We start from the raw sequence: 240,451 nt of genomic DNA, 5'->3' as shown, positions 1-240,451 counted from the left end.
GGCAGCAAAGGGTTATCTCAGAATGCCTCTTCACATTCCTCAAGTGGGCGTTAACCTAAAGCCATAAATGCACGTTTGTGACAACATCTGTTAAACGTCCTGAAATTTCTAGCTTCAAGCATTAAGGGTAAGAATGTGAATTAAGGCAAGTTATAAAAGAAATATTAGGGAGAAGAAATGACAGGCAAGTACATAAGAACCAAAGCAGAAAAGCCAAGCCTTGCAGCATTTTTCACATGCAGCTGCCAGGACTCCAAGATAGTAGCTGGCGGGATCTAGTTTGTTGTTTCTAGAACCCCAAGATCTACCAGATGGAACCGAGTGCAAAATACTCAGAGAGAGACGAAGACAGGGCACCCAGGAATTCGCTTTTAGTACCAAAATTGAACTCACTGTCCTTTCACACAAAAGTCCATTCTAGGTTCTCTCCAAACTTACTCAATTTCAGCAGATTAATGTGGAATTTGAAAAAGTTGTTGCTATTGTTAAACAGTTGGGAGTCAGAAATCCTTCTTCATCTACTGCAAACCACCCAGAGATCTACCAGATTAACTTCTGACAACCCCTACTGTAAGAAATGCACTTGCCTCTCTGGTGACATAATGCTCTTGAGAGTCCCATGGACTGCAAAAAGATCAAACTTATCCATCCTTAAAGAAATCAGCCCTGAGTGCTCACTGGAAGGGCAGATCCTGAAGTTGAGGCTCCAGTACTTTGGCCACCTCATGAGAAGAGAAGACTCCCTGGAAAAGACCCTGATGTTGGGAAAGATGGAGGGCACAAGGAGAAGGGGACGACAGAGAATGAGATAGTTGGACAGTGTTCTCGAAGTGACTGGCATGAGTTTGGCCAAACTGCGGGAGGCAGTGGAGGATAGGGGTGCCTGGTGTGCTCTGGTCCACGGGGTCACGAAGAGTCGCACATGACTGAACGACAGAACAACAACAAAATGATGGTTCAGTATTTTAAGAGTTTGTCACCTCTAGTTAAATGCATCTCAACTCTTCAGCATTTGTGCCCTCTCTTGCTTGAGCATCCAGATGATCTATACCGGGAATCCATGAGAAACATATATTCCTTTAGAAAATATATAATAGATTTTTATATAGAGGAAACTAGCAGCAATCTTTAGCCCAGGATGAAAGAGCTTGAAATACCCCGGATTTAATTGTAGAGTGGGGGGGGGATCATTCTCCCACTGGTGGATAAAGCTATGGCTTGAACTTAATTTACTAAGTGAGCAGATCAGCTTGATGGTGTGGAAAGACAAATTATTCTCTTGAATTGCTCCCAGTCTAGGGATAGTTTGTGTTCAGGCTGACATGTTTTCTCCCTTTCCTTGTGTTAATAGCCTCTTTAATCAGCTACTAATTATGTGCAATGGGGAAACAATTCAGTCAGCAGGACATCTTTCCCTTTCCATTTTTTTTAAATCAATTGAATACCTTAAGTTGAGCGCATCTACAGGACATGGGCCAAAATGTATTTATAATATATTATTAATGATGTGCTCTCAGATGTGTAACATACGTGACTTTGAGCTCTAGGCTCCTGCAATACTCCCCATCCCTGAGTTTTTTTTTCCTAGCAGAAGATCTCTTGGGGAAAGGGAGTAAAGCTCCTACATAGAATTGCATATTGTCCCTTGAGGCCCTTACCTGGAATTGGGCACAGATTCATGACTTCTTGCTCTCATACAGCTGTCATCACCAAGGCTGCTCACACACCATACATTTACAGTCCACACAGCCCAATAATCGTGGGAGCTGTAGTTTACCTCTCATAGAGCCAGAATTCTAAATGCCCCTGAACTACAGTTCCCAGGACTCTCAAAGGGAGGAAATGTGTTTGAAATGTATGGTGTGTACACAGATAGGTTCAAAATTTTAGGTCATCAGGAGTATATATCATTGGTACTAAGAGAGAACCAGTGAACCGTTTTCGAAGCTCAGTTTATGGTACTAGTGCTTACCTATAAACCCCACATAGCCTGATATCCAGGAATCTGAAGGAACTCACCCCACATATACCTCCCAAACTTTGAGATCCCCCACATATACCTCCCAAACTTTGAGATCTTTCTGTTCTCCAAAGCTTTCTAGAGTTTTAAAGAATTTGCTAGTATTTAGCTACTGGTTTATTGCCTTGTGGGATATGTTTGGGAGAGGAAAAGGTTAAGGAGTAAACCCTACACAAATCCAGGATGGAGTCCCTAAGATGGTTGGATGGCATCTTGTAAGCCTCCTTCCAGCAACTCCTACAGACAAGCTGGTGCCAAATGTATTACAGTCGTACTTTGGAAGTCGAATGGAATCCGTTCCAGAAGCTCCTGAAGCCAATCAGAAGCCGCAGAAGCCCCGTTGGACGTTTGGCTTCCAAAAATAGTTCGCAAACTGGAACAGTCACTTCCGGTTTTGCAGTGTTCGGGAGCCAAAACGTTTGAGAACTAAGCTGTTCGAAAACCAAGGTACAACTGTACTTTGTTTTCCTTTGGACCACATCAGTAATGCCAAGACCTCCAGCCCAGGCAGCCCAGGACCTCCATGCACACTGTCCAGGTTTGCGCCCCAGAGAGGTCACTTTCGTGCTGCTAATGCAGCAAAACAACACAGGAGGCAGCAGTTACGAGTTACCAGCCTCTGTAGCAATAGCAGGCATTGTGATTCTCTAGCAGTTTGACTTCAAACCTGGAAACACACTCCATAATTTCCTGAGACAGATGGATGCCAACATTATCACTGTGGCAAACTTAATCTATTGTGATTTTATTTCAGTCTCAATTTTGTAAACCATTCTAGAATCTTCAATGAAAGGCAGTAGAAACTCATAAATACATAGGTTTTACTACTATATAGTGAATTTTCTTACTGACCATTCTACTAACCTGCCATTGCTTTGAATCTTGGTTCTCTAATTGTGAGTTCTATGATGATGGTTGTGGAAGATGATAGTGATTGTGGAATCCTCTAATGTAAACTTGGTGCAGTGTGATCAAGTGGCAATGAAATGAAGATTCACCTGAACAATATGCTTGAAGAATAATTTTACCCTGTCAACACACTACATTGTCTAGTGGATATTGCAAGTAGGGATGTAAATCATTTTTGTGCAAAAATGTGAAATTTTACAAACATTTAAAATTAATTGAAGCACATTTGACTTTCCATTTAAATTCTTCCTGGAATCCCACAAAAGGCTGTTGCTTCTCATTAACTGGTATTCAGTAGCATACTGCAGTTGTAGGGAACCCGTGACCAGCCAGGTGCTGTTGGACTACATCTCCTATCATTCCTGAACACTGGTCATACTGGCTGGGGCTGATGGGAGTTGGAGTCCAGCAGCACCTGGAGGGTCATGGGTTCCCCACCTCTGGCACAGTACCTACATATTTAGAGATTCTATATAGTCATTATGTCTAATAGCCAATGATAGGCTTTCCCTTCCCTTCAAAAGCCATTTAAGCCAGTGGTACACATTACCACATCTTGTGGCAGAAAATTCTACAAATTCATTATCCACTGTATGGAGCAGCACTTCCTTTTATCTGCATGAATCTATTGCCAATCAATTTCACTGGATGATCTGAATTTGTAGTATTATGAAAGGGAGATAAATGTACATCTCTCCACTTTCTCCACATCATCTGCAATCATCTGTTTTTGCACCTCCTCTTAGACAGCTCCCCTGTCCAAATATTGCAGCCTTTCCTTGAAGGAAAATCACTCTAGCCTCCAAATAATGCCCCTTTCTGTACGTTTCTCAGCTCTGTGATGTCCTTTTGACAAGAAAGGACTGTAGCACAGTAGCAAAGGATCTGCTTTCAACTCCTGGCATCTCCTGGTAGGGCTGGGAAATACCCCTGTCAGAAACCCTGAAGAGTGTCACAGAAAGTAGACAGTACTGCTCTTGGTGAACCAATGGTCTGAACTGATATAAGGCAGTTTCCTATGTACCCAAAGTTCCCTTTTTTGAGATAGAGCTAAGGATTCTTCACAGCATCCTTAATGTGGCTGTGGCATTGATTTATATGAATGCATTGCAATACATCTTTATTTTAAATGGCTTCCTAGAAGTCTCCAGCATTGAATCTACATTTTCCACAACCATTCATGATTACTATTGATCTATCCATCATGAGTCCAAGACCACTTTTTGGAGAGCCATAGCCAGCTCAGACCCCATCAAAGTGTAGTTGCTAAATGAGTCTCTTTCTGCAAAATACAACACCTTCTGATCAGACATATGTCTTTCAGGTGTCTTCAGAAGACTGGTAACAGTATACTTTGTGCTTCATACATCACCAAAAATTTAGAATTATCACTTGGGCGGGGGGATCAGACCTGTGAGCCACCCCTGTCCTAAACACACGTATACCTATCCACCCTATCCACAGAATGTTTCTTAACTGCAATAAACACAGAGACAAGCAAAATGATGCACAACTTCCTTGTATACACTGCAACACAGAAACACATATGTAACCATTTCACAAGCATTTCATCAATCATGCTCGTGCCATTGGCAACACAAAGAAATCTGGGGAGATGCATTTTCATTGCAAGAGAGCTATGACTGCAAAGGAAGGAATTTATTCCCTGTTTCCCTACTACACACTTTTACATTTCACTTTTTACCACTCCCTTGGTGACTGCATGGAAACAGCCAATATTCCACCCAATCCCCTGAGCACATTTCAGACTGAAAGACAAATCCCTCCAGGGCGTTTTCTGTTCATCTATAAAGCATCTCTTTTTACTTCTCTCTCTACAGCCAGCAGATTTAGATGAGATCAGATGAAAACCTTTTACAAGGCACTGAGCAGTACTGAGCAATGCAACTGGAACCCAAGGCAGAGTTGAGAAATGGATAAATGTCCACCACATGTGCCATGGCTGATAACAGCATCTTGTTTGGAAGAACAGAATGTCATTGAGCAACATGGCTTCGTACATACACATCCAATTCTAGGGTCAAATAAACCTTTATTATTATTTTCAAGACAGCTGTGTATTTCTGTGCTCACCAAGCATCCTCAGCTCTCACTGGGCTGTATTGCGGTCCCCCCACCCCCCTTTGGACTTCTCAACTTCTATTATCGTTCTTTTTTAGGTGGGGTGGACACACTTTGTGCTCAACTCCAGCTCTATTATATTGTTTAACATATGTCTGTTTGTAGTCTGTCTTCCATCCCTGGGAACATTTAAAAATGGATTCTCATCATGAACCAGGAAGTGACTTATCCAGACAATTAGATGGTTCTTCCTATCCTTTATATATGTGAACTATGTTTCTCTGTTCTGTTCCAGCCACTACATTCTATTCCCTCCTCCCACCCTTTAGTCAGTTTCCCCCTCCACTAATCTTTCTGCATGTCATGCCATTATTATGAGGCTACCATGAGGTTCCTCCACCCCCCCCCCCTCAGATTTATTGTATTTGTGAGGTTACCCTGAGTCTGCAGGTGCTTTACCCTTGGTTATTAGTGGTGCAGTTCTGGCTACAAAAGCATGAGCATGGGAAGACTTAAATCAATATTAATATATAGAAAAACATTGCGGTTATTTTCTGACTTAATCTTAATAAAATGTGATGGGGGAAACCAGTTTGCTGCAGGGAGAATGTAAATTGACAATCCTAATTAAGCCTCCTTCTCAGCTGTGTTTGTCAAATGTAAATGGCCACTTCCCAACAAGCATTGTCTTAAGTTGTGTTCCCTAGAGTGGTTAAATTGGTATGATTTTGATCTAGCTCCTGAGGCACAGAAGATCAAATAACAAGAACCAACAGATCCTTTGAATCCAGATTATTTGTTGCACTTTGTGGAGCTAATAGTCTTACTAAAGTTAATGTCCATGCTGGACTCATTTTGTTGTGTCCCGTTCATGTATTCATGTTCACTGTGATAATTATGGGGCTGTTTCAATGCACCATGGGTCCAATGCACATTGCAGGACACACTCTTGACCTGGTTTTTTTTTAACAGAGTAGATTGGGAGAGATTTGGTGGCTGGAGGGTACAACCATCACCCTCTTGTCATGGATAGATCTCTCTGTGATGTGGTTTGGAATGGTAGCAACTGACTAACCCTGAAGGAATGGGGCTAGTAATGTGGTTTGCCCATAGAGACTTATAAAACCCAATGTATTCCTGAATACGTTGGGAATTTTTCTTATTTGAGTAACTGGTGTTCCTACTAAGGGACTGGTTGACACAACTCCAGAATCAATAGCTTGGCTTAAATAGTTCCAGGGAGGTGCTCCCCTAAGCTGACTTCAGGAGGAAGCAAGGTAACAGTTCTTACCAGGCAAGGATGGAAACAGTAGCTGTCTCCAGAAGAGTGTGACTAGTATGACTGCATAAAGCTCTCCACCCATGGCTTCCTTACCCACTTCAGTGACCCAGCAAGTTCACAGCCTCCTATGATATGCATTAATGGCACATCTCCTGAGAGAAGATGCACAGCCTAAGTGTCTTTTTACTCTTGTAGTGGAATATGGAATTGGAATAAATGGGAGTGGAAATTGTGTGATATCTTATGCCTTGGAAATTCAGGCTGCTGTCCTAAGGCAAGATAGGGAGGGAACCAAAGGCAGTTTAATCACCTTATCGCAGGGCTTTTGCAGGCGGGGCAGAAGAGAAGTCTGGAGGAGTGCTATCATGCTCTTTTTACTATTTTCCCTCTTTGCTTTGCTTTTAAACAGTTTTTTTTGGGGGGGAGGGGATTAACAGGATAGATTTATGACAGCTCAGGAGCTGCGATCCATCTCTTTGTAGGTTGGGAGTATTGGCGGTGGGGAGTGCAGCAGAGAAGTCCATGGATTCACTTATAACACACCCACAGTACATACTACCCTGACATGCCCTCTTTCAAGGCCTGCTGATGTTGGAGCTTTGACATCTGCCAGATCAGGGCTGCAGATGTTTCCACAGTGTTGGGCAGGTGAGGGGGCTGACAATAGATTCCCTCTTAATCACTGGACAGAGAAATTTGATATACTCAGGATCACACAGCAATCCAAACCACAACAGGCAATAGTGAGACATGATGAAGTGGCATAGTTATCACCACATCCATAAACCCATTGCTTACCCCATTCTGCTGGGGCAGAAGGAAGAGAGGCAGACAAATATCTGATGTTGGCTATGCCAGCCTGGGGCTGGTGTAGTGATCAAGTCTGCATTGGACTACCTCAAAGGGTTCTTGTAAGGATGAGATGGTGGGGAGAACCACGTACACAGCCATGTGCTACTTGGAGGAAGGGCAGAACAAAAATGTAACAACTAAATAATATATATTTTGCTTACATAAAGCATCTATAGTAATAGATCCAGTTCAAAAGCCTTTTGCTTCCAACCTGAAATGGGCTACATTCTCTGGTCTTGTATGCTTAGCAATGATCCAGAGAATTTTGCTTGCCTAATGATAAAATATTCACACTCCCTGCTTTGCATTAGTCTAATTCTGCAGTGACTTTTCATCCCACCCTCTGCAACAGATGAGCTATATTAATTCTGAGCCAGTTTGCTGGGGACATGAACTCATGTGAACCACCAGTGTGCATAACGCATAGGCAATATTGCTGCCCTTTTGACTCTGGTGGTGACTAATCCACTGTAAAATTAAATTAAAAGGGAACCCAGTGTGTGTGCTGTTGCTTGAGCACAATGCAAGCTGTCTGTCAACATTCCTTTTAGGAATTCCTACTCCTGTACTCACCCACTCAGTCTAGTATGAAAGCGCTCCCTACATCAAGCTCCTCAGAGGATTCATTACGTACAGATCTGCAAAGCCATGCATGTATGCAAATACATCTGAATGCCTACTTAAGGACTGTACCCTGCCCTATTGCCAATCAAGATGTGGCCCAGTGGAGATGGATCATATTCATGCCAGTATGAATTCTACATATAGCACCTGTGAGAGGATCTGAAAGCAGCTTGTAAGGATTCCTAAAGGAATGTTACTTTCATGTAGTAATGCTAGTTCTCTCACAGAACGACAATACCAAGTACTCACATGATAGGAACTGGTTTGAGGTTGTAGCAGACTTTTCTGAACTCCAGAGAGTAAAGTGAATAAAGAACAATGAGTCAAAAGGGCTAAAATAGAGGAATCGTAGAATAAAAGAATCGTAGAATTGTAGAGTTGGAAGTGACACTGAGGGCCATCTAATCCAAACCCCTGCAACTAAAGCATCCGTGGCAGATGTCCATCCAACCTCTGCTTAAAAACCTCCGAGGAAGGAGAGTCCACAACCTCCTGAGACAGTTCCACTGTCGAATCTGAACTGGACTTCTCTACCCCCTTTTCTGACCTGGGTTGCCAGCATGATAACTGTCTATGTCACACTTCCTCCTAATGCAGGCAACCCCAACCTTCGGCCCTCCAGATGTTTTGGACTACAATTCCCATCATCCCTGACCACTGGTCCTGTTAGCTAGGGATCATGGGAGTTGTAGGCCAAAACATCTGGAGGGCCACAGGTTGGGGATGCCTGTCCTAATGAAACTATGGAGCTAATCAGCTTGATCTTCTGGGCTTGTGTACAGTTAAAACTGATCACATATTTTTTTTGCAGCATTTGGAAATCATCGGTGAAAAGAGGGCATTCAACATGGTAATGTAACAATAAACCTTAAAACTGGTTTGCTCCCCCAGGAGATGGTGATAGCCCCCAATTTGGATGGCTTTAAAAGAGGATTAGGCAAATTCATGGGTGAGAGGGCTCAGTGTCTACTACCCATGATGCTTATGCTCTACCTCCACAGTTGGAAGCAGCAAGAAACCATGGGAAGGGAAAGTGCTGTTGTGCTCATGTTCTGCTCCCACAGGCATTGGATTGGTCACTAGATGAGCCATTGGCCTGATCCAGCAGACTGTTCTCATGTTCTTATGGATAAAGGCACAAGTGATAAAAGAATGTAGTGAGGCATATTTAAGGTTGTGATCCCAGAATTAAGCCCCATTGAACTCAATGACACTTATGTTGGAGTAGACTTGCAGGTGTTTGTGCTGTTTAATCACTAGGGATCAATTTAATGTTCGATGTTGACTATTTTATATTGCATGGCCTGAGTCAATCTCTTTGTCCCAACACAATGACTTCTAAGATCAGCTGGGAATGTTCCTTAATGATGAGCCTAGCCAGGATCACAATTGCAGGTGTAGAGCAGCAGCTCAGCAAAGCAGTAAGAGTGTATCTTTTGGAAGCAATGTAAGACATTTTTATTCAACCTAGAAAGGATAAGTAGAATAATTAACATCATCTTTATTAACCTGTCCTGGGGCCTTAAGATTGAATGGGCTCTAAATCCAACTGACCAAATAAATAAAATGCTGGCACTTCAGTGATCATGGAAATTGCTACAGCTGTAATCCATTAGCTCTTGGCTCATGCCTCACTCTAGTCACATGATAAGATGCCTTCCTTTTGGGGGCAAGCACCAGAAATTAATGTTTGAACCAGCTCCAAGTTAAAAGAAATAAGAGAGGAAGTGACTGATTGCAGAAAAGTTGGAACAGGCTTTGCTGGATTGGAATTGACAGAAGATCTAAGCCTTTGGTCTCAGAACTCAGATTGCAAGTGAAGGGAATATTAGGCAGGGAAGTCTGAGGGAAATGATGAGGAAGTTGGAAATTGTGAAGATGGTTGGAAACTGCACAGGAAGAATGGTGCCTGAAAAATGCAAGGCCAAGAGAAAGTTATTCAGATTGGATGAAAAAGGAAATAAAGCAGAGGCCAAAGCAAAGAGGTAACAAGCGATGGGGTGGCAGTGGTGGTGATGGGGCTGAACTGGGATGCTACCACAGAGATGGTTGTGCATGTAACAAGGGGAGAAGAAGAGACAGCTGGGGTCACAATAAAATAGGTGGGTGGGGAACAGATCTGAGAGAATGGCAAGTTTAAAGAGAAATCCATGTGGAGCCTGTTAGAAATGGCTCCATTTCTGATGTTGGTAGAGAATTCAGAACCTACCAATTCAGGCTCTGCCAGCTTTCATCTTGTGCTCAGATGAGAGATATGGATGTTGGGCAGATGAAAAGTTAATGTAAACTGAGCGGAGCTGCTGGAGTTTCCCCCCACTCCCTTTCCTGCAGATCACAAAACTGCCAAGTGAGATCAAACATCAGCTTAGAGCTTCTTCTTTTTATTTGGTTACGTTTTCCTGAAGATGACCCTTCATGGGATTCCGAGACCAGTTAGCCTGTTTTCTTACTTAGCTTTCCAAAGTGAGCAAGAGACAGAAGTGGGAAAGAGGTTGAACAGCTGTTGGTCAGAGACCTTTGCCTGTCACACACCTGTTGAATTTTATTCCGCTGTCTTCCCCCTGCTGAAGCCACATATGGCATCCCTTCTGTCATGTGCAGGCCATGTTTCTCAAAGACACTTTTAGGCACTGTTTCTCTGGTGTCAATAAGGCACTCTGTGTGATAAGAATTTGGAGGCCTAAAGCGAGTGAACCAAATATCCATTATGAGGTGTGTGTGTGTGTGTTACTGAGCAGTGGATTCCTGTGCTCTGTGATTCTTAGGCTCCTAAGCTCCACTTTAATAAAATATGATACAATACATTCCACTTACACCATACATTGCTTACTACTAAATGCTGTACTAGACAAAAAAAGTTTGATGATTATTTGCCATCCAGATCTATGATGACAACTGGCTACATGCATGCTGTCACACTTTTATCAGGCCATGTGTTCACATACCTACATGTTGCTATTTGATAATACCCTATTACTGAAAATGAAAGTTACATAAACTTACACACCGGATCTCATTGCATGCTGGCAAAACTGGAAGAAAGGCTTATTGGATGAAAATGACAAGGAAAAATCACCCCTTCCAGTCTTCAGCTCTGCACATTTCCATATCAGTTTGCAATTTATTCATTTATTTAAAAAATCTCTCGTGGAAACCCATTTGCATTTTAGTGCCAATTTTTCCTAATGTGACACATTTCTATGCAATTTTGCCTAGTACTGTGTATGTATTCTTGTGAAGCAGTTTCCTTAATATATATATTTTCCCTAATAGCATGCATCCCCCCCCCACATTATTTTCACTAATATGTGCATTTCTGTGCACATTATTTGGCTGGAGACCTGCACTGCAAAATTTGAAGAAATGCAAATTACACTGGAAGGCGGCGTTTGCAAATTGTTTAGGAAAGTAGAGAAAATAGATAGATTTACCTTTTACTCTAACCTGAAACAAAATTACCCCCCCCCCCCAATCCTTACCTTAGGGTGACTTTAGTAAATCAAGAATGAGCATGAGAAATGGGCCTTTTCAAGCACTTTTTCTTTTTCCAGTTTCCGGTTTTGGTGTTCTTTGGCATCACCAGCAGCTGCTTCCCAAGGCTCTCCACCAGCTGACAAGGTGAGAGGACAAGGTGCCTTTAGGAATCTCAGTCAGGTAGCTGCCCTCAGTACAAAGGCAGCCTGGCATAAATATTTCAGGCCTTTTTGTTGTTGTTTTGTAATAACGAGGAACAAAGACAAACACACGGGGAGAGAAATATTTTCCATCCAGGCTGGAGGATTTTAATATTTTATCAGGCAGAGCACAAAATAGTCCTGAATTATCACATGTCAATTGTTATTTTTTAGGATTGTTTCTGACCTTTTCAAAACGGGATGCCCATCACGTTTCCAAATGAATGTGGCTAGAATGTTTGCCTTTCCCCGGAGAAGAGTCACACTCGCAACCCCAAAGACACCACAGATTTCCTAATGAGAGGAAACAAAGATCCTGGCAACTGTCACCTTGAGATGTTAGGGCTCAAACTTTGCATTTGCTTCCAACAAATTTGGTGTTATCTTGAAGCATGATCTCTATCCCCAAAGAGGCTCGGCTTATTGGCATGTGAGAACATCCCCTGCCTTCCCTGGCATTATATTCCCTGACATTATATATAGCTCTCTTTCCTAAAGATTTCTTTTTAAAAGGAGAATTGATGAGTCCTTAAAAAAAAAAATAAGATGGGACTTGGTTAGCTGCGCAACTGAACTAGATTGCGCAACTGAACTAGATTTCTGCTGGGTTTTTTGTTTTGTTTTTTTAAGTCTAGTAATTTCCTTTCAGACTTTCCACTTTACAACAGGAAATCATTTTTTTTTTATAAGAATTTATTGGCATTTTTCTATAACAACATATACCCACACCCACACCTACAATTAAACAAATGCAAAACAAATAAAACAAATACAAACAATGTCAAGTTTTCTTATTGCATCTTTCTAGAAAAAAAAAAATTCTATTTCCATATCTTGACTATTGACTTCCCCTGCCTTTTCACCTTCGAGTTTATATCCTTAATCTATTTTATAACCATTTCTCCTAAAAAAGAAAAAAGAAATTAAATTCAGTTGTATAATTACAATCAATTATATCTTCAACATTTTACTAAAAATACATCCTCATAATAATACCTCGTCATAATTCTTCTTCATTTATTCTTATCGATTTCTTATCTTAATCTACATCTTGATCTCAATCCTCTTAATCCATAAACTTAATCCACTTAAATTCACTTTACTTATACTCCACCTCACAGATCTTCACAACTCATTCGATCAAATCTATCTCTTCTATCCTTAAGATTGCTGCTAATAACATGATAACTTGAAATATCTCCTTTCATGTTCAAATAAAAAATATAACAGAAAATTGTTGACAGTATTCACCCTCCGATTTCAGTTTACCATATCAGGCTACCTTAAGTCTTACTTAATGCTTCACCCCACACCCCCTCTGTCCATTATTCTTCTCCTGGTGGCTTCAGCACTAAACTTCCATGTAGCTTCCCTCTCCAAACGTCCACAGATCCAGGCACAGTCCAAACCTCTCCTTGCCACGAGTTCAGAGGTATCCATCTCATCATCTCTCAGCTTCTTCGGTTCTTTGTAACATTCCTTTTCTTCTTGTAAATACCTTAATTCTCTGTCCCTGGCCCCCGAGCTCACACCTCGGGGACTGGATATAAGAAATCTTGACGTCGCCTTGGGGCTGCCACCCCCAGAAAGCGAATTTCTTCTCCGAAGTAGCTCACTCATTTCTCTCCAACTTTCCATCAACCCTCTCAGCTCCTTGGCAAGGCATTCTTCCAAAGTGTCAAAAGTTTTAAAAGCCTCCTCTGTGGGCAATTGGTTCCATTTCAGACCCCCACACAAGACTTTGACTTTTCTACAAAGCAGTTCCACCTTCAAGGCAGTGAGTCTCTGTTCATCCGTTAGTCCAGAGTTCAATACCAGTTCAAGGACGAAACCCAACATACTGGCAGAGGAGGAGGAAGTGGGTGTCATATTTCTACTCCCCTCTTTGTTCGTCGCCATTTTCCTGAGCTGGAGCGCAAATACCGCAACTTTAAATGGAGATATTTTCCTCTAGTTAGCTTCCCGAAAGAAAAGTTTGCCAGTCTCATGTGTCAATTTTAAATACATTGTAGCCAGTTCTGTAGCAGTAATCACTCAAATTGGTTAGATTCTTGAGCTCGAAGGGAGGGAGGCAGGCTGCCCTTCTCCTTCCCCCCGGATCGTCCCAAAAGCACGATTTCTACTCAAATTCTTTACTCACGACCACCGGGTTCCTTTAGCTCCATTCTTCACAGGTAGAACTTAGACGCTCACCGCGGGCTCTGTCGCCGCATTTGCATCCCGGTTGGGGCATATCCCCGAAGCCCGGCTCCGGTTGTCCCTTCACCCCCACTCCCCCTTTACAGGGGGAGCGAGGGAAGGGTTCGGAGCCTCCGCGGGCGCTGCCGGGGAGCCCAGGGTGCGGGACGCTCTTCCCGCACCCCAACCGGAGCCCCGCTTTGCGGTAGCGGGGCTCCTGACCCCCGGGATGGACAGGGCGCTTCGGACCCGAAGCAGCCCTCGACCACCCGGCGATTGCGTCGCCGCCGGAAGCCCACAACAGGAAATCAATTGGACAAAGCTGTTAGAACACAGGAAGCTACCCATATACCAAACCAGCAGCAGCTCTCCAGACACAAATCATTCCCAGCCAGCCCTCCCTGGAGATGCACCTGTTTGGTGCACCTGTGAGCTGCCTACAGCAAAGAGGCATCTGCCCAGTATGTCTCTCATTTTTGACATTTCTCAGCCACAGATGGCCCTTGACCATAGCAACCTGGCGGTCATGACTTGAACGAGGTCCAGATCAGTCCTGCACTACAGTGGTACCTCGGGTTACAGACGCTTCAGCTTACAGACTCCACTAACCCAGAAATATTACCTCGGGTTAAGAACTTTGCTTCAGGATGATAACAGAAATCAATATTACCTCGGGTTAATTAGAGTTTCAGGTTAAGAATGGACCTCCACAACGAATTAAGTTCTTAACCCGAGGTACCACTGTACTTAGAGAAGTCTAGGGGGGAGGAATTGCCCTTGCATGGGCTCACTAGCCACATTTGATGGGCACTTTTGAAAATGGTCTTGAAGTCAGCATGGGAGCAGCTTTCCTGCCATCAGGCTGGTTGAAGCAAACAAGATGACTGACCAGTTGTTCTTATTTCTGTGCTGTGTGGTACTGACCTTAATCAGGAGCCTTCTTATTTGTGTCTTCATCCCTTCTCCATACCCCATCCTCCTTTGCCACTGCCCAAGAGCCCAAACCCTTTCACTGGTTTTAGCTGTCCACATACATTTTGACTCAGTAATCAAGAATGGATTTTCTCCTTAAAATCCCAGAGTGTGTTCCTGTTTCTTTCTATAATTTATATCCTACCTTAATAGTGCCAGGCTGCCAGTGTTTACATGGCATCCCTGGCTAACTGCAGTGTGGTGCTGTGGGCTGCATTAAAACTATACATCTGGAAAGCATCCGAAAGCTCATCTTGTCCAACCATCATACATACTTAAGAGCAGAAACCACAATGTCCTAAATGGCCCTAACAAATCCATCTATTTAACAGATGAAAAGAGCCAATGATCAAACCTTTCTAAATCTACCCTCTGCTGAATACATCCCTAACTGCATATTTTTCAGTTGGCAATACTTTTTTTTTTGCTAGTTTCCTGTCCCCATTAATTCTGCCACACTTTGTAGTCTTGCCAGCTCTCCCCATACCTTCTTGTCTGGTTTCAAAAGCTGCCCTTTCATGTCCCTGCCTGTCTCACCTCTCATGCTCTTAACATCTTCTCTTAACATCTTTGGCTGGCTAAAACTTTTGTGTAACTTCCCCCACCCCTTATGCCTCATTTGTGCTCTATTTAGCAATTCAGAAGCCCCAAAAGGAAAGTTGCTTCTCCCCATTAAGAAAATGGTGAACATTTTGAAAAGGAAGTAAAGAATTTAAAGCCACAAATACCCTTTTGAGGTGGTTCAAATCAGAGTATGGAACATTGCTGGGAGATAGCAGGGGTGAAACTGTCCTTCACAGCAGGCCATTTTGCATGGCAGCAGGAATCAGGGAGAATTCAGATGACCCTTCTGTAAAATCTGAGCAAGGTGGTTGAGTGGTGGTGTGGTTAGGCATGACCCCTGGCACATCAAGAAACAGCATAACTTCTGTTATGTACTAAGCTTTGATCCTAGAACAATAGGCAGGTAGGATTTGACGAGCTGCAATAAAGAGCATGAAATCACTATGCTACTCCGAGTATATTTCAACTTCCTTGCTGCATGCATCACTGGGTGGGGAAACCTGTGGCTCACATGGTTTCAATTGGTCTCTCTTCCTAGGACCTGTATTATTCTTTGCTATGACCATTTGCTGCCTCAACCGGGGGTGGGGGTTGTAACATCCTCTACATAGGGGATGCATTGTGCCCTCATACAGCTAAGTTCCACTGGCAAAGGCCATACATTCTGCTCCAACCATTCTTACTGTTGTTCACTCATAAGCAATTTTGCCTTGCAGGAGCACAGCCCAGATGAATGAGCAGAACAAGCAGAAACACACTATAGGAGGGAGGGTTGAGTATGATCAGTCACTGCAGACAACCCCTCTCCCAGAGACGGGAGGCTGAGATATGTCCACTGGCTGGAGCACTCAGGCATCACTGCTCACTCTTCCTTCTCACCTCTTTACTTGATGCACTGGTGCATCTAGCTTCAGGAACTTGCTTTTCTAGAGGACTATAATTGTTCGTCTCTCTTTCTCTCTCTGTTCTCCATGGATGACACCCAACAGATACAGCTGATGAGAACAAGAAACTGTTCCATGTAGATGATGAAGGAGGCCTCACCAGCAGTGGCCAGATGAAGCCCGCTGTTCCCCAAGAAGTCACCAACCTACATACACAGAGAGAGCAGGCTCTTAAATCCTGGCAGATTCCATGACAGACAGCTCAGGGGAACAGACACCTTTGGTGAAGCTTCTGCTGGGTGCAAGCCATGCACACCTTGCCCATTTCCCTATTGTCTTGGTCCTTTCCAGCCACCATCAGGGTGTGTGTACCATGTTTTCCCCTTGACTTATTTGAACCAATGGCCCTGGGAGCATGTACGCATTAATTTATGTCTCTGCAAAATGAAAAGCCCCCTTTTCATATAATTATGGTTGCCAGGAAAGGGTAGGGGGTAACCAGAAAGTGATTTAAACAAGCAACCCTTAGAGCAAGTTTGCATGTTTGAGAGTTCCCTTGCATGTTGCTGCCTTCTGAAACTCTTTGCATTTGCTTGGGATTTCATCAACCTGAACAGAATTACGGAGTTGGAAGGGACCTCAAAAGCCAGGTAGTGAGTCTGGGATATGTGTTGCTTCAGTTTCTCTGATAGGTGTCATCCACAAATATGGCTACTCCACTGTTTGTCCCAGATTCCAAATCTGTTATAACTCAGTCACTACATGTCTCAGGGTAGGTTCTCAGAGGATCCCCTTTGCACAAAAAGTGGTTCCAAAAAGTGTATCCAGTCCTGTGATTGCTAGCCCACATACTGTTACTGTATATTAAAAGCATCAAGGGAACTAGGTTTACTGTATGCAGTATGTATATCTTGTAGCCAGATATGCACACTTAGTTTAGTCAGTACAAAACAAAGTGAGAAATGGCTCTGAACCCCAGCTCCATTAGTTGGCCTATGTAAGTCACATTTCCACTGTGTGTCAATACCTGTCATTTCCCCCTTAATTCCTCTATAGATCCAGACACCAGCAATTTAGTATTCTATTTATAGATCATGGTATCAAATTGTGCGAGTAGCTTATAGTTCTACAACTGTAGAAGTGGATCCTGTTTTTGCAGCTGTGTTGCATGATATCTTGCTGCCCATAACAGTATTTCAAGCCCATTCTTCTAGCAATTCTGCATCAGGGAAACTGAGTGGCACACTAAAGTAAAATATATCTCCTGGTTTTGAGATTATTTTACCTGCTTTTAATTTCTAGAGGGATTGCATTGCACAGAGCCTTAGAACCCCTGATAAGCCCTATAAGGAAATAGTGCAGTAAAGTGCTGCATATGCACATTACATAATGTTAAGATACTTTAGTCACATGGGAGCTTTCATCCACCATCAATTCTAAGCCTCCAACTCAAGTTATACTCTTTCCAATGGGATAATGAGTAAATGGCTGTTTATTGTGGACTCAGTGCTGCTTATGCATCTGGGTATTCCACATGACACCTTCCTCTTAAAAATCCCATCCCATATTATTTTCTACAGAAAATTGGATAAATAAAAAACCCTGTGGAAATGGTAACTCTGGATTAAAACAGGGGAGGGGAGAGAGAATGAGATGGCATTTGATAGGGCTGTCATGAAAATGCTATGAAAAACTTGTATGCATGAACAGCACCAAGTCCACAATAAACTGCCAATGTGGAAGTGCCCAATATATCCCATTATGATTGTGCAATATATACACCTCTCAATTATCCATAGGACATACAGTGGATTTTTTTTGCTGGCAAGTGTAATATGCTGTAAGTCCTTTCAAATGAGACTTAATAAAATTATCTCTCTCAATGTCACCTTCCTGGCTTCTTTTATTCTTGAGGAGCTACCAAGGCTTCCTAGAGCACCCTGGAGCATTGTTTCAAATTTATCATCCTTCCCAACCCTAGCAACCATACTGGGAGGCAATTATCACTTAATATCAGGTCCAGCATCAACTGATGGCACCCTTGAGCTGAGGGCCCATCAGTGCTGACATCTGCTGTGGACTGGGACCCACCTGATCATGAGTGACTGAAACCTTAGTTTTTCACAGTGCTGAAAAGCAACATGAGGTCAGAGCATATGGGGACATTTTAAATGGCACTGCTATTGCCATTAAGCCCACAGGAGAGGGTTGTCACTTTGCCACGGGCCCTTGAACTTGGAGTCATCAGTCCTATCTCATCCAACTCAACAAAGACAATTCTGTAATTATGCTAAACCAAATCCAGAGAGATTATGTCAGCTATGTGTAATATGATCTCAGGAATGTTTTAAGTTCAACTCTATTCAGTGGGACCTTCTTCAAAGTACTGTACATGAACATAGGATTGAAGCCTTGGTAGTTCTCTGCAATTCATCTACCTATAGGCTCAATTAAGAGATATGTAGCATTCATTAGAGCAGGGAACATGTGTGTCTCTCCCCAGATGTTGTTGGGCTACAGCTTTGAGCATTTTTTACTACTGGCCATGTAGACTGAGGCTGATGGGAGTTGGAATCCTGCAACATCTGGAAGGTACCAAATTCCCCATCCTTGCATTACAGATATCCGTTAAGGACAGGAGAAAATCTAGCTGAGAGGTAGAGCGCAAAAGGCCTCATCTATGGTTATTGGAGCCTCTGGCTGAATGACCTCAGCTCATAAGGCAAGCTCTTGAGAGAGCCACTACCAGTAACAGACAATATTGGGCTCAAGGGCCTGACTCAGCATAAGGCAGCTTCATTATGTGCAGCAGAAGAAAAGCATTCAATTTTATAAATCTTGAAAAAGCAGAAAGTTATAACACAGCAAATCCATGATATAAAAGATCATTATACATTTCCAAAGTGTTGCTTTGTAAGTACTATACATATTTCAGTACCTGAATTGTAGTCTCAGGTGTTTAGCAGTGAGGTGTGTTTTGTTTTGCAGTGTTCACAGAGTGTGGAGGACAGGGGCTTGCTTTTTTGTTTGCCATTTTTAATTTCAACAAGGATTACCCAACCCAACCCATTCCCAACACCTATGTCTAAACCAGTCTGGCACATAGATTACTTTAAGCCTTATACATGATATCAAAATAGTGATTAAATACATAACAGAACAAGTGCTTTTCACTTCAGGACCAAACTAAAAAGCAAACTTGGCGACAGCTTTGCCAGTATCTTAATGACAAACTAGAACTGAGTTGTCATTTCTTTTTGCTTTTCAGTGCAGACTGCTCACTCAATGACAATTTGGGGCTTTCAGATCCAAACATAGTACAGTTCCTACTCCTATATGCACACACACACACACACACACACACACACAGCCTTTTGTGTATGCAAATGATTGGATTCAAAGTCATAAACTCTACTTCTGCATATAAAACCCAAATTAACTTTGTTATGGACACTTTGCAGCTTATGACCAAACAGCTTTGAATGTCAGCAAAATGTACCATCTCCAAAACTCTTCCAGTCAAAGTGAAGTAGGCTTGCTGAATTCATCATCTGTACCTGCAAGTATCAGTATTCAAGTTGGGAATGTAAGTGAGCTGCATGCACAGAATGAACAAACACAGAAACATGAAAGGTGTAATCAAATTTAGGGCAGCTAAGAGTTAACATATTCAAATTAATCCATGGAAACGTATTCTTCTTTATGTTCCTCAAGCAAAGCCAAATTTCTCAATGTTTCCCTTCCAAGAAATGTTGTTTTCAGAATGTCAATGACGTATGATGTCTGAAAAGCAGCATCAACCATATGTAGCCTATGAACTTTTAAAGTTTGGGCTTAGAATTCCAAACACCTCTATGCTATGATTTGTATGTACCTATGAATTAGCACTTGAAAATAACCATGAAGAAAAGAATATGGCAGGGGTGGGAGATGGCAGTTGAGACCTACTCTTCCTGTAGTTGGCTGGAGAAAGAGGTTGATTGTCATGAATCTAGACATCATTTAGATGCAAGTCTACTACTGTAGGGTGCAGTTGGGATGTGAAGGGAGCCTTCTCCATTTCTCTTCCTGCTAAGGGTGGTTTTGCAACTGAAAAAATGTTGTGACACATTGATAGTTAAGAGGAAGAAGGGAAGCTTAAATGTAAGTAAAGCAATAAAATAAAATAAAATCTCAAACATTAAGATGCCCAGAAAAAACATTATATGGAATCAAAACCTGTACTCGTATAGTTGTTTTTTTTTAATTCACGTACACTAACCAAGAAAAATGAACCCACAGGGTGCATTTTGTGTTCTCTAAAAATCCTGTTGCACTGTGCATTCATTTTTTAGATTTCTGGGCTCCCAGGCTGTTATTTCTCAGTATCTCAACTTCATTGTGATTAATGACAGACTCTTGTGAACTTAAATGGGCTTCTGATCAGGCATCAGAGTTCTTTCATAACTCAGTGAGAATCTTAGTGATGACACAGAATATGGTGCTAATGAAAGTGAGATGCAGACACCGATGGATATTTATGCCTTCAAAATGAAATTGTTAGGAAAGCTGCATGTCTTCAACTGTAAAATGTCCCAACAGGCAACAACACAAATCTGCCCATGTGTGCTAATTGTGTAGCATCACATTCTATTCCAGGTGTTGGCTACAAGGCATTTGAAACTGCCATTATAGCAAACTGTGTCAGCTAGGGTTAGAATGGAAGAGAAAAAACATTGGTACTCCTTGGTATGCTCTGATGTGTTCTCATCACAGATGGATGGTAATTTTATTCATCACCCAGTCCCTTCACAATCACAGCAAGTGCCAAGAGAGAGAGAGAGAGAGGCCAGGCCAGCCACAGAACAAGCAGAGCATCTTAGAGCAGATTGCCAGACAGCTGCCTAATAAGAGCAGGCTCCAGTTATGCCTTCGGCAATTCAATTCTTTGGGAAGAAGTGGACATGTGAAAGATTGCCTGAAGCAGCCTGGGAAACATTAGTGGGCAGGTCTCTCAAATACTGTGACAATCCCTCTATTGATTGTCCCAAGGGATGGTGGCATACAACACCAGAGCTTGCTATGATTCTGAACTCATATCTGAAATTATTTGTCTGCAAAATGCTGGACGTTCACAAATACAACTAAGAGCTTGTAGAATCCGTTAACAGGAGAGGTGTGCTTCAGAGGAAGGAGACACTAGGTCATGTGCTCACTTCTGGAGAAACTCAGGCAACTCTTACACAAAGCACCGTTTCATTGAGAATTTTGACAAAGGAGAGTATAGGTGAAGGTATATGTACGGATGGCGTCTCCTGTTCATGGTTCAGATCATGGCAGGTTAATCAATGTGCTCTTCTCACTAGCTTGAATCTGTACTGGAATATTTAAAGCACAGTTGATGGGAAGATGTCATTTTTTACCCTTCAACTGTAATTACCATTATGGTATGTCTACCCCAAACTAAACTGCTTGTGGATAACTGCCATTGTCTACACATGCCTAGTGAAGGTTGCTTCCTCATCTCAGAAGAACCAAATGAATTCAACAGTGGCTTAACTCAAACATATAAGCACAAAGATGATTAGCATATAAGAAGCACATTCACCTGTGCTTGGCTACATCATATAACAAGGGGCTGTATGCATGTGGGAACACAGAATTTATATGCCATGACACAAACACACACAAACAAGAACAAGAATGATGTAACTTACAATCATGTATATGTGTATGCACATGGCACACACAAGAGGATTTGTAATGTCCTCCCATATGTGTATTCACAATGGGAGGTAAAAAAGCTTTATACAAACAAGCTATCATGGGGGGGGGGGGGCGGAATAAACAAGTCATTGATGCTGGTGTTTTTTCCTCCATTACTTCAGAATTCACTAACAAGCAGCAGTTATTATAAGCTGGAGAAATTTTACCTGCTTCCCCTATTCTACATAACAGAGAGAACAGTATTTTTGTATCTGTCAAATGAAATATGAGGAAAGCCATAATACAGTCCTGTCTATATGTCTCCTGCTAGTCCTGCAACTTCCTATGTTCTAACTGGACCTCTATTACTCAGAAAAAGGAGCATGTATGCATATAGAAAATGGGAAGACCACAGTATGAGGTCCAAATTAAACACGACACCATTCAATACATTGCAATTTCATTTATGGTGTCATGTCTGTTCTGTCTCTGAGTCTGTGCACATGTGCACACAGGTCTATGCACAATGTAAGCAGACCCAGGCACTCACAAGTGCACAAACCATCACACATACCCAAGGGTACTTGTGGAGATATACACTCATTTGCATATAGATATACTGTACTCACACGTAGAAATAGTATGAACAGATGCTCTATACTGCACATTTGGAAGCCATACTCAGCAATGGACACAAGAAAATCTACTGGGTGCTAAATTGGGATAGCCGGAATGATGCTCATTCAAGTAATTCCATGTACCATACTAACATCAACTGTGAATGAAGTTAATATCCAGGTGGATGGGAAAGCTACCCGATAGCAAGTGTGAGAATGTTATACAGAATCCAGGCACAATGGGGATGGAACATATCCAGCTCCCCATTGAACATGTGTCTGCTTGCATCGTCCCTAATAATTTTAGGGACATTGTACCTAAAGTGGAATTACTGATTTGGATATCATGGTAAATCAGGATTTGGGGAACATGAACATAGAATTAAATATCAAGGAATAGTAAGCCAGAAGAGAAATATAAAGGTTATAGACCACAGCAACAAGAGCACAAAGAAGAAAGGAAGGAATCAATGGCGATTGCTTGGAAGAGGGAGCTGAGCAGCCTTATGGACTACACAGCCCAAGGGAGAAGGTTCTAACACTGCATCCCATTGATTTCCCACCAGACTGAGTCAATGCTCAGAAACAAAGAAGGTCTTGAAGATGGCTGAACGTCGAACTTCTCTGCCCACTATATGGATCCAATTCCATTAAGAAACAGAGTGAGCCATTGATCCAAGACCTCCAAGAGAGGATGTAAGCAAGAGTAGGAAGAATATGGTGGGGAGGATTAGAACTTTCCAATATTTCACACACATACCCCAAATACACACACATATGCATTTCTTTCCTCCTGTGGTCTTGATGCCTTTCTTAACCCACCATGGAGCTGTGAGAATTCAGACTGAGTGACATGATTCTCATCAGCTGATTTCTCAGTACAAGACCTTCATTAGAGTGACAGCAGTGAAAAATCTGGTACAGAGCCCTCAGCATGATTTTGATGGAGGCAGGTTTGACCTAACCCAGCATCCAGATATTATTACCAATGTAAAATGAAGACCATCTTCGTTTTATCCTTATATGGGGTGTACTGCAATGAAAGCTACATAAATTCTTATCTTGCATTAAGGGTAGACTCTGTAACTTGTTTCTCTGTGCTGAAATTATTTGTTCCAGAATATGCAGAAATTGTGAGAAGAATTAAAATATAAACTTCCAACAATGGCACACAACATTATGTCAGATCCACTATGGTTACCACTATATCTGGGATATTACAGCAAATCTGTCACTTCACTGCACTGAACACAAGAATATTCCATTCCATTCCATTCCTTCCACCGCATCATAGCCTCTGAGAGTTAGCACTGGAGAAAATATGGTTGTGTCATTTCTGTTGTATTGTTGCCCTGTTTTATTGCAATAGTACCCATTCTCCACAACCTCTTTGCCGAGACTGCAATAAGAGTGTGTCAAGTGTGATGGCTATTCCTTTCACGTGGACTTAAAAAACAATTGAAGCAAGGAACTTCTCAAGTTCACTTCCTGGAGGCATAGCATAAAATGTTAATGGGTGCTACAGTTGTATGTGCATGATCATGCAATCTAAGAAAGAGAAGACAGTGAAAGTGGGTTGCACAGGCAAGTGAAGAAGAATAGGAAAGGGAGAAGAAGCAACATGTGAGTGTTTGGGATCATGATAACCCTGCTCAGAAACTTTAACCTTTGAAAGGGAAGCTGTTAATTGCATTACTGATTAAGAAAACTCAGGCATCCGTTTAAGGGTTAAAGGTTTGCACTACAATTTTCAATGTCAAATGTAACTACTGCTCTTTGGTGTCAATAGATGTGATGCCAATGAATGTGCGTGAGTTGCACAGAAACAGTCTGATTAGGGGGTAAGTGGGAAGGAGTGCAGGAAGCAGTAAAGAGATGCAAGAGGGCAGTCTACACGCAAATGCATCTACTGGCTCATGAAGAGTGATCTCTGCATAGTTATGCACTGACTCTTATACACCCACATACTGAAAGACACTGTGCTGTTCAACACTGAAGCTCCCCATCACTACTTCACACCATCCCACTCCCAGTTTCCTGTTACAGCATACATCTTTAAGTCTGGCTACAGGAGAGTGGAAACCAGCTACAATTCCCCTGGTTATAACTGCTCTCCCTTTATAACACCCCAAATACTTGTCTGCAGACAAAGAGTAGGACAGGTCTCAACACAGATTAGTGACCAAAATCTTTTGGCTGGACAGAAAAGAAGCAAGAGAGATGATCAGTTTCTCTTTCCAATCCCCAAGAAACACGAGAAAAGAAATGGCTTTATTCTTCGCCCCTTTCTTTCTCCAGGGCAATAGGCTCCTTGGTCCATTTGGCCTTGGCGGTGTCCTGGTCCTCAACAGAACCAAGGTCAGCCGACAGACCTGCCATTCCATCACCATCGCCATTGCCTTCCAAGTCCAGTTCCTCAAAGGAGGAGCCACTAGCCCCTGACTCGCTGTAACTGTGCTCACTGCGATTGTCCACCTCATCTCGGCTGTGGCCAGACGTGAAGGGGGACAAGATGGAGGTAGCCACTGAAGTCTCTCTGCTGTTGGTTGTAGTCTCCAAGCTGACAGAGCTGTTCTCACTTAAGGTGTCGGCCCCTTTATGTAAAAGAAGAACAAAGAGTTAATATTGGGGAAAGATTATAAACTCAGAACCATGAAGAAGCACCCACTACACATCTCCACCCTTGCAGTTATTTGGACATACTTTGGATTCTTCAAGCAATAGGAGTTAAAAAAAAGCAATTTCATCCTACCAAAAAGTATATCACAAGGATATGGGGAGGGGTTTAAGAGTGTGATAAGCACCAAAAGCCCATACCAAGCTAAATGGATCCATCAAGTGTATATATGAGGTATTCATTGACTGTAATGGATTCATGTATCATATGTTATCTTACTAATCTAAGACCCTTGGGTTTGGCCAGAGACATAGTTTAGAAGATAAATCTATGATCCAAAATAGCAATCCCGTGGTGTTCATTCCCACCAAAGCATTCAAGAAGGCAAAGCAAACAGAGATCGGCTTCTAGGATTAGATGCTTGGCAGTCAAGCTCCTTGAAGACCACCCAGATCAGCACACTGCAAAATTGGCAAACCAGTAGCTATTAAAGCAATAATTGTTCAGGAAGGCAAATCGTAACATAAACATTAGAAAAAGAAACATTAAATAGCATTCTAATTCATTGTTGTTCCAATCTTGTGTTGATAGTAAACCAGTATTAACCCTTCTATCTTAAGGACTCTGTATCTACAGTTACTTACCTGGATGACCTGAGAGAGTGATAAACTGTTCCTTCTAGTTGGGCAGAGATTTCATGAGCAAGGGATGTCCCTGTACAGTCGGTGACCCCCTTCCCCCATATCAGACTGGCTAATTCCAGGGAAATAATCTTTTGACAGCTTAGGTCCTCTTAGGAAAGAAAACTGCATGATTGAATCTTATTAAATAAATTTACTAGTAACTCAGGATGATTGACTTAGGCTTGTCTCACAGGAAAGTATGGATGAATTTTTAAGAAAAGAAGGAGGAATAAGAGCTTTCTGATCTCCATTCAATAAAAAGGCAGCAAACCCCGACCAAGTTTAGTGGTAACTGATCACAAGTTAGCACAGAAACTATAGCTACAAAATTGGAATGCAATTGCAAAATAGTATAGGCATGATTTGGATCACACTGTTATTTCCCTTCTCAACAGAATGACCTGAGAACATTTGCACAACACTGTGGCCCGACATAAAATTGAGATCTAAATGCATTCTTTGCCTGAAATGCAAAAACAATGTGTGTTGGAATATGTGGAACATATGTGGAACATATTAGAAGATGCCTTTACCAGGAAACATTGGTAAACATACTTTCACATACTTTCTTTGGCTAAACCAAAGAGCTTTAGAGAATGTTGACATAAGGAAAGTGCATTCAGATTGCCCTCTACTGGACAAAATGTGTCTCCTATCTTGTAATCCTGTCCCCTTACTGAAATGTCATGGCTTCCCCCTTAACAGGCTTAGATGTAGAATACAAAGATTGTATGAAAGAACTTTGTTAACATTTCCAATTTTACCAGAGACTCCTTCTAGGGTTTCCTACAGCAGCATTAGTATGTAACTAAATATTGAAACTGAAACACAAAGAGAAAAGAGAGGAGGAATGAATGGAATCACACAACAGCTGAAACTTGATAGACAGGTAGCCAAGGGCAAGCTTGCTATTAAAAGTCATAAAAAACATGATTATATGCTCAGCTGTTAAAAAAAATGTATTGTGGAATTCCCCTCATAACAACAGCAGCACTCCAGCAACGGGCAAACCAAGGCATTCACTCATTAGAGTGAGTGAGTGGGTGGATGGGTGGTTCCCACTTTGCATGCTTCAACCATTCTTGGATTGGGGCGAGGGCTTCCAGTGGCAGCCAAGAATGCATTCATGTTTGCACAAGGCAAGCTGTGCCTTCTTGCATTTCATAAACTTACAGTTTACCAGCTTACCCAGCAGGGACATGAAAATATCCTGCGCATACATACATCTTACTGCCTGCTCACTCAAACTACAGAACTCATCTACAGCAAAAGGTGGAACAGAGCCACGCTCCCTTTAAATTGCTATGTGGATATTGACAGATTTTACATGGATACTCCACAGTGAAGTCTTTGTTTAGGAAGAATCAAGAAAAAAGGGAGCAAGGTGGTTCGCTTGAACCAAAATCTCTTCCTAATAACAATGTTTTGAACATGTGGTGTAGGAAAATGATCTTTGTGAGCTCCTTAAATTTAACAGGAGGCAGTTACACACATAATATACACCAGAGGTGGCTAAACACCAGTTGGGGGGGCGGGCTGATCACCCACCTCCCAAGCAAATTTTTCTCAAATTTTGGCAGTGGCAGAAAAAGTCAAATTAAAGTAGACACAGTGGAGCAGTGGACAGAAATACAAATCATCTGGCCCTCATCTCAACAAATCAATCATGTGATGGGTGGAGAAGGGTGATAAGCCCCTCCCCTCAAGTGGTTTGTATGGATCAGATGAGAAGGGAGCCTATGTGCCTGTGTGTGTCCTCTGTATGTGTGAGTGCATATGATAGTGTGCATGTGAGAGTGTGTTGTGGCCACACCTACTTTTGTCCATATTTGCTACTGGCATGTGGTACCGAAGGGTTGGGAAGGATAAATGTGGCCCTCAGCTTCCCCGCACACACAAAAATAGCCACCCCTTATACAAATGGCCCCAAAACACAATCTGGGTCCTCCAGAACCTTTCCTTCCCCCCCTCCTCTTTCCACTTCCAAAAACCAGACCTTTATCCAGTCCTTAACATACTGGTGTAGAATACCATACAGATTTCTGTTGGTGCTTGTTAGCTATTCTTGTTTGATTCTCCCTTAGTGTTGCCTAGTTTGCAAATAAAAACCTCTTTATTGTTAAGAGAGTAAGTAGCTGGCCTGGAAACTTGAGTGCTTTTAAAAGAGCACCTTTATTCTTCAGATGCTTTTTTAGCATTAGGTCCAGCTCTTCGCACTTCCACAAAGGCAGCACTCAAACCTGCCCCCTCCAGCACTTCTATCCCCAATCATGAGTGACGCATGAGGAACAACAAAGTTTGCATTTTGGGAACACAGTGTGCCTAAGGCTTTTGTGTGTGTGTGTGGTCAACAAGCTTAAATATAACTCCAAAGGGGACATTAGATGTTTGATGGAAAGTTTCCCTCTCCTTTCACTGCAGTTTGTGAAGTGTAAGCCCCCTTGGTGATGGTGTTGCTCTTTAAGCTAAGTCCTGTTCTGTGATGACCCTACACTGCAAGAACCCTGCTGTAAATAGTTTAGCTCTTCCTGCTAGAAGTATACAAGGAAGTCCAAGCACATTTTTTAAAAACAGAGAAGGATGCATGCATATACAATGTCTTCTAAGGCCCCCTTTTAGCACAGTTGCATCTGATAGAGTCCATAGCACATGCTTCCTTGTGGAAGATCCCATGTTCAATCCATGGCATCTCCAGTTAAAGGTTTTTGGTAGCGGAACTGAGGAAAATTCCTATCTGAAATTCAGGGTTAACTCACTTTAAGGTTGAGGCCTGAAGATCAGGAGTAGGGAGTCAGTGGCTACATTGTTCTGAGAGGCTGCCCTGTGTAAAGGTCTTACCAGAGGAAGGTTACACAAGCATGTACAGTCATACCTCGGGTTGCACTCACTGCGGGTTGTGCGTTTTCAGGATATGAACGTGCCAAACCCAGAAGTATTGGAGTGGGTTACTTCCAGGTTTTGGTGTTCGCGCATAAGCAGAACCGCTAAATCAAGCTTTGTGCATGCGCAGAAGCACCAAATTGTGTCATGTGCGTGCGCAGATCCAGCGGCGCGGGTTGTGGACACTGCAGGTTGCGAACACGCCTCCTGCACAGATTGCGTTTGCAACCCGAGTGTCCACTGTATTTAAAGTTGGCTAAACAGACCAAGCAGCCAGAAATACAACCAGAGGAGCTTCGGGGTGTAGACACAGACTGTCCCCTGTTGCTGGACTGGGTTGTGGGAATATTTCACTGGGGTGGAATCTGGCCTGAGGTAAAAGCCACTTAGAAGCTGGTGTCAGCAACAGTCTCTTTAATCAGGGCCATATTTACCCGGGGGTGCAAGGGGTGTGGGGCACCTGGGCACTGAATTCTGGGGGGCGCCAGGACCTGCTGCTGAAGCCACCTAAATTCTTAACTATCCACCTGTTATGAAATAATCAGAGGCGTCTTGTGTGAAGGTGCCACGGGGCAGGGGAAGGGGTGTGTGCCGATGGTGGTAGCCAGGCTGTGGCCACGTGGCTGCACCCAGGGGACCCTGGCCCTCCTGCTGGCTTGCGAGGAGGTCCTTCCCAGAAGCACTCGTCCATGGCTGGGTCCCTTCTTCTGTACTGAGGTGCGGCGGGAGGTGTGCGAGCAAACGGGGACCCCCGTGGGCAGGAGCGGGTCACAGAGTGTGGCTGGAGGAGCTGCAATTTGGTGAGCCTGAGTGCGGCAGCAGAGCGGCCAGTCTAGAGCAGCGCTCACCCTGCTGCCAGTGCCACATGCCCCTCTGGCTGGCATTGCGCAGTGAAGCTGAGTCAGCCCTGCGCCTGGCAAGCCGCTCACTGCTCCCCCCAGCCCAGCCCAGCCCCCACCCAGCAACTGGCGGGGGGAGAGAGAGGCACCTCCAGAACAAAGAAGAAGCAATGTGTGCTGCCTCCTGCTCCGCCGCCTCCAAGACCCTGCTTCCCTCCACCCCAACGTGCCCAATGCTAGCGGTTCCCCTTCCCAGGAGATGGCAGCGGCTCGTGCTGGTGGTAATAAAGGGCTCCTTTGTGACTTGGGCAGGGGCAGCGTTTGGAAGCGCCTTCGGAGGGCCTGACCAGCCGAAAGACTAGTTTGCCTGAAACACAGCCCCCTCTTCTCTTGATTGAGAGTATTTTAGAAAGCAAAAGGAGGAGGGAGAAAAGGTCTCTCAAGCTTTGCCTGCAAGGCTTCAGGAGGAAGATTTGGGGGCGCTGGGTGGATTTTTGCACCTCGGCGGCGCATATGCTAAAGATGGGCCTGTATTTAGTGTTCAGAAATGGTCAACATGCACCTTTAAGAACCCAATAAAAGTATCAGTATTTGCTTATGTACATAGTATCTGTTTAATAAACCAACAATTGCAGTTTAAGGCTTATTCTGTCTCTGGTGTTGGTGTGCATTTCACACCTAACCTACCATACACACTATGAGGAGGTTTTGAAAGCATTTGGAGTGAATTAGCAGCAGTGGAAAATTAAAGCACACAGGCCCGTCTTAGAGGGATCGGCCGCCCTGGCGCAACGATCCCTCGGCGCCCCCAGCCTGCCGCCTCTCCGCCCGCCTCCCTCCCGCGCTGGCCGCCCCTCGGGAGGGGGGGTGGGCGAGCGGGGGATGAGAGGCATGGCGTTGGAGCGGGCGCCCGCGCTCCGGCGGGCGGAGGATGAGGGGGGGCGGGCGGGCGCTCACGCACCGGCGGGAGGGCGGGCTGCAAGTCGGCGGGCGGGCGGGCTGCAAGCCGGCCGCCCTCGCTTCCCAGAGCCCCTGCTGGAGTACTGGAAGGTCGCGCAAAGCCCCGCGCCGCTTCAGCGCTCCAGCTGGGGCTCCGCCTGCCCATGGGGGCGGGGGCTGGTTGGGGAGGGGGAGCCCGGTATGCCGGCGGGCTCACGGGGGCGCCCCTGGGGTGCCCTGCGCCCTGGCGCGCCGCGCCACCGGCCTCTATGGATGAGACGGCTGAGGGAACCCTGTATCCCAGACAGTGGCCTTCACTACCTTTTGTGGGAGCAAATTCCATTATTTAACTATGCACTGTATGAAGAAGAACATTTTGTGGTCCGTCTTGTATCTTCCGAATTCAGCTTCCCTGAATGTCTCTGAGTTCTAGTGTTATGAGTGCCTCCAACATGATTTAATCCCATGGTTCCCAGTCCACTGCAATAAGAAGAGGTGATTTTATGCCCCTGACAATGATTCTGTCCCCCATTACACCCACATGGATGTTGGCATTAATAACAAGAAAAATCTGCTGGGATCTAGGAAAGAAGCCTTTTATAGTTGTCCTGACTCTTCCCTTGAGAAGATTCATCAATAGCTATAAAGCACAATCTGTTCTCCCTTAGCAAGCATTTGTCAATAAAAGAATCAATAAAACAATGGACTTGGAAACATCACTGTTTCTACAAAGTGCACCAAGAAACTTAACCACATGTAAGTGTCCTGAGACCTAAGCAATTGACTCTGGCCTCCAGGAACACATCTCTTGAATAAGAGTCTGTTTACAGTTACTGCCTTTGGAACATAATCCTTGTCTTCCTGGCCAATTCAGGGACAAATGGCTTTAATGCACACAATGGTAAAAGCATCTCCTCTTTTCCTCCCAGTCTTGTGAAGTATTATTAAGTAAGAATCATGAGCCATGATTTTAAGGCTTCAATCATATACCTGCTTCTTGGGAATAACACAGGGGCATGCTCTGTAATTCTCCTTAGCATAAGGTATTTTTTAAAGAAAAAGTGTGGCTACTGCTTTCTTCCCTGCCTGCCTTGCATACTGAAAAATGACTGTCCAAAAAAGAGAGAGGAGGCTGGAACAGCACATCAAATAAGAATGAGGTAGCCAAACAGGTATGAGGAATCATGCAGGTCTATGTCTAAATTTGGACCCATGGCTGAACTGCATTAGTATATGAAAATGAAATAGCTGGACTACGCTTCAGACAGGCAGAACATCTCCGGGGAAACTGAAGTACCAGGTGAAATAACAGAACAACCAAGTGCCAGTAGCATGTCTTCAAATTATTGCCTGGCTCCATGCTTAGATACAGGTTTGCTGATATTGAGGCTGCTTTCTAGCATTTTCTAAATGCAAGCCCAAAGGCTTCAACAAAAGGTGTCATGTCATTCCTACAGATATCCTAGGGAGGCAAAAGCTATCCCCTGAAAAGTATGAGGGCTGAGGTAGCAGACCAGGGGTAGCCATTATGATGCTTCTCAAATATTGTGGGCTACGGTTCCCATTAGCTCCAGACAGCATGGCCAATGATCAGATATGATGGGAGTTGCAGTCCACAGCATCCAGAGTGTATATTGCTCACAAAAGTGCTCAGCTTCAGAAACTGTAGATCCAGAATAAAATAAGGCTTGCGGAGGTGCTTGGCACCCACCTCCCGCTTACCTTTCCTTATATAGGACCATTAGCCTCCCTGGCAGGAGAATAAAGTTTGCATTTACTTTAAAAACAACCGCAGTGTTTCTTTGCACAACTGTCACATGAAGCTAGCTGCGCTCTCTCCAATGAGATTCTCACAGGTAATTGCTGCCCAAGGAGACAAGTGCTTGCATGAAAACCATAGCAAAGCCCGGAGAGGGAATAAGTGATTAGAAAAGCAAAAACTTTAGCACAGGCAGGTAGTACATCTTCACCATTCCCTTGAGAGAAAGCTGAGAGCACAGGCACAGCGCTTCCTTCCTGGGGCTATGGTGTCTTACAAGCACATCCAAGTACGAAAAATATTTGACAGCAAGCAACACACTGTCAAAGATGGTCTGAGACCTTGTGAGACTCATTTGGTGGACTAAGTAGACGGACTAGCTACAAAAGGGCTCACATTCCGTAACACTCAGGGTATGTATACCACAACAGGTGCCTGTGCATTTTGGAATTTCCCAGGGCCATGGAGTGGTATCACAGTGTATCCTGCACCATGCACACTCAGATGTTGGAAGCTGGTGCTTTTACAAAGACTACACTCATTGTAACCAGTGCAGGAGACACTGGTATCAAAGAAAGGGAGCTCAAGTGTTATATTTCTTTATGATAAAGAATGACTATTGGTAACCAAGAACACCCATCCTTTAAGGCTGCATCAGGTAACAGGAAAGAAAAGGTATGCATGCACCAGACCATTCAAATGTAATAGCAACATTTCTGGGGACTACTGTTTGAGTAGAAAGAGCTGTTTTTCTGCCCTATCCAACTTTAACCACATTCACAAGTTTAAACTGTGGTGAAAGTGCTGAGGCCATGAGCAGATGTTACATGGGATACAGATGTTATCTCTTAAGGAGAAACCTAGGTTGCAGGGAATGGAATCTTCACTCTGTCAGCACTTGAACAGCAGTATCTTGTAGTTCAAGAAAGGAATGTGATTATTTCCCAAGGAACATTGCTATGATTTGGAGAGCTGTCTGGGGTGTGGCTGCTGCAGTAAGAATTAGAACCCCTGACTTCACTGATTAGTAGTGACTCCCACGCCATATTGTGATGACCCCAGAACCAACCAGTATTCAGCACGGAAATAGGTGGGAGCCAAAACTGACTAGTCTCAAGGCAAAGCATGGAGAAGCTCCATGACATTTCTACCTCAGCAGCAAAGGCTAAAATGCAATTAATGAGCTGGTTGTCTGGATTAGCCAAGAATCAGCAAGATCCGTTTTTTACTGAGAATTCAATTTGAAGCAATCAGGTGGTGTGAGGAAAAAGACCAAGGCAAATCCGGTGGAGCAACTGAGCTATTTCTACAAATAGGTAAACAATAAAAATAAGAATTATTTTATTATTCTGATTAAAAATAGTCAGAAACTACTTAGAAGAAGTTGTTGCAGTGCAGTTACTGCATTCATATTTCAGATATACAGTATGAGGCATAAGATTTCAGAAGCTATTCCATTTCTTGTACATATGTCCACCTATAGATTGTTGTGTCTGTTAGCTATATCTCATTTTCCTACATAAAATCTCAGCACCTTTGCCCCAGTTTCAAATCCTTCTCTCAAAGACCCATGTAATCCATTGCTCTGAATGACTACATTCCCAGATTTGAGAACAATGCAACTAAAGTGTAAAGAAGAGATAAATTTGTCAGATTAACAGCAAACCAAAAAATCCTGTTGTTGGTTGCCAGGGCAACACAGCAGATAACAACATATTCATGTAAGCCATTAATCATTTTTAATTATGACATCACTTTCTGCTATGTTCTCATTCCATAGCTGAGAAAAAGACTAATGCCCTGTATACCTGAGCCCTATTTGTGTGTTACTCGTGTGTAGGACATAGTGGTATTTACGGTGGCGTGGACCCTGCCCTCTCCCCGATGTCCCTTCTTTCTCTAACAACTACTAAGGACAATCCTCACTGAAGTGCAAATATTGCAAACCATAAGTACTCTTTTTCCTCTTCTTTAACTAAAGTATAGAAAAGGATTAGGCCAATTCCAGTCTTGCAGGAGACACACAGGTTTCTCATCTATCAGAAGAGTCCAGATACAAAGTTCTCTGCTGCAAGTGGCTTTGTCAAAAATAGCCTTGCAGAGAATCTATTCCAATCTGGATTTCCCTGAACCCCAAGGGGGCACCTCTGCCAGCAGATGACAACTGGACTATAGACTCCTTGGAGGATCAAAGAAGCCACAATGAGCTTCCCCTAAAGATGTCCCTGCAGTTTAAAATCCACTGCCCCAAGAGGAAGCCAAGAGTTGCAGAAATAGCAGCTGGCCTTTTAAGTGGTGTAGATTCAGGGGGCAGGGTTGTAATATTATCTAGCTCAGACTAGAAAACTCTTGTGGTTGCTCCAGAATAGTGGTGAGACAATGTGTTTCTTTCTCTGGATGGTTAATCATGATCCAGAACTATAAATCAGCATCTTCTGACCTTGTCTGAGTTTCTAGTCTATTCTGGAGGCCTGGACCTCCTGGTCTCCATCTTACTTGGGTCATCACCACTAGAACACTGAACCTTTCTTTCAATAGTATGTTTCAATAATTTTGGCTGGTTTGCAATTTCTTTTGTACATTGATTTGCAGTCTGTAGCCATGCATCTTTGTTCCACGATTTCCTCAGATGTTATAAGATCAGGGGAAGTCGGAATTTGATTGGACTCCTCAAGGGATCATTAAATTACTAGGGACTCAGTAGGCAACATTCTTTTTTAGTCACTATTGAGTCATGTACTAGTACCACTAGCCGGCACTGTACACTATGGGTGTGTTTTGATGCTTGTCCGGGCTAAGCAGAATGTGCCCCATCAAACCATTTGCATATGTGAAAAATGGGCTTGGAGGGGGGCAAAAGCTTTTTCAAAACACCTCTAAAAGCTCCCGTCTTTTGCACTGGTTCACAATTCTGACACCTGTAGCCTCAGCTCCATTTTATATCTGAAAAATGTTATTTCAAGTAATAGTGAGATTGCTAGAGAGCTAATCAAATTTGGTGACATAGTGACATCACTGGGAGCAATACTCTCTTTTTGTTGACTAGCTTTGTATGCCCTGTGTGACATCATCACATAGCTAAATCTTATTGGTTGTATAATGATATCACCCTAGGTTGAAAAACTATTTTATCAAACAAGAAATAGCACTGAAATTGCTGCAATTTCAGGATGCACAGAGGCTCAAAATGGAATGCTGTCAAATCACACCTTATGCTGATTTTACTTATGTGATTGTTTGTTTATTATGTGATCTGCATAATTCTACAAACAAACAAACAAACAAACAAACAAACAAACAAACAGAAAGGGCACAGGAGACTCTTGCTTAGCAAGCTCCCATGAAACCATTACAGAGTCTGGTAAACAAGACAGAAGGCTTAAAAGCTTTTTCCAGGAGGGGTTTTCCCACCACGGAAAGCGTTTTTAAGCCCTCCACCTTGCTTACCAGACTCTAGGAAGGTCTTGTGCAGGCTCTGGAGGCCTTCTCAAGATCTCAGATGGTGGGGGTTGTTTTGATTTTATACACAACCCCCAGGACCATAACACCCTTGTAACTCTTCAATATATGTTAAGAGTTGTGCATCTTCACTGCAGTGCTCTCACACTTGCAGAAATTAATTTTTTTTAAGTGACCCTCCAAACCGTGATCTCTGAAAGTTGGAGTCATATTTCAGGGGGGTGGGGGAAGGGAATGCACACAAAATGTGCTCTCTTGTTTTGATTATACAGTCGTACCTTGGTTTTGAACAGCTTAGTTCTCAAATGTTTTGGCTCCCGAACGCCACAAACCCGGAAGTGACTGTTCCAGTTTGTGAACTTCTTTTGGAAGCTGAACATCCGACAGGGCTTCCGCAGTTTCCGAGTGGCTACAGGAGCTTCCTGCAGCCAATCAGAAACTGTGCTTTGGATTCCAAACGTTTTGGAAGTCGAATGGACTTCCGGAACAGATTCCATTCGACTTCCAAGGTACGACTGTATTGGACTAGATATATTTTACTATATTGTCCTAGGGTTCCTATATTCTGCCTCAGAACTGTTTCTAGTTTTAAGGCTTCTAGCACTACTACTCTTTTGGAGACACTGCCGTGATCTTGAACTTTGCTGCCTTAAACCCCTTTGGAGAAAAGGGTGGTGTATAATTCTAATAAGTAATGAGTAAATAAATCCTCCAATTCAATAGCACAGCAGGTTTGGGGAAAGTGAAGATACATGTCAATGCCATAGTACTTTGAAGAACGTGCTCTCCCCTAAGTGTGTCTGTGTCCTCTTCTACCCCTCCCGTTCAGCTTTGTGTCAAACCTCTATGTGTGTGCCCATGACTGGCTTTTGTGGTTAGTTGTGCTTGCATCTCACATCACAGACCTCCTTTGGGCAAGTCAGCACCTAGTCCCAGTATTCCCCATCTGTAAAACAGGTAAGCATTATCTATACACTCTGTCATCAAATGTTGGCAACATTCTGTTACATACGTGTTGACTTAATCTATAGCTGATGGCTTCACTCGCTTTCTTGACTGTTTAATACTCTGTAATGTATTCATTTATTTGTCCTGTGGACTAATCTCAGCTTCAGTGTACCCCAACTGCAAAACGTGTGAAATTTTTTAGAAAACCTTCAAACTCTTATCCATTATTAATGTGATGCACATATGCTTCTCTTTGTGTATCTCAACCTGCACTCTACAACTGGATTAGCTAAATAACTTGAAGTTCTCCCTTTGTGTTTGCAACAGGTTTGTAGATTGGATTGCATTAGGTAATGTGTGATGGCCAGATATCAGATGTGGATGGCACCACTTGGTGACAGGGGAATTGTAAGAACATGATATAGATGGATAAACTGCTATGCTCCACCCCTGACCTATCAGACTCGATCCCCAACAAACCATTCTGTGACTAAGTCCAGTGGGTGAACCCCAGAGTTCTGGTAAAAGAGGGGGGGACCATGAATGACACAAGTGTGAAGTCTGCCCTCCCCGATCTCTTGCACAATCTGTTAGTTTATATGCAATTTGTCCATATGGTAAGAATATGAAGAGGGCAATGCAACTGTGTAGCAAACATCTGAGGCAAATTCCATGTCATTCCTCTTCCCTGTCCATAGTATTGCCAAAATCAAACTCCACATATTATAACACTTGTTCCCAAAATAGAACAGTAACATATTGTGAACAAACAGTGTCTGAGCTGCAGCCACAATGCATGTCTCTGCCAAGAATGATAGCATCTGCCAAATACCTTGAGATTCAAAAAAGAAAAGAAAAAAGTACTTAATAAGCATTCATTCACTGAAGGGGAAAATACCATAAAATTGCAGTACTTCTCCTGCAAGATCAGGGAACCCTGACATAGAAGTTACACTTTCACTAAGTTAAAAATAGGTTGTTCATCAGGAAATAATCTCTCAGCTTCTGCTCTGCCAGAATGTTCAATGGGAAGGAAATTATGTGAACTGCAAAGAAAACAGGTGTTACTGGTAAATAAAGAATGCTGACTCTCCTCTTTATGCATAATTCACAAAAAAGCACATTTTAGGTTAGCAAATCAGGTGAGCACCTACCGAAGGACTAAGCTCTGTCATACACTTGGGCAGGCTGGGTACCAAGGAGGAAGAGTTAGGAGGTACAAGAGGAGAACTGGATGCACCATCTTTTTAAAAAACCCTGTTTATTCAAACAAATAGAGTCACAAATGGGTCATAAATATAATGTCAGTAGATGGCTTCTGGGCTGTTTGTTTAATGCAATTCTTTGGGAAATACATTCAACCATGGTTTACAGCAGGCTCCACTTTTCTTTAAACACTTCAATGAAAATAGTGTTTATCTAGTATAATTAGGGTTCTTCTAGTAGTCCTTTGTGTAAACCCATAATATTTGTCGAAATGATATTATGGCCTTACACATTTTTTGTTTTATTGCATTTTATTGTAAACCATTTCAGCAAATTTGGGCCGTGAAGTGGTTTATAAATCTGCAACTATATAAATAAATGGTTCTGCTACTTCAATTCCTTCTGCATAGCTACAAAAGAGACATCGACAGAGAAGGAAGAGAATAGGGTGCACGGATGACCACTTGAAGGACACCTATAAACAGGTATGTCAATTGTGTTTCTTCTTTCTCGGCTACATGAACTACAATTGACTGACTAATAAGCCAACTAGAGCTAGACACTTCATTCATGAAAGATCTCACAAGTATCAGCACAGGAATCAAGATCCAGAGCACAGTGCCTGATAAATAGGTAGGACAGTTCATGTGGCAGTTCTGCAAAGTTCAAAGAAGTATGTTTAATTAAAGTGTGCTGAGGAGGTAGCTGTTCTATGGAATGAGTTGACAACTGGGTTGTTTGGCTAACTGGTAGCACAGATCACTAGAAGACGCTACCCAACAAAATAGTCTGTGAGATGACACCTAATTACCTTTATGAGAGCCATTACATACAAAAACATCATTCTTCCAAACTTTATGGTCCTAAAAATGTACAAGCCTAGCAGGTGTGTAGTGTGCATTTGTTGTCTTTTTTCGTTCTGGGTGGAGAGCTGGAAAGTTTATGTCCTGATTGAGAATAAAGAGGGACGTAACCTTTGGAAGGAAATATACTTCCATAGTCAGAAGTGGTGTGCTTCCAAATACCAGTTGCTGGAAACCACAGAAGGGTTGCTGTTTTACCCAGATCCTGCTTGTGGGCTTTCTATAGGCACCAGGCTGGCCACTGTTAGAACAGGATGTTGGACTAGATGGGTCACTGGCCTGATCCAGCAAGCTCTCTTAAGTTCTTATGATACACTAGAAAACTACATTTATCCTGGTACATCAGCTGGAAAGGTGAATCATAGCATAAAACGGACAACATACTAATTCTACAAGCAAAGGTGATGGCTGCAAGAAAGACTATTATGAAAGGGAGATAGCAGAGATCACAGGTGGCTATGGATTCACAGTGATTTCTCACTTGTTGCTTGAGAACTAACACCAGTATCCAGGGCACAGTGGGTGACAGGAGGGTAGCTGTGTACAGAAAAACAACAACATGTAAGACAGAAAGTTTGAAAATGTTTAATAATCAACTACTGAGGGTTGCATTAAGAGACAACAGTTACATGAGAAGAAATGGACAGGCTGTGGGAACAAAGGTGAAGGCATATGTCAATACATTTGATACAGAATGGAATTTTGCATCCATAACATGAGAAGCAGTCATGGCATAGAATGAAGATTGAGAGTTAGCAACAACATCTAATTGGAAGTCTGCCATGACAAGCAGTTATCTATGTAAAAAACACCCAGATATCTCTTTTCACTTAAAGAGTGTATGAAAGAAATGTATAGTACATTTCTAGATGCCATGGAGTATTCAGGGAGAAGAACCCAGTATAGATAACAGTGGTCTCTAACTGCAAAACAGAGACTTAGAGACACTGGGTGTATTTAGCAGATAGTTATGCAGAAAAAAGATCAATGTGCATGGATGATAAAATGTTAAGAAAAGTCAGAATATTAGCAAGAGAAATAATTAAAAGCTTCTTTTGACTATTCATAGTATTTGTATCCTGGTCTGGTGACAGAGAACAGGCATTCATTTAGGATGGCATTTTCATTGGGAGGCTGAAGTACTGAAACAGGAACAATATTCTATGAGGATGGAATTGGATCTATATGTTCTATGATAAGCAAAGTGTATACTGCTTGGGATAACGTAGAAATAAGATGGACACTTGAATAATTGAGGAGGAATGGTATGGTATGGTACTGTATTACATTAGAGTATGTAATTTAAGATTTTGAGAACCCGTGCCAAAGAAACATGAGCATATGTCACCAAAATGAATGGTCAGTTTCAGGGAAAGCCAAAGGGAGGCAAAGTCAAGATCTTCATCTGGAAGTCCCTATATTCTTGGAAGTGGAATTAGGTGATATATCATTGTTTTGTTTCTTTAATTCAGAAAGGATAATAAGTTATGAGATGACACCTGAGGATAATGCAAAATAGAGTAGGGGTTAACTCCCTGGTTATTTTGAGGTGCCTTTTCTGCACCTTTCCCAGGTCTACAATATCCATTTTGAGGTGCAGTGATCAGAATTGTACACAGTATTCCAAGTGTAGTTACATCATAGATTTGTATTGCAGTGGAATATAGGCACAGGTCCCAGTGGAAAGCCATAACCTCTGAACTACAGTCCACTATATAACATACTACTGTGTTGACTTTCTTTTTTCTTGGAGAAAGGCTTCACCATAAAGTAATATTGGCAGTTACTGTCCTCTGGGAAGGTATAAAAAATGGAAATGCATTTTCTCACAAGAAATATTGAGATCATGCCACACACACTTGATAATTGGCAATCCACAGTGAGAGACCAGCATAGTAAAATTTGCTCCCCAACATGTCCAATTTCCTGCTGCCTTTATCAGTCAGTGCAGAATGCTGTCCCCCCTCCCCAGACTAAATGAGGAAATTTGGAGCTGAATGTTTTTTTCCAAAAACACACCCATTTGTGTGTTTGTGTGTGTGTGTGCATGAGAGAGAGGAAGTAGGTGGGTGCAGGGAGGAAGAAGTAGGTAGTGGCTTTATTCCAAGAGTCCTTTGGTACTTGCAAGTGTGCAGGGGCACTGGCACCAACTATAGGGAGCCCTGTAGTTTTGTGGGTGCTTGGTAACCACACTGTGGGGCTCTGACGCGATGTCCGAGGAAGGCCCTGCAAAGCTTCTGATGCAACTTCCAGTAGAAACCGGAAGTTGTATTGGAGATCTCATGAGGCCTCAGATGTGACCTCCGAGGCCCTGTTGAGGCCTTGGAAATGCTGCTGCAGTACACCGATGTAATGTGATATCATGATGTCACAACATAACGTTACGTCATGAGTGCCTTTGGGCACCCATAATCAGAAGTGTAGCTGGGGGTGGGGCAAGCAGGCCACAGGGTGGGGTGTGCTGTGGCAGGGCACGCTATGCAGAGCCACCCTAGAGTTTGCCCGCCGCCTCACCCTCAGCTATAAGGTGGCTGGGGGGGGGAGGCAGCGGAAAGATGCAAGCCTCATGCTGTCATTTTGGGCACCCTAGAGCCTGCAGGCGCCCGAGCCACCATGTCACTTCCAAGAGAGACGTGTGGTGCTGCAGGCCCCATGGTAAGTGCAGCCCCTGCAGTGTGGCTCCCAGTGCGCCCCGCCCCACCCCACCCCCCAGCTACACCTCTGCCCATAATCTGGGACCCAAGTCAGCACCCCTGTTTACGAGAGACAAACTGGTTCATTTGTAAGAAGTGGTTCTTGCTGTAATTTTTATTTCAACTTGCAAAGAACTTCCTCTGATTATAGTTGGGGATCCTGCGTAGGGATGGAGGATCCTCTGGAGCAGATTTTGAGCGTGCACAGGGAAAGAAGAAGAAGAGGAAGTTCTGTTGCATAAGTGGAACTCTGCATTCACAGCACTGGATACAACCCTAAAGTTCTAGAGAGTTCTCAGGGTGTACAGCATAGATGCAAACCCCAGTTTACAACTGCACAGGGACCATACAAAGAAAAAGCACAGCAATATATATTCTGCTGTGATATATTTTAGAAACTATAGCCATAAGAAAGGGTAAGGAAGACGTTTTATCTCATGACCTGTGAGGCCAGTAATGTTACTCAAAAAATACACAAAAATAAAACTAGAATCATGCTAGGGTCCAAACTATCCAAATCTAGTTTTGATGTTTCCCAAAACAGAGTCTCAGCTTAGAGTCCTTGGGTTGCATGTGCTGGCTGAGGTTGACGGGTGTTGTAGTACGAAACACTTGAAGGGTAACAGGTTGGGAAAGGATGTCCTCAACAGACTCGCAGTTATTGGAATTTTATTTATTTTTTTGAAGAAAAACTATTTTCTCAGTATATTTTTATTCCCTGGTTGTGTGTTTTGCTGTTTAATTATCACAAAGACTGAAGATCCCAGATACAATAGCTTTAGTCAACAGAATAACTAATGAAACATTTGTGTTGCTGTATTTTTACTAAGAAGGTTGTGTGCAGGTTTTCTGTTCTCACAATTCCACAATCATGTCTATGAAAATGGGGGGTTATTGTCCTAGATCTAAACACTTCAATAGATTGGAGATTGATACACAGATACCAACCAAAGTGCTCAGCCCCTCCTGGCAGACATCCACGAGACCTCTCAAGTACATGGATTTTTTTTTATACCAGCTTGTGATGTATGTACATTCCTGTTCAGAATAAATCTCTGAGACTTCCAAATTTAATTGCTAAGTAAGTGAACCAGATACATTATGTTAGAATAAAAGCATCTTTTAACTCATTTAATTTGATACACAAAGCTGTAGTGAAACCAGACATAAGACAGTGCAATGTAAAGAAAAAATTGAGCATGCCTTTAAAGTTAAAAGCCATAATAAAGTTTAACCATGGTTTCAGGCTCCACCACTCTGATCCAACAATCTTAAGACAACTCCATCATTCAGAAATCCCCAGCAGCCTCATCCCTTTGTTTTGCATTGAGGGTGACAGTAAAGACATTCATGTTTCCTTTTAGCCAAGCATTTTTATACTGCTCTGTCACTTTCCATCATGTTTGAACAGCCACACTTGACAGACCTGGCCATTCTGGTAGACATATCCATTTTAAGGAGGGATCTGCTCTGTCTGGACACAGCTGAGATGTGCCCCAACCATACAGAAAGGGCATGGGGCAAGCAGACAGGCAGTCTAGTCACCAAAGGCTCAAGCACTTGGTTTGCTATGGGTCACCATACAACTGCAAAATGTGCTCTCTAGAAGAATCAAAGCAATGGATTTCAGTAACAGCCCCACTGTGTCTCCTTCCCATCACTGTGTAGCTTGGATTCCCCAATTCTTCAGATTCCTTGAATGGAGTGCGTTCTAGAGTTGTAGGATTTGATTCTTGTATGTGTTGGGGACCTCCTCCTCTCAGGTCTCAGACAACCCACAAGTACTGCACTGGTGATCCAGGTGCCATAGTAAGATCTAGGTATGAGAACTCTCATATGACACATGCCATTCTCATCATGCTGCTTATTTCTCCATCTGTCCCATTCTTAAAGTCCTATCCTTGACAAGTTGAGGATCTCAGATTGGTCCCCTGTTGCTCTTATTTTGCAGGTCCACAGAACTCTGCTTCCAGCATCAGGAATTCTTGATCTGATCCAGAAGAATTCTTTTTATGAACACTTTTCTTTGTATTTAAATGATATTGAAGATGCCAAATGAGCAACCATAGAAAATGATGGGTTCTTTTGAAGGATTCCTACTGAAAAATACACATTTTCACAGAATCCAAATGACTCATCAGCTGATTGACACATCAGACATTCAGAGCCTCCATTTAAAGAAAATTCCACTGAACTAAGTGAGGTAAAATCAAAATATTGTGGCTTGACAGGGCTATGGATGGGGCTATCAGTGACTTGGATCAATTCCTGGAAGTCATTAATCTATACCACTAAACAAGGAGCTCTGGCACTTGGGAGTCTTACAAGCTGAGGAATAAATATATGGAAAATAAATTCAACTTATCACATGGAAATATATTCAACTATCAAATGCAAGTACCATGCAGAACAGGTCTGGAGAGTCTCTTGGGCAGCAGTAGGTAGTTACTCTCAATTACTTTCAACAGGGTATATTTGACCAGCACTGGATTTGCCTATGCACATCATCTTATAGAGTCAGTATGCTCCAAAGGATAGCAGGGTTCAAAAACCTCATTAGACAGGTATTCACTGTTCATACAGGCTCTCTCATACAAAATGGAATTGTGACCTATCTGAGAGGATAGGCAAAAACATTAATATCCTTCAAAGGCTTTCTCAAACAATTAGATCTTCAGCTGGATTTTAAAAAAAATCTAAGAGTCAGCACCAGTTGTATCTAAAAACGGCAGGCATTCCATAATCAGACCCTCATCACAAAGACAACATATATAACATTGCGGGACATAAATATATATAACATTGGTGTCTCTTACTGGAAGTGGTTTGAGACTACCACTCTACACTGATGAACATGGGGATAAGGAAAGTGATTAGGTTATGAAAACTTACCATTACATCTTTCTATAGCCATCTGTTTGATGTTGCAGAACAAATAAAGAATGCAATATCATAAATACTAAAAAAAATATGTTTATACACAAGAAAGGATAGAAAAAAGAACTGCTAATCCTCCCTCTACCACAAGAAGCCCACCCCCTTCCTTTTTATAAACAGTGAAATGTTCCTATCCTGGGGTGGCAGAGAAGTTTTCAATTAATGAGATTCGATTCCCTGAAGCTAAAAATACACTCCAAATAAATTGTAATGGGGCATCTTTCTGTTCCTTGCAACTACCTTACAGTGCTATAGGACAACTCTGGAATAAAAATTCGCATTATTGCTCCCTTTTGCAAGACGTGGGTTGCAAGTCATGTAATAATTAAGTTAAGTGACTCAGACTATAAGCTAGAAGGTCAGAAAGCCTTGTGCTTCCCGCCCCCACCCCGGAAAAAAAGCAAAAGTTAAAAAGTGAAGCAAAACAAAGCTCTGAACATTGTCCCCAACCCCAAAGGAAAAGAGCCGGAGGAGAGGGTTTACCCAACTCCAGAGGACTCCTGCTGTGGAAAGAGTACTTAATCCATAATTCTTCCCTTCAGTGTTCTGGCCTTCTTTCCCCAGCCAGGCTCTGAGCTCTATCAAATATTCATCTCCTCTCTCCTTAAATAATAGATCAATGTAATAACAGGCAAAGCACAGTTAATCACAGCTTTTCAAACCCCACACAAAAGCCACCAGGCGATGGGTAGGGACAAGCACAGCAGTGTGGAGGGGGCAGGGACCCAAAGCATCAGCAGCCTACAGTGACAGCACACACAAGTGGGAAAGCAACTCCATGCCTAGCCCCTAGGCCATCCCCCGCAAAATATGCAGCTGCAGGCCTCCTCCAAGGAGAACTTGTCATCCAACAAGCAGGTCTTTCTGGCAACAGGTGCCAAAGCTGGACAGAGAAGCATATGCTCAGTGGAAAGAGAATGCAGAAGTGAGGCGTGGCGCATAGAAGTGTTCGTGTCTACACAGAGGTTTAGCATGCTAGCTTCCCCAAACCAAGGACAAGAATTCGAAATCTATTATATGGCTAAAGCAAGCAAGCATGGATAGCTTCAGTTTAGGTATACTGGCCCATCACAAAGTCACTGTACAGTCTAGAGCACTGTCACACTCAGATTCTGAAAAGGAACGGAAATGATTACAGGAGGTATTTGCAAAAAGAAATTGGTGTCCACTGACCAGCTGAGCTACATGAAAATTGAGGACAATGAAAGAGGGAGGTGCATTGTTCAAAATGTGCTATACCAGTGTAGGGAAACTTCATTACTGTCTTTCTGCTACAAAAGATCCCCCCTAGATCTGTTGTGTTGGGAGTGAGCCCTCAAGAGATGTAGGGATTACTGCCTTCTTTGCTTTAAGCGAGTACCAACAGCAGGCTGAACTGTGAAGAACATCTGCACCTCTGAAACTGTTTATCTCTCTCTGAAACTATATATATATCTGAAATTGTGTAAGCAGAAACTCTCAGAGGGACACAGTCCCTTATTGCTCCAAGAAGCACAATTCTTTCCCTAACAAGAGGCTACTTAAAAAAATACAATAAAATAAATTGACCTTCCATTCATGGTCACACAAAAACCCAGGAGACAGCCCTGCTGAGAGCAAGGACAAAGTGAATGCTCCTAGACCTATAGCTAGTGCTTGAGCATTGCATGACAATTAAGTGCAAAACAAAGCTAATTATGATTGACAGAAGCCCCAGAAGCATTCTTGCTCCTTTCAAACCACCCCTCCCTTTCTTGTGACCTTCATGACTAACAAGCAGCAAAAGGGATCAGTTTCAAATTGCATAGGTATCCAGTTGTCTTCAGCTTCTCCCAATATGCCCAGAGTACAGTATATATACACATGTATCCTGAATGCTCCAGACGAGTCTTCACAGATGCAACAGCCATGTTCTCAGTGTGCAGATATAGATGGTGTGATAAAGATCCCAATTCAGCAAAGGTCTCGGCAATCTCCCCCCAGCATCCAAGTTGTCAAGCATTATTAGTAGTCACTGCCAATAGTAGAAGTAGAAAGCACTTAGCATCTCAGAGGAATGGGCTCGAAGGAAGGAAGGATGATAGATTAGATAGCAAGACAGATGTGGTGTTTCTTTCAAGGTCACAGGATCACTGCTCGACTTCAAAAATGCAAACTATTTATTGGCACATATACAGGTCGCTAGCTTTTGAATGACATCAGTTGCATCAGAAGTCAACAGGGAAAATGGCAGAGGCTTCTGCAGGGAAATTCATAAAATGAAATCATTAAATCAGACAGACCTGGGAATTTTTAATATAGCTGTTTGTAAAGAGCTCAGGGAACTTCAAAGGAAAGGTGTTATATTAGGGCAAAGTATTATTAAGGATGAAGATGGCCTTTGAAACAAACAAGGTGTAAAGAAAACATTCTAATAAAGTCCCTATGGAAGGTTTTGTTTTTAACTGCACAGGAGAATGAGATTGGAAAGAACAATCTCTTATACTGTTATTATTTCTAGATGCCAAATTTCCCCCACTGAGCAGTAGCATCTTCTTAGAGAAAGGCTAAATGAAAAGACAGAATGGGAAGCAAAAGATGAAGAAAAAATGGCTCAGAATCTTGCAAGCTGCTCAGAATCTACAGTCCCCATTTTGTTCAGTGTTTTGAAGAGGGGAACATAAGAAAACAACATAAAACCTAAGAAGAGTCCTGCTGTATCAGACCAAAGGTCTATCCATTCAAGCAACCTGTTATCATGGTAGTCAACCAGATACTGTTGGAACCCTACATGCAACAGGACTTGAGTGCAGCAACACTTTCCCCACTTGTGATTCCAAGAAACTGAGACTCAGAGGCATACTGCCTCCAGCAGTGGAGGTAGAATATAGACATCATGGTTAGTAGCCAATAGTAACCTTTTCCTCCATAAATTTGAACAATCCTCTTTTAATAAGAACATAGCGACCCGCAAGATAAGCTCAAATTTCTTCAGGATTAGGATGGATCATTTTGTGATCAGCTACCTTATGCTATCATGTCTAACTGAACTGTCATCATGAACAGTGCTCAAGATATTCAGTACCACCTTGGCTGATATTTACAACCACTCGAATGATAAGATCACTTTATATTCCTGAATAAATTTCCATCCTGTAAGAAACACATCACAACATTTCTCCACTGCAACACCATGCAGTCCCAGATAAGGCTACCAGTCCTCACATAGCCAGCCACAAACAGGATGTAACAAAAAGTCTGTTTGCTTGATTTTTGTATCTGTTCTCTGCATTCAATAGAATTAGCCATGACTTGTTTAGTTTATCCCAATCCAACATAGGATGGAACCTAAGAACAACATAACTAGTTGTCGAAACAAAATAAAAACATTCCTTCCAGTAGCACCTTAGAGACCAACTAAGTTTGTTATTGGTATGAGCTTTCCTGTGCATGCACACTTCTTCAGATACCCAGGGTATCTTCTTTATAACTGGTTGTGCATGCCCAAGAGGCTTTTGGTCTTGTATTTCTCAAACATTCTCCCACCCCACATTTTTTTTTTGATTGAGTGGATGTGCATTCATAAATATACTGAAAAGTAAATCAGTGCAGTGAATTGATTCAAGCATTCAGTTGTACAGTGAAGATGCTGTTCCTCTGCGCTGTCTTATTTTCACTGGAATGAACATCTGAATGCGCATCACAGCATGAGGAAGAACTGGTGGAAGTCTTTGTGTACGTGTGCACATACACACATATACCCTTGTTAACAGTTGCATTCTCTTGTGCAAATTGATTGCTAAAAGATGAACCTTGTGCTGTGTGCACAGAGGGGGTGCTCACAAATCTCTCCTCTCCCCATTTTGAGCTAAATGTTAATCCCAATCCATATATGGATACATTTGAGATCACAACCTGAATGATCTTCCATTCTGTGCAATTAAAAGCAACCAAATCAGGTTATGGTAGCTCCCTTTCTCCCCAACATAGCCAGCCACACAACAAAGGGGATAAAAATCAATCTGAACTGAATACTTTCGTGTTGGGAGCCCTAATATGTACCAGTAGCAACACTAAGTTGCTGTTGAATCTCCCAGACTATGCTTTTGAAAAATCATTACTTGAGGTATCTTTTCTGAGCCACTCACCAACATACCCTAATATATAAAAATGGGAAGAGGGAAAAAACCATCCTATTCAGTTTACAAGTGAGTCCTGGTTGCAGGTTGCTTGTGACCAGAATGAAAATTCTTTGCAAAGACTTGTCGAGCCTTAATATGTAGTAGTGGATAAAATAACAAGATGGAGAGACACATATTTTATTCTTTTTAAAATTCAAAGTCATAATGCTGAAACATGTCAGACTAACAAGTGTGAATACCAGTGCAATGATTCTAAAATAATAGGTGCTGTTGAGCAAGCTGCCTTGAAGTCATACTCAGTAGAATGGAAGCTCATTCCCTACATGCCAGGTGTGTGGGGGACAAATTCCAAATGCTGGGACTAAGAAGGAGTGAAACAAAGCCAAACAGACATGCCAAATGGCACTGTCGCTCTAAATCTGTGAATGGTGTACGAACAGTTATTTCTACTCCATTATTGAATAGAAGGGTGTGTGGTTTTGATCAGTGCCTTCATAAGAGACTACTGGAATCCATATGAGCTAGTCTGTTTGCCAAACAGGAAAGCCAAGGTATGTATAACAAACAAGTAAAAGTACTGATTTGCATGACTATAGACTGAGTCTTGAAACTATAGGTGGTATCCAGTGAAGTAGTTATGGCGTATGGGATGTTAGGGGAGGGATAGTACTTCTGGTGGGGGACATGTCATACTCCTTCTGGGGTAGTTTGTCTACCTTTGGTCCCCAACCTATACTCAGCTCTCACCAGTAGCTCCTAGAAGCTGTCAGTATGCAACAGCCCCCAAACTCCTGGAATGGCCTTGATTAACTGACTAAACCAGGTGAGGGTAGCTGATGGGTCTCAAACCCTAAGTGAGTTAGGGACTTCCCCTGCATTTGAAGACAGGCTCTGGTGGATTGAATGGATGAGACCAATAGTGGGTCGAACAGTCAAGAAGGTGGTTTCTGCACATGCTGTAGAGTGAAATTAGGGGCAGGTGGGGCTTGTCAAACTGGGAAAGTAGCCCATCTAGGAGAAGGAAAACTCTGATCCTAAACTTCTGCTGTCTTGTGGGATATCTTCAGGAGAAGAAAAGGATGAGGAGTAAACCCTACACAAATCCAGAGTGGAGTCCCTAAGACAGTTGGATGGTGCCCTGTATGCCTCCTTCCGGCAACTCCTGTAAATAAGCTGGTGCCAAATGTATTGCTGTGTTTTCATTTGGACCACATTTGTGAGCCTGAGAGGGGGATCTTGTTGTCTGGGCAGCCCAGGACCTCCATACTGCTCAGGCTTGCACTATGGGGAGGTCACTTTGGTGCAGCTAACACAGCGGTTTGGCTTCACCTGCGGAAGTGCACTCCATTGTCTCTTGAGACAGACAGATGTCAACCAAGGTTAATCTGAAGTCCTCCCTCAGATTAAGGCCTGATGGAAACTCTATTTATAACCAAACCCAACCCAGCTTTAGCAGTATTGGTGGCACCTAATGTTATTTATCAATGTTAGAGTGCATGTCTGAAGTTTAGTGCTTTATATATTGAGCATGGCTTCCTTCACTCTTTTTAGACAGCAGGAGAAAGTAAGGTCAGCCATTTGGACATTATAAACAAGTTACCTTGTGGTAAATTTGTTTCAGTTGACAAACAACGCAGTTGTATACAGTAATAGATAGACATTGTTACTTATCACATATCTAATAAGAAATGCTCTAAAAATGGAATTCATTCTTCACACAACAGAATTCAGGCTAAAATCCTCCTGCAAATCCCTATAAGACCAGTATAGTGCTCCTGGGATGAAAGGAATCTGGGTTCTCTTAACTCTAGTTAAGGCAGAATTAAGCAGAAGATGCTAAAGCAATAACACAATGCACTACAATGCTGTTTAATCTGTTCTATTGGACCTCATGTTGTTTGTATTAAACCAAGAGCTTGCAGAGAGGTGGTCTTTGTATTCCAGCTTCTCCACTGAGGTTTTAGAGCAAAATAAACTTTAGAGGAAGTGTTAATAGATCTAAATAACATATTAATGGCTACTAAGGTAACCTTGAAAGTAAGTGAAACAGTTAAAAGAGCCTATGTACATCCTGAAACCTGCATAGCACCTAAACAGCGTAAACAGAATGTCTTCTACATCTTTTCCCATTCCATTTTATGACTGACCATTTGTAGACTCCATGGCTTACTTCTTGGATTTCTTACCCACCCTTCATCATAAGGTACAGAGTAGATTACAACAATATGAAAATACAGTATTAAAATTGGATTAAACAAGTTACAGGCAGAAGAACATGGGGAACAGGTGTCAACATCAGTCAACATTTTCTCTCTCCCAAGACCCAATTGCTCTGTTTACCAATTTACTCTGATGAAGACTTTGAGAGCTTGTATACCCTTTTGTGTTATTTTGGTTGCCAATAAAGATATTGTCCTAATATGGACACTGGAAGTATCCAAATGCTAGTTTATTATATTTAAAAAAAATATCAATGTGGTTTAATATCTCTATATAATAAACAAACATAATAAAAACACATTTAAAATCAGAGACCATCAGCTAACTATTATGGAAATATATTTCTGTAACTGTCTGCATAAGCCTGGCAACACAGTGAACTTTTCAGCAGGCATTTAAAGGTTGAAACAGAAGGTGCCTGCTGAATCTTTATCGGCAGAGAAAGGTTTTATTTCATGTTGATGCCAAATTGAGCCTTGCTAGCTCAGGGGACAACCAACGTCATACCTGCAGATGATCTCAGTGAACAAGCTGGGATATAAGGGTTTAGACAGACCTGAAGGTACACTGCACTTACATTGTTCAGGGCTTTGTAAATTAATACAAGGAATGGGCTTTAATGGGTAAACCTCTCACAAGATGAAGGTGTTCCTCTGATATATTTTCAAGTGCCAGGCATCCCTTTAACTTCAGTGACTTCAACATTTTTACCTGCTCCCCAAATGTCAGTGTCTACCAAAGGGCATAAACTGCAGAATAACCAACCATCAGGCAGTGAAACTGATATCTGCTGCTTAACTGAATAACAGCAAGCAAAAAACATTAAAGACTCAACACCATCTCTTATGAATATAGCTCAGCCTCCTTCTCAGTGGGAGCCTAGCCTAAGAAGTAGGCAGCTAGTAGCTGTCTCTCTGATGCATCTTCAGGATCTGGCTCCCTGGGCATTTTTATAATTTACCACTATTGCAAAAGGAACATATTTTATTATTGTATCTATTTTGAACTATTGCATGCATTTTGCTATGTTTGTGATACATGCCATGGAACTTCATGGTTGTTTAGATGACAACAAATTTATACGTCATGTGTAATGCATACAGTATTTATAAATAGCAGTTGCAGGCGACGTATATTTTTGTCCTACAAGATGTGAGCATGTGGGCAGATCCCAGTAGCTAGCAAGTCTGCAGTACTCTAGCAACAGTATCAGGAGAGCTTCAGATAGCACTGATGTCATGCTCCTATTAAGATTGCAATTGCTTCCTTTATATATGCATAAATCGTTTTTTACCTGTCACCATAGGATAACAATCACTATCAATAATAATAATAATTTATTATTTATACCCCGCCCATCTGAAGCAATTCCATATTCCAAATAAGACAGATAAACAAGAATTATGTGATGAGAACAGTTACATGTGGCTTATCCAAGAGAAGATACAGACATAAGCACAATCATGTTCTTTCTTGGATGTGTTGCATGTCCAAGGATGGACAAAGCAGTCTATTTCAGTTTCTTTCATTTTTTCAGTCTTAAGATTAGTTCACCACATTTCATCATTAATTTGCAATTTTAAAAAACAAGTTCTCACAAACATTTATCAGCATTTTAATCTGTATTTCTCCTAATACAGTAAACACATTTTATTATGTAATTTTGCCTAATGTGCTTATATTTCCCAATGTAATGTGTTATGTTGCATTTCCCCTTTCGCATATGCATTTTATGAACACTTTAATGCACATTCTTTGCATTTTTTTGCTTATATATGCATATTTGTACATATTTTTGGGTTGGAAACTGTACCACAAAATCTGGGGTGATGTGGTTTTTCAAAGGATTGTTTCATTTTGCTTTGCATAATTTTTGGGGGGGAAGTGTGAATTAAGTAGGCTCACATTTTAATTTATGAACCATGGATAAGCATCATGTCAGACAGGAGAGAAAATGATTCCTTTGAATAACCCCAGCAAATAACCTGTGCTTCCTGAAGAAATCAAAGAGAAGCAGCAGCAGAAAAAATACCATGCAGGAGATAGCATGTCTGATACTGAGGGATGTGATTGGGCCATCTAATTCAGTACTGATTGGCAGCAGCTCTCTAGAATTTCAGATCAGAATCTTTTCCCAACTCTATCTTGAGATTCTAGGCATTGAACCAAGCGAAACACACACTCTACCACTATCTATGGCCATAAGACCCTTTTGGGATAAAGAACTGCATTTCCACAGACACACACCCCTATCACACCCACACCAAAACCATCAAAAGGTAACTGAATGGAACTATAACCACCAGTTGTCCTGTTTTGAAGAGGGCAAACATTGTAATTAGAGTCTAAGAAGGAACTAATGTGTAAAGATTAGTGTGAACATTAAGCCATCATAGTTGCTAATAAGCAGCCGGCCTTTCTCTTCCTTCACATGACACAAAAAAGCCTGGGCCATAACATCAGGTGAAGTTGGCTTTTGCAATCAGGGTGAGAGAAGGACAGGAAGTTCTGGTAGTGCAGAATATATTCTTAAACACACAGGCAATCAGCAGGATAACAGTATTTAAGCCCTTTTGCCTATCCTACCAACTTCTCTGAAAATTCTTGCCACCCATTCTTGGGAATAGTGCAAGTGTTTTCCAGTCAACTCAGGCCAGATAGAAATTCTTAACCTGTCTATATACTGGGCAGCCAACCAAGGTGTTTGTTTTTGTTTCTTTTGCCTACTCTGGTGATTCGAGGGTAGTTTGAGTGGAGGTCCTGTTACTGAGGTAAATTAGTCACATTTAGGAAGGTGGTGTGCGAAGGTGAACAGGTAAGGAATGAGTAGATGGTTAGCCACTCTTCAGAGTGATAGGTGCTTCCTGATGCCTGCCACTCGCAGGGCCGGCACGTCCATTTAGGCGAACTAAGCAATTGCCTAGGGCGCCAAAATAGAGGGGGCGCTGGCCAGGCTTGGACGGGACGGGCTAGCACCAGCTTCTCTGCTGAGCGGAGAGGTGCTGCTTGCCTCCTACACCACCACCCCGGCTCCCGCTAAAGCAGGCTTTGGCGAGGGGCAGGGGTCGGGGCGGGCGAGCAGCAGCTTCTCCGCTACAGTGGAGAAACTGCTGCTTGCCTCTCCACCCCCCCCCCCACTAAAGCAGGCTTTGGCGGGGGGCGGGGTTGGCGAACAGCAGCTCTCTGCTACAGCAGAGAAACTGCTGCTTGCCTTTCCACCCCCGGCTCCCGCTAAAGCAGGCTTTGCCGGGGGGCGGGACGGGCGAGCAGCAGCTCTCCGCTACAGCGGAGAAACTGCTGCTTGCCTCTCTACCCCCCACCTCCCGCTAAAGCAGGCTATGGCGGGGGGGGGCGCCAGAAGGTGGTTCGCCTAGGGCGCAAGAAGCCCTAGCACCGGTCCTGGCCACTCGGGCTTGTGGGATCCATGGGCAGGATACAGAGCACCTTTGAGCCACTCTTGAGAGGGCTTCCCTACTCACCTGAGTGAACAGGCCTTAAGGGAAAGAGCAGGGATAATTCCTGCCACTATCATTAAGCAGGGGTTTGCTCACCTCATACAGGTAATGCTGTATAGACCAGATAGCTTCCTAAACTGTCACCATTTTCTGCCAAATTTTACTGTAAATTAAACATGTGGCTCTAGTGCCACCCAACACCTTGTGCTTTGCTTCTTTATTTCCACCTCTGTTCACAAGGTCCATTTTCCCCATTTGTTCACAGGGGTGATTGGTTTTCTCTCTTCCTTTCTTTTTTGCTCAATTGCACATTTTTCTGGGAGTCTATGGCAAAAAATACATTTCCCATGAAAATGATGATGAATAAAAGAATACCAATAAAGCCAAGAATAGCCTTTTAGTCTTGGAATAGCCTTTTGCTGTCAAAACACAGCATTCACTCATAAATTTGGCAACAGTTAAAAGAGAAAATGGTAAGCCACAAACGTGATACAGGTCCTCACATATCGACGCTCCATATGTTCAAACTGCATTAAACTACAAAATAACCAGCTCTTTGAGCCTCCTTTAGAAACAAACAACAGTTATCTTGTTGGCTAAAGGATCTATACTGGGACAACAATTAAGAATCTCTGTTTTAGATAAAGTATCTAATAAGGCAAGAGCAGTATGAATTTATGAAATGAAGTTGTGAACTAGTGTGTATCATTTCTGACAATTACTGATTTAGGAATAATATGAACGTGAAATTTACTCAAATCTAAACCACCATTCTGGTTATAGTCATTAAATACCGGTAGCCTTGCTTGTTATACTAATGCATTGTAGCTTCATATAAATGGGAAAGGCCATAGAGTAGTGGCAGAGCATACATATTTATTTTGAAAATAGATATGCATGTCAGTCTTCAGTATAAAATATCCTCAGGGCCGCTAATAATAAAAGAATTATAGAAAGTCTCAAGTTCATTCCTTCTTGGAATCCCTGGTTTAAAAGACTCCCCAAGTTGCTTCCAGTCCAAATAGAAGTGCTGGGTTAGATGGACCAATGATATAAAGCATATCTTTGCATCTTTAAAAAACGGACTGTTTTCCAATACAAGAGGCATATTACTAGCATTGAACTGAGCAGATTTCCTCTAGTATTTCATAATAGCATACCTGTGATATCTATCTGAGCATCTTCAGCTTCTGCTGCTGCTGCTGCTGCTGCTAATCTGCTTTTCTTCTCCAACTCTTTCATTTCAGGCACGTAGAAGTCCCCTTGACGGGCAAGGGGGCATACAAAATAGATTTTGTTGCCTTTATAGATTTCCAGTCTGGGATGGGCACACAGTTTCCGCTCCTAAAAGAGATAAGACGCACAGCATTGAAAACGTTCCCCCCGCTCCCATTGTGTTACAACAAATGCATACATCTACAGGCAGATTTTCCAGAGGCCCCAGGAAGGACCTGCATGTGCCCAGGTGGCCCTAATCCTCATCTATATTCACTGTCTCCTCCACCAACTACTTCCCTACTTTGGTCCCCTCTGGAATTGCTGCTTCTTTATCCCCATAGTCTAGGGGTGGGGGTGGGGGTGGGGATCTAAGGCCCAGGTTCCAATATAGCCCTCTAGGATTCCCTGTGGGCCTCACACTCCCTCTCCATGAACCACACTCTTCACCAGAAACTGTTCTGCAAGCTCCACAAATGCTTTTGCCTGGCTGGACTGTGCCTTTGAACTGGCACATCCTTGCCTGGAGGAGATATGTGTGTATGTGTGCACAGAAAAACCTCTGGCTTTTGCTTGGCCAGAATGGAGCCAACTGTACATGGTGAGAGTCACAAACATTGCTCCACTCACCTTTTCCTCTGGCCCCACCCACCACTGGCATGCAGCTCCCATTGGCAAATGTGTCCCCCAGACTGAAAAAGATTTCCCACCCTTGCCTAGTCCCTATAGGCCTATACTTTATTGCAACGCACTGTAAAATGGAAATTTTATTATTCCTCCCCTGCCTATTCATGTCTCCATTTCCCCTCTTGTTCTTTTGTTTCTCTGTGCCTATTTTTTTCCTGTGTAGAGGCCTGTCATACCTGTTCTATCATACCATATAAATAAGTTACAACTTTCCAGATCAGCAAATCCCGAAATGTGATATCTCAGCACCCCAAGGAGATTGGCATGCATACCAAGACATATTTGTCCAATTCCCAATTCTTCTGTCATTTTCTGACACCGGGAGACCAAATTTTAAAATGTTTGATCATCTAGTGAAAGGGGGCAAGAGCACTTATGCTCCAAGATAAAATAGATAATAAATTGGAAAAGATGGCTTAGCAGATCAATGAACTATACCTCTGAAGCAAATCCATATTCCATTGTTCAGAATTCTAAAACCTCTGCCTTAAGCATCAATTTAAACTACTCTGGGATTCATTTCAGAAAGAATATACAATACATAATCGGTGGGTAAAATAGCTTTAAAAAGTTCAAATTTTCACTCCTTCCTAAATTATCATGCTATTAATCATGTTTCCACATTATCTTTTCCTGATTCATTTATAAATTACACCAAGCTCAGCTGGTGTAAAAGCAAAATGGTAGAGCACATAATTTCTACACAACATGGCCAGAAGTTAGTCCTGGCTGATCTAGTTAAAAGATAGGAGAAAAAAGACCACACCCCAAAATCCTGGGGTGGTGAGGCCAATTAGTATTGAACCATTATTTACTCAGCATAAGGCACCTATCAAGTTTTTGAATTTGCCTGGCAAGTGATACACAGATGAAGCCAGGTCATCTGTTTTTGCAGGTAATTAACCTATTAATATTTACTAAGTACTGCTCATGGTGTTTTAGTCATCTAAAAGAAAGAACAAAGTAGAAACTTCTCTCTCTGCGTGTTATTGGGAAGTAGTCCAATGGACAGGCAGGTCAAGTGTGCCCCCCCGTGAGGTCTCTTTTCCCTCAACTAGCTGGCTCTGTGCAGCTACTGCTGTGGAATGCACTTTCAGCCCTTCCAGATGAGATCCTTACAGTTCCTTTCACATTGCACCCCCAGCGAGGGAAGGACTCTCATGCAGGACAACAGCAGATCACTCCCTCATGGAGTGGCAAGCCTGCCAGAATCCTCTTGTCTGCAGAGCACTGGGGCAATATCAGCTCCTGAAGGTACCATCAGTGGGCCTGGGAGCACTGGTTCTAGATTTTGTGCCATTCATTTATTTTAGTACAGTAGCACCTTGGCTTACGTCACCCTCAAGTAACATATACTTCGGGTTGCAAAAGCAGCAAGCCTGGAAGTGTTTTGCCGCGCACATGTGCAGAAGCGGTCCCTCCAGTTGCGGAAACCTTGGGATCCAACCGGAGCTCCGGAACAGATCCTGTCCGCATCCGGAGGTACCACTGGATTTAAATAAATAAATAATATAAATAAACCTTTATTGTCACTACACCACCTGTGCGCAGTGAAATTAAACAAGCCCCCCTTCCCCCCCACATACACTCAGTCTTGTTCGCACTCTGTGTGCATGTCGGAAGTCAATTGCACCACTATTTTTTCCCATTCAGCAGCCCAACAGCCCACGGATAAAAACTGTTCTTTAACCTGTTGGTGCGGCTGACTATACTTCTGTATCTCCTGCCCGAAGGAAGGAGATTAAAGAGGTGCTGGCCGGGGTGTGAGTCGTCCCTGAGAATTTTCCTCGCTCTCCTGTAAACTGCTTTGGATGCCTTAGCATGAAAGGTAGTTTATAACTGCAATAATAAATATCCCTCCCTGCTCCAATCAGTCTCCTCACCCACTACTGCCCTTTTAGGCCAGGCAGTACATTTCCTCACACACCTGGTCTTCCTGGCTTCACCCTCTCATTGATGGCATCACTGCACCACAACTGTCATTACAACTACAATTATTGCTCACAACTACATATGCCAAATGCAAGACAGTGAGTGCAAAATTTGAGCCATCACAGAAAAATAAAAGTCTATTTGATCTCGCAAGGGGGTCTTTCCCTCTCTTTCCACTCACTTCAGTCTGATTCTACCCTAAACAACCTGGAGGCAGAAGTACCGGTAAGTTAAGAAATAGGTATCGCTTCCACACTGGTACTGAGTCAAGAGGACAGGGTGTATTTGAAGAAAAGATGGGGAGTGGGGATGGAAGATTAATATTGGATGATATCTGGGGGAAGTTTAATAATAATATTTATTATTTATAAGCTTCTCAGACACTCAACATAGTACAGTTTTGTTTATATATTCTCTCAATTTTGTCCTATTTATATATTCTATACAAAATAGTAAGGCATCCAGAAAATACTGCATGTTACTTTTGACTTGGGATTTTGTTTTCAAGCGGTAAGTGACCCTGAATCTTTGAAACACAATAACAGCACCAAAGTGTGCATGCACACAAAAGCTCATACCAAGAACAAACTTAATTGGTCTCTAAGGTGCTACTGGAAGGAACTTTTTTAAATTTTTTATTTTGTTTTGACTATGGCAGACCAACACGGCTACTACCTGTAATTAGTACCAAAAATGTAAACAAACATGAATAACCACTAGCAGAGACCTAAAGTGCTTTACCTCTGTGCTTTCAAAACTGGTTTTCTACTTCTATGGGAGAGAGAAACCCTAATATTTTGTTCCAAGTTTCAGGTTTAAAATGTCAAAACAAAATAAAAAATAAAAAAAATTCCTTCCAGTAGCAACTTAAGAGACCAACTAAGTTTCTAAGGTGCTACTGGGAGGAATTTGTATTTTATTTTATTTTTTGTTTCGACTATGGCAGACCAACACGGCTACCTACCTGTAACAGGTTTAAAATGTGTTTGTCTTAGTGATCAATCTGGCCCAGGGACTCACATTTCTCTTTGGTTGCTTCCTGGAAAACAGATGTTAGCCTGCTGCCCATTTCTAAAGCATTTTGCAATGTTGACCCAAGCAATGGGGATTTTAGAGGAGGGCAGCTGCTGCTCCTAGCAGGGAGCTGGCGCAGCCAAAAACCTTCCCCTCTGCATGTATGTAAGACTCTTCTGAAGAAGGCTCAAGCTTCACTGAGTAATTAATCCAATCCGGGAAACACAGATAAAAGTAGCTCCATCAAGGAAAGTTCCAAAATGGTGTTTGTCGGAGCCTGATGACTCCTGCCTTTTCCTTTGCCCTTGTCGTTAGATATAGTCCCTTGATTTTAGGTGAATCCCTGGCTTTTAAGCATTCCACACTGCTTGATGTGCAGCACTCATTTGGGAAGTCTACAAGTGCCAGCTGAGCAGGAGAGCGGGTGGATGGCAAAAGCGGGTGTTAGATGGATCAAAGAAGCAAGGCCCTGATGAGCTGTGCAAGGAATGGACTTTGCACTGAAAGAACAGCTGGCCGTTCTAATGAACGCCCACATTCTGCCCTCCCAGCAGCTGTGTTGCTTGACATATAATATATTATGGTTTGCATGGAGTGTGTGCCTGAGGGGTGGGGAGTGAGATTCTTTGCTAAAATGCTACAAATGGGTGGGAAGGAGGATTAGTTGCTATCCTCTAAAATAAATGTCATCTACATTGTGCATACAGACTTCTGCTCATGTCCCCAAATAGCCTTTGTTGATCAGAGTGTTGCCAGCATACTCTGTAACATGCTGGCTGCTCTGTAGCCAGAAGGCCTGTGAAGCAAACTCCCCAAGAAGGTTGGATATGACATCACATAGTGCTGTACTGTATTAGCAGAAGAGTGGATGGAAAAGGAGGACACGTTTAGAAGGTCATATGAATGGTAAATAAAGGGGAGGGGGACACCACAGGGAATGTTAACCCAAAAATTAGGAGTGAGGTCAACTTTTTCTTTTTAGGTGACCAGCTCATATTCACCCAAGGCTGTCAGTTCTGTCTGACAGTTTTCAGCAGTGATGACAGTAAAGAGAGTTTAGAAGTCCCAGTCTACTGCATAGTGATAAAAATTTCCTCTATCATCTGTTGATGTGGACTCTGTTCCATGAAAGCTTATGCCATAATACAATTTGCTAGTCGCCCAGCTATTCTTCTCACTAACAAAAACAGACATTATTTTAAAATTGAATGGTGTGTGTACATGTGAAGAACAGCACTGAAGAAATATTTTTTTGGGGGGTGGTATTGACAAAAAAATTGCTGCAAGCTAGTCAAAACCTTTTCTGGGAATTGAAACTTACACAGACTGTTGATAAGTTTAAGTGCTCTCTTGTTCCTCCATATCATAACCAATAAGAACCAAATGGGAAGTCTTAAGGCTAAGATATTGCAGTGACTAGCTCTGACAAAGTTTTATTGCTTGTCAATGCGGATGTCAGTCACTGTCCAATAGCCGTCCATGACACTTGCACAATCCAATCCTACAATTGCTTTTGCAAGGGAAATAAATTTGCCAGGTGACAAAAATCGTCTCATTTTTCTCAGCAACAAAATATTCTAATATTCCAACAACAGAAATTGTACCTTGAGCTCATGCAGACATAAAGCTTCCTATTGATTAACCATAGTTATAGGATTAGGAGCAGGCTGTGGTCAGTGGCATTTTATCACCAAGTTATTTGTTTATTTGTTCTAAACACTTCTTAAGTTTAGGCCCAACTGCACTATTACTTTCAACAAATGTTTTTAACATGAATTAAAGAATGGCTTTTTAAAAAATGTAATGACATGCTCAGAATAATTTCCTTCCAGCTTCATGGCTATGTCACACCCATAAATAAAACTAGTATGCAATGATGTATATACACACAAAAAGTACTATACCCCCTGAAGTGTGGAAAGTCAATTGCAATTCCATATGTAGCTTACTGCAGAAGAGCAACGACTGGGAAGTACTAGGAGTCACCAACCTTGAGGCAACCCAGGTGAAAAATCATTACAATGCAATTCCATTATGTTGCTTAAATGTTAATATAGTGCTGTGTGAGGAAAACACTTCCTTGAAGTTATCTAAAAGAGTACCTTTTTCTCCAGCATTTTCAGATTCACAAGAGGAAATAGAAGCAAAGGGGAACTGATTTATTAGCTCTGCAGGGAAGTTTGCCTCAATCTAATTATTAAAACCAAGATCTGATTAATTCCTCCACCACCCCAAATTCCGGGTAGCTTAAGCAAAATCCTGCCTATGAAAAAAGCACAATATATAGTCAATCACGTCAGACATCAACTGCTTCCAGGGGTTAATGATTTCCAGCATTTTGCAGACAAAAATAGCAACGTGTAGGTATACTTGCAAAATCTCTATTCTCACACCAATGACCATTGCCTGAGTGCACCCCCACCCCCATGCTTTAACATGTTATTTGTTGTATTCACTTATGGTCCTCCAGATGTTGCTGGACTACAAATCCCATCAGTCCCTACTGGAATGACCAATATCGGGGTGATGGGAGTTGTAGTCCAGCAACGTCTGGAGGGCTACAGGTTCCCCACTCCTGACTTATGTTGATGGACGGGAAGCTCCATTTGCACTCTGGTGCAAACTAAACTTTTAAAAAAGATACTCCCGAAGTAACTTAAGAACAAAGATACGAGAAGAGGACTGTTCAAGTATACTCAGTAGAATTCAACATCAGGCTCTTCCAATTGCACTGTCAGCTCAAGCACTGCAGTTTGCCAGATTAAATGACCCACCCCCCCCCCCTCTATCCATGTGAAATTCTGAGGATTCTTCCAACCTCCTCTGAGTTAATTTCAGTGCAGGTCGTGAAGGAAGTCCCATTGCGTAAGCAGAAATCCTTGAGCAGGGCTTCTGCTGATGGGGTGGGGGTGAGGTTATGTGAATCCTGCCCACCTAAAGGAAACTGAGATCCATAGGAAGTGTCACTCTGATAATCTGCCAGGCATCTTTCGTTAATATACAGACCTTTCCGGGAGAAGACAAGAGTATTATATTAAGAAAGGCTATGTGCCATTCCCTAATTCAGAATGTGTTTGTTCCTCTTTTTCTACAAGCACAATTATCCCATGGTGCACAATTACTACTCAGACCTCACAATTGCCTTTATCTGCAAAGCCAAACTTCCTCAATACATTTATTTTTAGTAACATAGTCGATGAAGGCTCCTAAACAAGCATAGCATTTACAGAGAGTGAAATGCTTAATGCAGGGGTCAGCAACCTTTTTCAGCCATGGGCCAGTCTACCGTCCCTCAGACCATGTGGTGGGCCAGACTGTATTTTTTTTGGGGGGGGGAATGAATTAATTCCTATGCCCCACAAATAACCCAGAGATGTATTTTAAATAAAAGCACACATTCTACTCATGTAAAAACACGCTGATTCCCGGACCGTCTGCGGGCCAGACTGAAAGGTGATTGGGCCACATCTGGCTCCTGGGCCTTAGGTTGCCTACCCCTGGCTTAATGCATTCAAGTAAAAAAACATTTGGTTTTTAACAAACTGTAAATCATCCAGCCAGTTAAGGGGCACAAGACTACTGGCACATATGTGATATTTATTATTTTCATTATTTATGTAGCATTTTCCTGGTACCTAACAAGGCACTACTGTATTGTAATATATGAGACTATACTAGGTTACTTCCATAGTCCCCTTTGGCTGAAAACAGTGGGAGACTCAAGGATCAGCAACACTGAAAACATCTTTCAGATAATGGTTGGTTAGACTCTCAAGTATGGAAGAATCACAAATCTGTTGAGAAAGTTAAGTGTTCTAGGACCCAGATCACTTTTGAAACCTGAGATACGTGAAACACAAGGAGTCTGTGTGGAGACGAAGCTGTTCCTGGTGTTCTTTTTATCCGGAAGCCAGTTAAGACAAAATTCTCAAATTCAACACAGTCCATGCCTAGCGTTACTGGGACAAATTCATTTTAAATTAGACCAGTCACATTTCATGGAATGTGAAAACCAGTGACATTTTTGCTAATTTTTGGAGGGGTTGAGAGAAATCTTAATTTTCAGTGGGTGGGAGGCTTAACATTAAAAGGCAGCCGTTTTCAATTTCCAAGGCTGCAAACCTAAGGCAGGGGTGTTGGGAAGAAATTGAAGGTGGCTCCTCTGCCTCCTCCAATGCTCTGCTCGACTTACAAATAAGGCAGAACTCAGGGTGGAACATATTCATTCTTTAAATTTTCGCTCACTTGGTGAAAAATGGAAGGAAAATAAACCATGCCAGCTCTAGAGTTAGTATGGTTTACTCGGTGGTTGAGTTGGGACTGGAAGGATGCTGAATCCTGGTCCTCCTTCTCCTGGTCCTCCTCTGACACACCTCCAATCTGCTTTACTGATGTTGGAGCTCCAAAGTTGGTAGAGCAAGGGCCTCCCAGGAGCCATAAGATGTCAGGGTGAAAGGCCAAGAAGAAGAAGAAAGTTATCCCACTGTTTCAAGAAATTGCTACATCATGGCAGAGTGTGTTTCCACTGGGTTGCTCTGCAGCAAATAGAAATGTGGTCAGATTGCTTTGACATCTCCATCAACATTTGCCACCAATGAAAATGAACAGGTTTCTCTCAAACTCCAAAGATTTGGGCCCACTCTCAAAACTGACGGAAAAGTTGGGGCTTGTTTTGAAGTAAAATACTGAGTATTTTAAGTGTGTGTGTGTGTGTGTGTTTTTTAAGGAAAACAGTATCCTTTCAATCAGAATGCACAAATGTCAACATGAGAGGTTAATGTGAGTTATTAACACACTATTAGCAAAATATTCTCCTGAAAATCAAGCCATAAGTGTCAACACATAAATAAAACTAGAACAATTAAGTAATTTATGCAATAAAAGGCATAGCGAAATGACTACTAACAAAATGCCTTCCACTATGATGCAAAGAAGGTTGGGACAGAAAGAGGGGCTCATATTGCAAAATGTCAAAGGAGGGTGCATGAAATCACCATGCTTTGTGCTCAGAGACTCATTTTGCTCTGCTGTGGTGTCTCCCTCAGTTGAAAGCTGAGCTGCTGAATGTCAAGGTCACATTTTCCTCCCACCATATAGTGTCACCAAGGTAAAACTTTATTTTGGAAAGATATTAAAGTAACAGTGTGTACACAGGGTGAAAATTCTCTTTAGTGACTCCAATTTCTTGGGCTATGGGAGCAGGTTTTGTTGTGCTAACTGTAGGTTGGTTATTTTGTCCCACTGAATTTAATGGGAGCCCCTGAGAATTGAGCCTATTCCTATCAACATCTCTCTGGAATCAGTTTCTTGGGCTCTTTTCTAAAGAATTAAAGGATATGGTTCAAATGGAAGAATCACTGTTGTTGGGAGGATTAGGGTCATGTATTTTGCATTAGCCAAAAGCTGAGCTGCTACTGTGTCGGGGAAGCCTAACAATGGGCCATAAAATTCAGGAGCTCCTTGAGTTTCCATGTTATTCTATGTATTTAGGGGGGGGGGGAAGGATCCCCAAACAGAAAAGAAATTAATTTATTTAAGCATACAATTATCCATCTTCATGCAGGCAGACAAATCCTACAAACATTTTAAACAAACATTTTTAAATTGTGGCTACTATTTTAAATTGTGCCCCTATTTGATGTAAGTCATAGGTCTCCCCCTATTGATGATTTACACTTACCGGTAGATGGACTTCCTACAGATGGGCAGGAGTCGAGATATAGCCTGGTTTCACTCAATGCCTAAACCAAACCACTCACATCTGTAACCAATAAAGTTCTCACCTATTTGAACCCATAAACCTAAATATTCATGTTGATGTGTTTATTATCCACTAGGGAACTGTGGGTCATGAGGCCTTGGCACACAACATCTAATAGATCACATGAAACCTGCCTGTGGCTCAGTGGTAAAGCATGTGCTTGTGCAGTTAGTCCTATGTACAGTCTCTGAGGTTGAGTATCTCTAGTTAAAAGGTAACACATCAGAGCTAGGAAAGCATCAGAGCCCTTGGGAGAGCAGCAGCTAATCAGTAAATTGTATGGCCCAAAGGTCTGACAGTATATAGGGCAGCTAGTTATAATCATGTTGGGTTTTTTTTCTTTTTGAGAATGCAGTTACAAAGTAGCTAGCACATGTTAACAATAAAAAATTAATAACTGCAATCTTATAGCAGATTTCCACTGGGACTTGATTTATTATTACTATTATTGCTAATTCTGACCTATTATATTTATTAAAATAAGGGGAGCATCACATCCCTTTAAGGGCCAACATATATTGCGAATTTGTTGAAGGCAGAGCTGTAAAAAAAAAAAAACAAGAAAAACATGCAGACTACTGACAGAGAGATAGATGCCTCCAAGAGGTTATAGGGAAGGGAAAGAAAGGATCCATTCCAAAACAGGTGAAACAATATCAAACACAGACCAAAATTGTATTAAATAGAAAATCTGAGTTATATTTTTTTTAGGCAGGGCCGACACATCTCATAACTGTTGATTTTTTAAATGACAAACCAAACAAGAAATGTCCCTGCTGCTCTGTCCCTTGGGTCTCAAACTCAACAGCTAGCAGCATATCAGAAAACTGAAACATAGATATTTTTGGCAATAAATTCCAGAGGTGTGATTTTCAAAGGCTTACAATCTACACTGGGTATACATTCAACTAGCACTCAGGCATCAAGAATCCACACACCCAACACAAAAAAACTCATTTATTTTGTACCGCAGTGGATATGAGAGACTTCAGAAATAGAGCCTGGTTTCACTAATATCTACAAACAAAAACATCAGTATTTCAGCTGATATCCAGATATTGTTTTCAAAATTCAAACCTATTGTTATTTTTTCTCCCCACCCCCACCCCCAAGCATTTCAACTAACCAGCACATTTGCACATGATTTACAGTGCAATTCATGTTTACTGTGTTCAGTGAAGCTAACTTCCAGGTAAGGATGCATAGGAATGCAGTCTAAGTTTTTGATGTACACTAGAGGGGCTCAGTTACCTTTTCTTAAAATGTCCAAAGGAACATTAGGTAAAAGGGTAAAGGTAAGGGACCCCTGGATGGTTAAGTTCAGTCAAATTTGACTATGGGGAACAACAGATTGCAGCCAATATACCTGCCACCAATCCCATTAAATATACTTATGCTATAGGACAGGAAAAGTTCAAAATGTCAGAGTGAGGAAGGAAAGTGAGGAGGTGGCCTGGTTGAACCTCTATGCTTCTCCCACTTCTTTTAGAAATACAGGCGTGCTCTCTGGATTACCACCTGGCAATCCTGCACACATCAAGATAAAGAAAGTAGGTGTCTGTATAGAATGCCCTACCTTAGTTACAAAGCTGTACTTTGAAGAAAATAATGGATTGTGCTCATTTTAATGCAGGAAGGAACTTATGTAACCCAAATAATAAAAAGAGATCCTTCAAACATTTGAGCACATCAGGAGAAGATGTGGAAGAGAATCAAAATGGTACTGTCCCAGGTCCTAGGCATATTCTCCTTTCAGAGCATAATATTGTGTGAAAAAAGGAGCAGGTCATGTACATGTTATCCACTTACATCTTTGAAGGCAGAGTTGGACTTTGCAATGATAGCCAATGCATCAACTGAAGTATTGGTAAGCCTTGTTTCCAACTGTATTTTCTGTTTCTCTTGTTTGTATGCTTCATTTTGCAATTACTCTTGTTGAATTTGTTGCCGAGCTTTTTTTTTTTTTTTGGAGGGGGGGTTGCAAGTACATCAAGGTTTAATATTTCATATAATAGGCATGGTTTTTTTTTTAAAATCAGAGACATTATCATTGTAACTAGCCAAATTTTGAATTATAGAATGTGGCATAATGACCTACCAGTAGTCATTTTACTTCATCTAGGAAGTTCTCTCGTTGGCTCAATTCTTCAGATGAGCTCCTTATATGTTAGAGTAGTCTGAGATCATTATCAGGAAGCCTATTGCCTCAGAATATGGCTTAATAATAATAAGGCCTGATAAGTATAAAGCTTAGGTTTAGGAGCTAGAAAGGAAAAGGAGGTTGGCTTTTGTGACTGATTCACTGGTTTAGCTGTACAGTAAAGCTTTCAAATGTTCCACTACTTTTCCTGCTGAAACTATGACTGCTTAATCCAGCTTGACTGTTTACCACTGATGGATTCACAACGTCAATTAGTATGTCAATAATAAATCAGAATGCAATAGATCTTGCACAAGTTTTTGGATTTACAGTGATCCAAACATACCATCCAAGTCACAGTGACCAAGATATATCTGCACCTTAGAGTTGAAAAAAAGGATACTCAATTAACGAAGTGATCATTCCTGTAAACGGCAATTGAAAGACTGAATAGGGGAAAGGTGGAAAATCAGAAAGCTTAAAGAGGTATGTTGGAATCCTCAGAGTATGACCATATGATAGGATGCATGTTTGGTATGCAGTTGAATCTCAAGTTCAACCCTCTGCATCTCCACATAGGGTTAGAAAGAACCCTATCTCAGAACCTAGAGAAAGCCACTGCCAGTCAGTGATACTAAGCTATATGGACCAGTGGTCTGACTCAGTATAAGGGCAGCTTTCTGTGTTCCTAATCAGAACATGTAGGATGAATTATGGAGGTTCTGGAGAGAAAATATAAGTGAGGTGTCAAGGTGAAAGCAAAAGCGTTGAAGGCAATAAGACAGAAATATAAAAAAGTAAAAACTGTGTGTTGCATAAACAAAAAGATTGCACAGAAGGGAAGAGTCCCAGTGCTGTCCTCTGATTTCTTTGTGTGCGATTTAATACAAAGAAGATGAAAGGGAGGGGCTATTGAGACAGCAGCTGTAGAGGTATTATTGAAAAGGTGGCATCCCATTTTTATTCAAATTCAAATGATGTGGGGCTCAAGATGTTGAACAGGTTGTGGACACCAATATTAAGGGTTTTTGTTTTGTTTCTTATGATGATACATTCTGAAAACAGCAACAAGAATAAGCATAGTTCTAGCAGGAGAACTTCGGGTAAGAAATGAATGTGGAGCTAGCTGATAAAAAATAGGTGGCCTAAGAGAGCAGCAGGAGTGAGTAAGGGAATGGGTCTTAACAAAACAGAAAACACAACAAAATACACTGGCATTGGGCGAGCTTTGATCTATCCCCAGTCTTTTTGAGACTCTGGGAAAGAGATTGGCAGATTTTTACCTCCACTCCTAATGGAACTTTGATGGAAATTGGTAGGACCACAGAATCAACTGAGGAAAATGCCTTATTTTTCCGTGAATAACATGCCCCCATATATAAGACGACCCCTATTTTGGGGGACCACAACAATTTTGAGGGGGAAATTGGATAAAGTTATTGAGCTTCTTTGGGGGGGGGGAGATTGCCCAGAGTTGTTGAGCTTTTTTTGGGGGGGGGATATTGACCAGAGTTGTTGAGTCTGCACGCTCGCAGCAGCCAAAAGCCCACCTGCCCAATCTCCTGCTGACTGCTGCCACCAATCGCCCATCCACCCTATGCTTTCCGAGTATAAGACGACCCACAATTTTTGCCTATTAATTCTAAAGGGGGGAAATCGTCATTTACACGGAAAAATATGGTACATATAAATCTGTATTGATGACTACATATACCAGATTGGGACTGCAATTTATGCTATTGCTATTCTAGAGAATGAAAAGTGTGTAACATTGGACTCAGCTATACAGCTGCAAATAAAATGTTTTAGGTGTGTTTTAAGTGCAATATACTATGTGACACTAGATGGTGATGGTGGGCCTTATGGAAAATTCAATGTATTTTTAAAAATGCTTTAAAAATGCATTTTCAGAAAGGTTTTTATGTTTGTGTGCTAGGGAATGGTGAATGTTTGTGATAGTTACATTTGGTCCTGCTTTTGTTTTCATTTTTAATAATAAATAAAAGGCAGAAGAATGGAGATATCACAGGCATATAGATTTTTGGATTGGAAGGAAGCATGGGCAGCTGAAGAAAAAAGAAAAATAAGAAGTTTTTGAAAAAATGAATTTCAAAGTGACAGAGGAAAATTGGGAGAAAGAGAAAGAATGGGGCAATAATGGGAGCCCTGTGCTTGGCTGAAATTTATGACCGACCAAGGAGAGCAGGCAGGTGGTTGGTTGGCACTTAACCAAGTGGCAGAGGTGGCTGAGAAGGTAATTCACTGGCATGTAAGTCAGTGTTGATTGCGAGAAAGAAAGAGACTAAAATGCAATTACTAAAATACATTGACAGAGCACATCTAGATAGAAAATGGAGGAAACTTGCCATAATTTCGTGACAATTCTATAATGCAGTAGATCAATAGTGCAGTAAGAGAAGTGGCTGATTTAGAAACAAATTAGAGACAACCTCTGTCGATTTTGCAGGTAATCAATAAATGGAGTGGCTGGAAAGAGGAGGCAGAGTTTATTAGGCAAGACACTTGGTCAATGAGCTGGTATAACCTGTCAGCAGGGATGCTGCTCTTGGTGTTCCTCCAGCAACACACAGAAAATAGTTTAAGTATGTTTAATGGATATAGACTAGCTAGCATCAGGCTTTAAGATTGGGCAATGCAACTGGAGTAAATGGGGATGACTGGACTTGTACAATAGCAATTATTTGCATAATACAAAGAAATTAAGCAAAGCAGCATTAAAACTGGGCAAAAATATCTGAATTCTATCCCAATCCCATGTTCAATTATCAGAACATTCTTTTATTCTAACTTCAAGATATGATTTCTGCTAGAATTTGGGGTGTTTTGAGTCTAAATGCCATGGGGAACTGTGAAACGCACAGAAACCTCAACACTGTACACATACATTATTTTGTTCATTAAGCCAATAGTGTATAATCTTGATGCATAGAAATTTGTTTGTTTTTTAAATAAAAAACCTCGGGTTGCAGACATGATCCATTCCGGGGTGCCGTTTGCACCCTGAAAAGTCCGCAGCCCAAGCGGCAATATCGTGCATGCGCAAAAGCGTGATATTGCGCTTCTGTGCATGCGCAAACTGGGCAGAAACCTGGAAGTAAACACTTCCCGGGGGGCCGCATTCATAACGCAACCCGCAGCTATTGTAAACCGAGGTATGACTGTATATCAAATCACAATTCCACTGCATGGATTCAGTAGCACATACCAGTTACGACCTTCTCAACTGCGTTAATGCCTTGTAGCTTTCTCCTGTGTTTCTGCCAATGCACACAATCTAGGAGACAGTCTGCAATATCCAGCACACAAGCCAGTTGTGTCTCACATCTGCTCTTGGATAGGAGGATGAAAGCAAACAGCTATAAGATGAGTTCAAAAGTTTTCCAAAAGGAAAGATGAAAACATTTTAGACTCAACACAAGTTGTTCCTCAGGACCAACAGTTAGAAAGAAATCCTCTTTGCTATTTCACCCCTGACTTGTGGAGGAGAGGGATTGTTGCACACAAACTCCTATTCCCCATGCCCCCAACTAATTAACGATCCCTGTTACTCTGGTGCCTTTTGCCCAGATCTCTTTCTCCATCTGGTTTAAAGGGCAACTAACAAGAAACACAAGCACACAGAGTCTGGCTTGCTGCCCCACAGCTGGTGCCCTAAAATGCTTGGCACAAGATCATTTTATTTCATAAAGGGCAAGAAAGTCCCAGTGGCAAACCAGCTCTCCTCTGCCTGTTTATGCCACCTGTTGTCTACGAAGTCCCAAGTCCTTTTTTTGCCGCTGCCAAGGCTGTAAGCTCTTTGGGCACAGTAATCCTTGTGATTGTATTCCCTCTTCCCAGAAGTTATGTAGAGTCTTTGAAGTTGGGGCAGGCGTAAGAGTTTACCTATTTGCTCAATCTGCCTTGTTCAGTCGTTCAGTCGTGTCCGACTCTTCGTGACCCCAATCTGCCTTAGAAATAACTATTTGAGCATTTATAGCGCTCAGCTACCCAACTGTGCCATTCTGGTTATTGTACTAAACTGCTGGGAACAACCAAAGTGAGATAGTAAGCAGGGTGCCCTCATGCCAGAGGAACAGACTTTGAAGCTTAAGGGCAGAATGAAACCATACAGAAGATATATGGATAGATGAATAGGGGCCGCCTTGCTTTTCTTTTTCTAAAGTGTCTGTTGCCTATGTGTGTTTTTCACTGCCAAAAGCAGCCTATATGCTGCAATCCTAACCATGTCTACTCAAAAGTAAGTCTCACTGAGTTAAAAGAGGCTTACTCCTAGGAAAATGGGGTTAGGATTACAGCCTTAATCTGCTTCCTACTGTGAATTTTAAAAACCAATGGAATGCATCCTTCATTATCTTTTCACTTGGAAAGATCTCTTTTGTTACCTGTAGTTTTTATCTATGCTTCTCAATCCAAGCCTCTGTCAAAGTGAGGATTTGCACCCTAAACCTTTGTTTAAAAATCTTGCCCTACTCCCAGGCAAATCCCAATCTTTAAAACATACCATATTTTTCTGTGTATTAGACGAGATTTTTTGACAAAAAAATCGTGTCAAAAAACTGGGGCCGTCCAATACATGGACAGTGGCATGGGGAGGAGAAGCGGTGCGCCTGGCAGCCAGCCGGTTGGTGGGAGCGCAACTTCCCCCAATGCAGCAGCAAGCGGGAAACGATCCAGGGAGTGTTTCCTGCCCGGAGCTGGGGGGGGGGAGGGGAGAAGCTCAACACCTTTGGGCCATCTCCCCTCATTTTCTTAAAACTGAGGGGGGTGGTCTTATACATGGGGGTGTCTTATAGACGGAAAAGTACAGTAAATTAGCTGTGGTTTTATGTTTCAGCAGACACACACTGCCATTTTCTGAATAAAGCATGCATTTATGAAATAAAATATTGCAATATTCAAAGAATTTATATACTATTACATAGCATTACAACTGGGTGAAAGAATAATTAATATAATCTGGGACATAGAGCAAAATATCAACAGGGTGCTCAACTGTTCCTCTCAGATGCCATATGAGGGAAATGAGACAGGATAAAATAGTCATACTGAACTGAAATCATGCTAGTGAGATAGATTGCAGTCCTAACCTGGAGTTTCATCTATTTTCCACAAGAAGTGCCATCCCCTTAATACAGGGGTTTATATTTATGTTGAGGGTAGTTGTGTCAGGGAGTGCATATTAGCAGTGGGTGGGGCCAAAGCCCAAAGTGGGTGGAGCCAGCCCTTCTCTGTCTTTCTCTCCCTCCCTCCCTCCCTCCCTCCCCCTCCCTCCCCCCCTCTCTCTCTGCTTGGCTTCTGTGCTGGGCAGTGGGGGAGGGGAGCTTCTCTCTCCCCCCCCAACCAGCACAAGATTGCAGTGGGCAGCCAGAGAAGGGGCAGAGCACTCTGTCCTGCCTCCAACAGCTTGCCTAGCTTCCATGAGGGACTGGGAGAAAGAGGCTGACAAGAAAGCAAACACAAGATTCCATAGCCATTTAGACCTCGGTATCAAGCCTCCAGGAACCCTTTTATTTCTAGTTTCCAATCCCCATGACTGAGCTCAAATGTGTCCAGGTTGCCAAATGCTAGTTCTCTTGGGGGCTGCTGATGGTGGGGAGGTTTTCATCTCTTCCATCTCACTCCCCGACATGCCTCCCCCACAACTCCTGCTCAGCTGCTGCTCTGTCTTCCACCGAGAAGGCCTTCTTAATTGCTAGTAAAAGGGACTTGCTCTAATTAAAATTTAATTTACAGCTCAACCTGAATTCATTAAAATACAAGTTGAATCCTGTCAAAATTATTAAAACAATATATATCGAGGGAGGATTTTTTCATTCAGCACAATGCCCCCGTGGTGTTTTGTTGGGAAACAGAAGGCAAGCAGGGGCACTGAGGGAAAAGGTTTTGTCGGGCTCAGCTGCACAGGGAAAAAATAAAATAAAATGCCACCATATAAATGTTTCATAAGTCATCACTCTTGAGGTGCTCACACTGGTTTAATTCACTGTAAAATCTGGCTTGGTGAGTATCCCACCATCAGCCTCTGTGAGATGGAGTAGACTGTGGCTTTTAATACTCATTCCATTTAAGAATTTATTGAGATCTCTTTTTCTGACCTCAAAGGGTCAGACTCAGTGGTGGACAGGTTGAAAAACCAGCGAACTGCAATGAGAGACAAGATTAAGTGAGGGTATGTATAAATGAAAAAAACACCAAAGGTTCAGAACATTTACTCAGATCAGCCGTCTGGATGGCAACTAGCCTGGAAACAAGGAAACAATTTCAGAAAATGCAGCTTTGTAGTGGTGGCAAGTGGGCTAAATGGATGCAAGAGCGGAGGGATATCATTTTGTCCATTATATATGTTCAATGCAAACTGAATGAGAGGATTGAGAATTTGAGTGTCCACAGGTTTTCAAACTTTCTACCTTTTATACATTACCAGTCTGCCACTGAACCTCTGAGTGACAGTCATGAAACTCCACTATATTCCCCAGGATTCTGGGACACGTGCGAGGGCTCACACAATCATTTCATGCAGCAGTGTTTGGCCTTGCCATCATCCTGCATGACACAACACTCTGTGGCTGTGCATTGTTGAAGGAAGATTGGTAGTGATGCCCCAGGTGTCTTACAGGGAAGCTTGTTGAACGTACTGATCTTATTAAGAAATCAGAATAGGGCTTTACAAAAATCCAGGAACAGTATTTAAAAACCACAATGTATCGGAGATTGTCACATAACCGATATGCATTTGTGTGAGTTTCCGTGCCCAACTCATTTACCCTGCAAAGCTTTCTAATGGAAGGCTGCTATCTGTAGTCACAGCTGCAGTATGGCTTGAGGGTGGTTGTTTATATGTTATCTTGTCACCATGGGTATTAAAGTGTCAAACAGTAGGGCATTTTACCTTCCTCTCTTACAGCCAGAAGAATGACAGTGTACATTACACCACATATGAAATGCACTATAAGTGAAAGAAAACTATGGGGATCAATTCCTACCCTGACAAATAATAATAATAATAATAATAATAATAATAATAATAATAATAATAATAAAATTAAATTAAATTTGTATACCACTCGCATAGGAGGCACATGAAGAAGGGCCTCAGATTATGATTGCAGGGTCCGAGTCAGTTCATATTGGAAGAGGAGGACCTGGGGTATTGTGGTCCTGAACTGTTTAAGGCTTTATAAGTCAAAACCAGCACTTTGAATTGGGCGCAGAAACTAACTGGCAGCCAGTGCAGTTGGGCCAGGATTGGTGTAATATGCTCAAACCATCTTGCCTCAGTAAGCAGCCTGGCCGCCGAATTCTGCACTAGCTGAAGTTTCCGAACTGTTGCCAGAGGCAGCCCAACACATAACACATTGCACTAAGTTAACCTGGAGGCTCCCAAGGCAGCCTGAACAGGTTGGGGGCAGCGGCATGGTGGTGGTGGGTGTCCTGGATTTTTGTTAGAAAAAGTTGGGTGTGTATGTTCTTATGTAAGGTAGAGAGGAAACGATGGAGGAAAAGAATGAACACATCAGTGGAATATTTATGCTTTCTTCATCTAGGAATTCAGCCAGGAGCTACATATTCCATGGGACATATTCCTATGGCCCCAAACAGAAAGAATTCAACACCACCTCCTTTCATAAATAGTGCGGTCTTGAAATACTGCCTCATGTCATGAATACAGTCCTCTGGGACTGGCTCATCTCATGTCATGGTGCTTCAGAAGTGCTGAACCTGAGTAGGACTGTTGCCCATAACTCAGTCTCAGCAGTATGGGGGTCCACTCAGCAGAACTCTTGGATCTGGATGGGGTTACTTAAAAACAACAACAACCCATCTATTTCCTTCTATGAGCTGTTACTACCAGGTTAGGATGATCCTGTTGTTTTAAAAGTTGATGAGTCCTAGACTCACAAGCACTTATATTAAAACAGTCAGTGCAGCTAGCCTTCCAAAGGAGGGAGGGGACACTACATCTATTGTCTATACTGACTGTTTTAATATTAACTGTCCCTTTCCATATATTTGAGGGGATATAAAATGCAATGAAACATTATAGAAATTATCTATACCATCAGGCTGCACTGCAGCAATCTCAAAGTACTTTGCATATTATATCAGAAAGCAGCATCCTCTATAACAAAATTGTGTTTCTGGAGTGGCTAATGGTTCCTAAAAGCTAAGTTAATGTAAACTGCCAGTGCTGGCTAACAACTCACCCCCGGACTTCTAAATTTATGCCCCATACTTCATAGCTGTAAGATGATATTTCTTCTGTGAGTACTATCTCACCAAATAATTTACATCTAACATTTCAACTACATTTATCTGCAATCATTTATCCTCTCTCAATTATCAACTAGCATTTAGGATAGCGGTAGGGAACCTCTGGCTTATGGGCCTAATTAAGCCCAGCAGGGGCCATAATTTGGCCCATGAGGCATTTTCCCCAAGGCACAGCCACCCACCCCACATCTGATGTCATATATGACATTAGATGCAAGACAGTTAAAGAATGGCTGCAAAGGAAAAATCAGGAGCCTTAAAATGTGGTTGCAATTGTTTCGTGGCAACTGCGTGGCACTAAATGCAAGCCTTGTTGGGATTGGTTCCACTAGGGAGCTTAAAGAATATCAAACTTATGAGGGTAGACATTACAAATGACATTGTAAGTAATAAATGACATTTATATTTGTGGATTCCAACAGGACTCGGGGACATCCTAAGCATTAGGATACAGGAGATGCCATTCTGCTTTTTATTGCTATGGTATTTTAATTGGTTTTATTGTACATGTTAATTATGGATTAATGTTTGTATCAGATGTTTTTAGACTTGTAAGCCGCTTAGAAGCCAATTTTGACACTAAGTGGTATACAATACAGTATAAGCAAAACAAAAATAATATTAGGCTGTATAAAGGCTCTACAGTGGTACCTCGGGTTAAGAACTTCTTAACCTGTCCGTTCTTAACCTGAAACTGTTCTTAACCTGAGGTACCACTTTAGCTAATGAGCTCTCCCGCTGCTGCCACACCGCCGCCACCACACAATTTCTGTTCTCACCCTGAAGCAAAGTTATTAACCCGAGGTACTATTTATGGATTAGCGGAGCATGTAACCTCAAGCATCTGTAACCTGAAGTGTCTGTAACCCAAGGTACCACTGTATTTAGTTGCAAACCAATATATTTTAATTGTCAAAGCACCAAATTAATATAAATGTTAGTTCAGTAAATATATGGCTTTCAAATGAGGAACTATTTAAATCAATGACTTAGACTGCCTTCATTTCCCCTGAATATGAGTTACTAAGAATAGAGAATGATGGAGGGGGTGTTGGGTGAGTGAGGAGAGAACCTCTCAGCATTTAGCAACAGCAGAAGTAGTTCAAGTTGAAAAACAATGCTAGGGGTAGGATACCGGTACTTTTAACATTTTATTTTAAATCACTGGATTTTCATGCAGCTTGCTCATCTCTCACAATGGGAAAGAATAATATGAACATTAGCAAAAGGATCAAAGATTAGTTGTAGAGCACATATTTAGTATGTAGGAGGTCACAGGTTTAATCCCTGGCATCTCCAGCTAAAAGGGATCAGGCAGCACCGTAATGGGAAAGACCTCTGTCTGAAACCCTGGAGAGCTGCTACATTAGAGGAGACAGTACCTGGCTAACTGACAAATTTCTTTCCTGGTATAAGACAGCTGCCTATCATCCACATCCCTGCAAATGAGGGCTGATTAATAAATAAGGGAGAAGCCGTTCACAGCTCCTTTCATATCTAGAAGGAAACTTTATGTCTGTTGTTCTACATAAGGAGCTTTGGATGCACTTCTGCTAAACACAATGACTGGATCTGTCAACTTGCCCACTTGCTGTGAGCGAAAGAGGGGTAGCAGGTTCAGGCTCCAAACAGATAGCCAGCTCAGTTGGAAGTGACTCCACCAGCTGTGTGTTAGGGCAAGGATGGGAAACCTGTGGCCCTCCAGATATTGTTGGACTAAAACTTTCATCATCCATAATGATTATTGGCCATGCTGGCTGAACCTGGGTTATATAAAATCAAAACCTTACAAAGATATATATATCCCATTCTTTCTTTACAGTCTCCTCAATATAAACACAATCTGATTGGTATAGCCTGCATGTGGTGTTCACATTGCATTTCCATTGTTGAAAACTGCCTTGAGGCTTTTTGGGTATAAGGCAATCAACAGATAAAATAATAATACTTCAAAGACTAATGCAGTGAATCAGCAGTGTCCTGTTACTTCAGCAATTTCATTTTAAAAAAATAAAAAATAATAATCTCATTACTGGCTTTTATAATAATTATTACTTATTTAAAATTGTAATCAAGGACCCTTCTAGCAAAAGGAAGGTGACCTGGAACATTTGGATGAAGGTGAAGCAAAATATTCAACTGAAAGACAGGCTCAGCTCAAAGAGTAATGACAATCAGAAAAGGCATTTCCAAGAAAAGGAAGTCAATATAAGGGACAGGAAGGGCAAAACCCAATTGTGATGGGGAGGGGTGAAGACTCTATAATGTTAATTGATCTCAATGGAGGGGGAGCGGCTCCCAGGACTGGACTGCAGCTCAGCTCCTGAAAGGTCAGGGACTGAGTCTGTCCTCTGCCCCTGCTTCTCCCACAAACCCAGAAGTGTGAGGTCATTCAATTTAGTTAGCTATTAACCTAGTTATTTTTATAAATATGGCTGTCATAGAAATCCATGGGGTTGAATCCAATTGTTGAAGTGCTTTTGATTCAGCAGCCACCTCCACAAATGGAAGAGGAGGGATGGTGATGATCACTCTGCAGTTCCAGCACCTTTGAAAATGTGTTATGGAAAGCTAGGGGACCATTCAGAACAGTGTGGCACATGGCTGCAGGGGGAAATCACATCCCCTCTTCTTCCATTAGCCTATGCTAGATCAAAGACTCTTTTGCAAACAGGAGGGCTCCTGTTCATGGAAGGGTGTAACTGGATACAACCCACAGATATTACTAGTCTATAGCACATAAATACATATTTCCAAATGTTCTACCACAGATAATCAACTGAAAAATTAAACAAATAATCACTATCAATTGCAATTTATTTACATCTTCTGTGCAATGGAATAATTTTGAGAACAGGAAATAATGTAAGATACTCATGCTTTGAAATAGGACTAATCAGCTCTTCCCAGGATGGGAAACTGTGTCTTCTCCCCAAGGTGATTTAAAAACCACTCTAGTAAATGCCATGCCAATTCTGGATTCCAACACACACCACTATGTTCAAACAAACAGAAATCAGTCTCCTTTGACTGAAGTGTGATGATGTCTGAGGAACATTTAGGTTTTTAAATAGCGTTTATATGCCAAGCTAGCCTAAAATTATTTTAAATAAGTTGAATTTAAAAATTAAATCCAATTTAAATCCAATTTGAAATTCATTTAATTGTTAAGGGTATCTGCTTTAGATGCTGCACTAAGGCTGCGCCTACACACACTTAACTGAGAGTAAGCCCCACCAAATTTAATGGGGCTTACTTCTCATAAACATGCCTAGGACTGCAGTTGTAAATGAAAAATGTACAGGCATCAACCTCCCCTGCCCCTTGCAAAGCATGTACCAGGACACACAATCTGAATTCTCTATTTTTGCCATTCATAGCTATGCTGTATTTGCTAAGTACAGTACAAGGATTGTATTGTTATTTATAAAGCTGCATTTCTTTTTCTTTTTTTTCCAATCTACCATCACATTACAAGCAAGCCCCATGGAGGCACCGTGCATCCCTACCCACCTATTCTCTAACTAAATGATTTGGTCTTATTGCTTTGGGTTCTCATTCTGGAAATAACATGAACAGAGGGTGTGAGGAAAATAGCAGTGCCTCCCCCCCCCCCGCCACCCCCCGTTGCTGAGTGACAGCTTATTGAATGGAAGTAATAAAAAGGAATTAAGGACCGCCAAAGTGTATAAGAGAGATTTCATTTTATTATTTAACCTTTAAACAAAACAGGATTTGGCACTTAGAATAAAGTCCCTCAACTCACGCCGTGGGCACACAGACAGGAGTGGTGCATATATGAATGCAAAGACACGTGGGGCACAAAAACTGCACCAGTTTAACTCCCCAATGGCTTTATTTTCCTGCAAAAAAGGGGGGGGGGTTGTTTTGATGAGCTGGTTTTTCTTTTCTTTCCTGTAAGAGGATGCCTACCTGCTTGGCTTTCAACCTCTTCTGGAGATAAAATACTTTGAACTTACTATTGGAACAAAGTCAGTAAAGGTGGGTAGCCGTGTCGGTCTGCCATAGTCAAAACAAAATAAAATAAAAAATTCTTTCCAGTAGCACCTTAGAGACCAACTAAGTTTGTTCTTGGTATGAGCTTTCGTGCATGCTGGTATCTGAAGAAGTGTGCATGCACACGAAAGCTCATACCAAGAACAAACTTAGTTGGTCTCTAAGGTGCTACTGGAAAGAATTTTTTATTTTATTTTGTTTTAAAGTCAGTAAAAATAGTGTATTAAGCCAATTTGGGGAAATATTCTTATTCTGCTTGAAAATGGAGCCTGTGAGATTTCCTCTAACTCCATCAGCCAGTTATAAAATGAGACGTATACAACATTGGTCCCACAGATGGGAAAGAACTGATTAGTGTTACATATGGCAAGTACTCTGTTACTCCTGTCATTGGTTTGTCTCCGCTTCTCCCTGCCTAGTTTCAGAAGAAAGTGCCCAGTTCCCTTCCTTTCATTATAAACACTTTGGGCCATACCAAGTGCACCACAGATGAAAGTATTGAATGCCCACCTTTTGTGCTGTACCTGTCCATGGAAGGTGTTACTAAGGCATGTATGATATGTCATTGTTATAGCAAGAAGTCTACAGTTGGTAACTCATACACTGTAAGTTCATGGAGGAGTTATTTTGTTTTCTTAACCATTGTTTTGCTCTGTTTTTCTCCTTTGTTGGGGATGGGCAGAAGGTCAGTAACTCATCTCTGTGCAGCCTGCCATGGAAGCAATCAGAGCATTTTTAAAAAAGCACCAACATTATTTTTCTTTATTTTTTATTGATGCTCTAACACTCTGGCCCACTAGAATCCTAATAAAGCCGTTCTTAATAGTTTCATAAATGGTTGATTTTTAGCCATAACACATTCATTCCTATATGGTATTCCAGACAAACATCTCCCCAATTATGCTACTTGCTACTGAATGTGATGTTTCTTGCATAAAGCACTTTTGGGGGCGAACAATAGAAAAACATCAAAGGAATGAGTGGGTTAAACTCTATTCCCCACCACCCCTACAAAAAACCCAGATGAGCAGATATGGTTTCTATAACATGCATGGTTTACATAACATGTAGTTTATGTAAATACAAAATGGTGGTGGCAATGATTTTGTGTTTTGATATAGTATGGATAGAGATCACTGCAGGTGGTGACAGCAGTCACGAAATTAGTAGACGCCTGCTTCTTGGGAGAAAAGCAATGACAAACCTAGACAGCATCTTAAAAAGCAAAGACATCACCTTGCCGACAAAGGTCCATATAGTTAAAGCTATGGTTTTCCCAGTAGTAATGTACGAAAGTGAGAGCTGGACCATAAAGAAGGCTGATCGCCGAAGAATTGATGCCTTTGAATTATGGTGCTGGAGGAGACTCTTGAGAGTCTCATGGACTGCAAGAAGATCAAACCTATCCATTCTTAAAGAAATCAGCCCTGAGTGCTCACTGGAAGGGCAGATCCTGAAGCTGAGGCTCCAGTACTTTGGCCACCTCATGAGAAGAGAAGACTCCCTGGAAAAGACCCTGATGTTGGGAAAGATGGAGGGCACAAGGAGAAGGGGACGACAGAGGATGAGATGGTTGGACAGTGTTCTCGAAGCTACTAACATGAGTTTGGCCAAACTGCGAGAGGCAGTGAAGGATAGGCGTGCCTGGCGTGCTCTGGTCCATGGGGTCACGAAGAGTCGGACATGACTGAACGACTGAACAACAACAACAACAACAACAACATAGTATGGATGTGAGCAGGTGGAAAGAATGTCATTTTTATACATCCTTTCCCATAATTCAACCTTGTCATTTCCATAGGTCATATTCCTACAGTATCATAGGAAGTGAATAATTAATCCTTCTTGCCAGAAGATGTTTTATTCAGGATTTATACAGCATTCAGAGTCCCCCTCCCATTCTTGATCAGGCAGGATGGAAAACAACTCTGTCCACTAATTCAAGCCGGGTACTAAAATTGCAAGCATTACAGAGCTATCAGAGCAGACATTTTACTGTGCATATGCACCAAGGCAACCTATTCCTCATTATTCCCTTTCCTTTCTTTAGTCCACAACCCAGCCATTCCAAGAACTAAAGAACTGAAAAAGAGAGAGACAGCAAAGTGCCCTTTCTCCAGCATTATAAAAAGCTTTTCTCCATGTCATGACTCCTGCATCACTAGACACAATTCAAAATGCATAAAAGCAAGAGCTGATTAAATGACAACTCTTTTGCTCAGAGATAATACTCCACTTCATTAAAAGTAGTTACTCCTTTTTCATTATTTGTAACAAGCCTCTACAGAATATAAATGGAAGCCCCCAGCATTTGCAGGAAACTTTGCATTGGTTTATGCTAGATTCACCTCCCTCTTTTCTTTGCACCCCATCCTACCAAAAACATAGTGATGCAATCAGCTGGGGCCCTCTTGCAAACTGAACTTTATTAGCCATCAAGAAGGGTTAATGTTCCCAAGATAGGAAGCAGGGGGTACATCTGTATAAAAGTTATCCTCAAATCATTTTGAAACATCATCTCTCCTCTCCCCCCATCCCCACTTATCTCAGCACCCTTCTCAACCCACCCTTTCCTTGGCTCTTTGCTTCATCTAATCCAATTTCAGAGGCAGCTTCTGTCTGCTGTTTCCTGTACTACTGATTCCTTTTTATCTTCCATATTCATGACATCCCAGACATTTCTAAAATGAGAGGTCCTGGGATTCTTCTGCCTAGATCCTCTGCCATAGAAGCCATTTTTGCTAGCTCCACACTTACGTTTGCACATCACAATAAATCAGAATTGTTGGCTTATTGCCACTTATCAGGAACAAGTAGAATACTGCTCGATTACTCCCACCCTGGTGCAAATGGAAGAAAGGCACAATTAAGCTTGGCTTCTCATTATATCCAAAACCAGATAAATAGTGTTTCTTTCTTTCCCAACAAGCCAGGAATGACATGCTACGTTTTAAGGCTGGCTAGTGATCCTGGCTTCTTAGAGTGAAACAAACCACAATCCCGGGTCCAGCTGTCATGGGAAGCCAAGCTTATTTGCTACTTCTGAGTTCAGTGGTTGCCAACCTTTTTGGACCCGCCACACTTCAAGCAGTGTGATCAGCAGAGTATGCACAGCTCCAGCAGTGTCTTCCAGCAGAACACCAGAGTTTTCCTGTTATCCAGTAGTCAGCCTTTTCCAGAGTTCCCAGTTAAGAAAATTCCTTTCCCACTCAGTTCAGTTAAAAGTCTTTATTTCTCTGGGCACAAGACTAACAAACACACAAGCTACATAAACTTTAAGATGTTGGTACAACATGAATTAATTTAGCCTACTCTAATACCATTCTTCTGTTCTTTGAAGTAAACCTTGCAAATATATATGTATACAGAGAGATCCACTAGCACTTTACCATGCTAGCTCACCATGCTATACTGAACCATACAGGATGTAACCTTCAGCTTCTCTGCTGATACCTTGCACTGAACAAAAATCTCTTCTCAGTGAATTATCTCACACTCAGTGGCGAAGCTGCATACTCCGGCACTGGGGGCGGAGAGCAGGCGGGGGCGTGGCTGGCGGGCGTCCCGGGGGCGTGGCACCCCCGCGTGGTATGCGCGTGTCCCGGGGGCGTAGCATGCTGCCCCTGGGGGCATCCTGGGGGTGTGGCGCACCGCCCGCAGGGGCGTGGTGCCCAGCGCGGTGGAGGTTAGTATGGCGCATGTCAGGGGGGGCCAGCCGCGATGGTACCCCCCTCCCCAATGGTACAGAGGGCGATGCACTCCCCCCGCCAGTGCTCACACTGCTGCTGAATGCAGCCTTTATACCTGCCTCTGCACTACACACATTCCTTAGGGGAAAGGGTGGTGGATGTGTCACGCATCAGGCATTTAGCCTTGGAATGATTCTAAGTCACCCAATGTAGCTAGGTGACTCTAAACAGAATCCAGGTGTGGCGGGTAGGCTGCTCGAGACAGGGACCAAGCACTTAGTGCAACTTCACCCATTTTTTTCAAATTACACCAACACACACTCCCTTCCGGAACTCCTGTCCTCTGTCCCCAGCACTATAGCTCCTCACTCATATCCCTAGCAAGCACCATTTTAGCACTGTGGTGAAGATGATCCGCAATGTTTCACTAAATAGAAATTGTGCATATTTACAACAATGATGATGAAACAGCAGAGGGAGGAGGAGGAGAACAATGAATCAGTTAAAGCAATATGTAGGAAGCTGGAAGAAAACTGACAGGGGCAGAATGAAGCAACAACATCTGTGGGGAAGTGAATAATAAAAGCAACTATGAAGAGGTGGGAGAAAGAAGAGGAGGAAAGTGCTATATCCCTCACATGGAGATGCTTGGATGCAATTCCAAATGCAGTAGAAAGTGGAATGGCAGCCACTGGAAATTGCTGAGAACCCTCTGTCTGAAATCACACCTAGAGAAAGAAATGGTTTCAACAATGTAGAAAAAAGGATATCTGCTTTAATGGGTTATAGTAACATTCGCCAATGTAGTGCTCTCTGGAGGTTTTGGACTGCAGTTCCATTGCTTGCTGGAGCTAATGGGAATTGTAGTATAAAACAGCTGAAGGGCACTGGGGCTGGCAGAGACTGGGTTATAGTTTGCATGGAGACCAAGAAATACACACTAATCAAGTCTGCTGGGCATCCTTTTCGTTTTTGTTTTCATTATGTATTTTGCATTTTTATAATGTGATTTTATGTTGTAATCTTGTAATCCTGGCTGGACTGTTCTCATGGGGATTTTTACTACTGAAGTGAAAAGTTGCTGAGCTTTTTGGGGGGAACCCTACCACAAAAATAGTGTCATACCTGCAGGTTTCCCCAGACATTTTTCCACTTCAGCAAAATTACCCCCCCATGCAATTTTCAGATCTGACATATAGCTGCTCCCCCCCCCCCCGGCGTATGGCAAGGCTATATTCACATGCCTCTAGTTCATCCCCCTTAAAGGGTTTCTATGACTTAAAAAATAGCTCTTGATATTTAGTACATCAAATAAGGGACATTTCTGCAATGATAATCAGACCAATACTCTGGGAGACCATATTTTGTCTGATATATCAAGCTGCAGTCAATAATGCTGAGGAAGTTCGGACTTCCGGCGAAGGCAAAATGGCGATCGGCACGGATCCGCGGAGCTCTTGAGGGCGACCAGCGCCAACGGAGCCTCCTGACCGGTTTCCGTGCCGATAGGACCACCGCCGCTGCCGCCGCCACCACGCGATCGCCGGGGGCTGCCGGAGGAAGCCACCGGAACCCCCCCCCACGTACCCGCGAGACCGGGGATACCCGGCCAACAAACGGAGAAGGCCCAGGGCCCCGAGGCCCAGTGGCCTAGGAGCGGCCCAGGAGCGCCAGGGGCCGAGAAGAGACGTCGGGCTCCCGCGGCCGCCACCGTCGCAGCCACCCCGAGGTGAAGGAGCTTGCTGCTCGGGGGACGCCGCGCTGCCGCTGCCGCCGCTGTTGCGAGCGCAGCCCCGGGGACCAGCAAACCGGGAGCGGCCCAAAGCAGCCCACCCACGGGGCGCCAACGCCCCGGAGGCCAGGCAGGGACGCCACGCTCCCGCGGCTGCTGCGACCGCCGTCGCGCTCCAGGCCCCGAGGCCTAGCGGCCCAGATCAGCCTGCCCCGCAGAGCGCCGATGCTCCGGGGGCCGAAGAACGCCCCGCTGCCGCTGCCGCCGCCCTTCCCCCTCAGGAGAGAGGTAGGGGGAGAGGTCCCTACCTGTCCCCATCGCCCGTGCACCGGGGAAAAGGAGCCCTAGGCCCCGAGGCCTAGCGGCTCGAGAGGACCTGCCTCGCGGAGCGCTGGTGCTCCGGAGGCCGAAGAGGGACGCCCCAATCCCACCGGCACTTCTGTTGCATTGGGCTACACTTCCACCGCCGCTACAGCAGCCCCCCCCCCAGGAGAGAGGTAGAAGGGAGAGGACGCTCCCTATCCCTATCGCCCCCAAAACAGGGGAAAGAAGAGGGACCCCTGGGAGGGGAGAAGTGCCAGCCCCCCACCGCCACCGTCGCCGTCGCGCCCAGGAAGACATCGGGTTTTGATTTTGTTTTTTCTTCTTCTTAATACATATATTTGGGGAGGTTTCCTCTCTCTCCCCCTCTTATTTTTACATTCTTTTGCTGTTGGGTTTTTTTTTCTCCCCCTTTTCTCTGTGGTAGAAATTTTTCCTATTTCAGCTTTATCTTTATCTCCCCCCCACCCACCCCACTTTTTTAGAATACCCCTGAAGAGGAGAAGGGGAGAGAGAGGGGAAGAGGGGAAGAAGAAAAAGAAGCCCCCCCTTTTTTTTCTTTTTCTTTTTTAAATATATAGAGGGGAGAGGAGAGGGAAAGGAGAAAGGGATTTTCTATTTCCCCCCCCCTCCTGCTCCTGTTCTCACCCTAACTTTTGTTTGCTTTTTTAAACCACTACTTTTTGTCTTTTCTTGTTGTTTTGTATTATTACTATTATATCTTATTTCCCTCCTCCTCCCCCCAATTCAATTTTGCTCTCACTGTTTACTCATCTGCCCCTCCAGCCCCCCCCCCGCATCCTTTTCTTTAGTGTCCCTTCTCACCCTCTCCTCCTAAACATTTTTTTTTCTCTTTTCTCTTTCCCCTCCCCTCCCCCTCCCTGAATTCATCTTTGTTCTTACTGTTTGTCTATTTGTTTGCTTGCTTACTCAACCCCTACTCTTTCTCCTTCCCCTTCCCTTATTCCCCTCTTCCTCTTTAAGTAAAGGGGAGGGGAAAAATAAATAAATAAACAAATAAATAAATAAATAAATAAATAAAAAGCCACCCCCACCTCCCTATACCTCTAACCCCCCTTCCCCCCTCCTTCTTCATTCAAACTTCACCCCCTCCTTACCCACACCTCCCATCCCACCCTCTACTTCCCAACCCCACCCTGGTGCTCCCGCCTCCTTTTCTTTCCCTCTCCCCTCTTCTTCTCCACTCTCCTTAAATCAAATTCCCCCCCCCCTCCAGACTGCATTTCAGCCTGTCTTTAAGAGCAGAGTCTCGTCCCCCCCCCAATCCCCCTAAGATAAAACCCTTACTCTATAGTAGTCACAACCCCCCCCCAAAAAAACCCTAACCACTGAACTCCCCCACCCTCCTGCGAACCCCTCATCTGTTGGCCTACCCATTTGTCTATTTACCTGCTCCCCGAAACGACGCCACCACTGAGGTGAATACAGAAACCCTAGAGAATTTCTGAAGACACAGCCAAGAAGCAACACAAATGGCCGCCTAACCTGAACGCTCTGCCAAAGCCACCAATCAACAACGCCCGATCAGCTCAACAACCCAGCAACACCCAGAAACCACCAACACCACAACTCCTAACTGCAACACGCCGTACTCCAAGAGGACACGAAGCAGACCTCAAGGCAAAATCACCAGGGAGACTAAGATGGCACCAACCAGAGAGACAGCAAACAATGCTGAGACCACAACAACACCCCCCCGAGATGACAACAACCTAATAACGAAACAAGATCTAAGGGAAATGGAAGCGAGACTAGCAGAAGAATTAGCAGAAAAATTAGCAGAAAAAATGGAAGCCGCAATGGCTCCCCTAAAGGGACTAATCAACGATCTAACCTCTAAAGTGAAAACCCTAGAAAACAAGAACCAAATGCAAGAAAGAACAATAACACAATACCAGGAGAAGTACGCACAAATGGAAAAGAGAATAAACGAACTGGAAAGAGAAAACACAGAAATGAAAATCAAGCAAGCAGACCTCGAAGACCGAAACAGACGCTGCAACATCAGATTTCGCAATTTCCCTGAGAATACAGATGAGAAAAGTCCAGCAGAACTAATTGTAAGCTGGCTGAAAAATACAATCCCAGGCCTGAAGCTTGAGACAGACGATCTGGAGAGGGCACACAGAGCCCTAAGAGCTAGGCCGAAACCCAACGCCCCCCCAAGGGACATCATCGTGCGCTTTGCACGCTACAAAAAGAAAGAAGAGATATGGAACAACCTCAGAAAATCAACCAACCTCCGATACAAAGACAACCGCATATTTGTCTTTCAGGACCTATCCCAGGATACCCTAAACCGGAGAAAAAACCTACGCCCATGCACCCAACGTCTCCAACAAGAAGGGATCGAGTACCGATGGGGCTTCCCCTTCCGCCTCATTGTAACAACCAACACAGCACAATACATGGCTACCAACAAGAATGAAGCTCAGCAACTAATGGAAAACCTCGGACTTGATCTTCCACTGGAATGGCAACAGGAAGACCCGCCAAGCAACAGCCACAATCACGATGATGAAACAACAGAAAACGAATGGACAACAGTTAAGAAGAAAAAGAAGCAAGAGAAGAGGAACAAGAACAACAATAAGTATCAATACAAACAACTGCCGACATACACAGAATCATCCCACCGAAGACTCAGCACAAGAACCCGGACCAAGACCAACCAAACCAACACTTCACAGCGGAATGACCCTACAACAACAACAGCAACGACTGAATGAAGTAACCGGAAAACAACCCACACTGCAGGACTGGTGATTCTCCCCCCTCTCCCCCCCTCCCTCCCAAGCCATAAACGCTGCTAACATCATCAACACCCCCCAAAACCACACCCCACAGAAATCCCCACCCCAACACCAGTCCAGACACCCCCAACCACACACCCCACCACCCAACAACTTACAACCCACACCCTCATCAATCCCCCACCCTACAATAGGGGGGGAAACAATAACAACAACTTCAACCCCCACAACACAAGCCAAATCCAGACTAAAATCTGATACCTAATCAGCACAATGGTGGCACCAGAGCGTACCAATACACACCCACACACCCTAACACACCAACAATGTTGCTACCAACAATGGTAGCAATGCTTCTGAACCTTATACACAACATTGGCGTCACAAAGACGCTCCACACCGTCTCACTGGACACCCCTTATCGCAAACGACAAGGGGGACGGCCTGTCCCTGAACATGGCCCTCCACACCAGCTGAGACCCAGGACCAACCGGCTAAACGCCAAAGAGTCCAAAATATCCCAAACGAACGCCTATATGACTACATATAGGAAACCCTCTCCAACCTACCCCCCACTCTTTAACCCAAACCTACTTCTAAGCCCACTAGCCCTCCCCCCACCACACCATAGGTCAGCGCAACCCCATAGGTTCACTAAACAACACAAAGTGAGAGACACAGGACAACCCAGAAGGGTTGGCAAGGAATCTATACACAACAGAGAAGCAAGATGGCTAACTTAAAAGCAATTACATTAAACGTGAGGGGGTTGGGAAACCCCATCAAAAGAAAACGCATCACCTCATACATAAATACCATGAGACCACACATCACCTTCCTACAAGAAATACACAACCCACCCAAAGGGAGCAAACTCCTGAGCGACCCCCGCTTTAATCAACAGTGGGTGGCAAACGGTTCAGGAAAAGCCCGTGGCGTAGCAATAATACTCAGCAGAGACCTGAACTTCAACGCCACAACAGTCCTAAAAGACAAAAAAGGCAGATTCGTCTTCATCAAAGGAACATTAGATGGCAAAACTAAATTGACAATTGGCTCCATATATGCCCCAAACTCAAAACAATTAGAATTCCTCCAAAAAACGCTAAACAAGTTTCTCTCCTTCTATGAAGGGGAAGCAATCCTAGGAGGCGACCTCAATCTAAATTTGAAGGGCATATCCCTAAAAAACCCCCACCCCACAACCTCATGGACAGCCTTCCTAAAAAAAAACCCCCCAACAATTAGGGACTCTTACAAATTACTGAAAATGTTAAAAAACAGGGGCCTTTACGACATCTGGAGTGAGCAAAATCCAAGAGATAATAGCCATACATTCCAATCTGGACGCCATGGCACAGTCTCCAGATTGGACAGCATCCTGCTCACACAGGGTCTGATCCCTCTAGTGGAATCAATGAAAATAGGCAATATCAAAATCACTGACCATGCCCCAGTAGAAGTCACCATTAAAATAGGAGAAGAAACACAAACCACCCCATCATGGTCCTTCAGTCCCACCCTAACTACAAACAAACAAATTAGAGAGAGTCTCACAAAAACCCTCCAAAACTACTTCAAGGAAAACGATGTAGACAACATAAAAACACCCCTCCTGTGGGACGCAATGAAAGCAGTTACCAGAGGAGCTTGCATAAAAGAGAAAGCACTCCTTAAGAAACAAACCACCTCTAAAATTAACAACCTAGAACAAGACATCACTAATCTTTCATCACGATACAAACAAACAGGATCTAAAAAACTCCTTCAACTCATAGAACAAAAAAGAAGAGAAATAGACTCCCTAGAAATCAACAAAACAATGATCAACATTCTATACTTAAAACAGCGCTTTTATGAATACGGAGGGAAAAACTCCAGACTATTAGCAAATAGATGTAGGAAAAAAACACTTAAAACAAGAATACACTGCATCACCAAAAAAGGTGGCAACACGACATTTTCCCCCAAAGAAATAATTGCAGAATTTGCGAAATTCTACTCTGATCTATACACCTCCCGTAACCCACCGGAGAACAAAATCAAAGAATTCCTAGCAGAAACGAACATACCTACTCTAACTAATGAGGAACAAGAATATATGGACAGTCCCATCACCCCAGAGGAAATAGACACAATCCTCAAAAACCTAAAACCACACAAAGCTCCAGGCCCAGATGGCTTCACAGCAGAATTCTATAAGAAATTCAAAGAACCCCTGATGCCCTACATGACACGCCTCTTTAATGACATCATGAAAGGAGGGCCCATCCCCAAAACCTGGACCCTCTCCAAAATAGTCTCCATCCCAAAACCAATGAAGGACAGCCTCAAGGTAGAATCATACCGCCCAATTTCATTAATAAACCAAGACTACAAAATATTCACATCAATCTTGGCCAACCGCTTGAAAAAATTCTTATCCAAGCTAATAGCCCCAGACCAAACTGGCTTCGTCCCTGGTCGCAATATTACAGACCCCATCAGGAAACTACTGAACCTAATTGAACACAGCAAGGCAACTAAACTCCCATTAACAATTATGTCCCTAGACATCCTCAAAGCTTTTGATTGCCTAGAATGGAAATACCTATCAGCAGTACTAACTAGCATGAAATTTGGCCCCTACTTCCTACAAACCATCAACCAAATATACTCCCAAGCCTCAGCAAAATGCAGAATTAATAATATGGACTCAAATACCATAACAATCCAAAGAGGCACAAAACAAGGGTGCCCACTATCTCCCTTCCTATTTATCCTGGCGCTGGAACCCCTAGCAATCCGAATCCGAACAGCCACAGACATCAAAGGGGTGGAAATAAAAGGCAGAACCTATAAACTAGGACTCTTTGCAGATGACCTAATGGTCACAACACCAGATCCCTCAAACACAGCACCCTCCCTGATCAGAGAACTCAACACATTTGCAACGGTTTCAGGCCTACAAGTAAACTTTGAAAAATCGGAAGCCATGTGCTTTAACACCCCACCTTACATCCAAAGGGAACTCACTAACACCACCAAGATAAAACTCTGCCACACCAAGTTCAGATACCTAGGAGTACAAATAACCAAAAACCTTAACAAATTATACCTCCACAACTACAAACCCCTATGGCAACAAATAAACAAAGACTTAAAGAGATGGAACAACATGAAGTTCACTCTCTCAGACAAAATAGCCACGATCAAAATGATCATCCTTCCAAAACTAACCTATCTATTCCAAACCCTCCCAATCTGGATCCCCCCAACCCAACTCCGCAAATGGCAAAGAAAACTACAATCCTTCATCTTCTCACACAAAAAACCAAGAATATACACCAAATACCTACACCTCCCCACCGCAGAAGGAGGATGGGGAATCCCCAATATAGAAGCATACTACAGAGCCAACCAAATACGCCATATAATCCCATACATATTAGAAGACGAGACAAAACAATGGATACACCTAGAAAGGGACACAATTGAGAATATCCGCACCACAGCATACCCACTCCTCCCAAACAAACTAAGGAAAATCCCCACAACACTTAATAGATACACACAAACCATGTTCAAAGCATGGAAAGCAGAAACAGGCAAACTATCCCCAACCCCATCCCCACTAATTCCTCTGACCTACCACCCACTATTCCACAAAGCAGCACAAAACCTCCAAACCAAAACCTGGCAATCCAAAGGACTATATCGCCTAATAGACTTTTACAAAAACAACAAACCTCTGTCAAAACAAGAAATACAGGACAAACTAGAAGACACCCAAATGCCCTGGTTAACACAACACCAATTACATGCCATATTACACAATCCAACAATAAAATCAGCAGCAACCAGACCCCTGACAACCTTTGAAAACCTCATCTTAATGACAAAGGGAAGCGATAGAGGGCTGGTATCCGCAATTTATAAAATACTACTCAAAAATCCCACGAACACCCTAGACACAATCAAAAAACAATGGGAGGATGACATAGGATACGAAATCAACCCCACCCAATGGACCAGAATGTGGTCTAAACCCCCCTTTAAATCCATATCAACAAAAAGAAGAGAACTCACCCTAAAACTAACCTACAGATGGTATCTAACGCCTAGAAAATTAGCGCTAATACGCCCAGGAACCTCACCAAATTGCTGGAGAGGGTGCACCTCCACAGGCACATACTTCCACATGTGGTGGGAGTGCCCCAAAATCCAAACATTCTGGACAACAACCACACGAGAAATATGTAAAATAACCAAGCAAGTGTTAGAAATCACCCCAGAATTGATCTTACTAAACATCTTCCAAGACAATAATGCCCACTTACAACACAAAGAACTCATAACCCATCTACTCTCAGCATCCAGAAACATCATAACCAGACACTGGAAAGACCTGTCAGGAGTAAACATGGGCCAATGGTACCAAGTAGTATGGGAAACAGCCCTACTAGAAAAACTAACCAGTAAGCTGAAACTGACACGGGGACAAACTGAAGAAGACACCTTCACCCCGGTATGGTCCCCCTTCATCACATACACAGCCCAACAAGACAATGACAAAAATCTACCGACAGCATACAAATCAATATGGCTAACCTGACCCAAAATACCCACCAACCCCACTCGCACAGGAAACCGAAGATCACCACAGCCAACCACAAACGAACAACCACATCCCAAGCCAACTCCGACCTCTCTCACCGCCAAACGAGCACAAGCAAACAACAGAGAACCTACATAAACAATGCTGACACCAAACCCTACTCATATCAAGTAAAAAAGAAACACAGTCACCCCACCCCACCTACCTCCTGCCCCACCCACCTCTTCCCCCCTTCCCCCCCTTTTCTTTTCTAATGTCTCACCAACACTGACTTATAAAAATGTTATATGGAAAAACTTGAGAGAGACATTGTACTACCTTTGAAAATCCTTAATAAAAATAATAATAATATATATCAAAAAAAAAAAATAATGCTGAGGAAGAACTTGTGAACAATATCATTGTGATCACCAAGGGTCAGTAGGATGATTAATCAGGGAATCAAATGCCACAATGGTCTCACAGTTTTACAATCTGCCCAGGCTAGCTCCTGCCAGCTCCATCAGCAATAGAGTAGTACAATTATATTTTAAAAATAGCCTTTCTGGTCGGACAGGCAGTCACCAATGTCATAAGTAATAGTTTCAACAATTTCCTTAGAAGTAGCAGCTTCCAATATTAATTCTAAGATCTCAGGGCATCACAGCGCATGCCTTTTGATAGGATTAATATGTAATTTGTAGAATCATTCTTGAGCAATAAAGGAATAGAATTTTCATATTATCATTACTTACAATTTCATCAAATCTTGATATGCTAATCAACGTCTGAACTGATCCATTTTGGAATGCAAAATTTACAAATGATAGTCAGCACTTAAAGAAATACCTAGAATGACATTAGTGCAGAATGAAAATACTGTGTTGCCTGAAGCAAAAGACCCAGGTTTTAACTGCATGCAGATATAAAAATACTGTAGTATTTTAACTTGCAAGATTTACCAAGAGAGAAAATAGCAATATGGTGCGTTCATGTAATTAAAAAAGCTGCTGCAACCCTTGCTATAAAGGACTATGTTTTATCAATAGGTACAACAGCTCCTGTAATACTCAGAATGGAAGGTTTTGTGGATGTATGTGCAATGCTATATTGCATCAAAGAACACCCATGGCACATTTCTTTTACCTAGATGATAAATATCTCCAAATAATTAAATGTCATATGGGTCACGAAATACAAAACAAAGCTCAAATTAAACATCAAGGCAAGATGGCAAAATGGTCCAAGCAACAAAGTGCATCACTTGGCAATTAACACTTCCCATTCCCAGCAGTACCTTTGTTTGCAACTCTGCACCCTCAGCTTGACACATTTTATTACTCCTCAGGTTTTTCTAGAGGCTTCAATTTAAATTTAAGACATAATCTTTCTGCTAGGACAAATACAAGGCGAGCATAATCTCAGGAATCAATAACAAGCCTGACTGCTGGAAACAGAGGGGGGAAATAAGCTTACAAGATGTCCTCTGGGAAAAGGGGGGCATTTAAAGTCTTCCAGCAGCTGGAAACTAAGAAACCTTGGCACAAGAGATGGGAAGAGTTTTTCATTTTCACCTAAACTAAGGTAGCCCACCATGCAATTTACACCTCGTCTGTCTCCCTCACACTTCCTGGAGCTTACACCCCAGAACACACACAAGCAGGCACATCCAACTGTACAGCTAGATGAGCTGGAAAGTGACAGCTGTCAGACTTGGTAAAATCTTTAAGTGCAACAATGTACAAGTGTGAACCTTATAGTCTGAGCCCCCCTCTACCCAATCAATCCAATTTAAGGGCCTACAGTGATTACCTCTTGGATAGTGCCCACATGCACGCACAGATATTCTCTCTCTCATACACGACTTATCACACTGCAGATCCCCTAAGCAAAGAAGAGAAGGATTTGCAACAAGACTGCCCAGAGGACATATTAAAAAGCATTCTCTAGAGGATTCCCTTCTCTCTGGTCTCTCTTGGCAATCTATTCAAACCACTAGGATTGGCTTCGTTCATTAGACTGTAGAACCTCCCCTCCCACGCACACACAAAACTGCAATGCATGAAAAGGGTAAATTTGAAAGAGCACATTCAAAGCAACGTGTTCCTTTATTGCCTTTGGGAATAGGGTCAGCTGAAACTCTGAACTCTACTCCCTTGAGATATTACAGGCCCCCATTTAATGTCACCTTTACAACCTTTACAACCTGAAACATCCACATTTTTTACTATATTTCTATAATGTGTTCAAGTTTTACTCCAATTATACATTATGAGGAGCAAGGGCAGGGAGAGACAAATAGCCATATCCCAAGTCTGAAGGTGTTTTGTGCTTACTGCATCTCACTTGAACAGCAACACTTACTGTCATAATTAGCATGCTTTATTTACACTACAGCTTTTGGGTTCCTCCCTGACCCCACAGCCAAGATCAAAGTTCTCTTAGCCAGAATGACTTCACCCCCATTGTGATAACAGTGGAGATCAGCACACCAAGTATTCATACACTCCCTCACCTTCTAAGTGTAGGAAAATATTGGTGCACAAACAGCATTCTTCTAGCAACATTGACATTTTTTTCACCTGCATGCTTCTGCCAAAATATGCAATATACAGAGATTTTTATTTTTTTAAAAATAGAATAAATATGCCAGAACACATGGTCTTGTACAGCCCACATGTGGTGGGAGCACTGGCCATATGCAAGCAGAAAACATCTGTTCACTGTGGATGAAGCCTGGTGTGAATGCTCATCCAAAGGGAGAACAATATGAAATGTGAAGGGCTGGCATTGTCATTCCCTACGTTAAGTCATAAGAAAATTTCATCCCAGAGAGTTAAATGGATATAAGAGATCTCGGGGGCGAGGGATCAAAGCTGCTGTTTTCTATTGCTCAACAGGGCTATATTAGGCTGTTATTGGTTGTCTTTTCAATGAACAGCAAGTGTATGTGCAGGCTAGGATGGGCATCTTTTCAGCCAATCTTGTACTGTATTGCACTTCAAGTAATAAAACTTTGCCATGAGCATGTATCTCCATAGGCGGAGAAGGAGAACCAAAGATGGGGTAGGGAGCAAGACAGAAGCATTGGCATGAGAGAGACAGGGGAAGAAATTATTGGCAAAAGGGACTGAGATGAATGGGACATACATAAGAAAGAGACAGATGAACTGTACTCTCAAGAAAGGAAGCAGAAGGGACAGAAAGGGTGGGGGAGAAAGAATGATGGCATAACCGGAAGGACGAAAGACAACAACCCACCAGCCCACCAACTGAAAACTGGGTGGGGACAACTGCACAGGTTGGAATTTATTGGCCAGAACATTAGCCACCAAACATTCTAGTCTCCTTAGAAATCTATGGGTAGAATTCGGTGTCGCACTATGTTGAACTTTCGATCTGCACAAGCATTTCAGCTTGCCAGACAGAACAATCCCTCCTCCCTTCCTCCCTGTGGTGTTCTTGGGGTTCTCTAAACACACATACCAAGCCTATTCTGGGGGGCATGTGGGAGAACAGAGAGTACTGTTGTACAAGCAGCAGCAGCAGCCACTGCGCAGGGTTTCCACTAATGGTGTATGTTAAATGAATCCTGTTCTGTATAAGGAAACAATTAATATTATCACCTAGGACGCTTCTAGGAAAGGAGCATTTGTTGTTCCAAACATGAGCATTGATGGTTTATTCTGTAAAATATTTGTGTATGGGAAAGGAGGCACACACAGTAGCAAAGTGAGCAGAAGCTTGTGGGGAAGCTCTTACAACATAAAGAGAACACAGGTAATGATGCCTCTAGAGTCTACCATTTTCCAGATATTAAATTCCTCTTGTAAACAGAACTAAGAAGTCTCAAAAGCAGACAGTGATGGGATAAGAGATAGTGGTAAAAAAGAAGAAGCAGATGCCATAAGAATAAGGGCTTCCCTTGAAGACTGTGCAGAATGCAGCCACCAGCATATTGGTAGGTGAATCTACGTGTCATCATTAACATCTATTTTATTGAACCTGTAAAATTATAAAGCCCTGGGTGGTCTGGGCCCAGGTAACTGTTAAAGCACCTCTCCTTACAGAATCTGACCCAGGTTTGAGGTCAGTATGGTGGTGGCGGCGCTTTTCATTGTCCTGCTGTCAGTTGTTGTCTACCAAGCAGTGGTACAGGATCAGTCGTTTTTTGTGATGATGCCCTAACTGTGAATTTCTCTTCCCCTGGAGGCACAGAATGTCCCAACTTTGATAGGATTCCAGCAGCAGGTTAGCATATATCTGCACAGTTTTACCATATAATAGGCTGCACAGTTTTATTATATAATGAAAGTCCAGAATTAGGACAAGTCCACATTTTTCTCATAAAAGATATATTGCTAGACATTCAGGTGGAACAAACCCTCTATAAAAAGCCTTGAGTGAGAATGTAAGAGCAGACTTTAAGTGTTAAAGATTGGTTTGAAAACTGCCTGCGCTGATGGTAGTGTTAATTATGGGGTGGGGAGGTAGAAAACTCATTCTTTGTCATATCACAGAAAACATGGGACCAAATAGGTGTTTCAAATTCTAGTGATGCAATGTCTCTAAGACATCAAAGACAAAACACAACTGGGTTATCCCTGATCCTCAAGCAGAAGAATGATATGCAAGCAGCTGCAGCAAGTAGAAAGAAGGATTCCATCTTTTGCTTTTAATTTAGACACTGAAATGCAAGATGATCACTACTTGGACAGAGTGACCAGCATATTCATTGGTATTCAGAAGCAATACAAATCAGAGATGAATATTTGGAACAAAAGAAACTGTATGCTATAGTGCAGGGGTCTCCAAAGTGTGGTCAACAGACCATCAGTGCTCCACAAACTTCATTCAGGTAGTCTATAGCATGTCAGTAAAAGTATAATGAAAAACCATACAGAACCTCACACAGCACATTATAATTGCTACAACAGGCAGAAAAATCTGCCAAGACTCTCAGCATTTTCAGGTGGTGTGATAGGAGCTTGGGAACTACAAATATCAAGTCAAATCATGGGTCTTCTGTTCACAATCTTCTATTCACACTGGGTAGAACTCTGCTAAATGTAACTATATTTTAGTCCCATTGAAATCAATGAAGCTCATGATAAATCAAGAGTGACACTGCTGAAATCACAGAAGATACACCATCTAAATCGAAGGTTTATATTGTAAACTGCCCTGTGATACTTGAAGGGGAGTATAAAAATTAATTTAATAATATTTAACAACAACAACAGGAAGAAGAAGGAAAATGATGGAGTTTAGGCCTTCAAAGCACAATTTAGATGGTTAGTACAAAGGAACAGGGGAAGCTGCCTTACATACCAAATCAGTGTGGTCCATCTAGCTCAATATTGTCTATTCTAACAGGTGGTGGTTCTCCAAGGTTGCAGATAGGAGTCTTTGCCGGGCCTATATAAAGATGCCAAGGACCAAATGTGGGACATTTTGCATGCAAGCCAGACGCTCTACCACCAAGCTATGGGCCACCCCCAACATTTACGTTGTCACTTTAAAAAAAGTGGAGGCAGGATGGAGATATATATAGTAATACATGCAACTAGAGGGCAGTGCTTATTTAACTTATATGCAGAATTCATCATGCGAAAGGCTGGACTGGATGAATCCCAAGCCGGAATTAAGATTGCCGGAAAAAATATCAACAACCTCAGATATGCTGATGACACAACCTTGATGGCAGAAAGTGAGGAGGAATTAAAGAACCTTTTGATGAGGGTGAAAGAGGAGAGTGCAAAATATGGTCTGAAGCTCAACATCAAAAAAACAAAGATCATGGCCACTGGTCCCATCACCTCCTGGCAAATAGAAGGGGAAGAAATGGAGGCAGTGAGAGATTTCACTTTCTTGGGTTCCATGATCACTGCTGATGGTGACAGCAGTCACGAAATTAAAAGACGTCTGCTTCTTGGGAGGAAAGCAATGACAAACCTAGACAGCATCTTAAAAAGCAGAGACATCACCTTGCTGACAAAGGTCCGTATAGTTAAAGCTATGGTTTTCCCAGTAGTAATGTATGGAAGTGAGAGCTGGACCATAAAGAAGGCTGATCGCCGAAGAATTGATGCCTTTGAATTATGGTGCTGGAGGAGACTCTTGAGAGTCCCATGGACTGCAAAAAGATCAAACTTATCCATCCTTAAAGAAATCAGCCCTGAGTGCTCATTGGAAGGACAGATCCTGAAGCTGAGGCTCCAGTACTTTGGCCACCTCATGAGAAGAGAAGACTCCCTGGAAAAGACCCTGATGTTGGGAAAGATGGAGGGCACAAGGAGAAGGGGACGACAGAGGATGAGATGGTTGGACAGCGTTCTCAAAGCGACTAGCATGAGTTTGGCCAAACTGCGGGAGGCAGTGAAAGATAGGCGTGCCTGGCGTGCTCTGGTCCATGGGGTCACGAAGAGTCGGACACAACTGAACGACTGAACAACAGAGGGCAGTGCAGGGAGGTTCAGCCATGGTTCTCTCCCAGTATGGGAGGAGGGGAACCGAAGGAACTAAGCAAGTTTCCCAGTTATGGTCCTTAATAACTTCATTCCCAAATCACGTCTGAGCTCACCTCTCTGTGAATGGAATCCAGAGAGTGATGTCAACTGAACATAAACATTTTGCAGCACAGAATTTTAAGATGTAGTGGGAAGTAATCAAAAGGAGTGGAGGGTGTGGAAAGCAACAATGTGTGTGATCCAGCTCCCCTTTTCCAATCAGCCTCCTCCCAAATACCAAATCAGCACAGCTGAGGGATCATGTGCACTATCCCAGGAGGTCTCATTACCTCAACCGAAAAAGAGTGAACTAGCTGAGAGCTCTCCACTGTGGTGCCAGAATGGAAGGCAAGCCAATTACCAGCCTATGCTGTCAGGTGGAAGAGATGCAGAGACAGAAAACAAGCTTATTGTAAGAGGGTTTTTTTTCTTTTCAAAGCTAAACACAGGCAGCGGGGTAAGAAAAGGTTAGAAAATGATTCCTTTGACCTTTGCAGCTGCTATGCTTTCTATTAACAAGCTCAGAATCACATTCTAACCACATGGATTAATCAGAAAATCAAATTGTAGGGTATAAGACAATGATATAAGCCAGTTTGCCTCTCCCCAGTCAATAGCTGGATTCTATGTTGTGCCAAAGCATTTAACTCATCACAAAATATCTAAATAGCTAGCAATAAATACCTCCATTAAATCAACCCCCCTTCAATCTTCCACCAATCTTCTTCCTTCAGGAACTTGAATATAATATTTTCTTTCAACAGTTAGCTTATATAAGGTTTCTCCTATCCATAACAAATGAATGCATGAAATGCCTAGTATTAAATGAACAGAAAGGAACACAAAAGGTCAACTTGTTAAATTCCCTAAGCTTCCACCCACCCTACATATCAACCAATGCAATGCAGACTTGTGTGCCAAAGTCACAAAGTATCTTTACCACACAAAGGTGCCTACAGCACATTACCTCTGATGAACTACTTGAGCAACATGGGAAGGCAAAAACAACAAATTCAGATCAACTCACTAGCCAATCTATCCTCCACAGAAATTATTTTCCCAAACTGCATGGTAGTCAGTATAAATGATAAACATGAGCAAAATCCATCTACAAGGTCTTCGCCCAACAAATGCAGGAAGAGGCAGGGTAGAGTTAAAGATACATACAGTACTCCACAATTGAGGTTGTCAACATTGGCCTCTGTATCTTAGCTTTTAAAAGCCACTTGATCTGCAACAGTTTGCAGGTGAATTGCCCCAACATCATGAAAGTCTTCATCTAATCAACTTTCCCAGGAATTAGAGCTGGCTACCCTGTGTTTGGTTTTTCTGGTTAATTTGAAACCCTAACCATACCACAGTATCCGGAACTCTGGCAGAAAGTTCCGCCCTCCCTTCCCCACAGGTGGGCAGGGTTTGCGGCACCGAGCGAGGGCTCACCTGGGCAGGTGCCTCCCACCTACTTGGGTTGGCCTTTGACCCGCCCTCAGCCAGGGAGGACAATGGACGGCAGGCCGGGGGTGGGGCTAAGGCCAAAGAAAGAGGCTGACCTTTTTATTTTCGGTGGCTCGGGGGGGGGGGGCAAGGCCCCTCCGCTGCCGACCACACCACAGTATCTGGGATTCTGGCAGAAAGTAGATCCATTCTTACCTCATTACCATTAGCTCAGAATAGGTAATGTCAACAAATTCTTTGGAATTGACAATGTGTACCCACCAGTTCTTTTCTCAAAAGACTTAAAACACCTCTCTCTTCTGATATGTTTGTAGGGGGCTACCATATTTCCTCTTAGCCCTCTTTGCTTTATCAAACTTAAACAAACCAAATATATTTCAGTTGCCCTCCTTTGCACCTATTCTAGTTTGAATTTATTCTTCTTGACTAGGTAAAGGTACCCCTGACCGTTAGGTCCAGTCACGGATGACTCTGGGGTTGCGGCGCTCTACAGGCCGAGGGAGCCAGCGTTTGTCCGCAGACAGCTTACGGGTCATATGGCCAGCATGACTAAGCCGCTTCTGGCTAACCATAGCAGCGCATGGAAACGGCGTTCACATTCCCAGCAGAGCAGTACCTATTTATCTACTTGCTAGGTTGGCAGGAGCTGGGACCGAACAACGGGAGATCACCCCGCCGTGGGGATTCGAACCGCTGGCCTTCTGATCGGCAAGCCCTAGGCTCTGTGGTTTACATCACAGCGCCACCTGCGTCCCATCTTCTTGACTACAGGTGACCAAAACTGGAGCTTCATTGATTTCTCAGCTGCATTGCTATTGCATGGTGCTATATTCCACAGAACTCCTTATCCTGAAAAAAGAAAGGGTAGTAATGTGGGTAATTACTATTTTCCATAGTGGAAGGTAAGATTTGATATCCCATATTTCCCTGGAAAATGACTGAACTAATGCATGGAGGGTGGGGCTATCAATGGCCACTAGCAATGATGGCTGTACTCTGCTTCCACGATCAGCGGCAGTGTGCTTCTGAATGCCAGTTGCTGCAAACCATAGGCATGCTTTGCTTCAGGCCTGCTTGCAGGTTTCCCACAGGCATCTGGGTGGCCACTGTGTGAACAGGATGCAGGGCTAGACAGACATTGGCATTATCCAGCATGCTCTTCTTATATTCTTATTTTTCCAATTGGACATCCCAAGAACTATGCAGTCTGCCAGGGCCCAAAGTCTGTCTAGCCCTGTGATTACCTCCTAGAAAAAAGTTTGGAAAACAATGTGGCAAAGAATAGAACAGTTAGCAGTTTTATGTGTATATGTGTGTGTGTGCACATATTTGTGTGTGACTAGGACAATTTCTGCTTATAAAATGATGAGAGAAGAGCTAATGGGATCAGTTTCTTTAGAACTATTAGTGGGGAACTGAGAACGTTAAAGGGAGTGGATGCTTTATGTGATAATCAAAGTCTAGGGTTCACATGAACAAATTTATCAGGCCCAACAGAAAGAATTAAAAGAATTCTGGCAATTTAGCAATTTCTAAGGCATAAAAAGCATTTTGATGTACAGCCATCCAATACAAAAGAAAATCTGGGAGGAATGGCAGGACTGTGATGCAACTGAACGAGGAAATTACAAGGGAAACCTAGAGAAAATGAGAGAAAGGAGGAGATTTATGCACTAAAGAGTATAAAACACTTGATGTGATAAACCAGAAACAAGATGTCCAAACAAGTTGGAACTGGAAATCAGTAAGAAAACATTTTGCAAGTATGTCATAAGGAAAACTTAGAATGCTACATGACTCAACTCCTTCAAGGAGACACTAAGGAAAGGTGCAAAGGTATTAGAATTATTCAACAACCAGCTTGGTTCAGTCTCCCTAACAAAGCAATCTGTTATCAGATCAGCAGAGGCAACATTTAAGGAAAAGCAAGGGATGCAGATCAGGGTAACAAAAGAAGATTGAAGAATATCTGATACTGTTAAATGGCTTTCAGTAGGAGCTTACGAAATACATCCTAGAGTATTGACAGAAATGACTGATGTTGGAGCAAATCATGAAAGAGGTCAGTTACAGAGCAATGGTGAGAGCTAACACAGAGGTGTGGAAGGCAAATCTCCATCCATACAAAAATGTTTTTAAACTATCTAGTTTAGTAGAACACTGTTATTTATTTGCAATATTTAGTGCCACCATATAACAAAGTTCTCAAGTCAGCTCACAAGAAAATTTAGCTCACTTCATTTAATTATTCCTTAGTATTATTTTTAGTATAAAGGGGATTGTTATTAATTGCCAGGAATTTATCAAGAAATTTTCAACAAATAAAAAATAAGTATAAATGCCTCATTAAAACATCACAGAGGGTAAGAAGCACTGAAAGCTAAAAGATTTAAAAGGCTGCAGAGAACAAAATAGTCTGGCATTGATAGGACATCTGCCCTTCCGGGGAAGGTATCCCACAACTGGGGTGCGACCGCTGAAAAGGTCCCGGTCATGGTGAAAGAAAAACTGCATACTATATCTATACATCACAAAACCTCTGAAACATTTCCAGTTGGCATGGTTATAAAGAAGGTGGAGAGATGCAGAATAAATATAAATTGCAAGAAGAAGGCACCCAATTGTTTGAAATCCTGCATCCAAAACCATTAGTAAGGTAAAGGTAAAGGGACCCCTGACCATCAGGTCCAGTCGTGTCCGACTCTGGGGTTGCGGCGCTCATCTCGCTCTATAGGCCGAGGGAGCCGGCGTTTGTCCGCAGACAGCATGACTAAGCCGCTTCTGGCGAACCAGAGCAGCACACGGAAACGCCATTTACCTTCCCACCGGAGCGGTACCTATTTATCTACTTGCAGATTGATGCTATTTTGAGCAGAGTTAAAAGTTCAACTGTATTTCAAGCACTGTGCACAGTTCTCATCACAGCATCTCAGAAGCATATTGCAGAACTGGAGAAGGTCCAGAAAAGGGCAACCAAAATCATCGTGGGGCTGGAACAAGTCCCCTATGAAAGATTACAAGTTACATTCGGGGCTTTTTAGTTTGGAAAAAAGGCAAGTTATTAGAGTGGGGGGACACATTAGAAGTGTATAAAATTATGCAGGGAATGGTGGAAGTGTCTAGAGAAAAGTGTTTCTCCCCTTACAAACTTAGACCTTGGGGAGCTGAATGTGGGGAAATTCAGGACAATTCTTCACACAGTACATGGTTATACTATTGAATTTACTGCACAAGTGGGGAGAGTGCTGTTGCACTCTGATTCTGTTTTTAGGCTTCACACAGACATATGCTTGGCCACTGTGAGAACAGAATGCTAAACTAATATGGGCTTTGGGTTTGATCCAGTAAGGATCTTCTCATGGGATTTCATAGACACCCCAATTAAGTTTGCATGTAATCAAAATGACACAAGTACAAAAGCAGTGATTGTCTTCTCAAAATTCTAGACACATAAATATTAAAATTCTCACATCCATTTAATATAAAAGAAAACTGATGTGTGATTTATGCTTCTAATCTCCCACCACAATCTGCTATATACCAAACAGAACATACAAGCAGTTTAGATAAGAAAGATCTATCTAATTTTTGGCCACTGACCCATCTTTCTTTTTATGGGCAATGACTGATCATGTGGCAACAGAGCAACTCTAAGCACTGCTTTGCTGTTGTTGTTCAGTCGTTCAGTCATGTCCGACTCTTCGTGACCCCGTGGACCAGAGCACGCCAGGCACCCCTATCCTCCACTGCCTCCCGCAGTTTGGCCAAACTCATGCCAGTCGCTTCAAGAACACTGTCCAACCATCTCATCCTCTGTCCTTGTGCCCTCCATCTTTCCCAACATCAGGGTCTTTTCCAGGGAGTCTTCTCTTCTCATGAGGTGGCCAAAGTACAGGAGCCTCAACTTCAGGATCTGTCCTTCCAGTGAGCACTCAGGGCTGATTTCTTTAAGGATGGATAAGTTTGATCTTTTTGCAGTCCATGGGACTCTCAAGAGTCTCCTCCAGCACCATAATTCAAAAGCATCTTCGGCGATCAGCCTTCTTGCTATTTTGTGCTATTTCCTTGCTTGATTTCTTTTAATCTGGCACCCATCTTTAGTAACCCTAAGCTACAATGCTACCTGCATTTGTCTGGAAGTTAAATCCCAATGTAAACATTGTGAGTAGACTTGTACATGATTGCACAGCTGGTGGATAATCATCACCTAAGAACAACAGAGAGGTGTTGCCCCTTTGATCTCCAAAGGATCCCTTGTGGCTTTTGAAACTGCTTTATGTTTTTGTAATTTTCAGATATGAATATCTGACCTGACAACAGGCAGAACATAGGATGCTGCCTTATACCAAGTCAGACGATTGGTCCATCTAGCTCAGTCTGGCAGAGGCTCTCCAGGTTTTCAGACAGCTTGCTTTCCCAGCCTTACTTGGGAGACACCAAGGAGTGAATCTGGAACCTTCTGTACACAAAGCAGATGCTCTACCACTGAGCAAAGTTTAGAAATAATGATGATGATGATGATGATGATGATGATGATAATTTATTTATACCCTGCCCATCTGGCTGGGTTTCCCCAGCCTCTCTGTGCGGCTCTCAACAGAATATTAAAAACACAGTGAAAGATCAAACCTTAAAAACTTCCCTAAACAGGGCTGCCTTCAGATGTCTTCTAAAAGTCGTATACTGTAGTTGTTTATTTCCTTGACATCTGACGGGAGGGCGTTCCACAGGCCGGGCGCCACTACCGAGAAGGCCCTCTTCCTGGTGTGAGAGAACTGCCAGAAGGCCCTCGGAGCTGGACCTCAGTGTCCAGGCTGAACAATGGGGGTGGAAATGCTCCTTCAGGTATACTGGGATGAGGCCAACTTTGAATTGTACTTGGAAATGTACTGGGAGCCAATGTAGGCCTTTCAGGACCAGTGTTATATGGTCTCGCGGCCACTTCTAATCACCAGTCTAGCTGCCGCATTCTGGATTAGTTGTAGTTTCCAAGTCACCTTCAAAGGTAGCCCAACATAGAACCCTTTATTTTATATTGTTATTGTGTTGTAATCCATTGTCACCTTCAGGTAAAAGGTAGGTCATAAATTATAAAAATAAACCTATGGCTAAAGTTGCAGAAGACCAGCATCAGTTTCTTTTTCTTCAACTCCATTGTGCTAATAATTATATTATCTGATATTTCTGCAAATGGTTATTATGAATTCCTCATAGTAAACAGAGATAAACAAGTGGCACAAAACCAGCTGTGGATTTAGCATCCAACGGTAATAATACAATCTGTCAAAGAAAATCACCTCAATTACTGCAAAGAAACAGAAACTCAGAGCCCTTCTCACTCTCCCTCAAGCCCTTTGAAATGTAAAGCTATGCCGTCTGGTGTAATTTAATTTGAAGCTCATCAGTTTCCTGGGCCTTAGATCAGAAAAGTCTCACAAGCTTTAGGAAGAAAACACACACATATACACACAAAACACAGAGAGCTAAAGGCAGTCAAACTTCAGTGGTTTGGAGGATTCAAGCACTCCCTCGGCCTCATTAGTGCTTTCATTCCTTCTTTACAGTGTCAGGGAGAGCAGGCTTCTTTCTTCATCTCCGTCTGCCACCCACATTTGTCTCAAGACTAAGAAACCTCAGGCATCTATCTGCTTGCCAGAGACCTGCCACTTTCCCTCAAAGAGAGATGGCCAAATCTTCAGATAGGTATCATTCCATCCACTGTCTAGGCTCAAATACATGAATATTTGCTGTAAAGGCAATTCCACATATCCAGTTCACATTCTGCTACATATGTTTTGTACACAATCCAAAAATGCAGTTCTTCAGTGCTCTAATCATTTCAGGTGTAAACATATGATTTGGTTATGATGGTTTCACAAGCAACATGAAGTAATAAAGGGCACTGACTAGAAAGCATGCTACTTGAGATCGCCCTTCCATTGCTCTGAGCATCCTTTCAACTGAGAGTGGCTAGATGTTGCTGAACTACATCTCCCATCTTTCTTGCTACTGGTCATGCTAGCTGGGGCTGCTGGGAACTATAGTTCAGCAACGTCTGCAGTAATACACGTTGGCCACCCCTACTTTAAACACCACCCAGCTTCAAACTAACAAGATCTGTGTCAGTCCCAGACTTTAGGGAATCCATGGCAAGATGCCCTTAGGGGACACTGGGTCCCACTGTTTTCTATTGTCACCACTGCCCATTCACTTGACCTCTGCATCATAGCTCAATCCATAGCATGGGGAAAGGAAAAGCCACGTGGAAGCTTCTTGCTCCTCACACTGTCCCCATATTGGAGAGAGCAAATGACTAGGCAGCAAGAGCAATGAAAAAAATAGGGGCAGAAAGCTCTAGAACTCAGTAGCAGGCCCCAGCAGGTATACCGGTACATCTGTGCTGGCTTCCTGACGCTGGCCCTGAACAGCAAACTGATCTTCTGTTACACAACAACCAGAGATAATTGAAAGTGAAAGAATGGCTGAGACAGGGGTGAAATAAAGTCCTCCAAACAGCATTGGCCTTCCAGGGAATCTCCATCTAGCCTTTGTTATGAATATTCTGTGCTGTCTATTGTCCCCTTTCATTCCAACTTGGATTCCAACATGTAGATGTCATACTATCCCATTCATCTACTTCCAGAAAGAGAGGGAAAGGCAAGCAAAAGGTTACTGATCTTGTCTTTCTAAGATGAAGGGGAAAGAATCAAGTGTGTCTCTCTGCTCGTTAGTCACTTGTCAGTTTTGTCTTTTTGACCGAATAGCACCAGGTAGCATGGGAAGCCAGATATTACTATTCTGTCAGGGGATGCAGGCTGGGAACATCCATCAATTTTACAATACAATAGTTCCAGTCAGCATTTCATCCCTTCAGGGTTGGGGCAAAGACTAGAAAAGTTAGGGGCTGTCCTTACCTAGTAGCTGCAGGAGTGGAGAAGATGGGTGTGCACATGCCCACGGACACCTAATACAGTAAAATGGATTCCCCTAAAATTGTATTCCCTACCCCACACCCAGGGTTCCCTCCATCCTAACCATCATCAAATTATAGATCATATCTGTCTCCGTTGACTTGTAAAGATTACAGATCTAATGCTTTCTAGCACTGCTGTGGCTCAAAAAAAATTGATCAGAGGTATGGGTCCTTATGGAAACTATTTTTAACAAAGGATCCCCTCAAAACTAACATTAAATCATATATACACCCTGTAATTTATTGATGGTTTTGTTGTCATTCTGTGTAAAAATCTTGAAAAACCATTAGGATCTGTGCCTTGGATTAATGTTTTTGTGGTGGTGGCAAACACAAGATCTGAGACTTGTTGTGAAGTCTAACAATGAAGGCTTTCATTGAATGGTTGTTTTGGGTGGAAGGGTGTACAATTATGCAAATTGAATAGGATCCCTTTATTTTATTTTTATTTAACAGAATTTACGGTATATACTGCTTAATTGTAAATAAAACCTCTAAGCAGTTTCTATTGGATCTGACTTTTGCGTACATGCATTGGAAGGGCAAATAACTTCTGTGTGTGCACACACTCTGGCAGGAGTAGGGAACAGTGACCCACAGGAGCAGAGAGATAAGCAATCAAAAGGTGTGAGGCTCACAACATTCTCTCAAAATTCATAATATGCCCACAGGCCCAAACAGGTTGGCAAGTCCCAATATACAAGTTAGTTTTCCTCAGTCCAGGATAAACTAACAAAAAAGAATCAACAGCCCACGGAAAATAAATAATGCTAAACAAAGTATTGCAAACATAGGAGTTGGAAGGTGAGGTAGGAGATATAAAAATGAACTGAAAGCAGAGACAAACTACACATGCTCCAATTCTGAAATTAATTGGAGTAATTATCTAAGTTAAATCAACATTCAAGAGGAACAAATTGAACTCATAGAATAATAAAAAAGAGAAGAGATTTCCTCTCATTCTTTCCACACAATCATGTCTGATATGTGTTCCAGGTGCCATCAACAAATGACCCAATTTCATTTCCATCTTTGTCCAGTAAGAGCCAACATTTGCCAGAACATACTAAATTGCATCCATGGCCACAATCTCATTCCTTATGGAGCAGGACTATTTCTTTATCAGTGAACACAAATAAAACTCATTTGCTAATTGCAGCATTCTGGGAATAAAGATCTCAATAAAATCTGCTAACTTGTTCAGCCTTGTTAAAATAGAGGAGAATGCCTGCTGGCAATAACTTTTTGCCGAAATAATAATTATTCCCTTCTATTATCTTACTAAGGCTGAGTAAGGTCATTTCCAGACAACCTATATAGTTAGCATTCATTCTGATTTCTTTGTGGGGAGGTTATATGACATTGGATTAAGCAATTGTTATCCCAGTTTCCAGTGCATTTCCCTATCATTTTCCTTAATGCAGAAAGTACATGGCATTTGTTGGGGGCTGGGATTAGAAACAAGAGCACAAAATCCTGTTTAGCTGCAAAATCTTGAATTTGCCATATTTGAAAATGGGCTCTTTGCCCCTTTCCCTCAGCTTTCACAGAAAAGCAGGACCCCCCAAGTCCCTGTAAGTTTGTTTAGCCCTCATCTGGTTAATTTGTTAAGAGTTATGAAGACCTAAAACATTTCCTTCCATTCTTTAACCAGTCTGCTTTTGTTTTACTGAAAATTGTGCTGGCAGGACCCAGCTGGTATGGAGATGAGTGCCCTATGAATGCTTATTGGTTGTAATTACAGATTACAAATACATTGGACCTAGTTGTCAAATATGGGCCTCATAGTAGGTCAGTCCAGTCCAAATCTCACATCTGGATAATCAAACTATCATTAAATCACATTAAGTGGGCAGTTATACAACTAAGCACTCATGCAAGAAACCAGATCTGTGGTTTGTCATCCTTATAAAGCTCATAGTTTAAAAACAAGGCTCAATGACTATTTTATTTACAGTATATAAAACCATTGGCAGTATAAAATATTCATCCCAACCAGAGTGGAAGTTGAGGCATTGCTGGCTCCAGTAAGCTAGCCCTGGCTAAGCTAGAGTGATCTCAAAACTGCAAATAGGACAATGAACTGTATTTATGGCATGTAACTTATGAAGCGGGATGCGGTAGTGCTGTGATCTAAACCACAGAGCCTAGGACTTGCCAATCAGAAGGTCGGCGGTTTGAATCCCTGCGACGGGGTGAGCTCCCGTTGCTCGGTCCCTGCTCCTGCCAACCTAGCAGTTCAAAAGCACATCAGAGTGCAATTAGATAAATAGGTACCGCTCCGGTGGGAAGGTAAATGGTACTGCTCTGGTAGGAAGGTAAACCAGTGCACCGCTCTGGTTTGCCAGAAGTGGCTTAGTCATGCTGGCCACATGACCCAGAAGCTGTCTGCGGACAAACGCTGGCTCCCTTGGCCAGTAAAGCGAGATGAGTGCCACAACACCATAGTCCTCTATGACTGGACTTACCGGTAACTGTCAGGGGTTATTTACCTTTACCTTTAACTTGTGAAGCAGCCCTTTATCATAGCCTACATACAGATTGATTGCTCTTTCTCTAGGGAGTAAGATCTAGTATATTGATTATACTGTAAATGTGTGATCTGTAGCCCAGGAAGTCCCTGGTTCAAATTTCAGTTTGGCTACAAATTCATTAAGTGGTCTTCGGGAAAATTGCTATTCTCCCAACTCGTTCTCCCCCTTCTGCAACATGTGAATAATACATATAGCCCTTATAGGGCTGATAAAAGGTTTGCTATGGAGGTAGGGAACTTGTGTCTCTCCAGCCAGTAGCAGCTTGTAAGGTGGTGTGGGTCGAATGAGAGAGGCAAGATGTGGGGGAGTCTGGTGTGGTGCAGTGTGAGCGTCAGATTCTGTTGGGAAGCCAGGAGAGGAACAGTGCCCCATTGTACCACCTCAGCTGTAGCTACTACCTGCAGCCATGCTGATTGGAGCTGGTGGGAGTTGTAGTCCAAAACATGACTTGGTTGGTAGGCAACAATATGAGAGACCAGGAAGAGACAGCAAAGAACAGAGCACCAAGTGTGCCAACAAAATGTCATCAACAAATACAATGTGCATTCTCAAATTAACCATTACAGGTACTTGCAGAATCTCAGAATAAGAAACAAGTATACTGAGTTTGGCACCACCAGCGTGCCACTAAGGAGGACTTCCCACCAGTGCTGTTCTAGGTGCATTTTGTAACAAGGAATTTCATTAGCACAAGCAGTTTTTGAGCTCTGGGCGCAATACTGTGCCTAAGATTTCAAATTAAAACTGCAGAGTGGAAGGAAAGGAGGACCCTTTTCTGCCTCCCCACTTCCAGCTACACTCTGAAGACTGGAGAAGAGACTCTCTTAAAAATATTAGGGGGTGGGCAGGGGAAGGATATGTGAAAAATGAACATAATATTTAAGCTGCAGTTCATTCATTTTCAGCTTTGTATGCTTGTTATAAAAAAGTGTGTCATTGCGGCGCCCATAACCTAGGTTTAGCTCCTAGCTTTCATATCTCAGTTCCTAACACTGCTTCCCACCTTCATGGCCCCTGTTCCTCATTCCAACATCATGTGGTAAAGGACCCAAAGTGCAAAATGTGGACAAATGGAGAGGTGAGATTCAAAGCACAACTTCTTCTCTTCCCTCTCTCTACTTGATGCATGTGTAAAGAGGATGGGGGGGGGGCTACTTCCAAGTCAGTGGGGACCTAGAATCTATGTGGTCAGTCCTATCTTGGACTCCTTGAAATAGCCTGAACAAATGACTTTTCAACCTGCACTTATTAAGCCCTACCATCAAGAACATAGTGTAGAAAGACACCTACTTTTCACTATTTTTAAATAACATCCTACATTTGTTTCAAGACTGTCACCTAAATAGATTTACGAAAAATTGTATCCATGTTTTATGGGGGGGAAGCATGCCTGGACTGTTTGCTAATCCCTTGAGTGATGCAGGCAGTCTTGTCCACTGCCTTAAAGCTAATCTTCCCCATAGTTTGTTTTTAGGTATCCATGTTGCCTTAAAAACTTGGGGGTGGCAGATGTTATTACCTTTGCTAACAGATTAACTCACTATACAGGCATGGCCTAAGAGATATTATTCCTGTACAAACACATACACAAATTTAAAGGCTATATAAAGTGTGTAGTGACTAACTATTGATTCTCTCTTTTCTTCATTTTGGAGATTCAGATACTGTTGATAATCAATCTAGTCTAGCAGCCAGAGGCACACAAATTGTGATGTTGTATCAATTAAAAGGTTATTGGTCTCAAATATTGTCAAGAGTATGCACAATAAATAATAAACAAAATAATGAAATAAATCTATACCACCAATGTTTTGCATGTATCATTTCTTTAGCTATGATAAAGTGCTATGATAAAGCAGACTTGAATGATAAAACTGGTGGTTTGTTGTTGTTTTTTGCAATTATCTCAGTTATCACTGAACTAGAAAATGACTGCAGTCACAATCTATTTTAAGATACAAAAAGGCCATTCCATTGGCAGTTATACAAAGGATTTGTAACTACAGTAACCAATAAAATGGCTACTACCGGTATTTACATATGGGCAAGTAACCCAGTTGTATGGTCTTTTATTGAAAGGATAATACAGATGGACTTCAAGATCTCATGAAGTAATGATCAGACTCAAATCCTACGCCACTAGGAGCCTCTCCAGAATATAAGATTCTCATCTAAGAAAAAAAGAAACTCTCCCATTTGCAGTATAGTTTCTTAAGACAATCATAACCTTTGGGATTTAGTGTCAGGAGTATAACGTATTCCTGGACACAGCAGAGTTAGACGCAGCCTTTCTGGAAGCTTCTGGCTGTTGTGAAATTGACTAGACAGCTCAACGCAGGAACTCAGCAACTCACTGGATAACTATATGCAGTATTTATTGATTGAAGCAACTAGCATCCATAAGTTACTATTTACAGACTTTACAAAATAAAAGTAACAAAACATAAAATCTTTTCCTCTCTCTATCTCTCTCTCTCTCATCAACCTAACGCCACACACCAGCACCTACCACACCCTCTCAGAGAAAGCTGAGTTCTTTAAGTACTCCATTGACCAATCACAGGTGCTTGCTAATGGTCAGAGAGAGAGCAATCTGGGCTTTCTGCCAACTACTAATTGCTTATAGATAACAGCTGCATTTCCTTTCTGCAGTAGGTCACTGAAATCTCTAACACCCCCTCACAGCTGTTTATCGTAGCAATTAACTCCTGTGCATATACAGAGTTCTTTTAACTCACTTCATCAAGCAAACCCAAACTTTTACACATTTGTTTGTTCTTCACTTTGTTCAATGGCTTTGTTAACACATCTGCAACATTCTGATCACTTGGTACATAGATACATGAAATTAAATTGTTCTGTACACTGCATCTTACATTTTGGTATTTCACTGACACATGTTTTGAACGTGACTTAAAACTTTCAGTATTACTCAAGGCAATGCACGCTTGATTATCAATGCAAACTTGTATTGGCTTTTCACAGTTTACATTCAGATCTGTTAACAATTGCTTGAAATACGTCAATTCAGAACATAACGCACTTAATGATGCGAATTCTGATTCTGTCGAAGAAACACTCACTATACTCTGTTTTCTTGACTTCCAGCTAATTAAAGCCCCTCCAAACATAATGACCAAACCTGTAACAGATTTCCTATCCGGTAAATTTCCCCAGTCACTATCTGAATAACAATGTAACAGTTCATCTCCTGCAGAACTAAGTTTTAACACATGGCCAATTGTTTGTTTCAAATACCTTAGCAAAAATTTCACTGCTTTCCAGGCATTAAGCGATGGCTTTGATACCTGCCTGCTAAGTATTCCCACTGTGTAACTTATATCAGGTCTTGACCATTGACTCAGAAACATTAAACTTCCAATTGCTGACTGATATAACTCAGGATGTTCAAACATAGGACTTTCATCTGTGTGAAGTGATTTAATGAATCCTAGTTCCATAGGAATAGCAGATCCTTTACAGTCTTGCATGTTATATGTTGCCAGAAGCTGTTTAATTTTGCTCTGCTGACTGATTAAACAACTCCCATCCTTTGCCCAGCACACTTCCAGACCTAAATAAGACTTAATTGAACCAAGATCTTTCACTTTAAACTTTTTGGATAGTTGTGCAGCAAATGCTTTAGTTTGTTTGTCTGACTTACTCATGTGTAATAAGTCATCAACATACACAAGGCAATACTCTTGTTTGTCACCAGTCCCACGCACGTAGACACAGTTATCAGCTACACTTTGTCGAAATTGGAATGAAATTAAAGCTGCATGTAAACATTTATTCCAAGATCTCGCGGCCTGCCGGAGACCATAAAGAGCTTTATTGAGTTTTAACACTCCGTTACCCGTCTCATACCCGGGTGGCTCAGCAAGATAAATGTCTTCATTCAAAGGTGCATGTAAATATGCGGTTTGTACGTCAAAATGGTTGACTTTAAGCTTTCGCTTCGCTGCTATGGCTAGCAGTAACCTGACACTCTCACTTTTAGCTGTAGGTGCAAAGGTTTCATCAAAGTCTAAACCAGGCTTTTGAGAAAAACCTTGCGCTACTAAGCGAGCCTTGTATTTGTATCCTCCTGTAACCAAAGGTTTAAGTTTGTACACCCACTTGCACCCAATCACCTTCACTCCTTTAGGTGTTGCCACAGGTGTAAACACCTCATGCTCATTAAGAGATGCCATTTCTTCATTCATGGCTTGTCTCCACAAATCTGCCTGTTGTTGTGGCAATGCTAAAACTTCTTGGAAACTTTGAGGCTCTATCGTTACATTACATACACTGCCTGTGCTAGAACAATAACGATTCGGAGGCACTCCTTTGTTTTCTCGCTGTGACCTCCTAGGAGTAAAAGTTTCCTCTGTTTCATTTTCCCCCTCAGACGTTCGCCCCCCTTGCTGTTGCTTAGGAACAGGCGATGACTGATCTGACTCTTGCTTTGGAGATAATGACTCAGCACTTTTCTCCCCCACAGTTTCTGAACTCTGAGTCTCTTTTTCACTGTTAAACCTTTGGGAATCAAACCAAACCTCTGTGTTTGCATGCAATTTCTCCCAGCCAGCGTGCTCACAAAACTTGGCATTTCTAGATATCACAATTCCATTAGTACCTTCAGCAAATCTGTAACCCTTTGAAAACTCTTGGTAGCCTACAAAAATTAATTGCTTAGATTTAGGCTCCCCTTTCTTTCTCATTTGCTTTGGAATCTGTACCCACGCTTTAGAACCAAAAACATGTAGATGATCTATCTTAGGTTTCTTACCAAACAATTTGAAATAAGGAGTAGTACCAATAGTCTGATGGAACAGCCTATTCTGAATATAACACGAAGTTAATATACTTTCAGCCCAATATGACATAGGTAACCCAGCATCCTCAAGCATTGAATGCATCATGTCCTGTAATGATCTATTTTTGCGTTCCGCCACACCATTTTCCTGTGGACAAAAAACATTACTTTTTCGATGCCCAATACCATGTTTCTGCAACCAATCTCTGAAAGCATTAGACATGAATTCACCTCCACGATCGCTCTGAATTCTTTTCACTTTAACAGAAAAAAACCTCTCCACTGATGCTACCCAGCTTTTGAATTTGGTAAATACATCTCCCTTGTGTTTCATGGGATAGGCCCAAGAAAAACGTGTTGCATCGTCCACAATTGTTAGAGAAAAACGTGCTCCACCCCTGCTTACAGCAAAAGGACCAATTACATCCAAATGGACAAGCTGTAGTGTTGAGTCACTTACTCTATCACTTCTGGGAAATGGAACTCTGCAAATTTTGACTTTCTTACATACATTGCAGTCCAAATACTTATTGCAACTCTCTAGCTTACATCCATCAGCTAACTCAGGCATTTTCAAAACACTTTTCCATCCAGCATGGCCTAGCTTCCTATGCAGTAAATGTAAACAGTTGTTATGCATAGCTTTGTTGTTTATCGCAGGTTGAGAATTACTGACCACTGCTGCAACTGAAGAGCCAGCTTTAAGTTTAAACAAACCACCTTCTGGCTTAGCAATACCAAGAACCTCACCATTCTTTTTAATAATACAGCTGTTGTTTTCAAAATGAACTTTAAACCCAGCTTTAAGCAAACAATCAACTGACATTAAATTGCTTCTTAGTGATGGTACATACAGCACATTTTCCAGGCACTCACGCAGACAAGGAACATATACAGAACCCCCTGAATGTACCTCAGAAGTTCTCCCATCAGCTAAAGCTACCTGACTGCTTTGCGTTTGGCCCTTAGAAACAAAAACTTTCTCTGAATTTACTATGTGCCGAGAAGCTCCTGAATCTACCACCCAGACAGTCTGTTTCTCATCAGCACACTTAACCACGGCAGTCACAAGTTGCGCTGACTTGGTGCGTTTGAAGAATTTCTTCTGTCTTTGCTGCTGCTCCTGACGCTGCTGCTGCTCCTGACGCTGCTGCTGCTCCTGTCGCTGCTGCTTGGCCGCCTCTGGACACCATTTTCTCAAATGCCGCGTTGACCCACAGCGATAGCACCGACGCACAGCATACGCGGACTCTTCCCCAGATGCCGGACACGAACGTTGTTGTTGCTTCCCTTCTGGAACGCTGCTTGCATTCTTTACAAGCCGACCGCTTGCCGAAGCCTCTGAAATTAACGACCTGTCCTCCCGCTTCTGCCATTCTTCCAGCAAACGCCCAGTTACGTAATTAACAGTCAAATCTTCTTCTTTCATCGCTTCAAATGTCATGACTAGATTGTCCCAGCTTTCAGGAAGAGAGCTCAAAATTATAGACACTTTCTCCTGCTGGTCTAATACACAGTCTCTTTCTTGAAGCGCTACAAATTTCATCTGCAAACTGTGCAAATGATCTTGCATTGTAACTCCAGGCTGCAACATTGCTTTATACAACGCCTTGCGAAGAAACAGTTTGGAACATGCTGTCTCACGCACATGAAGGTCTTTCAACGCCTTCCACACGCCTTTTGCCGACTTAATCCCTCTCACATGCGGTAACTGAGAGTCTTCCAGCCCCAATACTATGGTGGCCCTTGCTCTTTGGTCTCTGTCCTGATCTTCTTCATCAGGCTTTGCAGGTGGCTTATTTACTGCCTGCCAGAGATGGTCCCTCTGCAACACAGCCTGCATACGCTCAGACCAAAGCAAGTAGTTGTGGTCATTCAGACGCTCAAACGCCATCTGAAACGGTTGAGAAGCCATCTGAGAGCAATGTTTCCTAACAACCCAGGAACCAGCTACTCACAGCTTCCGAGAGAGAACACAGGAATCCACAGCATCCAGCAATGACACGCTGCAGCTGTTGTCTGTCTTGTGCAGTTCCACGCGTCCACAGCTTCACCAGCTTCAGCCAATCACCAGCCACAGTCTGGAACTCCCATAACCTCTTAAGACAATCATAACCTTTGGGATTTAGTGTCAGGAGTATAACGTATTCCTGGACACAGCAGAGTTAGACGCAGCCTTTCTGGAAGCTTCTGGCTGTTGTGAAATTGACTAGACAGCTCAACGCAGGAACTCAGCAACTCACTGGATAACTATATGCAGTATTTATTGATTGAAGCAACTAGCATCCATAAGTTACTATTTACAGACTTTACAAAATAAAAGTAACAAAACATAAAATCTTTTCCTCTCTCTATCTCTCTCTCTCTCATCAACCTAACGCCACACACCAGCACCTACCACACCCTCTCAGAGAAAGCTGAGTTCTTTAAGTACTCCATTGACCAATCACAGGTGCTTGCTAATGGTCAGAGAGAGAGCAATCTGGGCTTTCTGCCAACTACTAATTGCTTATAGATAACAGCTGCATTTCCTTTCTGCAGTAGGTCACTGAAATCTCTAACATAGTTGCAGTATAAAAACAAACCAAGAACAGAAGTCAGTGAAGCAGTAGCAATATGAATTTTCTGATTGACACTAGTGGCAGGGAGTTCCTTCTCATCTGGTACATAATGTTTCCCTTGCCCCATGATAGGCTGAGGGTAATACTTCTCACAGCATTCACAAAATCAGTTCCCATTTTTAAAAAAGTTTGCACATAGTGACCACTATTTGTTAGCCACTATATACAAAGCGACTGTAGTGCTGTAGTGAACATGACAACAATCGTGTGGCAACTGTTCAACTATTTACACCATTCCTCGCTAAAAATGTACTATGCATACAGGGGGTCAGCAAGACACTATGCCTTCTGTCATATCTCCTTCCTTGCTGAGATGAAGAGGATACCTCTCTGCCATTGCCCCAGCAGTGTGATTCATCCTTAGTAGAACGACTGAACCACAGTAATCAAAGCTGCAGTCATAAACTTTAGGGGAGATGTACTAACTAAAGCCAAAAGTAAAACACATGTTGAAATTTAAGTATCATTTTTTTGTAACTTGGCTAGAGCTACATCTTACCTGACAAAGCCAACAGATACAGAAACTCTCTTAACTCCTGGAGGGATTGTCTCACAGGCAGTAAAACCACTGGGGAACTGTAACATGGTTTTTGCAGGTGCAGACCTGTTTCAGGTTTCGAGGGAAATAATGAATGATAACTTAGGAAGCTTCCGCTTCTCAACCCAGTCTCTGCAGCACCAACATTCAGAGTATGCCTCCTCCTGTGGCCTCTCAGTCTGGTTGACAATGTGACAAGCAAGGCAGTCCGAACCTAAAGCAGAAGGTCCAAAAGTCATTTCTTCTTGTGCCCCGAGGCACTGGCAGCTGTACTGTGTTCAGCCATATTGGACATGACACATCCACTCCAAGACCTTTTGACCCAGTGTCTAGACTCTGGGTCAATGGAAAGCTATAGGTCACTTTCTGAAGATCACTGAATATTTGACAGGTGGTAAATAACTATTAACAGTCACAAAATATCTCCAGCAGAAAGGGGGGGGGGACGTATGAAGCCTAATGGGAAAACAAACACAAGAACTGAAATTCCCTGAATTTTGAGAATATCCGTTAAAAAATATAGAGAGAGTTGTTTGTATAAATAGTTTAAATACAAAGCTTCACTATTTCACAAGTTCTTCAAGAGGCCTTTAGGCCAATTCAAACAATCACGTTTGCACTAGTGCCTGACTTTTTTGGTGGGAGAATCTAATTTTGTGGAACTTTTCATAAGGATTCTAGTCACCCCACCACCTCATGCTAGGCAAGATTCAAAACTAAGCATAAATGTTCTCCTTATACCCACTGGTTCTAATATATAAATGCCTCCCACTTCCTAACTTGTATAGCTTACAAGATATAAATAAAATAAACACATAAGGATGACAGCTTGTGATGTGACAGCAAGAGGACTGAAATGGTTTCATCTTGCTAGAGCCTATATTCAGATTTCTGTCAGTGAAGTGGTGTAAAGAACAGTCCAGGGCCAATTCACATGACCTCTTTCTTATGATTATGTAGTAAAGCCACCACAGGCTGACTCTCCTTCCCCTTCCTTTTTTTTGGCACTGACTAGTCTTGAGAATGTTCCACTACATCTCTAACATGTGTGGAGTCTACAACTCAGCACCTCCTAAAAAAGCTTTGAAATGTAAATGCAGCCAGGAGTGGTGAGGTGCTATCTCAACATGTCTCACAGCATTCACAAGACCAATTACTATGCCCAAAAAAGAAAACACATGGTGACTTCACCATTTAACAGCCATCACATGCAAAAAGACTGTAGAGAACTGAACAACAATTATTACAGTCTCTGGTAAATGTTTCTCATTTCTCATATAATTATACACAGAAATGGGAAAAAGTCAGACTACAGTTCAGTATTGGGGAGGAACACTTCAACTAGACGTGGGAGAGAAGCTATGAGACTCCACCCCAGCCATTTTCTCAAAACTAAAAATCTACCCACAGTTCCAAAAAGATTGGGGATGCTTCCACTGACCATCTGAAGAAGGACTGAGGAAAGTAATTTGTAATATCATATATCTGTCTACATTCCTCCATGATAGGGAGGTGGACAAAACTTTCTATAAATTGCCTCAAAGCCCTGACAGGCCAAAGGTTCTTCAGTACTGATGTAAAGAAAGGACACTAAATGGATCTCGCAATGGCGGGCAAGAGTGTGGGAATTATTACCTCTAGGTTAGATACACAGAGCTGCCTCTGAAGTCAGTTTGGAAAGTTCAGCTGGTGTAGAATTCAGTGGTCAGGTTGCTCAACGAGGCAAAGCAGTTTGAGCATATAATGCCAATCTTTGACCAACTGCACTGGTTGCCAGTTAATTTGTGGGCCCAGTTCAAAGTGCTGCTTTTGACCTATAAAGCCTTAAATGGCTCAGGACCACAATGCCTCAAGGACTGCCTCTCCCCATATGAACCAACCCAAACTCTGTGATCATCTTCTGAGGCCCTTCTTCGTGTGCCTCTTCCATGAGAGGTCCGGAGGGTGGCAACACGAGAACAGGCCTATTATGCAGCGGCTCTCTGCTTGTGGAATGCTCTCCCTAGGGAGGCTCACCTGGCGCCTTTGTGAGTCACATTAGGCAGCAGCCAAAAACATTTCTCTTTTCCCAGGCTTTAGGCTAATTAAACGATCTATGGCCTTCTAAACTGGAGGTTTTTGTTTATTATTATGGTATGTATTTTTGTGTTTTTATATTGTAAACCACCCTGTGATCCTTGGATGAAGAGCAGCATAGAAATTTATTAAATAATAAAGATAATTAGACAAATTCTGCTCTGTAGTCTCTCATATTTTATCACAGTCACTGTCGGTTTTAGAGAAGGTGTTAGAACCTTTGGCACTCTAGATGTTGCTGAACTACAACTCCCATCAGCCCATAATGGGAGTTTTAGTGCAGCTACATCTAGAGGGATAAAGGTTCCCCAAACCTGTTGTAGAGTAAGACCTCCAGATATGATCTCAGTGAATTATGAGAAAGATATGGCATTAGGTGCTACTTGAAATGTGCAGGAAACAAGCCATTACAGTATTTAACACTGAGTCCTTGAACCAAGCCAAAAGTAAACTGCAGGCAGCACAGTTACATTAAACCATAGTGAGGTGACTTCTGAATTTTAGTCAAAGCACAGACTTCCGAATCCTGCAGTAACTGAAAGTTTCTGAGCTAACTTCAAGGGCAATCCTGCAAAGAGACTATTAACAGTAGTCTAAACAAAATGCTACAACTGTATGAAGGATGAAAGCAAAATGTCAATCAGTGAAATTGGGTTGCAGTCAACCCACCAGCAAGCAATAGAAGAAAGCACTCCTGAAGATTTAGAAGAGCCTTAAAAGCATTCTTGTTTCAGAATGAATCACACAGCGGTTGCCAATGATGTCTGGTAGGTAGCTGGGTGTTTACAATTCCGTATAGAAGCACTTAATTTCAACAAACATCTGGTGGTTGACAACCATCAATATCCTACTTCCTTCAGTAACTGGGGGGGGGGGGAATCTTATCAGGACAGATACATATTTTAGTTTAGATCCTTCTCACTTTAGTTCTTAGCTGACAGCATGTTCCAAATATTAACAAAATGTAAGTGATAGTTAATCCACCCCCCATTCCAATATATGAAGAAGCATTCCCTGCCATAGCATATCAAATTGTACAGAATGCTGTTGCATCTCGCACCATATCCTAGACAACCTTGTCAGGTTTTGTTGTTGTTGTTAAAAAGCACCAACATTACCAGTTACTGAGAATCCATAGACTGATGGAAACTGACATGCAGCTGGGGGCTGCCACCCAACATGTAGCCTGGCGGTTAAAAGCCATTGAGAACCAGCTGTCAGTAAACGTCTGTGGAAATATACACGTCAGTAAGAATGGCAAGATGGGTCATAGGCAGTGCTTCCCCAGACTATGTGCTTGATCCTCATTCTGAGACAAAAGAAAACAAGCCCATTGTTCAATCTCTGGAATGCAGTCCAAAGCATAAGATCAATGTCATCTATGGAACACAGTCAGGTTTCATAAATCCCTGGCAGCTGTTCCAGCAAAGAAGCCAGTCTTGCAAGAATTCAGACTTTTTAAAAGTGGAAAGGGTGGGGAGGGAAGCAAATCAGTGCCTGGCCATGAAAACAACCAGATATATAATCTTAGAGCTATTAACAAGAGCACACTGAACTAAGGTTAATTTTGTGATGAATTGAAAAGAGAGATCCCCCCCACTCTGCAGATTCCTACCATAAAATGCTACTCTGAAGAAAGAAAAACATTAGGGTCCTGTTGAATTAGCATGGGACCTCTGATAAATCAAGGGTAACATTGCTAGGATAAAGGAAGATATATCATCAAAATCTAAAGTGAAAGTGAAGAGGATAATTTTTGAAGAACCATTTGGATTGATAGGTTAGTACAAAGGAAGCTGGGAACACAGAAAAGTGCTTTATATACTGAGTGAGACCAGGGCCAGTCTTGCTCAGTTCTGGCTCTTCAGGATTTCAGACAGGAGCTTTCCCCAGCCCTACCTTGAGATGCCTAGGAATGAGCCTAGGACCATTTCTGTTCAAAACATGTGCTCTACTACTGAACTACCGTCATTTTCCATCTTTGAGAATCCACAGATATGAACATGTCAGTTAATAGATCTCTCTCTCTTTTGCTATTAAGCATAACAATCAGGACTTTGGTACTGCTTCAGTGCATACAGCACACCAGTTATAAGTAATATATCAACATTTCCTACCCAATTCAGTGAGGCAGGGGAGACAGAGTTGTTCCCTGAGAGATGCTATGAAAATGCAGTATCTTCTCCAAGGTACATAATGTCCCTGGTGGTCTGCTCCATGGCCCAGTCGCCAAAAGAAAGCAACCTGGCCACATCAGCTCTTCCTTGTCAAAAGACGTACTTTAAAAGGAACACAAGCAAAACAATTCCATAAGGACCTCCCAACGTCTGCCTGGTGGTCTCTAGAGCTCTCTAAACTGCAAGTTCTATTAATGTGCCACTTGATTTTTAATTTGTTATACACAAACTGTGGATCCATTAGGAGAGAACAGCAATGTAATTATTTTAACATGATTTACATGTGGAAAATAAAAACCCTAACCCTAACCTCTAGTGGCCACGGAAGTCAAAATTAGATTCTCTACACAAGTCACGTTAAATTCTCTCAAGTCCTGCTATATTATCATTGTAATGTTTCACACCAGATTCTGTACCTGGCATTTCCCACTGTTGACCAGACACCAATCAAGAAGTTGCTTTTTCCCATAAAGTCCTGAATGCCCTCAGACAAATATACCCAGGGAACATTTTCTTCCCCCATTTTGCTTTGGTTAAGCTGTTTTATTTATCCATTCCAATTCAGCAAAAAAGAATTTGACTAATAGAAAATTAAGTTATTAATTGGCTTAAACTATAATGCAATTCAAATTCAAATTAATGACAAGTCACAAGTCACAAGTCCTTAATCCTTCCAGCACTTGGGAGACAACTATCCACTGTTCCACTTTGATTGGTAGTATTGTATATAAACTTCACCCCATTCCACTTCTGTCCCAATAATGCTCTCTTATCTAGCCCACCTACTACTCTTCCTTATACATTACCTATTATATGGATTCAAGGAGGACAAAGACTTTGGAAGCATGTGGGTCCCTAATTGAGGACTTAGGCTTGCCCATAAGTGACATGATCATGAGTTCAACACAAGAGTTCATTCTTACCTTAAAACTTTAAGGGTGAGAGAGCATTTTCACAAGAACTGGCATTACACTAGTCAGATATAAGGCAAATAGTTTAAAACAGACTTTCCAACCTGGTGAACTCCAGAAATTTTGAATTACAACTCCCATCATCCCAAAACTTCTGGAGGGCACTAGGTTGGGGAAAGCTGATTTAGAACATCTGTTTCTTGGTCACCCTGCACTTCCTCCCTGATGGTTCCCACACAACCAACCTGTTTTTTTCTTTGGAATAGTTTTCAATATTTGATAACTTTTTTATTTATTATAGTTATACAAGCATATTTTCTCCCTTAGGACTCCTGAGCACTTTATAATCTACACATTTAAAAAAGCAATAGGCACCATCATTAGAATAAATTAAGAACACAGCATCATAGAAGCAGCTAATTAATCAAATCAATTAAAATCCAATTTCCATGGCAGTACAGCATTGTAGGCTGTGTTAATTCATCCAAAATAAGTATTTGGTCCATTAATCCAAAATAATTATTTCATATTTAGTGGAAGTGTCATTAATCTGGCCCAATTTTGTGATGTGTGACAGCACCAAAGAGGTCTGGCTAGCTTAGATGACCCCAGGGATCCTATAACAGTTATAGAATAACCCATTTACAGTGAGACTGCAAAAACTAAATAATAAAAAGTGAAATACAATTTTTAAAGTATGCCAGGGTTTGGCTAGTTTTGTTCTCATGTTCCTTTCAAAAGGAAACTAAACTCAAAAAGCCCTGTTCCCATGGAACTTCTCACTGCTTAAAGAAGTAGAACGAGCACAACATTTAATAGAATCATAGAATTGTAAAGTTGGAAGGGTAATCTAGCCCAATGCCCTGCAATGAAGGAATGTCAACTAAAGCATCCATGGCAGATGGCCATCCAGCCTCTGCTTAAAAACTTCCAAGGAAAGAGAGTTCACTGCCTCTCATAGGAGTCTGTTCCACTGCTGAACAGCTCTTATTGTTATTCCTAATTTTTAGTCAGAAGCTCCTTTCTTGTAGCTTGAATCCATTGGTTTGGGTCCTACCCTCTGGAGCAAGAGAAAACAAGTTTGCTCCATCCTCCATGTGATATCCCTTTAGATATTTGACGTTGTCTATCCTATATCTTCTCATTCTCCTCTTTACAAGGCTAAACATACCCAATTCCCTCAACTGTTCCTCATAAGGCTTGGTTTCTAGACCCGTTATCATGTTGCTTGCCCTTCTCTGTACACAGTCTAGTTCAGGCACCCCCAAACATCATCCCTAGCTAACAGGACCAGTGGTCAGGGATGATGGGAATTGTAGTCCAAAAACATCTGGAGGGCCGAGTTTGGGGGTGCCTGGTCTAGTTCATCAATATCCTTCTTAAATTGTGGTGCCCAGCACTGGGCACAGTACTCCAAGTATGGTCTGACCAAGGCAGAACAGAGTGGTACTATTACTTCCCTCTTGATGGCTCCCCAGTGTTGTAGAATAAGGCAGGGGGCACTTTTTGTGTAAAGGGGTCTGTACATGCCTAACAGTGTCTATGCTTCATTGTTGCTGCTGTTGTTGCTTCCATTTTCAGTGGGCATGAGTAGGGCATCCTGTACTGGCATAACACCATGACATCTTGTACCATGCTGGTGCACAACACTTATGAATATGTATAGTGCAGCTTTACAATATCAAGGAAGGCTTTCAAGTGTTGCAACAGAAGTCAATAATCTCCACCAAATCCAGATCCTTGTCTGACTCATTTCGTCTTTGGGCATAACTTCAATCCTGCCATCAAATTATGCTTCAAAGTGGAATTGGATAAGCCCCCCCCCCCCCAGCAGAACTGACTGAGGTGTTCCTATACTCTCTCTTCCCCCGCCCTCTCTCTTTCTGCCACAGACAGCGCTACAGTATGGTTCACCAGTTCTAACTCTTGGACGCTTTTTTAAATTCCTGCAATAAAAAATGGGAGCAGACTGGAGTTAGCTTTGATTGTGGAGGCTGCAATAGTAACACCTGTCCTGCAATATGTGGCTTGGAACTATGGCATCTTCTACAAAGGGCAAAGACAGATGGACTTCTCAGCTAGAAAGCAATTAAAACACCTCTCAAGCTATCCAGTGTGCCACAGGGCAGAAACCACACAGTCCTAAAGGCCTTCTAATGAAAACATGGGGGGGGGTATTTTGTTTGGTGAAGATATTCATACACTCTGCACACGTGCACACAGGTACTCACACTGAGACTGCCACAGAGGGATAATTAAACTGAGAACATGAGTGAGCGCTCCCAGAAATGGCAGGTTACAGTTTAATAAGCAGCTCACAATGTCATTAAAATGCTCACCCTGGGAGAGCATCTTTAGAGAGGCTTTCATTTGCATTCCATGACCTGATATTCTGAGAACTTGGCAGATAGGAAGAAAGAGCTGGCTTTTGGAACTAACAGGATCCAAGGCGCCCACTCGCGTTTTCTCCCACCTTCATTCCATACATCAGAATCTCAGTGCTTCTGTGGCAACACATCACTTTTAGCAATTGCAGAAATGCTGATTGGAATAACCAAGTACTGTATCTAGCACTCTCTAGGTACTAGGAAAACAGATATATATTGTTGTGGAAAGAGCTCTCCTCATGACGATTTCTTGGGCTACCTATTTTCCACACATTTTTGTCCTGACCAGCTTCACCACCCTGAGCAAAAGAACGGAAAGTAGGCAAATAAACAGACTATGCATGGAAAACCTGTGACCTTTCACTTGGAAGACAACCCTAAAATGCCTCTTAACTGTAACTGTAACAGGAAAGTGATAAACTGGGATTCAGCTAATGAGTCCTGTGTACAAGGACTTCCACTTGTGCAACAGGCCTTCTTCCCTCCCCTCTGCATGGCCTTCAGAACTGGCTTGGGGGCTTTCGAGAGAGGGAGGGGAGCCGTGAGTTGTTCGGTCAAGCAAGCTGAAATACCTGCCGCAGCAGAACAATTGTCTTAGCACAACATTAAATTCATTTCACAGTAAGGCAGAATATACAGGTTTCAGTGCATTGTGGCATCAATAATCCAGCAGCCACTTTCTTCTCATTCCTCCCTGTAGGATTACAAATCCCAAACTCTAACTCATAAATGGGGGAAGGAAAAAAACAAACAAAAAAAATCCTTCCAAATGGAAGTTATGTCTGCATAAGGGTCCCAGGAACTGTAGCTCTGTGAGATGTAAACTACATTTCCTATGGTTTTTCAGGGGGAGGGGACGTGTTAAAAGTGCTTTAGATGTATGGTGTGTGTGCAGCCTGTACTTACCTTGCTGCAAATACAAAAGGATTGCCTAGCAACCAGCTGGCCCATACTTCAGCCTAAACAATTTACTTTCTCGAGGCTGTTGTGAAGGCAAGTTCTGCAGCAGTTGAAGTACCACTTGCCTTACACATTCACATTTGGGGGGGGGGGGTTCAAGTAAATAGGTGAAGGACTTGCCAAGCACAAATACAGACACCTATGCTAGAAAGGGCAAGCAGCACAGTACCAAGAAGCTATCTGCAAGATATCCAAAAAGGCCAGCCAATTAGAGCAGGTAGTTCAGAATGAGAGGCTCAAAATAGACGTTGCAAAAGGTGGGAGAGGGAAGCAAGATGAAAGAGAGCAGTACAGAATTTTTCCACATATTTCCTGTCATTTGTTGGGTTTCAGGCTCATAAATAAGTAATGCTAAAATTACCAAAGGAAACTGGGCATCAGTAATTCATAAGTTCCATTCCTGCTTGGCTGCAGAATGGCCAAAGAGAGTCTTGTCCTATGCATCTCTCTGTAAGCCAGTTTCCTCTTATAAAAATCAAATAAACACATTTTATTTCTTAACCTTTATGAATGGCCTATGGCAGGTTTTAACATGCTTATGATCAAAAAATAAAAACAGAGTCTAAAAAACATAAACTGTAAACTATCAAATATCACAAAAAACAGACCTTATTATAACCCCAACCAATTTCCCCTGCCTCCCGTCCCAATCTGATAATAAATGCAGTTGCTAAAAGCTAACAAAAATAGAATTGCTTTATAATTTGTTTGGAAGATGCTCCGAGTTGGGATTTAATGAATCTCCAAGGATAGAAAGTGAGTGTCATGGAGTTACTGTCAGTCATCCTTCGAGATTTTAAAGTGACACAGGGGAAGAAGTAATTTGTTAGATATGAGGTGCCAAAAGGCAAACTATCACCAAGTCCTGCAAGCAGGTCACCAACACCTCATGATCAGTAATATCAAAAGGCAATGAAATATCCAATGGGGTCTATAGGACATTATTTACCCTGTTCATCTCTAGGCTCAAATAGTTGATCAGAGCTAGAAAAAAAAATCTTCAAGTCATACCTGGGCCAGGCTAACAGTTTTACAGAAAATTGGTAGCATCTTGGGGAGTCGGAAGTTACAGTGACCAGCACAAGAGGACTGAAATAGGGCAGTGATTCTTCCTCAATGGTGCCACACAATCAACCCAAATAATCCCCATCCATGGACGTAGCTGGGGGGGACAGCTGCCCCCCAATCAATAAAAATAAATAAAAATACATAGTTAACTGAGGTTCTGCACCACCACCATCACCCCACTTTAAAGCTCTGTGTCCAGATGAGACAAAAGGTAAGCGTGTATAAGCCCTCAGTCTGGTAGTGCTGATGGAAGAGCTGGGTGACCCCCCCCCCCTTTGACAAACTGCCCAGAGCAAGGGAAAGCAGCAGCTCCAGAAACCTTTTATCAGCTGATGACACCAGACTGGTCATCTGCTGTCATCTGATCTTCCAGGCCAAGAGAATTATAGATTGACAAATGAATGCCACAGCTGAAATTGTCTCTAAGAACTGTCTATGCATTCCCCCATCTGACCAACAGCCACTAAGAAGGAAGAAGTCTGTGTCCAATCCAAAGGCCTCTTGGTTTAAGCCTAGAAATGTCTGACAGCCTGTATGCCTTTGAAAGTCCTTCCCTGGAATTTCCAAGCTTGCAATTTGTATGCTCTTTATCCACTTCAGCCCCTCTACTGGCTTAGGTTTCACATCTTTTTTATCCACTCTCTCTTACTAAGCCCTTTTGCTGGTTTGTTGTTCTGTTTAAAAAAGACACTTCCCATCCCCTTGCCATCTTGCTGCTCATATTGCACTGCCCTCAGTCATCATCTCAATTCTCCACCATTCCACCTTAAGCTCTCTCTTATTCTTTTGTCTGTTTTTCCATCTCTTTCCATTTTTAAATAGGCTGTTAAGTTGCTTGCCTAGGAAGAGAGGTGATCCATTTGAACCAAATCCTTCTCTCTCTCTCTCTCTCTCTCTCTCTCTCTCTCTCTCTCTCTCTCTCAAAAAAAAAAAAAAAATGGGGGGGGGAACAGAACCTTCATTTCATCTACAACACGAAGACCCTTTGAAGAGACTTCTTTTTTATAAGCCCGTTAGCCTGCTCGGTGCATCCCGCAGGGACAAAGCAGCAGAAAGGGGGTCTCCTTCGCTCAGCTCGCCTGACCTACGACTCTCATTAAGAGAATCTTTTCAAACCAGACACTGCAAAAATGTCTTGCTTGCGCCTCAGTTGCTTGGGGGAGGTGGAGGGGAGCTATTTGGAGAAGCTGTCTCCATGGCAACACATATTCCCATCAGAAAATGTGCACAGGTCACCTGTTTCTGTGAAAGTTTCTCTCTTGTTTTCTTTCCCTGTCTCTCCAACAGGTGCCAGGGGAGCAGATGCTGTTTGCCACTGCAGCCAGAAGGAGATGTGAGAACATCCCTGATTTGGAAGCAATGGCTCAGGAAGTCCATCCCCTCCCACCCCCTGCCCCCCAAAAAAACCCCAGCTGTGAAGTCGGCAAATGTCTACTCCGGTATGTGAACAGTAACGAAATACAGAGTTCCCAGTGCTCCATATTGTGGGAGGGAAACAAGAACCTGACACTTCTGAGGGCTCAGGTGCAAACTTGAGTGAAAGGGGCAGCCAAGTGACAAGCCTGGTCTCCAGGTGCTATTCATGTCAAACCTGCCATTGTGAAAAGCAGTTCAAGGATATGGGGAGAAGAGGGAGTTTCAAGAGAGGAGCAGGATACATTGGCAGAATTGGCTTTGCAAGGAAACCAAGCTGTAGGTTTAGACAGTTCTGCTAAAATGGCTTTCACCCTATTCCTCCAAGCAACAGAGGTGAGACCCACCTAGGGAAGTTTGGACAGTTTTTGCTTATTGTGGTATATGGCTCTGGTGACAGCAAAAATTGCCCTCCTATAACATCCTAGGTGTTCTTACACAAAATGGCACAAGGTGCATGGTACTGACAATGCATCATTTCCAAGGCTCCACAGCTGCATCTGGAGGCAAATCAGGGCCAGGAGACAGACACACTGTTGATGTGGGCCTCAGTTCATAAAGGCTTATGCTATAATAAGCAAGTTAGCCTGTATGGTGGCAGAAGACTCAATTGCTTTTGCCAGGATATTGGAATTTAAAAATCTAGCAATGGAGCAATTCTGAGTGCACCTGCCTTGTGAGAGTCCTAGACTCAAGAAAAATAAAAAGGAAACCAAGCAAGTAGGCAAAGAGGTCTGGATAACTGTAAAAGAAGGTCTTACCTGGACTGAAAACAGGTCCCAAAAAGAAAACAAAAGCAGCCCAGATCAAGGCGCTCTTGCTATCATCTCTTGAAGATATTCCAAACAGCTCTTTTTATTATTTTTTCTCTTAGTTTAGTACTGAATTGTAAACTACCTCAAATGTCATAGCGGGAAGGCAGTATATCAAAGCAACACTGAAAAGCCACAGTCTAGTTTTGGAGAGTAACTGTAATATAGTGCCTAGACAAGTGCCACAGGTAGGCCCTACTGGAAGTATGTAGCACACCCCTGGAAAGAACCTATGGGCCTGTCAGGCCAACATGCCTGACCCCTCCTCAGTTCAGTAAGACAAAAGACAAAAAACTACACCAAGGCATGTACATATGTACTTTCTCATACATTATATTTGACTCAAGGGCAAACTCTTGCCAGAAAGGCTTGTCACACTGGGGTGGAGAAACTTGAGCCTGAAGTGCAGAAGACAGAAGGTTCTGATCTGTTGACTCCCACTATTTAATACCAGGTCTGTCCAACCCAGCTACTTCAGGCTCTCTGGCAATGACAGGAGGCTGTGTTGCACACCCCTATACCATTACATCTGAAGGCAGCCCTGTTTAGGGAACTTTTTAATGACTGATGTTTTAATGTATTTTTAATCTCTTGTTGGAAGCTGCCCAGAGTGGCTGGGGAAACTCAGCCAGTTGGGCAGGGTATAAGTAATAAATTGTTGTTGTTGTTGTTGTTGTTGTTAGGTTGAAAAGTGGTTGAAGCACACACTGATTGGATAGCTCACCAAACCACATCCAAACTTCAGGCCATTCAAACAACCGAGTCCTTCTCTATAGAATATAGAGTGTTATGTATTGAAGTTCTCACCCTAGGCCACTAGGGGTGTGTGTATATAGTTCATTCTGCTGCAGTTTTCACTCAGGTCCGCATATGCAAATGAGGAATTGAAAAGTGACGTTCAGGGATTGGGTAACTACAGAAAGTTGTTACTGTTGCTTTGTAGCTGAGTTCTATATAAGCAGGCTGCTGAGGCCTTCAGCTCACTTCTGTTCCAGCCTGAGAATAAACAAGAGCTGTTTGGAAATTACTGTGTCATCTGCTGTGTCCACCCACAACTTAACATAGAGAATTTACTTTTGTAGGATTATGGTTCTAGGAACCTCAGCAGCTAGAGACCTTGTATTTTTCCAGCTCTAGTCTTACATTCAGGAAATCAATAAAAGGTAAGGAAGAGCATGCCTCTAAAAAGAACAAGTAGTTCTGATAGCAGTCTCTTAGTTCTGTACCAGTAATTAATATCTGTTCTGTTCTGCTCATTTGCCTCTGGTTTTGGTTAGAATCACAACTCTCAGATCCACATGCACACACCTAACTAACTCTTTCTTCCTCACATATTATCATTTCAAATTTCTGAATTTGAACTCCATATTTGTAAAATGGAAAATCTTTTCTGTCTGCTTTGAGATTTACTTATAAATAGGGTCAACTGAAAAAACCCCAAACCTATAAGCTTACTAACCCTCTAATATACCCCATAACCAAGTTACATTACCTCAATAACCTCATTCACAAAAACTCCATGACTGAAATCTGCAATAAAAATATCCAGTTTCAAGCTCCCAAGAGAGGCACACACACAAAGCAATAAGAAATTTGATGCACATTTGCCCAAGATTTCTATCTCACTAGGTTGAAAAAGAAAAGTTTCAACTTAGGTTAAATCTCTGTTCTTCATTCGGTTTGAAAAATATAAGCACCAAGGATTTTGGATGTATTTATTTTTTAAACCAGAAAGGCAGCTCTCATTAAAAAGCTACCAGGTGTTCCCAGCACTATCTGTAGCTCCTTTTTTAGCTTTAATGATTTCACTGCTTATGTTACAGATGCACTCTCCAGGACCTTTCCTGGAGCATCCAAATGTCATCTCTGCACCCTAAAGCAAGTGTAAATTTGGTAAATCTGATGTTGCTATTAAAAACATAGACTTGCACACAAAGTGCACACTTAATAGCACTGCTTTCCTTACTCACTTTCTACTACCCATATTATTAGCACAAGCTACAACAAGGCTTGTGCATTAACTCACAGTTAGGGGCAAAGGAAACTAGTGTGCATTTGCACACAGCCATTTATTATGGAAATGGCGCTGCCCATAGATGCAAATTTAGGCAATACCATCTCCAAGAAAATGCCATTCCATTTTTTTCCTACCCTTTAATCCTGATTTACCGGGGGGGGGGTGTTATTGCACAACCATTAAATCCAGATTAAATGGCGGGAATGTTGCATGTATCTTGCCCAAAATATGCATGCATGATAGGCACTGAGGGCCCCTCCATATGTCTTTTTTACTGCACATTCAATGATTATCTGTGTGTATGATGATATCAGGGATATCATGCATGATCCCACTTTGAATAATATTTGCAGGTGCAAAAGTTTTATGATGGTCACACCACTTCATTTCCAATCAGTAAATATATTATAATCAGTGTTAGAAACTGGGATACAAAAGTTAGGAGCCACATTGCTCCTGGGACTTGGATTGTAGGCGCAAAAACAGAATGTCTAGTCACCACTTTTTTATTTATATAGAGATTTCTTTTTTAGACACTACAGGTTTTCTGTTTTAAAAACCAGATTTTGGCACAAATTTAATCCAGACATGTTTAGTAACATGAAAGAAATAATAGTTTAGCAGGGATTTTTTTAATACAACTATGAGAGTGTCATAGCTACCTGGCAAGAGCAACAGGGGGAATCCCATAATGAAGGCTCTGTCATTTCCAACAGTCTATCCATCAATTTCCTTACAGGAATATTTGTTGAAAACAACCTGCTATAGGAAATGCAAGAGATTCATTGCAAACAATAATGAGTTGGGTTGGGAAGATAATACAACAGGAAGCACAAAGCACTCATGCTTCCTAGTGCCTTTGCAGGTCCTCTTTGAATGCATTCTAATATCCCCAGCCACATTAAAAAGAAGGAAGTATTAGCACACAAGCATTGCTGTCTATGAATTCTTTAAAGTGCCCAATACAGCCCACAAAAGTGTTGCTTTTAAAGAGGCAGGTGCAGATAGAGCCTTGAGAAAACATTTTGGAGGTGTAGCTAGAGGTTCAAGTCAGGCCAATTAAGAAAGGTGGGTGTTTTAAACGTTATATTTTTATTTAAAATAAACAAAAATAATCCAGTAAGAACAAAAAATGCAATCTGCTTTTAAAAATCAACTGCGATGACTTAGCATTCTAAGATTATCAGTTAATAATGGTTTATACAAATTGGTATAAATTAGGGAGAAAGGGAGGCAAGTACCAATCGACATCACCATCATGCTGAACATGTGGAAATGCCCTAGCTTACAATGAACACAGAAATTCTGAAATTCATGATCAGTAATATTTTCCCCCATTGAAAAACATAACATCATATATAATATATGCATCTCTTAGCACAGAAATAAACATAAAAGGGAGCTATTACTTAACCTAAAATAGAAGGTTTCAAAGTTAATACCAAATTTTATAAAGATAATTTTATAAATTACTTGTACTGTAGTAATTTTGCCTCTGCCCCTGATCACACCCTGAAATAACTGACATACCTGTAGTTTGGTTTTGCATTTAAATAATGACAATAAAAGTCACCATTCTTTTCAGGCATTCATTAGACCTTATACTTTTTTGAAAATACTGTAATTAAATGAAGGTATTGTCTGACATATTCTATTAACTAACATGGTCAGTGCACAGGCTTCATCTATTAAAATGTCCCTAAAGTTCCTACAACACAGACAGTGTTGGTATGCTCAGCAAATTAAAACCTACAGAGCAAGCTTGCTCTTTTGTATGGTAAAGGATTGCAGGCAGCAGGAATGAGTCTTCTCCCTGCTCAGAAAGCACAAATGGTTATGTACTGTATATTTGTGCTGCTGTCTAAACATCAAGAGTGGAGATAAGCTTTTCAGAAGCTTCTGAGAGTTGTAAAAGAGGGCTGCATGTGAATAACCTGGTTGGCACAGCCGGGGAGGTGATGGTAGAAACACTGTCAAACTAAGCTGAAGGGGACACACAAACACAGAGAGAGAAAGACAGAGAGAAAAGAGCTACGGAGCTTGAGCTGTGCCTGGGGGAGGGGAAAACCTCACGAAACACAAACCAACTGGCTGCTCCAAAAAGGGAAAGGGGAAGAAGGGGATGTGGGGGGAGTTTCACCTGATGGAGGGAGGGAGATGAGGAGGAGAAAAAGGCAGCTCTCCTGCTGCTGCCTTGTGGGGTGAGAGGGGGAAAGGGGATCTTTGGAGACATGGTGTCGATGCCCCAAATGGCTCCTTTAAGCCAATTCTCCTGCGCCTTCCTTCACACCACACCCCAAACACCTGATTCGCCCAACAGTGTGGCAGAGGAGGAGGAGGAGGAGGAGGAGGAGGAGGAGGAGGAGGAGGAGGAGGAGAAGAAGAAGAAGAAGAAGAAGAAGAAGAAGAAGAAGAAGAAGAAGAAGAAGAAGAAGCCTTTTTGCTGCTGCTCTGCTGGGTGAATCAGGTGTTTTGTGGGGTAGAGCAGTAGTACCTCTTTTTGCTGCCACTGTTCCCGGCAGGCAAGCGAACTGCAGCCAGGCAGATGGAGAGATCCTAGGGGCAGAGGTGGCAGACAAGCGGACTGCAGTCAGGCAGATGGAGAGATCCTAGGCGCAGAGGTGGCACCCAGACATCTCTACCCAGTCGCCAAAGGTGGGTTGCCAATGCGACTGGAACAAACGCAGCTCATGTCTTACTGAGGTCCCATGGTTTTTTACAGCACAAATGGTCTGGTTTATTTTGGTCCCCCTTTTGTTGAACTACATCCCCTCTGGACAGCAATAAAATGGTAGTATTGGGGAAGCATCACAGAACAAACTAAAGCAAACTAAATCCTTTAATAATGCACTATTATTATGTGAATGACATTGCAAAATACACCTGCAATACAGCACCAGTATGGAGGAATCCTGACTCCACTATGAACTGCTGTGTCAAAGCAGCCTACATACACCCTGCTGTACCTTGAACCTAGTTGATTTCAAAGCATTCCACCAAGCTGCAATTGTTGCAGAGAAACGGCATTTCATAAATAAGTTTGCTGTACAAACAAAAATATTTGCAAACTGGTTGCTTCAGTGTCACAGCAAATTGAGTGCAACTGCATGTCTACTTTTTTTTTAACCAATGCACTTTGTCCATATTTCTCAGACATCACATGAATGTGACTTAACATATAATCAGCTATGGTAGTCCATCTCTGCTCAAAAGGAAAGGAAACAGGAAGGGTGCTCATTTGAAGTAGATATACCGCATATCAACATTTCTTCATTCATGGTCTACCTTTATTAAATCAATCAGCTATGAAATACATTGCAATCCATGGAGGTTTCCAAGTTTGACTGTTCCTTTGTCTTCTCCTCAAGATCACCTGCATTCTAAGCAACATAGGGCAGGGTTGGGAAAGAGATAAAATTCCAGAGAATGGGGATGACCTACATGAAAACTGAATTGAATTGCACTGTCCTTTGGCCTTTAAACAGTTTCTCCCTTCTGAACAAAATAACACTCTTGCAAGTTATGTCCATTCAGCTATGCTTCCTTATCAGAGATGGGAAATAAACAAGATAACTGAATGGCAGTCTTTCCAAAGAGTGTTCTTTGCTGGCTCACAACAGGGCAGGCAAAAAAGCACGTAAAGCTGTCAATTCTGATGAAGGAAATCTCTCACACAGGGTGCTAGGAAACAGCAGCAAATGTTTTAGCAAGAGTCAGATAAGATTTTAGGGTTATGTTTTTTAGAGTTAAAAGTTGGTCAGAGGGAATTAGTTTGACAGGAGATGGGAATCAGTTGTGCTCTATTATATAGAAGATATATGAATGGAAACATTTGTGATGTACGAAAGGTACATGGGAACCTAAATGCATTCCCTTCAAAATCACATGCCTGTGTTTCTCTCTCTCTCTCTTTCTCTCTCTACTTCTAGGGAAGACTTTTGCTGTGAAATTGCCATGTCTCCTTTGTGCAATTTTATGGGGACTCCAGACAACTTCATAAGTTTCCTTACCTTCCTCTACCTTTCTTTTAAAAAAAAAAACCCCCCACAGAAAATCTGCTAAGGAGGGGAAGAACAGAATAGCAGTTCAATCTCTTTGCAGGTATGGACAGTAAAATGTGTGATGGAGGCAGAGTGAGAAGAAATGTTCCCGGGGGAGGTAGATGACATGTTGGGACAGCCTCTCCTCCTCAGCTGCTTGCCATGAATTTCTGGTTTCAGAGCTGTTTCACATCCTGCTCCATAAGTCATTTTTTTCCTGATCTACCAGCTCTCTGCCTTAATTAATTGCTTCCTGTAATGAGGTTTCCTCAACCCACACAGTTCAAATAGTTGTTTAATTAGTATATTACTTTGAAAACACCAGTGCTTACTTCCAGGTACAGATGTGCAGGTAGCTCTGGCCAAAACCTTGTAAGGCTGCAATCCTTCAGCCTGGACTGCAGTCGGGCACAATTTGTTTTTAATGCAATTACACTACAGTAGAATGACACAACTAACAAGGAAAAATCAAGCCTGTAAATTTTCTAGCCATATTGTAAAACTGACTGGATTAGGTCCCATTGTGAAATTAACTACACTGGAGAAGGGCATTTCCAGGTGAAATCCATGGGACCTACAGCCCAATTCATAATCATGTTAATGCAGAAGATAAGTTGCAACCCTCTTGCCCTGAGCTGCAGGCATTGTCTTTAAAAAAAAATAAACTTTTAAGAGTTTTTGCAATTGTACTGCTTCAGTAACTGCATACATGTACACAGGTACAAATAAAAAATAAGGGGCTAAAATGGCACTGAGAAGCATCTGCTTCAAAATGTCAGGAGACGATAAAGTGACAAATGAGGGGAAAGGGGAGGAAACAACAATTCTCACAAAGCTTTGTCTTGCCCATAGTGACATGAATACATGCCCAAAAAAAGGATAAATCCCTGAAGTGTGGATGGCTAATGCAATCCTGCTTGCAGTTTACAGCACTAGGGGCCCTCCATCTATAACAGTGGTTCTCAAAAGGAAGTGGATGGAGTGGGTGGCAAGTGTGGCAGGAAGATTCAAGAACAATCAAATAAACATGTAAACATTTTGGTATAGAATAGCATAGCATAGCATAGCAAAGCATAGCATAGCATATTTCTGGATGTCCCAAGATAATATTATAAAGTAGTTATGTTCTATGTTATAGATTAAGCACTGCTAGGAGGTCCCCCCCCCCCCAATATATTCATTATTAAATAAAAATTTGGTGTGGCACGAGCAAATGTTTATTCTGAAAGTGTGGCTCAAAGAAATGAACTCCACTGATCCCTATGGTCCGGTGCACCCTATGGATCGAAAAATACGGTAATACATTATGTCAAGTTTACGACAGGTGAGTATGGTTTCTTGTGGACAAAATGGGGAGGCCTGTCAGACCTAATTAGGCCCAATGGTTAAAGATTCCCCACCACTACTTCATACACTCCACTGATCCCGAAAGATAACTGTTGTTTTTTGCAAAGTCTAAAGGAAAGACGGTGTCACAGGTAAATAATACTTAACAGCCAGCAACAGCAAAAGGATTCAGGCTGCATGATAAATTGGGAATATATAATGTACAATAATGTGTATCACCTTCACAAGGCAAAAGTAGGAGAGGGTTTTACCTAGTAGGCTTAAAACAGAATACTTGTTACATAGGATCACTCACCTTGATGTATACGTCAAGGGCTGTGTGGACACGGTTCACTGCCAGATGGATGGACAGTGGAGTCGTGTAGGGAAAAGTTGCCATGACAACATGGCTAGGGGCTGGGAAGTTGATGATCTTGAAACCATACTTCAGAAACATGCGCACCACTTCCTCAGGTGGCTTCTCTTCTCCTTCACTCAAGATGCTACCCACAAGATAGCGGCATTTCTCTGGATCCACCTTCAAAGAGAAGTAAGGGCTGGCATTAGAAGACAAAGGGCTTCAAAGGGCTCATGATGCTGTGTTTAAAATAATGGAATAATACCAGTCTTATCATTCAGTGATCCTAAGCAGCTTAAGGCAGTGGTTCCCAAACAATGTTCTGGAGAGCCCTAGAGTTTCTCAGAAATTTATTAGAAATGGCAAACATTTCCCAACATGATAACTTGCCTACCATTACTGACATTTATGTGCAGCCAAAGAAGAGTGCTGTACAAATTGACCCAGAGCCAGACAACACAGTTTTGAGAACCTTTAAGTCAAGATGGGACTCTGGGTGGTTTATTAAATTGTGCATGCAATTGTTATATTTGCCTGAAAATGGGTTTGTGGGGAAATTGCAGTCACGTATAACTAGCAAGCTTAGGGCTAGTTAATACATGAAGGGGTTAAGATCACAAAATTATATTCCTAGACTCAGTTAGGTCATGGGTCCTCACCTCCAGAGAAGAAAGTGAAGCTTCTTTGTTCATTCTCTTTCACTATGTGAACTCATCGAGATAGGGTATGCCTGAGCTTGCTTGCTACAAACTCAGACCATGTGCTTGGAGCTGGTCTGTTTACTGCAAGAGGGGTATAGAGGGGAAGCACTGTAAAAATTGGTGAACCGCCCAGAACAAATTTGGGGGCTGTATAGGGAGAGGAAAGGGAGGGGAAGTTCCACTGTGCAGTTGGAAGTCCTTACTAAAATGAAACAACTTTGTTGAATGCAACTCTATGCATTTAACATTGTGTGGTTTGGCCCTCAGTTTATACAGGAATTTGGCAAATTTGAGGTATAGTTGGTACCCTATGTAAACTGAGATGGTAACAGGGTTTCCCAAACTTGGGTCTCCAGCTGTTTTTGGACTATAACTCTCATCATCCCTAGGTAGTAGGACAAATGGTCGGGGATAATGGGAACTGTAGTCCAAAAACAGCTGGACACCCAAGTTTGGGAAACCCTGCCTTAGCAGATGCCAAGGGATTTATTGGCAAGACAAATCAATGCTAAAGGTCAATCTGAAAGTTGGCATTTTGGAGACCACTGCTTTAAGAAAGCAAACGTTATTCTTACTACATGTGTTCAATGCTTTTTACCATCAAAGCAACTTACAAAAGATCAAAATACAGAACTTCTGAAACATTTAAAAACCACAATGCAGAATAAAACATAATGATAAACACTTCAGCAGAAATATCAAATTGAGTCTGAGGGCTGCTTCATATACTGCATTTTCACCATATACATGCTTTATGCTTGCTGTAAGTGAAAGGCAAGCAAAAGCAAATTAGTTGCTTTTACTGCTGTTTGGTTCTTGAATATTGTCTAATAACCAATAAGAATTCAACCAGTAACTATATGACTAGTATTTATCAATATATATTGGTTAATTGTGCCATATTAGTGCTGCTCTGGTCCATGGCGTGCTCTGGTCCATGGAGTCACGAAGAGTCGGATACGACTGAACAACTGAACAACAACAAGTGCTGCCCTTTGCTACACAAAAATAGCTTTTCACCAGCATCACAGAAGGCACAGTCACACAGCTCACAGCCACTAAGTGGAAAAAGTAGGTCCAGCTCTCATTAGTCCTGCATTTAAAAATGTTTCTCAGAATAAAGATGGAAAGATCAACTTTAGGAATGTGGTAAAGATGACTCCAGACTTAATTTAAGCCTTGTATCTCCCCTGGAACCCCAGAGTTGCAATGAATAAGAAAGCACATACAAGCATGTGCCAGGTGCCTTTCTTCAAATACTAATAATCACAACATAAGCAGCCAGGTACACCTGGGGTTAGGATTAGGAAAAAGGTTTCCAGGTTAGAAGGGATTATGTTAAAATAAGTTTGAGCGTTGTCACCACACATATAGAGTATAGTCATGAAATCATGTGTTTCCAAGTTTCATATGCTCATAGCTAATTTTACTGTAGAGTAGATGCAATTTTGGATTAGTAGATTCTCCTATGTAGCCACTGCTTATGGATATGCATTGTAAGGATTTCTGTGTAAACCTTATTTTTGGAGTAATGGAAGATTAAAGTCTATACGTATAAGTTAAATGATTGTCTATGAATCCAAAAGGCTGGCAGTAGACTCTACTCCAGGGGTCCCCAAACTAAGGCCCAGGGGCCGGATGCGGACAATCGCCTTCTCAATCTGGCCTGCGGATGGTCCGCGAATCAGCATGTTTTTACATGAGTAGAATGTATGCTTTTATTTAAAATGCATCTCTGGGTTATTTGTGGGGCCTGCCTGGTGTTTTTACATGAGTAGAATGTGTGCTTTTATTTAAAATGCATCTCTGGGTTATTTGTGGGACATAGGAATTCATTCATATTTTTTTTCAAAATATAGTCCAGCCCCCCACAAGGTCTGAGGGACAGTGGACCCTGCTGAAAAAGTTTGTTGTCCCCTGCTCTACTCTTGACAAACGAATCAGACCAAACTTAAGGGTCAGACTCTGAAATCTGACAAATCTTTCACATCTGAGCAACAGAGAGAATGTGCCTCACAGCAACAACTATGCACAACATAGACATTATCTGGTGGAAGGCTTCATTGACTTCTGTAGCAGCTGATCTATTTGTTACTCAACAATGCCAATTGTAGGAAAGAGACCAATTAAAGCCAGTGCCAATTATCTGTCTATTATGAGTGAAGCAACAAGTGAGCAGCAGCAGCTGCTGCCACTGCCAATCTAAAGGTCTTACTGCTCTACCTGCTAGCCAAGGACCATGCTGTGACATTTTAAAAAATATATGCAGACAGACTTTTAAGGAATCTGCCAGCTGAATATTAAAAACAAACCCCTGACATTCTCAGGGCCGTCATCCAGGCCAGTGCTGCCATTTCTGCTGCGTGCTGTGAATGAGTTTTCCTTTTCATTTTACTCATTCAATGACAGTTATAGATCACCATGGTCTTGAAAGCATGTTTTAGATGTTTTTGATGCTTTCCTAAAGGCACTAAAGCCAAGCAAAAGGCCAGGCAGAGAAAGAAGATGCTGTTTGCCAGAGACCAATTCTCCTTACTAAAACATGGACATGTGTGAGTCAAATCAGCAATAAGTATGGAGTTAAAAAGTCTGATAATGCAAAGGTACAGTTAAAATACGTGGGGAGGCTTTGGGTGGCATTCAATTAAGCCTTTCTCAGAGCAGACACATTAAAATTAATGACCATAACTAAGTTAGTTCTATTAACGTCCACAGGTCTACTCTGGGTAAAACTTAAATTAATAGCACAACTAATAATTACATACCAGAGGCCTGCAAGAGGGAGAAGATAATGTATCACATTTTGCCTTTTTTAACTTTCTCTCTCACACACCCAGGACTTCAAGGTCAAGCTGCAGATCATTTGCCCTTTCCCTTCCTTTTAAAACCTTCTACCCTCCCCCTTCCTTACAGGACATATGGGTACACTGAACTGAAAAGCCTGCAGGGCTAGGCCAATAGCCCATCTAGTCTAGCATCCTGTTCTCAGTGGCTGAATGGTTGCCTCTGAGAAATCCACAACCAGGATTAGAGTCCAAGAGAACTGTCCCTTCTAGTGGTTTCCAGCAACTGGTATTCAGAAGCATACTGCCTCTGACTATGGAGTCAGAGCATAACCATCGTGGCTAGTAGACATCGATAGCCCTCTACTCCATGAATTTGTCTAATCCTCTTTTAAAGCCGTTACTGCCTCCTGTGGGAGTGTGTTCTGTAGTTTAACTATGCACTGCTTGAAGAAGCACTTTCTTTTCACTGACCTGAATCTTCCAACATTCAGCTCCACAAGTTCTATTGTTATGAGGGGAAAGAACTTTGCACTATCCACTTTCTCCATGCCATGAACAACTTCATGAGCTTCTCTCATGTCACCTCTTATTCACCTTTCCTCTAAACTAAAGAGTCCCAAACACTGCAACTTTTCTTCACTGGGGAGTTGCTCCATTCCCTTGATCCTCTTTTCTGAACTTTTTACAACTCTACAATATCTTTTTTGAGGTGAGGTGACCAAAACTGTGCACAATAGTCCAAATGTGGTCGCACCATAGATTTGTATAACAGCGTTATGATATGGCCACTTCCTTTCCTAATGATCCCTAGCATGGCATCTACCTTTTTCATGGCTGACACATGTCAACATCTTCTATCTAGCTGTCTGCTATGACCTCAAGGTCTTGTTCCTGGTCCATCACTGCCAGTTCAGACCCCATGAACATGTATGTGAAATTAATACTTTAAATTTTTAACTCTAAAGCGCAGCACCTCTTTACCTTGGCTTTTGACACTTGAGGTTTATATTTTTAGGACTCACCTTACTTATGTGATTGTAAGTTGCATTAAAATAATACTGTGTTTTAATGTTGTAAACCACCCTGTGTGGTGAAGGGCAGGTAAATAATAATAATTAAGCCACCCACCGTCTTCATTTTCTTAGAGTTACTGTAAATAAACATACGCAAAGTTTCTGCAGCTTTGTGGTATGGGGTTGTGCCTTAAATCCTTTAAGTACCATACAGAGACACTCCTGTAGACCAATGTGCATATCCAGAAAAACTCACTCAAAATCATGCTATCTGGCTTCAAGTTACAAGAAAGAAGATTCCAACTAAACTTCAGGAAGAACTTTCTGACAATAAGAGCTGTTTGACAGTTGAACAGACTCCCATGGAAGGTGGTGAACTTGGAGGCTTTTAAGCAGAGGTTGGGTGGCCATCTGTCATGGATGCTAAAGTTGGGATTTCTGCACTGCAGGGAGTTGGACTAGATGATCCTCGGGGTCCCTCCCAACTACAAATATATGATTCTATAAGTCCCTTCTTATAGTAGATACCTGCCTAGCTTCAGTTGACCTCAGATGTTGTTCCTATAAGAGATGGCAATACTTATATAGTACACAAACTTTGGAACTTAAAAAAAGGTAAGAATCAGTCCTCTAAATGGAGACTAGATCAAGTAACCAGTACAGATTAGAATGTTATCATCTGTTCAACCATCCATACACTTTTAGAGCTGCTCCACACATTGCCTGTTACTGTTAGAGTAGTGTCTTTTCAAGAAAGGGTACATCTGGTTAAAGACACTCCAAGGTACTAGATGCCCAGAACAAACCCTAATCTGACCTAGATATAAAATGCACTCCTTCACTCTATTATATGAGCCAGGCTGAACTGTGTTCCAACAATGCAGTCTACCAAAAGATATAGTAGGATGATACAATAAAACACTCAATGGTTTAGCAAGCTTAAAAGAAGAAGAAAAAAATGGTCTATTCAAAGGTAATTTAAAGATAAACATAACTTTTAAAGATCTGTGCTGTATTATTGCAGTTCCATTTTTCAGGACCAGTATATTAAGAAGTGAAATAATGTCACCATAAACTACACTGTTATCCTGCATTTATATATTAGAAAAGAAGGCTATTTATTCAGTCATGCAAGATGGAAGTGGTAATAGCAAGAATGACATCCAGGCATTCTGTCACCCACTCAACAGATACACCTGCCTCTTATATCTGTATAGAAATATCCCCTTTGGCAATTTGTCAGAGTATGTATGTGAAAAATGAGTGGTTAAAGTATTCACCAAGGAGTCAAGCTTGAGGGAATCAGACAAAACAAACCATCCATTTGCTTCTGTAATCCTTCTATAACCCTTACGAAACTTAGTAGAAACACACCTCACATCACTCATGCCAGAAAGGCAATCCAATCTAACTCTCATGAGCCATGGGAATAGTAGTCAGCGATGTAGGGCTTAGAGGCATAGTAAAGTAAATTTAAAGCAGAGTAAATAGAGGCATAGTAGAGTAACTTTAAAGCAGAGTAAATTGAAGTCTAATCAGAGGATTTGCCTAGCAGCAACCTAACCTGCAACCAGTATGTATATATTCCCAAAATATTTGGGGGCTTATATACACACACACACACACACACTCTTACTTAATATGTGTCTGCAGCTGTTTACATTCCCATTTAATTTGCATAGTTCACATGATGGTTTCCCTCTGTAAATTCAGGTTCACCTGATATGGGGATAATTCAATTAGTTGGTAGCCATTGGGCTCCAAGGCACTTTACTCGGCATGTCCCAGACTATTTGGTGTTTGGGGATGGGTGGATCAACTGTCACTTTCTGCCATTCCCCTTTCCATGTCTACTATGTCCACAATGCTTTCACTCCTTTTTGGGCTGTGCTTGTAACTATTTCTAGTGTACTCCTGAACAAGGAATCCCCCCCCCTTTTATCCCTCAGATTTGCACAAAACCAGAAAACTGCACAAGTAAATCTTACAAACATACCCTATTGGACACAAACCACTCCTACAGCAAGTAGCATATACAATGACCCTAAATCAAATTCTCAGAGAGCACCCCTACACACCAAGGTGTTTTACTTTGCAACTCAAAAGCTCTGTTCTCCTTCTCCATTTAACTGCAAAATTGGCACCAAACCTTCTCTTCCCCCAAACTGAGCTCTGTGGGCACTCCAAAATGTGATGGATATTGTATTTCAAATGCTAGAGTGAGATTCTCAGCTGTCAGGAAAGCATCTCTGATCATAAAGGACCACAGGGATTATTTTTGTTAGTGTTCCTGGCTGTCTCATCAGTTGGCCATTCACGCTGACCGAGATTGCCAAACTAATAACAACATTCACCTTGAAGTTCTTAACAGAAGCCAAAGTAGTTTAGCTTCAAATACATTCAAGCTGCAGGTACAAGACACAAAAGCATGGATATGCTTATCACTCAATAGCCTACTGGATCAAACCAATGGTCCGTCTAGTCCAGTATACTGTTCTCACAGTTGCCAGACACATGCCTGTGGGAAACCAGCAAGCAGAATATGAGCATAAGAGCAGTCTCCCCTCCCCATGGTTTCCAGCAACTGGTATTCAGAAGCACTGCTGCTTCCAAATGTGGCTGTAGAGAATAGTTATCATGCCTAGAAGCCATCTATTAGCCCTCTCCTCCATGAATTTGTATAATCCTCTTTTGAAGCCATCCAAGTTGGTGGCCATCACTGCCTCCTAGGGGAGCCAGTTCCATAGCTGGACTATGCAAAGCGTGAAGAAGTAGTTCCATTTATCTGTCCTGAATCTTCCAACATTCAGCTTCATGGGATGTTCAAAGGTTCTAACGTTATGAGAGAAAGAAATTTTTTTCTCTCTATAAACTTTCTCCATGCCATACATAATTTCATAAACTTCCATTGTTTTGCCTCTTACTCACCTTTTCTGTAAACCAAAGAATCCCAGACGCTGCAACCTTTCTTCACAGTGGAGTTGTTCTATCCCTTTGATAATTTTGTCTGCCTTTTTCTGAACCTTTTCCAACTCTACAATATATATTTTTTGAGGTGAGGTGACCAGAACTGTACATAGGACTCCAAATGTGGTCTCAACAAAAATAGACTACATCAAGTTTTGTCCCTGCTGAGGTCTGCAGCTTGATTCAAAGTATTTCCACGTTATCAACACTCTCAAATTGTTAATGTACAGAATGCTGCTTGCTCAGTACACATTTTTAAACTGTTAGCATATCCTTTTCACAAAAAGGAAACATTTACACTTCCCATCAATGAAAGCCAATATACTTTGATCAAACAAGAAGTGTAAAGGTCCAACTTCCAATGACTCTCTTCTAACCAGTTCTATAGATCTTTGAGAAAGGACTGAATGTTTGCAAAGTGGATGCTGCTATTTCAACCACTCTTGACAGTCTATGTTATTCTCCCAAATCCTTCCTTTGAAAGTGGTGTTACATTTCATGATTGTGGGGCGAATATAACTATGTTAGTCAAGTTTGTTGATTTTAATGAGTCTGCTCAGAGTATGACTTAGTTGCATCCTACCTCTGAGTGAAAACAGCTTCAATTTATAAATTCAAGAGCTTTACGTACAGTGTGCTCATAGTCATATCCTGCCTTAGGGTATGTGCTTTTTTATCCTCACAACAAATCTGTGAGCTGAGAGATGTTGAATGGCCCAAGCTCACCCAAGAGCTTCATCACTGAGTGGTAATCTGAACGTAGGTCTCCCAGTTCAAACCTCTACCAAATAACACATTCACTATAAGTTACTCTTGTAGTAGCATGCATGATGTGCCTGTTTGATGTAAGAAAACTAGAATATCTGCTTTTGTGCAGATTTGCAGAAACTAAGGTCTCATCCACACTTCCACTTGCCCCACTGCTTTCCCCCAGGAAAACCCGCTATTTACCACTGAATTGGAGTAAACGTCAATTGGGCTTTCTCTGTATTGACATTTGCTTCAATTTAGTGTTAAAGTGCAGGTTATTCGGGTGGGGGGACTGTGGAGCAAAGGCAAAACTGCTTGGACCACCCAGACCCATGCTTTCTAAGCACAGGACAGGTGGAAGTGTGGACAGGCTCCAACAATGCCTGAGTTTGTCTCTTTAGTACAGCATTCAACTCTTCTCCTACAATTGTTTGTCTTTAAAAACATTAGCAATCTGTGCAGGGTTTAGAAGAGGAATTCTTCTAGTGCAGTGATAGCCAATGGACTACAACTCCCATCATCCCTGACTGTTTGCCATGGTATCTGGGGCTGATGGCAGCTCAGAGTTCAATAACGTCTGGAGGGCACCACATTCTAGTGTTTCAGAGAATATTCTGGTTATAAAAACAAGTATTGTTTGTTATATCCAAAAAGATGATGAATAGGAAGTATGAATGTTTATTACTTGAGCTAAAACCACTTGCGTCCCTTATGGGGGCTGTAACATACACCACTCAGTAGTTGTAAAGAGAAACTCGAACACACATATACCCAGCAGAGGTTATACAGTTTTATCCCCCCCCCCCCAATTTCCATTCACCTGTAGTCACAGAACAGATTTGAGAAAAGGCAAATATGCTTTAAATCAGAGGTGGGAACCAGCCAGAATTCCTTGGAGGTAATATGTTGGGGGCCACATGCCAACAGTGTGCGTGGCCATCTGTTCTCGATTTCTCTTCCATAATCTACTGGTACCCCAGGCTTCCTCAACCTCGGCCCTCCAAATGTTTTCATTCCCATCAACCCTGACCACTGGTCCTGCTAACTAGGGATCATGGGAGTTGTAGGCCAAAAACAGCTGGAGGGCTGAGGTTGAGGAAGCCTGATCTACCCCCTTCTCTTGCTCTCTTTCTGAAATTTTGTCATCTATTATTTTGTGATGTCACATTCACCCCGAATAGGGCATTTCTCTTCCTATCCATTCTTCCACCTCTATAGTCTTACCTCACAAAAACATGGCATGAAGTGAAAGTGAGTCCTCCAGAAAGCAAAAAAAATGTCTATAGTGCCCAGAGAGCCACATAACACAAGGCCACAGGTGACCAAGTACTGTTTTATATAGATAAGCTCCAACTTATATAACTATTAGACCTGTGGACTGACAGAAATAGAACAGAACAGGAAGCACTCACAATTAAAAGGCTATAAAATGAAAAGCACAAATCCTTTGGGCTTGAACTATACAGCCACAGCTCTGTGGTTGGTGCCCAACAGTTCCCTACTGGGGGTTGTGCATACAGCAGAAACTGAAAAGAACAGAGTATCCTTGCAGCATTCCTTGAGCCTTTGACTTCTCAAGCTTCTACAGTTTTCCTTGTGTCAACTTTGGAAATAAATTGTATTAAAGAATAAATGTTGTCAATCCATAAAATGCCAGCCTTGAAGTGTCTCTCTTATGAAAATGCCCCAGACATCAGTATGTAGATCAAATGGAGTGAGAATTCCTGGGAGAAATGGTGCATTTAGCTGAGGTGGGTGTGGTTATGTGTCTGAGGAAATATGTTTTCCAGCCCAAGCCCCATTTCCTCACAGCTTCAAGGATCCAGAGAGAGGGAGAATTTGGGGCTTGAATCCCCATTCTGAGCCTCTTCTTTCCTCCTTTATGCCCTAGGTTAAATGCCCCCATACTGCTTCAACAAACCACTTTCTATTTTCCAGATCTGGCTGCCTTGGACACCTGCTTACATGCTACATTCTGCAGTCAACATTCTTGGGCAGCATGAGCCCAACTGCCAGGGCCACATTTAGAATCACAGATTCATAGAGTTGGAAGGGATCCCCAATGGTCATCTAGTCCAACCTCCTGCAATGGAGGGGGCTCTTTGGGGAGAGGGTGTTGGAGCTTTGGTCTTCAACCCTTACTGTTTGTTAGACACAACTCTCCCTCCCCCCCCCCACCCAAACATTTCTCTTTTGCCTTTGAGTCATGCCTGCAGACCAAATGGGGCACTTTGGGGTGTTTTCCACACAACTAGCCAATGTAACAAATGGAAATGCGAAGCCAAAACTCCTAACCATGTCTGAAGTCAGTTTGCAACCAATTAGAGCACACAGCCTCTGCTTCAACAGATTTCAGGAAAATGCAGTACTTTGTCTTTGTATTTGGCTGTTATTATCAAGGTCTAAAGAATTCCTCTGAGCTGTACCAACTACACCTGGGGAAATGAGGACGGAGGCCCCAGGCAAACTATTCATTTAGTCACTTCAGAGTGAAACTGCTCCTAGGAGCTCATCTATCTGTATTAAATGGGTTGACAAATAGCTTGAGGGAGCACCAAGGAGAAACAATGTTCACAGGATGAGTTCACATGTGAAAGAGGGAAAGATAGGGGAGACGCACACATTAGAAAGGAGTGTGTGGCCAACTGTAAAGACAGCCTGGGTAACAGAGGAGAACCAATTGTTCACACAAGCCAATCAAGACAAGGATTTGCAGATCAATCCAGAAATGTACGGAGAGGATGTTATGCAATCACTTTAAGCAGTCATCCATCAAGCACCTGGCATTCCTTTCTCTCTCCCTCTCTGCCATCTACCACATCCAGGCAATCTGGACCAATCTATAAATTAACAGACAACACAGACAACATGTACCTTATGATAAACTGCTTCTCATGTCTGCTTCTATTTGCCTATGGCTGCCATTTCACCTTCTGTCCCTTGCCTGGGCATACTGTAGCTAGGATGTAGCAGCAAATTCCTGAAATCCCCTAGAATTTTAGAAGGGAGTAGAAGAAGCCCTCATTCATCCCAGTGCACCCCAAGACACAGATACTAAGTGTAGCTTGTACTTTGTGGGTACTAGTACCTCTGATCAATCTAGTCTACACTTTGCAAACGCATCTTAGCCTGAGCTACCAAAAAATAAAAAGTATTAGGCTCAGCATACATAGCCCAATAATTATGCATATAATGTATATAGCATTTTTGAGTGCTCAATAGCTCCATAATAATCTCACAACCTTTACTTTACAACAACCCCGTATGATAAACCAATGTTATCCCCCATATTGCAGACTGGGGGAGAGGGGCGCTAAGGTTTAAAAATACCGTATTTACATGAAACTAATATGCCACTGAATCTAATGCGCACCTCAATTTTCCAAACCTTGAAACCAAAAAAGTATTTGCTGGTGCTGTCAAATCTAATGCACACGCTAATTTCCGTGACGTAATTTGGCCAAAAAAAAGGTGTGCATTACATTCAAATAAATATGGCAGTGGCTTGCCTAAGATCCAAGGTCAGTTCATGGATGAGATGGCATTTGAACCAGTGACTCCCCAGCTCAAGCACCTCACACTACTTAACCACCCTTCTACACCAAACTAAGCGACAACTATCCTCTCTTAACATACTTCAACTGTGCAGAATATTTTGTTCTTCCCTCTCTTCACACCCACGCCACATAGATATGCACTTTGATGCTACAGCATGGGGTTTCCCTCCCCACCCACTGTGAAAAAGAAGTAAATAAACGGACAGAAAAGTCTGTTGGTAGAAACAATGATGTGCTCTGTAGAGGGAAGAAAAAAGTATAACAGCACATTGCTGCCACCATGTGTCCATAATACAGCTTTCAATGAAGCATTTCCTTACTGTCAGAAAACATGAATTCTATGCATACAAATCATAATCTGGTTATTAACCAGAACTCAGAAACTAATTATTAAACATTATTAGATGCCATGCTAACTAGATTTAGAGTTGAACTGCAACTTACATTTTTTATAATCAACCATCATCAAGTAAATCATACAGCAATAAAATACAAAACAAGATAAACACCATAACCATTTTAGTGGATTTTAATCAAGAAAAATAAAAATAAAAAATTCATTGCAATACAGCAGCAGATCAATACAAAACACCAGCACAAAACATTAAGATGTCCCAAAAGCCCAGGTGAATAAGAGAGCCTTAAACTGAGGATAATTAACACAACTCCAGGGAAAAGGAGTTTCACAAATGGGCTAGTGCCACCATAGAAAGGTCCCTCTCCCAAGTCCCCTGCACAATATACAATGCACATCATTGGGATCACAGGAAGGGCCTCCCTTTCACACTACCTGAAAGGCCTCAGCTGGCAGATATAGGAAGAGATTCTCCTTCAGGTATCTGGAACTCATGACATTTAGGGTTTTATAAGTCAGAATCAACACCGTAAACTGGACTTGAAAACATATCAAGCAGCCAACACAGATAATGCAGAGTTGGTATAATGTGGCTCCAATTTGATGCACCATTTGGTTACCCTAGGAGCAACATTCTGTATCAACGACAGCTTCCAAATAATCTCCAAAGGTAGCCCTACATAGACTGCATTATAGTAAACCACACAGAAGGTTACCAGAACAAAAGCTTACCAGGAGTGACCAACAGCTGGCATACCAGCAGGGATCATGAGATGTTTCATGGGATCAATTCCAATCTGTTACCTCCGAGGATGTGGACAGGCTGCTTGGATGAGTGAAACCGACCACCTGTCTCCTTGATCCTTGCCCATCCTGGCTAATAAAAGCAAGCCGGGAAGAGCTGGGTGATGGGCTCCGCGGGGTGGCGAATGCTTCTCTCTGTGAGGGAATCTTCCCAGACCCGCTGAAAGAGGCGGTCATTAAACCGCTTCTTTAAAAAACAGCTTTAGACCCAGCCAATATGGCCAACTATCGCCCAGTCTCAAATCTACCATTCTTGGGCAAGGTGATTGAGCAGGTGGTTGCTGAACAACTCCAAGCTCGCCTGGAGTATGTGGACCATTTGGATCCCTTCCAATCAGGATTCAGGCCTCATCATGGGACTGAAACTGCCTTGGTCGCGCGGGTCGATGATCTCCGGCGGGCTAGGGACAAAGGTGAGAGCTGTTTCCTAGTTCTGCTGGATCTCTCAGAGGCCTTTGACACCATTGACCATAACATCCTTCTGGACCGCCAAGAGGAGCTGGGAGCTGGGGGCACTGTTATACAGTGGTTCCGCTCCTTTCTCCAGGGCCGTGTCCAGAAAGTGGTGTTGGGGGATGAGTGTTCAGACCCCTGGGCTCTCACTTGTGGGGTGCCTCATGGTTCCGTCCTCTCCCCCATGCTTTTTAATATCTATATGAAGCCACTGGGAGAGATCATCAGAGGGTTTGGGCTGGGTGTTCATCAGTATGCAGATGACACCCAGCTCTACCTCTCGTTTAAATCAGAACCAGTGAAGGTGGTGAAGGTCTTGTGTGAGTACCTGGAGGCAGTAGGAGGATGGATGGCAGCTAACAGATTGAGGTTGAATCCTGTCAAGACAGAAGTACTGTTTTGGGGGACAGGGGGCGGGTGGGTGTGGGGGACTCCCTGGTCCTGAATGGGGTAACTGTGCCCCTGAAGGACTAGGTGCGCAGCCTGGGAGTCATTTTGGACTCACAGCTGTCCATGGAAGCGCAGGTTAATTCTGTGTCCAAGGCGGCTGTTTACCAGCTCCATCTGGTACGCAGGCTGAGACCCTATCTGCCCGTGGACTGTCTCGCCAGAGTGGTGCGTGCTCTGGTTATCTCCCGCTTGGACTACTGCAATGCGCTCTATGTGGGGCTACCTTTGAAGGTGACCCGGAAACTACAACTAAACCAGAATGCGGCAGCTAGACTGGTGACTGGGAGTGGCTGCCGGGACCACATAACACCGGTCCTGACAAATCTACATTGGCTCCCAGTACGTTTCCGAGCACAATTCAAAGTGTTGGTGTTGACCTTTAAAGCCCTAAACGGCCTCAGTCCTGTATACCTGAAGGAACGTCTCAACCCCGGACACTGAGATCCAGCACTGAGGGCCTTCTGACGGTTCCCTCATTGCGAGAGGTGAGGTTACAGGGAACAAGACAGAGGGCCTTTTCGGCAGTGGCACCCACCGTGTGGAACACCCTTCCATCAGATGTCAAGGAAATAAGCAGCTATCCTATTTTTAAGAGACATCTGAAGGCAGCCCTGTTTAGGGATGTTTTTAATATTTAATGCTATATTGTTTTAACATTCGTTTGGGAGCCGCCCAGAGTGGCTGGGGAAGCTCAGCCAGATGGGCGGGGTACAAATAAATTATTATTATTATTATTATTATTATTATTATTATTATTAGCTAGCAACAGGTGTTTCTTGCCATTGTGGCCACTTGGACCTCAAGTTATGGTGGCGGATTCAGGAGTACCTTCAACAGGACTGCAACCCCATCCACAATAGGCTGCCTCCCACTTCCCAAACATGAGAACCACCCACCAATAGTGCATTTACAGTCGTACCTCGTGTTGCGTTTGCTGCAGGTTGCGAATGGCGCAGGTTACGAACGCGGCAAACCCGGAAGTGTTTACTTCTGGGTTTTGCTGCGTGCAAAATGCTCTGTGCAGTCTGTGCAATGCACAGAAGCATTCTGCGCAGGTCACACATACACAGAAGCGCAGTATTGCGCTTCCACGCATGCGCAATATCGCCGGTCAGGTTGCGGACTTTTGGGGGTGCAAATGGCACCCCAGAATGGATTGTGTCTGCAACCCGAGGTACCACTGTATCTTGTCAGGATTTACAGCCACTGGTTCAGCACTTGCACAGTCACACCTGATTCAAATGGTATGCAGAGAGAGAGCTGGTATAATCCCATCACTCAGACCAAGAGACGCTCCTCTTCAAATACCTCCAGTGGCTTCACATCACCATCTGCATCAAGCACAAATTCATTGTCGCTATCTTTAAAGCACTTTGTAGTCTTACCCTACTCTATCTTTTAATATTACTATTTTTTACTCAAGCATTCACATAAGCATCTCCTTGCTCTCAACAACAGCCCAGTAAGGAAGGCCAATTTCATTACGCTCATACTGCAGATGGGGAATTGTGGTTGACCACGGCTACTTGTTATGGGGAAGCATCACAGAACAACTAAAGGAAAATGTAGGAAATCCCTTAGTTTAGGCACCACAGCATATTCATTTCTCCACTAGGTGGTGACCAAGCTCAACAATCAAGATCACACAAACTTTATCATAAGTTTAATTTTTTATTTATTTCATCTCTCCCAAAATGCTAGTTCTCTCTGCAAAAGTCCAAGCATATTATAAAAAAGTTACTTAGAGATGATTCTCACAGGTGCTCGATGCTTATTTTACCTCCGTATGATTCCCGTGTTTTGCCTTCTTTCACAGTTATTAAAAATAGCACATATTCCCATGTGCCTCTCTCTATGGCATAGAGCTTCATGGGTAGCCCTGGAAACCCAGTTTACCCAAGAGCCTGCTCCAGGAGCGACAAAAAAGGCACTGTTCTATCTGGAAGGCTTGCTCCTATTAAAGTCTACTCCTCAGTTCCACCTTACAACCAAGGGAGTGCCATTCGATCTCTTTTAGGGTAGCTGGACTAAAGTCAAAAGTCAAAAAGAAAGAAAGTCTTTATGGTGTCATGGTCACCCCACTGGTCTTGGGATGGAAGAAACAATTCCTGGATTATAAACTGCTGCAACTCTAGTCTCAGCTACGCTATAATGTAACGCTAAGGAGGAAAGCATAAAAAGAAACAGATTCCTGAATCTCACAGGTGACAAAGTCATTACATTGTTAACTACCCAAAACTAAACAAATAATTCAGGCAACACCAATTATTATTATAGACTGGTTAAAGAGTGTGCAACCAACACTGCTGCCTAAAAGGGAAGGAGAGTTGCTTAGCAGGCTCCCAGAGTGGCTGTAAACAATGACATCTCCTGGGACACAGGCTTCAGAACTATGTACAAAATACCTTCTAGGGGACAGTGGATATGATCTTCACTGCTCGACAGCTTCAAGAAAAATGCAGAGAGCAAAACCAACCCCTATACATGGCATTTATTGACCTGACTAAGGCCTCAACGAAATCTCTATTTGGGACAAGAAGCTACAGTTAGAACTGGATATGGAACAACTGATTGGTTCAAAATTGGGAAAGGAGTATGACAAGGCTGTATATTGTCTCCCTGCGTATTTAACTTATATGCAGAATTCATCATGCGAAAGGCTGGACTGGATGAATCCCAAGCCGGAATTAAGATTGCCGGAAGAAATATCAACAACCTCAGATATGCTGAAGACACAACCTTGATGGCAGAAAGTGAGAAGGAATTAAAGAACCTTTTAAGGAGGGTGAAAGAGGAGAGTGCAAAATATGGTCTGAAGCTCAACATAAAAAAAAAAACTAAGATCATGGCCACTGGTCCCATCACCTCCAGGCAAATAGAAGGGGAAGAAATGGAGGCAGTGAGAGATTTTACTTTCTTGGGTTCCATGATCACTGCAGATGGTGACAGCAGTCACGAAATTAAAAGACGTCTGCTTCTTGGGAGGAAAGCAATGACAAACCTAGACAGCATCTTAAAAAGCAGAGACATCACCTTGCCAACAAAGGTCCGTATAGTTAAAGCTATGGTTTTCCCAGTAGTAATGTATGGAAGTGAGAGCTGGATCATAAAGAAGACTGATCGCCGAAGAATTGATGCTTTTGAATTATGGTGCTGGAAGAGACTCTTGAGAGTCCCATGGAATGCAAAATGATCAAACTTATCCATCCTTAAAGAAATCAGCCCTGAGCACTCACTGGAAGGGCAGATCCTGAAGTTGAGGCTCCAGTACTTTGGCCACCTCATGAGAAGAGAAGACTACCTGGAAAAGACCCTGATGTTGGGAAAGATGGAGGGCACAAAGAGAAGGGGACGACAGAGGGTGAGATGGTTGGACAGTGTTCTCAAAGCGACTGGCATGAGTTTGGCCAAACTGCGGGAGGCAGTGGAGGATCGGCGTGCCTGGCGTGCTCTGGTCCATGGGGTCACAAAGAGTCAGACATGACTGAACGACGATGACAACAACAACAACAACAACAAGGCCTCAACATAAATCGTACTGTAAATCGTACTGCCCTTTTGAAAATTGGCTGCCCAGATAAATTTGTTAACGTCCTTTGGCTCCTCCATGATTACATGCCAGCAACAGATAACAATGGCTCTCAAAGTGAACCATTCACAGTGGGATCAGACATTAAACAGAGATGTGTTATCGCCCTAACTCTATTATCTTCATACCATGATCGTACACATTGTAGAAGGGAAACTCCCCACTGGGATAGAAATCATATATTGAACAGATGGAAAGCTCTTTAACTTGAGTAGGCTGAAAGTAAAGAGTAAGGTTATCATAACCTCAGTCACAAGCTTCAATGTGTTGATAACAACGTAGTTTGTGCACACTCAGAGAATAACCTCCAAACCAACCTAAATAGCTTACGGAAAACTTGGCCTATTAATTTGAGGCTATTCTATTGAGTTTAAGTTACACATTAAAAGAGGGCATCTCGTGAATCCATTGTACACAATGTGGCCTAAGCTGAGAAGCATGCTGGCCAGCCAAAATAAGCATAAAGGGAAAGCAAATAAGCAGATATGCTTCCATGGTGGGAAAGTCTCTAACTGGCATGTGCTAGTGCTCGGGACCACTGCTGATTCCTTTCTGTCTCAGCTACTGCGTGGTCTTCATTTCTGAACTGTCCCCATTGCAAACATGATGTTCTTATAATAGAACACACCACACCTGCTCAACTGGATACATTCTGAAAGCAGCAGTGAATACATTCCAGAGAAAAAATAAATCAAAACAGCACCTAACTGAGAGGAAGTGGAGGGAGGCTGATGGAAGTTGGAGTCTAGAGGGGCTGCCACTTCCCAAGGTTTCAAGGGTCTGCACTGGACCAGGTATCAAGAATAGAAAAAGATCATCCCTTCCTGGTACCTTAGGAATAAACAGACCTGACCTTGTAAGGTCCAATGTGATCCACATTTGAGCAGTGAGCAGTAACAAAGGATGGTTTGTAGGTTTTGCCCTCATATTTCTCCTTCAGGTAGACATAGCCAACCAGATAGCCTCCACCTGCTGGCCAGGGCTGGTGAGAACTGCAATCTAAAACATCTGGAGGACACCATGTTAGAGAAGGCTGCCTTATATCTTACAGAAAGTCCCCGTATTCCTGGACTGGTGCTTTAGGGTCACAACAGAAATTAAAAGCAGTGCCCTCAACAAAAAGATACCATCTTCTGCAGGGTCTTGTATATCCTCTAACTGTTCTGACCCAGAGGTGGGGAAATGTGGACATACACACATTGCCTCCTTTTTGGCCAAGTGTTCTCAACCAATAAAATTGTTAATGTTTGCCTATTACAAAACCTCAGTATAAGCAGCCATCTGAAACAGTGAAGCAAGCATAGGGTAACTCACAATTTATTAAACAAAAGTTGTCATACATTGTTAGAAGTAAAGGTCACCTGCAACATTTTCTTTTCCATTTCCTGTTACAGTAGCAAATCACATGCAAAATTGCCTTTAAAAAGTAAGTCACTAACTCACAGCCTAACAAATAATATCTGGCATCTACCACTGAAAAATTGATGGGTCCTAATCAATTAAGTAAAAAGATTGGGCTGCAGAGTTTGCAGTTCTAGTTAGGCCCAAGAGAAAGCTTTAAAATATGGTTTTAAATAGTTTAATATTTAAATAGCTGCTGTGGTTCCAGTGAAGCAGCCATTTGCTGCCTGGTGCAGGAGCTATCTTCCTCTTTGAATTTGAGCTGGAGGCCCATTTAAACAGGCCAATCAGGAGATGGGGGCTGGGTGATGCTGAGACCTGGTGTCAGCCTGGTCCACCTAGTTCTGATAAAGTGGAGCAGCACCTTCTCTAGGTGCTGTAATCAGGTCTTCCCTGCCGTGTAGCAAGGTGAGAAGGAGACAGGTGAGGGCAGGTACAGTGTCTGAATGGTGCAGCAAAACTGCTAAAAAGCCTGACCCTAGCAAGGGGGTGGAGACACAACTTAGACTCCACTTCAGACAACAGAATGTCTTTGCCCAACACAGTCCTGTAACAACCTCAAGAATCCTGGATTCAATCCAAAATATGTGGAGATGTGCAAACACTCATTCGTATACAGCTCCCATGTATATACGTTTCACCTGAAGTGGCACATTTCCACATGCTGCTGTCAAACTGGATGAGCAAATGGAGTTGAGGAACAGTAACACAGAGTGAAAAGAAAAGTTGAGAGATACGGTACTTGGGCAATGTAGGGAATTAGGCACAGTGGCATACTGATACATGTAAATTGCCCAAGGCAATTTCCCAAACCTGGAGACACCCTGTCCAAAGGAGATATTCTGAAAATCAAAATTAGATGGGCTACATCTACTCTGGTGGGCCTGTTCCTCTGCCAGTAGGCGCTGGCAGGCTTACCTGGCTACAGTGGCAGTGCTCTAAGCAACACTGAGCAGCTGGGTCTAGCTACCCTTTTTAATTTCCCACAAGCCCCCTGAGCAATGCTATATTGAGGACATTATGTGGAAATTAAAAGGATGGCTCAATTCAGTCACCAGCCACACCTCAGAGCTAAGGGCCAGAAAAAATAAAATATGGGGAGCACAACCCAGGCATCAGTTATGGGACCTGGCAGCTGCCCAGAAGATCAAGTTACACAAAGCACACATTAATATGCAGCTCCATGGTAGGTTCAATGTTATCACTATTCAAAAATAGAACATATCTGTAGCCACAAAATGTATCTCTCTCTCTCTCTCTCTCTCTCTCTCTCTCTCTCTCTCTCTCTCTCTCTGGAAGACTGTTTCAGAGAACATTATTAAGATAGGATATTGCAACAGCTTAAAACTAGTACTGTACTTCCAAAAGAGATCAACTACAGAAATACTTTTCCTCTTGAAAATGACACACCCAGCCAGCTTTTCAATCACCACCTGTCAATTGGAGAGCATCCTTTCCCAACAAGCCACATCCCATGGGACAGAGGATTAATATATCCAAGGACAAGGAGGTCAGAAAGAGCTACTCCAAATTACCCAAGTAAGTGCCAGTTGCAAATGTGGCACCAAGGTCTCTAAACTACCTTGCAGATTACAAGTGCTACATAAGCGATAAATATAGCAGCAGTCCTAAGTGTGTGCCTTGGAAGCAGAAGAAACGGCTTGGGTTCCATTTATCAGCTGGCAACAATGCAAGTGTATCCACAAAGCCCTAATGCTGTTTGATCAGTTACCTACCAGCCGACTATATGAGAAGCACAAAAAGCAATACTTAATCCAATTCAAAATAAGCAGCTCAACCCACCAAAGCAAACAGAAAGTAGCAAATTAGCCACAGGTATGGATACCTGCACATAGCCACCTCTCTTGCTTACTTTACATCCACCCTCAAGTCTCTAGTTTCAATTCCCTGCTGCAACCAAGTCCTTAAGCAAGCCTAAGCATGCGTAACTGAAACAACCACACATTTTCCTCCTCTGTACTCTCTTTCCTCTGTTGTTTCCCTTGTATCAAAAAATTTCGATTGTAAGCTACTTAGGGCAGGAAACTGTCCTTTTCTACTCTGTAAACAGAGGCGGCTTTAGGGCAGCACAACCAGTTCCACTGCAGTGGGTGCATAGTCTAGGGGGCGCTACAGGATGTCAGAACGATGATGTCTTGAATTCAGCAGGATGGGAGGCTAGAGGCGGGGGGGGGAAGGGTGCCGAATTTGGGTATCACAAGTCCGCCCCTGCTGTAAAGCATCAGGCACCCTGGTGGTGCTGTATAAATAATAGGAGGATGGTGGGACCAGAACTAAAATCATGCAGTGCAAAAAGAGCTACCCTGAAACTCTCACATGCTTTGGCTCAATTGTGCACAACTAACCTAAAAGCTACTCAGAGCTAATCACAGGGCCACATCAACTCTCCAAGCAAAGCTGACAAGATCAAATTTGCACATCACATCCTGCTGCATGCAGCTTGATCTCTTGTCTTTTACTGGGAATAGAACCTGCAATTTGCCACAAGCCTGCTTACTTGGGGCAAGTAACAAACTGCACTTGAACAAGCACCCAAGTGCATTCTACAGAGGTGGGTTCAGAGGAGCGCAATGAGTTCGGTTGAATTGGGCAGAGCCTTGGGATGCCAAATTTTGGCATCACACAGGGCACCGCTGAGATGTGAGACCCCAAGGTCTGCCACTGCATTCTAGAGCAGTCAAGAAGTGTGTGTGTGTCCTACTATATGAAACCACACTGAAGTAGAACTTGGGAGAAGTCAGGAAACAATGGTGCTTTGGGAGGCTAGAAAGGAGAGGAGAAAGATACTGAGGGCACCACCAGATTATAACAATTTTGGGATGAGATTTAATCACATCAAAGCAAATTCAGAATGCACAATTATAATTGATTGGGAGGTGTTGCATTACACACCCCCCTTCCCCATAAGATGGGGCTTTTTGCAATAAGGAGAGTGACAGGGAAATACATAGGAAAGTGTGGGGTGGTACTTGCTTTGACACTACATGATCAAAGCTCCCCTTTCCACCGCCAAACAAATCAGAATAAATGCTCATTAAATAGCCAATGTCATCTACAGTAATCTCCCTACAAACAAATCAGGATGAATGCTCAATAAATAGGTCATGTGGAAGCGCCTTGGGACAATGGGATGCTTGTGAGGGACAAGATATTGTCCTCATTCCCGGAGGCTCACAATGTTCCTTTTTAACTTCCTGGCACACCCTCTGCTTTATCTGTTCTAATTTATAAGGGATGAAGTAAATTCAAGCCACCTCCTCAGTTGTATCATCTACTTACACTCAAATCAGGATGTTTTCTCCTCTAGACTGCTCAGTGCTGGGATAAGACGCCCCACTGTGGGCATAAAGTTGCCCAGTGATGGCATAATAATGCTGAAAAGGCTCAATATACAGCTGACCTTATTATTTTAATAATATTTTTATTTCTAACAACAAAAAATACATTAATTATAGAAATCTTAAGTGTTATCTTGAGCAAATTATTCCATGCTCGGAGTACATAATCAGCAGGGCTTTTTATATAATGTTCTTCATTTGCTTTGCTTTTCAGATGGAGGAACTAAGAAGTTTGTGGCGGTTTTGAAATCCATCATTTATCCCTGTCAGGAAAATGTAGCAATACATTTCTGTACATAAAGTAAGATCAGAATGTCATCACACTGTAATTTGCTTGGCCACAGACAGGTGGCATTGAAAACTACAGCATCATGAGAAACAGTGGGTGGGTGGCCCAGGCAAGCCACAGAAGAACAGTCAGAACAAGCTGTAGCTGCCACCTCGGTTTTGCTGGCTCCTCTGCCTGCCAAACCCTACCTCCGAGATCCAGATCCACAGGCTGGCCAGTGCCACTACTGGCCACCATTGCTCTCCCTGGACAGCTTGAGGATCCACTGCTTCTGCCACCACCCATCCAATTTTAAAGGTGCTGCTTATATTTGGGTGCATCTTATATTCAGGCCAATACAGTATACCTGTCTAGCACCAGACATGCAGCACACCTCTCCTAGCATTTCAAAGAGGGCAGTAAAAGTAATTTACCCCAAATTTAGAGAATCTAAAATACTGTATTTTCTAAGGACACACGGAGTTAGTGATTAAATTCAGTCTCATGGTTTTGAAGTATGTATTGTGGACACTATTTTAGTAATCATTAGGATTTCCAGCCCATTTTACATTTTATGAAATGCCTTGTTGCCAGCCCATGGAATAAATGAAGAACTAACATGCCAGCAGAGCACTCATTGTCCTGCCAGCTACTCAGGTTTCCCTTAAAGCTGACAGCTGGAGGAAGGTGGGTGGCAGCTCTGCCAGCAGTTTCCAGCAGCCCTTCCAGTTGCTGTTTAAAACTCTGAAAGCAGCCGATTGGTGACAGAGAAGGTGAGGCAATGCCTCCTAGAAGCCTAGCCAAGTCTGAGCTGGTCACTAAACTGGAAAAAGTCAGATCGGAATGGAATCAATTCACTTTCAAACCTGATAGCATCGCTTCAAATCTCCCTGAAAAGTTGCCAGAGAGGCACATGAACAAGGAGGAAGGGACGAAAGCACCTAAAAGTCACTACAGTTTGTCCTTTCATACAAATCCATTAAGCAGCACCAACGGGGACGGGGGGGGGGGAGAGAGATTAAGGGAGCTCTACCTCTCATTCAGTACAAGGGGTAAAATTCCAGTTGATAGCATTGTTGAAGCTACAGCACTTATGGCAAGGAACACCACACAACATCAGAGCACATGTTTTGCCTACTAATAGCCATTGATAGCCTTATTCTCCATGACTTTGTCTAATTCCCCTTTTAAGCCATCCAAGTTGGTGACCATTGCTTTCTCTTATGGGAGCAAATTCCATAATTTATGTGCTCTGTATCATGGGCATAGCCGGGGTGTGGGCAACTGCCCACACACACATGAAGCCTGGCTATGCCCATGCTGTGTATAGAAGTACTTTTCTTTTGTCTGTCCTGAATCTTCCAACATTCAGCTTCATTGGATGTCACCAAGTTCTGAGTAAGGGATAAAAACTTTTCTCTCTCCACTTTTCTCTACAACATGTAAATTTTATACACTTCTGTGATGTCCCTTCTTACTCATCTTCTTTCTAAACTACCTCCTTACTTACAACAGGTCCAGAGGTGGCTGTCAGCCTCCTACTTACTCTCACTGTTGCCTTTGTAGAACTCATCTGTGAGATGGATGGAAGAAAAAAAACAGAATTAGTTAGTTCTTCCAACCATTTGCTCCAGCCCCTCCCTCCCAGTCCCAATTGACACCAGTCTCCACTGCCCTGGATTCTCCAGGTAGCAGGGCTGGGAAAGGCCTCTGTCCAATACATTAAAGAAATGTTGCCAGACAATTTGTTGTTGTTGTTGTTGTTGTTGTTTAGTCATTTAGTCGTGTCCGACTCTTTGTGACCCCATGGACCAGAGCACGCCAGGCACTCCTGTCTTCCACTGCTTCCTGCAGTTTGGTCAGACTCATGTTGGTAGCTTTGAGAACACTGTTCAACCATCCTCTGTCGTCCCCTTCTCCTTGTGCCCTCCATCTTTCCCAACATCAGGGTCTTTTCCAGGGAGTCTTCTCTTCTCATGAGGTGGCCAAAGTATTGGAGCCTCAGCTTCAAGATCTGTCCTTCCAGTGAACACTCAGGGCTGATTTCTTTAAGAATGGATAGGTTTGATCTTCTTGCAGGCCATGGGACTCTCAAGAGTCTCCTCCAGCACCATAATTCAAAAGCATCAATTCTTCGGCGATCAGCCTTCTTTATGGTCCAGCTCTCACTTCCGTACATTACTACTGGGAAAACCATAGCTTTAACTATACGGACCTTTGTCGGCAAGGTGATGTCTCTGCTTTTTAAGATGCTGTCTAGGTTTGTCATTGCTTTTCTCCCAAGAAGCAGGCGTCTTTTATTTTTGTGACTGCTGTCACCATCTGCAGTGATCATGGAACCCAAGAAAGTAAAATCTCTCACTGCCTCCATTTCTTCCCCTTCTATTTGCCAGGAGGTGATGGGACCAGTGGCCATGATCTTTGTTTTTTTGATGTTGAGCTTCAGACCATATTTTGCACTCTCCTCTTTCACCCTCATTAAAAGGTTCTTCAATTCCTCCTCACTTTCTGCCATCAAGGTTGTGTCATCAGCATATCTGAGGTTGTTGATATTTCTTCCGGCAATCTTAATTCCGCCTTGGGATTCATCCAGTCCAGCCTTTCGCATGATGAATTCAGTTTATACAGTACTAAATGGATGAATGCTATAACTCAGTATAAGGCAGCTTCATACGTTATAAACGAAGCAGATCAGTTTTTTATGGTAGACCACTGGGAGCTCCTTGTAAGCTCTATATTGTAAGTATGGGATGCAAGTAGTGCTGTGGTCTAAACCTGAGCCTCTTGGGCTTGCCGATCGGAAGGCCGGTGGTTCAAATCCACTCAATGGTGGTGAGCTATTGTTGCTCCGTCCCTGTTTCTGCCAACCTAGCAATTCGAAAGCACACCAATGCAGCGGGAAGGTAAACAGCATTTCTGTGTGCTCTGGCTTCCGTCATAGTGTTTTGTTATGGCAGAAGCGGTTTAATCATGCTGGCCACATGACCCGGAAAGCTGTCTGTGGACAAATGCTGGCCCCCTTGGCCTAAAGTGAGCACCCCATAGTCACCTTTGACTAGACTTAACCGTCCAGGGGTCCTTTACCTTTTACCTTGTAAGCACCTCTGAACTTTCCAAGGAAGAAAGATTAGCATGATAAATAAATTTTGTAATGGCTTTGGCTACACAAATACCACAAACAACAAATAATAACCTAAATAAACTCATTCTGTGGGACAAAATGCAGTCTGCAAAACAAATTTAGTTAAAGCAACATACTTGTGGTTCTCAGCCTTACCCAAACATTGAGTATACGCAGATGGGCTCAGCTTCAGCAAGATGAGGAGCTTTTGCCACAATGGGCAACAGATTCTTACATTGCAGGGGGTTGGACTAGATGACCGTTGTGGTTTTCTCCAACTCTACATATCTATGATTCTATGTGTTACCTTCAGACCATACCCTAGTTCGGGGTGGTAAACCTCTGAGTCCCAGCTCAGCCCACAAAGCTGTTTCCCTCAAACCACACACCCCTGCCCTACACCTGACATCAGGTGAGGGACAAGTAGAGATGCAGCTGCAAATGCAAAATTGAGAACCTGAAAGTATGCTCCCAGTTGTGCACTGGCAAGGAAGGCTTGTTGTCACTTCCAGTAAGCTGACTGGCAGTGAGAGCAAGCCAGCTGGGATTGGTTACCAAGTTCTATATGGGAAGCTCATTGGTGCAGCTGACCCCTGCAGAAAGTCAGTGCTGGTCAGCTTGATTGGTGATGGTAACTTCAAACCTTGCTTGGACTGTTTCTTCTTGAAAAATAGGTCCTGATGTCCTAGTGACATCAGGTGATTGATAGGTCAGTGGCTTTGCAAACACAACTTGTAAATGCTTTAAAGGTAGTGTTTAAAGGGTATTTCTCTCAAAGAGCTTAGATCTGGAATTGGAAATCATACATTGCTGGATTTCAACTCTCCTCGGCCCCAAATAATATGGTCAATGGTCATGGATGATTACCATGAAGCAAAACAAACCTATTTTGACTTGTATCTAACGAGCTGAAATTTGAGTATTTCTTGATGATAATTATTTGAACATTGCACAGGTTGTAAATATATCCTCTTTGAGTGTTTTGCTAGGTTCTGTGTTTAGTTTATCTGTTTTGGCCACAGGCCATAAAACAAGTAAACCATTTTCACTCTCTTCACTGGGGACCTATTGTATCTTTCTATAAAACAAAAATATTAACTTTTTAGTTGAAGGCTGTATATACTAATTTAATCCTCTATTTAAAAACAAATATGTAACTGTATTAAAATGGGACTCTAGCGCAATAAAGTTAAGTTACAATAACTCTGTTTAGTGCTATTATTTCTAGAAAAAGAGGTGCCGGACCTCACCATGAATGCCTGAGAGGTGCTAGAACTGAGTTCCGATGAGTTCTAGCTGATAAAAAGGCCTGACTTTGAGTGCCTATAAGACACTTTATTAATTTAGGCTGGCATTTGAGCCCCTACTTCCAAGATTAAAAGCTGAATGTTATCTGCTGGAGCACTGCAGCTCAAGAGTCTTTGTATTTAGGCCTCTGTTTCTGTAAAAACTACATCTCAAAAGAGGGGTGCAATATTTTCTAGGCAAAGCCAGAAATGCCCAGGCTCCTCTTAGAAGAACCTGCAGCTCTCCTGGCTGTCTACCAAAACAACCCACCTGCAGGACAGGCTTGGAAACCTTAAACAAAAAGTGGGGCTTGCCCAACAGCAGCCCTCCAAGACCCCAAAACAGGCGTCTTAATGTAGAAATTTGAAAGTTATTTCACTGACTCTTTCAGTGGCTCCACCCACATCCAGCAATTACTGGGAATGCGCGTGCTCATGTTTAGAAAAAAGAAGCCCACAACACACGGGAACGCAGATGTCTAATGATAGGTTTCGACTTGGTGATCTCAGGCTGTGGGGAGTCTCTTTCTTAACTTTCCTCCACCCCTCCCTTGCAAATTAGTCCAGGCAGTCTATTAAATCACTTTTTCCTAGCAACCCCTCTTAGACACATGTGCACACAGGACAGAAGCCATCTCAGTCTTTCCAGCTCTTTCCTTATGTGATTCACAAATCATGTGATTTGAGAGGATTCTTTAAAAAAAGAAAGAAGGTTTTTATACCAAGGCTTCTCCCACAGAGTCAGAAGCTTTTGATTTCTTTAGTTTGCAGTGCAAACTTTCTTCCCTTCATTCCCAACAAGACCGGATATCAGTCAGTTATTCTGCTGGAGCATTGCAAAGCAGCCAGAGGAGAAACTGACAAGAGGCCTTTCGGCTCAAGCTTTCCATGGCTGGAGAAGTAGAAGCTGACAAGCCTTACTCAGTCTAGCTTGGCTTGCCACATCCGTTGGCTGCAGGAGTTGTGGTGCTAGGCTTCAGTTAAAGCATTCCAGGGTGACTGCATAAGAGCCAAGGTCTACTGGAAATAAACCCAGCCAAGCATTTAGGACCTTCAGCAGCAGCCTGGGAGGCAAGCAGTTTTATTTGCTTCCCCCAGCTCACTGTGGCACAGACATATGTCAATGAGTCTACTCTGTGTAAAATCTAGTTGAAACCACCCCAAAGTATTTGGGTGGCTTCTTCATTACCCCAAATCCCAAATTCTCTGCCAAATGAGAACAATGATGCCCCAGTTTGTAAGACTGTGATGAAAATACATTGGAAAAGGATTGCAAATACTGTCCTTTGCCGGCCAGTACTCAATGTTTGAATTGAAGCTGGAAGATCTACATACAAATCCCAGTACAGCAGGCGGCCCTGGATAAGTCACTGCCCAACATATAACATGGAACTAACTCCCACTCAAGACTGTTTTGAAAATGAATGTGATGTGGAAATGCTGCCAACCAGCCTGAGCCATGGAGACAGGGTGAGCTATAATAATAAACTGGAAGTCTGATACCCAAGGGAAGACCTAGAACAGGACTATTTTATCTACTGACTAATGTGAATCATCCCCACTTTGCTGTCTTTTGCAGGAGAAAGCAAAAGAGGAAGACCTTTGTCTGCAGTGCAAAGAATTTGGCGCAGCCCTGTCCTTGGGGACACCGTCCCATCTGCCTTGCAAATCTACAGAAATAGCAACAGTTGAGCACAGCTGTTTTTTATACCATAAGACTGCAAACCATCTTGGGAGCTCAAGTCTCTAGAAGAGAAGAACTCTTGCCCACCCATCAGGAGGAAAACAGATCTCAAAATATACCCATGATTAAACAAAATCAAGAGGGCATCCCCATAGCTTAACTGCAGGGCCGTCTCATTCATAGGGGCTAGTGGCGCGGCGCGCCAGGGCGCCGGGCCCCCCAGGGGCGCCCCCGCGAGCCCGGCGGCATACCGAGCGCCCCCCTCCCCAACCCGGCCCCGCCCCCACGGGCGAGCTGTCGGCCGGGCGCTCGCGCGCCGGCGGTGCAGCCGCTGCCGCCCATGCCGCTCCCGGGAGCACCGGAAGGGCACGCAGAGCCCCGCGCCGCTCCAGCGCAACACCCCTCATCTCCCGCTTGCCCACCCCTCCGAGAGGCGGCAAGCGCGGGAGGCGGCACCCCCGGAGGAGGACTCGCTCCAGAGATCCTGGTGGCAAACTCATCTGGGAACGGCGCCTCCCAACTCGGGGCCACTTTTCCGCGGGGAGTGAAAGGCGGCACAGTAAAAACAATGGCTCACGGGGAAGGCAGCTGCGCGCTGCACGTCCCTTAGGGGAACCTAAGAGCTGGCCGCCCTCGCCTCCCATCCCGGGAGCCCTGGAAGGGCGCTCGCCGCTCCAGCGCCACCCCCCTCATCCCCCGCTCGCCCACCCCCTCCCAAGGGCCTCCTTAAGACAGCTATGGGTGGTGGCGGTGGGGAGAGGCGAGATAAGAGAAGAGGCACGATGTTGTGCCGGGGTTATTTGTCTTCGCTGGAGAGGCTGGCGGTGGGAGTGAAACGGGAATCACGGGGGGGGGGGAGAGGAGATCACGACTGTTTTCCAACAACCCAAGAAGAAAGTGTGTGTGTGATTTTTGGTTTCTCTCCCCCCCCCACGGGTGATCTCTTCCTTTCGCCTGCGCGCTTCCTCCTCTCTTTCTTTTACCCTGATGGAGAGTGGGTCGCTGAGAAGGTCTCCCTGGTGGCCGTAGTTCCCCCCCTCCCTTCCTGAAACCAAGACGATTTTGAGGGTGAGCGGGAAAGGTAGTTTGAGGCGGATCTGGCCAAGGCCAGGCGGCAGTGCTGAGCTTTCAGCTGCCCGAGCAGCCAGCCAGGGAGGTCAGCTCGCCCCGCTTTTTGGGTGTGTGCTAGATCTTGCCCACTGCACCTTACGAGAAGGCTGTTTACCAATGGGGGAAAGGGGGGGAGCTGCACCTGGCGAGCTGCTGCCTGCTTTGCAGCAGATGAAGATGCAGGAGCTCAGTGAAGGGTCCGTGAGTGAAAATGGAAGTCCCAAGCTTGGGGGGGGGGCGCCGGAGGGATCGTTGAACCACGGCGCGGGATAGGCTTAAGACGGCCCTGCTTAACTGTCATGGCTTCCACCCTCCCCCAAAAATCCTGGAAACTGATGCTTGTTGAGGGTGCTGAAAATGATGTTTTGGATGGCCTTAACCCTCTTCTCCACACAGATTCCTGGAGACACACACACCGGCTCAGTGTGCACACAATACTAAGCCAAATCATGGCATAGCACAAGTGCATAAGCAAGCAAGCTTCCAGGAAGTAGATCACAGCCACTTCACCCTGCTCCAGTCCTGCTGCTCTTGACAACACACTAAGACAAACCATGGCTTAGCTCAAAGCAGAAGAACTGGAGAAGGAACAAGGCGACTACCATTTTCTCTCCAGGAATCCACATGTCCACACACTAAGCCATGCTTTGTCTTGGGATTATGTGCAAACAGGATCACTTTTTGTTAAAACTAGTTTAAGAGTGAGAAGACATACCCTAGGTCAGCCTTCCACAGCCTGGTACCCTTCAGATACTGCAAACCCCCCATCAGTATCACCAATGGTCAGGAATTATGGGAATTTGAGTCAAGATCTGGAGAGCACCAGGCTGGTGAAGGACGCCAAAGAATGCTCACAGGCTCCAATAATAGGATAGATTTATGGCCCTATAGCTTCATTTATGCATCCATTACTAGCTTAGAAAGATTGCATCCCTCACCATGCAGGGAAACATATCGAAAGGAAATATACCTCAAAATACACAGTAAACACTTTGCAAACTGTGAACAAGCCATTTTTCAAATGTGTGGAGAGGTTCAGGGAAGCAAGCAGAGCTGTTTCTGGTGGGGTCTGTCCATCAAGTGAGAGTGATATAAGCAGGAAATAATTTGTGTACTCCTTAACCAGACTGACAAAAGCAGAACTTTCAAGGCTGGAGGTTACCCAACATCAACACTAATAGCAGCAGAACACTATACCTGTAGGAATGCTGATAAAACTATTTAACTTAACTTTTGTAAACAGAGAGATACAGTAACTTGGTCATTTATGTGAAATCCTAAGAAATTTTGGAGAGATGCTCCAAACCACAGAAAGATGAGTGTGGTTTTTTAAAAATGAAACGAATATTGCAGACACAGCTATAACAAATGGTTTGTTATCTCAATGATGAAAATGAAAGCCTGGAAATCAGTAACTCTGCAAAAGATTCCAGATGTATATTCAGAGCTATTTTTTGTTTTATTTGTATACTATGTGGTTCATGAATCTAACGTGTAGTTAACAGTATTTGCTCTTGGTTGCATTCCTACAACGAACATGTTTTTTGCTTTCTGCATTCTCAAAACTACCGGTATATAACATGATGTACCTGCAAAAAGCCACTGCAATTAAGAATGTTTCCAGAGAACTGCCTATACTGCAGTGTGCATTTATGTTGCACAAATAGTCCTGGTCATTATGAAAATGATTATGCCTGCAACCTCATTTCCCTCCTGCTATTGCTTAAAACCAGTTATGGTCATTCCAACACTTGTTCTGGCCCTCCCCATCAGATGAAGAACTTGAACTCATAACTCCAGCTCTGCCAAATGCTTTAATTCTTAAATCAGTTTGGGGCATGAGGTCCAGAGGATGGAAACATGATAACAGGCCTTTTCCATGGTGGCTCCCTACTTGTGGAATGCTCTCCCTAGAGAGGCTCGCCTAGTGCCTTCATTACATATTTAGGCACCAGCTAAAAACATTTCCCTTTAACTAGACCTTTGGCTGATTAGTGTTCTATGTCCTTTTAACTGTGTTTGTGGGATGAAGGTTTATTAGTTACTTGTTCATGTTTTTACTATGTATTTTGTGTTCTTATATTGTATTTTTATGTTGTGAACCACCCCACTATCTTTGGATAATAAATAATAATATATATCTGCTTAAAGGAGCTTGAAACAAAATTGGCTTGAAGACACTTTAAGCTGCATATGCAGACACTTCTGCATTGGCGTAACAACAAATGAACACTGGCAGATGACAGCAACACAGCTGAGATATTGAAGGCAGACAACTTCATTATTTGACCACAGCTACCACAAAACTTACCAAATAACTAGAATGAGCACATTACAAATTACAAATAATAATCCCTTATCACAAGACCGAAATCCAAAAAAATTCCTCTGCATCTATAAATGCTTTCAGGCTTCAAAAATACACTGATGGTAGTACCCATTGAGCAGAGGCAGAAATTCATTTTTTATCATTTTAGCAACAAATGGACCAGCCAATCTTGCTGCATTTGCAGCTCTAGTGGTGGGGTTGGGGAGAAGAGTGCACAGGGTTTGGAAAGGAAGAGCAAATACAAGAGAAACTAGTGTTGTCCCAATCAGCTACTGTCTTAAAGGTGTTTAGGAACTCTTTCCCGGCAAGTTTCAATCAAACAATGGTTGAAGATTAAGCACAATGGTCTTTTGCTTTCTGATTCCTTGACTTACACTAAATAACTATATTATTCCAGTAAGATAAAGAGATGCCAGAGATAGACACACACTTTTCACAGCAGGCAGTAGAACTAGTCTCAGTCTCTCTCTCTCTCTCTCTAAGCCCTTTGTATTTACAATACAAACAACATGGTTAGTAAGGAAGGTTATTCAGGTGCCTTTGCTGCCTCCCCGACTCTCTTCTATATAAAGATTCTTTTTGTCAAATGTGTTTCATCTTCTACTCTTGTGCAAGGAATCAAAAATATCCACAGCTGAGATCACACTTGAAAATATCACATAGAGATGGTCTCTGATAAAGAAGGCAGGAGCTGCAACAGAATACTGAGAACACTTATTTGCATGTTTTTGTTTAAAAGAAGGGAGATGTGCTACACTTAAGACTGATGAAGAAAACTTACGGTACATTTCAAGGGATCCTTCAAAGGCCTCCAATAAATTTTTTGAAGATGTGCTAGAGAGATTTAAACAGGTAACTACTGAAATAGTTAGTGGTAGTTTTATAAGGGCTATGGTATTTATACTGTTCCATTTATTTGTTTGTTTGTTTGTTTGTTTGTTTGTTTGTTAAAAGTGGGAGAACGAACACATGAATACATTTACAAAGTGATCCTATATAGGTCTACTCAAACCTAAGTCTTATGGAGTTAGGGGAGTCTTTCTCTCAGGCAGGTAAGTACAGGGTTACAGCTTTAATTAATTAATTAATTAATTAATTGGTGTAAACCCTAAGTTCAACTGTGTCTCATTCTGTTTTGCCTGTATTTCAGTTTAGACACTGGAGACAGCATCTTCATTCCCCATGCAGAATCTCTAGAAATGCCAAAGAGCTGCCATGTTCTCCTTCTGAGTGTTATAATTATAAATAAATAACGTAAGTAAGTAAGTACACCACACAAAAAACACAGAGTAAAAGTCTTTGTGGTGCGGCCACAATTATAAAATGCCCTCATCCTTGAACTATAATTGGCACCAACTTTGATGCATTTCTAGCAGAATAGAAATCTCACTTATTCCAACAGAAGCAGTATAAATGTAACAGATTAAATCTCAGGCTAGGGTCTGGGAGATCTCAATTCAAGTTCCCAGCCATGTATGCTGTCCTTTGGACAAAAGGAGGACTGCAAATGCCATTTTAAAAATTAAAAAATGAGAGGTTAATTGACTTGGCTAGCTTTTCAAATGTTAGTATTCCTGACTTCACTCTAGGATTATCTACTCCCTTTTAACATCATCATCATTCCTCCTCCTCCTCCTTGGATTTAACTGCAACAGTATAAGGTACCCTCTGCTGTGTGATGAAGGGCAGCTTCAAAATTACTTTTAATCTGCAAGTACCAGAAAAGGGGTAGGAAAAGCCAGAAGCAGACATTTCAGCATCTGAAATTAATTCTGAAGGAATGACCTCTTGCTCACATTGGAATAACTAAAACTGGTTCAGCTAATAGTTACTATTAGCTAGGAAATGTGCTACACTGACAACTCCTCTATTTGCCCTGTGTCCTTAGATCAATGCATTAGCAGAAAAACTCAACTAGTAGCTTCTCTGGCATACATGCTTCAACACTGTTGATCAGAAAATTACACAGGCTGTGCTAGTGTAACAGGAAGTGCTTATGCCACAAAGAAGCACACAACCCTATTTTTCTGGCAACATTGTGGTTGGTTTCGGGTTTGTTTGTTTTTTTAATCAGGCTGTCAAAAGCTCAACTATAACAGATTGTTTGAACAGATGAATCCAGGTTTAGATACATTTTGTCCTCTGTAAAGACAATATGCAAAATAAAGAGTGCTCTTTAGGGGTGTATGCAAAGGTCTGTGTATCCCCAATGGGGGTTGATTTTTTTTTTCCCCGCCATAGCAGCCACCTACACTGCATTGCAAATGGCTGTTGAAACTCAGTCAAGTTGCAAAAGTCTTCTAAAGAAAATTCAAGGCCCTGCTTGACACAATAGCTGTGCAATTTTCTGGATTGTGGCCAACATCAAAAGTCCGAAAAGAGAAACAGACCCCCTACAAGGGGGAAAAAACTCTTATATAAAGGTCTGAATGGTGACATGCAAGCTCTGTGTTTTACTAAAACTGCCTGTAACATGTTCTTTCATGACAGCACCACTTCTCAGCACCCAGAGGTCTAGGAAAATTAAAGAAATACAGTAGTATTCAGCCACCCATGAGAATACCCACTCCAAGATAATGAGCCAATAAGCCAAATTGCTACTGTCTATGGTAATATTAGCATTTAAACACAGTGGAATATATAGATATGTATATAGTAGTTCACCTCTCTGATACTTGAGCAGACCATCTCTCTTAAGCTACTTTCAAAAGATTCTGCACCCCTTTCCAAGTATTTTCACTTTAGACCTTCTCCTTGCAAGAGGCTTTGTGCTGTTAACACAACAGGTAGAAATTCAACAGGTGCAATATTTCCTACCCACCCAAAAATCAAGGAGCATAAATATATTCAGATAAACACAATCTTCAACTATAAAACATATTGGTTCAAAGGCATAACCCCCAATTACAAAAATATACAAATATATAAAGAATTCACTATACATAGTAATTAGTAAAAATACAAAGCATCACATCTGTTTACAGGATCAGGTTTGGTATGTAAGTTACAGCATATACAGTATGATCATAAAGCTAAATCACTGCAAGTTTACCACAAGGCTACTCAACTCATCCATTTCATGAGTGTGCACGTTGTTATTCTTAAGTAAATTTCTATTCCTCATAGTGCACATTCCCAAGTCTAAGATCTACTTCAGATCTAACATATCAGAAAATAGATTTTCCTTATACTCAAGTAATGATTATGTTAACAGTGATGCAAACCGAGAAGCAGCTCTCCCTGAGACTTACCGTGTGAGGTTTGTCATAGTAGAGAGCAATGGAGCACAGCTTTGGAGAGATGCTGCAGCTCTCCGTAAACAGCCTTCCAGAGTCACCATAAGGCCCCACCTGGAATTTATATGCCACAGTGATGCTGCCGAAGGGGGGCAAACCAGCACTCACAATCACTTCTGTGAAGAGCCCCGAATAAACAGCGAAGGCAAAGAGCGTCAACAGCAGAAGCACAACCAGTGCCGCAAACAATCCAATGAGCAGCCAGTCTGCCATGACTCCAGGCACCTCAAACTCCAGGAATCAACTGAGGACAAGAGAGGAGAACAAAAATTAGGTAATCATAATGCAAATGGATATTTCCTAGACTAGTAACAGATAAGTTTAGGGAAAGTTTTCCCAAAGAAGATATGACTCAGATCCACACTGCAAACCTTTGCATTTGCAAGGCAGTGTTGCAGTGGAATTGTTCATGTTTACAGGTCAATGCTGTACTGAAATTATTTGCCATTGCTGCTCAAGGGACACACTGCATAGAATAACATGTTGTAAGTCCCTTGTCTACAATGCACACCTGTACTCCATGCAGTTGGGAAGCTCAATAAGTAGGAGGATCTAACTGATGTTTGAAATGCATCATACAGGTATGTGCACCAATCCAGATGCTATATATGCAACAATCCAGATGACCATGCACAGACAGTGAGTGTCAGAAACATACACAATGTTTCTCTGACCCACAGAGTATTTCAAAAATACATTTGTGGTCCCTTTCACTGAATCCCAGCTTGTATGTCAGAGCTGCCTTGACCTTATCGAACATCACTGTTCATTCTTGGTCAGTCTGCATTTGGCTTCAGTCTCAGCCGTCTCTGAAGGGGACCCACCAACCCCAGGCAAAGCGCACACTGGGAACTCCTCATAGAATGTCAATTCCATAATGGAACTGGAATGGCCATGAGTTAAGAGAATTGTGTGTGCATGAGGTGATGGTAAAGGCAGAGGAAGACAGCTATCAGAGGCTTTTGGCACCTCCTTCACAATGTTCCACATATTCCCTTGCATCCCTAAGCCTCCACCTTCCACTGTGTGTTTCGCTTTCAGTCACCCCTCTTGCTGCTCATCTCCCTGTACTTTTATGCCTAATTCCCCTTTATCCATACAAGAAATTAGCACAGGTAGCAGCATTTTCATAAAAAACTTACATTTGGTGCTCTGCAGGTGCTCACCAAATAAGAGTATCCAAAAATATTAGAAATAATGTGACCATCATTAATATGATCACTTAGTCAATGGGAATAAAATGGAAGACAAATCTGTCTTCCTATATATCCTCTGTAAGTTCAAAGGTTGAGTGCAAGGGGAAGGTAGAGGAAAGGGTACCAAACTGGTTCAGCAACACTGAAGCCACTCTCACCATAACAGTAATTGTATTGCATGGCATGAACAGCTGCAGTAAAAAGCAGTTACTGAAAAAAAGGCAGCATAAAATCAATCTGAGGATTCCCAGAAAAAAGGTCAGAAGTAGTGATTATCAAGTGGGGGTGAGTGTTGTGTGCCTTGCAAAGAGGCAAAAAGCAAGAATACCAGGCCAGGGGTGGGAGTGGGAGTAACTTGAATTGACCCAAGTTTTTTTTTCTTCAAAACAGCCTTTATGAATCCACTTTGATTTTTGAATTTAGATATGGTCCTTGAACTTACTTAGAAACAAATAAATTATACCTAAGCAACTGTTCATTCTGTTTGGCAGTTAATAAAAACCACATCTTAGTGTAAACTGCAACGTGATTAAGCTACTATCCACCCTAGTTAGATCAGCAGAGAGCAAGGGCAACTGTGGAAAAGAAATCAGATTTGCCCTTGAAAAATGTCACAGTTAATTTTATACTAGCATTTATAATATCTTACTGGAAAAATATGTGCTGCCCAAATCTCTTTCCTTGGTCTCAAATTCAAGCAGCTTGAGATACTTTCTTACAGCTCCTGCAAAGAACTCATTTGCTTCCTTATGAACTTAGCATTTGCATTTCTAAAAAAGATCATTTCCAGTCTCCATCATTTTTGTGGAAAGACTATTAGACAGTATAGTTACTTATACCACAAAGCCTGTGATGCAAAAACTCTGATTATGTAAAATGTTGAAGACTTTGAACTGATGCAGACCCTGGGTGTATTCAATATTTGCTTCAGAATATCTAATTCTAACTGGAACACAGCAGGCATCTGTTTGGTGATCCTGTCATTGTCTTTTAAGCCAGTGGGTAATGGACCCTTGCTATGATGCATCTCATTATACTACTTTTTTTCTCTTTAAATCGCCTTTGTCCTTTCCTCTTCTCATTTAAAAGTTCCCATACTTGATAGCCTTAACATTTATTCAAAACACCCCAGGCACCAACATTACTACGGTAGTATTAATTGCATCCCTGTAGTTCATCAGATTTCCAGTATGGTTACCATTGCTCAGCAAACTGCCTACTCCTATTTAAGTGCATTTAACAATAAGTGAACATGACCAGCTGATTCTTAAGCTCAAAATTCATTTCTGTATCTTATTGAACCACAAAGCAGGACATGTGTGATAAAAATATTATCTATTTCTTGTTTAAGACACAGAAATAAAGCTGACACTTGTCAATCTCTTTTCAGGAACCATATACTGTAACTGGAATCAAAGCCCAAAATTTCCTCCAGTGAGATGCACTTTGTACAAACCTGAAAATCAGCAGTATAGGCAGCCTAGCAATAGCTCATTGTCTCTCCCAGGGATCTTTGATCCAAGATTAGTTTCTCTGAAAAAGAAGAAATTAAAGTCTTATTGAAGTGACATATTTTCCATAAATTGAAGTTCAGTAGGAGAGCACCATGGCCTGAAAACCTGCACTTCTTCCCCAATATGCACAAGGGGCACTGTGTCCAGAGTGGTTGCTAAACCTGTGGATCCTTTGCAATGCTAACATAAAGGTAAAGGGACGCCTGACCATTAGGTCCAGTCACGGACGACTCTGGGGTTGTGGCACTCATCTCACTTTACTGGCCGAGGGAGCTGGCATACAGCTTCCAGGTCATGTGGCCAGCATGACTAAGCCGCTTCTGGCGAAACCAGAGCACCGCACGGAAACGCCATTTATCTTCCCACCAAAGCGGCACCTATTTATCTACTTGCACTTTGATGTGCTTTCGAACTGCTAGGTTGGCAGGAGCTGGGACCGAGCAATGGGAGCTCACCCCGTTGCAGGGATTCGAACCGCCGAACTTCTGGTCGGCAAGCCCTAGGCTCTGTGGTTTAACTCACAGCGCTACCCGCGTCCAATGCTAACATAGAGAAGTGGAAAACAATTTTCAGGAGGCAAATTGGTGGATAGGCATTTAACTGTTTCACTACCCACCAATTACCGTATTTTCCGGCGTATAAGACGACTGGGCGTATAAGACAACCCCCAACTTTTCCAGTTAAAATACAGAGTTTGAGATATACTCGACCGCAGATTCTCCACCCGGCGTATAAGATGACCCCCGATTTTTGAGAAGATTTTCCTGGATTAAAAAGTAGTCTTATACGCCAGAATATACAGTATCTCCCGCAAGTAATTCCAACTTGAAAAAAAGTTACATTAAAGCCATGAATATTTCCATTGCAAGCCAAACTGGGTATTTGACACGAGTGGGAAAAAGCTGAATTTCATGCCTGCAGCCAAGTTATAAACCACAAAACAACATTAAACCTAGGTTATGTGGAAGCATTCACAAACACACCACAAAGACGTAACCGGCTGTATCAAATAATATTTATGCAATGTATTCCTCTCTGTATCAAAAGTTCTGCACAGACATAGTCTACATGTAGAGATCAACAAAGTTCAGCAAAGATACAGAGAGAAATACATTGCATGAATATTATTTTGATACAGCCGGTTACGTCTTTGTGGTGTGTTTGTGAACGCAGCCAAGTTATACACATGGTTCCAGATCAAGCGATATGCACAAAAAAAACTATTTCCACACACACACCTCCTCAGATACAGCAGAGTAAGGAGAATGCAGAAGCAAGAAATGGGAAAACAAGGGGAAATCTGCCCTGCCCTGCCTCTCCTTCTTCCTCCTATGCAAACAAACAAAAAAACCACATATGAGGCCCACATTAGAACAAGAGTCCTCTGGATCAGACCAAATGCTTATCTAGTCTAGCATCTTGTTCCCTCCAACGACCAACCAGATGCCTCTGGAAAGATCAAGATCTGAACATTAAAATGTAACAACAATAAAAAGGTAGCACAACTATAAACACAAGCTGTGATTCTCCCCTCCCCCCGGATCTACCCATTTCATAGTGCAATTACAATAGTTCCAAGCCACACTGTCAAAGTAAGGCTGCAATCTTACATGATATATACATTCGGTGGGTTCACTTCTCCATAAATATGCACAGAACTAATATGTATGTATAACAAACTCATTTTCTTGTCTCTATCCAGTGGTTTCAGTACAGTGGTATCTCGGGTTATGGACCCGATCCGTTCCGGGGTGCCGTTCGCAGCCCAAAAAGTCCGTAACCCGAGCGGCCATATCACACATGCATGAAAGCGTAATATCGCGCTTCTGCGCATGCGCGAACTGCACAGAGTGCTTCTGCACATGCGCAAACCGCATAGAACGCTTCTGCGCATGCGACGAAACCCGAAAGTAAACACTTTCAGGTTTGCCACATTCGCAACCCGCAAAAATGCAACCCAAAGCGAACGCAACCCAAGGTATGACTGTAATTCAGAAACTTTTAATTCTGGCAAGAAGTGAATGTGAAAATACTTAGCAACACTGAGGTTTTTGTTTTAACTTCTACATCAGTTTTTTAAAAGTTGTGGCTTTTTTGCACTGTGTATTTCCTACAAAAAGAAAACAAGCACACACTACATTCTCTAACATTCATAGCACAATTTTCTTTCAACAATTCCAGGCTTACTTACATAGGAATCCCACAAGCAGCCCCCACTTCTAGGCACCACCCAACCCCAGATCTGCTTAGCTTCACCAGGATTGCTTCAACAGACCATTACATTTTAATTTCTATGATGTAAGCCACTGTGGGTTGTCTTTGAAAAGAATAGCAGGATATTATTTTAAATAAGCAAATAAATAAATTGAGTTTAAAGACAGCATACCAGTAATTTGAGTTGCAGTTTAATTCCGATCTGATCCTGTTCTGTACAATTGTCACTGTTTAACTAGGAATAGGTTCTGCATTCCCTTTTAATGGTGATAAAAGCAGCCAGTTCATCTCAGTTTAAACCCACATAAATGGATTTTAACCCATCATGCTTTTATTTCTAATTCAGGGTGAAAAATCTGAGGCACTGATAATATATTCCCTAGATACAACACATTCTACACAAACAAGAGAGAGAGAGAAATCTTACTCTAGAGAATTTATATAATCAAGGCTCCCAGATTCAGTGTTGTATGAAAAGCAGAAAATATCACGAAGTATTTAAGTCCAGTTGCTATTGTTAGCTACTGGAAAATAAACCTGCTACACAATTACATTCAACCCTCTTCTCATAGAGCTGTTTGTTTTTTCCCAGCTGATCCTGTTTATTTCAGCTGTATTCTACTTCCTGGTTCATGTGTACCAGCTTGATGAGATCACAATGCTCGTGCACGCTCATAAAGCCAGCATGCACTTTTACAATAATTCCTTAAAGAACTAGGAATGGTTTAAGCAAAACCTTTTAAACAGGATTTATTTAGAAGCAAGTATGTCTATGTGTCATCACTGTGCTATGGAGCAGGGTGAACAAGAGACCAAATATTTTTACCAGAGAGTCTTGCATGGAAAACTCAAACTCAGATGAACCATAATCCTCCATTTGTGACATCCATAGTGCTAATTACCAAGACAGAAAGAGATTGCTACAACTGCAAATAAAGACTAAACAACCACAGTCAAATGAACCCTTGGGACTAGTCCACAATGTAATCAAAACTGCAGTACTGGTTATAAACCAGGTTATTAGCACTTGTCCACCCAGTTTTCCTAGCCAGCATAAACAGGGATTTTCCATTCAAATTCAGGTAGGTAGCCGTGTTGGTCTGACGCAGTAGAAATATATATATATAAAATAAAGAAAATTGTCCAGTAGCACCTTAGAGACCAACTAAGTTTGTTCTTGGTATGAGCTCTTGTGTGCATGCACACTTCTTCTGAACGCGGGACGTGGGTGGCACTGTGGTCTAAACCACAGAGCCTAGGGCTTGCCGATCAGAAGGTCAGCGGTTCGAATCTCCACAACGGGGTGAGCTCCCGTTGCTCGTTCCCAGCTCCTGCCAACCTAGCCGTTCAAAAGCACATCAAAGTGCAAGTAGATAAATAGGTACTGCTCTGGTGGGAAGGTAAACGCCGTTTCCGTGCGCTGCTCTGGTTTGCCAGAAGCAGCTTGGTCATGCTGGCCACATGACCTGGAAGCTGTCTGCGGACAAACGCCAGCTCCCTTGGCCTATAGAGCAAGATGAGCGCCACAACCCCAGAGTCATCCGCGACTGAACCTAACGGTCAAAGGTACCTTTACCTTTACCTTTAAGGTGCTACTGGACAATTTTTTTTATTTACTTTTATATATTTCCATTCAAATGTGATCTGTGAAAGCCAGTGCACCTTCCCAAGGCCCTAAACTACTGGATAAGAGGGGAGCTGGAACAGCATTTAAATCATGTTACATCAGCTAAACATTTCCAGCCTCTTCACAAGTTTCAATTCCCCTCAACTGGCCAAGTGAGGATGGGAGTCAATGGAAGATGGAGGTTCCCATCCCTGTCTTATAGCCAGGTGAAACACTCAGATTGTAAAGAAAAATTTTGAGCCCACACCCTTCCAAATAAAAGGTCCAGAATATGATGCAAGAAGCTGAAAAATATATGTAGTTTTTAAAATGCTAAGAGAAGAAAAATCAGTTGTATTAATGATGGAGAGCAAATCTTGATTAAATTCAGAGGGATTTACTTCTAAGTAAACATGCCTAAGATTGGGACACATGGCTGCAATCCTATGCATACTTCCAAGTATGCAAACAAATAAAAGAGGAATTAATTAATGAAAATGCTAGGGAGGCAGTGAGGCAAGGATGTTGATTTCCCCACACACCCTAAGATTTGCTAGGTTTGCCATCTATCTTTCAGTGGGGGGGGGGGTGTTCTTGTGCCTAGCAGTGCAACAAGCAAAATCTTAACACCAAAAGCTGTACCTGGGATGCAGAGGCACTGAAGGTTACCACTTAAATTATATTGAAGTTGTACTTTTTACAGTTACTTTACATTATTCTCCTATGCTTTTAACCATCAAGGAGTTGAGTTTCAAACCAGTTATTTGGAGAAGCAAAAATGGGCAAACTTGAGAGCCTCAAATGCATGTCAGTTGTTTATTTCTTCCCTAGATTCAACTTTAAACAGAAATTAAAGGATTGTTTGGGCTGGTTCTTTTTGTTTGCTAAAGAAAACCCTCATCCTACAGTATGATCTACTCCCTTGAGAACCACTTAGAACAAGGCATATTACTGTACTAATATTTACTGGACCAGATGTACACACGCGAAGCCTCCACTGGTCCATAGCAGTTAGGAAAAGGTGTGCTTCCCAAGATCTCTTATTATTGGGAGCCAAACTATTTCCTTTTCCATTGCAATTCACCATACCCAGCTGGCACCACATCATGGAGTGTTGGTTACTTCTACTACAAATGTATTCTAGCCGGTTTTGCATCCCCCCCCCCCCACTTTCCAGATTATTTAAGGATCAATTTTCCCGTTCAGAAACAGAAGCTGCCATTTGTTTGTGTGTGTGTGGCAGGTGTTAGTCATAGGGTTCCATAGGGAACCCACTCTCTCCTCCACTGGGATCCACGCGTCGCAAGACAATCTCCTCCACTAAGAAACACGCTGTTTTAATGTCCTCCTATCTTCCATGGTGTCACTTTCCCCTCTCTCCACATCCATCTTCCTCATCAATCCACTGACTGGCATACTTCCCCAAAAAACCTTCTGTGCCAAGGATCAGCCCCTTCCACTCCTCCTTCAAAGGTTTCCCCTCTCACCGCCCCCCCCCCCCACTCTTCCTCAAGATCTTCCAAGGGGCGTCAGCTAACATCGTAGGGATCCACTCTCGCGAATCCTCCTTCCCCCGCTCCGCCTCCCCACTGCCGTCTATGGCACAGGAAACAGATTCCTTTGGGATCTCGTCCGGCTTTCGGCCCCCTTCCTTCTTACGCATTCCCCCCCCCCACACACACACACACCGCGGGATCCAGTGACCGGGATCTCCTCAGTTCCAAACACCACCTCCTCCCCGCGAGGCTCTCTCTGTTTCCCGCCCGCCCCCCAACTCACACAGCAGCAGGAAGAGCGGAGCCGGCGCTCGGGACTCAACTGGCAGCTCCCGCCTCAGTCACGGGCTGAGGCTAAACCTCGGGGGCGAGCCTGGCTCGGCGGTTGGGAGGCGCGTCCTCGCCCCAATCCGGGAGCGCGCCGCGCCGGGCTCAACCCCGCGGGATGGGGTGGAGCTCGACGTCGGCGGGAAGCCGCTGCCGCCAGTATGAGGGCAAGTGGCCTCAGCGCCACAGGGCGGGAAAGGGAAGCTCTGCGCCGGTTCAGGGTGGCTACGTCGCTGAGAGAGCGCTTCCTCCGCCTGTTTTTATTAAAGGAGGTTGTTTTATAGCAGCCGCCTCACCGTCACCGAGTACCTCGGCTGTCTGTGAAAGGAAATGGGCCGCCGTAAAGTTGCCGCTTTTATTTTTATTTTTTTTTACCTCACAACCGCCCTTTGCCTTTCAACCGCCTCAGACAGTAGGAAATTCAGCAGGTGTCGCCTTCCCACGTCTCTTCAGTTCTGCACAAGGAAAAGAAGCTTCGTTGGCTAATATTTCCTCCTCTAGGGTAGCTGTTAAAAGAAGAGCAGGGGAGCCCTGACTAAGGAAAAGGCAGCTTTAAGCCTCTGGAGTTGCAACACACATCCTTAGTCCAATTCAGAATACAGTTACCATTAAGTTTTGAGCAGGAGTCCTGGGCTTGACAAGCAGCAATTCAGCAGGTTCAGCTTTACCCATCAGTGCCACCCTGTTGAACAGTGCTGCTGCACCTGTAGGATTTCTGCTTGCCATGTGGCTCTTCAGGAACTTTGCCAGGAAAAGAAGGTTTATAATAGCAGAAGATTGAATCTAGCAGATAGCAAACTAGTCTGAGGAGAAGAGAACAAGTGCATACAGGGTTGGTTCTCTTGACCAGGCAGTCTAGACACTGTGTCAGCCCTAGGCAATTGCTAATTTGTGTGCTTACATATTTTCAAATTTAAAACTGAATTGCTTGCCTAAGCTGAAATAGCCTATCCAGTTGGAGAGTTCGCTTACAACTTGCCCTGATCCACAACTTTGGATCAGTGTCAGTTTCTTAATTCACTTGGAAAATAGCTACCGGTACCTAGCAAGACAAAATAAGGCTCATGACCTGACAAAGCCCAGTAATCATTAGAAATATATATTAAGTACTGAGGAAAACATCTTAGTGGAAATAATTGTCTTGGGTGATAGATCCCAGAGAAGCACTGTGGGTTCCCAATAGAGAGGTGACAAGATTTTTGTGGGGAGGCACTTGTGCTTCTAAACAGAATAATTAATCTCAAATGATCTGGCTCTCCTAGGCAAATTAGTAACTATGAAACATGAGCTATTTGGATCCTCTAATCCAGCACTGTCTGTTCTGACCAGACATTGCCCTCTCAAGGCCTCATGTACACATTTTCCCTAATCCTACTATCTGAATTCCTTTTAACCAGAAACGCCGAAGAATGAACAAAGGATTTCTGGATAAAGACTGTGGGTCTACCACTGAGTTATATATACCTAGAAACTAGCCCTTGAGTTTCACTTGTAACTGCCTTACTAGCAGAGAGAAATCACAACAATCCAGGATATTACTGTATAGGACATAATCCCTCTCCATTTCAAGCACAAAAATATATTACTTGAAAGGGGAATTTAAAAATTTAAGAAGAGTAGGTATTGTTGTTGTTCAGTCGTTCAGTCGTGTCCGACTCTTCGTGACCCCATGGACCAGAGCACGCCAGGCACGCCTATCCTTCACTGCCTCTCGCAGTTTGGCCAAACTCATGTTAGTAGCTTCGAGAACACTGTCCAACCATCTCATCCTCTGTCGTCCCCTTCTTCTTGTGCCCTCCATCTTTCCCAACATCAGAGTCTTTTCCAGGGAGTCTTCTCTTCTCATGAGGTGGCCAAAGTACTGGAGCCTCAACTTCAGGATCTGTCCTTCTAGTGAGCACTCAGGGCCAATTTCCTTGAGAATGGATAGGTTTGATCTTCTTGCAGTCCATGGGACTCTCAAGAGTCTCCTCCAGCACCACAATTCAAAAGCATCAATTCTTCGGCGATCAGCCTTCTTGATGGTCCAGCTCTCACTTCCATACATTACTACTGGGAAAACCATAGCTTTAACTATACGGACCTTTGTCGGCAAGGTGATGTCTTTGCTTTTTAAGATGCTGTCTAGGTTTGTCATTGCTTTTCTCCCAAGAAGCAGGCGTCTTTTAATTTCGTGACTGCTGTCACCATCTGCAGTGATCATGGAACCCAAGAAAGTGAAATCTCTCACTGTCTCCATTTCTTCCCCTTCTATTTGCCAGGAGGTGATGGGACCAGTGGCCATGATTTTAGTTTTTTTGATGTTGAGCTTCAGACCATATTTTGCGCTTTCCTCTTTCACCCTCATTAAAAGGTTCTTCAATTCCTCCTCAATTTCTGCCATCAAGGTTGTATCATCAGCATATCTGAGGTTGTTGATATTTTTTCCGGCAATCTTAATTCCGGTTTGGGATTCATCCAGCCCAGCCTTTCGCATGATGAATTCTGCATATAAGTTAAATAAGCAGGGAGACAATATACAGCCTTGTCGTACTCCTTTCCCAATTTTGAACCAATCAGTTATTCCATATCCAGTTCTAACTGTAGCTTCTTGTCCCACATAGAGATTTCTCAGGAGACGGATGAGGTGATCAGGCACTCCCATTTCTTTAAGAACTTGCCATAGTTTGCTGTTGTCGACACAGTCAAATGCTTTTGCGTAGTCAATGAAGCAGAAGTAGATGTTTTTCTGGAACTCTCTAGCTTTCTCCATAATCCAGCGCATGTTTGCAATTTGGTCTCTGGTTCCTCTGCCCCTTCGAAATCCTGCTTGCACTTCTGGGAGTTCTCGGTCCACATACTGCTTAAGCCTGCCTTGTAGAATTTTAAGCATAAACTTGCTAGCGTGTGAAATGAGTGCAATTGTGCGCAGAGCCGTCTTAAGGGGATCTGCCGCCCTGGCGCGGCTATCCCTCCGGCGCCCCGCCATGCCGCCTCTCCGCCGCCTCCCTCCCGCGCTTGCCGCCCCTTGGGAGGGGGGTGGGCGAGCGGGGGGTGAGGGGCGTGGCGCTGGAGCGGCGCGGGGCTCTGCGCGCCCTTCCAGCGCTTCCGGGATGGGAGGCGAGGGCGGCCGGCTCGCGCTCTGCGCGCAGCTGGACGGCGCGGCGCTGCTGGGCAGCTCGCGCTGCATCGGGCGGGCGGCCGGCTGCGCGCGGGAGCGCGAGCCGGCCGCCCTCGCCTCCCAGAGCCCCAGCTGGAGTGCTGGAAGGTCGCGCAAAGCCCCGCGCCGCTCCAGCGCTCCAGCTGGGGCTCTGGGAGGCGAGGGCGGGCGGCTTACAGCCCGCCCGCCGGCGCGCGAGTGCCCGCCTGCCCGTGGGGGCGGGGGCGGGTTGGGGAGGAGGAGCCCGGTATGCCGGCGGGCTCGCGGGGGCGCCCCTGGGGCGCCCAGCGCCCTTGCGCACCGCGCCACCGGCTTCTATGGATGAGACGGCTCTGATTGTGCGGTAGTTAGAGCATTCTTTGGCACTGCCCTTCTTTGGGATTGGGATGTAAACTGATCTTCTCCAATCCTCTGGCCACTGCTGAGAGTAGGTATACTGTATCATGATAGCTAAATGGATCCTCCAGAGGAAGCATGCCACAGAATATCAGTTGCTGGGGGACAGCAGCAGCATGATAACTGTTGACCTCAAATCCTGATGGTGTTTTCTGGACACTTATAGTTAACCTCTTTGGGGGTGGGGAGGATGCTAGACTAGGTAGAACTTCGTTCTGATCAAGCACTTCTCTTCTTATTTGTTTATCCAATTTGTAGCCTGCCCTTCCTCCTGGAGGAGACCAGGGTGGCAGACGTATCAATAATTTAAAAATAAAGCATTCTAAAAACAGTTTTAAAAACTCTAAAGACAGTTAAAAACATTGTCTCAACCAGTGATTTCAAAGTTGCCAGGAACAGTATATTCCAGCCACCAAAGGTTTGAGAAAACAGGAATGTTTTTAAATTCCCCCTGAAACTCAGTAATGAGACAGACCCTCACTAAGGGACGGCATTTACAAATGGGGAAGTGCCACTGAAAATGCCCTGTCATGGGTCAGTGCAACTAAGCATGGCCAACAAATCCTCACCTGCTGACTGCAATGTCTGAGATTGTTGATATTATGAAGGATCTCTTTTGGATCCCAAGCTGTTTAGGACTTCATATGCTAGTAACTAACACCTTGATTGAGCCTAATAGTTCATTAGCAGTCAATGCAGCATTTTCAGGACCAATGGCATGTAGTCTCATCAAACTGCCCAAGTTGCCAGTTTAGTAGCTGCATTCGGCACTAGCTGCAGCCTCTGGACCATGTTCAAGGGCAGCCCCACATACAGCACATTACAGTAAACCAGATGGAAGGTCACCAGAGCACAAGCAACAGGTTGTCATGATCAAGGAGTGGCCATAACTGGAGAATCAGCCTAATGCTCTACTTTTGACAATGGGTAATAAACAGTCACTATACTTCAGAATCTTCTAAGGTGAACTACTCCATTCTAGAGAGAGGAAAACTACATGTTAGCATTTATTTATTTATTTATTTATTTATTTATTGCTGCATTAAAGATATTGACCATGCCATTACATGGAAGCCTGTTTTCCCATTCCAAATGGAATAAAATATGTTGACTCTAATTGTCAGCAAACTCTAGGTTTCAGGATCCTACACTGAAAACTTCCACTACATTGCCCTACTATTTTAATATTTTCTTTTTACAAACAATCCTTACTATATTAGATCTTCCTCCTGCATAACATGAGCACTTATCAATCCTGATTCTTCATATGACTGCAAATTACATGGCGACAGGATATTACACTACTAATGATAGATTGGGATTAGTGTGAGATTGCTGCTTCAAGATGTTTTGATTATGATTATGATTAAATTTATCATGCACTCTTCCCTAGCAGGCCCCAGGGCAGCTTATAGCAATTCAAAATTATGGGAGTTGTCTTGCTAGTGACAGTGTTATTTTGCTCATGCTTAGCCTCAGAAACTGTTTCAGCAGAACCCAGAATCTCTGGATCTGGACTAATTAATGCCCAGAGGAGATTATTATCTTGACTAATCTATACAGTATTAGGCTATCAGGTGACACCCATTCATGTGTAATTTTCTTTCACTGTCAGTGAACTATATCATTAGATTTTGTTAGTGAATAGGTGAATTGCCTTTGGGCCAAAAATCCCCCTAAATTTTCCTTCTGCCAGGAAATCTTTTTAAAGTGTGTCATGTAAACTGGCAGGATGCAAAAAAAAAAATGGTTTTAGGTTTATGACTTTACATTCATACAAACTACACAGACAAAAAACCACTTGGTCCAAAGGTAAAATTCTGCAGAGAAGAACTTTTAGTGCAATATAAGTCTTCTTTGGCGATCACTTGTAGCCGAGTAAGATTGTCTTCAATTAACACAGTCTTAACAGTGAGTCTGAAAGTGACTGTGGTGGCTAATTCTGGATCCACACATCCTTCCACAGTGGGGACATAGGTTTCCATGCTTTCCTCTTAGCTTGTTTCTCCCTTGCGTCCTGAGTTCGAGTGACTTCAAAGTCCATGACACCTTTGGTAAAGGCTGTTCTCCAGTTGGAGGGCTCATAGGCCAGTGTTTCCAAATTGTCAATGTTTATACTACATTTTTTTAGATTTGCCTTGAGAGAGTCTTTAAACCTCTTTTGTTGGCCACCAACATTACACTTTCCATTTTAAAGTTTGGAATAGAGTAGTTGCTTTGGAAGACTATAATCAGGCATCCAAGCAACATGACCAGTCCAATGAAGTTGATGTTGAAGAATCATTGCTTTGATGCTGGTGAACTTTGCTTCTTCCAGTACACTGACATTAGTTCGCTTGTCTTCCTAAGTGATATGTAAATTTTTTTGGAGACACTGTTGATGGAATCTTTTGAGGAGTTGGAGATGGTGTTTATAAGTGGTCCATGTTTCACAAGTGTACAGTAAATTTGGTAGTACAATAGCTTTGTAAACAAGAATTTTGGTTTCCCCGTGAATGTCTCAGTCCTCAAACACTCTACACTTCAATCTGGAGAAAGCTTCACTCACAGAGCTAAGGCGATGCTGTATTTCAGTATCAATGTTGGCTCTTGTGGTAAGCTATTCGCCCAGGTAGGAAAAGTGATTGACATTTTCCAGTGCTGCACCATTAAGTTGGATCTGTGGCACTGCAGAGGGCTTGTAGGATCCTGCAGAGGGCTTGTTGGGATGTTGAGCAATTGGTCAAGCTTTTTATAAGCTTCTGCAAAGCTATTTAGGATGGTTTGGAGGTCATCCTCTGAGTGTGCACACACAACATCATCAGCATATTGAAGCTCTATGACGGAAGTTATGGTAACCTTACTCTTTGTTTTCAGCCTTTCCATCTTTTTGATATATATTCAGAGCTTTCCATCTTTTTGATATATGATTTCTACCCAAGTGGGGAGTTTTCCCTTCAACAATGTGTATGATCATGACAATGAAAATAATAAATAGAGTTGGGGCAATAGCACATCCCTGTTTGACACCTGATCCCACTGTGAACGGTTCACTGTGACAGCCATTATTATCTGTGATTGTTACTGTCATAGTATCACGGAGGAGCCGAAGGATGTTAACAAATTTATCTGGGCAGCCAATTTTCAGAAGAACAGTCCACGGGGAATTACGATTTACAGTGGCCTAAGTCAGGTCAATAAATGCCATATACAGGGATTGGTTTTGTTTTTTCCAGTGGATTTAGATAGCTAAAGCCCTATTCATCTTGAAATCAAACCCCTGCAAGATGAGTAGGGCTTTAGCTATCTAAATCCACTGAAAAAAATAGTCCACAGATGGTGTAATGAAAATCACTGAACACACTTGTCCTGTTCCCCCATTAGCTTATATTGGCCTTTCAAACCATTGTTGTCATTCAAATTCTTTTGTAATAGGACACAAACAGAAAAGTGAAAAGTACAGTACTAAAAACCTCAACCCCAACTCATTTGTCATTTGAACTTCCTGCCTGTTCTTTGTTTACATGCCATGTTTTCTGTAATATGCATTTATCTGGTTTATTCATGTGCATGCATTGTTTCTTCTTTATCTGGACTGTTTTGGGCTCAGAACACAGGCCATTGCTGTTAGAATCTGCTAATCCCCAACTTCCTTTCTGCAACATTGACAGGTTTCACCATTTTGTGTGTGTCCTCTCAGCAGTAGTCACAATAGCTAGAGTACTATCCATGCTTCCCTATTGTCATCTCAGTACCTACACTACTATTCAGCATCTTTCTCCCAAGCCCCAAGCACCTGGTTCAACAACACTGTTTTGCGGCACAATTCAAAAGACTATATTTAATCTTTAAAGCTCTAAATCATTTGGGTCCATGGTATCTCATGGAACACCTTGTTGTTTTATTTCCTTCTAAACACTGGCAGTGAAATCTAGGGACATTCTAGGTTGTGGCAGCCTGCTTTTGGAATTTCATTTTTTAGGAGATTCACTTGACAGATCCTCTCTAACCCTTTAAAAACTAGTTAAAACTGACATCATTACTTGATATAGGCATTACTGGTTCCTGTTGCAGTATTTTTATTGCTTTTGAGCAAAAATGATGCCATTTTTTTATTTTTATTAAAATTTCCGTACCACCCTCCATCTGAAGATCACTGGGCATTTACAATATAAAAAGACAAAAATACATACCATAATAAAAAATAAAAATAATAACCCCCACCCAGTTTTAAAAGCCATAGATTGTTTAATTAGCAAAAGTCCTGGGAGAAGAGAAATGTTTTTGCTGGTGCCTAGATATATGTAATAAAGGCAGGTGAGCCTCCTTGGGGAGAGCATTAACAAGCAGGGAGCCACTGCAGCAAAGACCCATTTTTGTGCTGCTGCTCTCTGGACCTCCTGCAGAGGATGCCAACAAAAAAGGGCCTCAGGTGATGGCAAACCCTCCAAGTTTCCCTATTTTCCAGGGACATCCCTGATTTAGAGAAGCCACCCCAGTTTCTGATTTGATCTCAGAATGTCCCACTTTTCCTTAGGAAGTCCCTATTTTCATTGGAGAAATATTGGAGGGTATGGCATTATCTGACCTCCAAGCAGTCTGAAGGCAATCCAGTATAGGGAATCTTTTTAATGTTTTATTATATTCTTATATATGTTGGAAGCTGCCCAGTAAATGTGTGGGGTATAAATAGTAAAATTTTCATTATGAAATGGGACGTCCCTATTTTCATCGAAGAAATGTTGGAAGATATGTATTCCTAGGAAGAGGTATCCTTGATGTATTGCATCCTGAACCATTTAACCCTTTATAGGTCAAAACCAGTACTTTGAGTTGGACCCAGAAACGAATTGGCAGCCATTCTAGCCAGGATTGGCATTATACTCTCGAACTGTATTGCCCCAGTGAACAACCTAGCCACTGAATTCTATACCAGCTGAAGTTTTCAAACTGTCTCGAGTTTGGCAGATGAGAGATGGAGAGCTTTGTTCCTCATCTGTAGCCTGATGTATTTCTATGCCGGGTGCAGTTGGGCAGGTACCAATAAGAGAATGGTGATCATAGAAAAGAATCTCATGTACCGTAGCTTGAAAACTACTCAAATACTGTATAGGAACACTCTGACCCCTTGTGGCTGAAGCTGTCCATTACAACTAGAAAAACAATATTGATACTGTAATACCTTGTGTGTGGATATAGCAGAAGAAATAATAAAGAAAACACATAGATGTTTGAGGTCATGATAAACCACCAGAGTGAAAATCAAATGAAAAAATGAGGATACTATCATTTTCAAATACTTCTAAATTTGTATCATTAGTTTTGCTTTGGAAACATTTTCCTCCCATATATAATATGTTCTCTAATTATCACATATCAGGGCCTTGGGAAATGCTTATAAAGGTGCTTTACAAAATAGATTGAAGTCCTTTGCACAATCATTTAGGAATAAATCCCTTGAATTTAGAGGAGCTTAATTGGAACTAAACAGAAATATGGTCAAATTGAGTCAGTTAAGCAAAGTGGTCATGTCAAGCAAAGGCATGTTTTTTGTGATAATAATATTTATTTCAGTTTACTTACAGTGCATATATACCAACATATCATACTGTTTATCCAGTGCCAAGGCACTGATAGAAGGTCCTCGTTGTCAGGAGTGAGCCAGCAGTAAACCACACTGTGCAAGTTGGACTCTTAATTAGCAAGCACATGATCTGGACAGGAGGTTAAGGTCTAATGAGCTCAATAAATCATCTCCAGCAGGTCTTCCCTCATGAAGCAGTCCCCACCTCCCCATAGCTGCCTAAGTCCCCTTCTCCAGGGTTCCCCCCCCCCAAGTAGTTGGAGGCAGTGTCTGCAAATGGCTAATCTCTTCTCTGCTCTTTTTAGGCCTCTTCTGGTTCTGGCAGAAAAAAGGACAAGGAGGCTTGTCCCATGACTTCACCAGCCTGACTCATCTCTGCTTCTTGACCTGCCTCCTCCCACTTCCCTGCTTCAGCTTCTGCCTCTGATTCTGGACTTCTCTCCACCATAGACTCTGCCACTCTCCCAGTTCACTAATCCCTGTTACCTCCTCAGCTTCTGACACCTCCTCTTCCCAGTCTTCTCCCTCTTCTCACTGTGACCACTTTATCACCCTGGGCTCTGAGCCTTCTTCCCTTGGTGGCAGTGTTAGAAACTGAGATATGAAAGCTAGGAGCTAAATGGCACCTTAAACCTAGATTATGGCCACTGCAATTGCATGTCTAGGTGCACTTTTTTACAAGAATACAAAGCTGAAAATGAATGAACTGCAGCCAAAATCTTATACTGTACAGTGGTGCCCCGCTAGACGAATGCCTCGCTAGACAAAAAACTCGCTAGACGAAGGCATTCGGAAGGCTGCCCCGCAAGACGAATTTGTCTATGGGGCTGCCTCGCAAGACGAAAAAAAATTTTTTTTTGTCTAGCGAAAACCGCGGTTTGCGTTGCCGCTTCACTAGATGAAAAACCCGCTAGACGAAAATACTCGCAGAACGAATTATTTTCGTCTAGCGGGGTACCACTGTATTCATTTTTCACATGGTCTAGTCCTCATGTGAAGACTGGAAAAAACAAAGCCATGCTTTCCTTGCCTACCCCCCTAATATTCTTATGAGGGTCCCTTCTTCAGTCTTCAAAGCGTAGCTGGAAGTGGGGAGGCAGAAAAAGGTCCTGCTTTCGTTCCAGCAGTGGCAGTTTTAATCTGAAATCTTAGGCGCAGTACTCCCAGAGCTCATAAACTGCTCACATTAATGAAATTCCCTGTCGCAAAAATGCGCCTAGAACAATGGGAGTTTTGAATGCTGCTTGGTGGTTCCCCAGCTGGTTTCTCTCATCATTCCTCTGCATCCAACCAGTCTGCATCTAACCACAAGTAGTTAAAATGAAAGCAGGGGATAGGAGAGCCATTTCCAGGAACTACATGCCACTTTCAAATCATAGCTAGATTATCCACTATCAAAAAATAAAAGTGTAAGTCTGGAAATCAATTACCTTCTATAATCAGCTTTCATAAGTGCATAATTCAGCTCTTCAATTTCCCATCAGTTCAATTAAAAAATACCAGGGATGTTAAATCTTGTTTCAAATGGGGTGGGGGTGGAAGCATGTTGCATTTTGGTTTATTCATAATAGTTTGTTTTTTAAGTTGACTGCTATGAGCAATCGCAAGGTTGCAGTTTCGTGAAAGTTCCAGGAACAGAATTTGAATTTAGAACCAATTCACCACAAGATGTCATCAGATCTCAGTGCATTTTTGTAGAATCCAAAGAAGTGAGTAGAGGCTGGGAATGAAGAAGAGCAGATGGCTTGCTAACTAGAAACTTCTTATTTTTATGAATGGAGGCTGTCTTTAAATGACCTCATGGCATGTACACTCCACCCCTACTTTGGAGTCTCTGTAATTTTCAGGTGCTTGTGTGCTGTCCTCTTATGCAGTAGACCCTGTTGAATTTCAGACAGGATTGTAGTGTGGAAGTCAGCGCAGCTGGCTCTTACTGGAATGCATTCAACTAGGAAAGCTCTGGACAGGTGAGTAGTACAATGTTTTTTAAAGTATATATATATATATATATATATATATATATATATATATATATATATATATATATATATATACTATTTTGTAAACAGTTTTGGGAGAGTTCTGTATTTTTTCATTAGATTGTTCTGTATTTTCTCATTTATTGTTTTATGAAACAGTAATACTTTTGCCAAAATTGATGGCATTGGTTGGATATATAACCAGCCAATCTTGAATTTGTATGTAATGTGTAATCTTCCATCACTTGTCAGATCAAAATAGGTACACTGTTTATATTTCATGGCAGAAACATCTTGGCAAGCAGTAGAAAGTAGTCAGCAAACTTTGCGGAAAGGTTTTGAAGGTATAGAGAAACAAGTCCAATGACTGAATTTCAGATTCTAATCCCATGTGCATCTTCTTCTGAGTAAATATACATAAAATTAGGAAGTTAACACTGCAGCCCTAAACTTTGCAAGTGTGTTCAGTAGGAAATCCTATTGTGTCTAAAGGGACTTGCTTTCTAGTAAGTATATTGCAGCCTAAATGCAATCTTATCCATGTGTATTCTGAAGTTAAACCCATTATACAATTATAGAAGTATGTTTATGATTATAGGCACACTATCACAAATTGTCATCCTTTTTCAGTTTTCCATATTTTTTAATGCTGTACTATGATCCCCAAGTCCCTCTCCTTGGCTCTGCAAGAGAGGGGAAAAGCTACAGTGGTTACTACCAGGTGAACTGCAGCTCTTAAGAGATTATTATGCAGAAGGCAAGAATGGCATTTCCCCCCTTGTTCGCTGCAGCAATGGGAGATTGGGAAACACAGAGAGAACATTTCTAACGCTACAAGCCCTAGGAGTGCCAGTGTGTTACAAAGGTTAGACTTGGTTTGGGATGAGATAAACCCAGGTTCAGATTTCTGCTAAGGGCCGATTCATAATTCATGCAGTCAAGATACTTTCATATGTGAACTAGTATTTGCAGTGCCAAGCATTGACTGTAAAGAATGAAAGGGAGATATGTATCTCCAAAACAGTCAAGGACATGTGCCAAGGGATTGAGAGCCAATTATGGTTCCCCAGTTCTGTCCCTGAGTGGGGGCATGTATTAATTCTTCAGGTTAGCACTATAAACACTCACTGATTACCTGGGGCAAATGTGAATCAGCTGTCACGTATGAATCTCACTGGGAGATGGTAGACAAGTTCCTATCTTTCTGTGTAACCTACCTAACAAGGTTGTTGTGAGGCTGCAATGCTGTTAGCTTCTTTGGAAGAAGTGTAAAACATAACAATTAAGAAGCCATGCTCACCTTTCCAGCTTTCTCAAGGGCTCTGCAATTCAATTATGTTTATCCCAAGATATTCTAATAAAAGGAGCCAAAATAAAAATTAATTTTCCATCAGTTTGTCACGTATTATAATGGGAAACTCCTGGCTAAGCCTATTTTTATTGCTGTCTCTACTAATGCCTTTCTTTAGGGTCAGTGCATTTAATGATAAGGTTAAGACTTTGTGTATATATATATTTAGGGTAAGGAGCCCCTATGGTTATACTGATCCAAGTTTCATCAGTAACTCTAAAGTGATTTTCCAGGCTACATATTTGCTGGGTGTGTGGGTGTGGGTGTTTCTCTTCAGTTATCCTGTCAGCCACAGGCTGCTCCATTTGACATCAAGAAAACCAGTCTTTGTATTCTGTCTCATTTTATCAGTCTTTACCAGACTACTAAACTGTCTGGATGAGATTGACTTTCTCTTGAACTAATTAAATGTATTGCTATAATCAAAGGAATCTTATACTGTTAAATAAATATGTTTTATTTCATCTTGTAACGTGCCAGCCATATTTGTTGGTTGATAGACTATTATCACCATAGTCTATCAAATCAGATTTTTTATCTTGTAATATAATTCCTAGGACTTTGCTGGCACAGCGTCTCAAATCACCAAAATATGTTTCCACCAGCACACAAGAGGTTGCTGCCGTATCCTATGGCAAAGGTGCCTATATTACTAAGGCTTCCATTGTTCCATCAGCACAAGTTTTTCAGCTTGCCAGGGCTCCTTAAAGAAAAAGCAGGATAGAAATTAAATAAAGATAAAGATACTGCACTTGCTGACCCATTTGCTGAATCCAACATATAACACATAAGGCTGCATTGCTGGATTTGGACTAGGTACATATAACTTTGAACCAAACTGGTAGTCATGTCTGTCAGCTTTATCTGTGCTGATCGCTTTTTTTGGAGAAGTAATCAGTAATCAGAAGTGTTCTGACCACCTGTTCACTAAAGTGTGGAAGCAGACCCTGCCTTGCACATAACAGCATGTTTGCAGCCCACTGCTGCACCATAGAATTTTTGGGTGGGGGCTTTGTTTTAGAACACCAATCCTAATTCCTAAAGGAAAATAAAGGACACCTATCTGGCAATCCCATCATCACTACCTGAAAAATGTTCCAGATAAAGAAATATAAACCCAATAGATTTGCCTGTTCTACTGTCTCTCACAATCAACTCTTCCTCTCAGGGTTGCAGGTTTGAGCCCAACGTTGCACATAAAGATTGACTGCATTGCAGGGGTTTGACTAGATGACCTTTGTGGTCCTTTCCAACTTGACAATTCTATGATTCCATGAATGATGTTTCCATGAAAAGTGGTCAAGCAAAAATCAGATTTTCCAAAAAATCCCTGAGCACCATACAGAACAATCTGAAATATGTTTCTCTCCCTTCATTAGATACGATCTCCTGCACATTTTAAAGGACAATTCTCATTTACCAATGCCCTCAGGGTGTGCATACCCATCTGAAAAAATATTCTCAAAAGCAAGCTAAGAGGAAATAAAAGCACATTTGCTTTAAAGTTGGCAGGAGACTTTAGGAAATGCTAACCTTTTTCAAAATTCCACTTTATAGGGAGAGAGATGGGGAAAGTGAATATTTTGCTACAGCCTTTTCTTATTTGCTCTGTAATCACTTTACTGTTAAACTTTCCTGAATTACCAAGCAGCTGCAGAAACACAGTAGCACTTGATTTGTCATGTGACCAGAATTATCCTAATGATTGTAACCACCACATGGGAAATACTTAATTGGTCACACATTGTTTTTTGGCAGTGTTTTGTACCATATCACTTTCTCCCACTTACTTTAACCTCAGTAAACTCCTTTAATTCACTATCATTGAATATATAATGTCTTGTGGTTAAGGGATAAAGAATTGTGGTGAGCTGGCCATTTTATATATGGAGACAGTGTTCCCTTTTCAGTTCTTCTCGAGCATCTTGAAGTTCCCTTGGTTTTGGATAAACTCTACTGTTTCTCCACAGGGAATAAAGGCCATGCTGGTCAATTCTTGAGAAGGGGTTTTTTGTAGCTCAAAGTATCCTATTGTACTGTATGGTTAACCAAAACTTGATTGTGCTAGTTTAGGGAGCAGCAAGATTTCTGGTTGCTGACAGGAAATGTGACATGCACATCTTCTGTGTTTTGTATTATCCATAAAAACTTCTAGTGAGATGAAGTCTTCAGCTACTAGCTCACTAACCAACCATTAGAACCATACTGATAGCCCAAAAAGTTAACGTTATTTAGAAGAGAGGTGGACAATATACATTTTACATGGCACTATTATTACCCTTTGTCTCCACATAATTCCAAAGGGCTCCTGGATCTATGCTCTTCAATATTTCAGTTCTTGAGACACCATCAAGTTCTGACCAAAGGGATGGACTCATGATAACCAAACAGGCTAGCAAAGAAATCACATGGAGAAGCAATAGGACAGAGCACCGTAGCTGGACTCACATAAATGCTTCTGTTCTCACAAAGGCTTGTTCTCTGATCTGAAGAACAAAACACCAAAGGATGTCAACCTAATTCCACTGTCCTGACCTTATCAACTTTGCTGCTGGGATTTACTCCCAGTGACTTCATAGGAGGCAAGTCTTTAATAGCCTTGTCCAGAAAAGGTAACATGAGACATTGCCCACCGATTCTGAGATCTTTCAGAGACAGCAGAGAGGCGCACTGAGGAATAAGGCAATCTAGGGAGGGCAAAGGTCAGACAGGGATAACTTGTGCCAAAAAAGGGGGCACAGCTTCTAAGACAGTAAAGGAGCGCAGAATAGTTCAGAAAGGCCACCTCAAAACCAAGACCATAATTTACAGCAATCCCAACTGAAAATCTCTGACAAGAAACAGATAAGAGAGAAGACTCACCCCAACCCCTCCCTATTATGCTCATTAAAATACTTTCCCTGGACCCTTACAAACCCTCCTACACCCACTCCTACCTACTATTCCAATTATAGCAGGAAGCAAGGAGGAGAACAGATTAGAGGGGGGAGTTTTTTATTAAAAGAAAATACTGTATAGCTTTCATGTTTCAAACCAGGGAGAGAGAGACTTAATGAGTTCAGAACTAGGGTTTTAAGAGAAACGGCAAATTGAATGCTTAGTTCTGAAATACATTGATCAGCTTCAGCTACAACCTGAAAGACGGGATCATAGGCTCCTAATGTGCCCTTTAAATCTTTCTTTATTTCATTTTATTTTGTGGAGCTTTCCATTTTGAACAACCTTTTTTTTTAACATTGCCATTCTCTTAGCTCTGTTTTAGCAAACAGAATTCCTAAAACATGTGCAGTTGAACAAGGCTGTTTCCCTGCTTACTCCATCTGCTCCCATTTCCTTCATTAACTTTCTCCCCTCTTGCCCCAGACAGACACCTATAGAGTACATATGATCTTCAGACATCCTCATCCCTGCTTGGACTGCTAGGATGGGACCAGGGCTATGATGGTGACATGTGTCCCCTGAGAATGTGACTGAGACCACCCACTTATTTCATAGAGGCTTTTGTACAGATAGCAGCCACAGTTACTCTTGGCATGCATTGCTCTGATCAAGATTTGAGCAGATGACCTAGAGGTGAAAAGCCTCTGTATTGAAATCCTATGCTACTCTTTCAATGAATTGACTGCTCATGACAGTGATGAGTGGATTATGCTTGTTTGAGTCAGACAAGTGTTGTGTATATTGACCACACACGATGCCCCTCAGTCCTGACCTACAAGCCTTATACTATTCCATCCCTGGTCCATGCTCTGCAATATGTTGCTATTTTCTCTTTCAGCCTACTCTGAACATCCACATTTTTATTGCACGCAAGGATTCTTTGATTTTTTTTCCATCACAGGTTTATCACAACAAGACTGAGAAACCAGCTTCTTTAAAGTGTGATACTGTTTTTGATATTTGGGAGCTGCTGTATTTCATGTGCACACTTACCACACAATTATCTCTGTTCACAGGTTTTGCAAGCCTTTGAAATTGTGCAAAGCCTGTTTGACCAGAGATGATAACGGGCAAAATAAATCAATCTGTATACCAGGAGCAGCCAATGCAGTGCCCTGCAGATATTTTGGACTTCCAACTCCCATCAGCCCCAGACAACACTGCCAGTAGTCTGGAATGATGGGAGTTGCAGAACAACAGCATCTGGAGGGCAATACATTGCCTCTCCCAGTGAACACTATAGCAAAGAATGTTTCTTTTATTCCCCTTTCAGTTAACGAAACTACATTGAACTATTTTCAGTGTAGATTCTCCAATCATAAGGGACATTGATGGCAGACAGTATAAGATGGCTGGAAATGCATACCTTTGGCTTTGTATTGTCCTGTAGCTTCAACTATAAGGTTTCAGTCCTATACTCAGCTTCCTAGGAGTAAAATTCAGTGTGACTTACTTCTGAGTAGACATTATAAGCTTCTGCTATGAGTCTGGCAAAATGAATAGCTAAATGTCAGACCATATGTTAGACAGGTGATGGGTGTCAGTTTCATCCCACATGAAGGAATCCCTATGTAAAGGGCACTGAGGAATGTAGGTCTTTCAAGGATTACGTTGCTTTTGATGCGCTATTCAATCTTTAGGCATACACATTTGTTTTTTTATATGTTCCCTTTGGGGGTTGTCAGTGCACTCTGCACATATTAATAAATAAAGATTCTCCATACCATTCTGAGCTGGGTCAGTACTGAAATGAATGGCACATATGCTCCATTGCCTTTTCCAGGCAAGCATCCAAGCAATGTTTTACCAAGGGGGCCTTCCAAAAGCATTGTGTCTGTTAGAAACTCCTATCTGTTATGCTGGGTGGTAATTGGAATTGTGTTTTTACTGCCCAGAGTGACAGTCAGGGTTATATGGTTTTCATGTGTAATACAGTTGCTTTATACCACTCAGTGTGAGAGAGTAAGACCCTACCTGGGTGGGAGACAAGGAGGGAGTATTTATGCTGCTGTTATATTGCTTGAGATTAAGGTGGATGGGTGAACTAGTTGTAAATTATGTTTAATGCTCTTAGTCTTGTGACTAGTTGTTGGCTAGGGGTTAACTGTGTTAGAGGTATGGTTGGTAAAATGGCTGAGAGTGAGGTTTGCGTGTGAAAGAGTGCTAAGAGTTTGCTTGGAAAATGTTACTGGGCGTAGGGTGTTATGTAGTTGTTATGTTATGCATCTCCTTCAGCTACTTTGTTAAGCCACAGACAATGCTTTAACACAGGGGTAGCCAACACAGTGCCCTCCAGATGTTGAACTACAACTCCCAGAAACCTCAACCAACGTGGCCAATAGTCATGGATGATGGGAGTAGCAGTTAAACATCATCAGGAGGATACAACATTGACTATCCTTGCTTTAACCTGTAGGGTTATTTATTGTATTTTTACTTTGTAATTTTTGTAATGTTTATGAGAGATTTTGTTTTGCAGCTTATTATGCTGCCTTAAATATGGATTTTTATTTTTGTATTTCATTTTCATTTGCAATGTTTTGTTCTGATATTTTGTGATGTTGTATTTGTGATATTTTAATATATACTATAAACTTAAAGATATGCTATAAAAATTAAAGTAGTATAGAAGTAATGTTCATAACAATAACAATAACAACATAGATCTGAAACAATCTTTGCCTCTTGTGTTGCATTGTCCTCAGCCCAGCATGGCTTCCATTAAAGAGGCCATTTTTGGCAGCAAGTGTTGGGCCAGCTACTGTGTAAGTGCCACAAACAGTTGTTCTTCCTTTATCCCATAAATGGATGAAAAACTGATTGAAGGGTTTTCTGGATGCTATGCACATACGGAGCATGACACAGAAGGAAAAGGGCATCTACAAAAATCAGTTTCAGAAGAAATAGATGGGAAAGGAAAGGGGCCTAGAAAAGGAGAGGAATTTGTTTCCTTTCATTTCTGCCATCTCATTTGGAGAAAAGTGACAGCTGCTGCTTATTGACTCAGCCCAGACATTTGCTGCAGCTGCATCCTTCTCCTTTCATTGTATTGAAGAAAAAGAACTAAAACCTTAATGCTATGTAAGACTACCAGATGGCCCTTAACACTAAGATGTTGCATCTTATATTTTAAATCCAAAGCTCCTGTTTCTCTTGCACACCCATCCACACCCACATACCATAGAGCCTTGGTTTGAGACCCCACCTTTGGACATGAATCACCTATCCAGGAACATATGAGTCCGTAAAGTACAGTGGTACCTCAGGTTACAGACGCTTCAGGTTACAGGTGCTTCAGGTTACAGACTCTGCTAACCCAGAAATAACGTTTCAGGTTAAGAACTTTGCTTCAGGATAAGAACAGAAATTGTGCTCTGGCGGCGCAGCAGCAGCAGGAGGCCCCATTAGCCAAAGTGGTGCTTCAGGTTAAGAACAGTTTCAGGTTAAGAACGGACCTCCAGAAAAATTAAGTTCTTAACCCGAGGTACCACTGTACTATTAAGGTTCTTATGTCAAGTCCCGAACTCCTAGAACTACTTTAGGCAAAACCACAGTAATATGTCCATTGAAATCAAAAGGGGAATCAGAATATATTTGCTGAGTCAGACCTGTATGTGGACAAAGCAGAAAGACAAGTGTTATGGGGTGGCTGAAGAGCATAATTTCCCCCCTGAAAATTCATTTCATGCCTTGATATTAAGCAGGTGTTAGACAGTTGTCACTCACTTACAGTAAGTATCAGTTCCTGGCTTTTTGCATATCCTTTTTCTTTTGGCCAAGTCTCCTTCTTTCCCACTCAGTTGTAATCACTGGCAATTAACTACTGCAACTTCTGTTGGATATATTCATGCTCCAAAGGTTTCACTTGACAAGTGGTATTACTAATGGAAGACTCTGCAGTTATTTCAAGCATTCCAAGGAAAGTGATAAGGTGTCAGTGGGGCAGACTAGAAAACCTATGAATGAATGTCTGCACTGTCTCTTCATCATTCAGTCATTCAATTCATTTATGAATTACATTTGTATGTCACCCCGTGACATAAGGTTCTGTAGGTGGCAAACAGCTCCGGAACAGAGAGTAACAGCTGCTGGTCTCTTTGGGGGGAATAGGTTGGACATCCTTGTCAAAAGCAGCATGCTCCCTTGCTCAGTGCAAGGGAACATGGGGCAGCCACTATTTTTTCTCTCAACATGGGGTCAAAGCAAAGGTGGATAGAAAAAGCAGTGCATACCAGCTAGAAACAAAGTATTCTTGCTGCTGAATGTGAAAGAGTAAAATGCTGTTATCTAAAGAGATTGGCGTGAGTAATTTCTCTGGGATTTACAAGTCCATGGATTCTCTTAACTTTCCGTGACTGACTTCACACTCTGATTTATTCCTGAAACTGCCAAATTATCACTTCCAAAGACATCATAAGGATCTAGAGGTGAGTATATCTCCTTGCCTTGAACTTTCTGGAACTGGCACTTCCCCAGCTGTTAGGCATATATTCTGTTTCAGCTCCATCACCAATGGAACTAGTGGCCAGCTAATTGAACAATCCAATGGCCTTTTAAACTCTGAAGGACATATTGTTTAGGTTTGTTATTATGGTATGTATTTTTGTTTTTATACTGGAAACAGCCCTGTGATCCTTGAATGAAGGGCAGTATGGAAATTTGATGATGATGACGATGATGATGTCTACACCTTCAAAGCTTTCTGTGGTGGGTGTACCAAGGGTCTCTGAGAGCATAAGTGTTGTCCCAATAGCAGTCCGTCCTCCTCTGCAGCAGAGAGTTGCTTCTGCCACATATAATGATCCCTTCACCAGTGTTTGACCAGCTCTAGGATTGCAACAGTAATAACATAAATAAAAATATATGATTTTAATTTTACTATTAACTGAACTGGTCACACATGAATATAACACCAGTTCAGTTAATAGCTCTTGAAAGGATGGTGGAGCTATCAGAAAGCTCCTTGGCTCTACCTCTGACAGTGTTAATAGTTTGACAAGTCAATACTTGATCCAACTGGGGCTCTTTTTCCTCCTGTAAAGATTATGTGTCCTTTGTCTGCAAAGTTCATAGAGTATACTTGTTACATTTTGTATATCGGCCTGCTGCCCATTGTTATCTTCACCGACTACTTCCTGATTTGCATCCTGGAATCGTTGACTCCAGTCTTGAATTCCAAGCGTTACTCATTGTGCTGGCCGCCCAAACTGTAATGGGATCACACAAGCGTGTGAATCATTTAGAAAACAATCAAGAAGTAAAAAGATACGCATAACATATGCCAGAATCCACTAGGATTCCAATGAGAACACACTGTTAGTGGTTCGCAAATGACAATAGCATCCTGGCTGTTTCAAAACCTTAAACCCCTTCACTTAACCACAGTCAGTCTATTGCAGTTGAGCCAAATGATCCAATTTAGATAAATTGATTCTGGATGGTGCATACTGAAATTATGCCAAGGTCACACTTGAATAATTCTGTGGTGTGATTACAGCGCTGGGAACAAAATTAAGGTGGTTAGTAGATTATTGAGTAGACTGCTGACTGAAAAATTACCTCAAAGCTAACCTGTAAAAGTATCTTGTAGTACTGAGCCTAAAATAATGCCAATTGGATCAGCATTCAACTGGGCTTAGGAAGAATGAATTCTCCTTGCCTTATGCAAGATGTACCTCAGCAGGGATGGGGCATCTCATATAGAAGTACTATAAGATGAGGAGACAGGTACTGGTATGTAATAACAAAGGACCATCAAAACAGGATGAACGGTCACTTTATAGTGAAGCGGAGTTCATTGAAGCAGGAAGTGAAAGATGAGACTAGTACAGTGGTGAGAAACTCCTCCAGACTTCATTGGTCCCAGCCAGCATAGCCAATGGCTACAGGTGATGGAAGTTGTTGTTCAGCTTCAGCTGGAGAGCCACAGGTTTCCAACTCCTGATCTAGCTGAAACAGCAAAGCCCACACAAACATTGCTCTTATCTTTCATTTTGTTCTTTCCTACATACGTTGTTCTATTCTCTATGTATTGATGGCCACTGTGTGGATTTGATCAGGGATTGCACTAGGTGGCAATTTGGCTGCTTGTTGTCCTGGAGACAATAGTGTTGCAGAACTTGCTTATGTGTTAACTTATCCTTGTGTGAGGACAGTAGCTCTCCACACAGTAGCTAACACACCCTTGGCTTGCCAGGTGGATCCTCCGGTTTGTATGAAGAGTTTCCAAGGCACCTTGCCACTGGCTTGGAAACTCTCAGCAAGTTCAAGAATATCAACATGGGAAACTGAACTAGATATTATAGCCATACACAGACAGACACATTAATATGGCAATGTACAAACTGAGCATTAGTGCATAATGCCTGTCATCATAATAAATGTTATAGGAAGGAGGCATGGGTCAGAAAACTGAGCAGGATGGCTAGATTGCCCTTATTGTGTAAGACCTTTTTCTAAAGGGAAATTCTTTGCTCCAGAACATTGGGACCACCTCAATCATATGAACCAATGAGGAGGACAATATGCTCTGCAAAGAAAGGCCAAGACCCAAGGCAATTTCTTGGAAGCCCTATTTTCGAACTGCAAGCAGCCCACAGTGGAAGGTCCATCTGCTCTTGGGGGTGGGTGTCACCTTGTGGTTTTTCTTTTTTCCTTCTCCCACCCAATCTCTTTTCCTTTTGTGTTGTGCCTTTCAGTTTGTAAACCTGAGTGTTTTATTAATCTTCATAAGCTGTTCTGGAGTACTTTTATAGAGAGTGGAGTAAAAATACTCCAGATAAATGAATGAATACTTCCCTTAGGCTTAAATCAGTTTTTTAAAAATCCCTTTTTCTCCATGGCATGTCACAAAACTAGAAAAATAGTTTCAGAGAGCCTTTCATTTTTTTAATGTTAACCTGGCAGCCTGTTATACACCACAGACAGGTTAGTGTTAAGTTAAAGAGAAAAGGAATGTAATACTAGGGAGATCTTGGGAAGATAGGAAACTTCCATATGCTCAGTGTTTAAATTATGCTTAGATTTATCATCTACAGATCAGTTCCATCCATTAGAAACTTGCTCTCCCACTGTAATGCATAAATCATTGCTATGACAAACTGCTTCTTCTGTTCATCTCTAAGATATGCACTTAGGCAATGGCTTATGGTTTGGACTGTGATTTACTCTCATCAGGAATACAGAGGAGATGGAAGTTGGTAGAAAACAAGCTGGCTTTGAATGAAACTTTTCAGTCAGTATAGTAGTGGTTGGGGGTCGCCTTTGCTTCAGAGGAATGTGAATTACATTTAGGTGGTTTGATTCACACAAACCATCAAATTAACATACTTTCACTTTAAAACAATGTCACACCCATCACTTAAGCTAAGGCAATCCCATTGGCATGGGCAAAACCAACAGCTGGATCTGAAGCTTGCAAGCAGCAATGCTGTGAAATACAAGTTCTAGCCTGTTTCTAACCATGCTTAATCAGACATAAATCTCAGCAGTTGCTAAAACCTTAGAAATGAAGAAAGAACATTGTTTTTGCATTTCAATCATTGACTGTTACATTAAATATTGTACTGTGCATTTGTCTTGTTTAACAGGAGGGGTCTTCCCTTTCCAAGCCCTAGCACCAAGTTTCTGCTTCCTTCTATTTACAGAATCATGTAATTCAGGGCTTCCCAAACTGTGGTGCCCACCATTCAGGTACACGGGTGTTTTAAAGTGGATATTCCATTGGCTGAGTTGAGGAAGACACCCCACCCTTGCCCTACTACTGGAATTCCCTTCTAGGGAACGTTCAGATTAAACAACAATTGAAGACTTATTTGTGTAGCTGGTGATTGACAACAGAGCCAGTATTAAGCATCCTATTGTCTATTTAGTTCTTTTGTTGCTCTTTTTAAAATACAGTGGTACCTCGGGTTACATACGCTTCAAGTTACATACGCTTCAGGTTACAAACTCCGCTAACCCAGAAATAACGCTTCAGGTTAAGAACTTTGCTTCAGGATAAGAACAGAAATCGTGCTCTGGCGGCACAGCGGCAGCGGGAGGCCCCATTAGCTAAAGTGGTGCTTCAGGTTAAGAACGGACCTCTGGAACGAATTAAGTACTTAACCAGAGGTACCACTGTATATATTTTGAGCAGTAATAGGTTGCATGTTATACACTTATTATTGTAAGCCAACCTGTGCTCCTACGGTGGAAGGATGGGAGGATGTGGTAAAAAAAAAACCTTGTAAATAAACAGATAAAGAGGCAAATACTCACATGTTTTACTTTCACAGTTCATTTATTTCCTGCAGAAAATGTTGATCTTTCATTGTTGTTTCCCGGAACAATAATCACATGTGGCACTGCCCAGGGCTTCCTGCCAGATTCAAAATTTTATAAATATTGCATCAGTTTTGCATATGATGGGATGGATGACAATGCTTTTTCTGTAACAGCAGTGATGCCATGTTAGGATTACAGGAGATGCTACATCATCTTAAATGCAGTTATTTGCAGCAAATTAAACTGGTTTGTGGATTACAAATTAAGCTCCCAGTTGATATATACTTTTGTATATTAGTATATGTTTGTTTGTCTGTGACCTACAAGAAAGATGTTGTAAAAACCCATGGGGCGGATGGGAGTGAAGTCTGCTGGCTCAGTCTGATCTGCCCCAGGGGTGGGGCCGGCACCTTACCTGGCAATAAGTGTCATTACAAAACAGATGAAATATGTACAAATGGTTTTTTCCAAATATCATTTTCTTCTATTCTTTCCTTATGCTTCCACCACTCCCTTAGCTTTATTCAGTGCCCTCCATTTGCACCTGAGACTACTACTGCTCCCCTGGATTATTCCAGCGCCTCCCAGTGGGCAGTATTGCCCACTTTGGGAAACACTGTTTTAAGTGCAAAGATTTTAGTGGCCAATTTTCAAAATCCTACTTTTAGAAATGTAGTTTTCATTTGGAGACATATGTGGACATTTCCCCCCACTTGATATATATAGATTTTGAGCACTGAAAAACATTCACAATTTGATGCCACCAAAATAGGACAAATTTCATCAGGCACCTTCCCTTATCCTAAAGACCTGGACTTTTCCATACTCATACAAAGAGTTTATATTAACTAATGGACTGATCATAACATCCTTCAATATTATACAAGGCATGGAAGCACCATGTTTGTACCTGTTCTTCCTGTTTCCTCTGCCCCTTTTGTGGCCTCCCTGCTTACATTTGAACTTATTTTCTTCCATAGAATGAGAGCCAGAATCTACTTTCACTCTGGGTCATCTCCAAACACAAGCCCTATGGAACAAAATGTCAAAATGAACTCCCTGCCTCTGGCAAACATTTCAGTGTTTGTAGTACAGAACTTGTGGCCCTCTAGATGTTTTTGGACCACAACTCTCATCAACCGCAGCCAGTGTGACCAATGGACAGGAGCTAGAGTCCCAACAACATGTAGAGGGCCACCCGTCCTGTACCCCTCTCCCAAGTTTATAGAAACATATAGTTGTAAATCTACAACCTTGTGCATACTTAATTTGAAGTATGTTCCACTGCATTCAGCAGGACTTTAGTGGGTAACTGGGATGCAGGTGGCGCTGTGGTCTAAACCACAGAGCCTAGGGCTTGCTGATCGGAAGGTCAGCGGTTTGAATCTCCACGACGGGGTGAGCTCCCATTGCTCGTTCCCAGCTCCTGCCAACCTAGCCGTTCAAAAGCACATCAAAGTGCAAGTAGATAGACACTTCCGGCGGCGACGCCATTGCGGAGCGGTCGTGGGTTGCCTCGGTTGCGAGGCGACCCAGTCCGTCCCGGGGGTTGGAGCCCCGCTACCGCAAAGCGGGGCTCCAATGGGGTGCGGGAAGAGCATCCCGCACCCTGGGCTCCCCGGCTATGCCCACTGTGGCTCCGAACCCTTCCCTCGCTCCCCCTGTAAAGGGGGAGTGGGGGTGAAGGGAAAACGGAGCCGGGCTTCAGGGGACTTGCCCCAACCGGGACGCGAAGCGGCGGTTGCCCCCGCGATGAGCGTCAAAGTTCTACCTGTCAAATCTGGAGTCTAAGAATCCCGGTGGTCGTGAGTATTGGATTAGACTTGCTTTTGTGCTTTTTGGACGACCTGGGCGATATTTGGAAAGGGAGCCTGCCTTTTTCCCTTCAGGGGGATAGAAAATAACCAGTTTAAGAGACTGCTGTTACAGCGATGGCTACAAAGTATTTGAAGTTTGACAAGTGAGGCTTTTTGGATTTCCCTTTGGGGCATAAATTGGTGGACAATATCTCTTTTTAAAATTTGTGGTTCTTGCACCCTGGATTCAGGGAAAATGGCCGTGAAGGACTGTGACTGAGTGGAAAGTTACTGGTATTAAGATGGAGAAGTCTGAAAATCGAAACTGTAATTTGACACCTATGCCCGCTTCTGCCATGCTTGGTTTTGTTTTTGATTTGGCTACGAACTGTGAAATGAGTGATGAAGAAAGGATTATTTTATTGAGACTGGAACTGCTTAACAGAAAATTGGAAATATTGAATCGTCATATGTCAGAAAAGTTATATCCCACAGAGGAGACTTCACAGGAAATGGTTGTATTGGAAGAGAACCTTGGCACGGAACTGAAGGGGTTGATTGAACAACAGGATGGAAGGATTTGGCAACTCCGAAGAAATGGATCGTCCTTTGGGGGTGGCAGACCCAGGACGGAGAGAATTGTTATATCTAACTCTCGAGGTGAGAGCTCGGGAGTGAAGGTGAAAATTTTATGCTTATGTCTACAAATAAAAGAAGAATGGGACGATGAATTGGAGAGGCCGGAAGAAAAGGTGCATACCCGGATGCTCTGTGCAAGGATTGTTTTGGACTTAGTCTGGATCTGTGGATTCGTAAAGAAAAAGGACATTTTGAGGAGCGGCTCTGGAGCAAGACGACCAAAAATGGACAGAAGGGGGATAGGGTGAGCGGTATTAAGGGTAAAAGGGAAAAGGGGATTTATTATGGTAACCTGAAACCGGTGTGTCAAGACTTTAAGTTTGAGATAAAGAAAAGAGGTATTTAAATTTTTGTTATTAACAGCAGTTATAGTGAATGAAGATTTTTGTTATGATATATGGAAAATAATGGGTTAAGAATTAGAATCTTGTGTGGAATTAATACGAAGTTATAATATGATTTGATTTATGCTAAGATAAGAATGGGAAAATATTGTTTATTATAAAACAAGATTTGTTAAGAAGAGTGTTTTAGATTTTAATTTTTAAATTTTGTGATTTCTTAAGATTATGATGGTATATGATGTTATTAAAGTAATATTTAGGATTAGAACCGAAGGTGAAAAGGCAGGGGAAGTCTGTATCAAGATTCAACCAAAGAATTTTTTTTTTCTTATAGTATAAGAAGAAGAATTATTGGCGTTTGTGTATTTGTCTATTTTTAGTTGGGTGTTGGGTTAATGTGGGTGTTATATATGTCTGTTGTTTGTTGTAAAACCAATAAATTCTTAATAAAAAACAAAAACAAAGTGCAAGTAGATAAATAGGTGCTGCTCTGGTGGGAAGGTAAACGGCATTTCCGTGCGCTGCTCTGGTTCGCCAGAAGCGGCTTAGTCATTCTAGCCACATGACCCAAAAGCTGTACGCCAGCTCCCACAGCCAGTAAAGCAAGATGAGTGCCTCAACCCCAGAGTCGTTTGCGACTGGACTTAACTGTCAGGGGTCCTTTACCTTTTTAAAATGCAACATGGCAGGCCCATATGTTTTCTTTTTAAAAAACCCATTGAATAACTATAAAAGGGGGCAATTTCTTGTGTAGATTGGGCAGGGACCGCTTTTTCCTTTGGCTAGGCTCTGAGATCAGAAGGGAGTCTGCTTAGAGAAATTCATTCATGGGCAGGCATATCAAAGGAGAAAAGTAGAGCATCCTTTTCCCACCTGCTGCTTTAAATCATGCTCACCTCCCACTTTATACATCTCCAGCACAAACCATGTTCAAATGTATGAGTCACATTTAGTCAATGTCACAGTTAGACCCGCAATGGCGAACCTGTGACTCTCTAGTGACTGAACCTCCCATCATCCCTGAGCATTGGCCATGCTGAATGGGACCAATGGGATTGGACTCCCATCAGTCCCATCCAGAATGGCCAACGCAGGGATGATGGGAGGTGCAGTATTCAATATTATTGAACAAGGGAGCTGCAGGCTCCCCATCCCTGAGTTAGACCGTTACTCCCAAATAAATATGCATAAGATCCAGTTTCAAGTCTTGGCAAGACAAGTGCATCCTTTTTTAATTACCCACAATCTGACAGGGTCCGTGTTGCCAGGACAGCAGCTTGCCAAGGCTGAACCAGGACTAAGGAAAAGAAGTCAGTCACAAAGAGGAAAAACTGCAACTGAAATATTTTGACATTTTATTTAGCAGAAGGAAAAGCCTCTGCTTTAAAGCAGAATGCACAGGGACCCAAACTTAAAGTAACTGAGATGTTAGTTTTAACCTAAACATCTTGAGTATTCTGCACTTCTCATGTGCTAGCTACCCATATATTTCTAGATCAGAAATGTGGCCAGATCCAGCCCACCCAGAAAGGCTCACGATGGAAGAAAAGGGGAATTGGGACAACGAATGACTGGGCAACACTCACTAGACCTCCTAGCACCTGTGAGTCTAGTAAGGAATCTTTTCCATTTCTCTTTCAGGTGACTCTCCCTGGCAAGAAAATGCATCTATGAGCAAGACGTTATTGCTGACATAGGAATTATTGACTGTGGCGAGGGGATGATCAGCTTGACTTTCTGTAGGTGCTGCTGCTTCACCACCAACGTAGTCCTAGTGGCTTGGGTTGTTTTGCTGACAGTTGAGAACGGTACTCCCTGGAAGCAGTGGGTCCCCCGCCTCCGCCTCTCATATCAAGGTAGGACTTGTATTGCCGGTCTTTCAAGTGAGCCCCTCGGATGGACACCCTGAGCCATAACTAATCCACACAGGAGGACAAAGACAAGGCAGATGCAGGCTGCGTATCTGACCTAAGGGTTCCCACACACACCTTCCCCTTTGTCACATTCACTAATCCAAAACCCTCATCCTGTGACCCTCTCTGAAAGTTAAGCCTCTTCTACTACCTCAGGCACCTGAATATATGCAATCCATTCAAGCCACATTAATATAGGATGAACAGTCCACCTGAGACTCTTTGTTCTGCTCTTTTGTACTTTCTAATCTTAACTGACTTGCAGGTGAACTCTCTGGACCCTTCCAGGTGAGCACAATAGATGCACAGATGTTAACTTATTCTGTTGGGATCTAGAGGATCTCCCAAAGGCGCACTTTTCTATTGTTTCCCCAAGACAGACGGATGCCAACCAATTCAGAGGATCTAGACATTTTTTTCCAATTAGCTTGTGTTGCAGAGATTTTGCTTCTCTCTTTTTCCTTCTTCCTTCAAGTGGCAAACCTGTGTAGATGAGAATAAGTATGATACTGTCAACACCACAACCTGGTCGGCACATTGAATGTGATAGTCTTGTGTAAGATGTAGTGACCTCAAACATCACAAAGATACATTGGGCACTGGTAGGGAGGGGAGAGAAATTGGTTTGATTTGCATTTTAATGTGAGCCTACCTAATTCGCGCTCCCAAAACAATATAAAAGCCAAAACACAACTATTCCTCAAAATTCACACTTCTCTAAATGGTGTGATGCAGTTCTCTAACCAAAACCTGTATACCAGAAAGGCAAAGGGCAAGGCAATTCTCTCTACACCACACAGACTTTTTGTGGTATGCCTTTGTTGAACAGAGAGCGTTTGCACTGGGCTCCACACAACAGTGTTGGCACTGTCTCCTGAAACACCTAAAACATCAAGAGCAAAACAATGGGTAGCCCTTCCACCCTCTAGAAATGCTCCAATACTTCATATACCCTTTAAAAAGAAGCAGCTCTGGAAATATTGTGTCTATGAAGTCCTTTTTAGGGCTGATAAGACTAGTGGAATTTTGCTTCTTTTTTCTTTTGCAGCAATTTCCTAGACATTGTGTGGTGGCTGCTATCTTTCCCCCCCTTGACATAAGCCCAGTACCGTACTTCTAAACAGAGCTGTAACATGCAGTAATTCTATATGTACAAACTTTTCTGGCCTGTAGCCCAGTGATGTGTGGAAGTGTACCAGCTTATTTTCTGCTTATCATGACTATTATATTCACTGAAATTGTGTCAGAGGTTTTTTAAGTGACAACCAACTCCAGCAAAGTGCTATTTTGGAGGTAATAGTGCTGATACAAAAAAATTAGGTACATCCAATATTCATAGCATGTTTTGGACAAAAAGAACTACATGGAGATTAGACTATACAGTCATACCTTGGAAGTCAAATGGAATCTGTTCCGGAAGTCCGTTCAACTTCCAAAATGTTCGGAAACCAAAGCACAGCTTCTGATTGGCTGCAGGAAGCCAGCGGCGGACCAAGCCGATCAGGTGCCTGGGGCAGTGTGCGTGACCTGCGCCTGGGGGTGGGGCCAGCCACCTACAGGGACACTATGGGGCCTCCGGGGAATCTGCCTGTCTCCTCCCACTCAGCCACCCTACAAATGAGGGGGAGGCAATGGGTGGACTGTTTGGGGCAGCGTGGAGCCTGTGGGTGCTCAAGCCACTGCGTCACTCCCAGGACAGATGTGTGGCTTGGGCGCACTGCAGGCCCCACGGTGAGTGCCACCCACCATTTTGTCACCACCCTCAGTGGGGGCATCCGGGGCAGGCCACACCTACCACACCTCCCTTGCTACGCCCCTGCCTGCAGCCAATTGGAAGCCACAGAAGCCCTGTCAGATGTTCGGGTTCCAAAGGACATTCGCAAACCAGAACACTCTCTTCCGAGTTTGTAGCTTTCGGAAGCCAAAACGTCTGAATACCAAGGCGTTCAGGATCCAAGGTAGGACTGTATCTTGTCTTTATTGAGCATTCATCTTGATTTGTTTGTGGGAAGGAAATACAGCAAGGGGCATTCACTCTAATTTGCTTGTGCAGTGTTTATGTACCGTATTTTTCACACCATAAGATGCATTTTTCCCTCCTAAAAAGGAAGGGGAAATCTCTGTGCGTCTTATGGGGCGAAGAAGGCCCACTCACAAGAGCAGGCTTGGTAGCCGCCATTGCAGCTACGAAGCCTGCCACAGCGAGAGGCAGCGGTGGGAGCAGCGGTTCCTTCTGCCACTCGCAAGCGGCAAAGGGGCAGGGGAGAAACAAGCAGCCCGAAGGCTGCTTTTGAGCTGCCCGTTCCTCCCCCCCCCCGCCAAAATCGGCAAAGTGGGTGGAGAAAGAACGTTCCTTCCCCCCCCCCCACTCGCTGTCGAAAGGCTGGCCCTTCGAGAGGCAGCAGCGGGAGAAGCGGCAAGTTCTCAACAATAATGCTGCTGGGCTGCCCCCCCACCACCAGTGCCTCCCCCAACGGTGGCTACCAAGCCTGCTCTTGCAATTCAGAATTTTTTATTTCTTGTTTTCCTACTCTAATAACTAGGTGCGCCTTATGGTCCAGTGCATCCTATGGTGCGAAAAATACGGTATCTTCTCATTAATCACCACTTCATTCCACACTTTTCAGTACATTTCCACATCACTCCTAAGCACAAAAAGTCCTCTAAAAATAAATTGAATTTGTTGTGCTAGGACAACAGAGCACTTTAATCCTATTTAATTGTACAAGCCTAAATTTACATTATGCACGCCAATCTCTCCCACAAAATGCAGGCACTCTGGAGACAACCAAAGGCAGGATCAATAAGAGAAATGCAAGACAGTGGGGTGGATCTTATTTACAAAGGGAGTACCAGTTAATGGATGCAGTGGAGCTTTGATGCATTACTGCTAATTCTAGTTAGAGTTAATTTCCTTGACTAGGACTCAGAGAGCAGAGATGAATTAAAGAGAGCTGAAAGTGGTTTGATAGATGGTGGTTTTAGGATGGGGTGATAGAAGGTAAACTTAGACAAAAAGAGACCATCAGATTAATGTGGTCTGCAATGGGGCCAAACATTTCCAAAGCACAGAGTTTCAGATATACTGCCAGCAGTGATAACAGGCCACAAAAATTAAACAAATCGACCTGGCTTTCTTTGAAAAGCAAACAACTGAGAGGCTTTAGCTGGATAGGAATAGAACTTCAAAGTGTGTACTAGGGTCAGACATGCTAGAAAAATGCTTAATATTTGGTCTCAGCTAAAAGGAAGTTCCCAGCTTGCAGAGGACCAAGGGGCAATGAAGACAATGGCAGGAGGTGTGACTCACAGATATCAAACTAAGTTCAAGGATACGAGGAATGACGGGGTTTACATTTGGAAAGTCCTCGGAGGCGCCCTCCACCCTGGGAGTAGAATAGGTGGGAGAGAGAAAGAAACAGATGGGCTGGCCAAAAGGAAATGAGAAAACTCAAGGCAGGGAGTGCAAAGGAAAGATGTGCTTGAGAGAATAAGGCCAAAAACAATAGCCCACCACAGCAGCAAGACGATGGCTTTCCTAGTGTTGTCAGTGGGGAGTGTCAAGATTGTGGGCCCCAGTGCAGTGGCAAGAGCACAAGGAGGGACAGTCCTTTTTCCTTCTCTGTTTAAATAGCAGTCACCACAGCTAGAAAAACAGAAGCATTGAATGAAAACATGGTAGGTTTCCTTGTTTTTGTTCCTTGTTTTGGAGCCTCCTTTTGTTTGAGAAAGTATTCTGCACAACTCAAAAGCTTGCTTCCAAGCGTTTTTGTATAAAATCGGCCCAAATAAGATGATGATGTCACTTTCACTCTCTTTCACACTAAGACTGCTCATCCCCATTGAACTGCTGCTAAGAGGATGGCCATTTCTCCCCTCCCACTTCCAGCCAGACTCCACCTTTCTACGGGAAGGAAGGGACATATGCCAAGGGCAATGGGTCTACAGCATCACACAGTTTCTGTCTCATGGCTCCCTTGCCCAAATGAAAACGGAACGAATGAAAGAGCCAGAAAGAAAGTATTCTTAGCAATGAAGGTTCTCAGACATGGTTTTCTTCTCTTAGTCTGGTTACCCTAGTATGTTGTTGTTGTTGTTGTTGTTGTTGTTGTTGTTGTTGTTGTTGTTTTAAGTGATGTGGATCAGTTAATTTCCATGTGACATGCAATCTGTCTCCAGGAACAATTGTACATAGAGAGTGCAAAGTCCACACACTGCATCCCTTGATGGGTTACTTATTGTTCGTCAGTGTTCTACACTAATACTGCACCCACACCACTATATAGGCAGTTGTGTCTCTGTATAGGCCAGTGTGGTGTAGTGGTTAAGAGTGGTAGTCTCATAATCTGGGGAACCGGGTTCACGTCCCTGCTCTTCCACATGCAGCTGCTGGGTGACCTTGGGCTAGTCACACTTCTTTGAAGTCTCTCAGCCTCACTCACCTCACAGAGTGTTTGTTGTGGGGGAGGAAGGGAAAGGAGATTGTGAGCCGCTTTGAGACTCCTTTGGGTAGTGATAAAGTGGGATATCAAATCCAAACTCTTCTATAAAGAGCTGCAGCCCCACCCCTATGATTGACTCAGCCCTTCAAAGCCGGTAAGAAGAAACCATTCAGGAAAGGAACCAACTTCTTTTTTTTCTTTTCTTTTTTGTAAATTTTTATTCCAAGTAACATTTTTACAGATCAGTTTCATTTGTTGAGACATTAGTATTACATTAGGAAGAAGAGGGGGAGAGAGGTGGAGGGGGGAAAGACGAGTGGGGTCGGGGTCGGGTGGCGATGTTTCTATTTTACTTAATATATGTGAAAGGAACCAACTTCTAACACATTACTGTGTCTCTTCTTGGCTATTTCCCCACCAGCATTCAATTCTCAGAGCCCTGACTTTAAAAAAAAATTAACCATAGTGGCCCAATTTCTTGTCACACATTAATACTCCTTGCATTATTGTTGTTATTATTATCAGTGCTTTTTTTCTTTTAAAAATGTTTAGGTGTACTCTCATTTTGACTCAAGAACCATTTTATAGTTCAAATTGGGAAAAATAAATACAGTAAATGGACAAAAGTACAGTCATACCTTGGTTCTCCAACAGAATGCCTTCTGGGAGTCCCGTTCGACTCTTGGAACCGTTCGAGAACCAAGGCACGGCTTCTGATTGGCTGCAGGAGCAATTGGAAGCTGCAGAAGCAGCGCCGGACGTTCGGCTTCTGAAAATTGTTCTCAGGAGAGAGTGAGCAGGAATGACAATTGGGTTTTCTGCAGGTTACTGCTTGTTATGATTTATTGCTAAAGAATGAGTATTCTGGGGGAAAGTGGCAGGGCAAAGGCAAAACCACACAGACCCATGCCTAGAAAGCACGAGACAAGCAGGAAACCACTTGGACCCACCTGTGCTTTCTAGGCAAGGTACAGGTAGAAGTGTGGATGAGCCCACCATCTTCATCTTTCTGTTTGCATGCGCCACCTTACAGACCTCCTGAGATCAAACAGCTCTCAGCTGCTCTTGGACTCTGAGGATGAGCTGGCACTCCAGACACTACTTGTGGACGAAAAGAGGGCATGGCTGATGGCAGGTGCTAAGGACCACATATTTTTGCTCAACCTTGACATCCCCAACAAAGAGCCGCAGAAGGTTAGAGTGCCAAAGGAGGTTGCTTTGGGGTGGGCTGGGCTGGGAAGGGAGGAAAACAGGAAACAGTAATCAGGATTTGGTCCATGTGCTATACAGGGTATGTGGGGAGAGAAGTGGAAGGGACGTCTCATTAGGTGAGTGGACCTCGTTTCCCATGTGCATATCTCGCTTACTGCTGCAATGGATTCCATCCACATTCTTGGTTGTGTTTTCTCTTCCAGATTTTCTGGCCAGCTCCTAGAGAGCAAATGGAGCACTGCAGACTGGCTGGGAAGAATCCTAAGGTAAAAATGGTGGACTTTAGGCTCCATGGTTTAGGTTGAGGTGCCTCCTGAATGATCTGTGATCACTAACTACAATGCAATCCTATACATGCTTACTCAGAAGTAAGTCTCACTGAACTGATGTTGATGTTGATATTACCACCATCAATCATTATTTTACAAATTTATAAACTACTTTATAACCTGAGGCCATCAAAGCAGCATACAACACAAAAATAAGATAAAATACTACAAAAACCATAAATCCTAAAAACAAAAAACCATTCTTACATGCTCTAAAGCCATTCATACAAATGTACAATTAATAGTCTATAATTCACTGAGGCTTACTCCCACGTAAGTATAGGATATAGGATTGTAGCTAAGAATGTATAAAGACATTCGTTTAGTGATTTGTGGTTGTGTACAGGCAGGAGCAACTTCTCAAACAGTGAGTAGATGAGTAAATCAGGCTATGGCCTCAATCCAGCATCAGTAGCTTGTAGGGCTGGGCAATATATCAATATATCGTCCAAAATCAGTTTGAAGTTCACATCGTGATAATTGTTTCATAATATTTGAGCTGGCAATATATTGCTGAATCACCATGTGTGTAAGGCGATATTTGGTTTTCAGCACTGCGATAACTCACCAGCTAAGCATTGCAATAACTCACCAGCAAAACGTTGCAAAGTTATCAGCAGCTAAACCTCAAATTATCACCATGAGGTGATTGATAATATCACAATTTCTCAGTTTTAGACCCTGAAGTAGTAGCAGTTGCCAGGACATTGTCCTATTTGCCTCTGCATAACTCCTTCCTTATTTCAGATATCGTGATATATCGATATATTGCAATGTTTAGCTAGTTTTCAAAACCAGATTTTGAAAACCAGCTATCGCCCAGCAAATACCATTAGATGCAGATCTTGAAAATAACTTGTAAGTCAGAGACGTCCTTTCCTTTCATGGTGGGAATACTGGATCAGACCAAAAATGTCCAAGTAAAATCCTGCCATCTTTTACATCTTTGACTCCTTTACTAGATGGAATGTGCCAATTTCATCCGCTTTCTCCAGCATTTCAACAGCACTCATGTGTTTGCCTGTGGAACAGGCTCCTACCAGCCCATATGTGCCTTCATATATCTCAGAGCTGGAGTGGAGGTGAGTTGCATCCACAGGGCCAGTATTACAGGTAGCAGAATATAGATGCTGTGTAACTCTTTCTGCATCCAACTTCTCCCTCTATGCGTACTACTGTATATTTGAGAGCAGGGGAATGATTGTCGTATTGACTTCTTGTGTCATATAAAAAAGCCAGCATTTTATTTTGACCTCTGTGTTTTGCAATATCACCTGCTTCTCTGAGGAACAGGGAATTCTTTCACTGAGACTCTTCTCTGATGCTTTCCATGGTAAGGAAGGAAGACAGCTGCCCACTCTTCCAGCCTTTTTCAGAAGATGTCTTTATGTGTTTGCTCCTTCTGCAGACAGCACAAAAACATTTTGTAGAGATACCCAGAGTGAATAAGTGATGAGGGATTTAGGAGACAATCACTTATTCTCTTCAGGTATTATTATTATCCACACCAGCATTCTGCCCTCTCTAGTAACTCCATGGCAACCATCCCAGCAGTGGGTGAAATCCTGTAATCTGTTCACTTGGGCCAATCCCGCCAATTCCAGTCAGACTTTGGCATAATACCCTAGACACAGGCTTAAGGCCATTCTTGACTTTTTGGCTTATGTTGGTCAAAAGCCAAATTCTTTGGATTTGCACAATACAAGTACAAATAATAAGTGGGCACCACATTGCTTAGTATCTTTATACCTGATTTCAAGGTTTCAGGGAGCTTCAAATCAATCACCTCATTAATCCTGTTAATTTGTGGTGATGGTCTCTCCTAAGGAAATGGATTGTTTAAGATCTATAAGGCTTATCCACACTTACCTTTCCTCCATGCTTTCCAGGCCTGGTCCACGCTTCAAAGCTCTGTATCTGAATGTTGTTGTTTCTTTTACTCTGGAGCTTTCCCTGCAGAATCTCATTCTTTACTTCTTCACTGCTGAATCAGAGCAAATGGCAATCCGTGAAAAAGCAGTCAAAGGTAGTGTTAAAGGGCAGTGGAGAAATGGGAACTGAGACACATTGGGCAAGAAAGCCCAAAGCACGCAAATGCACAATGTGCGTGGGAGGCTGAGGCCTTTTTAGTGATGTAAAGTATAAAGAGGAGAGAGGAACTTCAGACCATCTAACAGGTTAACCTTCTGCTTTTCTGGACTCAGCCCTCTGAATGCCAGTTACTGGGAATCACAGTTTGGGAGAGTCCTCTTTCAAACTTCATTTAAGTGTCTTGTTGGCCACTATGAGAACAAGATGCTGGACTAGATGGGCTTTTCTTATTCACTTCAAAGTAAAGAGAAGCAAAATAAATAACTCTCCTGGCCTGCATCATTAGAGTTGCAACTGTAGGATAATTTTTTCAAGTATGTTCAGTAAAGGGCAGCTCCATAGCACTGAGAAAACAACCAATCTGGAACTTCTGTGAGGCTGCCACTCTGTGGAAAAGCTTCACAGCACGCCTAAAGCATTTTTACAACTTTAGCACCAAAGACAAGGTAGGTAGTGCTGACTATTTGAGTTGTAGAGGTGGAGAAGACCAAAAATAATTTAGTCTAACCCCATGCCACATGCCACCCATCCATTTGGGCCCCTACAAAACTGTCCACACAGTCCAGACTGCAATGGGTATCACATGCAGGTGACAAGTGAACCACAGTAAGATACTCCTGTGCCAAATAGTTTGGGTGTACGCAAAGAGAGTGGAAAGGGGTGATGACAGTGGTTAAAATAACAGCATGCACTGTAAAACTCTCTAATTCAGGAGGTTCCCTGGAGAGCAGCCAGGACTGTTGAGCCAATTTCTTTGAAGTGTAAAACAATCTCCGCTGTGAGCATGACTGCTCTGTTTACAGTGATGCTTATGAAATCTTTTCCATGGTCCTCTGCAGGAACCAGTGGTGCCAGCTATGCAGCTGGTGATGTCCTCCATAGAATCTGGAAGAGGCAAGTGTCCATACAGCCCCCATGAGCCTTTCACAGGGCTGCTCATAGGTAAGAGGGTCTGTGAACAGAAAGCAGGCATGAAACCTAGACAATGGCTTCTTGTATCCAATAGCATCCCTCGACTGACAGAATGCTATTTGATTCAGCAGAGGCTTCTAGGACCCAAAGTCAGGAGGAAGAAGCATCCGTTTCCCCAGATCTTCCTTTATCCTGCAGGCCACTGACCACACTGTTCCAAAAGATCCCCCAAACTTCTTCATATTTTGAGGTGGGGGAGAGGGGAGAGGGGAGAGGAAATAAGCAAAAATGGCCTCCCTCCCCTTTTCACTAATGTAGGCCTTCTCTGGATCAATCAGAGCACAATTGGATCCAACCTAATATATGCTAGGATCATTTAAGACAAATGCAATATGTATTAGCAGGTTTAGTTCCAGCAGTGGCCTTTGAAGTCTTTGTCTCTGTGTGCATCCTTTCTTCAGTGGCAGAAATAGGGAAGTTACAGGTGGGTAGCCGTGTTGGTCTGCCATAGTCGAAACAAAATAGGAAATTCTTTCCAGTAGCACCTTAGAGACCAACTGAGTTTGTTCTTGGTATGAGCTTTCGTGTGCATGTATCTGAAGAAGTGTGCATGCACACGAAAGCTCATACCAAGAACAAACTCAGTTGGTCTCTAAGTTGCTACTGGAAAGAATTTCCTATTTTGTTTCGAGAAATAGGGAACCTCAAGTACAGGGAGCACATGTAGCCCTCCTCTCTGTCCGGCCCTTGGAACTTTTGCCAGGCCACACCCCCTCCCAAGTCACACCCCTCAGCCCTATTTTGCCATCCTCCTTGTCTGTCTGGTGTTTCTGTCTGGCTGGAATGTGCCCCTGAACATCCTGCTTGTCTACATGGAGGATAGAGAAGGATGTGTGATTATGAAGAAACTAGCCCTCTGTTCAAAAAACTAAAATGCACATTCATTGCTCTGCTGACTTTACTCTGCTGACTTTACTCCTGCCCTGCCCACCACTGACATGTGTCCCCCTCCCTGAAGGTTGCGGTCCTCATGTGGATAAAGGTTCCCCACTCTCTGATCCATGGTCTCTGGTCAAGGCCAGCACTTCCATGGGTCAAGGCAAAAAAAATTGTTCCAGTCAGCAGATCCACCTGCCCCACCATTGGAAGCCCTGCCACAGCTTTGCCCATGCCACCACTGCTGCTGCCACAATGTCCTTGCCCTAACATGGCACCCTCACCACCACTGAAGCATTGTGGCAAGGGTGCAGTTGTGGTGGCGGCACAGGGCCAGGAGGAGGTCCAAATCTGTGTGGGTGCAGTGTTGGCAGAGCATCAGCAGGGCATTTTGCCCACAGCAGCAAAATGTTCTGGGACACCCCTGTCTCTGATATATTAATCTTCTTTCCTATTAATGCATCTCCATACTGAATGAGGACTTTTCTATTTGTTGAACACTGAGGAGGGGGGTCAGAGAGCAATCATACATAAATTGTTAGCCCAATATTATTTTTCTTACTTAAAATGTGCAGAGTGTATGCATGAAGCGAAATAAACTTCCTTAGAGATCTGGAACGTAGCTTTTCTGCCAATATTTTCTTTTTTTTCCCTTTTTGGATTTCACAGATGGGGAGTTTTATTCAGGCACTTCTGTTGACTTCATGGGCAGCAGTGCTGCTTTTTTCCGTACACAGCTTGACAGGGTTGACCAGAACTACATCCGGACAGAACAGAACCAGGACTACTGGTTAAATGGTAAGTGGGTGATGGCAGAAGCTGCTGCTCAGAATATGATCTTTGTTAGCCAACAAGTCTGCTATTATTGTGCATGTATCTCTTCATCTACAGCAAGGATGTGGAACCTAAACCAGCTAATGTGGCTGTGTTGCCATCATGATAACAGGAGGGCGGATAACTCATAACACTTCAACCCCATTGCCTAAAAATATCAAATCAAATTCTTACATTTCACTCCAAAAAATATTTCCATGTATTACCATGAGATCTTGGGGAGTTTTATAAACATAATCTTCTTGGCACTAATAATAATAATAATAATAATAATAATAATAATAATAATAATAATAAACAGTTGCCATACATTATAGAAAGGATGGGGGTTAGAATTCCCTTTGGTTACATGAATCTGGCGTGTCAGCTTTTCAGGCAGGGCTACTGTCCTTGCCCATTGCATGGTCATTTCCATGCATGCTGCCATGAGGAGGAATAGAAAAAGTTCTTTATGAGCAATTGGTGGAGCAGACATGTCCTTTCTTCCAAGCAAAGCAAGTTGAGGGAAAGGTTGTAGGTCTGTTTTGTATAATAAACTCAGTCTTTAAACAACAAAATCCAAAACGGATGAACAGATTTACATTGACACACAAATTAACTCAATCGTGTGTTTTTTTTCCTGCCTGGAGAGAAATGGGTGGGATCTCTTGGTGATAGCGATACTTTTGGACTGAGATTGACTGAGTAGTGCACAGAACCGACCGGCCAGAGACCAGGAGATGGGTAGAAATGTCTCCCTGAGCCACTCTACAATCAGAGGGATTGTGGAGGAATGTGTGGGACATGAAAATGTGGGGCAAGATATCACCAGAAGCCTCCGCTACTACAGCCATGCTACCCTGGAAAGGAGGGCTTCAGCAGCAGGGTCGCAGCCAGAGTAGCAACGCCTTCCTGCCTCAGGCGGCAAAGTTTCATAATTGTGGGTTTTCTTTTGTCCTTTTGTATTTTTTTTGCAACTGTAGTTGTCCTCTTTTATTGTTATCTTGATTTTTAAAAATCATTTATGTATACATATACAGCTATATTGTTCTGCCAGCAATTTTTAACTGAATTGTAGCTGTGACTCCTTGATTTCTGCATTGCAGGGGTGACCCTTGGAATCCTTTCTCACTCTAAAATTCTGTGATCCTATGGATTTAAACTGAATTCCTCTCCTTGCAGAGCCTGTGTTTATTGGTGCATATGCTATTCCTGACACCTACAACCATGATGATGATAAGGTGTACTTCTTTTTCCGGGAGACTGCAGTGGAAGCTGGACAGTGGGAGAGAAGGCGCATCTATACCCGGGTGGCACGGGTCTGCAAGGTCAGCGAAGGGCGTCAACTGGACAACCCAGCTGTGATTTAAAGAATCAGCTCAGCCTATAAGAACCAATGCTTCCTGGTCTGAATATTTAGTGTTTGCCAAGATTATTGTGCTTTTAAGAGGCCAGAAAGGGATGCTGAGAGCTCCCTCCCCACCCTAGTGGGATGACCTGTTTTTTTTTTTTTTTTTTTGTCTGAATGTGAATCCTTCTCAGAGTGACACTGGGACCCAGATGCTGGGTACATAAAATCTTTTTTTTCCTCCTATGATGGGAGTTGGGAACCTCTGGCTTTCTAGATGTTGCTGGACTCCAACTCACACGACTCACCCTTGAACTCGGTAACATCGAATTTGTAATTTGTAAGATTGCATTTTTCTCTCATATATTGATTTGAGACTGGTACCGGTACATATATTCTTTGAGTTTGTATTATTTTGTGTTATCGTACGCATTGCATTGAGATATTTAGTGTGCAATATACTTTAATTTTGTGGTTGATGAGGACTCCAACTCACATCAGCCCCAGCCAGTATAGTCAGTGGTCAGGGATGATGGGTGTTGTAGTCTAGAGAGCCAGAGGATTCCCATCACTGTTCTACAGCTTCCAGTGTGGATAATGCTCCTTCTCGCTCTGTTTTGGAACATGGTACTCATCTGATAAGCGTTCTTTTCATGAGGCAGAACAACCACCTTGAAGTCAGAAAGTGTGCATTGAGAACCAGCCTGAGGTTGCAGCCATGTTGCCATTGCAATCCAATGTTGACTTAGGACTCCATGGGATTCCTTCTGAGTAAACGTGCATGGAAGTAGGGGGGGAATGGCCCTGTTCCGCTTTCCTAGAAGGGCTGGACAATTCTGACCATCCAAAGTTTTAAGACACACCAGTTGTGTGACCATGATAGGGTTGATTCCAGTCAAAGCAGTAGCTTGGGACAGGGACATAGGCTATCCATAAGTGGATGAAGAGATTATAGTCCTGACTGGCTCCTCTTTGTGGCTGGCAGAATGATGTTGGTGGGAAGCACAGCCTCATCAATCGTTGGAGCACATTCCTAAAAGCCCGGCTGGTTTGCTCCATTCCAGGTCTGCAGGGCACCGAAACACACTTTGATCAGCTAGGTAAGTTTGCTTTGTGTCCTCTCATTCTTTCCTGTGGTAATCAGTGATTACTATTATTGGTGGGGAGTGACTTGGATCCTGCAGTACTGGTTCAGCATAGTTTTTCTATGCCTTCCTCTCTGCCCCACCTTGAACCTTGCTTGAGTGAGTGGGTGAATCTGTGGGAAGGAAGTTCCTCCATTTTACTTTTTCAATGGCTGGATGGCCATCATCATATGTATTGGGGTGAGGACATTATTTCTTGATGCTTAATTTGAAAGCTCTTTCCCCCCAAACCTGCACTTTTCACTCTGAGGTGGGCAGACCAATACTTGTACTTCTTTCTGGGGAGGGACTCTTTTCCAATGTGCAGTCCTCTGTGATCAGAAATGGGAAATGTGGCCACTACTGCTGCGAGAGCACTGAGGGACTTTAATACACAACAATATTTTACCAGACATTAAGTACTCAGTTGACGACACCCTTTTTTCAACAGCAAAAATCAAGCACACCAGTCACTACCCAACCCACATCCTTATTATTTAATACAAGACATAGCGCAGTTAATAACTGATACTTTATTTTCTGATTATTTATCATTTAATAGTTGTGTGTAGGTATGCATGCATTCCCCTTTAAGCAAAACAGTTTGGGAAGACACACTAGTTTCTAGTTTATCCAGGGTGTAGAATTCAACTTGTCTTGGGCTAAGACTCTTGGCACAGAATTTTAATTTTTCTAGTGCAGAGGATACACCATTCTAGTCATAACTAGTACAGCAGGATTTGATGTGTTCTTCCTACCAGTTCCCCCGACTCTGTCTTAACAGCTGTGTAGTACCTGCTTAGGTGGTGTTGGGGTTTTTGGAGCTGAAGCTGCAATTGCCAACAGGGTGGAGACATTATGATTAGAGCTCTCCCTTGTGTTCAGTCTTCAAGATGGTTCTAGCAGCCAGTCACAGACCTCCTCATCTCATCTCATGTGTTCCCCACCCCAATGTTTCTTTCCAGAGGATGTATTCCTCCTTCACACCCGTAATGCACAGAACCCCCTCATTTATGGCCTCTTCACAGTGTCAAGGTGAGTGTTAAGATGAACAACCCACATCAGGAAATTGACTCATTGTTTGTGCACACACCAGACGTGCTTCAGCGTTGACAAAGGCTAACACATCATTTAAACACAGTGCTTGTGCACAGATACCTTATGCAACGAGAGTTCCCTTGGCTGTGAATTGGAGGCATGAAAAAGCACTACCAGACAGTCCAAAAACTTGGAAAATGTAGTGCACCTTGTGCTAAGCCACTCATAGGCATGGGGGAGGTGGGATGGGGTTTTGTGCAGTATTCCATTACGAAACACAACACTCCACAAAGCAAGGATCAACATGGAGGACAGTTAGTGAGAACAAAGTGCTTCTCTGAATCAATGCTGGAATGCAGGAAATGTTAAAAGAACATGATTTGAAGGGAAACTAATTCTTTAAGGATAGACCTCTCTGTGATGATTTAATGCAGAGGTAGGGAACCTGAGGTCCTCCAAATCCTTGAATAAAGTGCCTATTTTCTAAGATAGAAACCTTTCAACATAACAGTTTTTCAGATGTGCACAATGCATGTCCCATATAGCCACAGCATCAGTAGAATATGATTCTAGGATTTGCCAGTTACTTTTGTCCCCTCTTCTTTCCCAGTGGCATTTTTAGTGGCTCCGCTGTGTGCGTTTACTCTTTGGCAGCCATTCGGGCTGCTTTCAATGGACCCTTTGCACATAAGGAAGGCTTGGACTATCAGTGGGTGGAATTCAGGGGACGGATCCCCTACCCCCGCCCTGGAACGGTACGTCTTTAAAACACAAACGTTTCAGCCAGGGATGGGGAGTTCAGAATCTGATTCAGTTTGCATTAAAAAGGTGAGCCTAACAACCAGTAACTTGCACTTTCTGGAACAATAAAAATAAAACAAAACAGCCTTCCTTCAGCACTTGCAGTTTTCCACATTTTGCAATGCACATAAAGTGTGCTTAAAATTCATATAGTAGTGAAAAGACATACACAAATGTATTATGTTAACAACAGAGAACCAGCACAAACGACGCTGACACCAAACCATACATATATTAAGTTAAGAAGAAACATCGCCACCCCACCCCACCCCGTTCCCCCCACCCCCACCTCCCTTTCTTCCTAATGTCTCAACAAACAAAACAGATGTGTAAAAATGCCGCATGGGAAAACACGAGAGAGACATTGCATACACCTTTGTAAAACAATAAAATTCTTAATAAAAAAGTGTTAAAAATGCATTATGTTAGTTAGGGAAAGTTGCTTTGCAAAAATGTGTATAGTAGGCAAAATTGCATAGGAACTTTAGTATAAATTTGTACTAAAATGCTGATGAATTGTCATGAAGACTTTTTCTGCCAGCCCATTAATAGGGAGGTTGAAAAGAACTAGGTGGCAGTCACATATTGGTAGGCTCTGAGGTACCCCCATTGCTTTCGTTATTTTGCTGCTACAGAACAAGAAGGCTACTTGTTGTGGAACTTGAATCTTGTACTGTCTTGTACCCTTTCCCTCTTTTTATGACCTCATTCTTTCTCTGCCAGTGTCCCAGCGAAACGTATGACCCACTCCTCCAGTCAACAAAGGATTTTCCTGATGAAGTGATTGCCTTCATGCGCACCCACCATCTGATGTGGGACCCCATCTATCCACTCCACTGGAAGCCTGTTCTGATGAGAGCCAATGTAGCCTTCCAGATCAGGCAGATGCTGGTGGACAGAGTGGAGACAGAGGCTGGACCCGTTGATGTCCTCTTCCTTGGAACAGGTAGAGGATTCTAGCTAAAGATGTCTCTCCTCTCTTTGTGACGCACTACATCACAATGGTCTTTTTTCCCATGGGCCCCTCATGTGTCCTTTCCAGCTCAGCAGGCAAAGGAAGGCGAGGGATGGTAGTGCCCAAATGTCATGATGCCATGATTAAAAGAGGCTGTCGTAGCAATTTAGAGTTTCCCCAGTCAAAATGCTATAAAATAATCGGACAACTTTATATTATGAAATGGTCCCTGGTGTTATTCTGGAAAGCTGTTAACAAAGAACTGCCCGTCCCTAAGAATCTCACCTCAGTAGGTATTGCATTAGATCAAATAGGAGCTCCAGAGGTTGAGAGGGAAGGATTTGAGGTACCAGGCTAAAGAGGTTCAAGGTTGTGATCCTAAACACACTTATTGGAAGTATAGCCATCAAATTTGATGGATTGACTTCAGAGCAAAGAAGAGTTTTAGAATGGCCTAACAAGAAACTGAAAGTGAGAGGTTTTGCTAATTGTTACATTACAATTATTTGTCCAGTTGAGACTTAGGGTGCAATTAGATATGGTGGTGGCCATGATTCAACCCAAAACATGCAAAATGTCTACAAAGCAGCAGGGCTTGGGGAGGGGAATTTTTTAATGCATACCACAGCATGGGAGTTTGGTGATGGAAGCCATGCCTTTCCACTGCCTGTGTTTGTGGCCTTGAACCTCTTTCCCTCACCATTTTTCTCCCCATGAGGGTTGCTTCCTAGGAGAAACACAGCTAGAGAGAAGCAAATGTAGGAAGCGGGTTATGGATGAGGAGGAATATCCATTTCACCCCTCCCTCCCTCCCCACCCACGCCATGCTGATCTCTTTCTGGCTCTTTAAGGGGAAAGAGCAGCATGCCGGTACTGGCTGTCATGACCACATTTTGCTTGGTCCAGCCCATGAGCATTCTTTGTACACTATTTCTTACAAAGCCTTGTAGCAGTTTTTGTTTATTAACATGAGTATAATTGGAAATAAGAAGTGACCCTTCCAGTTGCTAATTGAAGCATAATTTTCCTACTAGCAGTGCTTTCTTATAGGGGGGGAAAGGCGCTGGTACTGTGTACCCTTGAGTATCCCCAGAAAAAAAGCACTGCCTACCAGTAAAAATATGATTCTCTACAAAGTATTGAAAGATACACATTTTAAACAAATATAAAGATGTAAAGTAGGATTCCAGAAACTACAGGCTGTCATTTTGGATAGGGATCACTGAAAACATCAGCTTGGTACATTGCAGCTATCAAAACAATGCTAGACATTATTAGCAAAGAGATGAAATATAACAAAGAAAATATCATAATAGCTCTATATAAATATGCTTGATGAGTCCACATCTTGAGCACAGCATGCAACTAATCTGATCGTGATATCCGAAGAAAGACATATCACAGCCAAAAAATTATATGGAAACAACACATTATTGCTGCAGTGGAATACCTTCCATATGAAAATCTTCCATACAAAAGATTATGGAAGATAGTTGTGGGATATCTTCAGTGTTCAGCGGTGTTGTGCATTGAACAGCTATTGTTATTTATTAATCACATATTCCCAAAGCAATGTACAAAACATAATAAAAACAGCACAGAAAACAAACCTGAAAGCAACACCAAGTGGACACCCATGGCAGAGACCTATTCATCCAGCTGGGAAAGCTATTTTGGAACAGAAATGCCCCTGGGAATATAGGACATATATCTACACTACACATTTGTATCATTGGGGGAAAGTATGGGTCAGGTGCTCATAACCAAGTTAATAAGAAAAGTGTTTTGCTTCTGTAGTTGATGGTGGCAGATATGGTGGGTTCAGCTTGTGCTTGCATTCTAGTGTAGGATAAAGGGAAGGGTTAGGGGAAACAGACCAATCAGCAAAGTTGCAGTAGGCTGAGTAGCCACATTGCCCTGCCACCACCCATCCTGCGTACCTTAACTGTGCAGCATGTGGACATGTATGGGTTGCACACATCAACCCTATGCATGGCATTAACATAATTATGTTGATTCTCATATTAGGGAAAGCAGCCCAACATTTCCACTTTTCCTCAAACACAAAATAACAATCTGCAACTGATGCAGAAGCCAACACAATCTTGGCTGGCATTTGTACTACTGAGAGTTTGGCAACCCTACAGAGTTTTGGCATGACAGTGTATGGGAACTGGGAAATGAATATTGACATCATCACTTGACCACATTGACAACCTTCCATCTGGAAGCCTCTTTAGTAACAGTACCTGAAAGTAACTGGCTACAATGTGCAGTTGTGCCACTAAGATGTAGAAGCAAAGCTGAGCACTGATTTATCCAATCCTCAAATCAAGCATTGAAACAAACTTATATAGAAATCAAGTGAAGGCCATTGTAATAGCAGTGTTCCTAGATAGAGAGATAGACAGAGTCTCTCATATGACTAAAAGAAACAGCAGGTATTGAGCAAAAACCATCAGGAACAAATGAAGCTGCCATACACTGAATGATACCATCGCTGCATCTAATTGAATATTGTTTACACTTATTGACAGCAGCTCTCCAGGGCTTCAGGCAGAGGACATTCCAAGCCTTGCCAGGAGCAGTGGCAGAGGAAGCCTCTCTGCCGCCCGGGGTGGCCGAGCGGAGGCACCCCCCTGGGAGCGGGGTGTCACGACGCACGTCGGATGCACTACGCATACCCTGAATTTCCAGGCATGCATAGTGCATCCGGGCCGGCGCTGTTGCTCCCGCGGCGAACCAGTGAGCGAGTGGCGGGTCATGGGGCTGCCCGGGCTGTGCTGCTTTACGGACGGGGCAGCCCCACGAGCCACCGCTAGCTTGCCGGCTCGCTTGGTTGCTGCGGGAGCAGCAGCGTCGGCCCGGATGCACTATGCATGCCTGGAATTTCCGGGTAGTGCATCCGGGCCATCGCTGCTGCTCCTGCGGCGAGCTGGCGAGCAAGCGGCGGCTCGTGGGGCTGCCCTGGCCGTCCGTAAAGAAGCATGGATGGGGTGCCGGACAGCGGGGGAGTGGCGGGAGGGGCCGGGGAGTGTCACCCCCCTCCACTGGAACCTGGGGCAGCCCACCCCCTACGCCCCGCCCTTCCTACGCCACTGGCCAGGAGATGCCAGGGATTAATAGAATCATGGAATTGTAGCATTAGAACCAACCTGGGACCTTCTGCATGCAAACCGTGTAGCACTCACGATGTTCTGAAGCCTCTGCTGCATGCTGAGAGTATTGCAGGAGCAATGGATGCACCGTTTCTAACATCCTGTTTTTCATACCTTGGAGTATCCAACAATGGCATCTTTCAGATATAGTTTACTGGACTTGCTCAAATAAACTGCTTTGACTTTGACCTAACCAATTCCATGCAGCAAGAACTGGTGCAGTTACCCCGTGATATGTCCTTACATCTTATTCTGCAGATGATGGCAAAGTACTAAAAGTGGGGATTGCTGGCATAGGAGGCCAAGACCCTCAGGAAATTAGCTTGGAAGAGATCAGTGTTTCAAAGGTACTGTGGAAATCTCATTGATCCTTAAAAGCCTTTGTATTTATGGATCTACCAAGAATGTGCCATGTTGCCAGATGTAACTTACGATTAATTTTTTGCTGATTGAAAATAGAGACTCTGTCTATTGTGGGGAATGGTGGTTGCACCAACCAATTCAGGATGTTGTGCTGTCCTTCTCCAATTGGAATCTTGGTGTAGAGCACCTTCTACCATCCTGGTGCCTTCAAGGTATATTTGGACTCCTTTGCCCATCAGTCCCAAACAGCCCAGCTTATTGAGATAAAACTGCTTTGGCTCACCTTCAGCACATCTGGCTGGGGCTGATGAGAATTGTACTTCAAAATATCTGGAAGGCATCAAGCTTGAAAAAGGTTGAAATAGAGCAGTAGCCAACTCCTGGCAGTTTTCCCTGGAAGCTAAGCAAGTTGATTTTCCCCTTCAGTATTGACTTCACTTGACCTTGAATGGATGACTTTGAACTAAAGGTTATGGCCTGCATTATAGAAAGATGGAATATACATTTTTAAAAATAATGATTGTAAGATACATGACTGCTGATGAAAATGGAAGGCATAGATCTAGCATCCCCTCCTTGTAACATATACTACAGAAGTAGCCAACACGATGCCCTCTGGGTGTTGTTGGGCTACAGGTCCCATAATTTCTGACCGTTAGCTATGCTGACTGGGGATGAAGGGACTTGTGCATTTCTCAAACACCAGCTAATTAATCAACTGTCCTAGGGCTTAGCTGTCTCTTGAGAGCCTACAGCAGCTTCTTGCTTTTGGCGCATCAACCTAGAATTTTATTTACTCTGCATTTAACTGGAGTGTTACAGGGCAGTGGAGAAATGGGAACTAACGCACACAGGGCAAGAAAGGCCCAACCACACAACGTATCTGGAGGCTGAAGACTGTTTTTGTGCTGGCAAAGTGTAAAAGAACGGAGAACAAATTAGCCTGCTACTTTTCTAAACTCAACCTTCTGAATGCCAGTTTGCTGCAAATCACAATTGGGAAGTGAGCATGGTTCCACTGAAGTCCTGCTTGCTGGCTTCCTGTGAGCATCTGGTTGGCCACTGTGAGGGCAGAATGCTGGATTTGATTGGCCTATGGCCTGATCCAGCAGGGTTGCTCTTCTTAGGTTTTTTAGTAGCATACAAGAATATCAGGAAGACAGCAGGCTGAGTTTATGAACACACCAGTCTATAGCTGGGGTGGAATTTCGGGGATGCTAATGCTGAATTCAGAATAGAAGTTTGCTGTGCTTGTTCAAACTTCTCCTGTCTTCTCTTTCTTGTAGATGTCTTCAGCCATCTTAGACATGCAGTTTTCTCCTAAGAGGGTAAGTCTGTATTTGTTAATCTACCAGTAGCATTTTTCTATAAGACAGCCTTCCTCAACCTGGTGTTTGGACTACAGTTCCCATCAGCCCCAGCACACATGGCCAATGAATAGAGGATAGCACAAAACATCTGGAGGGCACCAGGTTACAGAAGGCTGCTCCAGAGTACATACTTCAGGGCAGGCTTCTCTCAATATTTACTAAATATTCCCACCACCCTTCTGAGTAATACCCCTCCCCACTCCCTCACTATATTTAAGGATCTGGTGACTTCTGTTTCAGTGTATCTGAAGAAGTGTGCATGCACACGAAAGCTCATACCAAGACCAAACTCAGTTGGTCTCTAAGGTGCTACTGGAAAGAATTTCCTATTTTGTTTCTACTAAATATAAGTTATTTGAATCTTCCTTCCTGCTCCCATAAGATGTTTGTGAGTCATGGGAGTCTGCCAGCTTTCATGACTTAATGGAAAGGGAAACCAAAGTTGATGCCTCTTTCTGTTCTTGGTTCTGTGAGCAGCAGGAGCTGTTTGTGAGCACTACAAATGGCCTGGTCCGGCTCTCCCTGTATCGCTGTGAACACTATGGCAAAACCTGTACCGAATGCTGCCTGGCTAGAGATCCCTACTGCACCTGGGATGGCAAGTCCTGCAGGCCCTACTTGCTCACCAAAAAAAGGTGACTTCCCACCTTGTCCTTCCCTCCCTTCTTTAGGGTGCCCTCTATGTCCTCCATATACTTCCTAGTACTCTTTAGTTGGCATAGCTGGGATGGGGATCACCATCTACACATGAGCATGTACTACAGCTATGTATACTGGATGGCCAGTCTGGAGTTCTCTTTAGACTTGAGCATCATACATTTAAATCCTGGCCTTCCCTAACCCTAGCAGCACCCAAGCTTAGGTCCCTTACTTCATTCTACACAGGGCTCCAATCCCAGCCACTTTCTTGCCTAGGCACCTTCTGGCTGTGGGGAAAGTAGAACAGTGGCCATTAGCTTGAACCATTCTGTGGGAATGTTATGTAGAAGCCTAGCATTTATCTTTTCTTTGCCAGATGGTCATCAGATCATTTCAGGAAAAAGGCACGCCGGGGAGGGGGGGGGGATAATGCAGAAATAAAGCACCTGTGGCATTCCAGATCCAATCAGCCCCAGCCAGCACAGAAATAGTCAGGAATGATGGGAGTTAGAGTCTACCAACTTCTGGAGGGCCGCTGGTTAGCTATCCTTACTATATAAGGCGAGGTGCTCAGCACTTCCCCTGGCTAGAATGGAGAAGGAATGGTGAAGATGCACTACCCCCGCTGCAAAGCAACACAAAAACAACTGGAGATGAACTTGAAGACTGAAGAACTGGGGCTGCCACCACTCTATTCCAGAGCCATACTATCCCTACATGCCATCCTCGCATGCACTGCCTGTTAGGCCAAGCCCATCACTCTCCTTAAGAGAATCCAGATGTTCCTGAACATCACTGAAACCTGGCTAAGCATATGCACAAACTGTCTTCCTTGCAGGAGAGCCCAGTGCCAAAATTTGCTGGAGGCCAATCCGATCAGCCAGTGCCAGGATACTGCAAAAGGTGAGTCAAAGGGCATTCTACTGGGCACACCAATGAGCTGATAAGCCCACACCAAGCAGCAAGAGCTCACCGCTGTTCAGTTCTGGAGGAAATGTAAAAAGCAACTTAACAGCATCCCTTGCGCCAAAGCAGGCTTTAGTGTACCTCAGCCTTAGTTCTTGCCAGAAGTTTATGCAGCCTCCTCCTGATCACTCTAAGTGCTGCCAGGGTGATTTACCCACAAAACACATGCTTAAGTGGAGGTGGTTTAAACACAGAGCCCAAGTAAGACCACCTGGGAAGTGGCACTCATCTCATTCAAAGTGCCATGTTGATTTACATTGAGTTTTGCTGCTGTCAGGAGCCATTAGTGATTAATTTAGCCACAGCTGCTCAAAAGCTGGACATACTGAGGTGCTCACCTGAGTTTCCATAAACACTGTCAAGCTCTGGATTTAGGCAGAGAAGTTAATGTAAACCCAACATTTGGTTCTTGTTTGTGCAGGCTCCAACATACAGGATTCGTGTTACTTTGCAAGGGATCCTTATCCTGCACCTTTAATACAGGCCCTTACTCTGAGCCTCTGTAGGTGTAAAGTAACACATTTATCATTTCACACTTCCATTATAGTGACTCCCACTTTGGACTTGGCTAATGCTTCACTCTAAATTACCCACCTGCAAAAACTGCAGATAAGCAACTCCCTCTGTCTTGCACTCTCAGAAGGGAAACAAGTTCCTCTAAATCCACACATTCAATGCCACCACCTTTACATTTTCTTTTCCCAAGCAGTAGCTGGGTAGTAGTTAAAATAAATATTTCAAATGAAATTCAAAGCGGTACCTAGTACCTGAAACAAAACACATACACAACACACTGGAAGTTTGCAGTGGGATTGCTTCTTCCTACTATATTAACAATTTTTGTATTTGCTCATCAAATTTGCAGATGACACCAAATTGGGAGGGGTAGCTAATGCCACAGAAGACAGAATCAGAATGCAAAATGACCGTAACAGATTGGAGAACTGGGCACAAGCTAACAAAATGAATTTCAGTAGGGACAAATGTAAGGTTCTGCACTAGGCAGGAAGAACCAGATGCACAAATATAGGATGGGGGTACATGTGAAAAGGATCTAGGGTTCTTGGTGGACGGTGGACCACAAGCTCAACATGAGTCAACAGGGGTGCCAACTTGAATAAAATATTGTGGGGGCCCAGGTAAGCCCCGCTCTACATAATTGTTCACATGATGCAGTGCACACACACCATTTTAATGACAATGCCCATCAACTTTGTGGGGGCCAGGCCCCCTCAAATATTTTATTGTGGGGGCCAAAGACCCACGGCCCCTGGGAGTTGGCTCCTATGTGAGTCAATAGTGTGATGCAGCAGCAAAGGCTGCATCAACGGAAGTATAGTGTCCAGATCAAGGGAAGTAATAATGCCACTCTACTCTGCCTTGGTCAGACCACACCTGGAATACTGTGTCCAATTCTGGGCACCACAATTTAAGAAGGATGTTGACAAGCTGGAACGTGTGCAGAGGAGGGCAAACAAGATGGTCAAGGGTCTGGAAAGTAAGCCTTAGAAGGAGCGCTTGAAGGAGCTGGGTATGTTTAGTCTGGAAAAGAGGGGGCTGAGAGGAGATGTGATAGTCATCTTCAAATACCTTAAGGACTGTCACATGGAAGAGGGAGCATGCTTGTTTTCTCCTGCTGTTGAGGGTAGGTCATGAACCAATGGCTTCAAGTTACAAGAAAGGTGATTTCGACTAAACACCAGGAAGGACTTTCTGGCAGTAAATGCTGTTCAGCAGTGGAACAGACTCCCACAAGAGGTGGTGGACTCTCCTTCCTTGGGGGTTTTTAAGCAGAGGTTAGATGGCCACCTGTCATAGATGCTTTAGATGAGATTCCTGCATTGCAGGGGGTTGGACTAGATGACCCTTGGGTCCCTTCCAACTCAAATATTCTAAGATTCTATGATTGACTGCAAAATGAAGGGAAAAAAAATCAACCCTCCTTGATCAGTGATTCCCAAGTGCAACTATGTGCAACTGGGATTATGACTATGTGCAGCTGTTAGAGACTGTATTTGGTGTAGTTAAGAGCAAAGTTTGTATCAGAGCCCCAGTGAAAATTGAAGTGGGGAGGTTATCTGCTTCCTTCTCCAGCTGTGGCCATCCCGTTGGTGTAAACACATTTCAAGGGGCTCCTGACCATCAAGAGCAGCTCTGAGGCGGAGACAGGCAGGGCTTCAATGGCAAGAAGGTGAGAAATCCCCATTTGGCAAGCTGAACTCGGCTGGTGGGTCTTAGGATCTAAGCCAATTGATATTAACTGTGGAGGAGACACACAACCCCACTGTTTATACAGGTGTTTAAACTCAGGAGAGCACACACACCCTCCAGCTAAACTGCATGAAGGCACTTCACCACCTCCTTCTCTTAACTTCTGAGGGGGAAGAGGCCAGTGAACAATTAGTCAACTCTTTTGAGATGGTAATAAATGTCTTCAACTTCCTTGCAGGAAAGCATTTAATGATTACCAGAGCTTAAACATTAAATGTTAAGTTCAAGTCCCCAGCACAAATAGGGGGTAGGGGGACTGGGGCTTTCTTTACAAAGCATAAGGTAGCTGTGCTTGTCCACAAGATAAAACTTGGAAATCCACAGTCAGGCAATTCCTTTGCAAGGACCAGTCAAAATGCCTCCAAAATGTGGAAAGCTGTCCAGTTCTCTAGAACTCTTCATCAGACAAGATGTTGCACAAAGCAGGGGGTGGAGAAGGTAGAAACATGAGGTTGGATATTGTAGCCATGAGGTCTGCATGTACACAGTATTGTGTACACAGATTGTTGCTTGGGGGGGGGGGAATACAAAGAACTGCTGAATAAACCAAGACAGTCCCACAGGGTTCAGGGAGCAACTAATTAGTGCTCAATCTGCATAGCTGAAAAGATAGTATTTTGTACAACACAAGGGGAAATGACCCTGTTTATCACTTCCCACAATACCAAGGAGCCAGTGTTGAATGCTACTGCACACAGAGCTCAAGGAAAGAACAAGGAGTCTCATGAGGTTTTGCAAATGGCCTTCGCCAGTATTTAGAATTCTGAGTCTGGAAGCACCCGCCAGTCATGAATACTACATAACTTACAAGATCCCGAGAATGCTGAATGCCAGCAGTCAAGAAGTTGTTGGTACTGCAAATATCTAATCTTCTATACATGTTGGAAGGCTCTTTTCATATACCATAGCTCACTAATGGAAGAGGTGAGATATTTGTTGAGTTTCAGAGCAAGTCATTATAATGAGGGCTAATTCAAGCACAGAGCTCACAGAGACTTTGGTTTATCCAGGTGGGTACAATATAGTGTTATACAACTTATAAATGCCCTGCAAGTGCTCTTTGAAAACCTACTTTTAAGTCATTGTAAACTGTCATCAAAATGACAGTTTTAGTATGTAACTTTGGGAATACATAAGACTTATGTGTGTGTGTATTGCATTATGTATTTAAAACACCCATGTGTTATTTATTTAATATTTGAAATGATACTGAGTTTCCATTTTTATTTTTAAAAAAGCATTTGTCTATCTCTGCGCTTGAGAAAACTAAATAATCATTTGAAGAAAACTAACTGCTACATGAAGAGGAAAAGGGTTCTTGTGCTGTATGACTGTAGCCATTTTGAGTCCTCTATTTGTATTTACAGTCATACCTTAGAAGTTGAATGGAATCCTTTCTGGAAGCCCGTTTTGAATTCCAAAACGTTTGAAAACTAAAGCGCAACTTCTGATTGGCTGCAGGAAGCTCCTGCAGCCAATCGGAAGCCGTGGAAGCCCCATCAGACATTTGGCTTCCAAAAGAACGTTTGAAAACTGGAACAAGTTTTGATTGTTCGGGAGCCAAAACGTTCAAGAACTAGGCTGTTCGACTTCCAAGGTACAACTGTATAGGCAGAAAGTAAATCAGGTATAGCTTTCCCTAACAGAGGCATAATGGCACTAACTAGTACAATATATAAAATATAGGAAGCTGCACTATACAGTCCATTTGTTGGTCTAACTCTGCATGATTTATAGTGATTGGCAGTGGCTCAGGGCCAGGGCCTTTCCCTACCAGGATATGCCAGGGACTGAACATGGGGCCCTGCATGTGCAAATCATCTGCTTGGCCCACTGAACTACAGCACTTTCTCTCAGGGAAGCTACAGAAATGGAACGGAGGGTGGTGGACTGCCTTCTAGAGAACCTGCATGCCTCTTCCAAAAACCCATTTCTAAGAGTAATGACCACAGAACTGGCAGGGGGTTGGTATGCTAGGGCCAACATGTTACGGTTTGGAGGCACAGAGAGAACTGCTTGCCTTTTTGCTATGAGCTTTTCATTTCAGAGCGTGTTCCACAAAAAGCTTGTGTAGAGGGTAAGACCGTTCCCCTCTCCTTCTAGTCACACAACCCCATCTCTGTCCTTTTCACAGGAATCTCTATGGCTGAAGAAAAGGTGGTGTTTGGTGTACAGAACAACTCAACTTTCCTTGAGTGCCTTCCACGTTCCCCGCAGACGGCTATCCGTTGGCTTGTGCAGCGCAGCAATGCACCAGTCCTAGAGGAGGTATAGCAGTGGGGAAAGGGACGGGGTAGTGGGGTTGTTTCTTTGGGCCCTGGAGAGCTATGGGAACAAAGGGTTTCATTACTGTGCAGGGGAAGGAGAAAGAATGTGTTTAAATCATTTATTTAAATCATTTATTTATATACCACTTAATTATTGGCATTGCTAAGAGCTGCTTTTCTTCTGGCCAGACTGCTAAACAAGCAGTTATTGTCTGTGTTCCTTGCAGATTGGGAGCATGGGCCGCTTTTCGATCCTGGAGCAAGGGCTGCTAATTAATCAGTTGACCCAGGAGGATGCTGGGATCTACCAGTGCCAAGGGATGGAGCACTCCTTCTCCCAAGCCCTCACCTACTACAGCCTACGCATCATCGGGCACCAGGCCATGGAGGCTTTCACCTCCAGGCGGAGCAAGAGCACAGAGGAAGCAGGAGGCCCGCACGGCACCATCCTTGCGTCAGAGCTGCAGCTGCATTACAAAGGGTACTCGTGGGCCATGGGCGCCCCTGGCACTAATTTGGATGAGCTTTGTGATGCTCTCCAGCGGAGGAAAAGGCGGAGGCAGAAGGGATGGAGCCCAAAGTGGCAGCAGCATCCTTTAGAAAGCAAGAGAGGCAGAGTCCGTCGGCAGCCTGGGCCCCCGTAGTGTTATGCAAGGAACCCAAGCAGACTCACCAGGCACATTCGCTGGAGACCTTTTGCAGCCAAGAGCCCTTCGCAGACACATCCACTGCATTATGGCCTCCAGATCCCGCTCACTACATAGGCCAAGAAAGGCCAGCGAGTCCTTTCTCAAGCTGAAGCTCTGGGTTTTTGCCTTCTTCCTCCCCTTGGGTACCAGAGGAAGGAATATACTTGCAAAGTGTGCAAAGTGTCTACAAGGCAGCCTGAGGAGTGCAGTGGGATCGCCTTTCCCAGCCTATGTCACGCGGGATGGACTGCCCAGCCTGGTTTGCCTCGTGATACCACCACTCCTCTGTAAAGATTGGATAAGAGAGCTTTACGCTCTTTACATATCATATAACACATAGTTTGTAGTTGTCTTCACTTTGTTTTCCTAATAAATGGTGTCCATTAAAGACACTGGGGGTACCAGTTTCTGAGAACTTTTATGCACCTGCCAATTGCATGATGAGTATTTGCAACTCCATCTATGATAAGTGATATACACCCCAGGGGTAAAATTAGGAATTGAGTGGGGTGGGAGCTGTGTTATGATCATATACAAAAGTGTAAGAAGCAGGGCCCTTCCATGCTTGGCCAGCGTTAGGCAGGGTGATACACTTGAATGATGAGGAGTTGTGTTTCCTGAAGACTTGGGGCCACTTCCCTCTTCATGCAGTGACAAATGGGTATTCATGACAAGAAAAGGCAGCCCAACCTCACTCACTGCTGTCTGTATCTCTACCCAGCTGCAAGTGTGCACTTGTCTCATGTACACGTTAAGGCTTTAAAGTATATGTGCAAATGTAGGTGAAGCAGCCTTCTGTTTCTGACAGTGGGCAGATCTGTCTCTATGCCCAGGTCTGCCCTAGCCAAGAACCATTTAGCAGTGATCTGCCTCATCCCAATGTCTTGTTTTAACATCCAGTCACTCTCCTTGCTGGCCTTTTTCTAAACTGATTTTTGTGGGGGCTTTATAGTTCATGGATAGAAAATGCTTTGCACACAAAAGAACTTGGGTTCCATTGCCCATTTAAGAATGGATAATACACAGCTAAGGAGGACTATTTAACTGAAATTAAAAATGTTGGAATTAACATGGTCACCAAACTGCAGGTTGTGGTAAGGGCAGATGAAGTGAGTGGGAGGGTGGGTGGGGAAGGTGACTCCCTCCATTTTTGGCATTTCTACATGGTGACAGGTTATGTGCCAGCTCCTAATCTGCTTTGGCAACACAAGAAGCCACCTTACACAGAGTAAAAATATTGGTCCATTTAGCTCAGTATTATCTACAATGACTGACAGTAGCTCCCCAGGGTTTCAGGTGCGGGTCTTTCTCAAACCTTCCCAGAGAAGCCTGAGACTGAACCTGGGACCTTCTGCATGCAAAGCATGTGACGGAGCCACTGAGCTATTGTCCCTTATTGGAACATTTTAAATAAAGAGAAACCAATTTTCAAATTGTGAGGTAATTACCAAGCAGTTTCTATTAAACGTAATTAATGTTACAGACAGTGCTCAAGTGGGAGAGTTTCATTTCATATTAGACCAGACTCAATTATGACTAGATATTTAATGGCAGGTTTTGTTGGGACATCACTGCCATGCTCAATGTTTGGCACTCATGTACTCACCTCTCCTTTCGATCCGTTGGCTGAAACCCTCTTCACAGTATCTGCCAGAAATAAACTGAACTAAAATGTAAAATAATGCAACGACATCAAAATTGAGGAGCTTTGGATTGAACTGTTGATGTTAAGAAACTATGGAATCACTGGATAATTGGATGTGCAGATAATAAATGGACAGCATTTTGTAGAGGACCATCACATCAAGTGTCACAACTTCCCAAATATTCAAATTCACCTCAGCCTATCAAATTTAGAGTTTACTTAGCAGAACAGGAACCGGTTAGCAGTACCTACCAGTGCCTGCATCAGTCATGGAAAACAGGATTGATTACCTTCAACTGTTCTGCAAAAAGGGTTCACTGGGCAAGCACACATGTAGGGGTGTGAGTGTGCAGGCCTCAGTGTGGGTCTCCCAACAGGGCGCAAGCTGCTTTATTCTTACCTTAGGCTAAAACTGTATCACCTCATGAGTAAGGATCAAGTGCCCAGGTTGGCACTAAGTAACAACTCACATCCAGAACAACAGAAAAACACAGAAGAATTGTTATACGTTCTGCTTCAGTTTCTAACCAGAAATGGAGCCACTTGAAGCACTTGTGCAAATTGGCTTCCATTGACCTGGAATTGGGTTTCAAACTCCATTCCAGTGCTTCCCCCAAAAAAATCTCTTTAGCTGCCTCCCTCTGTGCCATGTGGGGTGGGGGAGGCACAACTGTGAATGTTTGCCAAACTCAGAATAGACCCATTGAAATCTATGGAGTTAAGTTACTTTAGTCCATGGACTGCAATGAGCCTACACTCAGTATGACTTAGTTGGATATCATCCTTGGAAACCATCGAGAGGGAAGCAGAAAGAGAAAGTTGCGATATGGAATCTCTAGTTAGTATCTGACAGTGACACCCAAAATACAGATGTTAGGTTGTAAGAGCATTTAACAACAGACCATCCTAGCAGTAAATAGGAGAATTCACAGTTCAGGTCTCTCCATTGTATAAGACAGGTGGAGAACTTCTGGGCTGGCTAGATCTTAACCTTCCCACCCCCAGGTAGGCCAAATCTGACATGTGGGCAGCTACATCACTACAAATGTAGAGATACAGCACTTTGAATTCCTGAGTGTCCGGGAAGGCTAGTCTTAAAAACCATCATTTCCCTCCCATATAGTAAATTATTTAGCAGCTGAAGCTTTTGTGCTAAAGAAAACAGGCAGAGTAGAAACAACTATCTTGAAGATCCTTTATGTAAGAAGTGGCTGAGAGGCCTGAAATTTCTGATTCTTGTAATAGTAAAGTGTATTCTCACCAGAACCCACTACAAAACAGCATTTGTAGCTTATACAGTTTGTGGTTTAGATATTCTTATGGGGTTTAGGCCTATCACAAACATAAATTGTGCCTCAAGGCTTTTTTGCGTGAAAGCATGTTTCAACAAATACTCAAGGGGCACCCTGTGGAAAAATCTGATCGTCCCCTTAGTAGAAAAACTGGGTTTAAACTGGGTGAAAGCAAATACCCACCTTCTTGATAGGCAAGCTGTCCCATCATTCAGACTTCTGTCGAAAAGTGGTTGGCTGATCCAAGTGTTGTTTATTACTGAAATGAACTTTTGCCCCTTCAGGTACCAAATAACCATCACCTACCTGCTGTAAAGACAGCTGCCCTGTGGTACAACTAAACCCAGTTGTTATGATTTACATACCTTGGAAATCAACGAAGCAAGTTAGTTGCATGTAGCAAGTCACACTGCTTTCAAGGGACATGGTAGCAACTGATTTTAGCCATATGGCAGCCAGAGTATATTTATGCTTGAAAACAAACACCAAATTCATTCCAGACCAAAATCACTGGACTGTTGTAATGTTTGAAGTTTATTTTTTTTTTAAAAAAAGAGAGAGAATTGATAGGCATTATACCAACTTACAATTTATTATTTTTTTTAAAAAATGACATGAAACACAAGTAAAAATAAATACATCATATAAACAACAAAATTGTTCAATGTCTCTGTTCTCGGGCAAGCGCATCCCATTGGACAGAGAGATGAGGGAAGCACATGACCCATGCGTGCAACCAGCCGACCAACTGACGCTGCTACAGAAA

The 240,451-nt window shown here is 42.7% G+C and overlaps 2 protein-coding genes and 1 long non-coding RNA gene across 7 annotated transcripts; 1 reads left to right on the top strand and 2 right to left on the bottom strand.

Annotated features, from left to right (window-relative positions):
• Positions 1 to 24,441: 24,441 nt before the first annotated feature.
• Positions 24,442 to 180,847, bottom strand: TEX264 (testis expressed 264, ER-phagy receptor). Of its 2 annotated transcripts, XM_033140643.1 has the most exons (6): positions 180,656 to 180,847; positions 174,999 to 175,075; positions 172,302 to 172,590; positions 137,026 to 137,247; positions 55,102 to 55,285; positions 24,442 to 24,937 (listed from the first exon to the last, which is right to left on the bottom strand). In XM_033140643.1, exons 3-6 carry the CDS (start codon positions 172,557 to 172,559, stop codon positions 24,615 to 24,617), a joined length of 987 nt encoding a protein of 328 aa, XP_032996534.1. In that variant the 5' UTR covers positions 172,560 to 172,590; positions 174,999 to 175,075; positions 180,656 to 180,847; the 3' UTR covers positions 24,442 to 24,614. The 2 variants fall into 2 exon arrangements, with proteins under 2 accessions (XP_032996534.1, XP_032996536.1); XM_033140645.1 differs by lacking the exons at positions 172,302 to 172,590; positions 174,999 to 175,075; positions 180,656 to 180,847 and adding an exon at positions 161,031 to 161,085.
• LOC117041655 lies at positions 42,348 to 45,571 on the bottom strand. Its single transcript, XR_004425998.1, has 2 exons — positions 44,122 to 45,571; positions 42,348 to 43,325 (listed from the first exon to the last, which is right to left on the bottom strand). It is a non-coding gene; the product is annotated as an uncharacterized LOC117041655 (long non-coding RNA).
• Positions 180,848 to 191,519: 10,672 nt separating the features above from the next.
• LOC117041653 (semaphorin-3D-like) lies at positions 191,520 to 237,138 on the top strand. 4 transcript variants are annotated; one of them, XM_033140640.1, is made up of 18 exons: positions 191,520 to 191,764; positions 208,753 to 208,967; positions 214,500 to 214,660; positions 214,882 to 214,944; positions 215,970 to 216,089; positions 217,938 to 218,040; positions 219,616 to 219,744; positions 220,942 to 221,087; positions 222,093 to 222,207; positions 223,197 to 223,266; positions 223,880 to 224,024; positions 224,794 to 225,016; positions 228,442 to 228,530; positions 229,833 to 229,874; positions 230,394 to 230,551; positions 231,394 to 231,458; positions 235,927 to 236,060; positions 236,287 to 237,138. In XM_033140640.1, exons 2-18 carry the CDS (start codon positions 208,832 to 208,834, stop codon positions 236,701 to 236,703), a joined length of 2,316 nt encoding a protein of 771 aa, XP_032996531.1. In that variant the 5' UTR covers positions 191,520 to 191,764; positions 208,753 to 208,831; the 3' UTR covers positions 236,704 to 237,138. The 4 variants fall into 4 exon arrangements, 3 of the variants coding, with proteins under 3 accessions (XP_032996531.1, XP_032996532.1, XP_032996533.1); XR_004425997.1 differs by lacking the exon at positions 236,287 to 237,138 and adding an exon at positions 233,616 to 233,712 and having other exon boundaries at positions 191,521 to 191,764; positions 235,927 to 236,032; XM_033140641.1 differs by lacking the exon at positions 191,520 to 191,764 and adding an exon at positions 200,681 to 200,774.
• Positions 237,139 to 240,451: the final 3,313 nt, after the last annotated feature.

The sequence above is a fragment of the Lacerta agilis genome, chromosome 2 (assembly GCF_009819535.1).
Source record: "Lacerta agilis isolate rLacAgi1 chromosome 2, rLacAgi1.pri, whole genome shotgun sequence".
NCBI classification, from domain to species: Eukaryota; Metazoa; Chordata; class Lepidosauria; order Squamata; family Lacertidae; genus Lacerta; species Lacerta agilis.
This window is presented reverse-complemented; position numbering and strand designations above follow the sequence as displayed.

Excerpts from the sequence above, each read along its gene's own strand:
- TEX264 (XM_033140643.1), bottom strand. The coding sequence starts at position 172,559 with ATGGCAGACTGGCTGCTCATTGGATTGTTTGCGGCACTGGTTGTGCTT. Across the intron at positions 137,248-172,301 it reads ACTATGACAAACCTCACACG|GTGGATCCAGAGAAATGCCG; the intron begins GTAAGTCTCAGG and ends TTCTCTTTGAAG. Across the intron at positions 24,938-55,101 it reads TGCTCAGATAGATATCACAG|GGGCCGACACCTTAAGTGAG; the intron begins GTATGCTATTAT and ends TTTTACATAAAG.
- LOC117041653 (XM_033140640.1), top strand. The coding sequence starts at position 208,832 with ATGATCAGCTTGACTTTCTGTAGGTGCTGCTGCTTCACCACCAACGTA. Across the intron at positions 216,090-217,937 it reads ATCTCAGAGCTGGAGTGGAG|GAACCAGTGGTGCCAGCTAT; the intron begins GTGAGTTGCATC and ends GGTCCTCTGCAG. Across the intron at positions 230,552-231,393 it reads TACTTGCTCACCAAAAAAAG|GAGAGCCCAGTGCCAAAATT; the intron begins GTGACTTCCCAC and ends TCTTCCTTGCAG.